The sequence below is a fragment of the Delphinapterus leucas genome, chromosome 19, assembly GCF_059928025.1.
Source record: "Delphinapterus leucas isolate spDelLeu-1000000601 "Yukka" chromosome 19, BTC_Dleu_Yukka2, whole genome shotgun sequence".
NCBI classification, from domain to species: domain Eukaryota; kingdom Metazoa; phylum Chordata; class Mammalia; order Artiodactyla; family Monodontidae; genus Delphinapterus; species Delphinapterus leucas.
Genome location: NC_143147.1, coordinates 48267460 through 48486563, shown reverse-complemented (window position 1 = coordinate 48486563; position 219104 = coordinate 48267460). Strand labels below are relative to the sequence as shown.

The 219104-nt window shown below is 43.3% G+C and overlaps 5 protein-coding genes and 1 long non-coding RNA gene across 25 annotated transcripts in view; 4 read left to right on the top strand and 2 right to left on the bottom strand.

Moving 5' to 3' along the window:
• Positions 1 to 26149: 26149 nt before the first annotated feature.
• NPEPPS (aminopeptidase puromycin sensitive) lies at positions 26150 to 122380 on the top strand. 9 transcript variants are annotated; one of them, XM_089901160.1, is made up of 24 exons: positions 26150 to 26557; positions 36978 to 37062; positions 52542 to 52676; positions 82249 to 82326; positions 90584 to 90705; positions 93218 to 93325; positions 94585 to 94785; positions 95239 to 95335; positions 95448 to 95481; positions 96323 to 96437; positions 98550 to 98714; positions 99526 to 99630; positions 100058 to 100118; positions 101982 to 102091; positions 104453 to 104516; positions 106893 to 107032; positions 108860 to 108994; positions 110248 to 110467; positions 114471 to 114613; positions 115754 to 115810; positions 118639 to 118746; positions 119235 to 119390; positions 119662 to 119709; positions 121964 to 122380. In XM_089901160.1, the coding sequence occupies exons 1-24, from the start codon at positions 26297 to 26299 to the stop codon at positions 122114 to 122116; spliced, it is 2901 nt and encodes a 966-aa protein (XP_089757286.1). In that variant the 5' UTR covers positions 26150 to 26296; the 3' UTR covers positions 122117 to 122380. The 9 variants fall into 9 exon arrangements, 8 of the variants coding, with proteins under 8 accessions (XP_089757286.1, XP_089757287.1, XP_089757288.1 ...); XM_089901161.1 differs by lacking the exon at positions 121964 to 122380 and adding an exon at positions 120828 to 121953; XM_089901163.1 differs by lacking the exon at positions 26150 to 26557 and adding an exon at positions 26699 to 29724.
• Positions 122381 to 122905: 525 nt separating this feature from the next.
• LOC111166456 (uncharacterized) lies at positions 122906 to 144589 on the bottom strand. 5 transcript variants are annotated; one of them, XR_016388997.1, is made up of 5 exons: positions 143779 to 144124; positions 139633 to 139751; positions 132946 to 133032; positions 131845 to 131919; positions 122906 to 125981 (listed from the first exon to the last, which is right to left on the bottom strand). It is a non-coding gene; the product is annotated as an uncharacterized LOC111166456 (long non-coding RNA). The 5 variants fall into 5 exon arrangements; XR_016388994.1 differs by lacking the exon at positions 122906 to 125981 and adding an exon at positions 144183 to 144589 and having other exon boundaries at positions 125988 to 131919; positions 143779 to 143893; XR_016388996.1 differs by lacking the exons at positions 122906 to 125981; positions 143779 to 144124 and adding an exon at positions 144183 to 144248 and having other exon boundaries at positions 125988 to 131919.
• KPNB1 (karyopherin subunit beta 1) lies at positions 144538 to 170197 on the top strand. Its single transcript, XM_022558142.3, has 22 exons — positions 144538 to 144895; positions 144999 to 145057; positions 147233 to 147415; positions 149878 to 150078; positions 150981 to 151133; positions 152796 to 152855; positions 153634 to 153723; positions 154075 to 154185; positions 154944 to 155045; positions 156282 to 156506; positions 157725 to 157916; positions 158720 to 158850; positions 159922 to 160069; positions 160416 to 160487; positions 161709 to 161853; positions 163428 to 163510; positions 163997 to 164104; positions 164491 to 164634; positions 164748 to 164853; positions 165504 to 165618; positions 166276 to 166437; positions 167156 to 170197. Coding segments are annotated over exons 1-22 (2631 nt in total). The 5' UTR covers positions 144538 to 144855; the 3' UTR covers positions 167157 to 170197.
• Positions 167894 to 184288, bottom strand: LOC115803025 (uncharacterized). The gene is made up of 4 exons (XM_089901175.1): positions 182149 to 184288; positions 173072 to 173158; positions 172592 to 172672; positions 167894 to 172189 (listed from the first exon to the last, which is right to left on the bottom strand). The coding sequence occupies exons 1-4, from the start codon at positions 182212 to 182214 to the stop codon at positions 171947 to 171949; spliced, it is 477 nt and encodes a 158-aa protein (XP_089757301.1). The 5' UTR covers positions 182215 to 184288; the 3' UTR covers positions 167894 to 171946.
• Positions 177249 to 194689, top strand: TBKBP1 (TBK1 binding protein 1). Of its 8 annotated transcripts, none has more exons than XM_022558145.3 (10): positions 177249 to 177344; positions 179279 to 179538; positions 179948 to 180070; positions 180305 to 180409; positions 181445 to 181625; positions 182236 to 182408; positions 182604 to 182665; positions 191070 to 191188; positions 191405 to 192132; positions 193194 to 194688. In XM_022558145.3, exons 2-10 carry the CDS (start codon positions 179314 to 179316, stop codon positions 193320 to 193322), a joined length of 1845 nt encoding a protein of 614 aa, XP_022413853.1. In that variant the 5' UTR covers positions 177249 to 177344; positions 179279 to 179313; the 3' UTR covers positions 193323 to 194688. The 8 variants fall into 8 exon arrangements, with proteins under 8 accessions (XP_022413853.1, XP_089757297.1, XP_089757295.1 ...); XM_089901170.1 differs by lacking the exon at positions 177249 to 177344 and adding an exon at positions 177383 to 178880; XM_089901167.1 differs by lacking the exon at positions 177249 to 177344 and having other exon boundaries at positions 177381 to 179538; positions 180005 to 180070; positions 193194 to 194689.
• Positions 194690 to 215272: 20583 nt separating this feature from the next.
• The window catches only part of TBX21 (T-box transcription factor 21), a 13541-nt gene continuing 9709 nt past the window's right edge, over positions 215273 to 219104 (top strand). Inside the window, exon 1 of the mRNA XM_022558006.2 lies at positions 215273 to 215811. Within this exon, the coding sequence (XP_022413714.1) occupies positions 215321 to 215811 (491 nt within the window). The 5' untranslated portion in view covers positions 215273 to 215320. The remainder of the gene's footprint in view (positions 215812 to 219104) is intronic.

Genomic DNA, 219104 nt, shown 5'->3' with positions numbered 1-219104 from the left:
AGGTCCAAACTCTATGGGCAAATTCCTTAAGTCTTTTGAGGCCCAGTCTACCCATCTGTGAAATGGGGATAATAAAACTTACCTTGTAGGACTGTTGTAAGCACTAAGTGAAATCCTATGTGAAAACATATGATTGATACACGGTAGGTGCCTCAAATTGTTTTTTTTGCTAGGGGAGACTTCTCAGAATTGCCACAAACTGGGAATGGTTTTGACGGATTTGTGAGAACTGAGTACCTCCACACAAGAAATGTGACTTTTTGCCATTTTGCTCTTGAGTCTTACAGGATTCCAGGCTAGTGCTGCTTGGTCCTGCTTAGCCTGTTCTCTGTGTCAGCCCAGCCATGGCACTCTTCTGCCCTTCCCTTATCCTGGTTTCCTCAGTGGTAAGTTCAGTTTCTACTTCCTCGTCACCTCTTTGACAAAAAGTCCTTTGTATTTTGCCCTGCGTTTTCTTTTTTATTTTTGAATTTAATTTTTTTGTACAGCAGGTTCTTATTAGTTATCCATTTTATACATATTAGTGTATACATGTCAATCCCAATCTCCTGATTCATCCCACCCCCACCCCCCTGGCTTTTCCCCCTTGGTGTCCATACGTTAGTTCTCTGCATCTGTGTCTCTATTTCTGCCTTGCAAACCAGTTCATCTGTACCATTTTTCTAGATTCAACATATACGTGTTAATATACGATATTTGTTTTTCTCCTTCTGACTTACTTCACTCTGTATGACAGTTCTGAGACTGAGCAGAAGTTTGGGAAAGGGGGAGGACGAGCGTGTCAGGGCTTGCGTGTCAGCAGACACGTTACAGCTGCAGGGCAAACCAGGGTGAAACCACGAGTCAGAGGCCCCAGGGCAGGCTGCTGTGAGGCCCGCCCCTCGGCTCCTCTCTCATCTCTGTCTCACCCCAGAGGTTTCCTGGCAGGAGTGGGAGAGGTTGGTATCGAGTCCTTGAGCCCTGACTCATTCCCTGACTTAGTTGGGTGTTACCCAGTTATCTCCCAGATCTCTCTCCAGAGGGCTTTACTACACAACAGTGTCATCCCAAAAGACAGAAGAGGCAGAAGAGGCAAGCAGACCACTTATTTATTCCATGCCCATGTGAGGATCCCAACAACAAATAAGACGTTTGCCACCTTCATGGCTTTATATACCACCCAGGAGGTTACACTGGTTATAAAATGAACAAAATCATCTCATAATGCTGCCCTAAGAGATCGGCTATTTTCCAGATAGCTTTATAGAAACAATCATGGTTAACTTTCTCAAGAAAGAATAAAGTTGTGGTTTTATTTCTCTTGGGCACGGAAAGGGCCCCGGGAAAGGGTGGACGGGGACTGGAACACTGAGCCAGGAAGTGACCAGCCATTATCACATAGTGAGTCAGGGGCCTATCTAGGGACTAACTCAGGTTACCTAACCCCACCCCAAATTCCATTCTCTTTACCTCAGTCTAGTTACTTGTGGACTATAGTAATGTTCCGAGTTTTCTGGACCTCACAAAAGTTCTTTTTTTTTTTTTTGCGGTACGCGGGCCTCTCACTGTTGTGGCCTCTCCCGTCGCGGAGCACAGGCTCCGGACGCGCAGGCTCAGTGGCCATGGCTCACGGGCCCAGCCGCTCCGCGGCATGTGGGATCTTCCCGGACCGGGGCACGAACCCGTGTCCCCTGCATCGGCAGGCAGACTCTCAACCACTGCGCCACCAGGGAAGCCCTGGACCTCACAAAAGTTCTTAAAATCTCCAGATTCCTGAGGGCTCCATAGGAAGTCAATTGTATTATGCTTCTAGACCTCATACATGTCCCTTTCACTGTTTGTCCTGTGAAAATGTGAGCTGCATGTCTGTTGCCTTCCTGACAGATTGTTGAAAACACTTTAGAGTTATTTAAGATTCAGAGAAGCCCAATGTAGTAGTCTGTGTGAGCTTAGATCTTAGAGACAGGAGATTCCATTTTTAAATCATTTCTTGGTGGTCACATCCTACTATCCTTGTGTGTCACCATACTAGTGGATGCTGAAAATTATTTTCTTATCTCCCCTTTACGCAAAGGTCCCAGTTGCTCCCTAACTAGGGTCATGCTTCCTAAAGACATGAGCTGGTTTCCAAGAAAGCAGATTTCAGCTTTATCCCTTGGCAGAGAGAATGGAGTCATTGCACACAGGCCAAAACATTCTTTCTGCCAGAGCTTCCCATCTGGAAGAAAAGAGAAAAAGAGTTTCAGAGTTTCCATAAGGGCTGCCTAAAAATGGGAGGGAGGAATAGTGAGCCATAGGGAGGGGAGAAGAAAGCTACAGGGCTGGAACCCCAAGCTCCATTGTCTGGAAAGAATGTCAGATTCCACAGGCCTAAAACCCTGGCCTAGCAGCACCTACCTTTCCCTTCCTCCTAACCCTTAGCCAGGATTTATTTTGTACCCCATTCCTTTACCTTTCGCATGTATTTATCTGTCTTGCCTATCCCATCTCAGAATTTTCCCTCTATTCTTTGTTCTTTATGTACCTCCCTTCAAATTTTGTGCTTTCTGTATGGACAACTCCAAAATGTTCCTAGACTGCTTTAATGTGTCTCACAAAAATAAGATTGCAGCGTTAGAAGGAACTTTCTCATAACCTGTGATGTACAGAAGGACTTCAGTGGGTCCAGGAAGCCTCTGAAATTTAATATCAGTTTAGTCCATGTATGCATCTTTCTGGCAAGGAGGCCTGTAGCTTCTATCAAGTTCTCATATCTTCTGTTCAAATCCCTGCTGTTGACCCTGTAGTTCAGTGTGTTTCGGTGTAAGGCTGGGAACCCAAGTTAATTTTGGAACCTAGATCATGGCTTCCATTTTTTAAAATGAATAAAATAGAAAATATCAATGTGGGACTTCCCTGGTGGTGCAGTGGTTAAGAATCCGCCAGCCAGTGCAGGGGACATGGGTTTGAGCCCTGGTCCGGGGAGATCCCACAGCCGCAGAGCAACTAAGCCCATGCGCCACAACTACTGAGACAGCGCTCTAGAGCCCGCGAGCCACAACTACTGAGCCCGTGTGCCACAACTACTGAAGCCCGTGCGCCTAGAGCCTGTGCTCCGCAACAGGAGAAGCCACCACAATGAGAAGCCCGCGCACCGCAACAAAGAGTAGCCCCCGCTAGCTGCAACTAGAGAAAGCCCACGTGCAGCAATGAAGACCCAATGAAGCCAAAAATAATAACTGAATAAATAAATTTATTAAAAATAAAATATCAATGTGTATTACACATAGTAAGGATGTTAGTTTTGATTAACATTTGATTCAAAATGCATATGTATAATAATTTTTATTTTATGTATACATATATGTAAAATCAAAACATCCAGCCTCATTCATTTAGTGAATACTGAGCACCCAAAGACATTGCTCTAATCACTGGGAACATGGAAGATGAAAGAGACGTGTTTCTGGCCCACAAGCAGCTCACATTTAGTAGGAAAGAGAGAAGTTCACAAAACATTTGCAAAAGAACAAGTCCCACTGTGGAAGTAAGCACAAGGTACAAGGTATAAAAGAGAGTATGACACACCATTTAGAGTTCAGGTGGAGCCACACTTGAGTTGCATCTGGAGAGATGAGTAGGAATTTGCAGGGTACATAGCAAGGAGATGTGCAGTTCTAGGCAAGGGACTGACATGCACAAAGACACAGCAATGTGAGAACACAGGATGGCCAGGGTGGCTGTCACAGTGGTCTCGTGTGTTGTCTCTGTACTGTAGAGAGGTTGGATGCTCAGGCCAGATCATGGAGAGTCTCCCACTTGAACACAGAAAATGCTAAATATTCCTAACAGACTGTCACCCAGCTCTGCTTGGGCTCTCTCAATGAGACAGAACCTAGAACTCTGTGAGGCTGCTCATTCTGTTCTTGAGCATCTGATTGTGACAGATTCCTTCCTGTGCTGATGTAATATTTGCTTCCCTCTTTCAACCATTGATTCTCATTTGTCCTCTGCAGCATTACAAAAGGAGTTGACATCGTCTTCTATTCGGTTGACCCAAATTAAATTGCATTTTTTTTTTTTTTTTTTTTTTTTTGCGGTACGCGGGCTTCTCACTGTTGTGGCCTCTCCCGTTGCGGAGCACAGGCTCTGGACGTGCAGGCTCAGCGGCCATGGCTCACGGGCCCAGCCGCTCTGCGGCATGTGGGATCCTCCCAGACCGAGGCACGACCCGTGTCCCCTGCATCGGCAGGCGGACTCTCAACCACTGCGCCAACAGAGAAGCCCGAAATTGCATTTTTATAGATCAAGATGGTTGGATACTGACAATTTCGTGTTGTTGGCCCGTACTTAAAAAAACAAAAAACAAAAACACAGCTAATTGAGGATAGCAATTATTTATCCACCTTAGTCTTTTCTTCCCAGTATTTAATATCTTTCTTTTTTTTTTTTTTGCGGTACGCGGGCCTCTCACTGTTGCGGCCTGTCCCGCTGCGGAGCACAGGCTCCGGACGCGCAGGCTCAGCGGCCATGGCTCACGGGCCTAGCCGCTCTGCGGCATGTGGGGATCTTCCCGGACCGGGGCACGAACCCTCGTCCCCTGCATCGGCAGACAGGCTCTCAACCACTGCGCCACCAGGGAAGTCCCCAATATTTAATATCTTTAAACTACATCAAATTATTCCTCACGTAAGTTACTGGATCTTTTCCAACCTGATCTCTCCCCGGGCATACACTGGTTCATCAATATCTTTTTAAATATGAGGTACCCAGTGGATGGACCTAGAGTCTGTCATACAGAGTGAAGTAAGTCAGAAAGAGAAAAACAAATACCGTATGCTAACACATATATATGGATTCTTAAAAAAAAAAAATGGTTATGAAGAACCTAGGGGCAGGACAGGAATAAAGATGCAGATGTAGAGAATGGACTTGAGGACACGGGGAAGGGGAAGGGGAAGCTGGGATGAAGTGAGAGAGTGGCATGGACTTATAGATACTACCAAACGTAAAATAGATAGCTAGTGGGAAGCAGCCACATGGCACAGGGAGATCAGCTCAGTGCTTTGTGTCCACCTAGAGGGGTGGGATAGGGAGGGTGGGAGGGAGACCTCCGCAAGAGGGAGGAGATATGGGGATATATGTATATGTATAGCTGATTCACTTTGTTGTAAAGGAGAAACTAACACACCATTGTAAAGCAATTATAGTCCAATAAAGATGTTAAAAAAAAAAAAGTAAAACTTTTCTTCGCTCAAAAAAAAAAAAAGCCCATGGTAGGTGTTCATTAGAAGAAAATAATAAATTATAGTATTTGTCAAATAAATAAATGAGGCACCCAGAATTGGTCAGTTTAAAGCACAGTGATGCTATTATCTCTTTTGATCTGACCTTGTGTCTTTTCATGAAACTGTGACTGCATTGGGTTTGGTGAGTCCTAAACCTTTTTCACGTAAAATGCCGTCAAGCCAGTCCCATGCCTTCCTTGTACAACTGATTTTTTTTTTTTTAACCTAAATGTGAGTCTTTACTTTATCCCTGTCAAATTTCATCATGTTGATTTTGGCACTTTGTTCTAATCTGTCATGATGATTTTATTCTTTTTTTATTTATTTATTTTTTATTGAAGGATAGTTGATTTACATTGTTTCAGGTGTACAGCAATGATTCAGTTATACATATATATATATTCTTTTTCAGATTCTTTTCCATTATAGGTTATTACAAGATATTGAATATAGCTCCCTGTGCCATACAGTAGGTCCTTGTTGTTTATCTGTTTTATATATAGTAGTGTGTATCAGTTAATCCCACATTCCCAATTTATCCGTCCCCCATTTCCCCTTTAGTAACAGTAAGTTTGTTTTCTATGTCTGTGAGTCTATTTCCATTTAGTAAATAAGTTCACTTGTATCTTTTTTTTTTTAGATTCCACATATAAGTAATGTCATATGATATTTGTCTTTCTCTGTCTAAGATGATTTTAAATCTTGCTTCTATCATCATCTAAGCTACTGATTTTAAAAATATCTAATACAACAGTGAGGCCTCTCTCTTTATTGATATCAACTTTTTAAATCAATATCCTTTGAGGTCAGTTGAAAAGCTAGTTAAAAATCTACATAACTGTGATTATCCACCCACAACTCCCAGGCTCATTTTCTTAGCCCCATCTACCTGCTCCTTTACTACCTTGCTCTGATCTGTCCCTGGTCCATTAAGCAAACCAGACCCAGGCATCACACAACTACCGATTTCTGTATGGGACCTACAAACACCAGCTGCTTTTAAAGGAATCATCAACGACCTGCCCGCTTGCTAATTCCCCACCTGCTCTCATGCTGCTCTTCCCTCCATGCAACTCTGCAGAGCCTTTGTGATTCCCAACTCTCATTACTCCCACCAGCCACTCCAGGCATGATGTCCCTATTCTTCTAGGATGTAGACTCCAGCTTGGACTTGGGCATTGCTCCTCCAGTTGGCTCTTGGTGCTCTCCCTCTGCCTACAATAGAACTCTCTTCTTTTGAGCTTGGCTATTAACCATAAATAATATGTATAACTTTGCCTCAATCTTTTTAATGGCTACATAGTATTCCATTGCATAGATAGACTATGCTGATGGACACTTAGGTGGTTCCCCAAATTTTGGCATTACAAAGAGGCCATGAGTCTGTTTGCAAGTACCAAGGTAGGATAAATTCCTGGAAATAGAATTGAAGGATCAAAAGATATGTACCTTTTTATTTTGATAGTGCCAAACTGCTCTCCAAGTTGTACCATTTTACTTAGTGGTGGTTTAGAGCTCAGCAACATAAATAATTTCGAATCAAATATACCTGTTCTTAAAAGATATCTTGCTGTTATACTATTGGAAACTTGAAATGGCTTTTAATTTTTCTCTTCTCCCTCATTTCTTCTCCTTACTGTCTCCTCTGATTTCTATCCCACCCTGAACTCCAAATTCTTCTCATTCATTGGTACAAAGTAATTCCACTGTCTCCAGACCCTAATGATTAACTCTCCCCATCCCTGCATTTGCACATACAAACCTCAGCATATTAAACCTGCTGCCATCCAAAGGCATCCTCTTTAGTAATAACAATGTTGAGCACGAACATGTATTAACTGATTTAATTCTTTTAACAACCTTGTCATGCAGGTACTATTACTATCCCTACTTCATGGGTGAGGAAATTGAGGTACAGAGAGGTTAAGTAGCTTGTCCAAGGTCACACAGTTTAAAAACTGCACTAATACTATTTGAACCTAGATTGCAGGTCTCTAGAGATCATACTCTTAACCCCTACGGACAGATATCTCTCTTCAGAGATTAGTCTACTTAGGTTCTTATCAAATTCTAACCTAACTTTCCTAGTGCTTCCTATGATATAATTCAGGCTATGGTCTCTACCCTGATCCCTATCTAGCCCACAGCATGTTCTATTAGTAGCTCTGCCCCACAAACGTGTCTGGAAAAAACAAGTTTCAGGATGGCCATATTTACAGAGGAAAAAGTGTGGGGTGGGATCACAGGCAGAGGGGGACATCAGTCAAGCCCTCTCTCTCCCTCTGCAGAGGTGCGGCCTCCTGTTCTGGTCTCTGGGTGGGTCTCCCCAGACAGGATGGGAGCAGTTGGCTTAGTCAGTCTAATTTTCCCTAGAGCTCAGCACACTGTGAAATTCAGGAGGTGCCTGAGGCTAATTTAGGCCAGTTCTATTCAACCAACATTCATTGAGTCCCAACAATGGGCCAGGCACTGTGCTGTGTAAGGGTGCAACATGAATAAGTCACAAGCTCTAGAGTGAGGATAAGCACTTCAATTACCAGTTACCTACAGTGTGATAAGTGTCTTAATAGTTAGAACCTTGACTGCATTGTTTGGAGTGGGGGAGGGCAAGAGGAGAAAGGGAAAAGGGAAAGTATGGATAAAGTCCATATCCCTGGGCGTTTTAATTTTAAGGAAACGATCCAGATTAGGGAAAGAAATCATAACTCAGTCTCAGTAAGGATTTCTGACGGAAGGGCGGTAACTTCTCAAGTACTGAGGTCTTCAAATGCAGGTGAGGTCAAATACCTTGCCTGTTTATCTGGATTGGTGTGGGAAGGAAGGTGTGAGGTGTGAGTAGTCAGGAAAAGTTCCAAGATCCATAATGGTGGGGGGAGGTGGATCTGTGAAATGCTAATTCCTACTTTTTCTTGGCAGCTTTTCTGGAAATTGTGATGACAGCTGGTGGTAGGAAAAATGACTGAAATCACCAGTGACCACAACAATTTCCCTGCCTCTAAGTGGCTGACTATCACCTGAGCCATTCCAGATGATGGCAGGCTGCTATGGATCCTTTCTTTTCTTCCTTCCTTTCTTTATTCCTTCCTTTCTCCCTCCCTCCTTTCTTTCTTTCTCTTTCTTTCTTCCTTTCTTTCCTTTTTTTTTTTTTTTTTCTGCAGTGCAGCTGACAGGATCTTAGTTCCCTGACCAGGGATCGAACCCAGGCCCTGGCAGTGAAAGCGCCGAGTCGTAACCACTGGACTGCCAGAGAATTCCTCTTTCTTCTTTTCTCCCTCCCCCTCCTTCCTTCCTTTCTTTCTTTCTTTCTTTCTTTCAGGGAGGAACAGAAAAAGAGGTTCATTTTCCAAGAGTAATGAATAAGCAAGCCACATCTTCTACATTAACTAGACAGCTTCTTGTAGGCTAAAAAGGCCTGGCAAGAAACTCAATCAGCAGAGAGACCCAGTCTCTGGCTTCAGATCTGGTCCAACTTAATGAGAACTTTGGAAATTCACGACCTATCTGTACATCCATTTCTCATTTGTGCTGTGGGAATAATAAATTCTTGTCTGTCAATGATATTGCAAAATAAGGAAAGAAAGGAATAATAGATAAACATTTAAAGGCCTCAGGAAGAGCTTCCCTGGTGGTGCAGTGGTTAAAAATCTGCCTGCCAATGCAGGAGACACGGATTCAAGCCCTGGTCCGGGAAGATCCCACATGCCGCGGATCACCTAAGCCCGTGGACCACAACTGCTGAGCCTGCACTCTAGAGCCCATGAGCCACAACTACTGAAGCTTGTGTGCCTAGAGCCCATGCTCCACAACAAGAGAAGTCACAGCAATAAGCCCGTGCACCACAAGGAAGAGTAGCCCCCGTTAGCTGCATCTAGAGAAAAGCCTGCGTGCAGCAATGAAGACCCAATGCAGCCAAAAATAAATTAAATAAATAAATAAATTTATTAAAAAATAAAATAAAAAAAATAAAGGCCTCAGGAAATAATACTCAACAGGGATATTTTTTATTGTTTTTAATAATTTCACAGATTGTTTCAGTGAAGTCAAAAGGCCATGGTTGATGTGCTGTTTTATTAAATGGGTGCTGAGTGTTGCTAAGGGGCCTCTTTTGAGTAACTTGCTCTTCTTAATTGGGACAGAAATTCTGGCTGTGGATAGAAACATAGAAGGGCCAAAATAAAACTCAACTGTTCTACAACTTCTGGTTCTCAATAGACTCCACTTAAGCATTTTGTTCTATTTCAAAGCTAAGTCATTAAAACAGGGGCCAGTTCTAATGAAGAGCATACTTATGAAGAAATATGGATAACACAAAGAGAAAGGAAAGGCAAGAAAAAAAATTCACTAATGAACTACAAGTGGCCATAAATCTGGAAACGTGAGTGAATATACTTAAAAGATTTGTGAATATTACAATACGGAACATGCTATATTCAGTAACGTTACACAATATGTTCCTCACTAGGGATGCCTAGCTCTATGCGATGGGCCAACAACCTACAGCACATGCAGTGCTAATGCATAGTTTCTACCATTCCTTGCAAATGAGTCTGTGATACCTTGTCTCGTATAATTTATCTTTGATTTTCATTTTCACTGTATAAACATGCATACCCCAGAAGAAGTAAACAAGGGGGTTCAATCTGTAAAAATATAAACTGTTATCTATGTTTCCAGACTTTATGGCTATCTTGTAACTTCTACAGAGATGAACACAGAAAATAGATGCAAAGAGAATGGTAAAGAGTCTAGAGAAAAAGAGTCTAGGGTAAAAGTAGAAACATACAGAGTGTGACCATGGAAATAAAACTGGGGGGGGAGGTGAAATATCCAAATCCAAGCAGGGAGAGACAGAGACAGAGAAGAGAGACATAGGGATCCTTTGGAAAATAGGCAACATATCAAGGGGACAGGACAGTGAGAAGGACAGAAAAGCAGGTCAAAAAGGAAAAAAGCATTCTTAAAAGGAATTTCCTAAACTTCACAAACTGTCAAATGCAGCCTTCATTAGCCATAGCTGATGGATGGAAGCATACTTTTTACACAGAAAATTAGAAAAATATAATTTAAGAACTAGAAAGAAATTAAAAGTTTATCTAGTCCAACACCTAATTTTACAAATGAAGAAATTAAGGCACTGAGAGGTTCTAGAGACAGATTTGGGTGGCCCTGTTGAAAAGGTGGGAGAGTCTGATGACCATCAAGAGAAAATAATGGGGCTTCCCTGATGGCACAGTGGTTAAGAATCTGCCTGCCAATGCAGGGGGCACGGGTTCAAGCCCTGGTCCGGGAAAATCCCACATGCCGCGGAGCAACTAAGCCCGTGCACCACAACTTCTGAGCCTGCGTTCTAGAGCCCGCGAGCCACAACTACTGAGCCCGCGTGCCACAACTACTGAAGCCTGCGCGCCTAGAGCCCGTGCTCCGCAACAAGAGAAGCCACTGCAATGAGAAGCCCGCGTGCCACAACGAAGAGTAGCCCCTGCTTGCTGCAACTAGAGAAAGCCTGTGCACAGCAACGAAGACCCAAAGCAGCCCAAAATAAATAAATAAAATAAAAAAGAGAAAATAATGTCTTTTCACAGTTCTCAATATTCATTCATTTATTTATTTATTTTATTGCAGTATAGTTGATTTACAATGTTGTGGCAATCTCTGCTGTATAGCAAAGTGACTTAGTTTTACACATATACACATTCTTATTTAAATATTCTTTTCCATTATGGTTTATCACAGGAGATTGTGTATAGTTCCCTGTGCTATACAGTAGGACCTTGGTGTTTATCCATTCTAAGTGTAATAGTTTGCACCTACCAACGCCAAATTCCCAGTCCATCCCTCTCCTCCCCCCACCCCCCAGCAACCATAAATCTGATCTCTATGTCTGTTTTGTAGACAGGTTCATTTGTGCCATATTTTAGATTCCACATGAGAGTGATATCATATGGTATTTGTCTTTCTCTTTCTGACTTACTTCACTTAGTATGATAATCTCTAGTTGCATCCATGTTACTGCAAATGTTATTATTTTGTTCTTTTTTATGGCTGAGTAGTATTCCATTGTATATATGCACCACATCTTCTTTATCCATTCATCTGTCGCTGGACATTTAGGTTGTTTCCATGTTTTGGCTATTGTGAATATTGCTGCTTGCACAGTTCTCAATATTTAAATGAAACAGGTGATGGAAACTCATCTACTCTTTTTTTAAAATTAATTAATTAATTTATTATTTGGTTGCACCGGGTCTTAGTTGTGGCCGGCAGCCTCCTTAGTTGTGGCTCGTGGGCTCCTTAGTTGTGGCTCGTGGGCTCCTTAGTTGCGGCAGGTGAACTCTTAGTTGCAGCATGCATGCGGGATCTAGTTCCCTGGCCAGGGATCAAACCCGGGCCTCCTGCATTGGGAGTGTGGAGTCTTAACCACTGTGCCACCTGGGAAGTCCCCTCATCTGCTCTTGAGTGGGCCAATTTATGCACCATCTGTTAGGGAAGAACTAAATGGGAACTCAAGCTCTAGACTTGTCTTGTTCCAGCCATTCTTTAGGTTAAATTACATCAGCCCTGGAGTTTATGGAAAGAGATCATGGGAAGACTGAGTGTTGAGGTGGAAAGAGTGCCTGTCCTGTGTCAGGTTAACCTGGGTTCTTGCACTGGCTCTGCCAGTTACTAGCCACTGAGATCCCAGGCAAGTCAATTAATCCATGCATTTCTCAGTTTTCCAAAATGAAAATAATACCATGTGCTTCATGTGGTACTTGAGGAGATAAGTGAAGGAATACATAGTATAAAGTGCATAGCAATTCACCAAAGCAATAAAAGTGGCCAATGTTAAAAAAGAAAGTTCTTCCTAACTAGGAATCAAAGAAATGCAAATAAAGAGCAACGGGATACCACTTTCGCCTACCAAACTGACAGATTAAAAGAAAACAAAGCTAATAACATGATGCTGGAGGGTGTGGAAGCAGATATTCTCATATTTTGCTCAAAAGAATGTAAATTTGTACATTTCTGGAGATCAGTTTGGCAACATTTTTAAGAGCCTTAAAAATGTTCATGCTGGGACTTGCTCGTGGCGCAGAGGTTAAGAATCTGCCTGCCAATGCAGGGGACATGGGTTCGATCCTTAGTCCGGGAAGATCCCACATGCCACTGAGCAACAAAGCCTGTGAGCCACAGCTACTGAGTCTGTGCTCTAGAGCCTGCGAGCCATAACTACTGAGCCTGCTACCGAAGCCCTCGCGCCTAGAGTAGCCTAGAGCTACTGAAGTCCTCACGCCTAGAGCTCGTGCTCCACAACAAGAGAAGCCACCGCGATGAGAAGCCCACGCACTGCAAGGAAGAGTAGCCCCTGCTCGCTGCAACTAGAGAAAGCCTGCATGCAGCAACGAAGACACAATGCAGCCAAAAATAAATAAATAAACAAATTTAAATGTGGCATGTTTAAAAAACAAAAAAAGAGTACATAACTGGCGGGATTATATTTGCAGAAGAGAAAGTAAATATTATAAAAAATAATGTTCATGCTCTTTGATCCCTGATTTTACTTCTAGATATTGAGCCTAAGGAAATAATCACATGTAGGAGGAAAAAGATATTGTATATCTATATCTATAAATTTGTTCATATAAGTTCTTTATATCAGGGGTCCCCAACCCTGGGGCCACGGTCCGTGGCCTATTAGGAACCGGGCTGCACAGCAGGAGATGAGCGGCAGGTGAGCAAAACTTCACCTGCCGCTCCGCATCACTTGCATTACCACCTGAACCATCCCCACCCCCCTTCCCTGTGGAAAAATTGTCTTCCATGAAACCGGTCCCTGGTGCCAATACGGTTGGGGACCACTCCTTTATATGACAGAAAATAATATGGTAAGTATGAATTTTCACAACCTTCCTCTCTCCCACAAGGCAAAAAGAATGTTTTGCTGCTCGATTGGTAAAGTGAGGGTATTGGGTCCTGGAGAAAATGCAACAGAGCTTCAATTTAATTAACATTGAAAAGGCAGATATTTATAGGAGAGTGGGAAGAATTTTATCGGACTGTTTGGCGTCAGGGACCAAAGAGATGATGGGAAAAGGAAGGAAGGAAATGGAGAAACCAGGAAAAGCCGAGCTAGTTGGGAGGAAGTTTCAAACAACTGTCCTCTGCATGAAGTATTAAGAGAAAGAGGGAGAAGAGAAGAGAGGATTTTGAGAAGCTTTGCTATGTCTTATTAATGGAATCTCCCTTTGGTTTTGTTTTTTTTAATATATTTTATTTATTTATTTATTTATTTTTGGCTGCATTGGGTCTTCGTTGCTGCGTGCGGGCTTTCTCTAGTTACGGCGAGTGGGGGCTACTCTCCATTGTGGTGCGCGGGCTTCTCATTGCGGTGGCTTCTCGTGGCGGAGCACAGGCTATAGGCGCGCGGGCTTCAGTAGTTCTGGCACGCAGGGTCAGTAGTTGTGGCGCACGGACTCAGTAGTTGTGACACACGGGCTTAGTTGCTCCGCGGCATGTGGGATCTTCCCGGACCAGGGCTCGAACCCTTATCCCCTGCATTGGCAGGCAGATTCTCAACCACTGCACCACCAGGGTGGCCCCTCCCTTTGGTTTTATCTTGAGAAAGTGAAGATTTACTTTTCTTTTTCTTCTCATTCTCCTCCTTTTTCCTTGATTCTTTTATTTTTAAATGCTGGAATGATGTTTCTGTAAAATCTTAGCTTGAGCTACCTGTCAGCTTGGTTATATAGGGGTTATATTTAAAACAGTAAACATAATTAGACACACTCTGAATACCCAAGAATAGGAAATTAGTTAAATAAGTTAACTAGTTTATAAGTTAAGTTAGCGCATGTCTATAGCCATTGACATACTGAAGAATATTTAATAACATGAATACTTGAATAATATATTAAGTGAAATAGGTTATGATCCCAACATGGTGTGTGTGTGTGTGTGTGTGTGTGTGTGTATTGTTATGTATCATCAAAAAAGACAGGAGGTCAGTATACTAATTATTAACAGTGATATGTTTAGAATTACTGATTATTTTTATTTTCTTAATGCTCATCTAAATTTTCTGAATTCCCTACATTGATCAAGTAATATTTTTATAATCAGAAACCTCCTTACCTTAAACCTTATTTTTTAAAATGAGTAGCACAAGAACCATACAGCTTCTAGATAAAGTACAGAAGAGTATCTTTGTGACCTTGAAGGAAACAAAGATTTCTCAGCAGGACACAAAAAGCACTAGCCATAAAAGAAAAAATTGAAAACTTGGACTTCATCAAAATTATAAATATTTACTCATCACAAGACATCACTGGGACTTCCCTGGTGGCACAGTGGTTAAGAGTCTGCCTGCCAATGCAGGGGACACGGGTTTAATCCGGTCTGGGAAGATCCCACATGCTGCGGAGCAACTAAGCCTGTGTGCCACAACTACTGAGCCTGTGCTCTAGAGCCTGCGAGCCACAACTACTGAAGCCCGTGAACCCTAAAGCTATGCTCCACAACAAGAGAAGCCACCGCAATGAGAAGGCCGCGCACCACAATGAAGAGTAGCCCCCACTTGCCGCAATTAGAGAAAGCCCAGGCGCAGCAGTAAAGACCCAACGCAGCCACAAAAAAAAAAGACATCACTAGGAAAATGAGTAGACAAACGATAGACTGGGAAAACAGTTTTCATTTTACATATACATGACCAAGGATTCATATCCAGATAATTTAAGGCGTGCCTATAAATTAACAACAAAAAGTTGAGCTACCCAATTAAAAAATGGGCGAAAGACTTGAAAAGATGCCTCACAAAAAAAGAGATATAAATGGCCAATAAGCCATGAAAAGTGCTTGTAGTAAATGCTATGATGTGCCACTCTGATTCTCCTTTTGGAATGAAGGACTTACTCCTCAGCTGTTGGAAAGGCTGCCAGCAGACAGCTTTCAATCAGTCCACTTCAGTGATTGCCTCTGCTGAAGAGCCCTGACTTTCCCAAGGTCAAAGCTTATACACACATACACACACCATGAATTGCTCTAGGCACTAAGTAAATGTTTAATAAACAAGAGGCTCTTCTCGCAGTGGTCTACATCCAGTGACTAATCAACATGGGGGTACAAAAGCCCAGCCACTTGTCCAAACTCAGAACATTTTTGACGGCTCATCCCAGTTTCAGCGCTTTCTGTAAGGTCAGCTGAGGCCTCTGACACTACATTGTATAATAGCTCAACTTCTTCCCTTGCTCAATCATGCTCTGCCTCTTCTCTTCCACAGATGTTGAGCCCAAGTGCACTCCCTAAAAAACCTCCTGCCAACTAATCTCCCAGTGAGTCTGCTTCCAAGGGAATTCAACCTGTGACAATGCTCAACATCAGTAATCATCAGAAAAATGCAAATTAAAACCATAAGGAGATGCCATTTCACATCCACTAGGAGGGCTAAAAAAGGACACCACCAAATGTTGGTGAAGATGTGGAAAAACTGGAACCCTCATACAGTGCTGGTGGGAGTGCAAAAAGGTACCACCATGTTGGAGAATTGTTTGGCTATTTCTTATAAAATTAAATATATATTTAACCCATGACACAGCAATTCCATTCTTAAGTATGTAGCCAAGAGAAATGAAGACATATTTGTATAAAATTGAACAAGAATACTCATAGCTAGCCTTAGTTATAGTAGCCCCAAACTGGAAATAATACAAATGTCTATCAATAAGAGAAGGAATAAATAAATTACAGTATAGTCCTACCAGACTACTCAGCACTATAAAGGAATGGAGTACTGATACACACAACATGTGTAGATTAAAAACATTATGTTGGGGCTTCCCTGGTAGCGCAGTGGTTAAGAATCCGCCTGCCAATGCAGGGCACATGGGTTCAAGCCCTGGTCTGGGAAAATCCCACATGCCGCGGAGCAACTAAGCCCGTGCGCCACAACTACTGAGTCTGTGCTCTAGAGCCCACGAGCCACAACTACTGAAGCCCGCGTGCCTAGAGCCTGTGCTCCGCAACAAGAGAAGCCACTGCAATGAGAAGCCCACGCACCGCAACGAACAGTAGCCCCTGCTCGCTGCAACTAGAGGAAAGCCCACGTGCAGCAACGAAGACCCAACGCAGCCAAAAATAAAAACAAAATAAATTTAAAACCAAACAAAATTATGTTGTATAAAGCCACACACGTACACACACATACACCCCCCACACACACACACAACACATACTAAAAGATTCCATTGACATGAAGTACAGGAACAGGCGAAACAAATCTACAGTGACAGAAATCAGAAAGTAGTTGGGTTGCTCGGGTGAAGTGGGGGCAGGAATGGGGATTGACTGAAAAGGCCATGAGGAAACTTTCTGGGGTGATGAAAATATTCTATATCTTGTTTTGACTAGTAGTTACACAGTGGTTACAATTGTCGATATGCATTGACCTGAACATTTAAGATTTCTCCATTTTCATTGTATGAAAATTATATTTCAGTCAAAGCTTATACACACATACACACACAATGAATTGCTCTAGGCACTAAGTAAATGTTTAATAAACAAGTGAAGAGGAGATGACTTTTCTAAAGAACCAAATTATTAATAATTATGGAAAAGATTTCCCTTTTCTGGGTTATAGTAAAATGTGATTCTTGTGGGATATTCCTTGATTAAAACTCTGAATATTTATTCTTCACAGTGGTGTTTTTCCCTTCCGCATTAAAATGGTTAAGCTTTGATCTCTCCCAAAATGGCAGAATCAGGTCTATAATGTCTGGCTGCATCATTTGCAGGTGAGTGGAAATGCTAAGAGGATATTAAGATAGTAACAGTGGTGAGAGAAAGAAATAAAAAACCATCATTGGTTTCCCAGTGCGGTAGATCAGCATTTGGCTGCGATTCCACATAATCGTGCCAACATCACTCTCAAAGCAATTTCTCTTATAAAATATGGCACAATCGCCACCCTATTTTGAACATGGGTATTTAATCTCAGCAAAACTATTTAAAGTATTTGAAATATTTGAAGAGACAAGTTGATTTTTATGGAGCTGGTTGATATCAACCTATGCTGTTTTCCACTAAAGTTAATACCCTGGGGAATATGAAAATTAGAAGAAGAGAGTCAGAGAATCCTTTTAGGGGTTTCATAACCTAAAAAACTAAACATGACAGAATGCCAATGACTCTCAAGAGAAAGATTTTTGTAAACACACAAAGCTACTTTAAAATTCCCTTTAATAAAATCAAACAGTTCAAAAACCATTGTCTGCCATCTTCAAAATCTGAAAGACTACTGGTGGCGTTGCCAGATTTAACAGAATCTTCAATTAAATTTGAATTTCAGATAAACAATGAATAGTTTTTAGTATAAGTATCCCCCCAAATATTGCATATTTTAGTATTAGCAGGTCCCATGAAATATTTGAAACATATTTATACTAATAAACAATTTATTAAAAAAAATTTGTTGTTTATCTGGAAATCAAATTTAACTAGGCGTCCTGTACTTTATCTGGCAACCCTAGTACTGGGGAGAGTTATTTGGCCTCCTCTGCAGAACATGAGGCCCCACCTGGCTGATGAGAATGTGCCTTTAGGGTTACTACATGGAATTACGAGGTTAGCAATGGTCATGGTTAAAGGAAAAGAACTGAACCTTTCTTCTGCTCCATGGATTTCTACTCTCTCTTTCACACTGAAGAAATACTGTGAAAAGCATTTCAACGTACTTCTAATTATTTAGAGTGGTAATGGATTAGTTGTACTAAATAAAGAGTATGCTTCATTTGGATCTCTAGGGTTTGTTTGCGTAGGGGCTAAGAGCCTAGGATTAGCCGTATGGATTTATGAACCCAGAGAACTTGTTTCTCTTGCTAGGTTTGCTAGTCCTAGTGAGGAATGAACAGACCTGGTTTTGTAAAGCAGTTGGAAGACTTCGAAGTTGCTGCATGCAAATATTTTCTAATGAAGTTATTCCCACCACCTCTTTCACTAAAGGATTACCCACATTGTTCTGGTTTTATAGGAACTGTTACTGTGGCGGATCTCCCTATTTGTCAGATCTCATCCTCTTTAATGGAGGCTGGAGTACTAGTACTCCAGAGGTAGGTTGAAAACAGCAACATTGCTGAGTCCGTTTTGAGCGCTCATGGAGGGAGCATTCTTTCTAGCAGCAGCTGATGCTCTGCAGCGTGGGGTTCTATTACCTTCATTTGAGCTGCCTGGTTATTCTAGCAATCAGATCTTTCTGTCTCCTTCCTGTTACCTGGCCTTGACACCAGCTATCATGTGCCCACTTTGCCTTGACTCCGAGGCCCACAATTCTTCTTTCATTTTCTTTAAACTCATATGCCAGAATATTGGAATTTCTAGGACATTTACATGGCTATGACAACAGTGGAGAATATTTGAAATCAGGACTGTCCAGTAAAATCTAGGGCATGTAGTCCCCCTAATATTTCAACACTTGTCCTCTGACAGTTACTTAGGACAGCATGGGTATTTGGAAAGGAGACAGGACTGGGAATCAGAAATTCTTCTCTTCATGGCTTTTGTCACTGCTTTGCAGTTAATTTTAGGCAAATTACTGCATCTATCTCTGTCACTTTCTGATCCTTTTTATTTGAAACCCCTTATAAAAATAATAAAAAAGAACAAAGCAAAAGGAACTCACTTTCAACTTACTCTGCCTATCCTTAAAATTTAAGTTTGAATCCTAGTGTTTGTAATACAGCATATTGGGCTTCTCTGTCCATTTACCATGAGGGTGGGGAAAGTTAGGGAAAACTAAGGCCTTAAAGACTTTACCGTTTAATTTTAACTTCTTGTTTAGGAGGATAAAACGAGTGTCTGCTTTCAGGAGTGCAATTTGTAAACTTCAAGTCTGAACCCAAGCTGGATAGAACTATAGTATTCTAATTCCCGGAAAAAATAAAAGGGGCTTGTAAACTAAAGAAAGTGATTTACTCTGTCAGACAGTAAGAATAGCACAATCTGTAAAACAATGTCTCCTTTTTCTCTTTTCTACCTTTTCAATTCCTTTGATCCTGTCAGCCTCCCCTCCACATATGATATCCTCTTAAATTGAGATAAGATAGTGATGAATCATGTTAGTAAAAGTACATAGGGCCAAACAAAGATGTCATATTTTGGCATCACTTGGCACTGAGACACATCAGGACAGGGCAGAAAGAGTTCAGGATTTCCTGATGCAAAGTTCCTAAAACTGTGGTTCCCACTAAGTGGTTAATGTAGGTTTGGGGCAAGAAAAATACAAATTTCTCCTGAATGTTGGAATTATGCCTTTTTGCCTAAGAGTTTTGTCTTTTTTTTTTTTTTTTTTTTTTTGGCCTGCCCTAATTCCTGATGTCAGGTCCCCAGGGTATCTGTGCTCTGCCTCATTCTCAGTGAATGTATATTTTATACAGTGTGATCACACTTTGAACTAAAATAGACCATATCTAGAAATCTGCTGGTACAGCTTCCCAAGGACTAAAGAATATGAACAGTTTGAATTGTTTTTTGTGTCTGTGGCTTCTTCTTGAGTCAATTCACAGTACAGAGATGTTACCCTCTAGATTTTATTTCGGAAAAAAACTGCATCAGATCCCAAAGGCTAGCCTCCATACCAAGACTATTTTCCTAGTAAATGCAGAATATCTGCAAAGGAAAGGGGCCTAGATGCCTACTTTTCAGTCTCTCTTCAGCTCTGGCATTATTTTTTTTATTGAGGACAAGATAACTTTCAGTTCAGTCCTGTGCGTAAGCAGGCCACAAGCCAATTTCTAGTTCCCCCTACGCTTTTCAAGTGTTTATTAATCTTGACTCCAATGCAAATCCTGTAGGGAGGCTGGCAGCAGCAGATTTTCATCCTCAGTTATTTAAGATGTGGCTAAAACTTCAAAGGCAAATTGCTCTCATAAAATCACATCCTGTAAAGACGTGATTTCACCAGGTTGGCAGGCCTTAGTGTTTTGAGTATCTTTTCTTCACCCCACCCTTAACCTAGGGTTGGACAGAGGTGAGATTATTCTCTTTGCTAGGTATGGGGTCAGGTCTTGAAGGAAGACTAATTCTGATGTAAATTCTTTCTTGTCAGGGATTTAAAAAACAAATAGAAATAGAGCCAAGGGCGGAGAAACTGAGGCTATCTGACTGTTGCCAAGTTGCTGAGACTAATCCTTTTGGCTACTTCACTGGTCTGGTTCAACCTAAGCCCTCACTATTTTTTTTTGGATTTGAAGTCAAGGCAACACCATTGCTAAGTCAATTCCAGCATGCCAGCTCCAGAACACTGTAACCTTTAAAGTATTGGGATTCCGTGGGAAATATAGCAGCATTCCAGAGACCCACGCATCAGACACAGACATATGCATTCTTCCCTGCAGCAGGGGCCGTTGGCCTTACTCCCTAAGTGATGTCCTCAGGAGTCCAGCGGCTGATCCTTCATAAGAGGACAGGGTCAAACAGGCTCATCTCAACTTGAAGATCACCAGCAAAGGGCCTGGGTTTAGTCATGTAGTTGCCCAGTCACTTGGGATTGGTAAATAATCCTGGAATAGTAGTAGTAAAAAAGGGAGCAGAAGTACTGAAAAAAGGGGCGGGGGGAGGGTCTAGAAAGGAAGTAAGACAGGTGGAAATGCATGACTTTTTCAACTTCCTGATGGAAAGATCCAAGAGAAATAAAACTCTTTCCGACTCTGAGGACCTTTCTTTGGCTATATTTGGATGTATATAATGTCATATTGCCACTCTCAAATAAATAAATGAACACATACAGATATATACACACATACATATATCACCTGTTACATCAAATATAGTTATTATCCATCAGTATAGTATACATTTTATTTTATTTTATTATTATTTTTTGCGGTACGCAGGCCTCTCACTGCTGTGGCCTCTCCCGTTGTGGAGCACAGGCTCCGTACGCGCAGGCTCAGCGGCCATGGCTCACGGGCCCAGCCGCTCCGCGGCACGTGGGATCTTCCCGTACCGGGGCACGAATCCGTGTCCCCTGCGTCGGCAGGCAGGCTCTCAACCACTGCGCCACCAGGGAAGCCCAGTATACATTTTAAATAAAGCATATGGAATTAATCTACTCTCTTTCATGAAGAACACAGGATGGGTAGGCAACATTCCATCTACTCCCCACATTTCCAACGGTCATTCCAACAGCCATTTTAAGTTAGAGAAAAGAGTGAAGCTGGGATCTCATGGCATCAGCTTCCTATGGATTACTCTCCAACTTTTTGTCTCCCTGGTTTTTGGAACCCCTTCACCATCTTCCACAGGTAAGACTCATGTTAGTGGAACTGGAGTTACACGCTTGAAACTGACGTTGAAGGCTATAATTTCTAAGTGAGTCTAAATAGTAATAGTAATGCTTTGTTTTCATCTAATGTGGTGGGTTTTATAATGGCCTCCCAAACTCTTCGACCTGTTTCTCTTCCCCTTTCAATGTTCCATGGCCAGTGTGTCTCGCCTTTCTGCCTGAATATTTTGGCTTCCTAACCCGATTCCTTTATATTCTCTTTGCTTTGAAACATCTCCTTCAATTTCTTACATTTGCTCTATACAGTTGACCCTTGAACAGCATGGAGGTTAGGGGCACTGACCACTCCCTCCAGTCAAAAAAAAAATCAATGTATAACTTTACAGTCAGTCTCTGCATCTGAGGATTCAATCAACCACAGATCATGTAGTCCTATAGTTTGTATTTTATTGAAAAAAACCCATGTATAAGTGGACTCGTGCAGTCCAAACCTGTGTTGTTCAAGGACCAACTGTATATCCTTTACTCCAACTTTTTATCTACAACTCATGCTGTGAAGATCATTCTGATATTAAGCACATGACAGGACTTCCCTGGTGGCACAGTGAGAATTTGCCTGCTAATGCAGGGGACATGGGTTCGATCCCTGGTCTGGGAAGATCCCACATGCCACGGAACAAATAAGCCTGTGCACCACAACTATTGAGCCTGCGAACCACAACTACTGAGCCTGCGCACCACAACTGCTGAAGCCCACGCGCCTAGAGCCCATGCTCTGCAACAAGAGAAGCCACTGCAATAGGTCCGCACGCCGCAACGAAGAGTAGCCCCCGCTCGCCACAACTAGAGAAAGCCTGCGCACAGCAATGAAGACTCAACGCGGCAAAAACAAAAAACAAAAAAGAACATGACAGACTTCTTTTTTTTAAAAGAAATTCCCAAGCCACAAGTAAAATAATAATACTTTTCTTTGAGAAGAGTATGTATTATGCACTTATCTGTGGAAACTGAAGCAGGGAAATTATAAGACTTGCTCTAGGTCATATATAAAAATTGGGACTATGTCCTCAGACTCTCAGACTAGTGCTTTAAAACTAAAGACAAAAGGGACTAAGATCAAAATGAATTTGATTAGTTTTTTTTCTTTCTTTTTATTGAAGGATACAACTTGCATAGGTTTTTTTCATTTGCAGATTTTCAAGGGCTTTGTTAAACAGAGAAGCCGAGGAGAAATCTGTTAAAAGTACTGCTAATGACCTTGAGATATTGCTGACTTCCCTACTCTTTCTGAAGCCCCATTGGAGGGAAATTAATTTCCAAGAGCCTTAAACTTCATTTAAACTATGCCAGAGAAGACTGCCTGGAGCATATGTTAGCTCCTTAGTCTTCTTAATGGGAACTATATGCTACCTTCCGTTCCTCTGTCCCAAGTAGGCCTGGGTTCAATATTGATTTGCTGCATTGGAACCTCGTGGGTCATGGGACTAGGGATGTGGCCAAGTAAGATTCTCCTCTTTATTACTGTTGCCATGAAGTCTATGGCCCTGGTAGGTTTTTTGTTTTGTTTTTTAAAACATTTCTGTGATTTTATAAAAGAGCTTGCTTCTAGCCTTAGGTTCACATAGGTTCTCTGTGGAGCACACAGCTTATATACAAAGGAAAGGCTACAGGCTGGGTAAAATACTCTCTCTTGGTCAGTTGGTTAGTTGGGTCAATAAAAATTGAGATGTACTTTGTGCAGGGCTCAGTACTGACAGTTAAAAAAGAATAAGAAGTCAAGCTTTTGCTAGTAGTACATCTTAAAAAGATATCCATATAAGACAAATTAAAAATACAATTACAGAAAAACAGAACAAGTCCAAATAAGTCAGCAAAAGCCAGTACTTGAGAGCTGATGGGAAATGGGTTACAGTTGGGTGGAGTTAGTCAATGAGGACTTTCTGGAAGAGGTGAGTTTTGAAGGAAGGGAGGGGCATGGGTTTGCGAAGAAGGATGAGGAGGCCTTTCCTAGCAATAATGCATGAGCAATGGTAGAGAAGAGAGTGAGCAAGCTCTAAGGACCAAGTGGTAAACAGCTTAGCTTGCTAAGACTGGAGAATCTATGTTAAAGGGTAAGGAGAAACAAGTCGGAGAAAATGGTAAGGACAGTGCATGAAGAGCCTTAAATGGTTATATATCAAATTTGCTTTAACAGAAAAGAGGGAGCCTCAAAGGTTCTTGCATAATAAAAATAACTTTTTAAGAAGCTGAGGTACAGATGAATTAGAATAAAACAAAACTGGAGAAGTAGAAAATAGGGGAGATGCTGCAAAATTTTCCAGGAGAGAAAAAAAATGGCTGGGTCCTAATGCCAGCTCTGCCATTTATTAGCTATATGACCTTGGGCAAGTCACTAAATCTCTGTGTGCCTGTTTTCTCATCTGTAAAATGGGGATAATGGTGTCCACCTAACAGAATTGTTGAATGGATTAAATGAATTAATACATGAAAAGTGTTAGTAAGCACTCAATATATTAGTATGCAATTATTAATTACATTATTAATATATTAGTATTATATTATTATTTTATGACCAAAAAGTGGGCATAGAAATGCATCCATGTAACAAAAGGCCCCATCTCACGTCTTACTTTGAAATGATTGCAGCTTTTCAGTCTGTTCTAAAAGGTATGTAGGATTCAGAGGATAGGCGGGCAGGCTTAGTGTCCGAGACTGTGCTGATCAATATAATAGTCACTAGTCACATGGGGTTGTTGAAAACCCAAAATGTGCCTAGTCAAAACTGAGATGTGCTGTAAATTGAGATGTGCTGTAAATACACACTGGATTTCAAAGCCTTATTATGGAAAAAAAAATCACATACATTTATTTTTTTGGCCACCCAGCTTGCGGGAACTCAGTTCCCCCACCTGGGATTGAATCCAGGCGGTGGCAGTGAAAGCCCAGAATCCTAACCACTAGGCCACCAGGGAACTCCCTCATTAAAACTTTTTTGTTGATTGCATGTTGAAATGATAATATTTTGGATATATGGGGTTAAATAAGATGTATCAGTTTCACCTTTTTCTCTTTTTTTTGAATTTAAAGTTACTTAGCTGGCTTGCATTATATATATATATATTTTTTTTAAATAAATTTATTTATTTTTGTCTGTGTTGGGTCTTTGTTGCAGCGAGCAGGGGCTACCCTTAGTTGGGGTGCGCGGGCTTCTCACTGCCATGGCTTTTCTTGTTGCGGAATGTGGGCTGTAGGTGGGTGGGCTCAGTAGTTGTGGCTCGCGGGCTCTAGAGCGCAGGCTCAGTAGTTGTGGTGCACGGGCTTAGTTGCTCCGCGGCATGTGGGATCTTCCCAGACCAGGGATCGAACCCGTGTCCCCCGCACTGGCAGGCGGACTCCCAACCACTGCGCCACCAGGGAAGTCCCTTGCATTATATTTCTATTGAACAATAGTGGTCCAGTACAACTTTCAGCACTGAGTTTTAAAAATTAAGCGGTTCTACATGAGAAGGTTCTATAAAGGAATATGGGGAATTATAGATAAAACCTCCTTGTCCTTGACACTTTAAAACATATATTTAAATATACACACATTTATATGTAATTAATATATATTTATATTAAAAATATATATACCTCAATTTGCGAGATACCTACAAAACTGAGGGAGCCACAGCTAATTTACCTTTAAAGAGGCCACAATTGGTAAAAGGTCTTTTATTTTATTATTATTATTTTTGGCTCCACCACGAGGCTTGCGTGATCTTAGTTCCCCAACCAGGAATCTAACCTAGGCCCTGGCAGTGAGAGCACAGAATCCTAACCACTGGACCGGCAGGGAATATCCAGGTCTTCTATTTTTTTCAAAAAAGCAGAAACAAAGACGAAAACAGAAAAAAGGTGAAGCACATCTTACTTTTGAACATTAAATCATGAAAACAAAAATCTTCTAATTTCTGAAATCACACCCTCAAAGGTCCAAACCTTATTGGTTTAAGTAACCTGAATTATTAAAGGTTTTCTGACAAAATTTTTCATATCATCCCCTGAAGTTACTACTTAAAATAACAGAAATAATTACGGCCAAAGAGCCTCCCATCAGGGTTTTCTGCTGGTCTGGAGGTAAAAATCTAGTTTGGGGTTTTGCTCTTAATTGATATTTCAACATTTTGCCTGACTGCACTGACCAACTACATAGGCTTCTATTTCCAAAGACAGCCCGGGGGTTAGCGGGGTGGGGGGAAAGAGAGAGAGAGAGAGACTGAGAGAGACAGAGAGAGAGAGAGAGGTGTGTGTGTGTGTGTGTGTGTGTAGGGGGTGGGGGGCCCTCACGCCTTTTCTGTGCTTCTCAAACCCTTCCGGGCTTCTTCCAGCTCGCAGGCGGCCTGCTCCCCGCAGCGGCGTAGACAGGTGCAGCGCGGGCCGCTGCCTCCCACCCCCAGGGCTCGCCGGCGACCCTACATCCCGCCAAGCTGGCCGCGCCCTCGCCGCTCCGCCCCCTTCCCGGCGCGCGCGCGCACACCGGCGGAGGCGCGCCCGTCCGGCGGGGCCGCGCACGCAAAACTGCTGCTGCTGCCGCCGCCGCCTCCTCCCTCCCTCCCTCCCTCCCTCTCTCCCTCCCTCCCTGCTGGCCCTCCTCCCCTTCCCTCCCCTCCGCCCCCTTCCCTGTAGGCAGCCGGCCCGCCAGCCCGCGCGTCCGTACTGCCTGCCTCCCGGCCCCTGGCGCTCCGGCTGGGTCTCTCCCCCGCCCCCAGGCTCCCCCGGTCGCTCTCCTCAGGCGGTCGCCGGCGCTCGGTGGATGTGGCTGGCAGCCGCCGCCCCCTCCCTCGCTCGCCGCCTGCTCTTCCTCGGCCCTCCGCCTCCTCCCCTCCTCCTTCTCCTCCTCAGCCGCTCCTCTCGCCGCCGCCGCCGCCTCCACAGCCTGGGCCTCGCCGCGATGCCGGAGAAGAGGCCCTTCGAGCGGCTGCCTGCCGACGTCTGCCCCATCAATTACAGCCTTTGCCTCAAGCCCGATTTGCTGGACTTCACCTTCGAGGGCAAGCTGGAGGCCTCCGCCCAGGTACGGCGACCCTCGGGTGCCGGGGGCGAGCTGCCGGGCAAGCAGTTAGGCCGCGCCCACGGGCTGGGCTGGGGGCCCGGTCGGCCGGGCGAGCGGGCGCGCGGGCCTGGGCGCTGCGGACCTGGGGCTGGGGGGGCCGGCTCGGGGACGGGCGCGCCCCTCTGGGGCGGCCGCGGGGCGCCCGGCGGCTGTGCTCTGCCCTGCCGGCCTGGGGCCCGGGCCGTGCTGCAGGGAGCGCCGCGGGAACCGGCCGGCCCGGCCCGTGTGCCCCTCGGGGCCAGCACACCTGTGTGGAGCCTCCCCCAAACCCCGGCCCTTCCGGGCTTGGTCTTGGTCTGGGAGAGGCTGGAGGGTGTTGGGGAGGCCAGAGGGGTCATCGGAGTCCATGCGTAGCCTCCTGACTCAGTTCTTTTCTCTCGTTCTCCCTACGCCCCATGGAGGACACATTGGAAGGGGCAGTCATCTGGGACTCCGGCTGCCGCGCGTTAGCCAGGAGGGGAGATTCTAGAAGGGGGAAGAGGGTGAGAAGGAGAATGTTAATCCCGGGCAGCCTTGCTGAGTTCTCCCCGCCTGCTCCGGCCCAGGGGCTGGGTTTCTAAGATGATCCGCCCCCTCCCCCTTCTTTCCCTCAAGTGACAGTGCAGCATTGACTTTGTTCTCTCCTAACCTCTAAAGAAGCTGAAGGAGGACCCCTATCTCCGCTTTTCCTTCCATCTTCTTAGCTTTGCAGCCTTTAAAGCAGGTGGATTTATTGCTACAGCGATGGTTGCTTAGCAGTACCCTCCTCTGAAAGAAGCTATTGGTTTTAGCATACCACCGGTGAAAATATTCCATTACTCTTCATTGCAGTTTTTGGTGAATCATGCTCCCCCCGCCCCTCCCCCCGCAGATTATCTAAAGTATTGTTTGATTTTGGAGATCATTAGTATTGATGCCCTACAAAGATCTAGAACAATAGACATTTGTGATACCATGTTATATGATGTATTATGTGAAGTCTGTAATGAAAAATGGGAACTGTTTAGTAGTTACCTTTAAAAAGAATGATGGTAAATACATTTTGTTTCATTTCTTTTCCTACTGCAGTCAGGGGGAAAAAATCAGTAGGCCTCAACCTTAAAGATTAGGGTGTATGTAGCAGCGAAATGAAAAAAATGTAGACTAGTGTAGCGTTCGAATGAATTGAAAGTTGGCAGTTGTTTTTGAAAGCCGAGTACTCAGATTGAAAATATGTCTAAAAGTGTAGAATTAAAAAGTATACTGTCAGATTTGGAGTGCTTGTACGAAAGCATGAGGGCTCTGTTGTCTGGCTGCATCAAAAGGCAAAACTTACCCCTGTGAAAGTCAGGTGATTTAAAAATTTTCCATTAAGAATATGAATCAGAATGAGTGCATCTTGGGTCTAAATTAGGATTTGAGAGGGTTATTTGGGAGAGACTGTTTATTTAAGCCAAGTGACTAGAGTGTTTGATATATATTGGCTGTGGGCAGATGGGAGGGATTGTAAACAGTAGTGTGTCTTGTGACTTGGCAGACCTGCGGGAAGAAGGACCTAGCAATGAATGAGTTTGCATTATGTGCAAAGACTAACATTAAAAAAAAATCATTTGTTTCTTTACCCCAATAGTTGGTGTACCCCATAATGCATTCATAATTTTGAGAGGTATACATATTTAGGGAAAAGTTTCAGAAAAAATATTATCAATAATAAAGATTTTCAAATGATTATTTTATTGGGAAATGATAGTTTTATTTGTGTTAGGGTATGACAACAAGCAGTGACATGCTTGTCCTTACCCCTTTTCTACTTGCTTTTGGAAAGAAATGAGAAATAGTTGGTGGACTGGTTTGGGCCAATGAAGGAGCATGTGGTAATGTACTAGGCATTAGCAGGGACTCATTAATTTGATACAAGGAAATAAATGAATCTTTTTTTTTTTTTTTGTAACATTAAGTTTTCAAAGCTTTTCAGAAAATTTTTTTCAGGCAAGGTGGCAACACAAATGAAAGATGGCATGATAGAGAATTCTAACAGGTTTTATTAAAGGATGATTGGACTTTTTAATTGTATGCTTTGCCACCTTTGGAAGTGTAAAGAGGAGTTAACATTAGTAAAAAGTTAACATTAGTAGTAAAAAGCATATATTGATGTTTTTGAAATGCATAGATTGGAGCAGTAAGTTTAACTTGTGGCATTAGGTGGTATCTGATTGTGGAAATATAAAAATGTGGACAAAATTATATCTCTAGAAGCCTAGATTGATAATTGGTATTGTGTCAGTTCCCTAACAGTTTGGAATTACATTGCACAAAGTATGCAAGTTGCTTGGTTGCTTTAGTTGCAAAATTTTATGATAAGCTCAGAGTATTTGTACAGGTTACATATTAGAAACTTAGTGGATTTTTAACCTGGTCTGGGGTGTGGACTCCTGGGGAAGATGAAAATTAGTCAATGTGCAGTGATTTAAAAGTAGTTGTCTTTTACGTAAGTGAGTGTGGTCTAATTCAGCAGGTTTTGAAAATGTGTTATCATGGGCCTAGAAAAATGGGACATTCCCTTTCCTCTCCTTTTACATTAGGATATTTGAGAGGAACAGACTTCGTAGCTATTTAAAATTCTGACTCTCTTGCTTTGTGGTTAATTAATTTAAAAATAGATTACAAGTTTATGTGAGTGGCTATAGTTCCTGGTTATGAGTGTATAGTGGTTTATACAGTAATTCTCTTATGGAAATATTTCACCTGTGCCAGAGAAATTAACTTTATCCTTCAATGCCAGAAGTCAGGATATACTAAACAATCCCTGGCCTCCGCCAACAAAATATTCATGATGGTGATGACTAAATTGGCACGTAGAGGAGAGTTACAGATACAGTAGATTGTTTGGCAGGCTACAACTTGGCACCTAAGTGGATGTTATTGTCACCCTGTGTTATGGAATTTTCTGCCCAAATTTTGCAGATATTCTATGCAGTCATTTTAGTAGTTTTTTATTACTTAAAACAGATAAAGTTAATTAATTTGTACAGCATTGTGCTAGATCACTAAATCGTCTTAAATTAAATTTGAAAGATTAGTCATAAAGAATTGAATTTGTTCAGATTTTCTATTCTGTTTCTTGAAATGTATCAATGAGGAAACACCTGGGTATAAGAAACTTTTGTATGGTAAGTTGTATCCAGTATCATCTGGCATTGAATTTTGCAGTGAATTTTCTAGATAAATGAAGCTTACCCTTTGAGGCACTCAGACTTTAAAAAATATGTAAATATTTTGATGGAAATGTTTATCTTTTTAAGCTCCATAATTCCTCATAATCTAGGTTTCTTTCTTTTCTTCTTTTTCTAAATACTGGACAGCATTCTAACATGTCATTGATACTTATAACCATAGATTACCCAAAACTGTGTACTATAATTTACTAGTTTCATATCTTTTCTTTAAAGTTTGTTTTCCTTACTCTCAGGTTATTACTTGCTGCTTGTTGTGCCTTGTTGCTCCCTATTGTGCAATTTCTTCCCTCTTCTATTTTACTGAACTTGATCTGAAGAGGTCTAAGTAACCAAATAAACAAGCTTGTTTGAGCTTAAAATTTTTTTCTAAGTGAGGGTTTGATGGATTCTCTTCTGAGTGTAGGGTATGAGCTTTATTGTATGGACTTTGAATCATCTATTCTGGCTTCCATAAAGGCTTTTTTTTTTTTTTTTTTTTAAACTTCCTGGTTCTTGATAATTGATATTGTCCAATACAACAGTACAACCTGGATAAATGCAGTCTTGAGTAGTAAATTATCTATGAAACTTCTCTGAACTTTGCTACATAAATGAGCCTGTTCTTATTGTAAAGTAAATCTTATTCTAATCTGTATTTGAGTCAGTGGCAAAGGACTGAGTCTTCAGATAGCTGTTTTGTTGTTAATTGAGATTAGTTGTCTAGATCTTGGAGATTCCATTTTGAACACCATACAAGTATGTAGCTCTCAGTTTATTTGGCCACATGTAATCACTTTAAAATTTTATTTTAAATTAGGAAACATTTTAAATACAGAGAAAGTAACCACCACCCAGATTTAGCAGATATTAATGTTTTGCCCCATTTGTTTTAGCGTGTACATGATGTTTTTTGGAAAATAAAATGTCACAGAAACCACTAAAGTTCATTTCCATCTCTTCTCACCCTCACCCTGAGAGGTAAATTCTCTTTTTTGGTAGGTATTATTCCTATGTATAGTTTTAAAGTTTTAGGGTGTACAAAAGTAGCTACAAACAATAAATAGTAATGTTCCGTATGTTTATGTGTTTATGTGTTATGTTTGACTTTCTGCAGCTTGCCCTTTTTAATGTCTCTTTTGTTAGAAAACTCAGCTCAATTTGTGTTTACTAATTATTTGCTCCTTATTGTCTTTAGAAATTATAGCCCTATTCCACAAAGGCAATGATTATTACAAAATTTTAATGATGAAATCGCTTTTTAGGCAAAGTGACTCAGGCTTCAGACTGACTGGTATTTAGAATTATCACACTGGAGATTTCCTTTTACTAAAATCTCAGGATTTTAGCAATCAGAAAAAAACCCTTTTGAGTCTTTCTAGTACGTGTAATGTGTATTCCTGAGTGATTGTAGTAAAGACTTATTTAGGAAAAAAATTGTCTTAGATTGCTGCTTTCGTAGCTCTTAGGAAACTTCCATTGTAAAATTGTTACCAATGGTCAAGCTGTCTCTTCAGTAGAACCATTACTTAACATTTGGTTCAGTTGAAGTACAGTCTGTATGGGACTCCAAGAAGACTTAACTAACCCTGGGTTTGAATCAAAGAAAGGATATGCTAACGTTCCATTCATTAATAGCACCAAATGGAAAAGTTGGAAATAAGCTTGTTATCAACACAATTTATATGCCAGTTTTAACATTCTGCTTCTATTTTAAGTTTGGAAAGTGAAGATTTTTTTAAAAAATAAATTTATTTATTTATTTATATTTTATTTTTGGCTGTGTTGGGTCTTCGTTGCTGCGCGTGGGCTTTCTCTAGTTGTGGTGAGTGGGGGCTACTCTTCGTGGCGGTGCGTGGGCTTCTCATTGCAGTGGCTTCTCTTGTTGCAGAGCATGGGCTCTAGGTGCATGGGTTTCAGTAGTTGCGGCATGTGGGATCAATAGTTGTGGCTTGCGGGCTCCAGAGCACAGGCTCAGTAGTTGTGGCACACAGGCTTAGTTGCTCTGCGGCATGTGGGATCTTCCTGGACCAGGGCTCGAACCTGTGTGCTCTGCATTGGCAGGCGGATTCTTAACCACTGTGCCACCAGGGAAGTCCAGTGAAGATGATAATGCTGAAATTCCTTTGATTTATTACCTGTTTTTTTTTTTTAAATTAAAGTATAGTTGACTTACATTATTACCTGTATTTTTGACAGTGGAACATACAGGTAGTATTCAATAACATGATAATGTTAGTGTGTGAGAAATCATATTGAATCATTAGGTCAGTGCTCTTGTTGGGAAAGCATCAAAAAGATCAGTGTGGTGGTTGAGTACTTATACGCTTAAGTCCACGCGGATATTTTAAATTACATTCCTTGGTTGGTACATAGAGTATGCTGATATCCAATATAAGATATAATATGTGCTATATAATACAGCACATAGTTCTTAAATTTTATAGCATTTTGATTAGGTACTTTATAGACTGTTAGGTGCACATTTAGTCTTGGTCTCTGTGCACGGGTTTTGTTTTTTTTAAATTTATTTATTTAATTTATTTATTTTTGGCTGTGTTGGGTCTTCATTGCTCTGCGCCGGCTTTCTCTAGTTGCCTCCAGTGGGGGGCTACTCTTCGTTGAGGTGTGCAGGCTTCTCATTTAGGTGGCTTCTCTTGTTGAGGAGCATGGGCTCTAGGCACGTGGACTTCAGTAGTTGTGGCATGTGGGCTCAGTAGTTGTGGCTTGTGGCTCTAGAGTGCAGGCTCAGTAGTTGTGGCGCACAGGCTTAGTTGCTCCGCGGCATGTGGGATCTTCCTGGCCCAGGGATCGAACCCGTGTCCCCTGCGTTGGCAGGTGGATTCTTAACCGCTGTGCCACCAGAAAAGCCCTCTGTACATGTGTCTTAATAATGTCATCTATTAAGTGATTACTATGTATCAGGCACTAAGTGGTAAAAGCCCTTTCTATGGATTATCCTGTTGTTTAAAATGCATCTCTAGGGGCTTCCCTGGTGGTCCAGTGGTTAAGACTCTACGCTTCCACTGCAGGGGGCACAGGTTTGATCCCTTGTCGGGGAAGTTCTGCATGCCACGAGGTGCGGCCAAAAAAAAAAAAAATCTCTAATATGAGACAGAATATACTGTCTGTTTTTTAAAGTTTGAGTGGAGTTCTATTATTAAGATAAGTATTTTTGTTCCTTTAGTTCTCCCCTTCCACCCTTCCAGAAATGGCAATACCCTGAAAAAAAGAATTAATTGGGCTTCCTTGGTGGCGCAGTGGTTGAGGGTCCGCCTGCCGATGCAGGGGACACGGGTTCTTGCCCCGGTCCGGGAAGATCCCACATGCCGCAGAGTGGCTAGGCCTGTGAGTCATGGCCGCTGAGCCTGCGCGTCCAGAGCCTGTACTCCACAACGGGAGAGGCCACAACAGTGAGAGACCCGCGTACCGCAAAAAAAAAAAAAAGAATTGCTGTTCAACTAGCAGCTTAATTCATTAGTATAAACAGGTGGGTTTTCCCTAAACCCAGGAGGAATTGGAATGTACTTGTAACTAGATGTTGTGCCCTGTACCTTTCCAAAGTTAACGAACACTTTCCCTCAAAATGGTACAATAGTAGTGAGATAAATGTCATTTGGCATATGTAGTATAGTACAAGTATTTTTTTTTTTTTTTTTTTTTGCGGTACGCGGGCCTCTCACTGTTGTGGCCTCTCCCGTTGCGGAGCACAGGCTCCGGACGCGCAGACTCAGCGGCCATGGCTCACGGGCCCAGCCGCTCCGCGGCATGTGGGATCTTCCCGAACCGGGGCACGAACCCACGTTCCCTGCATTGGCAGGCGGACTCTCAACCACTGCGCCACCAGGGAAGCCCAGTACAGGTATCTTGACATGGTAGATTAACTGCTTGGCTACCATTAAATTCATTGTAGATGTTGGTGGATGAAAATAGGATTGCCTAGGTAAAGATTAAGACATGTAACTAGGGACTTCCCTGGTGGTCCAGTGGTTAAGACTCCGTGCTTCCAATGCAGGGGTCCTGGGTTCGATCCCTGGTCAGGGAACTAGATCCCGTGTGCCAGAACTAAGACCTGGCGCAGCCATATAAATAAATAAATATTAAAAAAACCCAAAACAAAACAACAAACATGTAAATAACCCACTGTTAATGATTTCGTTGGCATAAACGTCAAACTCTGGAAGGTTTTTATTCATTTTACCCTTTGGAGCACACCCCAGTGCTTCATTTTTGTGTTTCTGAAAATTTTTTTAAAAGTCAGTTTGTGAATAGGCAAAGAGTTGTTCTTTTCTTTTTGTTCATACATAGTGCTATAAACAGCCAGTTGAGATGTAAAAGTTTTAGTGCTGTTTAGGTATGTTCTGGTGAAGTAAACAGTGTGAAGGAATATTATCACTTACAAAAAAACCCCCAAAAAACAAAAACCCAAAAAACTGTTCACTAAATGGCATTTTTGTTTAGAAACAGGAAGATTTATGAGAATATTTTTTTTTTAAATGAGCCAAAATAGTTTCACTTTATGTGTTAGAGATTTTGACAGTCTGTTACAGGCTTAATAACATACTATCTGTAATTTAGGTCAGGTAATTTTAGTTTAATATTAATCATGTTTATGTATTGGTTATTAATAAAATAATTACTCTTAGGTATAGCTTTTTCATACAGATTTTATATTACTCTGTGTCCTTACCTAGTTCTGTGGTCCGTTCAGTGACACTCAAGGCACTGTTGGGTTTTGTTTGGTCTATACAGTGTTTTAGAAAATTTTGAATTAGTTGTCATCAATTAGAAATTGGGAGATTGCACATGAATTCTGAATTTGTGGCTTTTTTTTAATTGGAAGATCTGTCAACACTGAGTCTGTTTTTTATTGTATATAGCAGTAATTGGTTAGCTCCAAGAAATGTCTACTTCCCGCTTCCTTTACACATAGCTTTCCTTTATGCATAGCCTTTACCTGGCCTACCGTACTCATCTGTTTCATTGGCCTCTGTAGGCATATGTGATTTAGGACATCTGTATTTTTGTTATTTTAGATTTAGACCATTCAAATGTGTGAAAATGAATTTGAGATTTTGTGTAATGCAACAGTTATAGAAAAACAAGGTTCCAACCAAATGGAAAATGAGCAAGGGTTATGAATGAGCAAGTAGGAGAGGAAAAACTTAAGGGTCAAAAAAGAAAGAAAGAGAGAGGGAGGGAGGGAAGCAGGGGTGGGGGAGGCAGAGGAAGAGAAACAGAAAGGAGAAAGAGAAAGAAAGAGAAAAGAGGTAACTAATATTACTAGTAATCAGAGAAATTCTAATTAAAACAATAATGGAATACCATTTTTTAAAATAAATTTACTTATTTATTATTTATTTTTGGCTGCATTGGGTCTTTGTTGCCGTGCGCAGGCTTTCTCTAGTTGTGGCGAGCGGGGGCTACTCTTCCTTGCTGTGTGCAGGCTTCTCATTGTGGTGGCTTCTCTTGTTGCAGATCACAGATCTAGGGCGCTCGGGCTTCAGTAGTTGTGGCACCCGGGCTTAGTTGCTCCATGGCATGTGGGATTTTCCTGGACCAGGGGTCGAACCTGTGTCCCCTGCATTGGCAGGCGGATTCTTAACCACGGCGCCACCACGGAAGTCCCTGGTATGCCATTTAATACCCAGCAGACTGTCGAAAAATTAAGTTTTTTGGAGGTTGCTGAAACTGGGATTTCTTTATTCTTTGCTTATCGGAGCGTGCATTGAAACTACTCTGGAGGATAATTTTAGCAATTCTTGGTAAAGAAAATGGGTGCACAAGAAGACATGGGCCAAGATGTTTATTATAGTACTCTTTTACATAACAAAAAAGTGGAAATAACCTAACTTCCTTCAGGAAGGAAATGGATAAATAACTGTGGTTTATTTATAGAATGGAATACTACTATGCAGAAGTTAAATTAATGAGTTAGGTTTACATCTATCAGCATTTACCTATCTCAGAAACAATGTTAAATTAAAAAAACAGGTTGCAAAAGGTTATACACACTTTTGATACCATTTGTGTAAGATTAAAAACATTGTTTGCTGATCTTTATATATGTAACAAAAGTACTAAACATATATGAGAGAGATACACATTAGCCTTAGGGTAGTGGTTATCTCTAGGGAATGAGGAAGAGAGGAATGGGCTTTCATTATATCTGTATTTTATTTTTTGGATCTAAATCAAGTAAGACAAAGTCTTAAAAGTTTATTTAATCTTGGTGGTGAGTCATTAGTGTCTGTTATATTCAAAATGTTTCTTCAGGAAAAGAAAAAATTTAGAGAGTGTTTTATGAAGTTCTGACATAGTTTATGATACCAGATTTCTTCCTCTATCCTTACAAAAAGAGGGGACCCTCATGATGGTTTTGATGTGCAGGTTGAAATACATGATTAATTGCAACATATAAGAAATGTTTCCTAATTAAAAATGTTTTGAAATTAAAAAGTTTAATTAAGAAGTTGTTTTAGGGCTTCCCTGGTGGCGCAGTGGTTGAGAGTCCGCCTGCCGATTCAGGGGACACGTGTTTGTGCCCTGGTCCGGGAAGATCCCACATGCCGCGGAGTGGCTGGGCCCATGAGCCATGGCCGCTGAGCCTGCGCGTCCAGAGCCTGTGCTCCGCAACGGGAGAGGCCACAACAGTGAGAGGCCTGCGTACAGCAAAAAAAAAAAAGTTGTTTTAAATCAAGTTTAAGTAGAAAAAAAGAGGCTTTTATTTAGCTCATTGGTCAGATCTTTGAATTCTGTGAAATACCTAAGTATTTATTATTGCTTTTAATATAATCCAGATATTATAATATCTATTCAGAACTAGTCATTAATTTATACCATTGATGCATATATATTTAGTATTGGTTTAAGTGGTGTTTGGCAAGGGTCCCCAATCCCCGGGCCTCGGACTGGTACCAGTCCGGCCTGTTAGGAACCAGGCTGTACAACAGGAGGTGAGCAGCGGATGAGGGAGTGAAGCTGAACATCTGCTGCTCCCCATCGCTCCCATTACCACCTGAAACCCGCACCCCCCCCATCCATAGAAAAATTGTCTTCCGCGAAACCGGTCCCTGGTGCCAAAAAGGTGGGAACCGCTGATGTATGGGTTTTTAAAAATTGCCTGTGACATATTTTAGGCTGAGATGAAGATGTACGTATTATTAACCTGGGCTATTTCTGACATTGCCGATTTTTTTTTTTCTCCTTAGGTGAGGCAGGCAACCAATCAGATTGTGATGAATTGTGCTGATATTGACATTATTACAGCTTCATATGTACCAGAAGGAGATGAAGGTAAGCACTGTTTTCCCTTTTAATTTGCTGTCTCTGTGTTTATGTATAATATGTACTTGTATGTGCTTTTGTGTGTGTGTATACATAATATATACACTTGCAAATTAAGATATTAATGTTTGTTACTTTTGAAATAGGAAAATTCTTTAGATGTTCATAGGAGATATTTGAGTAATGTAAGATAAAGGAAATGTAACAATTTAAATTCTGCTTCAAACATTAACTTATTTTGTGACCCTAGGCAGATCACATTTCATGAGTGTAAAATAAATATAATACCAATCATGTAAAGCTGAAGAGTTATTTAAAAATTAAGTACTTTAGACATGAAAAGTTTCTCAGGCAGGCTTAGTTCATATGCGGTTTTCTTAAAGTTTTTTTGTTTTCTCTTGAAAAATAGATTAAAATTGAGATAGTGTTACTCATAATTGGGAGAAAAATATTTGCTTTATGAGATCTGATGTGAAGGTTAGAAACTAGATGATGGAGTTAATTACAGGGGAAGAATATGTTTAAAAGAAACATGGTATAGAATGTGAGGGACTCAATTAGCATCTTTAAAATAAGAAATATTTTGGACCTTGTAATTACAGTAAGAATTAAATTGAATAATCAGTTTTGGCCTGAATTCTTATTCCCACATAAACTGCATTTTAAAAAGTTATCAAGTTTGGTATAAACTCACAAGTGTATTAATATTGGATCTGAATTACTTTTTACTCTTGACTTCTTCACATTCCTTGTTAAAATGGCTTATTGGTTAGCCTCTACTACTCAGACTTTTCCTCTTAGAAAGTCTTCTCATTTGATATAAATTAAGTTAGAAATTTGACCTTTTAATTTACATTTTGTATTGCTATTTCCCTTCTTTACATTATACTGAAAATAAGCATACAAGTAACATTTTAAGGCCTGGCTATATTTATTTTGTGGATTTTTCTTAAAATATCTTGTCCACAGAAAGATTAAAAAATGCAAGTAGCAGTTGAGCATATTATTGCCAAGAAGTACTTATGTTCAGTTGATCATAATTGAGATCAGCTGCTGCCATTTTAAGTTAGAGGAACAGATCCTTCAGATGGACTTTGATTGAGTGCCAACTTTAAAAAAATTGTTTGGTAAATGAAAGAGAGACTGTTTAATTTCTTTAGCTGAAGAAAAATGGGAGCACCTTAGCTAGGCATATCAAGGCAAGCTTTCTTTGTTGTAGATAGAGAACATTTACCTTCAATATAGGGTTTTAAAATGTTGTCAAGTTTAGATAGGTAGAACTAGTAAAATAAGTGTGTACCCTCCAGCTGGCATGGTTTCAGCTCAGGTTTGTTTTTTTATCCTCCTCTACTGAAATGCCAGGAAAGAATTCAGAGAATTTAAATGTTTGAATATGCATAACTGAATGGTGCCAAGCTCATAATGATCTGAATCTTAAGGAAGCAGCGTTAGTATTCTCAATGAAAATTCATACAGTAGAGAGGATTTGGAGAGTGATTTATATAAAACATTAAATTTTTTTAGATACATAAAATATTTTCTTCAGAACTAGCTAAGGTACATTTCTCAATTTGTTCTCCTATAGCAGTAGGAAATACCTGGAGTCGTGTAAACCCGTTTAATTTTAGAGTATAAAAGAATGGGGAGTTGTATTAATTTCATGTTTTAAGGAGTCAGAACAGATAGATTTGGCCTTCCAGATATATACATAGCTTAATTTTGCCCTTAGATAGAGAAGCATTTCTTGATTTTTATCTTATTAGGAGAGTATAATATTGTTTCTTTAGAAACTAATAGTTGTGAACTTGACTGTCAGCTCCTTCTAGGGCTGTATGCTGGTGACAGGGTGATAAATGGGTTAATAGGAGAGATACCATTTTTTAACCCAGCTAATCTCATCTAGTACCTATTTATGATTGCCTTCTGGAAGACCGTTTTACATATCTGTAGCCAAAATCTTGGTGCTTTCAGGTAAAATCAGAAAATGATTTGAAGGCGTGAAGTTGTTGCTTCTTTGTATAAGTTTTTAATTGATGAAAAAGGCCATCTTGTGATATGTGCAGTAACCCAGAAAGATCGATTGGCGTGTGTCTTTTTTAAACTAAAGCACTGCCTTTTAAACAGAAATAATTTATTTTAAAACCTATTTGAAATCTTTGTAATATTTTTTAAAATGAGAAATCAGTAAGAAAAACGGCTGAAAACTGTTTTTTTACTGTTCTGCACTTCAAGGGTTGGTGAAATCATTAGCACTTAAGCCAGTGCAAGGAATGCACCTCCCTACACAGTGCAGGGATTAGTATTGTCATCAGCTTCTGCAAGAGAAATACGAAACTTTTGAGTGCCTGAACTCAGGTCCTGACAGGTAAAGAGTCTTTTAATTTATCATTAATAGTTGATGGCTTGGGCATAACCACATAGAGAATGATCACTTGAAAGTTTTGTACCAACTTTTGCCTTAGTATACTCTGTCAGGTATGTGTTTGCAGAATTAGCTGTGTAAGAAAAAGTTTTTCCATTGGTTACATCATATTTCATGCAGAGTTCTAATATATAGTTTCAGATCCACCAGCATCACTTTGGTTTATCCATAGAAGGCATGTAAATTTTAACACATTTATTCTTAAAGTAGGATTGTATATTTCAGTGTTACGCATATGTGTGTGTATGTTTAATGGAAGGATAAAACAAACAGCTTAGAAATACTGCCAAATATTAATTTTGAGCAAAACTATTCACTTCAGAAATAGGAAACGTTCCTCACACTTGATCATAAGCTTTTATCCAACTGTTAGTAATCTATATTCTGTCATACAATTATGTGTGGATTAGTAAAAACATTAATAAACCATCTTCTCTTTGCAATAGAATTGTTCATGGCATTGTTCTGAAAATACATATGTGACTAATTAAGTGCTAGCCCTCAAAGTCAGGAGGATTGAAAGAGAAGGGAATATATTCCTTTCTAATACAAATGTATTGAAATATATCGTATTTCATAAGGAAGTTTTCAAAGAAGTCTGAGTATAACTTTAGTTACACAAATAACAATATAGGGTAGGGGCCTAAAACCAAAGTTACTGTGGGGTTAAGCAAATAACAACCTTGAATGAATTGGGCTGGATGTAGGAAAATAAGAATGTTGGGGCAGAGGCTGAACCAAAGAGTCCATGTCTCACGTAAATCTACTAACATTTTAAAGAACTTTTTCTGGCCAAACAGAACATTTTTGTGGGCCATATTGAGTTCTGTTGATTTTGCAACCTCTAAAGAGGGATTCCAGAGAACTGTGGTGTGTATGCATATTCTTATCACTTGGACATGAAGATAAGACTTGAACATAGTTAGATCCCTGGTTGGGGAACTAAGATCCCACATGCCACGCAGTGCGGCCCCCCCCAAAAAAAAGAAACTTCCCTGGTGGCGCAGTGGTCAAGAATCTGCCTGCCAATGCAGGGGACACGGGTTCGAGCCCTGGTCCAGGAAGATCCCACGTGCCACAGAGCAACTAAGCCCGTGTGCCACAACTACTGAGCCTGTGCTCTAGAGCCCGTGAGCCACAATACTGAGCCTGCGTGCCACAACTACTGAAGCCCACGTGACTAGAGCCCGTGCTCTGCAACAAGAGAAGCCACCACAATAAGAAGCCCACGCACCATAACGAAAAGTAGCCCCCACTCTCAGCAACTAGAGAAAGCCCGTGCATCAGCGAAGACCCAATGCAACCAAAAATAAAGAAAGAAAAAGGAAAGCAGAGCTTCCCTGGTGGCGCAGTGGTTGAGAGTCCGCCTGCCGATGCAGGGGACACGGGTTCGGGCCCCGGTCCGGGAAGATCCCACATGCCGCGGAGCGGCTGGGCCCGTGAGCTATGGCCACTGAGCCTGCGCGTCCGGAGCCTGTGCTCCGCAACGGGAGAGGCCACAACAGTGACAGGCCCGCGTCCAGGAAAAAAAAAAGAAAAAGTGTTTTTTTTTTAAAAAAAAAAAGAGAAAAAACCCTTATGAGATTCTTCTAAGTTCTTAATTGAAACTGATATAAATTATGTATATTATACCATATCACTATTAAATATGTTAAGCAAATTGTTTTAGTTTGCTATATGAGTTCCAGTGGTATGTACTTTAAAAAAATTCAGAATCTAGCATAATAGCTCTTTTAGGTAGCTTTTAGTTTTTCGAGCACTAAAATGGCATTGTTTTTGAGAACTTGTTTTTATTTTGTCTCTCGTTTATTTACTATTCCCAAGTGTATTGAGTTTGGGGATTTTATTTATTTGTTTGTTTATTTATTTATTTTACTTAGAACTCCCAGATTCTCTGGGGTGTTCTTTTTTTGTTTGTTTTTTAAATCTTTTGGCCATGCTGCGCAGCATGTGGGATCTTAGTTCCCCAACCAGGGATCGAACTTGCATCCCTTGCATTGGCAGGGCAGAGTCTTAACCACTGGACTGCCAGGGAAGTACCTGGGATTTTTTGTTTGTTTGTTTTTTTTGGCCACACCGTGAGGCTTGTGGGATCTTATTTCTCTGACCAGGGATTGAGCCCAGGCCCATGGTAGTGAAAGTCCCAAGTCCTAACCACTGGACTGGCAGGGAACTCCCGAGTTTTGGGAATTTTGAAAATAAAGTCTGTTATATGCTATCACTGTTCTGAAGAATAGATGAATTAATGCATAAGCTAACCATAGTGTCCAGGCTACATTGAGGAACCAAATATTTTCCCAGTTCTTTGGTAACTATCAGAGCTGCCTGTTTTCTGAATTAAATTTTGTTGATTTTATTTTTTTAATTAAAATCTTTACTTTTTAGGGTTTTAAGTTCAGTGCAAAATTGAGTAGAAAGTACAGAGATTTCTCATATAGCCCCTGTCCCCACACATACAGCCTGTCCCACTATCAGCATCCCAAACCAGAGTGGTACATCTGTTACAGTCAATGAGCCTACATTGACCTCACTATCACCTAAAGTCCATAGTTTACCTTACAGTTCACTCTTGCTGTGATACATTCCATGGGTTTTGACAAATGTATAATGACATGTATCTACCATTATAGTCTTGTACAGAGTTTTTTTGTTTTGTTTTGTTTTTTTGCGGTACGCAGGCCTCTCACTGTTGTGGCCTCTCCCGTTGTGGAGCACAGGCTCCGGACGCGCAGGCTCAGCAGCCATGACTCACGGGCCTAGCTGCTCCGCAGCATGTGGGATCTTCCCGGACCAGGGCACGAACCCGTGTCCCCTGCATCGGCAGGAGGACTCTCAACCACTGCGTCACCAGGGAAGCCCTGTACAGAGTTTTTCAGTACTCTAAAAATCTTCCGTGCTCTGCCTATTTACCCATCCCTCCCCTTGGCAATCACTAATCTTTTTACTATAGCTTTGTCTTTTCTAGAATTAGGTGGAGTCATGCCTTTTCAGATTGGCTTCTTTCACTTAGTAATATGCATTTCTTCCATGTCTTTTCATTGCTCAGTAGCTCACTTCTTTTTAGCTCTGAATAATATTCCCTTGTCTGTATGTGTCAGTTTTTTTTTCCATTCACCTGCTGAAGGTCCTCTTGGTTGTGTCCAAGATTTGGCAGTTATGAATAAAGGTGCTGTAAATATCCATGTGTAGGGTTTTGTGAGGACATAAGCTTTGAACTCCTTTGGCTAAATATCAAGGAGCATGATTCCTGGATCCTATGATAGAAGAGTGTGTTTAGTTTTGTAAGAAACTGCCAAACTGTCCTCCAAAGTGACTGTCATTTTGGATTCCAATCAGCAATGAATGAGAGTTCCTGTTGCTCCACATACTCCCCAGCATTTGTTGTTGTGTCTTGGATTTTGGCTATTCTATAGGTGTGCAGTGGTATGCCATTATTTTAATTTGCAGGACCCTAATGACTTCATGTTGATCATCTTTTCATATGCTTACTTGCCTTCTATATATCTTCTTTGGTGAGATATCTGTTTAGGTCTTTTGCACAATATTAGTTGGATTGTTCTTTTTTTTATTGTTGAGTTTTAAGAATTCTTTGTACATTTTGGATAACCGTCCTTTATCAGGAGTGTCTTTCACAAATATTTTCTCCTACCCTGTGGCTTGAATTCTTATTCTCTGTAATGTTGTCCTTCTCAGAGCGGAAGTTCTTAATTTTAATGAAGTCCGGGTTGTCACTTATTTCTTTCATGGATTGTGTCTTTCGTGGTGTTGTATGTGAAAAGTCATCACCATACCTAAGGTCAATTAGATTTTCTCCTATGTTATCTTCCAGGAGTTTTATGGTTTTGCATTTTACATTTAGGTCTATAATCCATTTTGAGTTAATTTTTATAAAAAGGGTAAGGTCTGTCTAGATTGATTTTTTTTCTTTTTTTTGCATGTGGATGTCCAGTTTCCAGCGCCATTTGTTGAAAAGATAGGTCCATTGTATTGCTTTTGCTCCTTTGTCAAGATCAGTTGACTATATTTATGTGGGTCTATTTCTAGGCTGTCTGTTTTGTTCCATTGATCTATTTTTCTCTTGTTTCTCCAGTACCACATCATCTTGATTACTGTAGCTTTATAATAAGTCTTGATATTGGGTAGTGTCCTCTGACTTTGTCTTCTTCAGTATTGAGTTGGGCATTCTGGATTGTTTGCCTCTCCATATAAACTTTAGAGTCAATTTAAAAATATCCACAAAATAACTTCCTGGGATTTTGATTGGGATTGGTATTGAGTCTGTAGATCAGGTTGGGAACAGGAAATATCTTGACAGTATTGAGTCTTCTTATCCATGAACATGAAATATCTTTTTATTCATTTACTTATTTGGTCTTTCATCAGATATGAATCTTGTACATATTTTGTTAGAGTTATACCTAAGCATTTCATTTTGGGGGGTGATAATGTAAATGATAACTTTTTTTAAGTTGTTTATTTATTTTTGGCTGTGTTGGATCTTTGTTGCTGCGTGTGGGCTTTCTCTAGTTGTGGCAAGTGGGGGCTACTCTTCTTTGTGATGCACGGGCTTCTCACTGCGGTGGCTTCTGTTGTTGCGGAGCACAGGCTCTAGGTGTGCGGGCTTCAGTTGTTGTGGCTTGCTGGCTCTAGAGCACAGGCTCAGTAGTTGTGGCACACGGGCTTAGTTGCTCCGCGGCATGTGGGATCTTCCCGGACCAGGGCTCGAACCCGTGTCCCCTGCATTGGCAGGTGGATTCTTAACCACTGCGCCACCAAGGAAGTCCCTAAAATATAATTTAAAAAAAGTTTCAGATACCACTTATTCATTGCTGGTATATGGGAAAGCAATTGACTTTAATGTGTTAACCTTGTATCCTGCAACTTTGAACTTTGTATCCTGAAACCTTGCTTTAATTGCTTATTCGTAACAGGAGTTTTTTGTTGATTATTTTGAATTTTCTACATGACCATATCATCTGTGAACAAAGACAGTTTTATTTCTACCTTTCCAGTATGTATACCTTTTGTTTCCTGTCCTTTTCTTGTCTTGTTGCATTAGCTAGAACTTCCAGTATGATGTTGAAAAGTAGAAGTGAGAAGGGACATCCTCGCTTGTTCCTCATCTTAGCTGGAAAGCTCAGAGTTTCTCATTAAGTATGATGTTAACTGTAGGGTTTTTGTAGATATTCTTTATCAAGTTGAAGAAGTTCATCTTTATTCCTAGTTTGCTGAGTGTTTTTATCATGAATAGATGTTGGATTTTGTCAAATGTTTTTTCTGCATCTATTCATTTGATCGTGTGATTTTTCTTCTTTAGCCTGTTTCTGTTATGGAGTACATTAATTTAATTTTGAACATTGAAGCCGCCTTGCATATTGGGATAAATTCCACTTGGTCATGGCATATAATTCTTTTTATATATTGTTGGATTTGATTTGCTAATATTTTGTTGAGAATTTTGCATCTGTGTTTATAAGAGATATTTATTGGTCTGTAGTATTCTTGTAATGTCTTTTAATGTGTCTGATTTTGATATTAGGGTAATGGCTGGCCTAATAGAATGAGTTAGGAAGTGTTCCCTCTGCCTCTATCCTCTGGAAGAGATTGTAGAAAACGGGTACAATTTTTCTTAAATGTTTGGTAGAATTCACAAGTGGACCCATCTGGGCCTGGTGTTTTCTGTTTTGGAAGGTTATTTCTTCTTTGACCTGTGTCTTATCTAGACGTGTGTTTAGTCTCCAAGTATTTTAGTATTTTTTCAAGTATTTTTCTTTTATTGATTTCTAATTTAATTCCATTGTAGTCTGAGAGCAGACAGTTTATAATTTTTTATTCTTTTAAATTAGTTAATGTGTGTTTTATGACCCAGAGTGTGGTCTGTCTTGATGAATGTTCCATGTGAGCTTGAGTAGAATGTATAATGAGCTATTGTTTGATGAAATAGTCTATAGATGTCAATTATATCCAGTTGATGGATGGTGCTGTTTAGTTCAGCTGTAACCTTACTGAGTTACTGCTGCTGGATCTGTGTGTTTCTTACAGAAGGGTGTTAAAATCTCCAACTGTAATAGTAGATTCATATATTTCTCCTTGCTATTCTGTCAGTTTTTGCCTCATGTATTTTGACACTCTGCTGTTAGAGGCATACATATTAAGGATTGTTATGTCTTCTTGGAGTATTGCCCCTTTTATCATTATGTAATTCCCCTTTTTTATCCCTGATAAGTTTCCTTCTTCTGAAGTCTGCTCTGTCTGAAATTAATATAGTTACTTCCACTTTCTTTTGATTAATGTTAGCATAATATATCTTTTCCCCATCTCTTTATTTTTTTTATGAAACATATTTTAAAATTTATTTATTTATTTATTGTAAAAAAATTATTTATTTATTGGCTGCGTTGGGTCTTCATTGCTGCGTGCAGGCTTTCTCTAGTTGTGGCGAGCAGGGGCTACTCTTTGTTGTGGTGTGCGGGCTCCTCATTGCTGTGGCTTCTCTTGTTGTGGATCATGGGCTTCAGTAGTTGTGGCTCACGAGCTCTAGAGCGCAGGCTCAGTAGTTGTGGCACATAGGCTTAGTTGCTCCATGGGCTGTGGGATCTTCCTGGCCCAGGGATCGAACTCGTGTCCCCTGCATTGGCAGGCAGATTCTTAACCACTGCACCACCTGGGAAGTCCCATCTCTTTATTTTTAATTTATATGTGTCTTTATATTTAAAGTGGGTTTCTTGTGGACAGCATGTAGTTAGGTCTTGTTTTTTGATCTGCTCTGACAGTCTGTTTTTTCATTGGTGTATTTATACCATTGATACCGTTTATGTTTTTTGTTTTTTTTTTCTTTTGCGGTACGCGGGCCTCTCACTGCCGCGGCCTCTCCCGTTGCGGAGCACAGGCTCCGGACGCGCAGGCTCAGCGGTCATGGCTCACGGGCCCAGCCACTCCGTGGCATGTGGGATCTTCCCGGACCGGGGCACGAACCCGTGTCCCCTGCATCGGCAGGCGGACTCGCAACCACAGCGCCACCAGGGAAGCCCCCTTTTATGGTTTTAATTGAACATTATATGATGCCATTTTCTCTCCTTCCTTAGCATATCAATTATATTCCTTTTTTTAAGTTTTTTTAGTGATTGCCTTAGAGTTTGCAGTATACATTTACTACTAATCTAGTCCACTTTCAAATAAAACTATACTGCTTCACAAGTAGTGTGAGTACCTTATAATAACAAAATATTCCTAATTCTTCTCTCCCATTCCTTGTGTCATTGCTGTCATTCATTTCCCTTATACATTTGCATCCACACAGAAGCCAACATAATCAAATACATTGCTGCTATTACTATTTTGAACAAACTATTATCTTCTAGATCAATTAGGAATAAGAGAAGTAAACATTTTTATTTTTCTCTCATTTACTCATTCTCTGATGCTCTTCCTTTCTTTATTGTAGATCTGAGTTTTTGACTTATATAATTTTCCTTCTCTTTAAAGAACTTTTAACATTTCTTGTAAAGCATGTCTACTGGCAACAGATTCCCTCAATTTTTGTTTGTCTGAGAAAGTCTATTCTCACTTTGTCAAAAGACTTTATTTTTTAAGAGCAGTTTAGGTTCACAAAAAGATTGGTTTTCCTTCACTTTGAAGGACAATTTTGAAAGGTACAGGATTCTAGGTTAGTAGTTTTTCTCTCTTGACACTTTAAAGATTTCCTTCCACTCTTTTCTTGCTAGTATGGTTTCTGAGAAGTTGAATGTAATTCTTATCTTTGGTCCTCTGTAGGTAAGGTGTTTTTCTCTTCCTCCAGCTTCTTTCAAGATTTTTTTTTTCTCTAGCTTTGATTTTCTAAATTTTGACTGTAATATGCCTAGGTGTAATTGTTTTTTTTTTTTTCCTTTCCCCTCCGTTATCCTTCTCTGAGCTTCTTGGATCTGTGGTTTGGTTTCTGACATTAATTTGGGGAAATTCTTAGTTATTGCTTTAAATATTGCTTCTGTTTCTTTCTCTTTTTCTTCTCCTTCTGGTATTCCTGTTACATGTACGTAACACCTCTTGTACTTTTCCCATAGTTCTTGGATATTTTGCTGTGTTTTTGTTTTTTTCAGTCTTTTTTGTCTTAGCTTCTCAGTTTTGGAAGTTTCTAGTGTCAAGTCCTCAAGAGCAGCGATTCCTTTCCAGCTGTGTCTAATAATGAGCCCATCAAAGATATTATTTATTTTCTGTTACAGTGTTTTTGATCTCTAGCATTTCTTTTTATTTCTCAGAATTTCCATGTCTCTGCTTGCATTATCCATTGTTAGATATTAATCGTACAGGTCTGATAATTCCAACATTCCTGCCATATCTGATTCTAGTTTTGATGCTTGTTCAGTGTCTTTAAGCGGTGTTTTCTGCCTTTTAGTGTGCCTTGCCATTTTTTGTTGAAAGGCAGACATGATGTACTAGGTAAAAGGAACTGCAATAAATAGGACTTTAATAATGCAGTGGTAAGGTAAGAGGGGAGCGGAAGCATTCTTTAGTCCTATGATTAAATCTTAGTCTTTCCGTGAGCTTGTGCTCCTGGTCTGTGAGCTTCACTGGTGCTTCTCAGGTTTTCTTACCCCCTTAGGTAGAATATTTCTTACCCACTTAGGTAGCCCCCTTAGGAGGGGCTGGAGTTGGGCATTTACTTTACCCCAGGTAGGTTAGGCTCTGATGGAACCCCAGCAGGTTAAACTCTGGTAAAATAGTTTCTTCTGAGGGCAGGTTTTGTTAAGAACAGAATATTCTAGCATATTTCAGAATGGTTTCTTTTCCCCTCCCCTTGCCGGAAGCATGAGAGGATTTTTCTCTGATATTTACTTTTAGGACTTGGTACAGCTCCTGGAGGTAAGACTCATAAAAAGCATGAGGGTCTCTCTATGACTGGGTCCTCCTGGAATTTTAAACTCTCAAGCTTGTCCACACTGAGCCTCCAGCACTTCATCAATTACAGTTCAGGTATTCCTACCCCAGCACTAGTTGCCAGGGGTGATTTCTTCTTGTGGATTTCTGCCCAGGTATGTTGTGATTTTCTGTATCTGCCTGTCTCCAGTTTTTTCAGCAGTGGTTTGCTCTTTGTCCTCACTTCTCTGGTGGATCTAAGGAGAGTTGTTGATTTTTCAGTTTCTCCAGCTTTTTACTTGTGTTGTTAGGATGGAGCGGCAACTTCTAGGCTCCTTACATGTAAGACCAGATATCAGAAATCCTCCTAGTGATTTTATTTTTATTTCCAATATAAAAGGTTGCATTCTTAAAATATAAAAGCAATATGTGCCCTTTTGTAGACATGTGCTTTCATTTCTCTTGGGTAAATACCTGGGAATAGGGACTTCCCTGGTGGCACAGTGGTTAAGAATCTGCCTGCCAATGCAGGGGACACGGGTTCGATCCCTGGTCCGGGAAGATCCCACATGCCGCAGAGCAACTAAGCCCGTGTGCCACAACTACTGAACCTGCACTTTAGAGCCCGCGAGTCACAGCTACTGAAGTCCACTCACTCTAGGGCCTGCATGCCGCAACTACTGAGCCCGCGTGCTACAGCTACTGAAGCCTCCGCGCCTAGAGCACGTGCTCCACAACAAGAGAAGCCACCGCAATGAGAAGCCCACACACTGCAAAGAAGAGTAGCCCCTACTCACCACAGCTAGAGAAAGCCCACGCGCAGCAACGAAGACCCAATGCAGTAGAAAATAAATGAATGAATGAATGAATAAAAACACTTAAAAAAAAATACCTGGGAATACAATGGCTGCATAATATGGTAAATGGAGAATTTTTAAAGAAACTGCCAGTGTTCTCAAATGGTTGTACCATTTTATATCCCCATCAGCTGTGTGAGATCCAGTTGCTCCATATCCTTGCTAATGTTTCTTTTTTTTTTTTTTTGTGGTACGCGGGCCTCTCACTGTTGTGGCCCCTCCCGTTGCGGAGCACAGGCTCCGGACGCACAGGCTTAGCGGCCATGGCTCACGGGCCCAGCCGCTCCACGGCATGTGGAATCTTCCCGGACCGGGGCACGAACCCGTGTCCCCTGCATCGACAGGCGGACTCCCAACCACTGCGCCACCAGGGAAGCCCTCATGAAACTTTTATATTTTCTTCTAAGAGTTTTATAGTGTTAGTTCCCACATTTAGGTCCCTTTTATAGTGTTAATTCCCACATTTTGATCCATTTTTGTATATGGTATAAGGGGTTCAACTTCATTCTTTTGCATGTGGATATCCAGTTTTCCAAATACTATTTTTTGTTTGTTTTTTCAGTACGCAGGCTTCTCACTGCTGTGGCCTCTCCCGCCGCGGAGCACAGGCTCCGGACGCTCAGGCTCAGCAGCCACGCCTCACGGGCCCAGCCGCTCCGCGGCATGTGGGATCTTCCTGGACCGGGGCCCGAACCCGTGTCCCCTGCATCGGCAGGCAGACTCTCAACCACTGCGCCACCAGGGAAGCCCTCCAAATACTATTTTTTGAAGACTTCCCTTTTACCCAATGAATGAATGGTTTTAGCACCCTTGTTGAAAATCATTTGACTGTATGTGCAAAAGTTTATTTCCAGGCTCTCCATTCTATTCCATTGGTCTATATGTCTGTCTTGATGCCAGTACCACACTTTTTGGGGTTACTGTAGCCTTGTAATCAGGAAATGTGAGACTTCCAATTTTGTTCTTTTTCCAGATTGTTTTGGCTCTCCAGGGTCCTTTGAGATTCTGTTTGAATTTTTGGATGGGTTTTAAAATTTCTGCAAAAAACACTGTTGGGCTTTTGAGAGGGATTGCATTGAATCTACATATAGATCATCTTGGCTATTGTGGACATCAAACAATATTAAGTCTTCTAATCCATGAACAAGGAATGTCTTTCCATTTATTTGTATCTTTAACTTCTTTGAGCAACATTTTGTAGTTTTTAGTGTACAAGTCTTTCACCTCTTTGGTTAAAATTTTTCCCTAAGTATTTTATGTTATTTTTGATGCTATTGTAAATGGAATGTTTTATTAAGTTCCCTTTGAGATTGTTCATTATTTTTAAAATAACTTTATTTATTTATTTTTGGCTGCATTGGGTCTTTGTTGCTGTGTGCAGGCTTTCTCTAGTTATGGCGAGCGGGGGCTACTCTTCATTGTGGTGTGCGAGCTTCTCATTGTGGTGGCTTCTCCTGTTGTGGAGCACGGGCTCTAGGCCTGTGGGCTTCAGTAGTTGTGGCATGTGGGCTCAGTAGTTGTGGCTAACAGGCTCTAGAATGCAGGCTCTGTAGTTGTGGGGCACAGGCTTAGTTGCTCTGCGGCATGTGGGATCTTCCCAGACCAGGGCTCAAACCCATGTCCCCTGCATTGGCAGGTTGATTCTTTTTTTTTTTTTTTAATAAATTTATTATTTATTTATTTATTTAATTTTTGGCTGTGTTGAGTCTCCGTTGCTGTGCACGGGCTTTCTCTAGTTGCAGCCAGTGGGGCTACTCTTTTTTGTGGTGTGTCTTCTCATCGTGGTGGCTTCTCTTGTTGTGGAGCACGGGCTCTAGGCATGTGAACTTCGGTAGTTGTGGCACGCGGGCTCTGTAGTTGTGGCACGTGGGCTCAGTAGTTGTGGCTCACGGACTCTAGGGCACAGGCTCAGTAGTTGTGGCGCATGGGCTTAGTTGCTCCGCGGCATGTGGGTTCTTCCCGGACCAGAGCTTGAACCCGTGTCCCCTGAATTGGCAGGTGGATTCTCAGCCACTGTGCCACCAGGGAGGCCTGGCAGGTGGATTCTTAATCACTGCGCCTCCAGGGAAGTCTTGAGATTGTTCATTGTTAGAGTATGGAAAAGCAACTGATTTTTTTTTTTAAAGAAGGTTATCTCCCTTTTAAATTTATTTATTATTTATTTATTTATGGCCGCATTGGGTCTTCGTTGCTGCGTGCAGGCTTTCTCTAGTTGCGACGAGAGGGAGCTACTCTTTGTTGCGGTGCGTGGGCTTCTCATTGCGGTGGTTTCTCTTGTTGCGGAGCACGGGCTGTAGGCACGTGGGCTTCAGTAATTGTGGCACGCAGGCCCAGTAGTTGTTCCTCACGGGCTCTAGAGCGCAGGCTCAGTAGTTGTGGTGCACAGGCTTAGTTGCTCCGCGGCATGTGGGATCTTCGCGGACCAGGGCTTGAAGCCGTGTCCCCTGCATTTGCAGGCGGATTCTTAACTACTGCGCCATCAGGGAAGCCCCCTACAAAGCCATTTCTTAATGTTGCACATATTGGTTATCCCTCCCTTTTTTGGCTGTTATAAACAGTAGTGCAAAAGACATCTTTTGTGAACCAGTGTGACAGGTTTTGGATAGCTGTATTTCCGGTTTACTGGATGTTATTATGAATCTTTGTAGTTTTTCTCATCTGAGAAATGAAAAATATATTGTTTACATTTGAACTTTTTATTAATAGAGTTGAATATCATTTCATATACTATTGGCCTTTTAATGTTTTTTGGTAACAATTTTATATTTGTAATTTTTTTGGCCTATTTTTGTATTGCTTTGAACATACATGATATATATTGTAGGTACACCCTTTGTTATCTATCATTGCAAAATTTCATTGTGTCTGTCTTTTGTGTTTTAACTTTGCCGTACTAGTTAAATCTGTCAGTTGAGTGAATTTTTTAAGTTAGCTTTCTCCCACCTTGCTAATCTGCAGCTAACTGAAAGGCGCATTTTGGTTTAGAATTCTCTTTTGTCGTGTCTTTCTAGATTTTTATATTCTAGTTAATGTTTCTGGACTTGATTCAGTCTGTGGTATTATGAGTCTACAAATTAAAATTTCTAATTAGCATCCTGTGACCATTCAGTCACTTGAGACTTACCCAGAAATCTTAGAACTTGCCTTAAAATAACACATAATGGGATTTATATTACCTATACTGAGTATGAGTTGTCTACTCTTCTACCCGCTCTCCCTTGGAAAGAGGAAAGTGAGACCATTTCAAATAGAAATTAAAACTTTCTCATATCTTTTAATCCAGATATATTAACAGTTGATCCTTTTTTTTGTTTTTTGTTTTTTTTGGCCACACCGTGTGTCTTGTGAAATCTTAGTTCCCCGGCCAGGGATTGAACCCAGGCTCTTGTCAGTGAAAGCCCGGAGTCCTAACCACTGGACCGCCAGGGAATCCCCTACAGATTGTGTCTTTAGATGCTTTGACAACCGTAAACAATTCAGTGACAATTTTGGTGAGTAGGTTGTTTTTTTTTTCCTCCCCACATTTTCCTATTTTCCACTTTAATGGAACTTTACTCTGAAGGTATATATATTCTAACATTTAAGCACTGGTTTCAAAACCTACATTATTTGGCTGCTTTATAAACATTTAACATTTTCTTTTATTTAAGTCTTTTTTGTTTTTTTGGCTGGGCCACACAGCTTGCAGGATCTTAGTTCTGCGACCAGGGATTGAACCTGAGCCCACAGCAGTGAAAGCACCGAGTCCTAACCACTGGACCGCCAGGGAATTCCTTATTTAAGTCTTATTGATGTGTACGTAAATAATTATTTATGTAAGCATCATAATTAATGTTAGAATCAAGTACCTTCGATTATTGTGGAACTGCAAGTAATATTGTACAGAATGTTTCCCTCTATCTCCCAGGTTCTGCCTGTCTGCTCACTTTTCAGATAAATTAACTAAAGGAAGTTTAGTTTATTATTTATTTGAAGCCTTCCCCTCCCCATATCAAAGTTTTTTGTTTTGTTTTGTTTTGTTTGCTTAAGTGGTCATTTGTGTAGTAATTCAAGGAGTTTTTATTTAATATCCATTAAAAAAAAGTTTTTTTTTTCTTTTTGGCCACACTGCGTGGCACGTGGGACCTTAGTTACCCGACCAGGGATCGAACCCATGCGCCCTGCAGTGGTAGCACGGAGTCTTTTTTGGCCACGCCGGGCGACATGTGGGATCTTAGTTCCCCGGTCAGGGATTGAACCCGTGCCCCCTGCATTGGGAGTGTGGAGTCTTAACCACTGGACCATCAGGGAAGTCCTGAAGCACAGAGTCTTAACCACTGAAACACCAGGGAAGTCCCAATATCCATTTTTAAGTAGTAGTTTGGTAAGTGTGAAAGCATGTCTGAAGTATCCTTTATCTACAAGAAACTTAAAACCAATTGCAAAGACAGTAGAGACAAACAGAAGACATATTTTTCAAGGGAAGAATTTATAAATAGTATTAACATTAAGATAAAACCTCACATTTTTAAAAAGAGATTTATTTATTTTATTTATTTTTGGCTGTGTCAGGTCTTCGTTGCGGCATGCAGGATTTTTCGTTACGGCACGCGGGCTCTTCGTTGTGGTGCACAGGCCTCTCTCTAGTTGTGGGGTGCGGGTTTTTCTCTTCTCTAATTGTGGTGCGCAGGCTCCAGAGCGCGTGGGCTCTGTAGTTTGTGGCACGCGGGCTGTAGTTGAGGCGTGCAAGCTCAGTAGTTGCGGCACGCAGGCTTAGTTGCCGCGCGGCATGTAGGATCTTACTTCCCTGACTACTGATCGAACCTGCGTCCCCTGCATTGTAAGGTGGATTCTTTATCACTGGACCGCCAGGGAAGTCCCCAAACCTCACATTTTTAATTCCTGATCTTGTTGGGATTTCTGAGTTTATCTGTGAACTGTGTTCTGCTTTCTATGCAGAATGGATCCTTTTTTTAAAAAATTCTGGCCACACTGCGGCTTGTGGGATTTCAGCTCCCGACCAGGGATTGAACCTGGGCCACAGCAGTGAAAACACCTAATCCTAACTACTAGACCACCAGGGAACTCCCGGAATGGATCCATTTTAAAATAAGTAATCTTCAGGAGTTCCCTGGTGGCCTAGTGGTTAGGATTCCAGGCTTTTACTGCCGTGGCCCAGGTTCAATCCCTGGTTAGGGAACTGAGATCCCACAAGACGTGAGTCATGGCCAAAAAAAAACTGGAGTCCTATTGAATAAATCCTTGCATTAGAAGGAACAAATGATAACAGTAGCCAACCTTTTTATTCCTTTTTAGTACAGGTCAGAGAGAAAGAACATGAACTTTGCAATTCTACATACTTACATTCTTTCACTTTCACTTCAGTTGGTTTTGAGTGATAGTGGAAGACTCGCTGATGAGGAATAGTTAAGTTTCCATATGGCTGTGTACAAATATAAAGTATATGAGTGTATAATGGTTTTCAAGTTTTATTTGTATTTGGCAAGTTTTAAAACATATTTAAACAGCTTTAAGCTGATATGGATTGCTCTAGTGACTGTTGTTTTAAGAATTTAGATGACTTATCATTTGATTATACAAGGTGTATTTGTCTTCCTAAGTTAGGTTTCCTAACCTTCAGACCGGGTCCAACCAAGGGTATCATTTTTCTTAATAATGATAATGTTAATAGTGATGATAATAAAAAAAATGAATTCATTGTTTAGTGTATGCTAGGCACTAAATGCATTACGTAATCATATAGCTAACCCTAGGTACAGAGAGGTTATATAACCTACTATAGGTCATAAAATTGGTAACTGATTCAAACCTAGACAGTTCAGCTCCTTGGGTCCATGCACATCATCACACAGTCTACTGCCTGTCATTAAAAACCACACCATATATATATATATATATATATATATATGTTTTTTAATAAATTTATTTTATTTTTGGCTGCATTGGGTCTCCGTTGCTGCGTGCGGGCTTTCTCTAGTTGCGGCAAGTGGGGGCTACTCTTTGTTGCGGTGCGCGGGCTTCAGTAGTTGCAGTGCATGGGCTCAGTAGCTGTGGCTCGTGGGCTCTAGAATGCAGGCTCAGTAGTTGTGGCGCATGGGCTTAGTTGCTCTGTGGCATGTAGGATCTTCCTGGACCAGGGATAGAACCCATGTCCCCTGCATTGGCAGGAGGATTCTTAACCACGGAGCCACCAGGGCAGTCTCCACACCATATTTTAATTATCTGTTTGTGTCTGTGCTACTTCTTATTAGAACCTAAGTTCCTTAAGGACTAAGAGCCATGATTCATTCTTTTTCACCTGTGGTCTTCCATGGTATCTGACGTATAGTAGGTGTTCAATAAATACGTATTGAGTGAACTAAAGCAAAATGTAAAGAAATGCAGTAATAAGTCTGTCATAGTTTTTGGGCTTGAATTTCTTTTTTTTTTTTAAATTTATGTATTATTTATTTTGGACTTTGTTGGGTCTTCATTGCTGCACGCGGGCTTTCTCTAGTTGTGGTGAGTGGGGGCTACTCTTCGTTGTGGTGCACGGGCTTCTCATTGCAGTGGCGGCTTTTCTTGCAGAGCACGGGCTCTAGGCACGCGGGCTTCAGTAGTTGTGGCTTGTGGGCTCTGGGGCACAGGCTCAGTAGTTGTGGGGCACAGGATTAGTTGCTCCGCGGCACGTGGGATCTTCCTGGACTAGGGCTAGAATCCATGTCTTGTGCATTGGCAGGCGGATTCTTAACCACTGTGCCACCAGGGAAGTCCCCTGAATTTCTTCATATGCTTATTCTATTGACTTTATGTGTAACAAACAAAATTATATTTGGGACTACTTTTCATTAGCTTTAATTTGTATTTTATTTCCCTTTGAGGAATACAATCAAGATATTTACTAATTGTAAAGATTCTGTACAGTGTTTTAAATATTCAGAGTGTAAAAATTGTAAATTACGTACTTTTTAGATTAAATGGAGAGAAAAACTGATTCCATAGCATTATATAATATTGTATTATATGCTGTTGTTTTTTCCAGTTTTATTGAAATATAATTAACAAAAAATTATATATCTTTAAGATATACAACTTGATGTTTTGATATACATATACATTGTGAAATAATCATCACAAGCTAATTAACATGTCCATCACCTCACACATTTACCATTTTCTGTTTTTTTTGTTTTGTTTTTTGTGGTGAGAACACTTAAGATCTATCCTATTAGCAAATTTCAAGCATGCAGTACAGCAATAGATACATTGCTGTACATTAGATTTCCAGAACTTAGTCATCTTGTGTAACTGAAACTTTGTGCCCTTTGACCAATATCTCCCCGTTTCCCCCTCCCTCCAGTTCCTGGCAGCCAGCATTCTACTTTCTGCTTCTGTGAGTTTGATTATTTTAGATTCCACATATGTGATATCATGCAGTATTTGTCTTTCTGTGTCTGGCGTATTTCATTTAGTGTAATGTCCTCCAGATTCATCCATGTTGTCACAAATGGCAGGATTTCCTTCTTTTTTAAGACTGAATAGTATTCCATTGTGTGTATGTATGTGTGTATATATATATATGTCTGTGTGTGTGTGTGCGTATATATATATATATATACGCACACACACACACATAAACATAACATATTTTCTTTATCCATTCATCCATCACTGACAGACATTTAGTTTGTTTCCATATCATAGCTATTGTGAGTAATGCTGCAATGAACATGGGAGATATAGATTTCATTCCTTTATGTTGTATACCCAAAAGTGAGATTGCTGGATCATAAAATAGTTGTTTTCAATTTTTTGAAGTATCTTCATACTGTTTTCCATAATGGCTGTACCAATTTACATTCCCACCAACAGTATTTCTGAGGTTCCCTTTTCTCCATATCCTTGCCACCACTTGTTTAGTATGTTTTGTCTTTTTTCATAATACATATGCTTGTTCTTAAATGCTAAACTGAAGAGTTAGTTCTCCAAATCAGTGCTTCTTAAGTTTTTTTTCCCAAGATGTTAATAGAAAAGGATGTTTTCTTGGTACACCAGAAAGGAGAGGCTCACACGAGGAGGGTGTCAGAGGCCTCTCATTGCTCAAGACCTATTGGCTGCCCCAAGGGCCAAGGAAATCCATATTTTGGCAAACCTGTAATTCATATTTGGAACTGCCACAGAATATTGCTTGGAAATTCTCTGCTGTAAATAGTTTCAAACTTTTAGAATTACAAGGGACATCTTCTTTTCCAGATCCCTTATAATAAAATATTATTTTATTTTTCTATGTATATATTCTATTATAAATAATAATTTTATAAACATATTTATTTATATATTTTATTTATTTGTGTCTTCTCTTTTTCCTGCCCTTAATCCCCAGATATTTGTCCATTTTATTAGTCTTTTTTTAAACATTTAATTTAATTTATTTGGCATTGGGTCTTAGTTGCAGCACACAGGATCTTCATTGTGGTGTGCAGGCTTCTCTCTAGTTGTGGTGTGTGTGCTCCAGAGCACGTGGGCTCAGTAGTTGTGGTATGCGGGTTAGTTGCCCCCCGGCATGTGGGATCTTAGTTCCCTGACCAGGGAGCGAACCTGCATCCCCGCCTGCATCCCCAGCATTGGAAGGCGGATTCTTAACCACTGGACCATCAGGGAAGTCCCTTATTAGTTTTTTCAAAAAACTGACTTTCGATTTTTTAAATCCTCAACTGAATGTTTATTTTCTATTTCCTTAATTTCTGCTCTTATCTTCATTATTTCCTTCTACTTTCTTTGGGTTTATTTTGTAGTTTTTTTTTAACTTCTTGAGATGGATACTTGACTTATTAATTGCTTTTCTAGTATATTCACTTAAAGCTGTAAATTTTCCTCCTAAACATATATTGCTTTTAGCTGTATCCCCCACTTTTTTTTTTTTTTTTGCGGTACGTGGGCCTCTCACTGCTGTGGCCCCTCCCACTGCGGAGCACAGGCTCCGGACGTGCAGGCTCAGCGGCCATGGCTCACGGGCCCAGCCGCTCCGCGGCACGTGGGATCCTCCCGGACCGGGGCACGAACCCATGTCCCCTGCATCGGCAGGCGGACTCCCAACCACTGCGCCACCAGGGAAGCCCTCCCCCACTTTTTTTAGTTTGTTTGTTTTGGGGGAAATTCTCCAGGCAGTGACTGTAGCTCTTGTTGCTCGCTGCTGCTGCTGCTCCTCCTCCTTCACTCCTGTCCTCCCCCCCCACCCCCCTTAATAGCTTTGTGAAGGTATATTCAATATTCACATACAATAATCTGCATATATTAAAATGTGTAATTTGGTACTTTTTGACCTATGAATGCAACAAGGGTAATGAACATATCCATCACCCCCACAGCGTTTCCTCATGTCCCTTTGTAATCCATTTCTCCCCTTCTCCTCATCCCCAGGCAACCACTGATCTGCCTCTACAGTTTTTGACATTTAGTGTTTTTTTCATTCAATTCAAAATATTTTGTGATTTTTGATCTGGAATGTTTAGATGTACCTGGAGATTTTCTAGTTTACTTGTATTATGGTCAGAAAACATATGATTTCAGTCCTTTAGACTTTTAAGACTTGCTTTATGACCCAAGATATGGTCAACTTTTAAAATGCTTGTGTGTGCTTCAAAAGAGTATAGCTGTTGGATGTAATGTTTTATGTATGTCTTACTAAGTCAAGTTTGTTAATTTTGTTTAAATCTTTCATTTTTACTGATTTTTTTTCTCTTGCTTGTTTTGGTTAACGTTTGCATGTAATTTTTTTCTCATTCTTTTTTTTTTTTTTTTTTTGCCGTACACGGGCCTCTCACTGCTGTGCCCTCTCCCGTTGCGGAGCACAGGCTCCGGACGTGCAGGCCCAGCGGCCATGGCTCAGGAGCCCAGCCGCTCCATGGCATGTGGGATCCTCCCGGACTGGGGCACGAACCCGTCTCCCCTGCATCGGCAGGCGGACTCTCAACCACTGCGCCACCAGGGAAGCCCTTTCTCATTCTTTACCTTCACTATTTTCAATCTTTATGTTTTAGGTATATCTCACATAAACAGCTCATTGTACTTTTTTTTTCTATTTAAATCCAGTCTGAAAATCTTTGCCTTCTAAATAAAGCATTTATTAATCCATTTACGTTTAATGTAACTACTGTTATTTGGCTTTAAATCTACCATTTTCTTATGTACATTCTCACATTCTCTTAATTAGAAAAGTTAAAAAAAATTTTTTATTGTTGTTGTTTTTTGGATGTGTGTCAATACCCCAGGAACTATAACAGCCATCCCTGACTTAAAAAAAGATCAGTGTTAATTGATCATTTTACCCTTCTCCTGGATAATACAGGGATCTTAGAGCACTTAGTCTCCATTTCTCTCCCTCTGATTTACATGGTATTATTGTGGTGTAGTTTAATTTTCTTATGTATGTATGTATATTTAGTTAAATAATAAAGACATTATTACTGTTATATAGTATAATGTTCATTTAGCTTTACCCAAATATTTACTGTTTTTGTTGTTCTTTATTCCAGTAATCCTTTAGAAACATTTAGAATCATTTAGAAACATTTAGAATCATTCTTTTTCTGTTTGAAGAATACCCTTTGTAATGTTTAATGTAAGTCTGTTGATGGCAAAGTCTGTTTTTGTTTCTTTGAGCATATCTTTGCTTTACCTTATTTTTTTACCTTCGTTTGGAATCCCTACGTTGTTTTTTTTAAATAAATTTATTTATTTATTTTTGGCTGAGTTGGGTCTTTGTTGCTGCACGCGGGCTTTCTCTAGTTGCGGCGAGTGGGAGCTACTCTTCATTGCGGTGCGTGGGCTTCTCATTGCGGTGGCTTCCCTTGTTGCGGAGCACGGGCTCTAGGTGCATAGGCTTCAGTAGTTGTGGCATGCAGGCTCTAGAGCGCAGGCTCAGTAGTTGTAGCACACAGGCTTAGTTGCTCCGCAGCATGTGGGATCTTCCCAGGCCAGGGCTCAAACCTGTGTCCCCTGCACTGGCAGGCAGATTCTTAACCACTGCACCACCAGGGAAGCCCTCCTACATTGTTTTAATTGTAGTTGATTTACAGTATTAGTTTTAGGTGTACAGCATAGCAATTCAGCGTTTTTACAGATTATACTCCATTTCAAGTTATTACAAAATAATGGCTCTATTTCTTTGTGCCATGCAAGATATCCTTGTTGCTTATCTACTTTATACATGGTAGTTTGTATTTCTTAATTCCATACCCCTATCTTGCCCCTCACGCCTTCTCTCTGTTAATAGGCAATCACTAGTTCTTTATAACTGAGTTTTGTTACATAAATTCATTTGTTTATTTTTATTTTTATTTTTAAAATAAATTTATTTATTTTTTGGCCGCGTTGGGTCTTCGTTGTTGCGCGTGGGCTTTCTCTAATTGAGGTGAGTGGGGGCTACTCTTTGTTGCGGTGTGTGGGCTTCTCATTGCGGTGGTTTCTCTTGTTGCAGAGCACTGGCTCTAGGTGCACAGGCTTCAGTAGTTGTGGCACGTGGGCTCAGTAGTTGTGGCTCGCAGGCTCTAGAGGGCAGGCTCAGTAGTTGTGGCACATGAGCTTAGTTGCTCCGCGCCACATGGGTTCTTCCCGGACCAGGGCTTGAACTCGTGTGCCCTGCATTGGCAGGTGGATTCTTAACCACTGAGCCACCAGGGAAGCCCTGTTTTATATTTTAGAATTCCGAGTATAAGTGATAATGTACAGTATTTGTCTTTCTCTGACTCATCACATATTGGAAATGGAAGGGTTTTATTCTTTTTTATGGCTAAGTTTCTGTTGTATATAAATTACATCTTTCATTCACCTGTTGATGGACACTTGGGTTGCTCCCATATCTTGGCTATTGTAAATAATGCTGCTGTGAACATTGGGGTACATGTATGTTTCAAATTAGTGTTTTCATTGTTTTTTTTTTGATACATAACCCAGGAGTGGAATTGCTGGTAGTTCTATTTTTGTTTTTTTAAGGAGCCTCCGTACTGTTTTCCATAGTGACTGCACCAATTTACATTCCCACCAACCGTGTACAAGGGTTCCCTTTTCTCTGCATCTTTGCCAGCATTTATTATTTGTAGACTTTTTGATGATAGCCATTCTGACAGATGTGAGGTGATATCTCGTTGTTTTGATTTGTATTTCTCTAATAACTAGCAATTTGGGACATCTTTTCATGTGCTTGTTAGCCACCTGTATGTCTTTTTTGGAAAAGTGTCTATTCTGGCTTTCTTCCCATTTTTTGATTGGGTTATTTGTTCTTTTGATATTGAGTTGTAAGAGCTATTTATATATTTTGAATATTAATCCCTTGTTGCTCATGTCATTTGAAAATGTTTTCTCCCATTCCAGAGGTTGTCTTTTCATTTTATCGATGGTTTCCTTTGCTGTGCAAAAGCTTTTAAGTTTAATTAGGTCCCATTTGTTTATGTTTGCTTTTATTTCTTTTGCTTTGTGAGACAGACCCCCCAAAATATTGCTGTGATGTCAGAGTGTTCTGCCCATGTTCTTTTCTAGGAGTTTTATGGTTTTAAGTCTTACATTTAAGTCTTTAATCCATTTTGAGTTTATTTTTGTATATGGTTTAAGGAAATATTCTAATCTCATTGTTTTATATGTAGCTGTCCCATTTTCCTGGCACCACTTACTGAAGAGGCTGTCTTTTCTCCATTGTATATTCTTTAAAAAAAAAAATATATATATATATATTTATTTATTTATGGCTGTGCCAGGTCTTAGTTGCAGCATGCAGGATCTTTTAGTTGCGGCGTGTGGACTTCTTGCTTGCAGCATGCAGGCTTCTTAGTTGTGACATACATGTGGGATCTTGTTCCCTGACCAGGGATTGAACCTGGGTGCCCTGTATTGGGAGTGTGGAGTCTTATGCACTGGACCACCTGGGAAGCCCCTCCATTGTATATCCTTGCCTCCTTTGTCATACATTAATTGACCATAGGTGCCTGGGTTATAAAGTTTATTTTCGAGGATTATTTTTTGCTGGCTGTAAAACTCTAGATTGCAATTATTTTCTTCCAGCACATTCACTCTTTTATTCAAGCTGTCCTCTTTCTTCCATTGTTGATCTTAAGAAGTCAGCTCTCAGGCTGTTATTTCTTTAAAAATAGCCCTCCTCCAAACCTCCCTACCCCAGATGCTCATAGTCTTTGTTTTTCTGAAGTTTAACTATACTGTATGCACTTGGATTCCTTTTTATGTAGCCTGCTTGGGATTTGAAGGGCTTGGTGAATCTATGGCTTAATATCTTAAATTGGTTTTAGAATGGTCTTGGTCATTATCTCTTCAGATACTGCTTCTGCTCCATTCTGTCCTCTCATCTGCGCTCTTGGGATTCCAGTTAAATATATGTTTGTTCTCCTAACAGATCCTCCATCTTTCTTATCCTTTCCCGTATTTTTTATTCTTTTGTTATTATGTGCCTTGTTTGGATCTTTTATTCTGGTTTATTTTCCAACTCATTAATTCTTTCCTCAGCTGTATCTAATCAGCTTTTTCAAAAAAATAAATTTATTTATTTATGGCTGCATTGGGTCTTTGTTGCTGCACACAGGCTTTGTCTAGTTGTGGCTAGTGGAGGCTACTCTTTGTTGCGGTGTGTGGGCATATCATTGCGGTGGCTTATCTTGTTGTGGAGCATGGGCTGTAGGCATGCAGGCTTCAGTAGTTGTGGCACGTGGGCTCAGTAGTTGTGGCACTAAGGATCAGTAGTTGTGGCTTGCAGGCTCTGGAGTGCAGACTCAGTAGTTGTGGCGCATGGGCTTAGTTGCTCCATGGCATGTGGGATCTTCCCAGATGGGCTCGAACTCATGTCCCCTGCATTGGCAGGTGGATCCTTAACCACTTTGCCACCAGGGAAGTCCCTAGTCTGCTTTTAAGGTTGTCCATTGAAGGTGTTTTTCTTTGTGTTTTGTTTCAGTTTTTGTTATTGTATATTTTTGTTCTATAATTTATTTTTCCAAGTGTACAGGTTGTTTTTGTGGGGTTTTTTTGGCGGGGGTAGCTTGTCATTCTCTGCCAGATTTTTCAAGCTTGGGCTTTTATCTTCTTGAACATAGTAAGAAAGTATATAAATATATCTGCTAATACCTGGGGACTCCTGTTTTATCATCCATTGTTTTAACTGTTTTCATTTAATTTGTCTTGTCCTCTGATGTGCCAGGGTTTATTTGATTATTGTATGTTAAATTAGGAAAATTATGGTCAAAATAACATGATATTTTCTTTGTCTAGGGAAGATTTTTGTTTACTTCATCTGGGGGTCACTAGTACTAGTTATCTTTTTCCAACATCAGGGCTTCAGATTTTCTGAAGTCTTATTGCATTCCATGTGTGGACTAGTTTTCTTCTTAGTCACCTTTACTATGAGGTTATCACCTTTTGAGGTTCAGGTCCAAAGGAGGAACTGGTTTGCCAAGACCCCTCCCCACTAGTCTTGATGGACCCTGAATTCCAACTTTTGTCCCAAGGGCCTACTAGACTCGGCCTCTAAGGGATGTCTACCAAATCAACAAATGACTCTAGAACAACAGTGGCCTGGCATGGGATAGCTTCCTACTTTTGTAATCCTATTTCTTTTTCATCTTGACTTCCTTATCTTGTTGCTTTTTGATGCTTTTAAGAAGAGATTTTTTCCCCCATCTAACTTTTTTAGTTTTGAGGGAGTTGGGTAAGTGAGAGGGAGAATTTGTTTAAATTATATACTACACCGTTACTTGAAATAAAGTTTCTAATTGTTTTATAGGTGAAGAAACTGAGATCCAAACAGGTTAAGTAATACTGTAAGACCACATAATCAGCGGCAGAACCAGGTCTACAATCTATGTCTTTGTGTTACTCTAGTACTTGTACTAATGATAAGTCATTTTAACTAAATATACAACAGTCATTTAGTTAAAATAGGTATACTCTAGAAGGGATTTCTTTGTTCTCTTGGGCCTGATTTGTATTTGGTATATGGCTAATTCTCTTTAGACTTTTTAGATAGCCTAATGGGGTAGGATCATTATTATATTATATAAATCCATTTCAAAATATGGAACTGTGAATATAGTTACTGCTTGATCTGTAACTGTGCAATACACCAGAATGGTTTCTAAAACCACAGAAACAATATGGTAGGTAGGTTGCCAAAAAACAAAATAAAACCTCATCACATGTTTAATCTAGTACTGAACTATACAGGCGTATGTGGGCTATATAGAATTATGTGGGCTAGGTTTCCTGTTACTTACATACAGCAGTGGCTTGGAGGAAATGACATTCTGAGTTCCACATAGACAATATATAAAGGAACTTTTAAAGTACAGTTGAATTGGAGCTTCTAATGTTGGGATTTTTAGAAGATTTTACATTTGAATCTCAATATAATATGAGAGCAGAATCCATTAGAGGCCTGTTTATATGACATAAGCAATGACAACTTTGGCTGACTTTCTGTATGTTTTTTCTATTTCAATCTTTTAAAAAATGTGGCCTGAGTGTACCACCTTGTAGTTCTCTCTTTGTACTTCCTTTTCTGTGAGTAAATTTCACCATGTTTAAACATAAAGAGGGAGAAAAGTGTATCATGGCTCACCTAATGATTACCTTTCAGTCCAAGATTATTATGCTCAAATATTTTATTTTTTTATTAATTAATGAATCTATTTTTGGCTGTGCTGGGTCTTCGTTTCTGTGTGAGGGCTTTCTCTAGTTGCGGCAAGCGGGGGCCACTCTTCATGGCGGTGCGCGGGCCTCTCACTATTGCGGCCTCTCTTGTTGCGGAGCACAAGCTCCAGACGCACAGGCTCAGTAGTTGTGGCTCACGGGCCCAGTTGCTGTGCGGCATGTGGGATCTTCCCAGACCAGGGCTCGAACCCGTGTCCCCTGCATTAGCAGGCAGATTCTCAACCACTGCGCCACCAGGGAAGCGCTCAAATATTTTAAAAATAAATTTATTTATATATTTATTTTTGGCTGCATTGGGTCTTTGTTGCTGCGTGCAGGCTTTCTCTAGTTATGGCGAGCGGGGGCTACTCTTCATTGTGGTGTGCGAGCTTCTCATTGTGGTGGCTTCTCCTGTTGCGGAGCACGGACTCTAGGTGCGTCGGCTTCAGTAGTTGTGGCACGTGGGCTCAGTAGTTGTGGTTCATGGGCTCTAGGGCGCAGGCTCAGTAGTTGTGGCACATGGGCTTAGTTTCTCCGTGGCATGTGAGATCTTCCCAGACCAGGGCTCGAACCCATGTCCCCTGCATTGGCGGATGGATTCTTAACCACTGCACCACCAGGGAAGTCCCAATCATGCTCAAATATTAATATAAGAAGGCTTTTTTGATGCAGCGAGAGGGAGAAAGAGAGTGTATATGTGTATGTAGAGGGCTAACATTAAAATGTTAAATGAAGTGAGGAAGAAGAGGTGTTGTTCTAAACTTAAAACTTATTGCTTCTTCCAATAAAAATTAATTTAAAAAATCTGACTGCTTCTGCTAAATTTTACTGGTGAAATAACAACTTTAGTTAATTGTAAACTTCCTTCTTGATATAAATGTAGATCTTCTGAAAAACTGTTCTGTACTTTGCTTATCTTGGAGCTTGTTATAAATCAGTACATAAAGAGCTTCCGGGGCTTCCCTGGTGGCGCAGTTGTTAAGAATCTGCCTGCCAATGCAGGGGACACGGGTTCGATCCCTAGTCCAGGAAGATCCCACATGTGGCAGAACAACTAAGCCCGTATGCCACAACTACTGAGCCTGTGCTCTAGAGTCTGCGAGCTACAACTACTGAAGCCCATGCACTGCAACTACTGAGCTCATGCACCACAACTACTGAGCTCACGCACCGCAACTGCTGAACTCACACATCACAACTACTGAAGTCCATGCGCTCTAGGGGCCTGTGTGCCGCAACTACTGAGCCTGCGTGGTGCAACTACTGAAGCCTCCGTGCCTGGAGCCCGTGCCCCGCAACAAGAGAAGCCACAGCAATGAGAAGCCTGTGCATCGCAACGAAGAGTAGCCCCTGCTCGCCGCAACTAGAGAAAGCCTGTGCGCAGCAATGAACATGCAACACAGCCAAAAAAAAAAAAAGTAGCATATTAAAAAAAAAAGAGCTTCCTCCTTTTTATGATTTTTTAAAATTTTTATATATTTATTTATTTATGTATTTATTTTTGGCTGTGTTGGGTCTTCATTGCTGCGCACAGGCTTTCTCTAGTTGCGGCGAGCAGGGGCTACTCTTCGTTGCGATGCACAGGCTTCTCATTGCTGTGGCTTCTCTTGTTGCGGGGCACGGGCTCCAGGCACGGAGGCTTCAGTAGTTGTGGCACGTGGGCTCAGTAGTTGTGGCTCATGGGCTCTAGAGAGCAGGCTCAGTAGCTGTGGCGCACGGGCTTATTGCTCCGCAGCATGTGGGATCTTCCCGGGCCAGGGATCGAACCTGTGCCCCCTGCACTGGCAGGCAGATTCTTAACCACTGTGCTGCCAGGGAAGTCCCCTTTTTATAATTAAATGGAATGAATTTATCATAAATCATTAAGAATCTATGCTGCAATGAATAGTATTGTACATATGTCACATCATTTATCTAGGATAAATTCCTGAAGTGGAATTGCTGGGTCAGAAGGTATTTATATTTGTGATTTTAATTGATATTGTCAAATTGCACTTTATAGAAATTGTATCAACACCTACCAGCTTGTTAGTCAGACACCCTGCTCAGCAGCGTATCTATATCTCAAATTTTTTGATCTTTGTTAATCTGATGGTAAAAAATGATTATTTTGCACTGCCTTTACTTTGCATTTCTTTATATTGTAAAATTTAAATCTTTCATATATTTAAAAAGCCATTTGTATTTCACTTTTCTGTAATCTGTTCAAGTCATTGTCCATTTTACTTGGGTGCTGCCCTTTTTTACTGATTTAACTTTTTCCATAATATGGGTTGTAGTATTTTTTCCCTGATTTGTTATATGTCTTTTGATTTTTGCTTATGGTTATTTTTATAATGCCAAGGTGTTTTGTATTAATGTATTTGTTTCTTTTATAACTTCTAGATCTTAAGACATTTAGTTATTAAAACAAATTTTAAAAATGTTAATTGAAGTAGAGTTGATTTGTAATCTTATGTTAGCTTCACATGTACAGTATAATGATTCAGTATTTTTCAGATTATACTCCATTAAAAGTTATTACAAGATAATGGCTATAATTCCCTGTGCTATACAATATATCCTTGTTGCTGATCTATTTTATACATAGTAGTTTGTATCTGTTAGTCTCATACCCCTGTCTTGCCCCTCCTACCACTGTCTTCCCTTTGGTAATCACTAGTTTTCTATATCTGTGAGTCTGTTTCTGTTCTGCATATACGTTCATTTGTATTATTTTTTAGATTCCATATATAAGTGATTATCATACAGTATTTGTCTTTCTCTGCCTGTCATATTTCACTAAGCATAATATTCTCTAGGTCCATCCACATTGCTGCAGATGGCAGAATTTCATTCCTTTTTATGGCTAATTTTCCATTGTGTGTGTGTGTGTGTGTGTGTGTGTGTGTGTGTGTATCAAACCCATGTCCCCTGCAGTGGAAGCATGGAGTCTTAACCAGTGGATCGCCAGGGAAGTCCCTGTAGCACATCTTTATTTGTTTGTCTGTTGTTGGGCACTTGGGCTGCTTCCGTGTCTTGGCTGTTGTAAATAGTGCTACTGTGAACATTGGGGTGCATGTATCTTTTTGAATGAGTGTTATTGTTTTTTCTGTATTCATACCCAGGAGTGGAATTGCTGGATCATATGGTAGTTCCATTTTTAGTTTTTTGAGGAACCTCCGTACTGTTCCCCATAGTGGCTGCACCAATTTACATTCCCACCAGCAGTGTACAAGACCCTTTTCTCCACATCCTTGCCAACATATATTATTTGTAGACCTTTTGGTGATAGCCATTCTGACATAGGTGTGAGGTGATAATCTCATTGTTGTTTTGATTTGCATTTCTCTAATAATTAGTGGTGTTGAGCATCTTTTCATGTGCTTAAGACATATTTAGAAAGGCTTTTGCCAGCCAGAGATTATTTTTTTAAATCACTATTTTAGTAGTTCCTGTTATTTAAATCTTTGTTCCATCTGGAATTTTCCTAATAGGTATAAGGTATGAATACAACTTAGATTTTTGCTTCAACACCATTTATGGAATAATCCATCTTTTTCCCCACATCCAGTTGCCACCTTTATCATATACTAAATTATATATGTATTTGATTCTTCTTCTTACTCTTTGAATATGCTCTGTATTCGTGTTTAGTTCCATACTTATTATAGTTACTGTAACTTTGTAATATGTTCTGATGTCTGGTAGAGCAAGCCCTCTCGTTACACTTTATTTTTCTGAATTCATTTAGTTCCTCTTATTTATTTTTGCATATGGACATTGGAGTCAGATTGCATAATTATAAAATGAAAAAAATCCTGTTGGTATTTTTATTGGGATCATATGATATGTAACTTAAGAGAATTAACAATATTTAAGATATATCCCCAACTAAGAATATTATTTACCTTTGCATTGTTTGTCTTCTGTGTCTTTAAGTAGTGTTAAAATTTTCTTCGTAAAGATTTTACATATTTCTTATTAAATATATTCCTAGGTGTTTTATACTTTTTGTTGCTATTATGAATGGGGTCTTATCTTCCATTATATCTCCTAGTTATGAGATATACGAGGTTCTTGATCCCTCTATATTAATTTTGTATCATGCTACCTTACTAAATTTTCTTTTTATTTCTAATAGTTTCTCAGTTGACTCTTTTAGATTTTCCTGACATATAGTCTTATCACTTGCAAGCATTGAACTTTTATCTATACCAATTTTATTAAGAGTTTCTATCAAGAGTGGCTACTGAACTTTTATTCTGTTTTCAGCATCTATGGAGTAAATTATATTCCTCTTTTAAATCTGTTTTACTGAATTGGTTTAGTTGTGTTTAAAACACTATAAGAAATGTTTTGGCGTTAAGGTAGATGGTATCCATCTGTTTTTAGTATGACCCCCCTCCTTAAAAATTATAAACTTTTTATTGTGAAAATTATCATTACCTCAGAAAAATGCATGTAACAATTTTACAGCTTAGTACTATAACCCTAAGAACCTCTCACATGCCCCCTTCTTTTTTTTTTTTTTTTTTTTTTTTGCGGTACGCGGGCCTCCCACTGCCGTGGCCTCTCCCGCTGCGGAGCACAGGCTCCGGACGCGCAGGCTCCGCGGCCATGGCTCATGGGCCCAGCCGCTCCGCGGCACGCGGGATCCTCCTGGACCGGGGCACGAACCCGTGTCCCCTGCATCGGCAGGCGGACTCTCAACCACTGCGCCACCAGGGAAGCCCTCATATGCCCCCTTCTGATCGCATCCTCTCCTTCCCCAAAGAGACTACCTTACTTTGACTTTTGAGGTAGGAATTTTCTTTTTTCTTTTTAAAAATATTTATTTATTTATTTGGTTGTTCCAGGTCTTACTTGCAGCACGTGGGCTCCTTAGTTGCGGCAGGGGGCTCCTTAGTTGTGGCACAGGGCTCCTTAGTTGTGGCATGCGAACTCTTAGTTGCGGCATGCATGTGGGATCTAGTTCCCTGACCAGGGATCAAACCTGCGCCCCCTGCATTGGGAGTGCAGAGTCTTATCTGCTGCGCCACCAGGGAAGTCCTCAGTAATTTTCTTAATTTGCTTTATAGTGTGACGATGTAAGTGTGCATCCCTGAGCAATATAACTTAATTTACCCTTTTTTTTTTTGTATTTTATATAAATGGAATCACAGTAAATACTGTGTGGTTGCTTTCACTCAGTATTAAGTTTTAAAGATTTATCCATGTCATTTTGTGTAGCTGCAGTGCCCTGTATTCCATTATAGGAATATACTGAATGTATTTATCCATTCTCCCACTGGTGGACATTGATGAACATCTGGATTGTTTCAGTTTGGGACTACTGTGCACAGTGCTGCTATGTACTTAATGTTCAGGCTGGTGCACATAAGCACACTTTTCCATAAAATATATGCCTAGGAGTGGTCTTGCTAGGTTATAGGGTATACATATCTTTAGGTTATAGCAGTTACATTACTTCCAGGAGTGGATACCATCTTTTCTTGTCCTCATTAACACTTGATATTTTCAGACTTCTTGCTGTTAGCTAACTTGGTGGGTATCTGATGGAGGTTTTAATTTTTATTTCCTGATTTTAATGAGGTTGGTTACCTTTTATATGTATATTGGACATATTTATTTCCTCTATTGTGATGTATCTGTTAAAAGTTTTTTGTCCATTTTTCTACTGGGTTCTGTGTCTTTTTCTTAGAATTTAAAGGCATTCTTTTTATGTTCTGGATATAAGTTCTCTGCCCCTTGTGTGTTACAAATATCTTCTGCATCTTCACTTTCTTAACGGTGCCTCTTTTGTTTTTTTTACAAGTTGCCTTGTTTTTGTTTTTATTTATTTTTGGCTGTGTTGGGTCTTCGTTGCTACACTCGGGCTTTCTCTAGTTGCGTCGAGTAGGGGCTACACTTCGTTGCGGTGTGTGGGCTTCTCATTGTGGTAGCTTCTCTTGTTGCAGAGCACGGGCTCTAGGTGCGCGGGCAGCACGTGGGCTCTAGAGCACAGGCTCAGTAGTTGTGGCACACAGGCTTAGTTGCTCCGTGGCATTTGGGATCTTACCAGACCAGGGCTCGAACCTGTGTCCCCTGCATTGGCAGGCAGATTCTTAACCACTGCACCACCAGGGAAGTCCCTGACCTAGATTTTTTTTAATAAGGAGAGCAGGAGTTACCTCATAATTACTCATTGTGTTATTCATTGATAACACAAATTGGCTTTAACGGCAACAGTAGGTTCCCTTATAGCGGTGTAGGTGTTTACTAAATAAAAGGCATTGTATCCCTCTTGAGGCCTATTATGGCAGAAGAGAGAACGAGAATTAACATATTAAGTGACAAAGTGGGAAAGGCCAGCTGAGAGGGGGGAAATTACAATGAAGTAAAGCAGATTCACAAAGGGGCCTGAGGATCCTGGTATTCTTTGTGGAAGTAAGCAGGGTAATTTAAAGGAAAGGTATTGGACCAGATAGGATACCTGCACAAATATTGAACAAACTCTTTGTTCTAGAAGAACTCATGTGAGAGAGGTTCTCAAATTTTGTCAGAGACTAAGTGGTACAGTGATTAAGAGTGTCTGCCTTCTTTTGGTTATAGTTAGAGAGTTTTGCACTGGCTGATTGTACAAAGAAGATGAGCCACTTCACTTTTGTGTTTTCTAAAGATGAGTATGGTTTTTGAATTACGGTTGGCCAAAGTCCTAAAGACCTAGGCAAGAGTGCCTCCTTGTCAATAAGCCACACTTGGAAAACCCAGAATGAGAACACATATTCATTAGATTTTTTTGATAAATGGGCTCCCTATAAAAATTTGACCAGGATCTCAAAAGGAATATCTTTAAAAAGATTTTTTTAAACAATTAAAATTTTTTTCATAGTTAATATGTACACATGATGCCAAGTTCAAAAGATATGTAGTACTAAGTAAGCCTGCTAAGTAAGGCCTCTCCAGCCTTCCAGCTCTCCTGCGTGGAGACAAAGTTGTCAGGTTTGTATGTATCCTTCCTCAGATTGTTCTATGCATTTACAGACATATATGTGTATATACATTCATGTGTGTGTGTCTGTATATCTACGGATATCTATAGATATATGGATGTGTGTGTGTCTATATTTCTATATATACATATGTAATGTGTGTGTGCTCATAAATGATAGCATACTGTGTTCTGAAATTTTTTTTACTTAAGTCAAAATTATATCCTAATTGGTTTTTAAAAAGTGACATTTAAAATCCAATTTATAGGTCTATCTTGTTATGAACTTTGTAGGTATATATTGTCATGAGTAAACTTTTATAGTCAAAGTGAATATTGTTCGTAGTTTTGAGTATAAGATCTTTCTTGTTACAGTTTTATACATGCTATGGTTATATTCAAATTTTGCTTCTGTTTATTTGATTACTAAAATACATACTTAACACATGCATGCTTATTCCCAAATAGGTATGTTTATATCCATAGATTTGAAAATGCCAATTACATTTAATTTTTTTGTGAAATGTAGCACTCCATGATAAGTAATTTGTCATAACCAGACACTATGCTAAGCACTTTGCATAGAGTATATTATATAATCTTCAAATAACTAAGGAGTAGGTAATGATTTTAATTTTACAAGTATGACAATGAAGGCTCAGAGAGTTGAATAACCATATATGCCTGATTATAAGATTCCTACTCTCCCATTTAAAATATTTTTTAAAAAGCTTTTTAATCAAGGTTAAGTTTGGTTAAGTTTAATTTTATTGTTTATACATGATGTAGGAAAGTGTCTACTTATAATGCTCAGTTTACATGTATACATTTTAAATTATAAATATGTTAATATAAACTGTTATTGATACATTAGTATTAAATTAATATGAACATTAATTTAGAAATATTACCTTTTCTTCTCTACTTCAATGAAGTATATTTATTCAGACTTTTCATATGTATTTTAGTATTAATGGCTTTCCACACTTTGAACAATCTAATTGTTCCAGAGCAAATATTATCTTCTAAGGTATTTGAGATAGATCCCTTTTTGAATCACTGTATTATGTTTTAATTGGAAAATTTCTCTCTAGCTATAAATCCCCATTCATATAACATTAGTAAAGGTTTTTTTTTTTTAATATTTATTTATTTATTTGGTTGCACTGGCTCTTAGTTGTGGCAGGCAGGCTCCTTACTTGTGGCATGCATATTGGGATCTAGTTCCCTGACCAGGGATCAAACCCAGGCCCCCAGCATTGGGAGCGTGGAGTCTTATCCACCTGCGCCAACTTATTCCCTGCACCACCAGGGAAGTCCCAGGGTTTTTTTATTAATGTATTTTGTGTGGATGGTATTGATGATCTCTATGATATAATCACTTAGTCTGTTGCTTTTTAAAGTGATCTATTTGTGCTGCTAATATTTACTAAACCTACTATGTTCCAGAAACCATTCTAGCATTGGAGGTAGAATTGTGGACAAAACCAAGAATCAACATTCCAGATACATATATTCAATCTGGAAAGAAAGACAGTAACAAATATGTGGTGTAAAGTAGTGATAAGTACTCAGAAATCACATAAGAGGATATAGAGTGAAGATTGTTGTTTAAGATGATAGAACAGATTTCTAAAGAAGTGATTTGAGCAGAGACCTGAATGACATAAAATGTGTAGGTAACTGGATAAAGAATTTTCCATGAAGTTGCAGAAACTCTGAGGTTGGAGAATGCTTACAGTCTTTGAGGAACAACAGTGAGGCACCAGCAACAAAATATGAGTTCTAGTCATTGCTCCGTATCTTCAATGACATTTTGTTATGTTTCATGTGTACAACATTATATTTCTACTTCTGTATACCATACAGTGTGCTCACCACCAAAAATTTCATTTCTGTTCATCACTATACAGTTGATCTCCTTTACCCATTTTGCCCTCTCCTGGGCACCCTCCACCCCCAGTAACCACTACTGTGTTCTCTGTATCTGCATGTTTGTTTTTGTTTGATTTAGTTTGTTCATTTATTTTGCTTTTTTAAAATTAGTTTTGTTTTATATTCCACATATCAGTAATATCATATGGTATTTGTCTTTCTCTATCTGACTTATTTTACTTAGCATAATAACCTCAAGGTTCATCCGTGTTGTGGCAGATGGCAAGATTTCATCTTTTTATGGCTGAGTAATATTCCATTGTGTATATATCCCACATCTTTATCCATTTATCTGTTGATGGGTGCTTAGGTTGTTTCCATATCTTGGCTATTGTAAATGAGGTTGTGATGAACATAGGGGTGCATATATCTTTTGAATTAGTGTTTTCTTATTCTTTGGATAAATACCCAGAAGTGGGATAGCTGGATCATATGGTAATTCTATCCATTCATTCATTCATTCTTTCATTCATTCATTTATGGCTGTGTTGGGTCTTCATTGCTGCACACGGGCTTTCTCTAGTTGTGGTGAGCGGGGGCTACTCTGTGTTGTGGTGCGTGGGCTTCTCATTGCAGTGGCTTCTCTTGTTGCAGAGCTCTGTAGTTGTGGCACTCGGGCTCAGTAGTTGTGGCACACAGGCTCAGTTGCTCTGCGGCATGTGAGATCTTCCCAGACCAGGGCTCAAACCCGTGTCCCCTGCATTGGCAGACGGATTCTTAAACCACTGCGCCACCAGGGAAGTCCCGGTAATTGTATTCTTAAATTTTTGAGGAATCTCCATACTGTCTTCCATAGTGGTGGCTACACCAGTTTACGTTCCCACCAACAGTTTATGAGAGTTCCCTTTTCCCCAGATCCTTGCCAACACTTGTTGTTTCTTGTCTTTTTGATAATAGCCAGTCTAACAGGCATGAGGGGATATCTCATTGTGGTTTTGATTTGCATTTCCCTAAAAATTAGTGATGTTGAACATCTTTTCATGTGCCTGTTGGCCATTTATATGTCTTCTTTGGAAAAAATGTCTATTTAGCTCCTCTGTCCATTTTAAAATCAGGATTTTTTTTGTTGGTGGTTGTATTGTTGTTTATATATTTTGGAGATTAACCCCTTTTCAAATACATCATTTGCAAATATCTTCTCCCATTTGGTAGGTTGTCTTTTTGTTTTATTGATGGTTTCCTTTGCTGTGCAGAAGCCTTTTAGTTTGATGTAATCCCATTTGTTTATTTTTGCTTTTGTTTCCCTTGCCAGAGGAAGCATATCTAGAAAGACATTGTATTGGTAAGACCAATGTCAAAGATTCTGCCCGTGTTTGGCCTCTCCCGTTGCGGAGCACAGGCTCCAGATGTGCAGGCTCAAAGGCCATGGCTCATGGGCCCAGCCGCTCCGCGGCATGTGGGATCTTCCCGGACCGGGGCACGAACCCGTGTCCCCTGCATCGGCAGGTGGACTCTCAACCACTGCGCCACCAGGGAAGCCCTGGGGTTGTCTGTCTTTATATTGAGTTGTAGAAGTTTTTATGTGTATTCTGGATACAAGTGTTTTGTCATATATACAAAGTAAAATATTTTCTCCTGGTCTGTGGTTTGCCTGTGCATTTTCTTAATAGTGTCTTTTGATAATTACAAGTTAAAAAATTTTTTTTACATATATATGTTCTTTTCCATTATGGTTTATCACAGGATATTGAATATAGTTCCCTGTGCCGTACAGTATGATATTAACGAAATTTGATCTATCAGTTTTTTTATTTTATGGTGAGTGCTTTTTTTGGTCCTCTCCAAGAAATAATTGCCCATCTTAAGCAGACTTAGCTTTTCATTCTGAATATTTGGGATTCTGTTAGAGGCTTAGATCTCACTGATTACTCTAGCTGCTGTGTGAAGACAAGATTATAAGGCAGCAAAAGTGGAAACAGACCAGTTAACAGTTTATTGACCGGGGACATATTAATACGTCTTTTGTTAGCCGATACAATTAACATCACCGTGAGACATTGTTAGAGCTTAAAATTGATCAAGGGTTCATTATACAACTTATGATTGTCGTTATCATTCACAGTTTGCTCCATTAGGTTTTTGTTCCACCTTGTGTATATTATAAACGCAAGTTTATTACTGTAAAATTTTCAAAAATGATGCATTGTGAAATTTTGAGTGAAGAATATTTCAGTGAATTTTATCCAGATACTTTCACTGTTTGTCTGAGCGACGTATATACTAGTGTTTCAGAAGATGATAGTTCTTCAGAACATAGTTCTGATTCAGACGAATGTGAATATTAGACCAACAAAAAGACAAAACACCTTAGTGATTGATTCTGATATGGAAAGTGAAAATGAAACCCATGGTGCTGGAGAATGATCCTTTTCTTCGGCAGAAGAGTGGGTTGAAGACAACATTTCACAAAAATTAGAAGACTTTACAGGTGTGTCAGGTGTAACTTTTTTTTTAAATAAATAAATTTACTTATTTATATTTTGGGCTGCGTTGGGTCTTTGTTGCTGTGTGCGGGCTTTCTCTGGTTGCAGCGAGCGGGGGCTACTGTTCGTTGCTGTGTGCGGGCTTCTCACTGCAGTGGCTTCTCTTGTTGCGGAGCATGGGCTATAGGCGTGCAGGCTTCAGTAGTTGTGGCATGTGGGCTCAGTAGTTACACGAGCTCTAGAGCGCAGGCTCAGTAGTTTTGGCACACGGGCTTAGTTGCTCTGCGGCATGTGGGACCTTCCCGGGCCAGGGCTCGAACTCGTGTCCCCTGCATTGGCAGACGGATTCTTAACCACTGCGCCACCGGGAAAGCCCAGGTTTAACTATTGAATGTAATAACCCGCAAAATGTTAGTGAAATAGCAATTTTTGGTAACGACTTTTTTGAGTTGGTCACGTCTCAAACAAACTTGTATCATCAGCAGAATGAAAAATCATATAAAAAGTATGATGAGGGTTTAAAATGTTCTGATGTAACCAATAGTGACATGAAGAAGTTTCTTGGATTAATAACTTTGATGGGACAAATAAGAAAGTCACACTGGAAAGAACATTGGTCGACTGATACCTTACTTGAAACATCTATCTTTCCAAAGATTATGACGAGAAGAAGGTTCCAACAAATAATGACATTTCTTCACTTTAATGATAACTCAGGAACTCCACTTCCTACAGACAGAATTTCAAAAGTTAAACCTCTTTTGGTTTATTTTCTACCAAAAATGTTTAATAAGTTTTTAAAATATTTATTTATTTATTTATCTATCTATTTATTTATTTATCTATCTATTTATGCGGGCTGCGCCGGGTCTTAGTTGCGGCATGCAAACTCTCGGTTGCAGCATGCATGTGGGATTTAGTTCCCTGACCAGGGATCGAACCTGGGCCCCCTGGATTTGGAGCATAGAGTCTTACCCAGTGGACCACCAAGGAAGTCCCTCTACCAAAATTTCAATCAATCTATATAACCATACAAGAGCTGTCACTTGTGGAGGCAGTGATAAAGTAGAGAGGATGACTCAGATTCAAAACCTGTAACCCCAGAAAACTTACAAAATACGGAATTTTGGTCAGGATGGTTGGTGAAAGTGAAACTGGATATATATGCAACCTTGAGATTTACATGGATGAAGGAAAGAAACTATAAGAAACAATATTATCGGTCCTACTACGTTATCTTGGTTCGTGGCACCATATTTACCAAGACAGTTATTACAACAGTGTGTCCACATCTGAAATATTGTTGAAAATAAAACCAGAGTTTGTGGGACTATAAGAGAGAATCGTGATCTACCAAACCAATTAAAGGAGAAATCTAAAAATCTGCAGAGGGGAGAAATGACATTCTTACGGAAGGGAGAAGTGACTCTTCTTATATGGAAAGACAAGAGACTGGTCCACATGGTGACAACTATTCATGACGCATCCATAGCCTCTCCATAGCATGGATCCATAACATCTACAGGAAGGAAGACAGGAGGACTGGCCATCAGATAGCTAAGCCCACTTATATATTAGAGCAGCTGTCCCCAGCCTTTTTAGCACCAGGGACTGGTTTTGTGGAAGACAGTTTTTCCACGGATGGCGGGGGGATGGTTTAGGTGGTAATGTGAGCGATGGGGAGCGGCAGATGAAGCTTTGCTTGCTCTCCTGCCGCTCACCTACTGCTCTGCGGCCCAGTTCCTGACAGGCCACGGACCACTACCGGTCCATTGCCTGGGGGTTGGGGACCCCTGTATTAGAGTATAATAAATATATGAAAGGAGTTGATCAGTCTGATCAATATCTGGCAAACTTCAGTATCTTCCAGAAAACTTGAAAATGGTATAAGAAAGTAAGTTTCAATTTGAGTAATTGAGGTTTATTCAGTGCATTTAAAATTTTACTGTAACCTTAATGCATAGAATAAAATGACTTACAAGCAATTTTTCTTAGCAGTAGCTGGAGAATGGGTAACTGGACATTCTGGTAAGTGTAGTGGTAGTCCCGAACCTGGTCCTTCTTGTGGCGTTTCACAAAGATCCACCTTGTCGACTCTCAGGTAAAATAAAAGAATATATGCTAGAGGAAATAATATACACAGGACTAAAAAAAAAAAATGCTGCCAGAAAGGGTAGAGTCTGCTCTTAGGGGAAAGTGTAGTGAAACACGGTATATTTGTGATAGATGTTCTGTTCCCCTGCACAGAGGTGCCTGCTGTACTGCATATCACACTCTAACAAAATATTAGAATGCTTTAGTAAGACATGTACAAAGTTTCAAATAGTGCAAAAAAAGTTGTTGATATTTACTCAAACTTGGGTGTTTCAATATTCCCTTATGTAACAAATTGCCGGCCACAGTTTCTGCAAAAATCCCCTGGTCAGCAATGTTAAGAGGCTATTGTAGTGGTCGAGGAGAGAAAATAATGGTACTCTGGACTGGGCTGTAGTGGTGGAGACACTGAAAAGTCTGGGATTAACGGTGTTGAATTTGCTTGTTGGATGTATGATATAAGAGACAGACAGACATGGAGGGGAGGCAGTTAGGATCATTTCGTATTTTTGACTTGAGCCACTGGATAAATGGTGGTGCCATATGCAGAATATACAAAACTACAATTGACCGAGGTTATTTCAAACTCTAATGTACATTTGCCAAGTAGTATGTTGTCCAATATAAAGTAATTGGAAGAGTATCCCATAATACAATAGACATTTAAAGAATTCAAATATATGGCTACTCCCTTTTTACTAAGAGAATTTTGGCGGAAATTTTGCTCCTGTTTTGGTACACATGTATAGTTGATATGTACATTTGGAAGCATATTTTGTAGAATGTAACCTAACAATACAGTGCTTGATTATTTCAATTTAAAAACTGCTATTCTTTTGTTTTTCTAGCTTCATTTCTTACCATTTTGAAGCTTTTTTGTGCATCTATAAAAACAAGTTAGCTTTAGTAAACTTTTATGGAGATGGTCTTTGATCATAGTACCTCAGAGGTATCATAGTGCTACTTCATATATTAGTTAGAAAGGTACATTCTTAAACCTTGAAGTGCTTCTTAGCTTCCCTGTAGGCAAAGTAAGATTCTATTCTTGGGGATCAAGTTAGAGCAAATCTCAGATTTTTGCCAGCAAAAGTCATTGTTTCAGTAGAGATTTCATTAATATTGTATATATATATACCAAGTCTTGAGTTTTTGTTCAAATTTAGGAGCTAGCTTATGATAGCAGAAAGAATTTTGGCAACAGGAATAGGAAGGGAACTGAGTTCTAGTCCAGCTCTGTGACCTTGGGTGAATCATTAGCTTTATATGCCTCATTTTCTTCATCTGTAAAATGAGGAATAATTGATTAAAGTTCTTTTAAAAACTGAAGTTATAGTTTCTTATTGATTTTGTAAAGATTTTGGCTTTATAAAGACATGTTTGAACCATCGTATTAGAAACATTGGAGGGATTTCCCTTGTGGTCCAGTGGGTAAGACTCCATGCTCTCAGTGCAGGGGCCCCGGGTTCGATCCCTGGTCAGGGAACTAGATCCCGCATGCATGCCACAACTAAGAGTCTGCATGCTGCAACTAAAAGTTTCCATGCTGCAACTAAGAAGTCCACATGCCGCAACTAAGAATCTCCATGCCACAACTAAGAATTCTGTACGCGGCAACTAAGATCCCGCACGCCTTAACTAAAAGATCCTGCATGCTGCAACTAAGACCCAGCGCAACCTAAATAAATAAATAAATATTAAAAAAAAAAAGAAACATTGGAAATTTAATCTTTGGCTGACTCATTTGAAAAAAAAAAGTGAATTATGGGCATCTTGCCTGGTTCATAGAATGTTATTAAGTTTGAATCACTGTTACCCATATCATACTTAAGCCTGTGACTGGTAAGCCTACCTCTCTTTTAATAATAGCTTATTGAGATATAATTCACACACCATACAGTTCAATTCAGTGGTTTTTAATATATTCACAGAGTTGTGCAATCATCGTCAGAATCAATTAGAGCATTTTCTTCCCCTTTTTTTAAAAAAAATTTTATTTATTTATTTGGCTGCGTCGGGTCTTAATTGCGGCATGTGGGCTCTTCGTTGCGGCATCCGAGCTTCTCTCTAGTTGCGGCACGGGGGCTTCTCTCTAGCTGTGGTGTGCAGGCTCCAGAGTGCGTGCGCTTTGTAGTTGTGGCGCGTGGGCTCTGTATTTTGCGGCATGCAGGCTCTCTAGTTGAGGTGCACTGGCTCAGCGGTTGCAGTGCACGGGCTTAGTTGCCCCGCAGCATGTGGGATCTTAGTTCCCGACCAGGGATTGAACCTGCGTCCCTGCATTGGAAGGTGGATTCTCAACCACTGGACCACCAGGGTAGTCCCTTAGAACATTTTCATCATCGCAAAAAGAAAGTACCCATGAGCAGTCACTTCCCATTTCTGCATGACCTTCCAGCCCTAGGCAATGGCTAGTCTACTCTGTCTCTATGGATTTGCCTAATCTGGACATTTCATATAAACATGTGGCCTTTTGTGTCTGGTTTCTTTCACTCAGCATAATATTTTCAAGGCATATCCATTTTGTAGCATATATCAGCGCTTTGTTTCTTTTTGTTGTAGCATAATATTCCATTGTATATCACGTTTTTTCTGTCCATCAATTGTTGGACATTTGGGTGGTTCCTACTTTTTGGCTACTAAGATCTCATTTGTGTATAAATTTTTGTATGGACATATGTATTCATTTCTCTTGGACATATACCTAAGAGTGGGATTTCTGGATTATATGGTAACTGTATTTAATCTTTTGAGGAACTGCCAGACTGTTTCCCATAGCATTTGTTTTTGTTTGTTTGTTTTTTTGGCTGCACAGGGTCTTTGTCGCTGCACGTGGGCTTTCTCTAGTTACAGCGAGTGGGGACTACTCTTCATTGCAGTGCGCGGACTTCTCCTTGCGGTGGCTTCTCTTGTTGTGGAGCACCACGGGCTCTAGGCCCGCGGGCTCCGTAATTGTGGCTCACGGGCTTAGTTGCTCCGTGGCATGTGGGATCTTCCCGGACCAGGGATCAAACCCGTGTCCCCTGCATTGACAGGTGGATTCTTAACCACTGTGCCACCAAGGAAGCCTGTCCCATAGCATTTGGAAACATTTTTACATTCCTATCAGCAATGTATGAGGGTTCCAAATTCTCTACATCCTCCCTTAAACCTTATTATTGTCTGTGTTTTTGGTTATAGTCATCCTAGTGGGTGTTAAGTAGTATCTCATTGTGGGTTTTTTTTTTTTTTCCATTGTGGTTTTGATTTGCATTTCCCTGATGGTTAAAGATGTTGAACATCTTTTCAAGTGCTTATTAAGGCTGCCTCTTTGGGCAGTTTTTCTTTTGGAATGGGGATATGATGTGGTTGGGAGTTGATCTACTTAGCTCTTTTCCTAAAGTGTCAACTAAGCATTCTGAAGTATCAGTTAAATAAGCAGACTCTTCTCACTCCTGGTAGGGAATAAATCAAAGTCCAAATTTAATCCACACACCTGTTTTCACCTTCTTTATTTCTGTAAAATGTAACAAAGAATTTCACTGGAAAAATGATTTATATCTTGTTGGAATTGTTACCTATGTTTGGGTGGGGGACAGAACCTTTACTGATGTATCTTTAACACCGAAATCTTAGCAATCTGCTCAGTATTTCAAATGTTCCTGAGTAAGACTGCAACATATAAAGCAGTATCATAGTCACACAAAGATGAGAATGAAGCGTGTCTGGGAATCTGGTAGAAAACCTTTTCATATTTATAGCAGCCCTATTTCCCTTATAAAAGTTTTGTGAATTAATATAGGATGTGTAATTGTTTCTAAGGAGCATATTTAACTTAGGTTACATAGCCTAAAATATGTTACTTTGAAATGATACTCTTGTTAATAGGAACTTAATTTATTAAATTAAGAATATTTAGTTTTAGTAGAGATTTTGCTCTTGAAAATGTTAATTGCTGCCATCTGGATTTGGTCTTATCAGTCCAATCAGATTTGTGAAGTAATTTTTTTTTTTCCATTCCAGAAATACATGCTACAGGATTTAACTATCAGAATGAAGATGAAAAAGTCACCTTGTCTTTTCCTAGTACTCTCCAACCAGGTAGGAGAAATGGCTTTTGTAAAATCCTGTTATGAATAGTGACATCTTCTTCCAGAAAAATTTATCATATGCCCTTTTTTTTTTTAACTCATTGTTTTAAGGAGATTAAGTATTAAGACAGAGCTTTAGACAGAGTCAGGTGCACTTCAACTTTTGGGCCCCCCAGAAAAAATAAAAAAACATAGAACATAATGCATTGTTTTCACCTTTTCAGTTTTTTAAAAATATATCTACCTAGCTCCATCTTCTACTAATTGAATCCAAATCTCTGAGATGAATGTCCCACAGATGATTCTGAGATACAACCAGAGATTAGGGAGCTATTATGCTAGTGAGGGCATGGATGAAAAGATTCACTGGTATGTTACTATATGTGCTATATAAAAGCACAAAGAAACTAGATGTTCTGAGCTTAATATAATGGAAGAAATCATATACAAATCAATTGGTAAAGCACTAAGACTTCGAGTAGTGAGCAAATGAAAAGCCACAGATAATTTGTATGAAAGAAAATGCAAATAAATAATAAACATGTGAAAAGATATTTGCCCTCCTGGTAATGAGAAATATTAAAACAACAGCTACTGATATATCAGTTTTTGCCTGTCATATAAGCTGAAGTAAAAAAACGATTCTCAATGATGTGACTGCCTCATATTACTGGTAAGAATGTAAATCCATGTAATTTTTTTGGAAAGCGGTCTGGCAGTATGTATTAAGAGCCTAAACATGTTCATGTCTTTGACCCAGCAATTCTGGTAATAGGAATATATCCTAAAGAAAAGTCATAAATACAGGAGACACTTTATGCCTAGAAATGTCTATTGAGATGTTACCTAAGGTAGTAAAAAATTAGAATTAATACATTTGTCCAACACTAAGGGAATAATTAAGCTAATTATGACATACATGTATGGTGGAATATATATAGCAATTAAAAGTGAGGTTTGTGAATTCTTAACACTGTAAAGTACTTATTATAATGTAAAATTGAAAAGCAGAATACAAAATTACATATACAAGGTGATGAATCAGATCTCTAAAATGGTACAAATGAAATTATATGTCTGGTTGTTGACATAATTGACGATTTTTATTCTTATTCATACCTTTCTCTGGTTTCCATAATATTGAGAATATATTCCCTTAATATAAAAGTATTTTAAGAAAAATTTTGAATTGGAGAAATTTTGTCTTTTATTTTGATACTCTTAAAGACCTTTCATTTTGTCTTTTTCTAACTAAGATTATTTTTGTGTGAAATTATTATAAAAACAAATGCTTGCCATGAACATGTATTAAAAGATACTGAAGAATATAACCTGAAAATTGAGATTCCCTCTCTCTGACCCCTTCTACTTCCATTGTCTACTAATCGTTCCAGAAATATTCTATTTCTTTCTAGAAATATTCCATAAGTGTATATGTACATTTTAACCCACAGATGGGATCACAAATGTCAGTGGCTTGCAACAAATATTTCTTGTTTGCACACGGCCCTGAGGACTGCTGATCATCTGCAGCCGTATTGCCAACTTTACTGAGCACCACTGAGCTCACAAGTCTGCTTATTCTAGGCTCTGTAGTGAGTAGCTGCTATCTGCAGCATGCTGTTCTCTTACATGGCAGAAGGCAGAAGCTCAGAGATGGGGACAGAGCCAAACCACAAAGACACATTTAAAGCTTCTGCGTGGATGGTGATGTCCATTCACATTTCATTGGCCAAAGCAAATAGCATGGCCAAGCCCAAAGTCACAACAATTACCAGACATTTGATAAAACTTCTAATATGAAACATAAAGCAAAAAGCAAAACAATAAGTATAATAGAAATATAGGAACTTGGAAGAAACAAAGACAAACGAAAAGAAAGCCTCAAAAAACCCAAACAGATTAATATCCTTAGAAGTATTATTAATATTACATTCATTAAATAAGGACAGTATGGAATAGAGTAAGAAAACTTTTGGAAATTATAATACATTAGAAGTAAAAAACCAAAATAAGTTGTAGAAGATGAAATAGAGGCATCTTCCAATTAGGAAAATTGGAAGACCAATCTAGCAGGACTGGACATCCATCTAGTGAAAGAGAGGACAGAGAAGATGGTAAAGGGAAATGATGAAAGACACAAAACATGAACATTTCTCTGAACGGATGGGGCATGAGCCTTAGGTTTGAAAAAAATACACTACTGAGAGGGACTGACTCAAATGTAAAAAGTCTCACATCAGAGGAAATTTTAGAACTTTCAGGGGTAAAATGAGACTCTCAAAGAGTTTCTACCCGAGGTGAGGGACTTGGGAGGAAGGAAGGAAGACTGACAGATTACCTTCAAAGTTCAGGAATCAGAATAGCAGTAGATTTTACCATCAGGAACAGTGGAAACTAGACTCTAGTATGGCCGTTTCTTCAAAATTATGAGTGAATCTGATTTTCAATCTAGAATTCTGTGCTTAGCCCAACTGTGAAGTTAAAGAGAATAAAATATTTTCAGATTTGGAAGGTTACAGAAAATTTAATTCTTTGTAAAAAATGTAGGAGTGGAGAAGTAGTTTAGCTACACTTCACTTTTTACTGTTTTTTTTTTAATGTATTTATTTTTATTATTTATTTTATTTTTGGCTGCGTTGGGTCTTTGTTGCTGCACGCAGGCTTTCTCTAGTTGCGGCGAGCAAGGGCTACTCTTTTTTTTTTTTTTTTTTTTTTTTTGCGAGGACTACTCTTCGTTGCGGTGTGCGGGCTTCTCATTGCGGTGGCTTCCCTTGTTGCGGAGCATGGGCTCTAGATGTGTGGGCTTCAGTAGTTGTGGCTCGTGGGCTCTAGAGTTCAGGCTCAGTAGTTGTGGTGCACGGACTTAGTTGCTCTGCAGCATGTGGGATCCTCCCGGACCAGGGCTCGAACCCGTGTCCCTTGCATTGGCAGGCGGATTTGTAGCCACTGCGCCACCAGGGAAGCCCCGCTTCACTTTTTATAGTAAGAAGAAAAGAGTGTGTAAAATTGTAAAATGAAAAAATAGCTAAATAAGCAAGGTATTTAGAAATCACAGAGTTGCTACTGAGGCAAGTGTAGGGAGTAAGTGGCATTGGGCAGGTGCCTGCAGCTTATATATGTAAGCCTGTAGAACTATATGAGGTTTTAAACTATGAAATATTATTTTGATAGAAGTAACATGAACTTTAAAAAAAATTTAGAATCTGTATCATTACAGACTATATTCTATGTTCACACTGTGAAAAGATAAAAAAAGTTAGTTGCAAAAGAGAAACAAAAAAATTCCTTCTTTGGAAAAATGATACCTCTGAAAATTAATGAGTCAAAGAATATTTGTTAGGGAAATTAGAAAATATTTAGAACTGAATAATGAAATTACTACTTACAAAGCATGTGGGATGCAGGTAAAACATTCTCAGAGAGTATATTTAGCTAAGAAGGAAGACTGAAAATTAATTAGCTAAGTAAGCATCAACATCAAAATTAGACAAAAAGAATAGGTAGCTTGAAGAAAGTAGAAGAGATAAAGATTTAAGAGCAGAAATTAATGAAATAAAAATGACTTACTAGCTATTGACCTTGGGCAAGTTATTTAAGTTAAATAAACTCAGGTGGAGTCTGAATTTGAACACCAGCAGTTTAACTAAAAACTTTGCACTTCTAACCACCACATTATGCTCTTTTTATTTTTTAAATTAAATATTAAAAAATATAATACATGGACATGGTTTGAAATTCAAATGATATATAGTGATAATTTGTCATTCTATCCTGTCTTCCTCTCTCAGCTCCACTTCTCAGAAGTGATCAGTTTCCTATGTATCCTTTCAAAACTGTTCCATGCTTTTATAAGCATTTATGTATGTACCACTTAAGAACACAGAAGTTAGCATGTCATACATATTCTGTACCCTTCTTTTCCCCTTATATATATGAGTTCATTTATTATCAGTATATAAGAGCTGCATCATTCTTGATAAGGACTGTTTACAGTAGACATGGTAAATTAAGTCAATTCTAATAAAAGCAGGAACAAGTCAGTGAAGGTTATGACCATTAGTATACTATCATTTGACAGAGTTTTGGAGATTTATAGCTAATATAACGATATACATAAGTAATTGATATGAATATTAGAATTAAAAAATTATTTGCAGATGTGACTATATTAAATTATTGAATATCTATAAATATCTGTTCAAAAATCACTGCCTTTCACATTTTCCCAAAATTCTCTGGGTCAAAGTTACCCAGTCATTCTTTGCTTTAAGAATAAAGTCCTTATTTTTTCAAATTTTAAGTGGTCTCTCTTCTGGTAATGGAGTAAATATTGAACATATATCAGGAGGATATTAGTAACCTTTGTGTTTAGCCTCTTCAAACTTAACAGTCATGCCGAATATTATATAGCTAAGTAAAATATCTTCTTTTCTGAAATTAGCACCATTCTAGAATAGTGGTTAACTTACCATGATCATTGTAAGGCCTAACAGCCTCAGAATCGGTGGTTAAGGATCCTGTAGAGTGACGTTCATTTGGAGAAACACTAGAAGATGTTAACATTTTGAAGAGTGGAAAACAGGATCATAAGAAGTGGTGACAGAAAGGCAGAGACCTTTATTTTCTCTTTATATAAAGTAATCTGTCTTAAATTTCATAGTGTTTGGTAGGCTTATTAAATTTTTAATAATTTAATTTTTAGTAATTTTATTACCTCAGGTTTTACAACAATTATTATACTCTCCTAAGCTTTAATAAACAAATAAGGTTTTTGGAGGAGGTCCCAATTTTTCAGTTGTTTAATTAATAAATGAGCTTATTGTATATTTTAAGAGGCTTAGTACCCCAAGCAGATAAATATTGCATACATTGGATATTCAAATAAGGTATCTAATTTGAGGAAGCAGTGTCAATTATGTGTGAAAATAGGTATAAAATCAGACTTTCTGGCAATTGGTTTGTCAATATGGTATAAATTTCATAAATGAAATTTATCGTGAAGACAGAGTAGCTTTATCAAACATGGTACGTTTGTGTTTGAATTCCCAATAATTTATATTTTGTTTAGTATGCCACTTTTTGGAAGTGGTCACTGTCAGTATCTTGCTATATAGTATGATGACCTTGGAGATTTAAAACCAATTAAAAGTGTAAGCAGCCTTTCTTATTTAGTTTTGAGTTTTAAATCCACTTTTATTCCAAATAAGAAAAGTCAGAAGTAAATTTACTGTGGAATATGAGTTATATAAAAGACATCTTAACAGCTGACTTAGGGAAAACAGACTGGCCAATTCCGTTTATGGAATTGTAACATAAAGTTCCATCAAATAGTTATCTTTAAAGGGGTTTTTGTAATCTATTAGATATTCCTTGTAAACTTTATTAATGTGAACACATCTGCTTTTTTAAAAAAAAAATCAGTGAGGGACTTCCCCGGTGGTCCAGTGGTAAAGAATCTGCCTTCCAATGCAGGGTTCGCAGGTTCGATCCCTGGTCAGGGAACTAAGATCCCACATGCCGTGGGGCAACTAGGCCCGCTCATCACAACTACTGAGCCCGTGCACCTCAATGAGAGAGCCCGTATGCCACAAACTACAGAGCCCACATGCTCTGGAGCCTGCGCACCACAACTAGAGAGAATCCCACATGCAGCAACTGGAGAGAAACCCGAGTGCCACAGCGAAGACCTGATGTAGCCAAAAAAATAAAGAAAATAAATAAATATTTTAAAAAAAATCAGTGAATTCCTAATGAAAATAGAGAGAAATTTTTTATTATTTATAGCTAAACTCTTCAGTATCAATCATTTAGAATTCTTTCAGATTCTTTTACTGTATTCTTATTTACTGTCCCAGTAATCTGTCATTCTCTTTAAAAGTAAAAAGTATTGGGACTTCCTTGGTGGTCCAGTGGGTAAGACTCTGTGCTCCCAATGCAGGGGGTCTGGGTTTGATTCCTGGTTGGGGAACCAGATCCCACAAGCATGCCGCAACTGAGAGTTCGCATGCCGCAACTAAGACCTGGCACAGCCAAAATAAATAATAAATAAAATAAAGAAATATAAAGAAAAAAGCATTTATTGACCCTTCAGACAGAATGTCTGGTTTTAAAAAAAAACTATCACAAATGTCTATTCATTGGACCTTCAATTGAGTTGTTTTGTTTTATTTTCCCAGCACGATTAATTTAAGAATGTGGCACTTTCTTTAGTGGTGACTTTGCTGCAAAGTTCTGAAATTTTCACTTGAAATTATTTTCAGAGCCAGTTTGAGGCACATAAGAAAATCAGTTTAATTATTTCATAGACACAATTAGTGTTTTGTCTAGAAATAGATTGCAATTTGTCATTCACATATTCTGTAGACTTGAACTCTTCATGACTTGGACCTTTCCAAAAAGCAAGTTCAGTTTTGGAAGGTGAAGACATAACTTTGAGAACATCCAAAAGGATATGTCAGAGAGAGAGTCAAGAACATTTTGAACAATGTCAGTGTCATTGCTCTACAGCATTCCAAAATGACAGTTTGAAACATTAGGATATAAAAGCTTTAATATAAGTGGCTAATTACTTTATAGTCATACTGTATCTGACTTGTTAGATTCCCATGCTCTAGATTCTTTTATAAATAGGCACTTTAAAGGGATCTATTACAAAGTCAACATTTTGGGATTTTTTTTTTTGTGACTGAATTTGTAAAATGTAGAATGGGATTATTGTTTTGTCATGCATCTGAATTTAGTAGACGACTACTAGATAATGGTGATAATTTTTTTCTATTAGCGAAAGAGAGCATAGTTGATGCTTGAACAACACAGGTTTGAGCTGCACGGGTCCGCTTATACTCAGATATTTTTCAGTAGTAAATACTGTACCACATAGTCCAAGGATGGTTGAATTAGGAGATGTGGAGGAACTGTGGATATGGAGGGCCCTGTATAAGTTATAGGTGGATTAACCTCTGCATTATTCAAGGGTTAACTGTATATATACTCATAAAAACTCACATTTTCTTCTTTCTCTTTTTTTTTTTAAATTAATTTATTTTATTTTTGGCTGCGTTGGGTCTTCATTGCTGTGTGCGGGCTTTCTCTAGTTGTGGTGAGCGGGGGCTACTTTTCATTACGGTGCATGGGCTTCTCATTGCGGTGGCTTCTCTTGTTGCAGAGCATGGGGTCTTAGGCGCATGGGCTCAGTAGTTGTAGCTTGCAGGCTCTAGGGCGCAGGCTCAGTAGTTGTGGCGCATAGGCTTAGTTGCTCCGTGGCATGTGGGATCTTCCTGGACCAGGGCTCAAACCCGTGTCCCCTGCATTGGCAGGTGGATTCTTAACCACTGCACCAGCAGGGAAGTCCAAAACTCACATTTTATATAAAAAAAAGAACGTCTCTGTGTATAACTGAGTCACTTTGCTGTACAGCAGAGGTTGCCACAGCATTGTAAATCAAATACACTTCGGTAAAAAAACAAAACAGAAACTCCCATTTTGTCTAAATTGATTTTGCTCTTATATAACAGTGGTATATGTATTCAGGTTTCATTTTTATTTGCATTTAATAATTATTGATTAAAATTTATTTCTTTAATATTATTAGATTTCAAATGACTGAGGTAACTGTAAAAGTTTGTTTTATGCCCTGTTGCTGATCAAATCATTGGTCTTCTCTATAGTTCCTTACAAATGTGTGGAATCAGTGTTCCATTTGGATTGAACATCTGTGTCTTGTCTTAATAATAGAATAATTGGCATGAAGTCATCTAAAAGGACCAATTTACATGGTATAATTGGCAGAGAGCATGAACTTTGGATTAAACAGACCTAACTTTTTAATCTTATTATTGCTACTTACTAATGGTGTGACCTTGGGCAAGTTATTTAACTTTTCAGGCTCAGTTTCTTCATCTGAAAAAATGGAGACAATACCTACCCAACTAAATATTTTTAAAGCACCAATGCACAATAGCTTGTCATACATTTAATAATAAATGTTCATTTCTTTTCCTGCTTTTATCTTCATGTATTGGTAATTTGAGACTAAGTTAGTAAAATTAAAGAACTTTCTAAGCAGTCACCCTAAACATGAGATTAGTCTGCCATTTACTTTAGTAAATACTGTATTCTCTCCATTGCCAGGAGGAGTATTTGAGAAAGGAAGGAATGATTTGAACATTGTCAATAGCCAGCTGAATTAGTGCTTTAGGGACATACTTTTGATAACTTGTACTTAATATCTCCATGAAAATGTTTTCATTTATCTTCAATCACAGGTACAGGAACTTTAAAGATAGATTTTGTTGGAGAGCTGAATGATAAAATGAAAGGTTTCTATAGAAGTAAATATACTACCCCTTCTGGAGAGGTGCGCTATGCTGCTGTCACACAGTTTGAGGTATGGTATTCTTTAATATATTATGACCTTAAATTAGACATTCTGACAAAGGTCTAATTCTATTATTTGCGTGATTATTTGAGGCTTAGGTGCCTTTGGCCATAATTGTATTATTGATTTTGGAATTTTTATTTTATACTCAGCCAGTTATCTCTCTTATACAAGAGAGAGAATTAGGACTGTGGGCTGGGGAATGATTTTATTTATAACAGTACCATTATTAATTTAGTAGGAAAAGCCACAGGTACAAAAAGAGGTACAAAGTATAAAAGCAATCCAGGCATTGAAATTTTGTTACCTGTATGTCTGTATATATAGTTATATATGGATATATATAGATATAGACCTATCAATTTAAATATAATTTTGTTACCTGTATGTGTATGTGTCTGAGTGTGAGTGTGATTCCAATGCTTATCTCTAGCCCTTTTGAGCACTTCTTCATCCTGGAATGGTTGGCTGGAGTGTGTCTCCAAATGATTTTTTTTTAAGAGAGGGTATGTGGGTGGTATACTTCCTGAGTCTTTGCATATCTGAAAATCTTTCATTTGCCTTTATACATGACCAGTTTTACTGAGCATGTAAGAGATTTGTTGGGGGAGAAAAGAAAAAAAGAGCAGCCCCTGACATCCAGAAGTTGTCCTAGCACTGAAAGCTAGTCCAGGTTGTTTTCCTGTTGGACATAAACAGTATCATAGAATGCCAACCTCAGACAAGGTCACTCTGAGACCATGATAAAATGAGACAAAACAAGGGCACTTCATAATTTCATCCAAGCATAGACAAAAACAAGTTCACTTTGTTAATCACAAAAGACAAACAACTCTCTCTCTTGGTTAAAATGAGTGACTGCTGCTTCTTTAGCATTTGCAGTTTTAGGCGTTGACAGCACCCAACTTAGAATGAATCCTTTCTTCTTAAATCCTCCTCCAAATCATTCAGCCAAATCCAAAATCACATAATTGTTTCTTTCTTAGACTCTTACTGAGATACCCCATGGTTTCTTTTGATGTGAGTTTTCCCTTGCTACAGTGAGTAATAAGCCCAACTTCTTCAGTGATAAGAGTGGTACAACTGGCTTACAATTTTTCTCTTTCAAAGGTGCATAAATATTGTTCTAAAGTCTTTCATGTCTCATTTTGTCGAGGGGGAGGAGTCAGACTAGAATGTTTCTTCTCCCTTCGAAGGGTAACACATTTTAAAATTTTGTTTTATTTTCTTCCTGATTGCTTGTTAAATTATTTCTTTGTATGTAAAAATTTCACCAGGTGTTCACTTTTCATTAACTTTTAATAATTGGTGAACCCTATTGATGTTCGTATTCAGAGCTTTCTTCAGTGTAGCAGCATTTTCTTCTATTGCGTCTTCATCATGGTTTCTATTCTGATCTCTTCTTCAGGAACATCATTTAATAATAGCTTTAGCTCTAGTGTCTATCCCCCAAATGTACCTTAGATTGCTTTTATCACTTTGTCCTTTGGATATTTTGGAAACTTAAATCTTACTATCTATGTCATTCATTTGATTTCCTCTAATATAAATACATTTATTTACTGCTGTTGCTCCTAATTTGAATTTTTCTGTGCATTTCTTTCTTTACACTCTACTTACTTTTCCAAATGTCTTATTTATTCTTTTTTTAAACATCTTTAGTCTTATTTATTCTTTAGTAGAATTCATAATTAGTTTCTTTGAGAGTGCAATCAGCCATCTAATGTTTTTCCTTGGAGAAATCCTTTTTCAGAAGTATGTGCTTCCTCTGCGTATTTTGTTACTTCTTTTTAAGATACAGAATCTTGTCAATGGTTCTATTTCTATTTTATTAAAGATTTTTTCTTTTATAACTGATATTCTACTGCACCACTAATCTTATTTTGCTTTAACAAGTTTGCTCTTTTTTATTTTTAAAGAAAGAATGAGATCTCTTTCAAAAGGTAGGTCAAATGGTGACAGTTTTATGTGTTGTATATGGAAGTGCCATTAAACAAATGACCTGTTTGGAACTGATACAGCATCTGTCTTTATTCCTGTTGCTACCATTCCAGATAAAGAACAAAGCACATCAAAAATTCTGGAGATATTTTTATTTTTATTTTGAAATCAAAGCCAGAGAGGCAACCAGTCATATTTTCCCATCGTTGAATCCTTACAGTAGTATACTGTTAACCTTCCTGGGCTCTGTTGACATTATAGATAAAGCCATTTGCCTTTAATTTGAAATAGTGAAATGTTTTAATAAAAACAAAAGTATAATTGTCAGTTATTCTAATACTATAAATTGTTAAGCTCTATAGCAGACCTAGTTCCTGGATAATTGCTGATGTGGCAATGATAGTAAACCTTGTGTTTTCTTTGTAGTCAGTGCCTAGCTTGTTGCCTGGCACTGAGTAGAAAATAAATATTTGAAAAAGTGAATGAACAAATGATAGAAAGAAAGAAATGTCTGTTATTTCATGAAATAGTCTGGTAGGTTAATTCTGTGATATTTTATATTTCATATTCTTTTCTTAAGGCTACTGATGCCCGGAGAGCTTTTCCTTGCTGGGATGAGCCTGCCATCAAAGCAACTTTTGATATCTCATTGGTTGTTCCTAAAGACAGAGTAGCTTTATCAAACATGGTACGTTTGTGTTTGTGAGTATGTTCATATTTTGAATAAGCGTTTAGCAGATTTAGTTTGCTGATTAGATGGGATAGCATGAAACCACCCAGCACAGTGCTTGACACATAATTGGAACACAAATGTTAGTTTTCTTAATTTCTGAAAAGCCTTCTTTTTCTTTATTGCCTTATTTGGGGAGTTTCCCCCCTCCTGGAAGAAATTCTTTATAAACTGTATTAACAAGATCATCTAATTCCTTCAATTTGGAAATCTAAATAAGAAATGAGTTTAATAAATATTACCTGAAAGAAAAAAAATCTGATATTCTTATTAAGTGCCAAAAGATACAGCCACATAATGAAGTGTATTTAGGTTTTTGGCTGATTGTATTCTTGGAATATGCTCCCTTCACTGATGTCGTTGATCCTCATTCATAATAGAGTAAGCATTCACTACTTGAAGTGTATTGTCTGAGACTGCCTTACTTAAGACATAGAGTAGCTTGTAGCTTATAATAGGAGTCTAGGGAACTTGGAAATGCCTGCTGCACCTGAAAATAACTGGCTTTTGCCTCCTTTATTGGTGGAGAGAATTCCATAGATTCTCTTCTCAAATATTCTCAGAGAGGAAGCTAATATATTACACTGAAATGTTCATTTACAATTTAGTATGAATGAATTTATCGGATCAATTCCTGAATAAGTCTTACTTGGAAGAAAGAATAGAGAGACCTTGAGGAAACTGAGAGCCTGAGTAGGAAAAAGAGGGAGAACACCAAAGGGAAATTAGGGGACTCCAAAGGTAAAGTGGAGATTTTGTGACTAATTTGTTTAGAGCCAGCCTTTGTACAGAGAATGCTCTAAATCTAGAAATCTGTACCCTTTGAAATGTCTGATTCCACAATTACATTTTATTTTCATTAATATTTGTTGTCTCCTATCCTTCATTCACTTGAAAAGTATTGAGGTCTTAAAACATCCCAGTATCTGGCATATTAATAGGTATTCAAGAAAAGTTGCTTCTTTTTTCTTACAAATCCTTGGAAGTTTTAACACTTTAGGCTCCAGTTTCTTAGTGTGAATGCTTTATCAGGTGACTTTCCTTCTTAATAGGAAAGATCTTGACAGCGTAATAGCACTGGATGAATTAGGATCGAGAAGTAAGCAGTGCTGGAAAGGGGGAAGAAAAGGCCCCAAAGCCTAGAGTTTTTGGCTAGTGTTTGCTCTAAGGTATTTAATGTAAATCTGTTAAATTTTCCTTTTTTTTTTTTTTTAAAGAATGTAATTGATCGGAAACCATATCCTGATGATGAAAATGTAGTGGAAGTGAAGTTTGCTCGCACACCTGTCATGTCTACATATCTGGTGGCATTTGTTGTGGGTGAATATGACTTTGTAGAAACAAGGTCAAAAGATGGTGTGTGTGTCCGTGTTTACACCCCTGTTGGCAAAGCAGAGCAAGGAAAATTTGCGTTAGAGGTAAATGTACTTGAAGAGGATTGTTCCAACAGTCCATAACTCCAGGTTGGGGAATTTACATTTCTGATCAATTATTAGTACAATTATTTATAATTTAATCTGAAATTTCATGTACTACTTTGGTTTTACTTTTAATAGAATCTGGGAACTAGCAACTTTGGTGTTTTATTAACATTTTACAAGATAATGATTAAGAAAATATTAGAGTAGAATTTATTTACCCAGAGAGTGGGTGGGAAAATATGTAATTATACTTTTCATTCTGAATTATAAATGGATTAAAGTTTGGCTGACATACAAAGCTTAGGGCTAAAGCACTCTTTGGAGGTGGGGCTCCCCAGGGTTGGTTTCTAGTAACTTGAGATATTTGGCTTGCAACAGGATTCCTTTGTGGATTTCTATATGAATGACAGTAAGATTTATCAGATGGTTCTTTTGTCTATACTTTTATAGGTTGCTGCTAAAACTCTGCCTTTTTATAAGGACTACTTCAATGTTCCTTATCCTCTACCTAAAATTGATCTCATTGCTATTGCAGACTTTGCAGCTGGTAAAGTAAATTTCATTTTATTGATGAATTGTAGTAACTTTTATGAATTTTATGATTTTTCAAGAAGAAGTATATATAAATATCAATAAATGTTTATATTTGTTTTATGAAGGTGCCATGGAGAACTGGGGCCTTGTTACTTATAGGTATGTTAATGATGTATTACCCTGCCTTATCTTTTTAAATCACTGATTTCATGAGAGCTTCACTCCTAAGTACAGTTCAGTAGCTTCTGCTTTATGATCTGTCATAAATTTTCCTACCTCCCCCCACTTCCTTGAACATGTCAAGAATGCAGATGAACACCCTCTGGAGTATAAGATTTTAAAGTGAGCATCTGGCATTAGTAGCATTTGTAGATGTATTTTTGGCTGAGTTTCTCATTTCAGTGCCTTCTCTTCCTTCTAGTAGTTACATAGTTATATATCCAGCTTGAAGAACTTTCCCTGATTTAATATCTTCTGGCCAAATTTTTACATGTCTGTCACCACAATACAAACATGTAGGTTGTATAATTTTAAAAGCAGTGTCTGTAAACAAGTTTTTGTCTTCCACTTTCAGTTGCCTTCTTCAGTGAGCTAAGTTTTGGACAGCCTGCTCAGTGTTCTTTTTAGGACTGTGGAATGTATCTTCCCCCCACTTTCTGCTCCCCTTCTTTTAATGGAAGGACTGTCTTCTCTCTCTGTCTAGCACAATAATCCCTAATCCTTTAGACAAAGTTTTTCTGAAATTTCAGGCAGCTGTCCTATAAACAAACTGATAATTAAACTTGTGTCACATCTTTGATCTTCTGTTATGAATTCTATTGGAGTGGTGTCTTTAATCTTCCCAGAACTTTTTCTATCCTGTGTACTCTGAGGAAATGTTTTCTTGACATCTTTAAAGCCTAACTTGACCATCTTATTTACTGTTTGAATCTCCCTCCCCCACTTCTGCATGCCTGCTTTGGTTGTAATACTTAAAAAAAAATTTTTTTTTTAAACACAGGGAGACTGCATTGCTTATTGATCCAAAAAACTCCTGTTCTTCATCACGCCAGTGGGTTGCCCTGGTTGTGGGACATGAACTCGCCCATCAATGGTTTGGAAATCTTGTTACTATGGTATTTAATATTTTTAAGTGCTCAAATATATTTATTTTTTTTTCCTGCTGCACTTTTTTTTGTCTACATAGTATTTCAGGTTTGGCTGGAATGTTGTACCAAAAAAGTAGTTTTTTGATTGAAAAACTTTATTTTAAAAGATCCACTTTGAAGTGTTTATCAGAATATTCTTGTTGATCAAAAGCATGTAGATAATCTTTATTCAACAGAAAATACTTCCTAAACTGTTCTAAATACTGCCTGCAAGCGGGGGAAGTCATGATACTAATTTGGGTGAAAGGAAGAGATTCCATTTAGGTAGAGAGATTCCATGCAGTGAGATTCAGACTAATTGTAGTTTCTTGTGTCATATATATTATGTAGCCCACTAGCTGTAAAGTAACCTGATAAATGACAAACTATCCTTGATTAGGTTGAAATGTTTTTAAGGGTCATTTTCTTCATTGCCTGAAATTTTAAGTTGAAATTTGACAGAAATGAAAGCAAAGAAACAATAACTGTGAAGTATATTAAAATTTCCAACTGTCCTATCGAAGTTCTTGTTTATTATAATGTTTGCAGTGAATGATCTCTGTCCTCTAGTCTTGACCTTTCCCTCTTACTCTGAATAAGTACTATCTATAGCAGCCAACTATGTTAGAGCTTGGGAGCCCAGCGTTTAATAAGTGAACTAGAAGTGCCTCTGCAAAGAAAGAACTGGAGATTCTGGAGCCAGCCAGATTCTCTGATGGCATTTTAGGCTGCCAAAGAGCAGAGCCCAATTTGGATATTAGTTGAGTCCACATGTCACAAAAATAAGCAAGAAAGGAAAACATTTACCAACTCTTACATATTTGAAAGAGTTTGTAAAGAAAGTCAGCCCTTGAAAGTAAATCCTTTCCTTTTTGCTTTGGATGTTTAAAATTGTGCTTAGGGGTAAAAAAATTTTTTTTGAAATATAATTTTATGTGGAAGTAAGTATACTAGTACCTGTATTCAATATGTCAGAAACATTCTTTTCTCCTAATGCAGCAAGTTTGTTGCTGCCAAACAATTTTTTTGCTCAGTGTTGAACAGACTTTATTTTTCATGATTTTATTTTTAAACTTCCAGTAATAAATTTTAGTAGGGGAAATGTGTGCATTCTCATTTTGCTTTTAAACAACTTTTTACTGGATTGGAGCAACTTCTAGTTATTAGATGTCACTTGTTTCATTAACCAAAATTCAAAGGCTTAGAGATAGTTGGAAAATTACTAGGTTTGTACCAGCTTATCTCGCTGGAGGCTTTTAGTTAAATAAGTGCACAAAGCATATAGACAGATAGCCATTTATCAGTTGATATTGAAAATATTTGATCTTTTCAGAATTTTAAAATGCCCTTTTGTTTTTCACCATTGCATTAGTCCTTTGTCCTGAATTCATATAGTATTGCTTTCTTTTCATAAGAGATTTAATCAACTTTAATGAAAATTAGATTGAAATCTCTTTCTAAAAAGTTGATTTTGTCTGTGACCCATTATATTCTTTATCCACTCCACTGTTAATTCTTATTAACAGATGAGAATTTTATATTTCATAAATGTTTAAACACCAATTCGTTACTGAACTACTTACTGCCATGACATTTCTGTTAATTTCACATAATTCTTATATAAGCAGTACTGCTTTTCTGTTTATCTAGAAAGTTTAACTTTTCAATCAACAGTGATTTTTCCCTGTCATTATGGAAATAGTTTCCAGTTTTCCTTGTTTGGTCCTGATAAGCTTTCTGTTGTTTTTAAGAGAACTGTTTATTAAACTAAATTTTATATGACAGTGTAGGCTCTTGCCTATATTTATGCGCTCTCTTCCCCTTTTCCATATTTAGGGTGTTTTTCATCCTCCTTCTTCCTCCTTTTCTACCTTCAGTACCAGAAAGTTACTTAGCAGTGGTGATAATGCTAGTGTCACCAGGTTGGCCTTTCTTGGCATTTCTTTTGTTCAGGGATGTGAGTTATTTACTAAATGTTTTGAAATGAATTTCAGTTCATTAAGAGCTTTAGAGTATAGTGGAAGGGACATATGAGTTTTTTAAATTAGTGGAGTGACAAGCATCTTGTTTTCTTAATATATTTCCATCTTCTGTTTTTAGGAATGGTGGACTCATCTTTGGTTAAATGAAGGCTTTGCATCATGGATTGAATATCTGTGTGTAGACCACTGCTTCCCAGAGTATGATATCTGGACTCAGTTTGTTTCTGCTGATTACACACGTGCCCAGGAGCTTGATGCCTTAGATAACAGCCATCCTATTGAAGTGAGACATAATTTTCAGTCATTGGCCTTTGCTCTCATTTTCAATAAAATATATGATTTGTTTATGGAGATACTTAGGACTCTGAAAAGAAAATTGCATGGGTGATGTCATTTACTTTTGTAGTTTATATTTCCATTCTTGAAATTCTAGCAATACTAAGTTCTAATTATGTTTCTTTTTAAACATCTATGATCTTTGTAGAAGCAAGTGCTCTGTACCCATAAGCATTCACTAAATAGATTTTTATTGAATAGTGTGGGGGAACCATAGCTGTTGGGTAGTATGATTCTGTTGTTTCAGAGAAAACTCTGAACATACTTTTTATTGTTGTCATTATCTGTTTTTATATAAATATTTTAATTCTTTTGACTTAGCCTGTCCTTATTTCAGCTAGTTTATCTGTATAAATTTTGCCTCTAAAGAGCTAGACTTAGAGTCTACTTGGACATATTTAACCAGGGTCCTGTGTAACTGTAAGCCATTACAATTAGTGCAAGACGTCAAATGTTTTTCATCTCTCCCTTCCTTACCCTCACTTCCCTACCCACAAAGAGATCAATAGTGACTTGCCTCCCAGCAAAGCAGTGCCAAGATTGGAACCCAGGTCCTAAGAGATGATGGGGATTGTGTTATATATTCTATTTTATTAGTATTAGTTATTAAACCCTTTTAAACAGTTACACATTATGAGTCACCTAAAGGGAAAAAGTATCTTATGATTTAGAAGGGTTTTCCTAGAAAGCTTTTTATGTAATTCAGTATTACAGGCTGTCTGCTTCCTGTCATAACCTTGAATCACACTGTCTGCTAGGTCAGTGTGGGCCATCCTTCTGAAGTTGATGAGATATTTGACGCTATATCATATAGCAAAGGTGCATCTGTCATCCGAATGCTACATGACTACATTGGGGATAAGGTAAAAAAGCAATTTAAAAAATCTTCCATTCTTTTATGGTGAAGCCATAGAGTTTTGCATGAAAAAAAAAAAGTTTGATTTTATTTAGGTTAAGTTCCTAAGTAATTTTTCTAGAATTTATAAGGATAGTACTCTGGCTTGTCTTTATTTCTTTTTATGCTGATTATTTTGGTCTCTGAGATGAATGACGTTGCAAATATGTTTTGGGGGTTGGTGGAAGTCTGGTATAAAACTTAAAAGCAAAAGTAGAAGGCAAAGAGTATGCATTTTTAAACAGAAGGTAGTAGACATTAGGGGGATACATGTGTTTTAGTAAATCTAACAGTCAAGTAATTTGAGTAAATTAGTTTTTGAGTACTATATACTCAAAATATACTATAATTCTAAGTTCTGACTCTCCTGGATTTTAAAAATTGTGTTTTCTCAGGACTTTAAGAAAGGAATGAACATGTATTTAACCAAGTTTCAACAAAAGAATGCTGCCACAGGTAATCTTTAATAGCTTGAGATAGAAATGGAGAGAAAGTGTTGGCATACTGTCTAGAGTGTGACATTTTATTTTTTCTAAATACTTAATTTTCCATGTGCTGGATAGGAAATAGAGTCGACTTATTTGAAGATGTGTTACATCATGGATCAACAACATGAATCAGGACGTATTATCCTTTTGGTCATCCTCCAGTAGTCTGCTTTCCACAGCTCAATGTTTTGTCACTTTAAAGAGTCTGAAAAGTTCTGTTTACTTTACCAGAGCTTGTTCTTTTTGATGATTTGTGGGTTTTGTTGCCCTCCGTTGACCATTGGCCATTAAAATAGCTGCAAATTAACCATTTGTAGGCGTGAACTTGTGGAACTACAGATTTTCAATGAAGTAAATTCTTAAGATTTTATGATGGTCTATTAGATATTAGAGTCAAAAGGAAGAATAAAGGTGTAATAGTTGATTGACTATGAAGCTGAGTTCCTTAGTGAACAAAAATAGTTTAAAATACAAGATTTGTGTAATGTCATTAGTATAGGTCTGGGGTGGGTCCTGAGAGTCTGCATTTCTAACAGACTCCCAGGTGAAGCCAGTGCTACTAGTTCATGGACCGTACTTTAGCTTACCAAAGTGTAACTGGTACAGGGTGTACCATGTAACTTTTTTTGGTTTGTTTTTGTTACTTATGAAAGACAATTGGCAGTTCAAACACATTCCCGTTAATCATCCATGGTTTTTATCCTCTTGTAGCAGTTGTAGTGCTCTCTGTCTACTGTCTCCGCCCCGCCCTTAATTTATGCTTTCTTAATCTCTGCCCTGGAATTCACTACTAATTTACTACTTGCCTTGTCCCACTCTCTTCAGTTTCATCTCTCACTCTGAGGCTAGCTAGGGTTATCTTTCTAAAGTGAATATCTAATTACATCACCCTACTGATTAAAAACACTTGAGATGCCACATACCTTTCACGATAAAGTCTATACTTCTTTGTTAGCCATACAGTCTTGAACAGTTCAACCCCTGCCTACTTTTTTAGCCTCATGGCCTGTTGCTCCCACACATGCGCCTCTGTCTTCAGCTTATTGAACGTATTGCTGTACTGACATTTTCTGTCATTTCTTATACTTTCCTCTTTTTTTTTTTGGCCGTGCTGCACGGCTTATGGGATCTTAGTTCCCTGACCAGGGATCGAACCCGGGCCCACGGCAGTGAAAGCTCAGAGGCCTAACCATTGGACCGCCGGCGAATTCCTTTTTATTTTCCTCTTTGTACCTTTATTCTGTCTACCTGGAATGCTCTTTTTCCCACTGTCTAATGAACAACTCCTCTTCAAGCTGCAGACCAAAAGTATACCTCTTGTGAAGCCTTTATTCTTTGGATTTTTCTTTCTCTGTTCTTGCCCCTGTTATAGTATGTACCACATTGTACTGTTGTTTTGCTTATTCTACCACCAAAGTTGTTTGACCATATGGGTCAAAAACAGCATCAGCATTGAGTATTTTTTAACTTCTGTTAATTGAATGGGTATAATAGTTTTAAGTTTGTGAATGATTGTTTAGTAGTGACCTTGAATATGTTTCCATTTGTTTGTTTCTGTTTCTTCTTGTTTGAACTCACCTGTTTGTCTTTTGTTTATAACTTGTAATTTTTTAATAAACTGGAACAGTTAAGAACATCTTAGAATATAAGACCATAGAGTTCACTTAATGGGAAGGCAAGGGGAACGTTAATTTGGCCCACTGTTCCTGAACCTGAAAGAACCACAAAATTGGTCAGTGTTGCAGTGTCAAGAGTTATATAAAATTTCTGGTTTGTTTAGGAAAATAAAAATGGAAACATTTTAGATTTTCATTGTTTGTATATCTTCTAGAGGATCTCTGGGAAAGTTTAGAAAATGCCAGTGGTAAACCTATAGCCGCTGTGATGAATACCTGGACCAAACAAATGGGATTCCCTCTCATTTATGTGGAAGCGGAACAGGTAAACTTATAAAAAGTCCTTCAGTTTTTCTGATATTGTATTAAATGAAATTCAGTCAGTGTTATCAAATTTGCTTTTCTGTCCTTTAAGTATTCTAGGTAAGATTTAAGCCAGCCCTTATACTCTTTTCTCAATGATTTATTATGTCTATACCAAACAATTTACCCCCATGTCTTTAAAATTATACATGCTTATGGTAGAAAACAAAATATTGTCTGCCCTTACTGTCCCCAAGGAAAACACTGTAACCTTGTTGATATAGTTCTAAAATCACCAAATGAGGTTTATTCTGAGAATGCAAGGTTGGTTTAATATTAAAAAACAGTCAATGTATTGACTCATAGTCACTACATTAACAGAATCAAATTAGAAAAACCACATAATGACCTCACCTGTTGCATAAAAAGGATTTGGTAAAATTCAACACCTGTTTATAATATCATTCTTTAAAATCAGGGGTTTTTTTGTTTTGTTTTTTTTGTTTTTTGCAGTACGCGGGCCTCTCACCGCTGCAGCCTCTCCCGTTGCGGAGCACAGGCTCCGGACGCGCAGGCTCAGTGGCCATGGCTCACGGGCCCAGCCGCTCCGCGGCATGTGGGATCCTCCCGGACCGGGGCATGAACCCGCGTCCCCTGCATCGGCAGGCGGACTCCCAACCACTGCGCCACCAGGGAAGCCCTAAAATTAGTTTTTAATGTTGGATGGCATTGTGATTTTGATTAGAATTGCATTCATATTAGTTGAACTGTTATCTGAATTCAGACAGGTGTAGTTCAAAATGAGTTGTCCTCCAACAGTACTGAGAATTACACATCAACCTATAATGCATACCAGAAAGTTTGTCTTAACTTAGTTTAATTGTATGAAACTATGAAATCATTCTCTTAAATTTCTTTGCCATGGTTTTATAAGCTGCATAGGGAATTAATTCCATTCTTTTTTAGGGAGGAGGATTCATAGCTCTTTTTTAGGTATGTGTTTGTCCTTGTGGTTCTGCATTGTCCATGAAGCTAATATTTTACAAAGGCTCAATGTGGCAATAAAGTATATACATTGGAGAACCTCTCAGTTAGATTGGCTGCAAGCATTTGAAAAGGCAATTTAGAGAACACAATTAATCATATTTGGTGAGAAAGGATATCTAAAACTTTAGTGAGCTATCATTGTGACCATTCTGTTTCTTTCTAGTTTATCAGAAGAGAGGACACTAATACCCCACCTCCTCCCAATGTTACTGAGACTCAGCGAACTTTTCCATCAAGCTACTTTCAAGATCTTACTTTTTCTCTGCATTTTTTTTTGTCTCCAAGCACAGCCAAATTAATCCTCCATTTTACATTACAATAAAAAGCCTGTCTATGGCTCAGTTCTTTTACAAATAGGAGAACTCTGCAACATTGTATCTTGATTATGATCTGTATCTCACTTTATATTCCCTAAATTGAAATACTTTTGCTTTATTTCTGAATCAATTTAAAAGTCACCTAATAACTTTTTCAAGGAAATCTATGTGATACATAATTAATCAGTGATGTAGTATCCGTATTTAAGTTCATTAGTAGTTTCTTTATGGCATCAAAGTGGCCATTGCTTCCTCACTCAAATTTTTTAGTTTTTCATTTCTGTCTCTTGCAGTTTATAGTTTATCCCTTTATAAAGGTCATTGACCCAATTTAGTGTTTGATTTAAGTGATCTTAAAATTGTTTTATCTTGCATTATTTAAAATGTCTAGGGCCTAGTAACAAATGATAACTAAATAAAAGATTGCATATTGTTGAAGTAGTTTTTTAAAAATATGTACTTGCCTTTGTTGCTTCTGGCTTTTTAGTTTTTTGCAGTACCTCTCCCCGACTTTTTTTTGTGTTTCATTGCAAAGCTCATCCTTTGAAACAAGGTGTGTGCTGCTTTCATGTTTGTCAGTTGTTCTAAAAATGACTTTGGATTCTGAATTCAGAATTTGAATTCTGAATATTGAGTCCCCATGCTAATTTAATGTTGCCACTTTTTGGAAGTAGAAAAGGCTGAAGACATAACCTTCCTCCATAAAGGTTAACTATGTATCCTTTTTGAAAACGTTAACACTTTGAAGTTCTTATCTGGATACATATCTCTTCACATGAGCAATATTTCATAGCACCTGGCCTTTAATTTTTAGAGTATTGTTATTTTGAGGCCTTAATGCGAAATAGTGACTTTTCTACCATTCTGTAGTATCATGCTCTTTATCACCATTGCATTTTGTATATTCAGGAGCCATTTGGCTATATGGTTTCACCTCTACTTTGTCACAGAGATGTCGTCCCCTCCAAAAAAAAAAGTGTTGTTGCTACTACAGCCTTTATTTTGTTTTGCTTCTTTAGATAGAAGATGACAGACTACTGAGGTTGTCCCAAAGGAAGTTCTGTGCCAGTGGACCATATGTTGGTAAGCAAATGGCTATGAGTGGGAGCTGATCAGTGAGTTTGGATACCATACCATAGTGTTCCAACTAATAAGAAATAATTATCCATTTAAAAATATTTTTAATAGAATTAAACAGAAACAAGGTAATGGTAATAGAATAAAAACGAAATCTAGGAAATCAAAACAGGAGATTCATGGGGTATTTGTAGTATTGTCATATTCTTAGATTTTTGAAAGTCCATGTCTCTGTGTGTTATTGGGGGCTGTAATGAATGAAGAAGTATAGGAACACTCAAGAAGTGATGTCTCTAACCTTAATCCCTAAAAGAAGACTTGGTATGCATTTGTGTACTAAGTCTTATGCACTCGTGTGCTAAGTACATTTGGTATATTTGTGTACCAAGTGTATACATTGTGGCTAATTTTTTTTTTTTTAATTCTTGGGCATAGTAAGTAACTAAGCAAATAAATAAAGCCCAATGATTATTTAGGTTTATTATGTACCAGTCATTGTGCTAAGCACTATAACTGACCCTTATTTTATACTCTCAGCAACCCTATTAGGTAGGTCATATTATTTCTGTTTACAAATAGGGAAGCTGAGGCATAGCTAACTAAGTTAAATTGTGCAAGATAACCTGTATAATAAGTCAAAGAGTAGGAATTCAAACAAAATAGTTGGATTATATAAGTTTATAATCCTTAAGTTTATGCCCTTAACTATCATTCAGCTCTGCTTTTTCAAGTATTTCTATATGACATTAGACTTTTCTGTTGTTGTTTAATTATTTTCGGCTGTGTTGGGTCTTCGTTGCTGCACATGGGCTTTCTCTAGTTGTGGTAAGTGGGAGCTACTCTTTGTTGCGGTGCGTGGACTTCTCACTGCAGTGGCTTCTCTTGTTGCAGAGCACGGGCTCTAGGCACGTGGTCTTCAGTAGATGTGGCACTTGGGCTCAGTAGTTGTGGCTTGCGGGCTGTAGAGTGCAGGCTCAGTAGTTGTGGCGCACGGGCTTAGTTGCTCCACGGCGTGTGGGATCTTCCTGAACCAGGGCTCAAACCAGTGTCCCCTGCATTGTCAGGTGGATTCTTAACCACTGCATCACCAGGGAAGCCCGACAATAGACTCTTTTACCCAGGGAATGAAAGATGAATTGAAAAATCAAGAAGTAAACTGTTTTCCTGCACCTTTCTCACTTCCTTTAAAATAGTAGTTCCCAACAGGGGGAAGGGTGTATCAGAATCACCAATGCCTTTTCATGTTCCACCCACCAAATGATGATGCACTCTACTAGGTTTAAGAGGTACAGCCTTCAACCCTTAGTCTTAGCATTGAGAGTTACTCTTAATAAATATGTCTGACAAGTGAGGTGACATGTTTATTATCTAAATAAATAGTGTCACAGTTGCTGTTTTCTGCACATATCTGCAATCTGCACTGTAGGACTGACAGGTTTTGCAGGTCTTTCCAATACTCTGTGACCACTCGAGGCATTATTAAAACCTGAATTATCCCAGTGTCAGGAGGGAATTTTCATTTGTGGTTTAGCCTGATAGCATAAAGCTGTATAATTTATTAAGATAGTTTCATTAATGTACTGGGCAATGACTCTCTTTTGTTTGGCATCTTAATGCAAAATCTGTTTTGCTGTATAGTACCTAAGAGAGTGTATGTATTTGCCTTACAAAAGCTTTGGCTTTTAGATGTGACTCCTCAGTGTTCGAATCCAGCAGCTCCCAAGGTGTATCCTATCTGTTGCAGAAATAGAATCAGCCCTTCAGTTTCTCAGCAGTGTATATACCTGTTAAGAATTGCACCTTAGAATTTGTTGTTGTTGTTGTTGTTGTACGCAAGCCTCTCACTGCTGTGGCCTCTCCTGTTGCGGAGCACAGGCTCCGGACGCAGCTCACAGGCCCAGCCGCTCCGCAGCATGTAGGGATCTTCCCGCACCGGGGCACAAACCCGTGTCCCCTGCATCGGCAGGCGGACTCTCAACCACTGCGCCACCAGGGAAGCCCTGCACCTTAGAATTTGTTTTTAAGTGCTATGAGAGAGTTTTAACCCACTCGAAATGTCTCTTATTAGTAAAATCATTATTTCTTTTGCTCTGAAAAGGGAAAACAACAATTAAATTAAAATTGTTGTATTTGTGATTCTACAAGTAAACACAGTGTTCTCTTTTTTATAGGCTATTGTGATTTCATTAGTAAATTCTCTCTTCCTTATTATTATTCAGGTTACCTGGAAGAGTTCATGTACCATTAAAAATGAGCTATTGGCTTAACAATTGGATTCAAACCCATGCATGGGACACCACTCCTCTCTCTCTACTTTACCTTCTATTTCTCCCAGTGAGAAATTATTTTTCAAGTTTCCTCTTTCTTCTTCTCTTGCTTAAGGAGAAGACTGTCCCCAGTGGATGGTTCCTATCACAATCTCTACTAGTGAAGATTCCAGCCATGCCAAAATGAAGATTCTCATGGACAAGCCAGAGATGAATGTAGTTTTAAAAGATGTCAAACCAGACCAATGGGTGAAGGTGAGTCCAGAAATGACATGGCCATTTTTATCTTACCTAAATTGATTTATTTCTTTCATTTCCTTTATTCATTTTATGGCTGGCTCTAAATTCTACTGCTTCATTTTGGACTAGGACTTGAAAAGAAAAAAACATTTCTGAACTTTCTTGTGTGAAATTTAGGGCCAACTTTCAAATAATATTGTCTAGATATTTGCCTTTATGTCAGGTAAGGGAGTGGTCAATAAGCAGTTACAAAGGGATAGGATTAAACAGGAAAAAACTAGTAGTCTATGTATAAAGTCACATTAACCAAAACATTTGTAGTCTTGCAACTTCAAACTGCCCTGTCATTGTAATGACATGTTAACTTCAGTGATGTGTTGTCATTGTGCATGTACAACTATAATCAAGTGAGATCAGACATATAATAATCAGTTTGTGTCACTGAAATGTGAAATTACTTTTAGCTGGTGTTTTAAAGCCATTTCACAACACTAAGAGTCAGTAAATATTATTTTTCATTATTCTGTACTCTGCCTTTCATAATGAAAGTATCTGTTACAGACTTTTCTCCCAATTATAGGTTCCTAATAGGAATTATACATTGTCTCAGGCTTTTGTGCTTGCAGAACTATTTCTCCCTCTGTTTTAATTTTTTAAATATATTTTTATAATATACCCAGTGGAATACTATATTACCATTTGAAATTACATTCTGGAACATATGTAGCAATATGAAATTTTTCTTATAAGAAAAAACACTATGATTGTAATTAGGTAAATAAAGGTGTTATTCCTACAGTAAAAGATAAAGGGAATCAATAAAATAATTACTGTATTAGAAATGTGAAGTGACTTAAATATATATAAATAGTAAAATATTTATATCTTTTTAAAAAAATTAATTTATTTAATTTTGGCTGTGTTGGGTCTTCGTTGCTGTGCGTGGGCTTTCTTTAGTTGCAGCGAGTGAGGGCTACTCTTCGTTGCAGTGTGTGGGCTTCTCATTGCGGTGGCTTCCCTTGTTGCAGAGCAGGGGCTCTAGGCACACGGGCTTTAGTAGTTGTGGCACGCGGGCTCAGTAGCTGGGGCTCACAGGCTCTAGAGCTGTGGCGCACAGGCTTAGTTGCTCTGAGGCATGTGGGATCTTCCCGGTCCAGGGCTCGAACCCGTGTCCCCTGCATTGGCAGGCGGATTCTTAACCACTGCACCACCAGGGAAGCCCAAAATATTTATATCTTATACTGTCATTTTATCATTAAAATACTTTGCATATAAATATTATCAAAAATATTTTTGACTGTTGGTAAATAGCCTATAGAAAATAATGATAGTCAATGATTACCTCACTCCAAAAATCATATGAAATTGCCTTTTAACTCCATGTAATTCTTTAAAATCTAGGACCTGACAGTTGTTATTCTATTGAGGCTCTGGGCTCATTAGATCAGTATTTGTAAAGGTTTAGTCTTCCTCAGAGATTTTATTGTCCAAGTATTTTTATTTTGTAGTAAATGTTTTCTGTAAACTGAAAACCATTCACTGAAATTAGAAATAGAAACTTAGCCGCATTATATCTTCCTTTTCAGCCATGTTCTTTTCACTGTCGCTCACTTTGCCTCCCACTATGCCAAGTTTCTGTTTTCTTTTGCCTCTGTATTCATCTTTGACAACTGATTACTATCTTTATATGTTGTTTCATTTTAATACTTTGTCTGTTAGCATAAATGATCTTTGTTGTTTTTCATCCAGATATACTAAAACTAGAACTTCTTTCATACCAGAAAAAATTGATTTAAAAAATAAATGCAGCTCCTTAATAATACCTGTTGTATATCTTTTCAGTTAAACCTGGGAACAGTTGGGTTTTATCGGACCCAATACAGCTCAGCCATGCTGGAAAGTTTATTACCAGGCATTCGTGACCTTTCTCTGCCCCCTGTGGATCGACTTGGATTACAGAATGACCTCTTCTCCTTGGTGAGCCTCCAGTAGTATGATGGATTTTGTTGATTAAAGGATTTTGTTTTTCCTGGAGTGCCTGACTGAAACATAACTAGAAGAATATATTTCTTCCTGAAGGTTGAACGCCTTTAGTACCAAAGCAAATGACTAATTATTAATTAACATGACAAGATTGAACCTATATAATTTACCAGAAACAAATCTCATTTTATTACTCCTAAGCCAGCTTTTTGCAACTATACTTAAACTATCCTTTGTAAGGCGAAAATTCTTTTCAACACACATAGATATGAACCTTGAAGAAATTTCTCTACTTATGTAGTTTTTAAAAATAATTCAGAGTGATTTATATTTTTCTAAAATAGTGGTTGTACTTTGCAGGGAAAGTCTAGTAGAATTTTTTAACATTCCGTTACTATTCAAATTATAATATCCCATTAGCTTTAGAATTATATTTATATTTAGCTTTGTTCCAGAAAAAATTTTAGGGAGCAATTAGTAGTATTATCTTTATGACCCCAAAACATAGGTTAGATAATTTCTAGATGTCTCTGTGATAAAATTGTCAGATTCCTCCTAGTGTTCCTTTAATTGGACTTGAAATTTTCATTCCCCTCTGCAGTAACTGGTTTTGGATTCCTCCTTTGTATAAACACAGATTAGCATTGATGCACAAAACCTCACATCTGCTGATTTCATTGCTGAGAGAGACCTGTCCCAGGAGAGTGGTGTGTTTGTGCAGTTGGCTGCTGTAACAGAAGTTCTTTTTCCTAACTCTGTTAGTCAGTTCTGAAAGGACTGAATTTGTAGTGCCTTCCAGTTTGCCTTCTTTTAGAAATGAGTAAAGGACAGGCTGACGTTGACATAGTTTGCAGGTCTAGTTTTGAAAGCGCCTCTGTCAAAAACCAAAGCCCCAACTGTTTTTGCAACTTTTCTGAAAGTATGAAAATTTTCAAAATAAAAAACAATGCCAAGACCCTGGAAACTGAATAGCAATAGGACGTTAACTGTTTTCTTTCTTTTTCTAAATTGGTGGAATTCCAGCAATTTTTTAAAGTGGCTCTTCTATAAATAGCAAAAAAGTAAGGAGTGGTGTCATAATACAGTTTTTATTTTATAAAATTCTGTAGTAGTCTGAGCTTATATAGTCTAGTCTCTTCCTTAAGAGATGAGTAACTAGCAGAAGATAATGCCAAAAATACATGCTTGTGTTTTTTGTTTTGCTTTTGTTTGAAGACTAGATTAATTTATGTTTTTTCCTATCCCAGGCTCGAGCTGGAATCATTAGCACTGTAGAGGTTCTAAAAGTCATGGAGGCTTTTGTGAATGAGCCCAATTATACTGTATGGAGCGACCTGAGCTGTAACCTGGGGATTCTCTCAACTCTCTTGTCCCACACAGACTTCTATGAGGAAATCCAGGAGTTTGTGAAAGATGTCTTTTCACCTATAGGGGAGAGACTGGGCTGGGACCCCAAGCCTGGAGAAGGTAATGGATGTACTGAATGGGGAAAGAATTGATCAGAAATTGGTCTTTTTCTTACTCAGCTGTGGTTAACAATAACAATAGCATCATCTTTGTGTCTGCTGGATGTTACTGTGTATTCAGCTAACTAGAAAGTAAGACTTAGGACTTTTAAGCCTCCTGGTGAAGTTATATAAAAACAGTGGTGGCTATGTGTATTTGTTGCTAAATATGATATATGCACAGAGCAAATGGTGGAAATAGAAGTCTTTCACAAAGTTCCAAAGGCCCATTTTTAGTAAAGAAAAGCTAAAGGGAATTCTGGATTATTTTATTTATTATTTTACCATAAATACCAGGCACCTTATGTACAGCTTGAAAAGGTGTTGAGAGACACAGGGGCCAGTTTTCTGAATTAAAGGAGTTATTTGCTTTCTACATGTATCCTCTCCTCTTTATTTCTGTAATCCTGTATTTACTCTTTTGCTGTCATTTAAATGTTGGGAATAGTGATTACAGGGCTTTAAATATAATTATTTTCTACCATATGCTAATAACTGAAGGTGGTATTTCCTCCTGCCCTTCTTATTCTGGCAGTCTTTTACAATAAGAACAATAGTAATAATTATCTAGAGCTCTATGTCTTACTTTTATTGATTCAACAAATATTTATGTACCCAGTAAATGCCAGGTACCATACTAGGAGCTGGTGGTATAACAGTGAACAAAAAATCACCCTGTGTGGCTTACATTCTAGTGGAAGACACAGCAAACAGTTCAATAGATAATATTTTAGGTGGCAGCAAGTATCATGAAGAAAAATAAAGTTAGGTAGGGTAGATCAGGAGTAAAAGGAGTAGTAAGCCACTATTTTATGGAGAGTGGACAGGAAAATGCAGGAAAACTAGTGAGGTGATATTTGAGCGTAAGCAGAGACCTGTAGGAGAGAACTGTGAGGATATCTAGTGGGAAAATGGTCCAAACAGGAAACAGCAGGTACAAAAGACCTGAGGCAGAGGCATGCTTACATGTTCAAGGAATAACAAGGAGGCTGGTAAAGTCAGGACAGAGAAACTGAGGGAGAGAGGAGGGTGGAAGCATATCAGCTCCTATAGAACCCGTGGGACTTTCACATTTAGTGGTATGAGCAACTCATTTGAGAGTTTAAAGCAGAGGAACATGACTTATTTACTCAGCTGTGTGAAGAACAGACTGTAGCAGGGGAGGCAAAAGAGGAAGCAGGGAGACAAGTTAGAAAGCTATTTCAGTAATCCAGTTAGGTGTTGGTTGCAGGTAGCACTTGTAGGTAGTAAATTCTGGGTATGTTTTGAAGGTAGAACTGAAAATACTTGGTGGTGGCCTGTGTGGTGGAGAGAAAGAGGGGAGTCATCAAATTTTGGCCTGAAGAACTGAAAGAGTGAAGTTACCATATACAGGGACGGGGAAGACTGCTGTAGAAGCAGATTTGGGTACAAAAGGGAATCAGCAGTTCGGTTTTGGACATCTTAAATTTGAGGTCCTTTTAGACATCCAAGTGGGGAGTCCCATGCCTAGAGGTCCAGGCTGAATAGATACATTTAACGCATAGATGGTATTTACAGCCATAAGATTGGATGAGGGCATGGTCAGTCCAAGATTTAGAGATTGGGTAGAAGAGGAGGAATCAGCAAGGGAGACTGACTGGACAATAAGGAAGGAGAGACAGGAGGGAGAGGAGTGTCCCAGAAGCCTTAAAGAAGCAGTAGAGAGGGAGAAGTGATCGTCTGTGACAAATGCTGCTCGAAGTCGGGCAGAATGGTGAAGAACTGATGATTGCGTTGGCCAAGTTCTGTGGCGTGGTGATGAACAACACCAGAAAGGGAAGAGAGGAGAAGGAGACAGCACTTTTAGACAACTTTTTAAAGGAGTTTTGCTAAAAAGAGGATCAGATAAAAGGGGATAGTCTGGAGAGAGATGTGAGGTCAAGGGGGCTTTTTTTTTTTTTAAAGTGGGAGACTTTATGTTTTTGTGCTGATGAAAATGATGCAGTAATAGAAAAATTCATGATGTGAAAGAGAGGTAATTGCTGGAGTGATGGCTGAATAATCGAGAGGAGTCAGGATCCATTGCACAAGTGGAGGAGTTGGCTTTAGGTAGGAATACAGCAGATCCATAAGAACAAGACAGGAAGTTATGGACACAGATGCAGGTAAATTGGTGGATGTTGCACTTTTCTTTCATGATGATAATATGTGAAACTTTGGGGGCTAAAAAATACCTTTTTGAAATAGGGAGAATGTCATTAGTTTCCCAGCTTTACAGATAGAAGAATCAGACATAGCAAAATAATAAAAATATTGCCTGTATCAACACAGCAAATCAGCACCAGAATTATAAATTGGTTCTTATAAGAACCTTCACTAGCGTCGTGTTATCTATTGATTTCTTATGGTTTTCTTAAATGTATTTTTTATGGAGTTACTATTTAAATATGGCAAATTGTGCATGTTCAATTCAGTGACTTGACAAATGCATACAACATCTCCATCACCACAGGAGGTTGCGCTCAGGCCACTTCCCAGTCCCTGCCACTCTACCCACCCCACCAACCCTCACATCCCCTGCAGGCAAACACTATTCTGACTTCTTTCACCCTAGATTAATATGGTCTCTTCTAGAACTTTATATAAATGGAATCATATTATATAGTCTATTCTTTTATCTGGCTTGCCTCACTCAGTATAATGTTCTAGAGATACATCCTTTTTACCGCTGAGTGCTATTTCATTGTATGAATATACCACAATTTATTTGTCCATTGTGCTGTTGCAGTCCATCAGTTTGTATGCTAGGTTAACTATTTTTTTTTGAGGTATAATCAATATACCACAAAATGCACTCTTTTAAATATACAATTCAGTCTTTTTTCACAGTGTTGTACAACCACCAGCACTATCTAATTCCAGAACAATTTCTTTACCCTCAAAAGAAACTCCATACCCATTGGCAGTCACTCTGTATTCCCTGGCAACTCAGTCCCAGGCAGCCACTAATCTGCTGTCTCATGGATTTGTCTGTTCTGGCATTTCATATAAATGGAATCATACCCTGTGTGGCCTTTATATTTGGCTTCTTTCATTTAGTATGTTTTCAAGGTTCATCCATGTTGCAGCATGTATCAGTACTTCATTTCCTTTTATAGTCAAATAATATTCCATTGTATTATATGGATATACCACATTTTCTTTGTTCATTTATCAGTTTATGTATGTTTGGATTGTTTCTACTTTTTGACTGTTAGGAATACTGTTATGAACATATGTATACAAGTTTTTGTATAGACAAATACTTTCATTTCTCTTGGGTATATACTGAAGAGTGGAATTGCTGGGTCATACGGTAACTCTGTGTTTAACCTTTTGAGGAATTGCTGGACTGTTTTTCAAAGTGGCCACACCATTTTACATTCCTACCAGCAATGTATGAGGTTTCTAATTTCTCCCCATCCTTGCCAACACTTGTTATTGTCTCTTTTATTCTAGCCATCCTAATCGGTGTGAAGTGGTATCTTGTGGTTTTGTTTTGCATTTCCCTAATGGCCAGTGATAGCTTATTGGCCATCTGCATATCTTTGGAGTAATCTATCAGATTCTGATTTAAAAAATCTAAGATTTCAATGTACCCAGGATACTAGTTCTATATGTGACCTTTCTCTAAATCTTGGGTCAAAATTGCATGATCTAAGTCTGTTCCTTTCACACATAATTCTTATTAGTGTAATTACCTAGATGGAGTGAACATTTAGTAAATCAAGTTGGCATTGTAACTATAGACAGAGGCATCATATTTGCTTGTCCAGTGTGTTAAGTACTTCATTTCATTCTTATTTGATAAATTTAAATCAAGTGTTCTCTCGAGTACTAAGGTAATTGATCTTGTTTGTTCAAGACTGTAGACATGGTATAACACAATTATAAGATATCCAGGTGGCATATTTGTAAAAATAAGCTTTTTAAGTAGTTCTATATCTCTTTTACTTCTCAATCAGGTCATCTCGATGCACTCCTGAGGGGCTTGGTTCTGGGAAAACTAGGGAAGGCAGGACATAAGGCAACGTTAGAAGAAGCCCGTCGTCGGTTTAAGGACCATGTGGAAGGGAAACAGATTCTCTCCGCTGATTTGAGGAGTCCGGTAGGTTTTCATAATAAAGTACCTTGATTTCTAGGTGACTTCATCATTCTGTGTAGTGTGGAATGTATTTAATAGTAACCAAAAATGACCTAAGTATTGACTCACAAATCATGTCTGATTCTTTTCTTTATTTTTTTCCTTTATTTATTTATTTATTTTTCTTATTTTTTTTAACTTTTTGGCTGTGTTGAGTCTTACTTGCGGCATACGGGATCTTCACTGAGGCACACAGTCTCTTCATTGCAGCACTCAGGCTTCTCTCTAGTTGTGGCATGCGGGTTTTCTCTCTCTAGTTGTGGCACGGGGGCTCCAGAACACGTGGGCTCTGTAGTTTGCAGCAGACTGGCTCCTTCGTTGACGCACGCGAGCTCAGTAGTTGTGGCACACAGGCATCTAACCTGCGTCTCCTGCATTGCAAGGCGGATTCTTTCCCACTGGACCACCAGGGAAGTCCCCTGATTCTTTTATTGTTTTAAGATATTTTATTACAAATTTTTTTTTTTTTTGGCTTTACATGGGCTTTCTCTAGCTGCGGCGAGCTGGGATTACTCTTTGTTATGGTGCGCAGGCTTCTCATTGTGGTGGCTTCTCTTGTTGCGGAGCATGGGCTCTGGGCGCACAGGCTTAGTAGTTGTGGTGCATGGGCTCAGTAGTTGTGACTCGTGGGCTCTAGAGCATAGGCTCAGTAGTTGTGGTGCACAGGCTTAGTTGCTCCGCGGCATGTGGGGTCTTCCCAGACCAGGGATCGAACCTGTGTCCCCCTCCGTTGGCAGGCAGATTCTTAACCACTGTGACCAGGGAAGTCCCTCCTGATTCTTTCAATATACACCACTTATGAGTTCTGTAGGCAGCTTCTCATTGATGTCAAGCTTCTCAGTCTGCACTAGGGTACTGAAAGGTGATTGACTATCCGTGCACATTCTCCTGAAAGACTGGTGTGTTCTGCTGTTACTTACTACCTGCCATCTACCTTTCTGGTTGTTCATGTGGGCTCTTAGATCCTTGCCACAATTTGTATTAATATGTAATATCCACACAATTTTTTTTGACTTGCTTTCTGTCTTTTCTTAACGTTAGAATATTTGGAACAAGATACATTTAATCAGATGCCTTCTTTTCTGTTCCTGTATTCTCTTGTAGGTCTATCTGACTGTTTTGAAGCATGGTGATGGCACTACCTTAGACATTATGCTGAAGGTGAGTAAATTTAGAAAGGGCTCCCATTTTCTGCTTTTTAAGTTGAATTGACATAGAGAGTATGAGCTTGAGTGGTTAAAAAAAAGTCCTGGCAAAAGAAATACATGCTGATATGCATACTGTAGACATGCAAATATTAGGAAACTGTGGGAGAAATATATAATATCTGTTTATCTGTACTACCAATACAAGTGCCAAAAGTCATCTAATTTTTTCATTTTTTTTTTACTCACGAATTTATGCATCTTAAATCTTAATACCGAAATGTTAATTTTGATTAAAAAGTCAAGTTCTTAAAACTTTTCCCATCAATGCAAATTTACTTGGGGTTCTGCCCATTTTATACAAAAGGTTTGTTTCTGTGCTTAGAAAAGGGATAGATGATTAGGTGTCTCAAGGGTTTGGTCTATGCCAGTGCCTCTTATGAATGGACAGGAAATTAATTCACTTGCTTTCACAGCCTCTGTAGTTTCCCAGGGTGGTTGGCATATAATTAAACTCCAACTTAGAAAAATATAGGTAAAACTTTCCATGTCCTTATAATGGCAGTGATCTGTTTGAAAGTCCTAATGCTGTGGAACAAATGCTATCTCCAGTCCTTGTCCATGCAGTTATTAGTCTAAGAAATAACTTGACAATCTGGTTGTATTAGAGGTGGAGAGAGCTGATTCTACTTATTACCATTAAATAAAATGTGCAAAATGTGCCTAAATACCCAAATCATCTATCAGACCCATTCATTAAATGATCTGCACTTAGGGAGACAAACAGCATAGGAATGGGATGTGCTTTAATACTTCTACCCTTAATCAGAATACTTTTCTTATCCCAAGTGGATCAGAATTGCAAATCTAATTTCTAGTATTTTAGTTCTAAACAAATCCTATTTAAATGATTAGAATGTTTTAAAATATATATATTATAAACTTTTTTAAAGAAACTACATCTCAAACTGTATTGCTTTAACTACTTATCTTGTATAAGGATTTCCTTTCTAATAACATAAAAAAAATACTTCGGGTTTACCTTTCAACTAAATGACATTAAGGTCCCTTCTCATTCTTAATATTCTGTGAACCTATGCACTATAAATCATGTATTTCTTTGCATATGAAATGAAGTACTTGGTATTTTTTGTCTATTCCATAAAGGTGTGGGAAAAATAGGGGTTCCGAAATTTTCATGAGAGGTACTGAGACATTTTCATGTCATGGCATATTTTTAAGCATTTATACTAGTATGTTTATTTAATAAATGTTTGCATCTAACACAAGGGAGCTCACAGTGATTCAGCTTTACTATGGAAAGAGCTCTAATGAAGGCAGAATCAGGGTTCTTCAAGAAACCAGTCAGGGGAGGTTGCACAGGGATGGATTGGGAGTTTAGCAAATGCAAACTGTTATTATGTATGTATAACTGAATCACTTGCTGTACATCAGAAACTAGCACAACAGTGTAAATCAACTATACTTCAATAAAATAAATTTAAAAAAAAGAAAGAAACCAGTTGATGAGAGATGAGGAATACAGTTTTCTGTTGGTAATTTAGGAATAATTAAGCAGGATAAGTAACTTTAATTCAAAGTGTATTTGAAATGTGGTGTTATGATGCCATCTAGTGGACTCCTGTAACAGGTTCTCCAGGGGGTGGGGTGGGGAATGCTTCCTAAAAGCCAGAGTTCAGACCTTGAGTATTAGAGCTGAAAAGGACCTTAGAAATCATCTGTCCACCCCACTCATTTTACAGATGGGGAAACTGAGACCCGGAGAGGTTAAGGACTTAGTCAAGATCACACAGCTAGTTAGAGGCAAAACTGGGACTAGAACCCAGGTCTTCTGACCTCCTATCTATTTTACTACACTGCTGCTCAAAAGAGTCCAAAGGAAAGGAAGAGGAAACTGGGAGCTGTGATGGGGTCTCCAGACACTGGTCAGTGTTAAATCTTCAGAGGGGAAAAAAGGTCAAGAGAGTCTATAAATTAAGTTGTCCTAGAGGAGTATCTCATATACATTTGTAGTTCTAATTTTAAAAAATATATAATAATATTTTGTTTCTAATTATGAAAAAAGATTTTGGTATACTCACTATGGAAGATTTAGAGACTAGAAAAGTATAAAGAAGAAAACAGAACTTACCTGTAACTTTAAAAATGTCACAAATATAGCATGTATAATATGATCTTATTCCTGATTTGGTTTTTCTTTATGCTTTTCTGTTTTCTTAATATTCTTCATTCAGCATGTGCTGCTTTTGCAGTTAAAAAATATGATGATCCCACTGATCAGAGACCATTATTATTGTTAATATTTTGATGTGTTTTCAAGTGTTTTTTCCCCTTCACATTAACTTTTTAAAAATTTAGAATCATTTTGCTTTGTCTCTCTTCTTTCATTTAATATATCAAGAGCATGTTTATGTCATCAAACATTCTTAAAATATTACTTTCAATAATGCATCTTATATTTTTCACTATTGTAAATAGTGAAAAATACTATAAATTGAAGTGGTATTAGTAATTATTATTTTGCTCATCTAACATAGAACATTAGTCAGACATCAATGAGTAAAGAATTTGGTCATGACAGGTTGACCCCTTAGATCTTGATGTTGAACTGCTTAGAACTGATGACAAGCTATTCATACAGTAAGCACTTACACCTAGTGTCTTACTATAGGGGCACACGACAAATTTAGTGCCCAAACATCTTGAAAAATATTCTTTTGTTAATTTCATATCCTGCAGTCTTAGCCAATGAGAATGTAGAGCAAAAGTTTCACCTTAATGGGGGGGAAGTTAATTATCTCTATCTGTATTTTTTCACTATAGCTTCACAAACAAGCAGATATGCAGGAAGAGAAAAACCGGATTGAAAGAGTCCTTGGGGCTACTCTTTCACCTGAATTGATTCAAAAAGTCCTCACGTTTGCACTTTCAGTAAGTTACCATGAAAACTGCTTTTAGAGGGAATTGTTACCCACTGATCTGTAGCAAGTGTCCTTGATTCAGTATTCTCTGCCTTAACCCTAGACTAAAGGCTCCCTCTCATTCTTGGAGGACTGGAATAAGCTTTTGTTACTAATCACTGTATCTCCCTCTAGTGGTGAGAATCAGAATAGTTGGGAGAGGAAATAAACTGGAAAGCTGACACATCCCTGTGCCTACTTTCTGTCTCTTCCTTTCTTTACCCTAGAGCAAGTATTTATTGAGCAGCCTGTTTTTACCCATCCCAGTGCTTCATTCTCAATTTGGCTGATCTTTAGGTTGAACATTCTCCTCTTTGTTAGAAGCTTCTGGTGCAAGTTATTCCTAAAACAATAAGTGTCTTCAGCGGGATTACTTGGGTACCTCAACAGCATTTGCCCTTTCTGGCAGCAGACGATGTTCTGGATATGGTAGACTTTTAGTTCTCTTCCTTTTTTTAGGAAGAGGTACGTCCACAGGACACTGTATCAGTAATTGGTGGAGTGGCTGGAGGCAGTAAGCATGGAAGGAAGGCTGCTTGGAAATTCATAAAAGACAACTGGGAAGAACTTTATAATCGATACCAGGGAGGATTCTTAATATCTAGACTAATAAAGGTAGGTGAAAATTTTTGAGTAGCTTGCTTATCATGGATATTATTGAGAAATATCCATGATTCACTAGACCCATAGATTATGGCCTTTGCCTTTTAAGAGTTTCCTTAAGTAGCTATTAGCTTTACTAAAGAGTTTCTCCATAACCCATCCTGTACCCTCTAGAATAAACTGAAGTTGGGAAAGAATGGAATGATTTGTTTTTATGGTAAATGGAAGTTTGTTCCTAAACTCTTAGTTGTTCTTACTATTTATAAACCATTTTTTTTTTCAGCTATCAGTTGAGGGATTTGCAGTTGATAAAATGGCTGGAGAAGTTAAGGTAAGGAAAGGACTGTTTACTTTTCACTTTTCAATCCAGTAAGTAAAAACACTAACCAAATTGTAATGATAGAGTGTTGGGGTAATGTTGTACTTTAGGGTCTCCATGTTCTTGCTTGGAGAAAGACGGGTTAGGTTGTATCTTTAATGCTTGAAGAATTTAGAGTTGGAATCATCTTTGGGGCATTGAAGTGTGGCTGAAAGAATGTGGAACTTGACGTCAGTCGACCTGGGTATAAATAATCTGTGCTCTGCCCCTTGTAAGCTGTGTAACTTCAAGCAAGTTTTTTAACCTCTATGAGCCTGGCTCCTCATCCATAAAATGAGGTGTTAAGATTGTTATTTAGATTAAGTAACATAGGGGGCCTGGAACATAGTAGGTCCTTGATATTAGTTCTTTTTCCTTTTCTAAAACCTTCATAGGTCTTTTGTAGGCACAATGAGACAAGATGACTATGTAGGGACTCTCCTCTTAGCTCTTAGAAAGACTGATAATCAGTTTAGTGGCAGAGTTCAGCGTTTGGAGGACAAATCTACACTGACTAGGAAAATCTTAACTTTAAGCCTTTCATTGCATTTAATTGCAAAGTATTTTTTAAGTGTCACTTCCACCTTCATTCTTGAAAGCAAGGGGGTTATCAGGTGTGAATTTGGAAATTCTGAGAGCTATAATGTTTGATTCACTTTATGATCCATTGTTAGAAATAAGATTCATTTAGTTTACATTGTGTATTGTATTGTGTTAATAATTACTTTATTGTAAAGGTAATAAATACTCTGAAGGAGAAATATGTATAATTAGTTTGAGGGGAGGGCACTGGTTAAGCTAAGCCTGGTAAAGTAGGTAGAGGCCAGACCGAGGAGGGCCTTGTAGGCCATATTAAAATTTTCCTAAGAATGGGAAGCCCTTGAATGGCTTACAAACCAGATCAAGTCACTCCTTTGTTTATATGATAAAAATTTCAGTCTGGCCGCAGTGTGGAGAATGCATAATTTGGAAAGGAGAAGAGAAGATGTCGGGAAGCTAACTCTCCAAGCAAAAATGATTTAGTAGCTTGGAGAAGATGGAGTAAGAAAGAAATTCAGGGGCTTGATTTTGTTAATCTTTAATTCAACCAGTATTTACTGAGTGGCTTCTCTGTGTTGTGAACGTATCTGGGGAGGAAGAAGGAAGAGTCAAGGATAATTCCCAGGTTTCTGGTATGTAAATAGTGGTGCTGCTTCTCGAAGTGAAATGAGAGGAAGTCTTGTATCTTACTCAGGCCCTAAGAACCCAACTGTGATAGGAGCCTTGGAGCAGGAGCCATTGTCATCCATGTAAATAAAGTTACTGATTTCTAAAAGGTCTAGACTTAATCTGATGAATTAGTCATTCTCTCTTATATACCTGTGATGACTAGCTCAAAGGAAAGACCCCTGTCCTTTTGCTAGTTGGGATTTTCTATGGAACCAGGTGTACTTCATTAGAAAATGGTTTATTCAGCGTTTAATCAATAAGCATTGTGATAATTACAAGAAACTGAAGTAGTTTTACTGTATGAAAAATGCGAGTCTATAAAATTTTAAATTATTAGGATATAGAAGCAATTTAAGCTTCTTAATTTTATCAACCCTTACAAATTAATCTTTATTTGAAGCAGCCAAAATGTGTTGAGTCCTTAACTACTCTGTGCCAAGTATTACGCTGTTTATATGGGTTGTTGTCTCTTCAATCTTGTGGAGTAAATATTTTCTCATAGATGAGAAAACATACTTAGAGCAGTTAATGTACTCAGTCACAGGGTAGTACATGATGGAGCCTAGATCAAGTCCCAAGTCTGATTCCAAAACCTAGACTTCAAGTAGGTTTTTTAACCCCTGTGAGCCGGTTTCATCTGTAAAATGAAGTGATAAGATTGTCATTTAGATGAAGTAACTAACACAGGGGGCCTGGAACAGAGTAGGTCCTTGATATCAGTTCTTTTTTACTTTCTTTTGCTGGTTGGACAATGAACTTAAAAGAAAGGCCGTAGGTTCTGTCTCTTTACTGTTAACTTTTGATTAGGTTGTAAGCATGTAATATATTTGGAGGAGAATTCCTGTAGGCAGGTACAAGGAGCTGCTTGTTTTCTTTTAGCCTGGAGGTGGCAGTGGTAAATTTTCATGAGTGAAGCTTATGAACCCTTTATAGACAGTGGGTATTTTTTCAGAGCCTGTGATATTAGCTTCTTACTATTGCTGGTAATGATCCTACATTCTGGGTTGTTTTATACCAGGCTTTCTTCGAGAGTCACCCAGCTCCTTCAGCTGAGCGTACCATCCAGCAGTGTTGTGAAAATATCCTGCTGAATGCTGCTTGGCTAAAGCGTGATGCTGAGAGCATCCACCAGTACCTCCTTCAGCGAAAGGCCTCACCACCCACAGCATGAACCCGGAGCATGCCGCCACTGCGGTTCTGCTGCTTCATGCAGGGATAAGGTGGAGCGACCGAACAGCTGATTCATATGCCAAGAATTTGGAGTCTTCTTTCAAGCCAGTGGGGGTTGGACATTGAATGTAGTTAACTGGTTCCTGCTCACACTCCAGAATTAAATTCTATTGAAAAAGGAAAATCAGCAATTCAGCAAAAAAAATAAAAAATAAAAAAATGTAAATATGATAGTAATAAAATAGAGCATAACGAAACTGTGAAACTTCCTGAAGCCTTGTCAGTGGTTAAAAGTATTTAACACTCTCCTGTTAATGACAGATGTTCTGTTTTTATAACCTACCAAAAGGAAACTAGAGGCTTCTGGGTAAAGAGGATTTTTGTGAAATGGGTTCTACAAGCAGCCTACAGACGAAGGGTAGTGCCCATTGCTGGGGATGTTAAACATGAAAGGCTGATAGCTGGTATAACATAGAGTCTGTGCATAATTTCAAGTGGGTTTTTTTTTTTTTTTTTTTTTTTGGCATGGGGACTGATCAGGAAGATATATTTTCCTGCATAACTCAATCTGAACCAAGGATTGTAGTTTTCCTCCTTGCTTTCCCTTCTGTGTGACCCCTTGGCAAAAAAAAAAAAAAAAAAAAGTTTAAAAAAAAAACCTATCCTGGTCTGGGTTTTTTCCTCCCCTAGTTCCATCCCCAACCCACCACCCCGGTGTCCTTCTTAGAGATAAAGAAATAATAAGGAAACATCTTTTATAGCCACATTAAATAAGAGAAACTGATATACATTATTTTTTTCTTTCTTTTTTAAGATGACTTTTAAGAACCCTGAAATGCATATAGGTGAGACAATAGAAATGAAAGGTTTTCATCCAGGCCTTTCTGAAGGAGCTACTCTGCTGAAAATGGTCTTAGTTGTCTGACAGGCCAACTGTTGAATCTCTTTATGACAGTATCAACACTGGCTTCTTCTGGTTCATTTTGGGCATGTGAGAAGTCATTGGTAACTGCTGCAGGGCCTATATATTAGTGGTAACTGGTTCTAAAAACAACAAAGACTATAAGCCTGTGTGTGCCACTCTGCTTCCACAGTGTATCCTACTAACGAGCCTCACCAACCTAATCCAGTACATTTTAAGTCTAAATCTCATTCCTTTCCTCTTTCCCTACCTTTCTTCTTTTCTTTTTCTTAAAAAAAAATATTTTTGTGTGTTATTAACAGGAATTCATATTTGGTGTGGCTTAACTGTATTTCAGAAGGTCATCAGATTGTGAGACTGCTTCCTTGAAACATTTTTGTGCTATTGTTTTAAAAAAAATAATTAAAAAACAGTTGGCGTTAATAAAAATGTCAATGTGAAATTGATGTCCTGATGTCCTTTATTCTCTCTGATAAGCAACTAAAACCTTTCCTATCATTCAGTAGGATTATAAGAAGTTTTACTACCATAGGATTTTTCTGAGTCTAAGAAAATCCAGTTGCTGAATTCCGAATGAAGAGTACCTAACCAGAAAAATCTTAAGATTCCTCCTAAATTAGTTCTGGGTTAACTCAGAAGTCTCTTAGAGTCAGCATTCAGGAGTTAACTTGAGCCTGCCAGTTCCCATTTATTGAGGCTTCCTTTTATCTAGGCATGTGCCACCGGCAAAGCAGGGGCATCAAAAAGACTGAAAGAAATTCTGCTTTAATTAAAGAACTCACAATCAAATTCTGGAAAGAAGTTATTTTAGTTTCAGCATACATGCAAGTTTTGTGTATACTGGTTTAGCAGTTTGAATTACGTTGGGGAAGAGGTTGCGCTAGGTATCTTCCGCTTCCTCTTTAGAACTGCTTTTCATCCTGCTCTGCGTCCCAGGAGGTATTGACCCCCATGGACTGCATTAACAGGCTCCTTTGCCCTCTGACTTCCGGTTGTGTTGATCCAATTAGTAACACCCTCAGAAGAGCAAAAGGCTGAGGAATGGATATTTAGAAGCTAGGGTGTTTATTCCCCTGGCTTCTAAATTGCCAGGTCACATAGGTTGTCTGAGTCCCTCTACCAAGGACTGCGACTCCTATCAGGCAGCCTCTCTAGCTTCTAGCTCCTTCGCTTTGGCCCTTCAGATCTAGGGATAGAAAGGACCACTCATTTACTAGCTCTGGATAACTCCATTATTCCTTGTTGGTTTCTCTGAACTCTGCCCATGTCTTTGTAAACAGTCCCTTTATTAAACCTTTCTCAAATTCCCCAGTTTTAGTGTATTCTGTTTTCTACTAATACCTTGATTGATCTGGGCACCACAGTCCTGATGCTTGGGGTCTCTAGAGGTCTTAGTCCGACATTTTGCATGTCAGATACTTTTGTTTTGTTTGGCCACACCACAAGGCTTGCAGGATCTTAGTTCCCCGACCAGGGATTGAACCTGCACCCTCGGCAATGAAAGCGCATTAACCACTGGACCGGTGGGGAATTCCCTGTCAGATGTTTTAATTTGTCTTCCAAATAGCTCCTTATCCTAGGTAATATACTCATCTTACAGATGAGAAAGCAGGCACCGAAAAATTAGGCAAAGTAGTTAAACAGCAAATAACTCTCAGTACTAGTGATCAACGCAAGCTTGCCAGACTGCAAAAACCTGTGTTCTCCCAGCTGTTAGGTCTCCACAATTAGAAGATCATACAGTCACACTGGACCCAGGCAATAGCTTTAGAGATATTCAATCATTTTCCTTTTCCCTAATATTCTTTGGTTAAAATTTTTAGTGGAAATCAGAAGGCTGGAAAGAAAGATGAATGTGTTATTTCCTTACAGAGAATGTTATTTTATATTTTATTAATGGGAAGCAGTAAAGCCTTTTGGGACAGTGGGCAGTTGTGGGTGAATTCTTATCTTGCATTTTCTAAGGATGAATTTCAGGAAGCAAGGAACCCCGTTGAAAAGAATATCTCTGTAGTGTGCAATTTGGGGGGGTAGGAGGGGTTTTATAGCTTTAAATCAAGTTTTCAACTCTATTATCCAAATGAGTCCTGGACTTGGAGCCACATTTGTAGGGTTAGTAATTTTTTTCTCAGCAAGAAAATAAAAAGCTTTGGGTAATAAATTTATAATTTTGAATCTATACTTACAGAATCATTTTTTTTATAAATTTATTTTTATTTTTGGCTGCATTGGGTCTTCATTGCTGCGCACGGGCTTTCTCTAGTTGCGGCGAGCGGGGGCTACTCTTCGTTGCGGTGCGCAGGCTTCTCATTGCGGTGGCTTCTCTTGTTGCAGAGCACGGGCTCTAGGCACACGGGCTTCAGTAGTTGTGGCTTGCGGGCTCTAGAGTGCAGGCTCAGTCATTGTGGTGCATGGGCTTAGTCGCTCCGCGGCATGTGGGATCTTCCCAGACCAGAACTCGTGTCTCCTGCATTGGCAGGCGGATTCTTAACCACTGCGCCACCAGGGAAGCCCTACAGCATCATTTTTGACTGAATAATAAAATCAGCTGATGAGAATTTAATCTCTTCTTACTAAATACTAGTTTTAGGATCTCAGAGTTGTTGTTTTTAATAGGACTCTCTTTTGTGGTCATGGAAAATACCCACCCAAGATGGACCATGCCTTCTTGTACCAACCCGAGTGCAAGCAAAGTGGTTAAGGTGTTTGGTTTCCAATGCAAGACTGAGACAGGAGACCCTGAGGTTAATGAAACATTGGGCCAAACAACTGCTTTCCCTAGGAACCCAAATCAGGTTGCTCTAACAGTACGATTGACGGCAAACGGTGATAGATGGCAGTGTCAGGAAAGTCAATTGGGTTCTTGTGGCATTTGTAAAGAACTCTGCTCCTCTGATTTCGTTGCTGATATCTGGCAGCTGTAGCTTTCACTACTGGTCCGACGCTGGGGTGGAATGAGCAAGAGAAGGAACATAGCTTACTATCATAATCTGTGCTTTCTCAGGAAGCTGCCAGCAGCTGCCAGCAGACATGTTATACACCAATTAAAATGACAACCAAGAAAGAAAGAAAAATTAAATCTTGCCATGGTTCGGCTGATCATACCAGTATGGTCCTCTGAGACATCCGCCTCCTCTCACCCCAAAACAACCTTAACTTTTATCATAAATTTGACAAACTGTACAGGTATATTACATTACACTGCAATTTTAATCCACTCTAATTTATTAGGGGATTGATTATCTACCTTGTATAATAGTCTTATGGATATACTCTTAACGCTTATTAGACTGACAAAGAAATTAAGAAAACAGTATACTGAATGGCTGATGGTTTAATGGGAGAAGTCTCAAGACAACATAGAATACAAGATAATGGAGGAGAGGTGAAAAGAAACAGCTTATAAGAAAAAAATACAAAACATTTAAAATATTTGAGCTGAATGAGGATGGGTGAGATGATTGTTGCTTTTCTAATAGGTCAGTTCCTTCGTCTATCAATGGAGCAGTTAAACTCAGGAGAATGTGAAGGGGTGTGGTAGGATGAAGTTAATGCTGTGGCCTTTACAAGTGTAAAGAAGTGTCTCCTCTATTCTTGTAACAATCCTAGAGTACATAGACTCTACTGGATAGACAGCGTAACAGAACATGGCTTATAGAAGATCTCTTGGCTACCAAATCTGGTCTCTCCCTGCCCCTGCTGACAATCTTATTTCCTGTAAATGGAAAGTTCTAGACCTGTGTGTCCAAATGCAGTAGCCACTAGCCATATGCACTATTTAAGTTTAAATTAAATAAAAAATAAGTTCCTAAGCTGCGCTAGCCACATTTCAAGTGCTCAGTAGCCACCCATGGCTAGTGGCTACCATATTGGGCAGCACAGATATAGGTCATATCCATCACCAAAGAAAGTTCTATTTGAACTGTTCTATATCTAGTATATGCAAGTGTATTTTTTGTGTATGGTAGAAAATAATTACAGTCTGTGGCTTTTTACCAACCTCATTGTAACAATTTGCTATTCATCTGAGAATACTGTATCCACTTAAAATTTTAATTCTGTTCACAAAATGTAATACAGATCCATTTTCCAAATTTTGAAGGGGAAAAAAAAACCCCTAAAAAGTGACTATCCCTTCTTATAAACCCACCTCCCAAAGACAATCATGATTAATAGATAACTTTGGGGCATATTCTTCCAGCTATGTTTTTGTTGTTGTTGTTGTTTTGCAGTGCACAGGCCTCTCACGGTTGTGGCCTCTCCCGTTGCGGAGCACAGGCTCCGGACGCGCAGGCTCAGTGGCCATGGCTCACGGGCCCAGCCGCTCGCGGCATGTGGGATCCTCCCAGACCGGGGCATGAACCCGCGTCCCCTGCATCGGCAGGCGGACTCTCAACCACTGCGCCACCAGGGAAGCCCTCTTCTAGCTATGTTTTTATACTTTATGCACTTAATTATTTTTGGTAACAAAGACAGGCTGTGCCCCTTTTGCCTATTCCCCTTTGTAACCAGTGCCACACATCTTTATTCTTTGCCTTGTGACGCCAAGTGTGCCAGGCTCAGAACTGCGACCCCTGATGTCATGCTTTAAGTCATGGAGCTCATCACCAAAGATGACTTGAGAACAAAGTAACATATGGCAAATGCATACCTTGAGAGCATTTCTTCCTTGTTTAGATTCTTTGGTTCACGACTGTTTTCCAGCCTGACTGCCTGACACTAAGTGCCAGTTTTGTGGAGTGCACATATTTGAGGAATGTGGCTTTAAGCTCTCAGGCTCAGTTAGTTTAAGCAGTTCATGTAATGAATTCGTTCAGTGTTCTTTCCTTACTGGAGACGTGAACTGTACTATATTTGGAACTACCATTTGCAACCTTATACGCCACTGCCTGGGTATTTAGCCACAAGTTTTGATCACCGTGAACTGGACTGAGGAAGTTATATGGTGACAGATTTCATAAAGACTGTGCTGAGGAGAGATGTAGCTGGCTTGAAAACCTTCAGGGACTTCAGCTTGCTGCAGCTGTTGAAATGAGGCCATGCGTTCCTCCCACTGGACCCTGTTTACCTGCTTAATGCCTGCCTCGCCAGCTTGAGCAACTGTATTACTTCCACTCCTAGGCTTGCACCATTAATTTGGTAACTATACCTCACTGCTTCCAACAAGTGAAACAAATGTGCCATCCAACTATAAATGACCCAGGTGTGCACCAAACCAAGACCTGAGATGCGAATAGTCAGAATAGCTTTCATTTTTTATTTTTTAAAAATAATTCTTTATTAAAAATTTTTTTAAATAGATTTTATTAATTTATGGCTGCGTTAGGTCTTCGTTGCTGCACGCGGGCTTTCTCTAGTTGCGGCGAGCAGGGTCGGGGGTGGGGGGGCTACTCTTTGTTGTGGTGCGTGGGCTTCTCACTGCGGTGGCTTCTCTAGAGCCGTGCAGGCTTCAGTAGTTGTGACTCGCGGGCTCTAGAGCGCAGGCTCAGTAGCTGTGGCGCACAGGCTTAGTTGCTCTGCGGCATGTGGGATCTTCCCGGACCAGGGCTCAAACCCGTGTCCCCTGCATTGGCAGGTGGATTCTTAACCACTGCACCACCAGGGAAGCCATGAATAGCTGTTAATGTCCCTGTCATCTGTGATCCACCCTTGACTGCTCCAAAAGGATGCTGGACAAAGGTTCTCATTGGTATGTGAGCATCACAGAAACAACAGAAGAGGTGAGAACAGCACCAGCCTTTTCTAGTCATTAATAAAGAATACAGTGTCACTGTGTTCTAACTTTACAACCTGCTATTAGATGTGGGAGGTGTGCATTTTGGTCACTCATCAAAGGATGTTGGTTATTGAAATATCAGAAGAAGCCTGTCAGAAAAGCCCCACAGCACTGGACTTGAAGGCAAGGTTTTGATGCATTAGTTCCATGGCAATGGAATCCAGATAGCAGACTCATTACAAAAGCTTTCAGAATGAAAGTATATTATACGACGCACTGAGACTACAGAATCAATTAAGGCAGATTTGGTTTCTGCCTCATGGAGCTTACAGTCCAGCAGGAACAAGAATTATTGAATGAGTAACTTGAAGTGTGATGAGTCTTTGGAATGGGAAGTGCCGGGGGGTATAAGAGGATATTACTGCGGAGTCCAACATAGCCTCAATGTTCAGGAAAGGCTCCCGTGAAGAAATGGTGTTAAACTGAGACCCAAAAGATGAGTAGTTGCTAGCCAGGCAAAGAGGACAGGGAAAAGTGTCCTATGTGGGAGAAACGGCACATGCAACACAAGGCCTATGGCTGGAGAGAACCTGACCTACTTAAGGAACTCAAAAGAAACCCAGAATAGCTGGAACAAAGAGAGGTCTTGGGAAGGTGGTGAAAGAGGGATCTGGAGAGGTAGGCAAGGCCCAGACTAGGGAGGGACTTAGGTCACGCTGAAGATTCTAAACTTTAGCTAAAGGACAATGGGAAACCATCAGTTTCCTTATCTGTAAAGTGAGAAATAATAATCTCAGAGTTACCAGGAAACAAAATGAGAAGAGTGCAAGTGAAAGGTCCTGTAAGTTATAAAGCATGATAGGAATATGACTAACATTATGATAGCAGTAGTAGTCATAAGCAGTGCTGCTTTCTTAAGTAACAGAAGTAACAGTTCAAATCTCCTAAGTGGGAATATGAAATTTTTTTTTTTTTTCTTTCTGACCGTGCCATGCAGCTTGCAGGGTCTTAGTTCCCCGACCAGGGATCAAACCCGTGCCCCCTGCAGTGGAAGTGAGGAGTCTTAACTACTGGACCGCCAGGGAAGTCCCTGAAATAGTCTATAACATATAAAACTCTGACTGAAAGGAACTGATGGAAAGGTCAGAAGTTTATTTCAGTTGAAACTTCCAGTGTGAGGTTCACGAAGCCAGGCATGAGCTGAGCTGAGCTGTTTGGAGCAGGGTCATGCCATTTATGGCCACACGTATTTCTCAACTCCGCACTGACTCTTCAATGCCACTTCCAGGAAAGATCAGTGTTCTGCCTCCTTCTCAAACCCACCAGAGCACAATGGCTAACACATTCTTTCCCCTTCATTTCTTCCAGCCACAGCTGGGGCCCAGCATCTCCTAGGTCAGCTTTTGTAGAAGCTGTTCCCAAAACATTACACTCTTCTGAGCTCTTCACAGCAAGATAATTATCCCAGTTAGCACCTGCATTACATTTTAGGAGAAATTCAACACCTTTCCAAATCTGTGTTTTATTCTACAGCGGTTCTGTAAAGTAGGCACAAACGAATCTCACAGAAATGATGCGAAATTGGGGGCCCTCCTCTCCTGTCTGACCGGCAGATATGCTACCAGGAGAACTTAATGGTTCATTTTAGGCCATTTCCTCTCTGCCTGCAACACATTAAACTTTACCCAAGGACAGAAGGGCAGAGCTTGTGCAGATGCAGGCATTTGATTTAGGCCCCATTAACCTCTTCCCAGCCCTGGCCAAACAAACCAGACACAATTCTTCCCCAGAGCTCACTACCTACCATAAATGCTCCACAGTACCACACACCAGAGGTTGCAAACTTGTATTTTGTCTTTGATTTACACAATGCCTTTTAAATCTTTTTGAAAATTTAAATGCCAGCTTTAAAAAATCATGGTATTTCACACAGAAATCCAGATTTCCAGCTTTTCTTTTTTTAAAAAAAATTTTATTGGAGTATAGTTGACTTATAATGTTGTGTTAGTTTCAGGTGTATCTAGTTTTTCTTGAAAAATCGTAAGATCTGACATCAATGTCTGGAGCTGAGTACAGACTTATGACCAGCACACTCTACCACAGTCCCCACTCTGACTAGATCCTTTATGAAGGTCCCATGACAGGCCCAGAATATCTGAGTTTGTGCACCCACCCCTGTACAGACCACGTATCATGAATACCGAATCCCTCCTTTGTGACCCTTTCATATGCACAGGGCTTACTCTGTTTGAATGCAACTTTGGGAATGCTTTGGAGACCTTTATGTAGATGAGAAAACAAGCCTTGGCCACTCCAGTCCATCTCTGGTGGATCTTAATTATTTGCAGCTATTTCCCGAGGGTAAAGGTAAAAAGCTTTATTCTACCAGACTTCTCATAGGCCACTCCTTTCTGTTGTCTCCTCTGTTCCATTCTGACCCCTTTGTTCATTCATTAAATTCAGAACTTTTTTTTTTTTTTAATACTTATGAAGGTGCTGGGACAGTGGCCTCAAATCATTTTTGGAATGAGATGGAGAACTTAAAAAATGCATTACTGGAATCGCACTTCCAAGTATATATCCAAAAGCACTGAAAGCAACATCTCAGAGAGATACGTGTATACCCATGCTCAGAGCAGCATTATTCGTGATAGCTAAAAGGTGGAAGCAACCTAAGTGTCCGTTGATGGAAGAACGGATCAACAAAATGTGCTACAATGTAATCCTGTTCAGCCTTAAGGGAGGAAATGTATCAACCTCGAGGACATATGCTAAGTAAAACGAGCCAATCACAAAAAGACACATACTGTGTGATTCCACTTACAGAAGGTATCTAGAGCACTCAAATTCATAGAGACAGAAAGTGGAATGGTGGTTGCCAGGGGCAGGGGTGAGGGGAAGAAAGTAGAGAGTTGTTCAATGGATATAAAGTTTCAGTTTTGCAAGATGAGTAAGTTCTAGAGATTTGTTACACAACCATGTGACTATACTTAACACTACTGAACTATACACTTAAAAATGGTTGATGGTAATTTTTTTTAACCACAGTTTTTAAAAAAGTATTTTAATACGTCACTGGGTGTCAGGAGACCTGAGTTCTGCTAGAGGCTCCAACGCTGACTTGTGCGACCTTCGGCAAGGCACTCTCTGGAACTCAGGTCGTCGTCTGCAAAATGGGACGGTAGAAGAGAGAATACTGAAAACACCAACCTCAGTATGGGGCAGACGGATGTGACAGTGTGTGTGAGCAACGGAAGGCTCTGCCAAGTATTAGATGTGGTCATCGACTCAAACTGTGGTCTCTTGTGGTGACTTAAAATTAGATTAAAAAAAAAAAAATCGAAGGTCTGTGTCAAGTGCCAGAACCTTACAGACAAGAGCCTGCCCTCAAACTGCTCATTAGTGGAAAAAAACTAGAAAAAAATTTACAATATAATGTGTCACACGTCAGCCTAACATGTGCCAGATTCAAATACATAGCACTTAACTTCCCTATTTAATGGGATGAAGGCTGGGTATACACTACATGTTGTTTGGGTAAATCAAGTCTCAAATTAGTTAGAACACAAGTTTAAAGCTTGATAATCTTTTCAAGGTGTTTAGTCTAAAAAAGAAAAAAATGTGTGTGTGTATTGCTTAGACTCATTTTTTACTGATATTTTAATTCAACAATTTAATCTATTAATGTATTAATTTACTAATTGAATTTAATTAACTTAACTCCCATTTAAAGAAAAGAAGCCCTGGGTAGTTGGAACAAAGAGCACTCCTGCTGGCTGGAATGCAGTCTACAAAGGAAAGCCCACAAGTGCTGGGGTTGGTGGAGATCAACATCCATACTCTGTTGACACAATTACGCCTCCATAAATATTATCCACAGCCAAGCTAGTCTACTATGATTAAGCTTTGTTTCTTTCTCAGTTTTCTAAAACATTTTTTTCCTGGAGTTAATCATTAATTCAAAACAAAAAATTTTTGTTTTGGCTTAGTTTTCCATGTCCCTATAATGAATTTATTCTCCACCATCACCAGAAGTGTAAATTTTTCCTCTATTCATTCCATCTGATTTCTTGGGAGACGTCCCTTCTGTCCTCCTGCCCCAGTCCTGATTACTCTCAAAGGCCTGCAGCCAGGTTATGTCACCCTGGGATTTCCTTTCATCATCATCTTGAAGATTCTCTTCATTTCTCACCTCTGTTGAATATCCTGTTTCCAGGATCACGTCTTCCTGTTTCTTGATTTATTCTTGTTTTGGTGTACCACATCCTCCAGACGTTTCCTAAGAAAGGGTACATGGGTAGGAAGTAAAATTTTTTAAGATTTCACGCATCTGAAAATATGCTTACTTTACTGAATTCACAATTTGGCTAATTCATAAAGTTAGAGGTCATAAATAATTCGAAAGCATTCCTCCACCATTCCAGCATGGCTGATGGGAAGCATGGTACCATTCTGACGGCTGTTCCTTTGAACGTTAACTGCTTTTTCTCTCAGAATTTTTTAGTAACCTTCCTCTATTTACTCAATGACCTGAAATTTCTGATTTTTTTTCCATCTATTATGTTGGGCACTCAGTGGGCTTCTCATTCTGGAGATGTAGGCCATTTAGTTTCGACTTGATTTCTTGAATTATTCCTTCAATGCTGCTTTCCCTCCACTTTTCTCTATTTCTCTGTAACTCCTCTTAGTTGAATGTTAATCCTCCTGGGCTACTTCTAGCTTTTAAAAATCTTTTCATGCCAATTTTCCAGGTTATTTTTTGGGGGAGAGCCAGGCTGCGCAGCCTGTGGAATCTTAGTTTCCCAACCAGGGATCGAACCCAGGCCCTTGGCAGTGAAAGCGCAGTCCTAACCACTGGACCGCCAGGGAATTCCCCAGCGTTTTTTTTAAAGAAAGGATATTTTCTCAACTTTATCTTCCAACCCTTTGATTGAAGTTATTGGTTATATTAAGATCTGTTTTATTCTTTTAATATACATACCTTCTGTTCTTATTTCTTGGACATAACATCTCCATATCTGAGAATATTTATCATCGTTTTATAAATTTATTTTTATTTATTTACTTTGGCTGTGCTGGGTCTTTGCTGTGGCACATGGGCTTTTCATTATGGTGTGTGGGCTAAGTTGCAGTATCTGGGATCTTAGTTCCCCGACCAGGGATCGAACCCGGGCCCCCTGCATTGGGAATGTGGAGTCTTAGCCACTGGACCACCAGGGAAGTACCTTTTTTTTTTTAATATTTATTTTTGGCTGCACCGGGTCTTAGTTACAGCATGCAAACTCTTAGTTGTGGCATGCATGTGGGATCTAGTTCCCTGACCAGGGATTGAACCCGGGCCCCCTGCATTGGGAGCTCAGAGTCTTAGCCACTGGACCACCAGCGAAGTCCCCTAACATCTTTTTAAGTTATACTTTGTTTTGTTCTGGTCTCTGTGCTGTTTCTGTATCCTCTAAGTTCCTTTGTTCTTGTTTGTTTGTTTGGTCTTTGTCTTTCATGTTAGAGATTTTCTTCAACTACCTGGTAATCTCTGACAGTCCATTCATGTTTAAGACTGAGGCACTAAAGTTTTCTGGAAGCTCTGTGTTCTGAGACAGGGCTTTGCAGTTGGGCATTACTATAGTGAGTTGACTTTCACTTGGGACTCTCAGCTCTTAGTGGGTTGAATAGTGTCCCCTCCAAAAGATATATCCACATCCTAATCCCCATAATCTGTGAATGTGACCTTATTTGGAAAAAGGGTCTTTGCAAATGTAACTAAGTTAAGGATTTTGAGATAAGACCACCCTGGATTATCTGGGTGGGCCCCAAACCCAATAACAAGTGTCTATAAGAGATAACACAGAGGAGAGACAGAGAGAAGAGGAGAAAGTTATGTGAAGATGGAGGCAGATTGGAGTGATGCTGCTACATGCCAAGGAACACCTGGAGCCACCAGAAGCTGGAAAAGGCAAAGAAATGCTCCCTAGAGCCTCCAGAGGGGACGTGGCCCTATTGACATGTTTTCAGACTTGATTGATTTCAGACTTCTGACTTCCAGAACTGAGAGAGAATAAATTTATTTTGTTTTAAGCTACCAAGATTTTGGTAATTTGTTGTAACAGCCCTAGGAGACTAATACAGTATCTATAGGTATTTCTTCTTGAGCTGGTCAGTTTTCCCAAAGGATCCTCCAATCTACTGATTGTAGGGTAATAGCCTGGCTAGGAGAATCTTAGGGCCAAGTGTGACAAGGGGGCCAGGTCGCACCATCTGTTATGTAGGCTTGTTTCAGCTATGCTTAGCATCCCAGAGTTCAGATTCTTTCTAGATTAGATTAACCTTTCTTTCTTTCTTTTTTTTTTTAAATAAATTTATTTATTTCTGGCTACACTGGGTCTTCATTTATGCACATGGGCTTTCTCTAGTTGTGGCGAGCAGGGGCTACTCTTTGTTGTGGTGCGCGGGCTTCTCATTGCAGTGGCTTCTCTTGTGGAGCACCGGCTCTAGGTATGCGGGCTTCAGTAGTTGTGGCACGCGGCCTCAGTAGTTGTGGTGCATGGGCTTAATTGCTCTGCGGCATGTGGGATCTTCCTGGACCAGGGCTCGAACCTGTGTCCCCTGCACTGGTGGATTCTTAACCACTGCACCACCAGGGAAGTCCCTAGATTAACCTTTCAACAAGGTGTATTAATTGTGTTTTAAAAAATTTTCTGTATTTGACATCTTGGGGCTTTGCTAGCCCTGGACAGACTGGCCCTCCCAACACTAGCCAATTCTTAGAGATAGTAAACCATTCTCCTGCCAGTGCACCTTTTATATATAAACAACCGATCCAAAACCCTTACTCCAACCACCTACTTTATCAGGCTCTCACAATTAGAGTCACTATTCCTCTGCCCTCATCACCCCAGGGCCAGATACCAGACAACTAGAGATAGTCCTTATGCCCCAATGTCCACTGAAATTATTAAACTAGCCAATCCTAAGCCTGCTTACCCAGCTTCACCTGTTCCTTCCTGTGGAAGCCAAACTAAAGGCTGTGGCCAAGTTGTATATCCATACAATGGAATACAACAAAAAGGAATGAACTATTGCTATGTGCAACAATGCTGATGAATCTCAAAAAAAAAAAAAAACACTGAGCAAAAGAAGCTAGGCACAAAGAGTATATGCTGCATGATTTATTTATAGAATTCTTTTTTTTTTTTTTTAATTTTTTGGCCACGCCGAGCGGCATGTGGGATCTTAGTTCCCTGACCAGGGGTCAAACCTGTGCCCCGTGCGTTGGAAGCACGGAGTCTTAACCACTGGACCACCAGGGAAGTCCCTAGAATCCTTTAAAAATGCAAAAGAAAGATGGCAGAAAGCAGACTGTGGTTGTAAGATTGTAAGATAGAGGGTTGACTGCAAAGGGGCATAAGCTGTGGTACTGGTAAACTTGTTCTAAAAAAAATTTTTTTTTTTTTTTTGCGGTACGCGGGCCTCTCACTGTTGTGGCCTCTTCTGTTGCGGAGCACAGGCTACGGACGCGCAGGCTCAGCAGCCATGGCTCACGGGCCTAGCCACTCCGCGGCATGTGGGATCTTCCCGGACCGGGGCACGAACCCGTGTCCCCTGCATCGGCAGGCGGACTCTGAACCACTGCGCCACCAGGGAAGCCCCCATACTAATTTTTAACACAACCTGACAATGAGTTGAACCAATTTAAAATTCTTGAAAGTACATTTTTGGGGGGGGGGGGTGACAAAAATGTTACATAATAATACTTCAATTTTCATTTAAAATTGAACTACGTTGAGAAGTATGCCAATATTTCAGTGGTGGATATAATTTGGGATTACAGGTGATTTCTGCTTAACTCTTCATGCTTTTCAAACTTCTCCAGTGAGAAGCATGTATTACTTTGATAATTAGAAAAAGAACAAAGGAAGAAAATAAAGGAGGACTGAATAAATGAAAGGAGAAAACGGCTGAGGGTGTTTGGTCTGTCTCCAGACTCTTTGACAAACACAGAACCGGGCCGGGGTAAGACTAGACAATCTGCTCCACTTCCTTCACATCTCTTGGAGGCCCTCCTAACTCAGGATCCAGGAAGCTTTTATCTCTATATTCTTGCCTTTTTTCTTCTTCTTCTTCCTTCTCTCTATGTCCCCAGTACTGAGTCCCTTTCTGCTTTGGGGTGGGGGGGATACAATGTTTTAAAAAACCACCTATTGGGACTTCCCTGGCAGTCCGGTGGTTAAGACTCTGCGCTTCCAATGCAGGGGGCAAGGATTCGATCCCGTGTCGGGTAACTAAGATCCCACATGCCATGCAGCATGCCCCCGGTACCCCAGCCAAAACAAAATCACCTATTTTCAGAAAATAGTTTATAGAAGCTTGGTTGTGCCAGGTGCTGCAGGGCCCTTGCCCTTGAGCTTGCAAATCATTCTCCAGACTTTCTCCCTACCCCTTTCCCTTGATTTTTAAAAACTAATTTTTTAAATATATTTTTTGATCAAAAAAGTAATACTTGTTCGCTGAAGAAAACTTGGAACACACAGAGAAGAATAAAAAATGAATACAGGGCTTCCCTGGTGGCGCAGTGGTTGGGGGTCTGCCTGCCGGTGTGGGGGGTGCGGGTTCGTGCCCCGGTCCAGGGGGATCCCACATGCCGTGGAGCAGCTGGGCCCGTGAGCCGTGGCTGCTGGGCCTGCGCGTCCAGAGCCTGTGCTCTGCGACAGGAGGGGCCGCGGCAGTGAGAGGCCCGCGTACCGCAAAAAATAATAATAATAATAATATAAAAATCATCTGTAATCCTACCACCCAGAGACAGCCATTATTAACATTTGGTTTATACATTCCCAGTCCTTTCCCTATTCATGAATACACAGGTATAATACATGCTTCCCTTCTTTGAACCAAACAGGACATCTATGTGCAATCTGCAAAACTTTTTGAGGTATACCATACAGTCAGTGCAAAAAATGCATGGCTCTTAGGTGTACCTCTTGATGAATTTTCCACATAAATACCTACAATATTTTAACTTATTTTCTGTACTTCGCAATCTACTATGAGCATCTCCCACATGATTAAATTATCTTCTACAGCATAATTTTTTTTTTTTTGCAGTACGCGGGCCTCTCACTGCTGTGGCCTCTCCTGCTGTGGAGCACAGGCTCCGGACGTGCAGGCTCAGCGGCCATGGCTCACAGGCCCAGCCGCTCCGTGGCATGTGGGATCTTCTCAGACCCAGGCACGAACCCATGTCCCCTGCATCGGCAGGCGGACTCTCAACCAGGGAAGCCCTACTGCATAATTTTTAATGGCTAACTACAATTATAATAGTCCATCATACTAATGTATTGTAACTTATTTAACCAATCCATCACTGTTAGGTATTTGGGTTGTTTTCAGTTGTTAACCACTGCAGTAGTTTCCTATCACTACTGTAACAAATTACTACACTTAGTGCTTTGAGCAACACAAATTTATTCTCTTACAGTTCTGAAAGAAGTCTAAAATGGGTCAGCAGAACTGTGTTCCTTCTGGAAGCCCTAAGGCAGAATCTGTTCCTTGCCTCTTCCAGCTTCCAGAGGCTGCCAGCATTCCCTGGCTCATGGCTCCACATCACTCAGGCTTTTACCTCTGTCATCACATCTCCTTTTCTGACTCTTATCCTCCTGTCTCCTTCTTCTAAGGACCTTTGTGACTACACTGGGTCCACCCAGACAATCCAGGATAATCTCCCCATCGCAAAATCCTTAATTTAACCACAGCTGCAAAGTCCCTTTTGCCAGGTAAAGTAACATATTCTTGGGTTCCAGGGATTAGCACATGGACATCTTTTGGGGAACATTATTCAGACCACCATAGCTATGAACAGTCCACTCTCCCACTTCTTTTTCTACCTCTGCTCTTCCTTCTTTTCTCCCTCTCACTTTTAGTGCCTACTAGTTTGTAACCCCATTTCCAGTTCCAAAATCTTTTCCTTTTCTTTCTCTCTTTATAGAAGGTTAAGACATAATTTATCCTTGGGAGCTCAGTGACTGTTTCTGATCTATTGACTTCTAACTTCTTCTTTCCCAAGCACCAGCCTTTCTCCCAAATCCCAATCAAGAATGTACAGTTTCTGGGAATTCCCTGGTGGTCCACTGGTTAGGACCCAGAGCTTCCACTGCCGGGGGCCCGGGTTCAATCCCTGGTCAGGGAACTAAGATCTGTTAAGCTGGACGGCCCAGCCAAAAAAAAAAAAAAAGTACAGTTTCCCTTGATTGTCCCCTTATGACATGAAAGACTAAACGTTTCTAAAACTGGATACACACGACCCCTCCCCTAACCTCTACCCCACCTTCCTGCACCAACTCAGCTCCTATACATGATCTTGTTTTTAAAATGATTACTCTCAAAAATACTCAAGGCTGGGGACCTAGGACTCACCTTTCATTCTTCTCTCTCCTTTGTCTCTCATCAGCCGCTAAATCCCGTCGATTATTTTGTGACTTAGCACTCCTCTCATATTCACCTAACATCTTGGCTGTTGCCAGAGTGTGTAACCAGAGGATCTTCTCCCCATCCAAACCATACTGGTTGTATGGGGGTAGATTATCCTCTCCTCCAGGAAGCCCTCTTTGACTGCCCCTTTCTGGGATACCATCTCCCCCTTCTAGAGAAAAAAACCCATAATTAAGTGTCCACTATGTGCTCAGCTTTTCAACCATCTTAAAATTTAATCTTTAAAGTCTGGTTTTAATGTTTACAAATGAGGAAACTGAGAAGCTAAGTAACTTATGCAAAGTAACAGAGCTAGTAGATGGCAGAACTTGAACCCCAGCCTGACCAACTCCAATGCCAAGCTTTTTGCCTCTATTCCACATGGCCTCCCTGGAGTTAATGCCCATGGTTTAAAACTTGCCTGTTCATTAAAATCACCTGGCGGAGGGACTTCTCTGGCGGTCCAGTGGTTAAGACTTCACCTTCCGGTGCAGGGGGTGTGGGTTTGATCCCTGGTCGGAGAGCTAAGATCCCACGTGCCTTGTGACCAAAAAACCAAAACATAAAACAGAAGCAATATTGTAACAAATTCAATAAAGACTTTAAAAATGGTCCACATCAAAAAAAAAAAAAAAACCCCTTAAATAAATAAATAAATAAATAAAATCACCTGGGGGACTGATTCTGAAGCCCCACACCAGAGCTACTAAGATTCTCTGAAGGTGGAGCCCAAAAATCTATTTTTAAAAATTTCTATACTCATCATATGACATATTTTATTATTTATTACTAATTAGTATGCTTAAAATACATGCTTTATTCCACCAACTAGGGGAGGAAGTACTGTCCTATTCATCTTTGTGACCCATCCAGTGCCTTTATAGAACAGGCACTCAAAAATATCTGCTGGTTATTTAAATGCTAAATAAACTATGAGGTATACTGTGAGCTACACTGTAGTAATTTTCAGAGGATAATAACAATAATAACAGCTAGCACTTACTGAACCCCCATCATATGCCAGGCCCTCACTGTTCTAAGAAATTTACATGTATTAACTTCTCAGGACTTTGCAATAATCCTACAAGGCAAGATCAGGACACAATTTGCAGGGCCCCTTGTTCAAAAATTATTAAGAATTTCAACATGGTGACAGCAGAGCATTAAACCAAGTGAGGGGCCAGCATTTCTAAGCACCTGTGTGACTGTATAGGTCTCACACCTATAAGCCAACCCTGGCTAAAACTATTATCTCCATTTTACAGATGAGGAAACTGAGACACAAAGATATCAAATGAGCATTCCCAGTATCACACTGTTAGTAAGTGAAGATATAAATGTGCACTACCTTAGTTGTAGAAGGCTTCATTGCAAACTCTATATTTACAAAGTTCTCCAGTCCTTCAAGGTTCAGCTGAAAGCCCCCTTGTCTACTAAGTACTCTCACAAGTCAGGAAAAAAATCTCTCCTCCTCCTCTGATATTTTAGCTCCATGACAGCATTTGGTTTGAACCTTTCTTATGGACTTTATCACATCCCCATGTTATACCTGAAATAACCTGGGAGGTGGGGGGTACATCTAATAAATTCACGTAGTTGAATGAATGAACAAAGAAACAAACTTGTGCATGACCTGAAGACTGGGAGAGATGAGGAGGGAACCTAGGCAGGGGACAGGCCTAGGATAGTGCTGAGCACTTATGCAGGATGAAATTATATGACCAGCTTGATTGGACCAATGGTACACATGGGCCCTAGTGTGGATAACACTGGAAAAGACGGTGAAGTTAAGTTTTAAAGCGCCTTTTTCAAAGCTAGACCATCACTTCTCACGGGACATAAGGACGAGTTGTATGTACCCCTCTGAGGTCAGCCAGCTTTGCTCAGGAGGAAAAGGCATCAGGTCATAGCGTGATTGCTTCTCCCCTCGCAGCCAGTCTCCTCACACATAAGCACCATGGGTTAGTGGGGGGACTGAGCTGGAGAATGCCATCTGATCTTAACCATTCACCAATTCATTGTTTAACAGATACTGGTGAACATCTCCCGTCATAAGACACTTGCACCGAGCACTTTCCCAACTCCCATTCATGCTCAGATCACCCAATGGTATGGCAGAGATTCTCCCATTTCACAAGGCTAAGACGTTAAGTAACTTGCTCAGGATCAGAGAGCAGGAAGTGGCCGAGTAAGACTGAAATCCACTTTCTCTCTTTAATTTCAGAATTTGTTCATTGGACATGAATATTCCTGTTATAGAGAATAGCATATTAAAACCCATGGACTCCATGCATAGCTCAAGAAATACAACCTGAAGCCCCTGTGTACCTCTCCACATTCACTAAACCACATGGCCTCCAATTCCTCCTACTTGGGAAACACTGCAAATGGCATCACCATCCGGAAATCTAGCAGGCACCAGTGACACCTCCCTCTCCTTCCAATCAATTACCAAGTTCAATACCTATCTCTATTTCCACTATTCCTTCTACCTTTCTCCTTTCTACAAGTATCGGCTCATATCTGGATTATTGCAATGGCCTCCTAACTGGTTTCCTTGCATCTGCTCCTCTCTTTCCAGTCTTAATCTTCACATTGCAACCAAAGACCTTTTTAAAACCTTTGAGTAGCTGCCCTCTGGTCTTAGGATATAGACAAAAGCATTGGCATGTGAGGCTCTCACATGGTCTTTCCCTTACTCAACACTCTAGCTTTGTCTCAATCCCTTGTTCCCTGTATTTTGGGTGTGCCGGCTTTCTTGCAGTTTCTTATAATCCCTGAGCTCCCTCCCACCACAGGGCCTTTGCACATGTTTGTTCTTCCCTTCTCCACCTGAATTAACTCTTCCTTTCTCAAGTACGCTTTCCCTGAGCCTCCTGGCTGGGTCATTCTTTGGTATCTCTCACTTTTACAACTTTACATCTGTTTGTGAGATTAATTGATTAAAGTCTTTCTTCCCTAATAGGCCAAGGGCCAAGAACCACTCGCTTCGTACAAAATACATGCTAAATAGATAATAGCCAATGTATATACAACATATACAAGATGCCAGGCAGTGTTAGCTCTTAACATGTATCAACTCACTAAGACCTCCTAAAAGTTGTGTATGAGGCAGGTACAATTATTAGCCCCACTTTACATAAAGCAAAGAAAATCACACAAGCTTAGAAGTGACAGAGTTGGGTTATGAACTCAGGCAGTCAGTTTCTGGAATCTGAGTGCTAAGCACTCACATTATGGCGCCCAGTAGCATCAGCTGAATGCATGACAGTGTTGGCTGTTTTTGATAGGGACTACAAAGCACCTATCTTAGCTCAACTAAAAAATCATTTCAGTTGGCTGTGGTAAGGACCTTATGTTTGACTGGAACTTTGCTGCAAAACATTTATCTTCCCAGCATTTTATTCCAGCTACTTTAAAAATCCATTTCCCCTCACTGGTAGTATCATGACTGATGTTGAGCAGAGGAGGTGTCTCAGCAAACTGATAAGAGGACAGGAGAAACTTGGCTTGGAGTGAAACAGAACTGCAGATCATTTGTAGTATGGGTAATACTCATAAAGACAATACAAAGATTTTGATGGACGTCATCTCAATCTTCATTGATTCCTAATAAAGTTACACACACAGGGCAGTTCTTCATCAGCTGATAGATGAAGCAAAAGGCTGAGATTAAAAGGACTGCTAAGCCACAGGAAATCAACTAGTCACAGGATGGGTAAGGAACGGTGTCCCCACACTTCCAGCTTTAGATATTTGTGGCAGAGAAAGATCTCGTCTTCCTTTAAGGAATAAAGGTAGCTGGCCAACCTTTCCTAATTCTTTTTTTGTGTGTGCGCTGCGTGGCTTGTGGAATATCAGTTCCCCAGCCAGGGGTTGAACCCAGGCCACGGCAGTGAAAGCGCGGAATCCTAACCACTAGACCACCAGGAAACTTCCTAACTCTTGGTTGGAACTTCTCAACAAGGAGTTGCTCTTAGGTTTTCCCAGTATGGCTAGAGTAGGGCAATTTTTCCACAAGCTGAAGCTATATGGCAAAGAGCTCTATAAGCTAGCTGCATCCAATTAACCCTAGATCAATATGGTGAAAATGTAACAATTCTGGAAATTCTTCACCTGGAGCCCCTGTACCAATGTAAGGGGAAGTCAAGAAACTGTACGCACATTTTCTTTATGTTCATTTTGCTAAGAAAAGCTTTCATTAGTTTCTTTGAGGGCTTACAACTAAAAAGGCTAAGAACCACGATCCTTTATGCCTGTACACACATTCTTTCTGGTTCACGGTTGTGCCTTTATAAAAGGGCCACGTTCGCAAGATGAAACATTTCTATTCTTTCAAGTACCTAATAGCTATGAATGGGAGTGTAAGAGGAATCCAACTGTCCAAACCACATAAGTTAGACCTTATAACAGCACAGGCCTCAAATTATAAATAGGTCTAAAGTAACTGTATTAGCATTCACCTCCTTGGAGGAGATGCGTGTAAGGCCAAGAGCAGTCAGGAGCGCTTGAGTCCAGTCCCAGTAAGGCCACTAACCGGCTGAGTAACCTTGGATAAGGTGCATACCCTCTCTCGGCTTCAGTTTCCACATCTGCAAATTGGAAGTTGAACCGCATGGTCTTCAAGGTCCTTCCCAGCCGAAAGCCTGGTACCAAGTAGGCCTAGCCATTAAAGCAGCTTCCTGTGGGCGCGGGGCAGGGTTTTAACGGTCCCCCCCTCCCCCGCTCGAGCCCGCGAAACCCTCGTCAACACGCCCCTCGGAGTGACTGCGCTTTCCCAACCGCAGCCCGGACACGGCTCCGCCCCTTCCCGGGGGCGTCCCGTCGTGCACTGCGCCGGGCTTCTAAAGCGGTGGGGCACCTCCCGCCTTTCCGAGGCCCCGACCCCAAACTCCTCTCCCCAGTTTTTTAGGGTGCCCTATCCTATCAACGTCTAGTATCCCAGCCAATCAAGCAGGCCCGGAGTCTTACCTTCTGTCCACCCTCCTCCCAGCGCTCCTACAGCCTCAGCTCACGGCCTTTACCAGGCCAATCCAATCAGCGGCAGACTCTGGCCGGCCTCACCCCAATCTCCCGCCCCTCGGCCAATCCGCACCCCCATCCTGCTGCCCGCCCAGCCAACCCCGGGCCTTGAAACCAGCGAGCGAATGGGCGCAGGGCGGCCCTTCAACGCTAACCGCCTGGCCAATTGGGGATTCCGCGTGGCCACAGCGGCAGCCAATCGACATGTAGCGCGGTGCCGCCGCGGAGAGGTCCGGTCCGAATATCCCTCCGCCTTCCTCCCTCCCCCTCTCTCCCTCCCTGCGAGCCGCCGTTAACTCACAGCCTCCCTTCCCTTCTTTCTCCCTCCGCCACCCGAGCACCAGCCGCGCTCTGAGCTGCCCCCGGGGTCCCTCCCCCGCCGTCAGAGGAGCAGCTGCCGCCGCCGCCAGTAGCAAATTAGGAGGGAGGAAAGACGGAAAGGAGGAAGGAAGGGGAGCTGGAGCGACTACCAAGAGGGAGCCGGTGAATGGGCTTGTGGTGACCCCCGCCCCCCACCCCACCCTCCCTACCCACCCGACCCCCAACCCCCATCCCCAGTTAGAGCCGCCGCCCGAGAGGCCGGGCCGTCGTCCTAAGAGGAGTCGCCGCCACCACCTCCGCCATGGAGCTTATCACCATCCTCGAGAAGACCGTGTCTCCCGGTAGGACGCGGGGGCCGGGGGTCGAACTGAGGTGATTGGGTGGGGGGAGGGGAAGCCCTGGTCCCTCTGACCCTGTCCCCTTTCCCACTTTCCTTCCCCCCAGATCGGCTGGAACTGGAAGCGGCGCAGAAGTTCCTGGAGCGTGCGGCCGTGGAGAACCTGGTGCGTGCCACCCCGCCGTCCGCCATCCCGCCGTCTCCCCATCCCCTGCATGCGGGCCTTCCCGCCCTCCCGGAGGCCCAGGCCTCGGGAACCCACCCCGCCCCATCCCGTCCCCTCCCCCCCCGTCCAACCTAACCCCGCCATCGGGAAGCCGGTGGGTGTGTCCCGCCCCGGGCCCGGCATCTGGCCAATGGCGCGGCGCGCCGGGGTGACTGCCACCCAATCGGCGTGCAGCCTGAGGGCGGCGGTGCAGCAGGAGGGAGAAAGAGGGAGGGAGAGGAGGTTAGGTTGCGCGGCGCTGCGTGTTCAGCAAGGGTGGGGGTGGGGGAGCCGGGCCTAGGGGCCATGTGGAAGCTACGAACCCTGCCGCCCGCCTTGTTCGTACCGGGGCCGGCTTCTCCTTCCTGTCCCGTGGCCCCTGTGATTGTCCGCCTACTTCCCAGAGCTCTACCGTTTCCAGTCTCCCTTGGTCTGTGCTCAAGGCCAGGCCTGCACCCGAATGCCTCTTAACCCATTTCCGGCAGTGTTTCTCCCTTTCTTGACTGGGTATCCCTCACCCGGGTTTTTGTATTTCCCCCCCGCGGACCCCCGGATCAGTAGAGACTAAATCTGCACCCAGATAACAGGGTGAGGCTCATCCTTGAGATCGGGCCTGTTTCCAGAGGAAAGTTCCTCGTTTTTCATATTTTCAAATTTAAAGGGTACAGAGCAAATGAATGTTATGTCTCCTAGAGACTGGATCTCTGTATAGAATTGTGAGATGTATTGGTTGAAACAATCTATGTGCCAGTAATGTTTCTCTTTGGATTCCCTCCTGTTGGGGGGATGGGGAGCAGAGGGAAGGGTGAATGATACTAGACATCTTTTAAAGGTAATAGTTCACTGTAACCAGATGTGTTCTTTTGTGTTACTTAGGCAACATAACGCAAGAAAAAAAAGTGACAAGGTGTATTTTTATTTTATACAAACTGCCTTTGAATGGTTTTTGGGTTTTTTGTGTTTTGTGGAGTTTCGTGTTTTTTGTGGGTCTTTTTGGCTTTCCATGTGTTAGTTTTTACTACCAATCTTTTTATCCTTAACTTTACATAGAAAAGATTTTTATCCACTAGTATAGACTGATAATATTTGCACTTGGTATATATTCCTCTTTTCTTCTTTTGCTAAATTTGCAAGGAGCCTTTTCTCGTATTCCTAACATTTTATCTAATTCCCAACATTCCTAACATTCTTTAGTGGTATATAATTAATAAAACCCACTGTGGTTGGAGGACTTGTTAGTGGTAAAGTATCTGCTTTTAGTTTTTCCTGTTAGCTCTTCCACTGGAGAGAGCTTCTTTCAGGGAAGACTAGTGTGTGTTAAAATTTTTAAACCAAATTTTTAAACCAAATTGGGGACCTGAGCAGTACAAAAGATTGAGTATACTTTTCAAGAATCTACAGTAATGTTTAAACAACTCAAGAATAGGAACAACTCAAGGAATTGTTAATAACACACCTTTAGTGTGTTAACTCTTGCCTATTAAACATGAAGTCATTTTCCTTGACATTTTTATCTTTTCAGTTGCCCCCTATTTCTAAATATTTGTTATCACTTTTTCCTTATAAATCTTTTTTCACTGTTATCATTTTGGTGAAACACTGTAAACTAGAGAACACTAGCCTCCCAAGTCTATGTTTTACATTTAGAAGTACTTCCCTCTCTTATAACCTGCTTCCATGAGATCAAAAGCCACCCTGGGTGTCATTCTTTTTGGACCAAGATTTTTTTTAATCTAAATTTTAAAAGTAACAATTTTATTTTCTACCCTGTCATAACATATTCATTTAACAAATACAACTTACTGAGTACCGGGTTTTGTTCTAGGTATGAAGAAGAATCCTCTACCAGATTGTCAAGCTTACTTTAATTCTGGGGGATCTGATGTGAAGATTTGGGCACTCTTAGTTGATGTTGATAGGAAAACCTGTAACTCCTTGTTAAATGCTGAGTCTGTGTGAGAAGATGGATGACTTCCTCATGTACCAAATAACATTTTTATAGGAATCTTGAAGTAGATATTTTGGCATTTTCCGAAATATTATATGTCCTAAAAATTTTAGGTTTTCCCCTGTTTTTTGGTGCTATTCTCAATTGGTAAAATTCCTAAGAGGTATTATTCATTCACACCTCAACAGCCCACTTTCCTTGTGGAACTGTCCAGAGTGCTGGCAAATCCAGGAAACAGTCAGGTTGCCAGAGTTGCAGCTGGTCTACAAATCAAGAATTCTTTGACATCTAAAGATCCAGATATCAAGACACAGTACCAGCAGAGGTGGCTTGCTATTGATGCTAATGCTCGACGGGAAGTCAAAAATTATGTAAGTAGCTTTCATCTCCTTTTGGTCACACTAGCCTGGGGAATGTCAGTTCTTTGGTCATCTACATGGGAAGGAGCTGACAGTGCAATAGATGTCTGGGATCTAAACTTAACTTGAAGGTAAAAAATGTATTTGATACAAGTCTTCTTTCTCAAACTGTCTTTATCCAAGTGATTTAGAGCTTAGTTAACTAACACTTAGCTCTTGCTGAACTTCTGCTGTAGATAGTTCTCATTGTTTGGTGATTTAGGCATGGCACTGTGGAGTCAGAAGGGGAATTAAATGATCTCCTGGGCTTTCAAGCCCAAAGAGTTTGTGAAATAAGATTATGACATTAATCACGTTTTTATCTACTTAGCAAATAATGAGAAACTTCTAGAGACATCTGGCTTTTTGTCAAGGTGTTTAAAAAGTGAGCTGATGGATTTTTAGTTTTTATTTATTTATTTTTTTGAGGAAAATTGAATGTCACTTGTTGCGTTGTATTATGGAGTTCTTGTGATTTGCTTGGTGAATTAGAAATCCATAATTCTTGCTGCAGCAAAGAACTTCAGAATATATGGACGTATATGCTTTTTTTTTTTTTTTTTTAATTGGGTTCTTTAGTGGCCTGTGTTACATGGATAAGGCACAGAGAGTAGTAAGTCAAACATCTGTGCAGTCATCAGTTGGTCCTTGGTATTTGAGGAGAAACCAGTGGGGGGATTTCTGCGTCTGTACTTGTGCTAGTCATGGTTCTGCACATCAATCTTCTGTTTCCTGGTTCTGGGTGTCAGCATTAGGTAAATTAGTGCTCTTTACGGCAGTAACTTCTCTTTCTAATTATGTACCTCCTTCCCTCTTCACTCTTGCATGGAGGAACTCATGACGGGAAACTAGGTTACAAAAGCCAACTTATTTTGAATCTTCTTTGGAATATGTAGAGCTATTTCTGTCCACATTGGGTTTCCTTATATAATAACATTTTAATTCTCCTCTCAGTAATTTGATATAAATGAAGTTTATTCCATTAATCACTGGAAATCTTTTGTTGTTGTTTGTTTGTTTTTGTATTTTGGCCTCGCTGTGGCATGTGGCATCTTAGTTCCCCACCCAGGGATTGAACCCATGCCCCTGCAGTGGAAGGGTGGAGTCTTAACCACTGGACCACCAGGGAAGTCCCATAATCACTGGAAATCTTGGTACTTAACTGTATTCATTCAATTTCTCGTTTTCCTCAAATTACACAATAGTAAATGAGAGAAGACATGATTGGAACTGTAGTTGACTTTGGAGGGGGGCACATCAATCTTAACACCAAATTTAAAATTTTTGAGTAAGAATTTGTATAGACATTATTGAGCTTTCATGCATGAAAAAAATAGTTATCTTGGGCTTTTTTCCCTTTCATAGCACATCTGGTAATACTTTTTCAGTGCTGGTGGTTATTTTTTAAAATGTGGGTCTGGACACAGTTGAGAGCTAATTTCTTACTCCTCTTATTTCTGATAATTGACTGTTATCATTAGGGTCACCCCTAGTTTTAAAAAAATAACTTTCAGTACTCAGGATTTAGACATTTGTAGTCTCTAAATCACCTCAAGTAATATTAATTAATGGTCTTCTAGAAGCAATTTAAAAGAGAAAAGCTAAAGATAGAATGGGATTCACGTATGTACTAGGAGATGGTGCAATACAGTATAAAGGCACCCTGGATTTCTTAGTCAGACTTGGATTAATACCTGTTCAACCCCTGCCCTTTTGGACAATTCATCTCATCCCTGCTCCCTGCCCCCTTCCCCATAACAGTCTTTCTTAAAGTCCAGTCTAGCTCTGGTAGCCCTAGGGAGCAAAACCTTCATTTAGAATCAATCAGAACTGTTATTGGGTAGAGCTGTTGGGAGTGGGCAGGGCTGATGATATACCGTATAAGGGGGAAGGATGGGGATTTCATTATTATTAGCTACAAAGCAGGATACTAAGTGACCTGACCTAGTCAGCAGAGCTGGCCTGAATATCTGGCAGCTACTCTTTGTCCTGCGGTCATGCCAGGAACAGTTAACTGTTTGCCTTTTGAGTGGACTGGTGATTCTTAGTGAGTTCATTGACAGAATTAGCTGATCATGGTAATGATTAACCCAGGGTCAGTTGTGGCTTCATTCTTTATCTGTACCTATGCCTTTGCTACTTTCTCACCTTGTGTTGAACACTGAGGTGAGGTATCTGGCTTTGGAGATTCCATTTGGAAGTAGGAGATAATTGGTTTCATTTCTAGCCTCTGGGGCAGTGTTGATTGTGCTGCTGTTGGTATTGAGGCTGGCTGTTTTCCCAACAGGTGGCCTATACTGTATATGCCTTTTCCTACTTTTCTGTATTATAGAAAATTCAGAGACTGATGTAAGAGGTATGCTGGTAGGCAAAATATATTCAAGTAGTATTAAAATTGATATCTTTTGTCTTTTTGTGTGTGTACCTGTGTACAGGTTTTGCAGACTTTGGGCACAGAAACTTACCGGCCTAGTTCTGCCTCGCAGTGTGTGGCTGGTATTGCTTGTGCAGAGATCCCAGTGAACCAATGGCCAGAACTCATTCCTCAGCTGGTGGCCAATGTCACAAACCCCAACAGCACAGAGCACATGAAAGAGTCGACATTGGAAGCTATTGGTTACATTTGCCAAGATATAGTAAGTGCTGTATCTAACTTATATACCTCTGATTCCCTCTAGTTGTAACATGCATGGTATTAGAATTATTCTTTATCATCATGAAGAAAACCAAGCTATTGCAGAGTGTTTTGAAAGTAGGGCTGCTTTATTTGTTATTTTAGACTTCTGTATTTAGATAGTTAATTTATCCTCATATTGCTAAGCATGCCCTAAAGGAAAGAGACTTAAGGTTTACAAACTCAAGATGGAAATCCCTGTATGGAGGGGCATAGATATTCTCTCCTCTCCTTGATCTGATCGCTTTCTGAAGATCCTCAATGTACCAAGGGTGCTGTGTTACTTTTTCAGTTACTATTTTACAGAAACAGTTTGCCAGCTTTTGCTGTAGTGGTTTAACCACTGGAGCCACAACACAGTATGTTAAATGCAGCCCTCCTAGGACTGTTGTTGCTGCTGAGGTTACTACTCTTGGTGTCTGTTTTGATATACAGATTTGATGAAGCAAAGAAGTCCACAGCACTTGACCTGGACTTAGACTCCATAGATGTGCCCAGGTGTTGATCCTTGGTCCTCAGATGTTCTGAAGCTTTACTTCAGTTGGTACAGATGGCCTGGAAAAAAACACCAGACTGCCATCTCCATTTGCACAGAAGGGGAAAAAAAAAGCCAGCATTACTTCATGCCCAGAGTCATTATGCTAAGAAGCAGAGATGAAGTTGATGAGTTTAACTTGTTTCAGTTCAATTTTGGACTACCAGACCCTGGGATATTTTGCAGGTGGTTTGTCCCTAAATGGAAATGTGTGGGAAAAGATCAGGAAAGTCTCATGCTACTCTCTCAAACGGCTTTTACAGTTGAAAGGACTGCTGATTAGTCATGAGCTCAGTTATTATATTCACTGCACTTCTCTGCTGTTTCAGGACCCAGAGCAGCTACAGGATAAATCCAATGAGATTCTGACTGCCATAATCCAGGGGATGAGGAAAGAAGAGCCTAGTAATAATGTGAAGCTAGCGGCTACTAATGCACTCCTGAACTCACTGGAGTTCACCAAAGCAAACTTTGACAAAGAGGTAAGTGTCTCTTGATTAAAAGGTGTAGGTTCAGAGGGTGAGGCGTGAGAGTTAAATGAAAGTTTTGTTTTGTTTTGTTTTAAGGTTATGACTTAGAAGGTACCATCTTGTTTAGAAGCATTTATTTCCCATCTAGTTAAGATTTGTGTTGTGTGAAACGGCCATGGAGTAGGTGTTTGCCATTTCTCATCAGGCTTTTGGGAATAATGTGATCTAAAATGTTTCTAGGTTTAGGTTTTCCCTTTTGCAGTCCAAAGTGTGAGTATGCTTTGGGATTTTTTTAAAAAATATTATGCAAATTGGGCTGTTTCATACTTCCTTAGGAAAGTGCTTTTGAAAATTAATAAAGTTTATTTTGCCTGAAAGTATTTCCCTCTATTATTTATTTTTAGTTGTGTTAAAATGTACAATAAAATGAAGTTTGCCATCTTAACCATTTTTAAGTGTAAAACTCAGTAGTGTTAAGTATATGCACATTGTTTTGCAACCAATCTCCAGAACTTTTTCATCTTGCAAAACTGAAATTATATTAACTCCCCATTTTCCCCTTTACAATCCCTGGCAACCACCTTTATACTTTCTGATTCTATGAGTTTGTTTACTCTAGACAGTTTATGTTAGTAGAATCATACAGTATTTGAATTGTCTTTTTGTGACTGGCTTATTTCACTTAGCATAATGTCTTGGGTTCATGCATGTTATAGCATGTGTCAGAATTCTCTTTTTAAGGCTGAATAATAATTCCATTATATTCGTTTGTTGATGGGCATTTGTTTTGCTTCCTTCCACCTTGTGACTGTTGTTAATAGTGTTGCTGTGTACATGGGTGTACAAATATATCTTTGAGAAGTGGTTTTCAGTTCTTTTGGATATATACCCAGAAGTCGATTGCTGGGTGATAGAGCCTGAAAGCATTTTTGCACGTTTGTTGACGCTTTAGTTGGGCTTTTTGCCTTTTCTTGGCCTTAGAGTGGACAAAGTAGGGAGGTCTAAGAAACGAAAGCAAACTGCAATTCTAATTGCTTGGAAAATGTAGTTCATTAGTCTTCTCCTGTATCTTACCACATTTGATCTGGGTTTGTTTGAATTCCCTTAAATTTTATTTTTTTTTATTTTTAATTTTTAAAAAATATTTATTTATTTATTTGGTTGCATCGGGTCTTAGTTGCGGCATGTGGGATATTACTTGCGGCATGCGTGATCTAGTTCCCTGACCAGGGATTGAAGCCGGGCCCCCTGCATTGGGAGTGCAGAGTCTTAGCCACTGGACCACCAGGGAAGTCCCTCTCTTAAATTTTAAATACAAGGAAGGGGGTTTTCCTAATTGTAGGGGGGTTTTTTGTTTTGTTTTAGCCATCTTTATTTCAATCCTGTGACCTACATTTTCCTGTATGCTTCCTTCCTCAAGTCTTGTTAGTGAAGGTCATTTGGGAGATTAAAAGATTCAGGACCTCCTTAGAGGGCAGGTCATATAGTAGACACTGGGGGCAAACTCTGTAGAGCCTTCATAGTCCCATTACTGTGTCGGGAAAACCTGCTTGATTGGTCCAGGGTTGTGTGGGTCCCTGAGGGAGTGGGAGTTTTCTTTGAAGGGATAGTCTAGTAATCTTCATATATGTGGTTTATACTCTTCTCATTTTCTTTATTTTTATTCTTTTGCAGTCCGAAAGGCACTTTATTATGCAGGTGGTCTGTGAAGCCACACAGTGTCCAGATACAAGGGTAAGTGAGAGGTCATGTGAAAAATTTGTCTTCTGTCTTTCCTAGGAAATGCTAACTCTAGCATAGTAGTTTGAAATGTTGGAATCTGGTGACTTCAGAAATAGGTTTGACTAATACTGTTATTAAATAAGAATTTTTCTTCACTGAATTGGAGAAGAGGGAAGAATAGTCCTTGGAAAGCTAACATGATGGAAGTTGTCACGTTCTTAAAAAAGATTTAAGGGAGAAATGGTTTTTGATCAGCCTTGCTATTTTTTTTTTTTTTTTTTTCGCTACGCGGGCCTCTTACTGTTGCGGCCTCTCCCGCTGCGGGGCACAGGCTCCAGACGTGCAGGCTCAGCAGCCATGGCTCACGGGCCCAGCCGCTCCGCGGCATGTGGGATCTTCCCAGACTGGGGCACGAACCCACGTCCCCTGCATCAGCAGGCGGACTCTCAACCACTGCGCCACCAGGGAAGCCCAGCCTTGCTATTTAATTGCTGTAGGTTGTTCAAGTGACTGTTTTCCATTGTAGCCATTGAAACAGCTTTCCTATTGCAGTAACCTAAACCTTGACCCTTGAAGCCGGTGGAAGTAACATCCAGTCTGAGGGCGTTAGTGAGTTTAGTCCTGCCAGGGGTTCCACAGATACCTTTAAAGTAAAAAAGAAGGAAAGGAAATACACTTCAATTGACACTATAGATTATTAACCCATTTGAGTGAAGTGGTTATTTCCCTTTGTCAGATTGCATTGTTATTAAACTAAATAGTAAACTGTTTAATCTGATGTTTGCAAAAGGTACGAGTGGCTGCCTTACAGAATCTGGTGAAGATAATGTCCTTATATTATCAGTACATGGAGACATATATGGGTCCTGCTCTTTTTGCAGTAAGTATTTTTATTTTATGTAGTTGAGCATAGAGCTGATTGCAAAAGTCCATTATTCTTAGTTGATGTTTCGTCAGTTCTGTAATTATTTAATGTTGTGAAATCAAGGAAATTCCCTGAGTCTGTGTATTAGATTTAAGTTCATCAGCAGTGTGCCAAGAAAACTTGTGCTACCTTTGTACTAATAAGAAGAGTATATTTTAAAAATCTCTTTCTTTTTCCTACCTTTCATTTCAGACCTAGCTTTCATAAATCTACATTTTTGAAACTTGAGTATCTGTGGTTATAGGAGGGGTCGAACTTGAACCAGCACTTATTTGGGGCCTGGGGTGTTGTGTTTTCTCTCTTAAGATCACAATTGAAGCAATGAAAAGTGACATTGATGAGGTGGCCCTACAAGGGATAGAATTCTGGTCCAATGTCTGTGATGAGGAAATGGACTTGGCCATTGAAGCTTCAGAGGTGAGCCTGGGAGAGTCCACGTGGTGGGAGAGCTGTCATTCTGACTGGGCTTTGGGACTTACCTCTTTTGTGGATATTATTTTTCCTCTGGGAGAGCTTTATTATGACCGGGCTTAGAGGGTATCTCCATTTGTAGAGATTTGGGGTTTTCTGCTAGCCAAAGGCCCTCATGAGGGAGACAGATCAGGAATGAAGCATCTCCTGTTTTTACCAGTCAGGATTTGTTGAAAATACTAGTACTGTGAACACAAGGGGGCAGCAGGAATTCACATTTTAACCAGGTGACATCTGATGCTGAATTATTTTCTTTTGGAAGGCCTAATGCAAGCATGGGATGTATAATTGATAGCTTACTAACTCTGGTGAAGGAATTAAATACGGAGAAAGGGGTTAATTCTGCACTCGCAAATTCAAATTCAAGCTTTGTTTCCAACCTTGATTGTCTTTATGTCCTACAAAAAGCACAATCTTTGGCATCTTTATGTAAGCTTCATACATCTCTTCATCCAGAGGTCACTTAGTGAAAAAAGAATATAATTCTTAAGGTTGCCTTGGTCCTTTAAGGTAGATTATATGTATGGCCTAAAAGAATCTCATTGAAGTAGCCCAAAAATGAGCGCCTCCAAAGACCACACACACTGCATGTTACCATGTGCTCCATGTATTTCTGTACGGACCTGTGGGCAGCTCTCACTGTATGCCTTTAGTATCATAGCTTGTTTGCTGCTGTCCAGAATTTGCTTTATGTTTCTCCTCAGGCAGCAGAACAAGGACGGCCCCCTGAGCACACCAGCAAGTTTTATGCCAAGGGAGCACTACAGTACCTGGTTCCAATCCTCACACAGACACTAACTAAACAGGTGAGTTACCTTCCAAACCTAGCCAGGTGAGCTGTGAAGCCTTGTTAACGGTTGGTTTGCTGTGGAACAGTTGCCACGAAGGAACTCAGCAACTCTTGAACTAGTTGATGTTCTGTTATAGATGCCTCGGGAAGAGCTGAGCTGGATCTGTAAGATCCTCTAGGCTCTGAATAGTTTTTGATCAGCCTGACAAAATAACTGTAGCAAGACTTCATGAGGGATGTGGGTTTAATGAGTAAGTAGAGAAATTATCTTACAAGAAGTGTATCTTGGTTGCCATTGTTCCCTTTTGGCTTCATGCATCACAGTTTTTCTTGGTATGGTGTTTGGAAAGATTCTTTCTGTCACCTCATCTCCCCTGGTGCATGTGAAATATTATCAAAGAGCTGGCAGCGCTTTGAAGAAACAACGCTGTAACTTTGAGCACTGCAAAATTTCTTCGTACACAGGAATGTAATTTGTTTTTAGGGAAGTACATGCCTCTTAATAGAGCGATCTTGAAAGATAAATAGAGATACACTTAGTTTGAAATGGACTGGGTGTTCCCTTAAATTTTCATCTCATCTTTTAGTTTTACAGCTGTTGTTTTTCTATCTTTGACCTTAGTATTTTCACTTTTGTATATTTTTGTTGTGCTTTTCTCATTTTGGGAACAAATCATTCTTTAGGTATATAATTTTCTGAAGTTGCATAAGCAGCCTGCCTTAAATTACTCTGGTGTGAACGGCCACAATAAGAAGGATATACCTTGAATTCTAGTTTCAAGGGAGATCTGAATGGAATCTTTTTTAACTTTTTATTGAAATAATAATTACTAGCACACCAGAACCACACTCCCCACCCCCATCCCCCCAGTGTCTTCTTCCTGGTCATTAACTCCTCCCTCACTTTTAACTGCATAGATTTTGAACTTTATATAACTAGAATCAAGTAGCATATATTCTTTTGTCCTGCTTTTTACTTTATGTGTTCAAGATTCATCCTTATTGCATGTAGTTGGAGTTTGTTCATCTCATTGTATAGTTCTAAGAAGTATCTTCCCTCTATCTACATCTTGTTTAACAAAGGCTGTGCTGTGATGAATCTTTGTGGAAGGGATAAAGATATGAAGGTTTTATATTTTATTTACTTCCCCAAAGCTTAAGTTGTAATGATATTTGAGAGTAGTCAGAGGACCTTTTGAGTTAAAGTGATTCTTTGAACAAAAACTTAATTAGTGCCACATTCTTTCACTAGGATGAAAATGATGATGACGACGACTGGAACCCCTGCAAAGCAGCTGGGGTGTGCCTCATGCTCCTGGCCACCTGCTGTGAAGATGACATTGTCCCGCACGTCCTCCCCTTCATCAAGGAACACATCAAGAACCCTGATTGGCGGTACCGGGATGCAGCAGTGATGGCTTTCGGCTGTATCTTGGAAGGACCAGAGCCCAATCAGCTCAAACCACTAGTTATACAGGTGAAGCTGAGGGAGTTTGTGAGTGGAAAGTGGGATATTTATTGTTTATTTAAACTTTTTGCTTGAAGATTTGCCTTTATTTTTTTTTATTTTTTTGCGGTACGCCGGCCTCTCACTGTTGTGGCCTCTCCCGTTGCGGAGCACAGGCTCCGGACACGCAGGCTCAGCGGCCATGGCTCACGGGCCCAGCTGCTCCGCGGCACGTGGGATCTTCTCGGACCGGGGCATGAACCCGTGTCCCCTGCATCGGCAGGCGGACTCCCAACCACTGCGCCACCAGGGAAGCCCTTGCCTTTATTTTAAAAACAAAGCTGTAAATAGTTATCCACAAAGATTACTTGTGGATAGCTATTTGCTGTCAGTGAGGCATAAAATATATTTCTTTTTTTATTACAAAAATCATATGACTTGAAAAATGCAGAAAAGGCCAAAAAGAAAAAGGTACCTTTAATCCCATTGCCCAGTGATAACAGTGTGCATGTATGTGCAACAGGATGGAGATCTTACTGTACAAATAGTTTTAAAATGTGTTTTTTCACTAAATGCTATATCATAAACAATTCTCCATATATTTTTTTAATAAATTTATTTTTGGCTGCATTGGGTCTTAGTTGCTACGCGTGGGCTTTCTCTAGTTGTGGTGAGCAGGGGCTGCTCTTCGTTGTGGTGCGCGGGCTTCTCATTGCTGTGGCTTCTCCTGTTGTGGTGCATGGGATCTAGGCACGCAGGCTTCAGTAGTTGTGGCGCACGGGCTTAGTTGCTCCGCGACATGTGGGATCTTCCCAGACCAGGGATCGAACCCGTGTCCCCTACATTGGAAGGCGGATTCTCAACCACTGCACCACCAGGGAAGCCCAAGAGTACATTTTAATTGAGCTTAGTGTATATAGACCTCAACCGTTCAGGAATAGCTAAATACCATCACAGCTGCATCCTGGGATCTCTGCCTGAGTAATTCAGTAAAGATTGCTGAAAGTATTCATACCAAACTCTTAATAAAACTGTGTATTGGGATTTGGTGAAGAGAGGAGGACTTTTTCACTTTTCCAGTTACTTTTATTATATTGTTGGATATTTGATAAGCATGTCTTATAAAATGACAAAACCATCTTGATACTTTGAGTTAAATTCCAGAAATCAGTATTTCCTCTTCTGAGGTATCAGTCAGCATGAACTTTAATCTTTGTTTTGCTTTGCCAATAACTGTTGTATTTTCAGGCTATGCCCACCTTAATAGAATTAATGAAAGACCCTAGTGTAGTTGTTCGAGACACAACCGCATGGACTGTGGGCAGAATCTGTGAACTGCTTCCCGAAGCTGCCATCAATGATGTCTACTTGACTCCCCTGCTGCAGTGTCTGATTGAGGGCCTCAGTGCTGAACCCAGAGTGGCTTCAAATGTGTGCTGGGTGAGGGATTTTCTTCCTGGTGAGATAAGGAGGTTGGCCAAGCTATTGGCAAGGAAGTAGGAGGTGTGGGAGAGAAATGGGTCTACCTCACTAGAAGGCTTTTTCTGAATAGCATCTCCTTTCTAATTTCTTCAATTAAAATGTGGGGGAGATGTGAGCTGCATGACCCAGTGGGAGCTGTTGTCTCATGGTGACTGGTTCCCGAGCCATTTAGAAGAGTCATGTTAAGCCAGCGGGAAAACTATCTGGACTTGGTTTTTTTTCTTCAGTTGCTTGGGGACAAGAAATTTTGATTAAGGTAGAGAGTTGCTGGCCATGAAAAGTAACCATTGCTGAGAAGGGGGTATGAGGGAAGGAAGGTAGGCAGCTCAGTGTTGAGTCAGTATAGGCTGAATGTAGTTTGTTAGGGACCTTTGGGGTTTGGGGGAGGAAGGTAAAATGAGGAAGGAGTGGGATAAAGAGGCTTTCTGTGGATGGAAAGAGAAGAAATGAAGTGGCAGGCATTCGTGGTAGGTGAAGATACTCTGCTGTTTAGAGAGTTGTGTGTAGATTATTAGGCAGCAGAAACAAAATATAAAGAAACATACGTACATACATACATTTATTTAATTTTAAGGGTAGCTGTACATATTAAGTTGTCTTGAGATGACCTGGATAGGAAGAATTGAGGATTCACTGCCATTGGTTTATTCTTAGATCAGTTGGAAAGGAACTCTGCCCAAGGTGTCTTAAGGGAAAATGAGGTAATCCTGGAGTGGGATTCTTTTGAAGTTTAATTAATGTTCACTCTGTCTGGGTTTAAGGCTTTCTCCAGTCTGGCTGAAGCTGCTTATGAAGCTGCAGATGTAGCTGATGATCAGGAAGAACCAGCTACCTATTGCTTATCTTCTTCTTTTGAACTCATAGTTCAGAAGCTCTTGGAGACCACAGACAGGTAACTGATACTACACAGAAATGAGTGAAATGAGTGGTGTCTTTGCATCCAACTCCTTTTGCCTCTTGTGTAGGGACTGTTTAACCTAATCATAGAAACATTGCAATAGGAGAAATTAAAAGAATCCTGTTCTAGATTGTTTAAATAAGAGTGAGGAAAGAAATGTAGACTTTCGACTACCTTAGAATTGTACAGTTTATAACTAAGGTCAGAAAATAGTCTCATTTCTCTACAGGTAGAGAGTAATTGACCTAGAGAGGTGCCTTCGCAGTGTCTACAGTTAATAGGAGTATTTGATTATGGTATAAGAGAAATAGTAGCTCTCATTATGAATTTAGTTGCCATACCAGATTACTAAACACAATTTATGATATTGGGTGAGGAACTTGGCATTAAATACAGTTGTTTTATAAATGAAATGTAGTTTTGGAAATGTAGTTTGAAGGGGTTATAAGTTGGGGACAACCTTTAATTATTGTGATTTTGTGTAAGCTATACCTAAAGCCATGCTCGAAAGAAACCATTAGGAAGAGGGCTGGATATCAATTCTTCATGCTTAACTAGTTCATTTCTTCATCTCGCAGATGAATGAAGACAATTGATATATCCTTTTTTTTTTTTTTTTTTTCTCTGACCGCACCGCGTGGCTTGTGGGATCTTAGTTCCCCGACCAGGGGTTGAACCCCAGGTCCTTGGCAGTGAGAGTGCGGAGTCCTAACCGCTGGACTGCCAGGGAATTCCCAAGTTGTCTTTTTCATAGCTACTTGTGCAACCTCTTCAATTATCCACATGGGTTCTTCAGCATTTTTAACTATTTTTCCTACAATTTTAGCCCATTTCCCAAAGGGCCATTCTAAAGTTTAAACAGGTCTGGAAACCATATTGAACGTAGTCATTGGCTCAGAGATTGAAAATTTGGTTCCAGGCTGTATTGTGTTTGCCAAACTCAGATCAAGTCTGCAACCATATCGGTTTCTGGGTTATTTTCAGTGAGAGAGTTTCTATATTACAATGACTTCTCTGTCCTTTCTCCGTTAAGGCTTTACGATTTTTGCTGTCTGTTCCTTACAGACCTGATGGACACCAGAACAACCTGAGGAGTTCTGCGTATGAATCTCTAATGGAAATTGTGAAAAACAGTGCCAAGGATTGTTACCCTGCAGTTCAGAAAACGACTCTAGTCATCATGGAACGACTACAGCAGGTGCTCCAGATGGAGGTGAGACTGAGGGCGTTCCTGGTTCCTGGTGGGAAGGGTGTGGTACTTAACACAGAGCTCTAGTTTCAAGACTGTTCTCTTTTTTTCAGCGCTTAAGCATATATGTTTTCAGAAAGATATAAGGCTTATACAAAAATTGTTGCAACTTAAAATTGTATTGCTTGCTACAGTTTATTCATACATGTGTAACACCATGTACGTATATAAGCTTATTTACTTTCCTGCATTAGCACCAGTAAAGATTATTTAGTGGTCCTGGCAAACCCAGCAAAAATGGAAGCATTGAGGGAGTTTAAAGCCCTTTCAGAAGGTGTTTATTCAGAACGTGATCTTCTTTTTCTTGTAGTCGCATATCCAGAGCACATCGGATAGGATCCAGTTCAATGACCTTCAGTCTTTACTCTGCGCAACTCTTCAGGTATGATGGTGCCTTATCACTTAATAGCTCCAGGGAAGAGAATCATATCTCAGGATGACAAGTTCATGTACACACAGAACTCTGAAGATGATGTTATAGATGATGGTGGTCAGAAGCTCTTCTCAAAAGGCCTTAGTCTGATTGATTAGGAGAGTAATTTCCCATTTTCCCTTCTTGTCTGTCCATAAAAATGCGGTTTGTCTTTTGTACAGTGTAGGGAAGGAAACTACTCCATTTGTGATGGTCCTCCCAGCTGTGCAGCTATTTTGTATTAGTAACTTTTAGTCTGGTTTTCATTGGGTTGTCCAAGTGTAGCCCAGTCAGATTTGGTTCCCAGCTATGGTTCACTGAGCTAAAAATACAGCCTTGTGTTTTTACCATCATCTTTTGAAACAATTGCTCTTGGAAACTTTATTATAATTTATAGTATTTGGTGTTCACAGTAGACTTTTTCTGAGGAGAGACTGGGAAAATTAAACTGTTAACTCCTTGCTCGTGACTGGAGTCATGGCGTGGCTGAGGAGCTATTCCCTTTTTTATCCAAGAACAGGAAAACCTTGGAACTTGTCTAGTGCTTAGGTGGGTACTAGGTTTTAGAATTGAGTGATGCTGACTAGGTCATCTTACCTATGACTCCGTTCTCGTTTTTACTCCAAACTTAATTTTTTAAAACATGACTGTTAAGAGGTCTTTCCTGATCCAGTAACATTAGTTGAAACAAATTAAAGGGTAGGGAGGGAGGTTTGGGGAATATTGAATTGGGAAAAGTCAGATGGGTTTCAGTTTATCAAGACAGTTTCTTGACCATCATCTGTAAATGGGTTAGGCTATAGAAAGGGTTGCTCTTTTGTTTTATGAGTAAGAACTCTAATATGACATGTCCTTATTCAAAGCTGAAATAATTTAACTGCCATTCCAGTACAACTAGATTATGGAGGCTGCTGACAAGGATTTGTCAGACTTAAATAAAACACAGAAGAGATGACTTTTTGCACTGTGGAAGATCATCTTGTATTCTGAATTGGGAAATAGATGAGATATTTAAATGTATGTTTCATTGTAGATGATTTGCACTGTCAAAACTTCTGACCATAAAAAGCCTCCCCCCCCCCAAAAAAAAAGAATCCTAGGGACTTAATTGATTTAAAAAAAAAAAAAAGTATGGTGTTCTGATTGAAGGGTTTGGAATCAACAGATTCTGAACTCTTATTCATTTCACAGAATGTTCTCCGGAAAGTGCAACATCAAGATGCTTTGCAGATCTCTGATGTGGTCATGGCTTCCCTGTTAAGGATGTTCCAAAGCACAGCTGGGTCTGGGGGAGTGCAAGAGGATGCCCTAATGGCAGTTAGCACACTGGTGGAAGGTCAGTGAGCCAAAATTGGGCAGGGAATGTCTTTAGAATGCAAGAGTATCAATGGCCATGAAGAATTTTTGACTGCAAAAAAGCATAGTCCCGTCTTCTCACTTATTGGGGTATTGAGTCAGTTCAGAGCTGGATTGAACATAAGTGTAAATTTGTGTATAACTGCCTTGCTACCCTCCTTGAAGTGAATGGGGAGCCAATTTGCAACTCAGATTGGCAACCTTTCTGGGGGTGGAGGGAACTGTTACCTACCTCAAATTCATCAGGTTCTTCTTTCCCCTAAAGTCTACTTGCTTTATTGAGGTTTGGCTCCTGTAAAGCATGGAGGAAGTAAAGGTTTCTATTTTCTTTCCTGGCACTTGGTGCCTTCTGGTTTGGGTTGTAATGCTTTGGATTCAGGTTGACGCAATATGGTGCCTGGTATGGAATGGAATGAAACATCGAGTTCTAGGAATTAATTGATTTTCTGGGTGTTACATGTCTAACTATGCAGAATTGCTTTGGGGAAGCCATATCTGACTTAAGGCTCCTTGAAAGGCCATTAAAAGCACATTAAAGAGCACTTCAGAAAACTGGAATGCTTCTTCAGTGGTGGTCTGTAAGGTGTATTTTTTTTTTTTTTAAGAATTATTTATTTATTTATTTATTTTATTGGCTGCGTTGGGTCTTCATTGATGCACGTGGGCCCCTCCCCAGCTGCGGCAAGCGGGGGCCAGTCCTCGCTGCGGCGTGGGCTTCCCACTACAATGGCCTCTCCTGCTGCAGAGCACGGGCTCTGCAGTGAGGCGCGTAGGCCCAGCAGCTGTGGCTCACGGGCCCAGCCACTCCACGGCATGCGGGATCCTCCCGGACCAGGGCCCAAACCCATGTCCCCCGCACTGGCAGGCAGATTCCCAACCACTGCGCCACCAGGGAAGCCCTGTAAGGTGTATTATTAAGGCAGACCCATTTCTAGCATAAGGAGCCTATGTGCAACTGGTCTGGCAACATGTGATTACCCTGGCAGGGCACAGAAGTTGATTTTGGTTCCTGGAGTGGCTGATTTGGATATGAAACCCAGACAGCTTTTCTTGACTGGCTTATTAAGTAAGTCCTTGATGGAATTGGCTAGAGACCAAGCTGGTTTCCAGGAGTTCCCTGGTGGTCTCAGGTTCAATCCCTGGTTGGAACTGAGATCCCACAAGCTGCCTGGCGAGGCCAAAAAAATAGCTGGCTTCCAAAGAGGACATGTTATAATCAATGAAGAGGTGGACAAGAGGCAATATCGCTAGCTCAGGCAATTCATAATTAACCTTGGCATTCCTTGAGGGCCATACCACTTGGTAGTTTCAGCCAGAGTGAAATCCCACTCTGTGGAGATTTGGCATTATCTCCAGGGTATAAGAGTTAGGCCCTTTTAGCAGTTATGAATTTGGCTTGTCCAAGGCAGCCCTAAGTCTTTGTGATAGAATCTGTAATTAACTCACATTCTACCTAACTTTTGACTGGAGTGCATACATTTTGGGAGAGCTAGGATGGTTATTTTTGTTCACTTCTGTGATATCCTGTGGTGCTAATAGTTTGTTTCTTTACAGTGTTGGGTGGTGAATTCTTAAAGTACATGGAGGCCTTTAAACCCTTCCTGGGCATTGGATTGAAAAATTATGCTGAGTACCAGGTAAGCTGTGCTTTTCACAATAATACATTTATATTCTCATTTATACTTGGTAGTCATTGTAGTACAAAAGTCTGGATCCTGTAGCCCAGGTAGTATTTCCCTGTGTATCACCCCAAGGGTTGAGCTACTTTGTTGCCCTGAGTGTCTGAACTAGAAATAGTCAGTGAAGGACAGGATATTAGACACATCAGAGTAGCACCCTAAGAAGGGGTTTTGTTTTGTTTTCAGTAAACCATCTGCCTCTGCCACCACCATCCCTGGTGAATATTGTCTTTTCTGTCCTTTCTTAATGATAGATTAGATAATCCTAGTTCTCTTCCTGCCATATTGGTTGTTTAAAAATGAACTAATCTGAGAGAGGAAGGGTCTTTTCTTCTTTGACTCTAGGTTCAAGTGATAAAGGACCAGTAGCTAGGTAAAAAATCATGCCTTACCCCTGCAGGCAGCCTTTTCTGTTCTAGAGGTCATTTTCTTGATTCTTGGCAGGTTTGTTTGGCGGCTGTGGGCTTAGTGGGAGACTTATGCCGTGCCCTGCAATCCAACATCTTACCTTTCTGTGATGAGGTGATGCAGCTCTTACTGGAGAACTTGGGGGTGAGTGTCTATACACACAATCTAATTTACCATTGGTTAGAAAGATGGTTAAACATCAAGATCCGTGACAGGGAATGTATATGTCCCAGAATGTTGGCTGTGGGCTTATGAAGGGAATTGTTCATTTTCACAAGATGATTCTAACCTAAGGATGTGAAGTTAATTAAAGGAACACATGGTCAATGCATGGAACTTGAGTGGGGCAGGTGGGGACCAGTAAAGTACAAAGGAAAAGTAAATATATAATCTCTCTATCTAGAGGTAAGCATTGCTAATTTTTGTGTATGTCCCTTAAGGTCTATACCAAACATATCAGTAGTTGGTTATTTTAAAAAGCTTTTTGAATCTTTGGACAGAACTAATTTTTTTTTTTTTCTCCTTGTCAGAATGAAAATGTCCACAGGTCTGTGAAGCCACAGATTCTGTCAGTGTTTGGTGATATTGCCCTTGCTATTGGTGGAGAGTTTAAAAAATATCTAGAGGTTGTATTGAATACTCTTCAGCAGGCCTCCCAAGCCCAGGTGGACAAGGTAAGTTTAAAGCTATCTTTAAGTCCAGCCCTGACTGGAGGAGCAGGACTTTTGACAAATATACAACTAAAGGCCATCGATATGATGGAGATTCTGTTCTTTTTCTCTTACAGTCAGACTATGACATGGTGGATTATCTGAATGAGCTAAGGGAAGGCTGCTTGGAAGCCTATACTGGAATTGTCCAGGGATTGAAGGGAGACCAGGAGAACGTACACCGTTGAGTATACAACCCAGTTGACTTAGTCCAGTGTGCACTTAGCCAAATGGGCTGTGTGTTCATTGTGTAGTTTACTTGTAAACTAACACCTATTGCTTAAAAGAAGAGAAGGAGGAACAGTGCTCTAATGAAGGGAGTAGCTTTGAGGGAAGATATAGACTATTATTTCTGATCCCTGCTTCTTCAGCTACCTTGCTTCACATTTCTTGAGCATTGCAAGGGATGGGATCCAGCAGGGCTGTTGCTGCTGGTTGCATATGTACCAACACTGAGTGGGAGTTCCCTAACCCCCACCATGCATCTGAATTGAAGGATTGGGGGGATTAGATTTCCTCTATCAACTGATGTTTTTGTTATTGATTGGGGAAATATTTGTACTTCACTCCTTTGATATTACAGGCTTAGAGGAAAGGTTCCATTTGTGCTTCTACAGATATATATATCTGCTTATAAGAATAGGAGTATCTGCCTCTTCTGTTGACTTGAAGAATGACATCTTAATCTGAGGAAGAACAATTTGGTATAACTGTATGCAACTAGTTCTCCAGCCCAAAACCTGCCTGATGGGAGTAGAGTATTTGGGAATTTTGAAACAGGGTATAGTCCTGCCAAATGTGGGACAACCTCATCAGACCTCTTTCTTTTATAGCGGATGTGATGCTGGTACAACCCAGAGTAGAATTTATTCTGTCTTTCATTGACCACATTGCTGGAGATGAGGATCATACAGACGGAGTAGTAGCTTGTGCTGCTGGACTGATCGGGTAGGTTATACCCTGCTTCTGATAGCTGAATAGAATGTGTCACGGAAAATGAGAAGACGTGTAGTAAAGAATATTGAGAGTAGCCTGGATGGCAATTACCCACCTTTTTGGTACAGAGGGGATTTCTTTCTTTAATAGAACCCATCATGTCCTGTTTTGAGTTCTCAGATAATAATTCATTCCAGAATTTAGCTCTAATCTCATTTCAGACCCTCCAGATTTCTAATTTCTCCCCACCAAAGTCTTATGAAGTGAGCTCTCAGAGGTATAGAAGCAGCATCAGATCTATGTCCATCCCATATTCTGATGTTGGTCAACAAATTGCCTCTGTTTAGCCTCCTCTACTGAGGGTTTCTGAGGTATCATTAGAAGAAAGAACATTGGTTTTGAGCAGCTCAAAGACCTGGAGTCTAGTTCTCATTTTACCATGAATTAGCTGTGGAACCTTGGGTAAGTTATTCTACTTTTTTAGACCTCATTTTTTTAATCTGTTGAGGGCAGGTGTTCGACTTACTTATCTTTAAAATTTCTTCCAGCTTTAAAAAGTAGGTAAATACCAAGAAACCTATAGCTAGCTTAGCACTGGTTCGGAAGGTTCTAAACATGATCTTGTTGTAGGGCCAGGAGCCCATTTTCAGGTGTGTTTACTTTGCACAGGGACTTGTGTACAGCATTTGGGAAGGATGTACTGAAATTAGTAGAAGCTAGGCCAATGATCCATGAACTGTTAACTGAAGGACGGAGATCGAAGACTAACAAAGCAAAAACCCTTGCTACATGGGCAACAAAAGAACTGAGGAAACTGAAGAACCAAGCTTGGTAAGAGCTTGTCTCCACTGCCCTCTTTCTTCTTCTTTCTTGGGGAGGAGGTACATTTTCTTTAGACTGTTCTGACAAGGGCTTTCTTTAGGTGTTTTGTTTTGTACTCTTTCCCATATAGTGCTTCTGAGCCAGGCCTTTGTTCCTCAGCCTTGTACTAGTGGAAGGGTCAGGCAGCCAATCTTTCCTTGAGCCACATTTTTGGTTCCTCATGGTGATAAAGAACAGAAATTACATAACTAGAATTCACTGAAGTCCCCAAATCATTTTGGACCTTAATAAAGTCATCGATAATGGCATTTTCCCAAAATTCTCTTTCTACTCTTTATTTCTTTCCTCATGTTCTTTTATTTCTTTACTGCAGTGCTTTGAGACATTGCTTTCTTTTACAGAAGATATCCAAAGTCGGAGTTGTCTGACCTCTGCTTTGAAATGTAGTTTTAATTTATTTTCCTCTCACTCAGTGAGTTATCTTACACCACAGATCTCAGTAAAATTGGCTATTTTGAGTTTTATCTTTTCAGTTTCCTACCCTTCGTAAGTGCTAATGAGAGCAGGTAGATGGCACATAGGAAAATAATAAAAATAATCAGTCCTTGAAAAGTTGACAAATTCCATTCAGGTCTATAAGCACTTAATTGTAGGAATCAGAGAGGTGTTTGGCTCTACTGGCTATATGGGATTTCAAAAATTGACCTTTTTTCCAATCTGTTTTTAGATCTGTTACCATTGGGATGATAACCTGAGACCCCCACTGGAAATCTCCAATCTTTTGAAAAACCCGGAAGTGAGGAGTGTGCACGGATGCTGAATGTTTGGGAATGAGAGGATGAGTGAGTGAGGCTTGAAAACACACCACATTGAAAATCCTGCCACAGCAGCAGCTGCAGCCATCAACAGCAGCGCTGTTAGTGAGCTAAGTAATCACTGACTTCGTAGAAAACCATAATGTCGGCCATCTTGGAAAAGAGAAAAATGGTGGATTTACTTAAAAAAAAAAAAAAAGAAAGCTCTCTCTTCCCAGGAGAGGCTAGAACTAGCTTTTCTGTCTTTTGGCCGGTGCCGAGTGGAATGACTAGTTTGAGGGAGAGGAGGAGGGACTGGGTTCAGCTGTGGTGCTTTGTTGTAAAAGGCATCCTGGCCTTTGCTACTGATGAGAAAGATGGAGCCTGGGTCTCAAGCCCACCTTTGGTGTACCTTTGCCACATGGTACTGGTACTGTATGCGTGCTGGCTGAAAGGAGGGTGAGGGATTCTTTACAGTCTGAGAATGAGTGTGTGTGAGTGAGGCGGTATCCACATTCTCAACTTCAAGTCATTGCAGTTTCTTTTTCCCAGAAAAAAAGAGGTTAGGATGTTGCATTTCATGAAACTAACTGAAGTTCTGTCTACTGATGCAGCACAAGAGATATAAGACGAAAAAAAAGGAAAGACGCTCTTGGGTTTTGTTTTTTGGGTTTTTTCTTTTCTTTTTTTTTTTTTTTTTTTTAATTCTAGGGAAAACACTGACGAATGGTCAGAGCTCCCACCCTGATCTTTTCATCAAGGCGCCTTTCCTAATAATATGGTTCAACTGTGAATGTAGAAGTGGGGTGGGGGGGGAACTCTGGAGTTAGAGGATATAGAAAAAATAAAAATACAGTTACAAATAAAGAATGCAGACTTCGAAAACAAAAGAAAGCCACAACCCAACAAACCAAAATTTAAATGCTCATAATTGGCAGCACAAAAGAAAAGTTCTCTCCTGACATGTATCTTGGCAGTCTGAACGCCCCCAGAAAATTGTGCCAAAGAGTTTAGAAAACAAACATACCATAAAAGTAAACACAAACAGCAAATTTCAGGTAACTATTTTGGATTGCAAACAAGGATAAATTTAATGTTTAAACAATCTGATAAAATAACCATTTGGAAACTGCTTGGCCTTCTGTTCTCTTTTATTTGATTGATTATAATGCGGTATTGGTCTCTTGCTGCACTTCAAAACCAAGTAATCAAAACAAAGGAATATATATGTGTGTATATATATATACACATATATATATATATGCTAGAACTCTTGTGATGAAAATGGCACTTGAAAAAGGTTATATTTTTCCACTGAAGTTGAAGATTAATAAAATGGTGTCAAAACATTCCCCTGGTCACACGCTGTAATATTTTTTTTAAAGTGTGATGTGCTATGATGATAAATCAGACTTAATTATTTTCCCTTTTACAAGGAAACAGGGCACCCTGAATTTTGGTTTTAGACTTTTTCAGCAATAAGGAGGGATGTTGGTAAGCTTTGATCCCCTTTTGGTTCTGCAGTTACTAGTTTTTGCTGGCATTTTGAATATGCTGCTTTCAAAAGCACCAAGAAAGATTTTTAAATTGCTTCCAGGTATTTGGAGGATTAAAAAGACCTTAATTTCCCACTTTCATTTCCACTCTAGCAAAAAATATGGGCTTACATGTTTCTCTTTGCCAACTCCCTGTTCAAGCCTTCCATTCATAAGCGGGATTGGCTCAGTTTTGCCCATCCATACGGCAGCATCTCTAATAGCTCTTGTACAGGGTATCAGATATTGTGCCTTTTGGTGCCAGGTTCAAAGTCAAGTGCCGATCTATGAACCAGTGTACAAAAAAAAAATCCAGGTGTTTGAAGGAAAGACACTCCATTGTGAATAAAGAGCTCACACCAGCTCCTGAGCCCTCTGAAGAGACCTGGCCCTATAATGCCTTGTTTAAATTTTAGTTGTTCTTGAGGGAAAGGGTGATATACTAACCATTCCTGATAAGGGTTGGTCAGGGCTTAGGGAGGGGGCAGGAATATTGGGGAGAAAAAAAAATCTGATCATTCCTCAGTGCTACCCATTTCTGTCCTGTGTGGGCTGCTTAGCTAGACAGCAGGAGAATAAAGTACACCGAGAACCATAATGAAAACAAAACCCGTGTGTTTTGTCATGTTTTGTTCCAGGGAAGCAGTTGACAAGTGCTGTTATTAATGCTTTCTCCCAGATCCACTCAGTGATGGAGAGGAGGAAAATGGGCTGGTTGGACTGTGGTCTTGGTGCCTCGCAGTTACTCTGCACTGGTTATGCATTTATTACCCTCTTTTCTAGTTACCTTTGGCTAGTGGGTCTTCCCACTAGGTATTTGTCCTTAATTGTACCACCTAAGGCAAATGGATGCAAAATGCATTCTGCCCACTCACTGTCTGGGCCTTCCCCACTCTAGTCTTGGCACATTCCTTGAAGAATGTAGTTACCGTCTGGTAAGATGTCAGTGCAAATGTGAAGAAAATAGGCATCGGACTAGGCTTTGGTTTGCCACAAGTGGCAGCTGCCTATATCAATTACAATTACATTTATTAATTTTGCTTTTCATTTTCCCAGTTCCTCTTAGCTCCCCTGTTGAAATGTTGAGATTTTGGCTGTCAGAGGCAACTGCAACATTGCCTTACGGACTTGTGGAGGAGGGGAACTGCTCAGTGTAGTGTTTTCATTTTCAGAACCAAGTAATCTAGTCACTCATATATAAGAAATGTGTCAGTCCAACTTTAAGAAAAAAATCCAAATCCAAGCTCCATCATCAGATTTTGACAGCATCTTGGATTTTGAAACAACTTCAGTCTGTAATTGGCATTCAGAATGCCCTTGGCATGCCAGTCTGTGATGGCAGTAAAGACCTGTTAAAACACTTGAGCCCAACTTTATTAACCAAAACTGATACCACCACCTTTATCTTCTAAATAAAGTCCACTTTATTTTTATTTTCAACATTTTGCCGCTTCATTTTTGGTTCCAGACGGTGTCACCTCCTTGGAGGTGAAATGAGTTGTTTGAAAGAAGCTGGTGCGTGTGGTGATAGATGTGTGAGTTGGGGAGAGGAAGGACACATCTGTCTTAAAAATTAGCTCTACGTAGTACAATGGGAAATGAATGAAAGTTTTCTACAAATGAGGTAGTGAAAAATGACTATGTGGAGGTTTCCTGTCCAGAGAGATCTGAAGCTGCTGGAGATTGTCCTCTGTCTTGTGCATATTTTGCAGCCTAATGATCTCGTCTATATAATGGCTTATCCAAAGGTTGGATTTTTACTTAGTTTGCAGCGTGTATTTAATTTCTGCTTCCACTTTTCCCCCCCTAGAGACTTGTAGAGGATAGAACACTGACTTGAGATTAAGAAACTGGGTCCTTCCCTTCACCCTGCTGTTTATTAGTGCAGCGAGATGCCTGCAGGCTACTTTATGAAAAAATGCACTTTCTTAGTTTATGTTGGGCAAGTAAAATGAGGGCAGACCTTCATTTTCCTACCTTAGCCTCCATGTGGCCTTTCACCATTTCTAATTGCACACCCCTGCAGTAAGGAATTTTTGATCATGCGTACCCCCATGTGTTGATAAATTATATACCTGTACTACTGTACCCATATATTGTGTAACAAGACACAAAAATAGATAATTAAAAAGCAATTATATGAAAAATAAATATAAATAGGAGTTCTAATATTTTCTTTCTGTACCCAAATTTGGAGGTTACTGGGTTATAGAGGGTAACTTGTAATTCTTGACTAGACTGCGTTAAATATTCCTCCATTGAAGGTATACTTAGAGGAAAGAATGGTATCGGTTCATTATCAAATGGTAAGGAAGAACTGCTTCTCCTAAGAATTTTTTTTCCAGCAGCCCTCCAGGTAATTCCCTGTTCCCATATACCCACCTCCTCAACAAACACTGAAAAAGTACATACAGTACAAGGCTACAGTTCCACCTGGCCTCATCAAGGATTCCAGCTTGACCTGTCTGATGTGAAAAAACAGTAAACACTGAGAAGATTTTATGTGTATTATATCTTAATTCCCACAGCAACCTTAACAGAGTTCCGTATAGGGGAATATATAGGAATGAGGAGCAGAAAGATTAATTTATCAGACCAAGGTCACATGGAGCTCGAATTCAAACCCAGTTCTGTCATACCAAAACCCAAGCTTTCCTCACATTTGTCCTAGACAGATGCTGTCGGTATCTTAGTAATACAAAACAAGGATCCATGCTGTACATATTTGTGCTGTGCCATGCATTTCCTTCACAACACTGTCTAAAGGTATATTTGTTGCTTATTTATTGCCAGTTTTCCCAACTATAATGAAAGCTCCCAAATTTGGTGACCTTGACTGTCTTTCCCCAGCTTAGAGCAGTGCCTGACATACAGGAGACCCTCAGTAAGTATTTGTTGAACTAATGACGTGTCAGTACAGTTCAGGGAGTTTCTGAAATGGCATCACTTAGCCTTTGAGGGGCAGAACATCCAGAAACCTGGGAATGGCAGAGCCTCAAGACACTTGGGCACCTAACTCTTACCCTCCTCGTTTGCTGGATGACTTCAGGCTAGCCTCTTAACCTTGGGTTAACTGGAGGAATGGGAACAGGATTAATCAATAATTAGACATACAGTGTTGATTTTATGTATTACCAGCTGCCAGGCTTGTAATAAGCGTCTTATATAGAATAATGAAAGTAACCCTCATCAACCCTTTAACAAAAGCACCATTTTAGTCCCAGTTGACAGATGAGAGAGGAGAAGCACAGAAGGGGCAAGAATCTTGCCAAAATCACGTGAGCTAGCCAAGCAGTCCCGACTCCATAGGCTGTGCTTGTCCTGCTGGGCTGTTGCAGACTGTGTGCTATGCAGGGTTAGAGGATGAGCAGATGAGCCTCTGCTCCCAGCAAGCTTCCAGGTAACAAGCAGGGAGAGCCCTGGATGAAGGGGCTTTGGAATTAAATGGCAAAGTCATTTTGCGGTAATTCTATAGTGACATCCATTGTTAACCTTTGTCAACCATCAGACTCAATTTAAGGATTGCTGGGAGGTGGCATACTTCCCTAAAGCCAACTCTCCTCCCAACTGGGATTTGAGTCGTCTCCCTGCATTTCTGCTTCATCTTCCCTCTGAGCCAGAAGCTTTTGGGAACCAGGCTGGGGGGCAGGGTGGATGCTGGTGCCTAGTGGCCCAAAAGGCCACAGCCTGCTGAGTAAGCTCCATGTCTGAATTACCCCTGCGCTGTCAGCCGACCCTGGGCAGTGCAGTGCGGGTAGGAGGCCTGAACTGTTTCCTCTCACAGGTGCTCCTAAGCCATAAGTTCCTGAGCTTAGCTGTGTGTGTGAAACATACCTTCTTGTTTGAAAGCAAAGTACGTCTCGGCTTTGGTGCCCAGCCTGAGCTCTGGATGCAGAGAGGCAGCCTATCACCATCCTGACGAAGAGAATTAAGACATGGCTTTGGGGCTTCCCTGGTGGCGCAGTGGTTAAGAATCCACCTGCCAATGCAGGGGACAGTGGTTCAAGCCCTGACCCGGGAAGATCCCACATGCCTCGAAGCAACTAAGCCCATGCGCCCCAACTACTGATCCTGCGCTCTAGAATCCATGTGCCACAACTAGTGAGCCCGCGAGCCACAACTACTGAAGCCCACACGACTAGAGCCGGTGCTCCACAGCAAGAGAAGCCACTGCAATAAGAAGCCCGCGCACTGCAACAAAGAGTAGGCCCCTGCTCACGCAACTAGAGAAAGCCCGCACACAGCAATGAATGAAGACCCAACGAAGCCAAAAATAAATTTATTAAAAAAAAAATTGAATACAGGCATACCTACCTCAGAGATACTGCAGGTTCCATTGCAGACCACCACAATAAAGTGAATATCTCGATAAAGTGAGTCATGCCAATATTTTGGTTTCCCCTGTGCATAGAAAAAGTTATATTTAGGGACTTCCTGGCAGTCCAGTGGTTAAGACTCCGCGCTTCCAACGCAGGGGCCGCAAGTTCAATCCCTGGTCAGGAAACTAAGATCCTACATGCCTTGTGGCGTGGCCAAATTAAAAAAAAAAAAAAAAAAGATATTTACTATAGTCTATTAAGTGTGCAAAAGCAGTATGTGTAAAAAAACAATGTACATACCTTAATTTAAAAATAATGCTGTTGGGGGACTTCCCTCGTGGTCCAGTGGCTAAGACTCTGCACTCCCAATGCAGGGGGCCCAGATTCGATCCCTGGTCAGGGAACTAGATCCCACATGCTGCAACTAAGAGTTTGCATGCCACAACTAAAGATTCCGTGTGCCACAACTAAGACCCGGAGCAACCAAATAAATATTAAAAAAAATAATAATAATGCTGTTGGAAAAATGGTCCCAATAGACTTGCACAGTGTAGGGTCGCCACAAAATTGCCATTTGTAAAAAACCTAGGGGTGAGACAGGAATAAAGACACAGACCTACTAGAGCATAGACTTGAGGATATGGGGAGGGGGAGGGGTAAGCTGTGACAAAGTGAGAGAGTGGCATGGACATATATACACTACTAAACGTAAAATAGATAGCTAGTGGGAAGCAGCCGCATAGCACAGGGAGATCAGCTCGGTGGTTTGTGACCACCTAGAGGGGTGGGATAGGGAGGGTGGGAGGGAGGGAGACGCAAGAGGGAAGAGATGGGAACATATGTATATGTATAACTGATTTACTTTGTTATACAGCAGAAACTAACACACCATTGTAAAGCAATTATACTCCAATAAAGATGTTAAAAAACAAAACAAAACCCATGCAGTATCTGAGAAGTGCAATAAAGCGAAGCACAATAAAACAAGGTATGCCTGTAGACTAATTTTTAGTTGTTTGGGAGAGAGCAGAAATGAACACAGTCGTGGAGAATATGAAGCAGAAATAGTTATAAACTTTCCACCTAAACCTTGCAAATTTGATTGGAGGATGTGCATTACCTCCACAGAAATTGGAGGATCTGCGGGAAGGAATGAGACTTTCCACCACTGCCCAAACCTCTGATTTGATGGAAGACTAGCAGCTACAGTTGGAATCCCAGGATGGTTCCGCAGCAAACGCTAATTTTCTAGGATCTAGAACTGAAGGGCTAAGGTGGCAACCGGATCCTGCATTGTCACATGCGTCTAATCAATTTTTCTGCCAGCCTGATTCTATCTGAGTCATCTGCGTTTTATTTTGATTCAATTTTTTGCCAGCTGCTAACGCCACCTCCTCCTACTCTTTTCAGGCAAGAATGGGACAGGAAGGTTAAAGTGTTTTTCCAAAGCAAGGGTCCTGGGAGTGGGAAACAGTCTCCCCCTGATGGTTTCCAAGGAGGAAACATGCAGGGGTGACTTGGCTCCTGCTTCTGCACTGTCTCTCCTACCAGTAACTACTGGAGAAAGGTCCTCTCACAGCACCTGTGAATGCCATTTACAAATGTCGCACAACTCGAGCCTGACCAGTTGTCCACCACATTCCCTCTTCTCCTCTCACTTCCCTCTACCACCCTTCCCCTTTCACCAGGACCCTGGGTTTTACCTTTTTCTGTCTCTATCATGATGAGCCCTGATAATATCATGGGTTCTTAGAAGGAATTCAGACCAATCTCCAGTTTTCTCAGATGAAGAAACAGGCCTACAGAGGTGAGAGTAACTCATCCAAAGTTACACAACTTCACTCACTTATTCATTCAACCAGGAACACTCCTTCCTACCCCTTAAGATTTAGCTTAAACATTATCTCATTAGGGAGAACTTCTCTACTTTATCTAAAGCAGATACCTCCCTCCAATTCTTCCCTATTGTTGCACCTTGTGTCTTTTTACTTTTTATCACAATTTATAATTGTTTCATTTATTAATCTTTCTTTTTTTGTCTGACTCCTCTACTAGAACATAAGCTCCAAGAGGGCAGGAGATACATGTTTGTCCTTCAGAGACATGCTCATCACTGTATTCTCAGCATCCAGCACATAACAGGTGTTCAAGAAATCTTTGTTGAATAAGTAAGTGTATAGTGAGCAGATACTATCTGGGCACGTAGGGCTATGAAGACAGATGGGATACAGTTTCTGTTCTCAGAACTGTCTGTCCAATATGAGCAACAGAACCAGAAAACAGGGAGAATGCAATGAGATCAGGTCTAGATTCCAGGGAGGTATTTTGGGGGCACCTGAACCAGGCATAATCTCTGTTGGGCTTTTGCTACCAACTGCTTAGAATCCCAGATAAACCACTGGGCTGTGCCCGGCTGGGTGACTCAGGCTTGTACCCTGAGCAGCCCAGCAGCATCAGGACCTGACAACTCATCCTGTAGTGTGTGCTTAGATGGTACCTGGACCCATTACCCTTTTCAGTGAGGGAAGGCTTGCCAGTCAGTTTCAGGCCAGTGGATGGCCAAATCCACACTCATTGAGGCCTCAGAGACAGCCCCACTACCTTTAAGCCCAGCCTCCAATCTTTTGCCTGGTCTTCTAAGTTTTAGAAGAGAACCTGTGCAGCCTTAAGGGAGATGACACCTGTGGGTAGCCTTTATATCTAAAGGGCAGGTGGGTTGTCCCACATGGCTCAGAGAAAGCTAGTGTTCTGGACCGTAAAAGGCTAGCAGGAGCAACTGGAAGGGAACCCAGCAGGAGGAGGAGGAGGAAGGGAGCCAGTGAGAATCCCTTTCTTTGAAAATAAAGAGTACACAGCCCCTGCTGGCTCTCCTAGGAGGAGGAGCTCACCCTCCAGCCCAATCTTCTCCCTACAGTGGGACAAAATGGGAACTGCTGCTGCTGCTTCTCAAAGCTCACAGCAAGCAAGAAACCTTTTCTCCTGCCCCTTCCAGATTCACCACCCACCTCCTCCAGGAGCCAAAAAGATAGGCTCAGGTTCAGCAGCCTGAACCCTCTCTCCAGATGGGAGGCTTCAAGCTAAATTCTGAGCCTACCAAAAGCCCCCTCCTTAGCCTATACTCTCTTTCCAGGGTTGGCTTGTTAGGGGTTAGCCAGAGTCCTCCAGAGTTTCCCTTGATCATTCCCTACCTGCATCAAGGTTGACCATGCCTCTGCCCATGGTTTTTTAATCCATCAGGGAATAACCAAAATGACTTATTAACACCCCCCTGAGGATTCACAGAGCACCTTTGGTTCTGGTCCCCATTCCTCTCCTACAGTTGCCCAGGTCAGGAATTAACTCCAATTTAATTCAGAGAGGTTAAGTAACTTGCCCAAGGTCACACAGTGGGAAAGTGGCAAAAACTTGTGACTCCTGCCCAGCAGTTTGGCCGGTGCTCAAATAATCTTTGTGGAAGGGTGAAATCTGTTGTTTGTTCATTTCGCTGGCCTGTGGGTGCGTCTGTGTGTTGGGGGGAGGGGACTGTGTGTGGGAGAGGAAAGCTGTCCCCCTTCCTAATGAACTTTGATCTTCTTAGCTCACTCTCACTTCCAAAGAAGTTACTGATTTAACTCTAATCTCTCCGACTGGACCTAAGGTCATTGTATTCATTATCATTGCAATGCCCCCTCTCCCAAGAGCTATGAAGAGTAGGTCTAATATTTTCCTTCTCAAAAGATCAAAGACCAAAACAATCCAAATAAAGAACCTCACTTTCCCCAAAACATACAGCCCCAAAGCAAATTCCAAAGCACCTCCCGAGCCCCGGCGCCGTCCGCAAACTCCCCCACACACGCCGCCAAGCCACACTGCGATGGGAGGCGTCTGGGAGGGGGCGCGGAACATGGGCCGCGCAGCAGGGAGCTGGTGGGCGCCGGGCGCGCTGCCAGGCGGGGCCGCACGCCGGGGGCCGACCGCCCCTTGCCACGTGGTGGTGGCCGCGGCGGGGTCCGGGGCGCCTTCCCAGCCGGAGAGACCCGGAGCAGCCGGGGGGAGGAGGAGGAGGAAGAGGAGGAGGCGGCGGCGGCGGCGGCAGCGGCGGCGGCGGAGGAGGAGGAGCGGGGCGGGAGCGAGGGAGGGGGTTGGGGGGAGGGGGTGGGGGGTGGGGAGAGACCCGGCGGCGACAGGGCGAGAGCAGAGCGCGGTGCCAGGGGGGTGGGGGCACCGGTCTGGGGAGGGAGCAGGCGGAGGGGGTAAGCTGCGATTACCAGCAGGAACCGGCGGCAGCTGTGAGTCCCGGCTGGGCTGGGCGGGGGGAGGGGAACGGCGTCCAGGGCCGGCCCCTGTGGGTCGCGGGGTGGACCGGAGGAGGGGGCGGGAGGTTGGCCCGCAGCTGGCCCAGGGTGGCGGGGAGGAAGGGTCCGGCGTCGGCAGTCCGCATTCCCCCTTTCCCCCTCCTCCGCCGCTCCTCAGGCCGCACCGCAACCGGAGCCCCTTCCCCGGCCCGGCGACGGCGGACTGGGGCCCCGGGGCTCGGCCGGCTGTGGGGGAGGGGGCTGCCTGGTCTCGGCCCCTGAGAGGGGAGGGGCGACAGTTTCTGTCCGCCGAGCTAAAGGGGTTTAAAGGGCGGCTCTTAAAGGGACCGCAGAAGGGGCCCGGGGCCGAGGAGGCACCCCCTCCCCATCCGCCTGCTGTCGCTCTCGCGCGGGGTCGCTGGGCCGAGGGGGGGGGATGCAGAGGAAGCAAACACTGGTCGCGGCCGCTAAGGGGCCAGAGCCCTGGCTAGTGGGGTTGGGCCCGAGGTGGCCGGCCAGCCGGGGGTCTGGGCGAGTGTGGTGAGCACGGACAGCGGAGTTTGGGGAGAGGGGATGGGCCTGGGGAGGAGAGGGTTAAAGGTGGGGCCAGCCGTACAAATACGCGCGCACACACTCCTTACTCAGACCCGGTCACACGCGTTTCCCTGGCACTTAAGGCGGGGCAGTGTTGGGGCCTGGGCCTGGGCCCTCTTCACCCCAGGCTCCTGCTGCCCGATTTTGGGATGTCGCGGACCCCACTGCCTCAACTCACACCTCGGGAGCCCCCTCTCCTACGCGCACACACGCTCTGGCGCGCGCGCACACACCTCGGACATTCCCATAGTGCCTCACGTGACACGGCCCCGAACGTGCCCACCCTTCACACACGCTCACGCACGCGTGCACACACAAACACACACGGCCTCCTGGCCACTTCCCCACTCCCTCCGACCCCCCCCCCCGCCCGCCCGCAGCCCCGCTAAGGCACTCATTGACTGTGACACACCTACACTCATTCACAGACACACACATTCCCCCCACACATGCCAACCACAGACACACATTCATAAACAGGGCCAGGAAAAGTACACACGCACCCCCTCGCCTACTCTTTCGGGAGCCCTGAGTCATTCCTGCCCCTTCTCAGGGCTCCCCATTTCCCTCTGTGCAGGCACACAGGCCAGGCTTCAGAATTCTCTGTCAGCCCTCTCCACCTGCGCCGGGCCCTCTCCCAGAGCCCCCTTCCCCACTGTGTACCCTCAGACACTCAGCCGATGACCTCCTGTGGGTCCCAGGTCAGGGGTGTGGAGGGCCTGGAGGGTTGCCACAGCCGCCCGGCCTGGTGTGAGTGGGGGAAGCACTTCCTTTTCCTGAACTCTGGGATCCTAGAGGAGGAAGCCGGGGAGTTGGGCGGGGGCCCAGCAGAGGATGTTCTGACAGTGGTGGGGCTGACCCTCCCAGAAGCACTGGGCCTTCCTTAGGGAGGAGCCAGGGGTGCCAGAGGCCTGGCATGAGGAGCTTGGAAGAGAGGTATTTGGGGAAGTGAAGCCTGGGGTGGAGAAGGGGCTGAGGAGTGAGTCAAGGCAGTCCCCATCTGGGCCCTGTGTGCTGGGAAGGCAGCCCTCTCCTGTCCACAGTTCTCCCTGGGTTCCGGAAGGAGCCCTTCCCTGCTGCTGGCCTCGCTTACTTGTCCCTATTTGTCACTGCTCCACCCCACCCCCCACCCCGCCACCTCTGTCTGGTCCTAGCTCCTTCCCCCAAAGGCAGCAGAGAAGAGAAGATGGGTCTGGGAGGGGGCTGTGAGACACGGGGGCAGGACCAGGCTGCATCTCAGCTGGCCGCAGGGCTCCTCAGGCCAGGACAAGGGGTATTAGGGACAAGCTCTGGGCCACCCTCTCCACCGTTGCTCGTTGCTCCTGCTCTCCCAGGAGGCCCAGGGCGGGCTGTGGCCCAGGCCCTTGCCATGGAGTCCATGTTTGAGGATGACATCAGCATCCTGACCCAGGAGGCCCTGGGGCCCAGTGAGGTGTGGCTGGATGCCCCTGGAGACCCCTCGCTGGGGGGGGACATGTGCTCCGCCTCCCACTTTGCCCTGATCACGGCCTACGGAGACATCAAAGAGCGGCTGGGGGGCCTGGAGAGGGAGAATGCCACCCTCCGCCGCCGCCTCAAAGTCTACGAGATTAAGGTCAGAACCTGGAGATGACGGGGGTCTGGCTGTGTGTGTGACAGGGGAGGGGGCTGCTGGGTGGCAGGAACTGGGGATCCGGCAGAGATTCCAGGGATCCAAAAGAGGGGTCAGGGTACAGACTCTTGGGAACTTGAGGATCCCTCACGAGGGATGTGGCTGCTCTGGACGGATGGGAACTCTGGAGACCCCAGCACCAATCAGGAAAGGATCAGGAGGGATCTGCTTTGGAATGCTGGACCTTGGATCTAAAAAAGATCTGGTTGGTGGGAGACGCCTACAGGGCCATGGGAATCAGGATGTACAGATCCCACTGGAGTAGGGAGGGAGAGGTGAGGATTCTGACGCAGGTTGTGGGATGGGGACACAGCAAGGCTGAAGCTCTTCTGAGGGCCTGCCCCACCCGCAGTACCCACTGATCAATGACTTTGGAGAGGAGCACGGCTTCTCTTTGTATGAAATCAAGGATGGCTCCCTGCTGGAGGTGGAGAAAGTCAGCCTGCAGCAACGGCTCAACCAGTTCCAGCACGAGGTGAGCCCTCCCTGAGCTCTTTGCTCCAGTCCATTTCTGATAACCTCCCAAGCTTCTGACCTTCCATCTCCTTGATCAGAGATGGCCATGGTCCTCCCTAGAACCAGCTGCAGCTCCTCCTACCCCTCCACTGGGTGCTGGGAGTGGGGGTGGGAGGCACAGGGTGCTGCTCTGCCCCCAAGTCAAGATGGGCCTGACTCTGGCTGCACTCCACCCCCTCCGGGCCCCGTCCAGTTGCAGAAGAATAAGGAGCAGGAAGAACAGCTCGGGGAGATGATCCAGGCTTACGAGAAGCTGTGCGTGGAGAAGAGTGACCTGGAGACGGAGCTGGGGGAGATGGTGAGGTTCAGGGAGCCCGGGTGCTTGAGGGTGTGACCTTGGCTGTGTGCTTGTGGAATGCACCCCACCGTGTTCGTGTCTGTCCGTGAGTGAGTGCCCGTTTGGCCTGGTGAGTGGGGTTGTGTGTATCATACAGGTTGTGAGTGACTCTGTGTACATCCTGGCCATGCAGTGACAGGAGGTGACTGTGAGTAGCCCTGTAGAACACTGTGAATCTGTGTGTATGTTTGGTGCTCACGCTGCGTTGACCCTGCACCTATAGCACTGAGCTGGAAGGCTGTGTGGGTGAGGGCAGAGGTGACTGAAAGTGTTCGTGGCTGCTGGGATGGGCCTTGGCCTGCGTGTGATTCTGAGTCAGGGTATAGCCATGCGTGTGAGCAGGTGGGCAGGTGTTGGAATCAGGAGGCATGGTCTCTTGCTGACTCCTAGCTGTGAGCTGGGTCAAGTCACTTAGCCTCTGTCCTGCCTGTGAAAAGTGGGGCAAATAATAACAACGTTGCTGAGCTGTTGGGCATTTGTGTAAAAAATGCTTTGACTTAACAATCACAAACACTTAATGGCACTTAACTGTGCCAGGCATCATTCTTATCTCTTTAGATATATTTACTCATTCTAATCCTCGTAACAAACTTACTTAAGAGGTAGGTGTGGTTAGCTCCATGTTATAGGTGAGGTAGGTGAAGCCCAGAGTGGTTAAGTGACATATGAAAATGGAAATTATTATGCTCCTGAGGGTGTGGTGGTGTCTGGACAGGGGGCTGAGTGTTCTTATAAGTGTGTCTGCGTGGTAGTGAGAAGGAAGAGGCATTAACTCTGACCTTGCAAGGGGCAGTAGCCAGAAACACCTGCATTGCAGTTGCTGGGAGAGGAGACTCATGGCCACTTGGAGAGTGGAGTTGGGATATGTGACCTGGGGTCTCTGCTCAGTTTAGGGGGGTGATGGATACCCAGACATGGAGAAGTTCTGGGTTTGGGCAGCCCACAGGTGTGCCCTGACCTGATGCAGATCCTCACCCCTTTGTCTCCCCCCCATAGCGGGCCCTGGTGGAGACCCACCTGCGGCAGATCTGTGGTTTGGAGCAGCAGCTGCGGCAGCAACAAGGCCTCCGGGATGCAGCCTTCCCCAGCCTGAGCCCCCCACCTGCCCCTGCCCCGCCCTGTGCTGATCTGGACCTGCACTACTTGGCACTAAGAGGCGGATCTGGCTTGAGTCACGGTGAGATCTCAGCCACCCCTGATTTCCATACTCTGAAGTTCCCAAGCCAGCCCCCCCATTTCAACACTATTGGACACCTCCAGTGTTTCAGACTGATAGTCAGCACCCCGTTACAATGTCTTAAACTTCTCCCATAATCACCTCATCCCTCCTTACCAACTGTCCCCTCACCTCATCAACTATTACCCCAGTTTCTCCCACTGGCATCCCCCCCACCTTAACTCCTTCATTCCCAGGCTCTCCCATGCAATTCCTGTATGTGCCAGCAGAGGGCGGCCCCACCCAGAGTCCCCTCTGCCTGTCTTCCGTTGTGATTAGGAGAGGCCCCTGAGGATGCTTTCAGACTTGAGTCTGGCCGGGGAAACCGTTCCAGAGCCCGTCTTATTTCTCCCCTGGCCACCAGAAAGATTAGAAAAAGCAGCTCAGCCCACTGTTCCTCTCTGCCCTCAGTAGAGGTCTCTCTCATCCTGGGATATCTACCCCCTGGATGTCTCTCTTGGATCCTTCACGCTGCAGTTCTCACCTGTTTCACTTTGTATTGATCTGGGAGTGGGTGGAGGGTGTCCAGCAGCTGGTTCCAGCCTGACATTGTCCTTTCCTCTACCGGCAGGCTGGCCAGGGCCCACGCCGAGTATGAGTGAGCTGGAGCGGCGGCAGCTAGAAGAGGCTCTGGAGGCTGCCCAGGGAGAGGCCCGGGGGGCTCAGCTTCGGGAGGAGCAGCTCCAGGCTGAGTGTGAGCGGCTGCAGGGGGAGCTGAAGCAGCTGCAGGAGACCCGGGCCCAGGTAAAAAGGGTGGGGGCGCTGACCTGGGGTCCCTGCTCTGGCACCTGCAGAGCTCCTTGAAGGTCTGGGGGCTGCTGGAAACGACTTTAGAGATCTGGGACTTCCTCACTGAGTACAGACCAGCCCTGGGAATGGTAAAGAAGGGAAGTTCAGGCAAGGTGAGGTTGGGGTCTGACTGCTCGATCTTTCCCTTAGGATCTGGCCTCCAACCAGTCAGAGCGCGACATGGCGTGGGTGAAAAGAGTTGGGGATGATCAGTAAGTCACTCTGTAATCCTCCTCCTCTTAACCTCTGCACCCCCGGGGATGGCATTTTCCAGGTTCCCCCTTTGATTCTCTCCTCCCCCTGCACATTGTTTGGGGGACCTCTCTTCCACACTGTCGGGTTGCTTGTGTGGCTCTGCGCCCTTCACAGGAAGAAGGCGAGCTTCTGGAGGTGCTCAGGTTCTGGGAGGTTCCCTTTGCTTTCCTCTGGCACCCAGGCCTGTGTCTTCTTGAGGTGTCAGGTGTTGAGAGAGACTTTCTCAGAAGCTTTGCTGCTATGTTCAGTGTCCCCTGGTGAGTTTGGGGGCCTCTCTGGAGCCCATTTTCTATCCCAGTAACAAGGCCCAGCCGCTTGGGTTAACCCTCTCCTCCCTGACAAGGAGGAAGGAGATGGTCTCTTTTAGGATTTGTGATGCCTCGTCTCCTATCTCAGGAGAGAGAAAGCTGAGGCTTAGGAGAGGATGGACTTCCTTGAGTTCATACAGCAGCATGCAGGGAATTAGAACGTATTATGCTGGGGTGTCCCTTGGGGATCCTGCCATTAAAGAGAGGCAGCAGTAGGTGGGGAGGGAGCTATGTCAGGGTGAAGCCTAGTAGCGGGGCCTCCGGGGCAGCATTGGGCAGCCAGGGAGAGGGTGAGCGCAGCCTGGCAGCAGTGAGCCTGGTGCCTTTCACATCCGCACCTGAACTTGTCCTCTCCCACTTTCTGAGAAATAGAGCACAAACCTCCTTCCGCCTAAGCCTTCTCCCCTAAGATGAGACGTGTGGCACAGACTCCCTACTTTCATCAGAGGGGAAGACTGAGGCCCAGCAAGGGCAGGAGCTAACCCTCCACCACACCACACACCCAGCCCCAGGACCCCCGGTCCTCCTCCCAGCAGGCTCCCTCCTCACCTTCCTCCTGGCTTCTGGCCGGTTGGGGGTACCTCTCACCTCCCTCTGCACCCTGGGGTGAGGGCCTGGGTGGGGCTGTGATAGCTGGGGAGTGAGAACCCAGTGTGTGGGACTGATGGGCGGGACCCCTCAGCTGTTAGGGGCCTCTGCAGAGAGGGTCCACCCTAGCTTGTGGCTGGGGCTCAGGGTCCATCCTAGCCTGTGTACCCAGACCCGGAAAGCGTGCACGCACACACACACACACACACACACACACACACATTCTAGAATCATAGCTTGCCCCTAAAGTCACACCGTGGGGCCCTTTATGGCTCACTGAATCCAACTCCCTCTTAGAAGACCAGCAGTGAAGCCTCCCTCAATTGGTTGAACCCAGAGAGAGGATTTTTTTTGGCTGGAGTCCGAACAGCCAGGTTTCGAATCTCAGGGACCCCTCTTGGGATGCCGAGTGGCTTAGCTTTGCCCACTTCACCTATCTGGCCCCAGGCTTCCCTCATGGCCTCAGAGGTCCGTCGTTGCTGGGAGAAGTGGCAGAAGGTGATGTGGGGGAGGCAGAGAAGGGGGGGTGGGTCCCAAGGGGCCACGTGAGCGAGTGAGTAGAAGAGAACCCCTCCCGCAGATGCTTTTGGAGGTCATATTGTCTATGCCACTAATTCTGGCCCAGACAGCCGCTTTTCCTTCGCACCCCAAGGCACCCCCACCCGCCCCGACCCTGTCCCTTTGGCCAGAGGGAGCTGGGCTCTGCTCCGGGGCTGCTCCTACCTGAGGTGACCTCCAGCTCCTCCCCTCGGTCTCCACGGCTTGGGCTCTGCATCAGGGCCTCCTGGACGTCTACCCCTAGAGCCGGCTGGGCCCTGCCTGCCCAGCTTCACACTTCCTTTCAGGCCAAGCATCTCTGGATAGCCTCAGCTTGGCAAGAGTTAATTCTCAGAGGAAGTCCTCACTCCCCCGGTAGTTTTATTTTCTTATAAACTCAGCTTCTTTTGGTAATAAGCTGCTTCCCGAGTGCTCCCTCCCCGTCCTCCCACCTGAGGAGGCCTCAGTCATCTACTCCAGCTCCTTTCCCCCCACCAGCCCCTCCTTTTCTTTCTACTTCTGCCTAAGCCTCCAGGCTAGTGGGAATTTTACATGTGGACCTTCCTAGGAGAGGATTGCAGGGGTGGGTTATCCAGATGGAGGTGTGAAGGCTAAAGAGGGAGCCACAGAGCTTCCTGAGTCCAGCCGAATCCTCTGTGGGGACCCTGTGTACCCCCGAGAGGTGCTCCCCCGTCTCCGTGTAGATGCCTCCAGGTGGCCAGTTTCACCGTGGGAGTCCTGGCTGTTCACACGCCCTCGCTTGTACTGCCACCGCCTCTATTAATTCCCCTCAGTGAGTCCCCCAGGTGCTGAGGGGGCAGTCCTGGGACGCAGCCCCAGCCCCAAGGCTTCCAGTCCCTCCCATCCCAGCCCCTGGCTCACAGGTCCAGGTCATCAATGTTCCTCTGAAAATGGGCACCCAGACCAGACTGCCACCCTCCAGGTCTGACCTCCGGTCAAGATTTCCCTGCTGTTCGGTCAGCCCAGCATCTGGTGGTCGGTGCCCAGGGGGACAAATTGCCCCAGAGGAAGAGCCGCTGAGGGTGACTCGCGGGCCAAAGGCAATAATGAAGGAGGAGGTAGGAGTGGAGACCACCTGCTCCTGAGGATGTGCAGGGAGCTGAGGACCCCAGGAGGGTCCCAGCCAAGTGAGAGGTGCAGAACCCATGGCCTCCTTCCCTCTGGGCCCCACTCGGGGTCACAGGTCCTGAGTGCGGCCTTCCTGAGGGTGTGGCCAGCGCTGAGGGTGGAAGGGAGATTGTGGAGAGGGGGCTCCTTGAGGGGGCTCCGTCAGGGGAATGAGGGCCAGTGAGTGAGGGGGTTCATCCATGAGGGGAGCACCCTGTGGGAAGATGGGGATTCAGTATGAGTGATGGGGGGGACTAGAGGCCTTTCTCCCCAACGTGGGGGGCTCAGTGTTGCAGCCTGGGCGCTTTTCCGCCCACCCCCCACCCCTCTCTCCACCCACAAGCCTCTGCGTGGGCTGCGGTTAGTGGTGGGGGAGAAGTGTGAACTCGGAGAGAGAGGATGGAAACTCTGCACGGAGGTCAAGGGCAGAGTTGGGGGGGGGAGTCAGGACGGAAGTCGGAGACCCCCGTGTACCCTGAGCTTAGTCTCATGCCCCAGAACCAGCGGGCCCAGGGCCTCCCCCTTCACGCTTCTCACCCTCCCTACTTCCTTTCTTTCAAATTTCCTTCAGCCTGGGTACCCGGCCCACAGGAATTAAGCCCTGAGCACTTGCAGCCTCGGGGCTCCCCAAGGGTGGGGAGGGGTTCTGAAGTTGGGGCCCGCCACGCCCACCTAATTGTGGTCTGAGGGGTTGGTGGGCTTTGAACTGTCTCTGACCCTTTCCCTGCCAGGGAGGCAGAGAGCAGCTCTTACCCACACTCTCTCCCTCGATGGGGAACTCCACGTCCTCCCCTCATTCAAACCAAACTCACTGAGCTGGTATCTCTAGAAAAGGATCAAAACTGGTTTCCCCCTTTCTCCACCCGTCTCCTAGGCGCTTCCCTGAGTCTTCATCCACAGAAGACACTCTGCGAGGCAGTTTACCTACAAAATCTCATTTGTTTCTCACCAAAATGTGACAGTATTGTCCCCTTTTACAGCTGAGCAAACCAAGGTTACAAAGAAGTAATCAGAGAAGTTAAGTGCAAATTCCAAACAGGTCCTGAGCAGATGGGGTGACGGTACCTTGTGGTGTTTTTCTGGTTCACATTCTTATCCAAGTAGGAGGCCCTTATATGAGGGGCAACCAGATGATTTGTTGACTAAACCTGATCATTTTTAAAAGTGAAAGGGGGCCCTGTTAATAATTATGCCAGGTGACTCCTGTGAACCAGGACAGCCCTGGGCAAATTGGGATGTGTGGGCCCCCCCAACCGAAATGGGGACTCTGGTTCCTAGCCCTGCTGTGAGCCTCTTGGTTTGGTTGTATCTGGGGAGGCTTTCTAGACACAGAGAACATCTGGCTGAGCTGGAAGCATGGCAGGGGCTGCCATGAAGAGCTGGGCTCTGTGGACCGCAAGTCATAGCTGGCCGAGGAGAGTGAAGGGGCTCAAGGCGCCTGAAAGGAAGTGGTGGAGCACTGGGTTGTTGCATGCGACTTCCTCCTCCCCCGGCCCGCAACCTCAAGTCCCTCCACGGCCCGGTGCCTGTGGTCCCCTCCCTGAGGGTCGGGCCGGGTGGGAAGACTAATGCTGGGTGTGCCTGTGGGTGGTGGAAAGTTGGGTCCCTCAATTCCCCCGCGGGGGTGAGGTGGCTGGGGGCAGCAGGGGGCAGCTATGGGCAAGGATGGAGGGGGTGGGGATGCTGGATTTCTGTTTTCCTGCTGATTCTGTCAGCCAGGGATTCTGACCACATGACCAGCTCTGATCCTTACCCCAGTCGTATCCCTAATACTGATCCCATCCCTCCCTGTAACCCTATCCCTCATCCTGCCCCCAGCTCCATCTACAATCCTGACTGAAAATGAACTAATCTGACCCCGACCCCAGCCTTAATCCTGACCTTGAGCCCATCCATCCCTAGTTCTAATCCCATGACCCAGTGCTGGTCTGAACTTCGACCCTGCCGCATCTGTGTCTGCGTCCAAATCCGCGTCCTCACAGAGGCTGCAGCGCAGCACAAGGCGCCCAAGTGAACGTCCCTGGGGAAGACACTGCACTTGGACATGTCTCCCAGCTGGTTTGGGGCAGAAAGAGGCCTTTTACAGAGGCAGACGCTTAGGTCTCTAACCTTTCTCATCTCAGTTGCTTTGTCAATAACAGTGAAGATGATTGTTTCCAGATGAATTTTTGAGCTCCCTCAATTATTCGTGGAAAGAATGAATGAAAGGATAAGTCAACAAAGGGTGGAAAGGTTTGCAGTGGTGGGAGCCCTCTTTCCTGCCAATGCTGCCACTTGCACTGTGGCTCTTCCGAAGGTGCCAGCGCAGCAGGCTGAGGTGCCAAGAGCCTGTTTGCATCCCTGCTCTGTGCCACCACTGCTCTGTGACCCTGACCCGGCCTCTTAATATAAACTCTGTCCTTCCACTTCCACACGTGTCTAGCGCCTTCCTCTCCCCTCCCAGGGCAGGGCTGGTGATGCTCAGGGCTCCCAGGCCACTTTGCAGGTCCCCAGCCTCTTCCTCCTCCTCCTCATCTTTCCCTCTGCTGCCTTCCCACCTCTCCTTTACCCCGTTCCCTGATCCTTTTGGAAGGCAGTAGATAGCTTAGTGGTCAGTAGCCTCGACTTTGGAGTCCAGGAGACGGGAGCTCCCATTCCAGCAACTCCACTATTACTGGGCTTTATGGCTTTGGTCAAGTGACTTAACCTCTGTAAGCTTCAGTTTTCTCATCTGTTCAGATGGAGATAATAAGAGTGGTAACACTGTAGGGTTGTTGTGAAGATTAAATTCTTAGCACAATGCCTGGCCCATAAGGGCTCATACAGATTATTTATGATTCTTTTCTCCCTGAGTCCTTCCCAAGTTCTGAGAGACTCAGACAGGATTTTCCCCCATAATTTAAGCAATGAAGAAGCACCCAAATGCAGCCGTCTGCTGCCGTTCACCTGACCTATCCTTCCCAAACAGCTGTGATGGTGGAAAATAGCACTCAGGTGTGGGCCAGGAAGCCAGGAAGTGGAATGTGTATTCAGGTGCACGTGTGCGACTCTTGGTTGTGTTGTGAAGTTGAGATTTTTTTCCACTGAATTGGCAGTGTTTTCTAATGTGAGTCATTCAGGTTGTTAGAGCATTTAGCAGCCTGGGCCTGAGCATCTTGAGGTGGGAAGAGACAAAGAGACGCCCGATGAAGGGGGAGGTCCCACAGGGCCATGGGGCATCAGGAGGTCAGGTCCCCCCACCTTGCCCGGGGTCTCAGAGGTCGTTGCAAGGGCTGCCTGGAGCTCCAGGAGGACACAGGGTCAGAGCTGGAAGAGGGGCTGGGCATTTTGGGCTAGGGCCTTCTCCATTCCATTTCCTCTTGCCCTGTTTTGCTGCAAGGAGGGTGCCAGGAGCTGGGCGGTGGAAACTGGGGTAGCTCCTGACATGGGGAAGAAGGCAAGCGGGGAGAGATGGGGCTTGGCAACTGAGTGTGGCAGGTGAGATCTCTAAGGCAGGGAGTGAAGGCAACAACCTGCATCTGTCACCTGAGATACAGCAGTGAAGGCGGACAGGGAGAGAAACTGTGGTTGCTCGGTCAGAGGGGATGTTCCATCAGTGCTCTGCCCAGGGCTCCCTCCTGCCCCCACCACTGAGGGGCTAGGACGATCCTCCAAAAGCCCCCAGTCTGAGCAGGGGAGACGCAGCTCCTGCCCTCAGATTCCCTCGGTTTGAAGAGGGGAGCCTCCTGCTGGGAAGTCCCCAATTTAATGTGGGACACAGACTGGCCTCCCAGTCTGATGAGGGCAATGCCATTTCTCCCCACAGACCCACGCTGAAGAAGAGGGTGGGGGAACATAGGACACACGACGGCTGAGATGTGGTGGGATAGAGGCTGCAGCACCTTGGCCAGGGCTCCCAAAAGGACTCCCTCCTCTCTGCTCCTGTCCATCCCTGTCCACCATCAGACTGGTAGAGGGCACTCTCCCGCCTTTAGAAGTGGGCTTGTCCCCCAGAATCCCAGCCTGTTTGCAAGAATTTGGCTTTGGTCCAAATGGGTTAAAAATAGCTTTGTTGTGGGAGGGGCTCCCCCTTCCACCCAGCTCTGCCCCAGGATTGGCGCGAGAGAGCCCGCCAGTCAGTAGAGAGCGAGGGAGTTCAGTCATCATCCACCCTCTGCACCTCGGCTTTTCCTGCCCTCTGAAGCCCTAACCTCATGACTTCCCCTCCTTTTCTCCGGGGTCACACACACACACACACACACACACACACTCTCTCTCTCTCTCACTCTCTCACCCTGTTCCTCACACCCATCACAGTGGTCTCACACCTCCCTTCATTCCCTCCCATTCACATACATCCTCTCTCACACGTCCATTACCATGGGATGAGGACAGGGACCTCAGGGTCTGGAGAACTCCCTCCACCCTCCTCTCCTTGCTGCCCAGGGCCCTTCAGCTACTGGGGCAATAGGGCCTCCCCTGTGAGGAAATCCCTCTGGACTGGCCAAGCCTCTGCCTGCCACTTCCCTCCAGCTCCAACTTCCACAAAGTTCCAGAGTCCCTTCTGGATTGAGGAGGCAAGATCTGAGGAAACAAAATCCCCTGCTTCCCAGGATTGGTCCAACCCCAGATCAGAGATGAAAGCAGTGACCCAAGGCCATTGCAGAGCCTCATGTGACATCAAGACAGGCTCCCTGGAGGTGTGCAGGCTGGGGTGGGAGACGGGAGGGGCAGTGTTGAGAATGATAACCTTCAGTGATTCTGGGTCACAGGGACCCAAAGAGAAAGGAAGAGAAAAGGAAGTGGTTGAAGTCTTTGCTAAGTCTGTTCCAGCTCCATGAGGGTCGGTGCCCAGGAGGCCTGAGCATGAAGTGCGAGGAAAAAATGGGAAGAGAGAAAAATGGATAGAGAGGCTCAATTCAATATTCACTTACTGAACAGCTCCTGGGTACCAGACCCTGGACAAGATGCTGGGAATACGAATACAGTGATATAGACCCCAACTTCGAGGAACTCCCAGTGAAGTTCCAGAACAAGGCAACTTTTGTTAGGTGCTTAATGTGAGTGGCGCCCCCTGGAGCTGTTCAGTGCACAACAGCTCCATGTAAAGGGTTCCCTGATGATCCTGGGAGTTGCAAGGCTGAATCGAGCTCAGAGGCAGCTTTGAGGTGGAAGCAAGAGCAGTGGACCTGGAAATAGGCAGACTTGGGTTCAAGTTTATCAATTGGCACCTCTGCTGAGCTAGAAGGCCATGTCTTCACTTATGGAATGGGGCTCTTCACAGGCTGTGCAGTAGTCCCCTGCCCCCAATACACAGATTGCACTTAAGCTATTACCATGAGCTCTCTGAGAAAATTCACAGGGACAAAACCTACTATAAATTCAGTGCAGCTTTTTGATGAATCTGTGTTTTATTTGTCACCACAGCTTCTGCACAGATTAGAAAAATATTCACACATACCTGTATGAGATGTGTTCAGGCCACAGACAATGCTCAGTGAATACACAATTTCAGGGATCCCTTGAAATCACTGAGCTCTCTATCCCCAGCCCATAGTCTGGGAACCACTGCCCTAGCCCAAGGTAAGGTTCAGGGTCGGGGGAGGGCTCCCTGGAAGAAGTTCCGTTTGAGGTGGCCCTTAAAGCCCAAGAGAATTTCTGCAGCGGGGCTAGGAGGGCCTGGGAGGGGAGGGGAGGGCCAGATGCTGGGGCAGAGGCAGTTCTCCACAGCTATGGCAGTAAACCCATTTCCCTTCTCCTCTCCCCCACTCCCTGCCCTCTGACCTCAGGATCAGGGCAGGCTGGGGTCAAGCCTTGACCTGGGTGACTGGGTGTCCTTCAGGGTGAATTTGGCGCTGGCTTACACGGAGCTGACAGAGGAGCTGGGCCGGCTTCGGGAGTTGAGTTCCCTGCAGGGGAGGATCTTGAGGACTCTGCTGCAGGAGCAGGCTCGGAGTGGCGGTGAGATGGGGCAGGGGAGGCCTGGAGCTGGACCCGGCAGGAGGGGATAGCTATGGCCACCGTCCTGCGTCCGGGGACCACCCTTCACTTCCTTCCCCCGTGCCCAGGCCTTTTCCACTCCCGTTCGGAGAGTGGGTGGGCACTGGTCGCCGGCAAGGCCCTGTTTCCCCAGTTCTGACGTCTTCTCTCCCCACCACTGTCCCCCTTCTCTTCTAGGCCAGAGGCACTCGCCGCTGTCGCAGCGCCACTCCCCGGCCCCCCAGTGTCCCTCGCACTCCCCGCCGGCCCGAGCGGCGCCGCCTTGCCCCCCGTGCCAGTCCCCCGTCCCCCAGCGCCGCTCTCCCGGGCCCCCCTGCCCTTCGCCCCAGCAGCGCCGCTCGCCGGCCTCGCCCTCCTGCCCGTCGCCCGTCCCGCAGCGCCGCTCGCCGGTGCCGCCGCCATGCCAGTCCCCCAGCCCGCAGTGCCGCTCCCCAGGGCCTCCCGCCTGCCCGGCCCCGCAGCCCCGGCCCCCACCACCCCCGCCGCCCGGGGAGAGGACACTGGCCGAGCGAGCCTACGCCAAGCCGCCCAGCCACCACGTGAAGGCCGGCTTCCAGGGCCGGCGCAGCTACTCGGAGATGGCGGAGGGCGCGGGCTACGCGGGCGCCTCCCCGCCCTGGCTGCAGGCCGAGGCCGCCACGCTGCCCAAGCCGCGGGCCTACGGCAGCGAGCTCTACGGCCCCGGCCGGCCCCTCAGCCCACGGCGCGCCTTCGAGGGCATCCGCCTGCGCTTCGAGAAGCAGCCGTCGGAGGAGGAGGAGTGGGCCGTGCCCGCCAGCCCGCCCAGCCCGGAGGCTGGCGCCATCCGCTGCGCCTCGTTCTGCGCTGGTTTCCCCATCCCGGAGTCGCCCGCCGCCACCGCCTACACCCACGCCGAGCACGCGCAGTCCTGGCCGTCCATCAACGTGAGTGGGCACGTGCGCGGGCACGTAAGCACGTGCCTCAGACCCGGCGGGGGATGGGGGGCCGCGGGGTGGGGGCCCGCCGCCCTCTTCACGCCTGATTGATGGGCGGGGCTCCCTTCCTTTGTTACCGCCCCCTTCCCAGGGTGCAGCAACCCCTCTCTCTCCAGTGGCCTTTTGTTGGCATGAATTGGGGCCCACACCATTAAAACTTGTTCAGTTTCACGGTTAAAGGCCCGGGTCTTTAGAGTGACAGTCCTGGCTTTGATTCTGGATTCCACCACTTAGTAGCTTTGGGACCTCCGGCAAGTTACTTATCTTCTTGGCCTTCGGTTTTCTCATCTGCAAAAATGAGGTCAATGACTTATTATCTAATTCCATTAGAGAGTTCTTAAGAGGGAGGCGGTGAGCCCAAAGCACTCCTGCACAGTGCCTGGCTCAGTAGTGAACATCTGTTACTTGGTGATGGAGGCTATGCTGATGCCATGGGTCTTGGTTCCGGACAGGGACAGGCCTGCTCATCCAGTTCTGTCCATCAGGCCTCAGAGCCCCTGCCCCTTTCTGTCTGTCCTAGAAGAAAGCCCTGTCTCACGGCTGTATCGTTTCACTGAAATAATGAGTTTCCTGGATGTCAGAGCCAACTCTTGCCACCTGAAAGGACCAAAATATATTCCAAAGCCAGACAGAAAATTATTTTTGGGTTGTACATTGTTTAGGATTATCCATTGCTTTGAGTTATCTGAGAGCTGTGTCTTAGTCAGTCTGAGGGCATATCTGGGTCTTGGCTTCCCTCATTACCGCAGATGCCTTGGGAGGCTGAGCATACCCACCTCCCCATTCACGCCTCCTGGGGACACTATGCCCGGGGTCGGGGCAGTGGATGCTGAACTGGTAGAAGGTGGTCAGGGAGGGGGAGGAAGGGGGTGGTACAGGAGAAGGGGTGCCCAGATGCCTTCTGCATGCTGCAGCCATCCCTGCCTCAGGTCCCAGGGAAGGGCAGGTTGGGATGTGGGGGCCATGAGGGAGGATTGTGGACCATAAATGACTCCCTTCTCTCCCCACAGCTGCTGATGGAGACAGTGGGCTCTGATATCCGCAGCTGCCCCCTCTGCCAACTGGGTTTCCCTGTCGGGTACCCCGATGATGCCCTCATCAAACACATTGACTCTCACCTGGAGAACAGCAAGATCTAGGGTGCCTCCCCCACCCACTGGCTGTTTCTTCACCTTCTCCCATCACCCCCAAACTCTCACTCACTTTGAATGCTGCATGAATCTCGTAGGGGGCCCCTGCCCCTTGCGACCCCCAGATACCTCCACTAGCTATCGAGTCAACGTGTGTGCCATCTTCCCTGGTCCAGGCACCACTCAGCCCTGGCTTTTCCCAGGAGGTCAGCTGAGGCTCTCCCCAGCTCCCTGGCTTCTGCTGGGGAGGTGGGGATCAGGGCTGGGGTGGGAAGGGGCATATCCCACCCAGCCTCTCCCTCTGCCTTTCTGTTTTCAAACGGTTGGATCCAAGAAGGTGTCTAGTGCTTGGGCCTGGGGGAGGGGAGGGTATCAGAAGACTCCAGGAGCTCCCCTAGCACCTCCCCAGATGTCCGTCTTTCTCAGGCTGTGCTCTGTCCAGGGAATGCCTCCCTGTGGGGTCTCAGAGCCTTCCCTGCACACTGACGCCAGTTCCTCCATCCCATGGCCAGGTCGGGACTCGCCGTTCCCTGCAGGCCAACCCTGTTCTCCCCCTCTGCCCACCCTGGAGAGGAGAGGGAGGACCCTGGAGGACTGGGAGCATCCAGCCTAAAGAGGCTGCCCTGAGGCGCCATAACCGTCAGGCTAGGGAACCATCTGTGCCAGCCTCCCAGGCCTATGCCCTCCTCCTGGAGCCCCCAGCACCAAGGCACAGATTGTTAAGGCAGATGCTTCCCTCCGCCCTGACCCCACTCAAGCCCCGACACCACAGGTGCCCTGGAGCCCGGGTGTGACTCAGCCTCTGTTAGCTGGGTGGGTGACATCAGCCCCGCCTCCCAATCCAGAACCTGAGGATGGGCCCAGGGTGCTGTGGAGATCAACTTCAAAAGAGCTAACCCCCTTCCCACACCCCAGAGCCCCACATTCCCTCTGTGAAATCTACCTCAGAGTCAAACCCTCAGAAGGACGGGTAAGCAGGAGGCCAGGGGGTCCCCAGGGCTGAGGTGTGGAGCTTGCTATGGCAAGAGCCTGCCGCCCCACGATGAGTCCGCCCCCCTCCACTGCAAGCCCCTCCCGGGTCCCAGCCCGGTGTGGGCAGTGGACGCCACTGTCAGTGCATGTACCTTTCTGATCCAACTCTTCCAGGTCCCCCACCTCCTCACACCCCTCCCCCCCTCCTCAGTGCAGGGGAGTGAGGGGGTGTGGGGGGCAGGGAAGGGGCTGAGGACTCCAGAGACGCATGGCCTTGTACCTTGAGTGTCCCCCTAGGGAGGGGGAATGGGGAAGGGGGACTGGAGAGGGGAGTGGGGCCCCTGAGCTCTCTGAACAAGTTGAAAGTCCAAATAAAACTTACCTGTTCCATCTGCGCTTGGTCTGTGCCCTCTGTGGCTGTGGTGGGGAGGAAAACCTTGTAGCGGAAGGTCTTGGAAACTGTCTCAGGTAACCACAACCATGGGAGGGTGGGCATTGGGCAAGTAGGGGATGCACGGGGCACCCATGTTCCAAGGTGATTCTGGAGATGCAGGCATGTGAGTGGCTACAGGTGACCTGTGACGTGGACTTTATTTGGAACAGGTAGGGAGCAGCAGAGGGTGTCTTTGTGACCAGCACTGAGCAGATGTCAGGGACTCATGAATTTTCCCTTCCAGCAGGTCTGGCAGGTAGAGGTTCTGTAGCCTGGGGATTCATTTATCAGTAGCACGATTTTTTCATCAAATGATTTCTTGTGCCGTGAACCAGACTGGGGCCTCAAAGAGGAGGGAACATTTGGATCTATGTCCTTATGGGTCAGAGAGCAGGGAGGGGCTGGGCTCCAGGCTCGGCAGCTGCCTTGAAAAGTCCCATAGCCTGGGAGGTCAGAGCCAGGTCGTGAACCCATGACTTCTGCCTCAGCTGCGGCTGTGCCCTCTTGCCTGCATAAAGGTCCTGAGTTACTTATTCATCAACACTGGTTGCCTTTCATTTCCACGTGACCCTTTTGGCCAAGGATTCACTTAAAAACAAAAGGCAGGGGCAGTTGCTCATTGAAGACCCAAGGTTCAGCTCCAGACCCACGGCTAACATCCCTTTCCATTCAGTGCCAAGGTGCAGACGCCCATGGGGAGATGTCCCAGTCTCCCCTGCTCTTCTGTTGCAGTTGGCAGCTATAGCTGGCCTCTAAAAGTTTATCCAACCTGGATTCCATCTGCAGCTGAGTCCTGAGTGCCAGGGAAGGTGAGAACAGACATCCCTATGGGACATGGTTTCTCACAAGCTCTGGGAAAGAAGCTTCCGGGACCTCTGGCACATGGGTTCCCCTGGTTTTTTCCCACCTCAGTGAATTCCCATGGAGGAAGGTAGCACCCAGGTTTCTGGGTCTGGGTTTGTTTGGCTCTCTGGAAGCATTTGCTAGAAGGGCATTAGTAAATTAGGGATGGTAAAGAGACACAAAGCCAAGAGAAATCCTAGCCATAGATAAAAAGTGCAAAGGATGACCTGGGAGTGAGCTACAGGAGGGGGCGTGACCTGAGTAACCACATCTGGTCCTTGAGCGTGTTTGAGGGGGGAGGGCACCCAGGTATCCTGCAACCTGGACATTTCCCCTGTCACCAGGGTGAGGGGAGCATGCCAACATAGGGTGCAGATTCTGGCGGCTTGTCTCCTTGATTCCTGGGGACCCGGGAAAGGGCTCAGGTGTAAGGTGGGAAGCTGGGTGGAGCTGGGAGGGTAGGGGAGGAAGGGAGAAAAAGCTAGTGTTTCCTCAGCCCAGGTCCTCCAGAACCACAGCCTTTAACTTAATGCCTGCCCAGAAGAGAAGACATCAGGGGTGGGGGGCTGGAGGAGGGGCTGGGGAGCCCAGCCAACACTCATCCTCCTCTTCCCAACCAGGGCTGTGATCAGATGGAAGGACTCCGTGGGAGTGATTCAGGAACACCAGGGCCTGAGGGAGCGTGGGGCAGAGGGGTCTGGATCTCTAAGCTCCTGGAAGGGTGAGGAGGGCGGGAGAGCTTGCGCAGGAGCAAAGTGGGGGGAAGATCCTGCTAAGGCTGGAGGAGACACCCAAGAACCCATTCACTGTCAGCAGCACAGACCCAGAGCTGGACGGCTGGCAGTGTTGGGGGGATTCACAGCCACCAAGCTGTCCATGAGCTCATCCCCGAGTGCCCGGTGAAAGGCCAACACCCAACATCCCAGCTCCGGCCCCACTGCCCTCTGTCTCTCCTTCAACCACCAGCTGCCCCTCAGGCCTCCCTGCCTCATCTCTGATTTCACAGCCAGAGCTACCAGGCCGTGGCGACCCCTGCCCCTCTCCTGGGTCCCCGTAGAGGCTGTGCCAGGCGATCAACTGAGGAGAGCAAGAGCTCCTTTCAGAAACTGTAGTGGTGATGGTGGTGGTGGTGTGTGTGTGTGTGTGTGCGTGCGTGCGCGCACGCGCTGGGTGGGAGTGGAGGGGTGGGAAGCTGACAGCTAGCAAACGGCAGGGTGTGTGGGTGAGTCAGCCGTGTTAATGAGAAACACCACACCCCGCTGATTAGGACTAATGAAGAAGATCAGGGAGGATGGGGTTTCAGTCGGTGATATCTTTATAGGGCCGGGGGAGCAGGACTGCGCCCCCAGTCGCATTTCTTCCTTAGCAAGGGCACGAACAGAGCCACTTTGGCTCCTGCAGGAAGAATGGAGGTTAGACACAAGGATGAACCGTCCAGGTCAAGGGAGTCCTACCTGGGAAGGGGTGGAACCAGGAGTCTGGGCAGAGACCACACATGGGGGGAGTGGTGTGAGATCCTGCGGCACCTGCTCCCATTCCTGCCCTTCCTCTGATTTCTCTATGTTGACTCACTCCAGAGACATTCCTGCCACTCGGAGCTGTACCCCGCAGTGGCCTAAGTGCCTTTTGAAATCTAACTGACATCTGAAGAGGACCTGATGGAGGGGGTGCTGTGGAGAAGGCTCCAGGCTGTGTCCCTCCCATCGGCAGCCTGGAGGGGAGGCTCTGGTTTGAGGTCTTGACGGTCTATGCAGATGTTCACGACTCAGGGGGGCCTGGCAGGGCTGAGGGCAGAAGGGAGTTGGGGTGGGGGAAGGCCTGGGCATCGCCGAAGGCCCTCTTTGTGGCTGCCCTGTCCTCGTGGCAGAGACAGAGGCCCCCCGAGAACCCGCAGTGTCACCCACCCTCCATGCCAACTCAGCCAAGGGCAAAGGCACCAGGCGCGCCTCGCAGATGTTCCAGTCTGCTGTGTGTGTGCGGGCCTGCAGGGAGGGAGGGCAGAGGCTGGGAGGGGGGACAGGATGGGTGTAGGCAGCACCTCCAACACCTCCTAATTTGCATTACCGCTGACACCCTTCTGGACCAAGAAAATGGAGCCCGAAATAACAAAGGGGGAGGTGATTCCCTGAGGGGGCCTTTGAGGTTCTCTTTCCTTGCCTCCAAGCTCCCGGTGCTGAGGGCAAGAGGGCAGCCCCACAGCCGGCCCCTGGTTAGGGAAATGCACCTACTGCTGCTCCAGACACCCCATCCCGGCCTCCCACTTCCCTTGGCCCCAGACCCCCCAGCCCTGCCCCTTTCCTTCCTGGGAGCCTATTCCACCCACCCTTCCTTCCTCTGGGAACCCCCTCCTTGGAGCCCCCCTCACACCTTCGCTGACCCCAGCTCTGCCCAGCTGGGAAGTTGTTCTCTCCAGACCCTCCTGCCTCCCCCTTCAGACTAGGCATTTCCCAGGGCAGGGCCCAAACAGCCCCTGCCAACCTGGGAGCTGCTCAAGAGAACATTCTGCATGAGAAATAATCCAAACAATAGCAGGGGAACTTGTGAGTAGATTCTAGAAATGGTGTGAGGTGGACCAGGGTCCAGTGTGAGACCCCGGCCCTAGGGCTACGCGGTGGGAGGGAGAGGGGACTCCCAGCTTCACTGGAAGAGGACTCTGTCCATCGGAGGTATTGCTAGATGTCAAGTCTCTGCCCTGTAAGATCCTTGGAGAAAAGGACCAGGACTGTTCCATTCTGATGTATGTTTCCTCTGCCCCAGGGACTACGGCACCGACCCCCTCCAACACACTTGGTGCTCGATTTATAAGCACTGAATTTACTTCTGTCCCAAAGAGGGCAGGGAATGATGTGGCAGCCAAGGCTTGGAGGCGGGAGGTGGCGAGTGTGATGGGCTGAGGAGAGGGAGATGGGACCCTCTGCCAGAGGGTCCTGGGACCCGGACGAGCCAACGGTGAGGGTGGAGGCAGAGCAGAAGGACCTGGCAGGGAAACCAGGTCGCGAGAGACAGCCGAGAGAGCTGTGAACACGCTGTGGGGAGGAGCGAAGGATGAGCTGAGAACTTCCCCGACTCCCCTCCAGAAATGCTATTTTGGAGGGAGAGAATATATGCAGTGCAGGGGGCAGGGTGGGGGGAGTATGGCAGCTTCCACAGGGTCAGCGGGACCCCCCCTCTGCCTCCACTCTCCCCGGTCAGCCATCTTCACTGGCCCTGAGACCTACCCACCCACCCACCCCCGCCCAGCACTTCCCTCCTCATTGGGAAAATCTTGCTCTCTTGAGCGCAGGAGGAGAAAGAGCTTGGAGATTTGCAACTGGCTTCTTGGCACCCGCCTGAGGGCCCCCTGGGTCCTCAGACCTAGGGAGAAGCTTCTATTTCCATGACTGCCTTGGAGTGAAAATGTGGAGGGTACCATGGGGCACAGGGTGAGACAGGCACCGAGTACGGCTCGGGGGGCCTGAGCACTTCTTGTCCCCAGCTCCATACTTAGGCACTCAGCATGGATCCCCCTCTGGCATCAAACAGGGAGGGAATTTGGTGTTAAAAGAGACCAGGGCAGAGGCTGCTTCCAGGGCCAGCTGGGTTCACCCACAGGAGGTCCAGCCCCTCGGGGTGGAAGCCCATCTTGCCCCTTTGGGCCAAGGAGGCTGGACAGAGGTCAGTGTGAAGTAGAGCCTTGCTTGGCATGAAGGGAAATTCCTGTGCCCCAGCTCAACCCTTCTGAGGGGCCCTGACTCATTTTGGGATGAAGGCTCCAATGCCCTGCGGGTTTCTGTGGTAGCCGGGGCAGGGGGCGGGCAGAGTGTGTAGAGAGCGCTGGGGACGAGGGGAGACTTTTGTTTTCGTTTTTGGAGCTTGGCTGTTTACTGCCTGAGAGCTCAGCTTCATCTGAAGGAGCAAAGATTGGATGAGATGGGAAGAAGGTGCTGGGCACGGCTGCAGTAGAAGGAATGTTAGGTTAGACTTTAGGCAGAACTTCCTGTGAAGACACTGGGACACATTTCCCAGATGAACCGAGGGATCTGGTTCCCTGCATATTTTCCACAGTGAATCCCTCCCTCTCTCTAAGGCTGGGCGTTTGGGCTGCCATTGAGGCAGTGCAGGCCAGAGGCAGACAGATGAGCAGAATGACCCAGTGCAGGCAGCGGGGCTCGGAAGGGTCCAGGGAGGAAGATTGAGAGTGGGTGCCGGTGTCAGAAGACATATGTCCCCACCCCAGACATGGGTGAGGGATCTGAGTTAGAAGACCACAGGTGAGAAAGCCTGTCCCATCTCATTCCCTCTCCCACTGTCCTAGCATCATACTTTTCTTCTTCTGGCCCTTATAGACCAGGGAGGGAAGGAGAGGAGGGGAAAGCAGCCACAGTGAATGGGCTCCTTCTCCTGTGCCTGGAGCAAGAGGCCTGCAGGACTTCTTGGCGGGGGGAAATGGGGGTGCTGGAGCCAAATTCCCTGTGGTAGAGAAGCTGGGGGGGTGATCAGCAGAGGGGCAGGGGGAATGCAGGAGCCCGTGTTATTCCATCCAGGGCCCCCTGCTCCAGAGGGATGCCCAGTCCCGCCTTTCAGCCCACGGTGAGTAAGGGGATGGGGCCAACTGAATGATGATCACATCCCTCCCCCTTCCTGGGGCCCGTGGCCTTGTGGGTGTTGCAGGAGCTGAACTCTCCCATTCCCCAGCCCCCAACAGCAAAAGCAATCTGTGGATGGGAGGTGGGGGAGGATCAGGGGATGGTGAAGGAGATAGGTCACCCAGAGAGGCATGGGTGAGGGGCAGGGAAGAGGACAGTGCCCCCTGGTGCTGGCCTTTATGGTGGGCCCAGCACACACAGGAACTTACCTGGGGGATCAGAGGGCCCCTTGCCTGCTCTGGCATCCCACTCCCTCCTGGACTGACAGGTGGTTAAGCCTGAGGACAGAGGAGGGACTGAACAGGACTTGGCACGGGGGTCTCCGAGCTCAGGGATTTGTGTGTCTCGGGTCTCAGGCGTGGCCCTAGTCCCCCACAGTGAGCACATGTGGGTCTTTTCCCCACGGTGGTCCTCCAGACTCATCCTGTCACACATAGCCCCAGATGCACAAAGCACACACACATCCTTCCAAAGTCCTGGTTGTGTGTATACACACACACACACCCTTCCTCGCTTACCAGGCTCCCAGTGACACCCACCTGCAGAGACACACTCCTCCCAACACGCATGGCCCACACGCACAGTCTCAAACAACCAGGAACAGAGTGCCACACAGCATGTCCCAGGTGCCACAGGGACATGGGCACGCATTGCCATTCATTCGCACATGACCCCACGTAGACCCCAGGAACAGTGCACACCAACACATGCGTGAAGTCCCACGTGCATATGCTCCTGGCTTTGAAGTTGACCCCGTTATCCAGTGGTGTGCTGGTAAATGTTCAACAACGGGCTCTCCAATTTGAGCTGCCACTAGGATAGCACTGAGCATTGGGAAGAGACACACATAATCAGCTCTTGCGAGCTGGTGTAAGCCAGCTCTAGCCCACCACTCCACTATCCTTTGTAGAAATCACAAGATAAACCTTAACCGCAGATGGGCAGCCCCCAGGAGGGCTGCCCCTGGGCAGCAGTGACTCATTAAGGCAGCTTTTTCCCCATGGGGGTGCCTCCCCTTCCCTAGCTTCTCCACCCCACACACCCCGCTCCTGTCCAGACCCCACTTCCTGTCCCAGGTATGGAGGGTGACAGACCCGAAGCTACTTCAGGCAGGCTTCCAGGAGGAAGAGGACAAGGAGATGCCGCATGTTCTCAGAAAAATGCAAAACCTCTCTGTGCCCAGCTGCTGATGCTCTGTATCTGCCCCCTTGTGCCTGGCCCACCCCTCGTTTCCTGATTCTTCTCCCTGGTCATTAGGACCAGAAGTCTGGTCAATATTAAAAGCTGAGAAGGGGGGAAATTTGCACCTTGTAGGGCAGTGACGGGAGGAGCTCAGAGCCTGTTCTGAGAGTGAGGACCTCTCGTCCCACCCAAGCTCTGAGAACGTTGCATCGCTTCTCAGAGATTCTGCTCCTCAATTAGAAAAAAAAGGGAAGGGACTGGACTGGGTTGTTTTAATTTCCCTCTCGGCGCTGACCTTTTGGCATTCTATATTTCTGAGATTCTTCTAAAATCTACTCCCTTATTGCTAATCCGGATCCCTTCTCAGCTCATGAGGGAAGTGAACAGATGTGGTTTGGGGACTGGGGGCAGTGAGTGCCATAGCCAAAGGAGCTGGAGGCTAGGCCTGGGCGTCTGGATCTGGGGCCTGACAGCCCGTTTTCATTTGGAGGATCTTCCAGCAGCCTCTGTTCTCTTCGCTGTGGCTCCTGAATTATTCCTGCCACACACACATATTAGAGGAAAAGGGGAGGGGAGGGAGAGAGAGGAGAGAGGGAGGGAAGAAGGAAGAGAAAAAGGAAGGAAGGGAGGAAAAAAGAAAGAAAGAAAGAAAAAGAAAGGAGAGAGAACGAAAGGAAGGAAAAGGAAAGGGAATGAAAGAAAGGAAAGAAAAAATGAAACAAAAAGGAAGGAAAAGAAAAGTGTTCACCCTGGATCCAGGAAGCAGCCAACCTAACCAGTCAAGTTGCTGGGGGGACATGGAGAGGATGGGGGAGAGCGGTGTTCCTGGTTGTTACAAACTCTTCCCTGTGAATCTGTGAGGTGGGGGCAGTTCCGGGCCTTCCTGAGCTTGGGCTGAGTCGTGCCAGGGCAGAGTTGAGTGCCCTCACTCTGCCCCATCAGTGCCCCGGGCAGGGGCTGGGGTCCAGGAGGCAGCCCACTCCTCTGCCCACAGCCTCCTGCTGCTGCATTGCTGCTCCTTCTGAAAACAACTGAAACCACAAAATTGGCTTGTGGTTGGGTGAATATCAGTCACTGCTATTCAGCTTGGCTTCCTCGGATGACTAAGGGGGTTGGAAGCCCCTCCTATTAGCCCCCCAAATTTTCAGAGGAATCAGAGGCAGACATGGAAAAGTGGTTTCTTTTGGAGGCTTTTGCTGGAATCTGAGCTCCCAGATGGCAAGGCTGCAGGCACTGTACTGCAGCATGTCTGTGGGCCCAAGGGTTTGGGAGGTCACCAAGGTGGAGGGTAACATTATTCCTGGGCTACCTCACCCAACAGCTTGGAGAGGGAGGGGGAAAGGATGAGGACACTTAGGTCTCCAACGAGTCTCCTTTCAATCTGCCTCTTCCAATTCCAGTCCTCAGGGGAGCCAGGAGCCGAGCTGCTGCTGAGGGCGTGACTGGGCATGGTGGATCCCACGGGCAGGGCCTGGGGATCAGCTTGGCAGCCCAGCTGGTGCCTGGGCCTGGGGTCAGTGTCCTCAGCTGGCACCTCCCTCCCAGATGGCTGCGTGACCTGGAGACAGTCCCCTCCCCTCTCGGGGCCAAATTGTGCTGGTGGTCTTTCAGGCAGGGTGCTGCAAATGGGAGAAGCCAGGCTGCACTGTGAACGCCCAGCCCCCGGTCAGTGTCACCTAGAGTTTGATAGTCTGGGGTTTGACAGGGCCTAACTCTCCATCCTTCCCAGAGTCAGGAAGAGACAATCCAGGTGATCCTGAGTTTGGGATGGAGGTGGCGTGGGTGAAAGAGACACTTGCTTTCTTTCTCCTGGATATTGAAACACACTTGGCCCCTCTTCCTATCTCCTCCTTCCTGTGCACCAGTGGTAGCCGGCGCCCAGGGAGAAGGCTGCACCCTCCTCTCAGTGTTATGTTATGTAAAGCGGAGTAAAAGCATCCTTTAGAAAGTTTTGCTATTTTTATTGATCTGTAACATCTCAAAGGAAGAAGTGCGCTTGCCATACAAATACACGTCAAGACCAATCCCCTTCCCCCTTGCCACCCCCAAGCCCCACCACAGAAAATGTGGGAAGTACCAGCTGAGCCTGATCCACCGGAGCCGTCTGGGCTTTGAAAACGAGCTCGGTCTGGGAGGCAGGAGGGTGGGGTCTCCCCGGCTCGGTTTTCCCTTTTAAGTGACTCTATCACTAAGCCTCGATTTCCCCTTCTTGACCTGAAAGACTTGCATTCTCTCAGCGCTGACCGCTTGTGCATCTGTGACGCTGGTGAAGAAAGGGGAAAGGAACCCTTCCCTTGACCCCTGCTGCCCACCCCCCCCGCCCCCCCACCCTCGCCGCCCGCCGCAGTTCTGCTCCCAGTGGCCCCCTCCCTACCCAGTTCTGCCCTTCGATCTCTTTCTGACTCTGATCTCTTTCTGTCCATCGTCTCAGTTTCTCTCTCCAGCTTTCGTTCTCTGTCTCTCCATCTCTCTTCCTGTTTCACTCCCTCGTTCTCCCCGCCCCGCCCCCAGGCTGCGGGTAGGCGCACGTGAGTTCTAGATTGCCGACTCAGGCTTTTCTAACTGCCCCCTCCCCGGGATTCAATTTCGCCTGCTCTCATCCAGGGTCCGGGAGTGGGGTTCATGGGGTTCACATCTCTTTGAGCCTTTGACCAGGTGGGAAGGTTGAGGGTCTACCTGGCCTATCTTTGACCTGCCCCGACCAGCTGAGGGTTGGGAGTCCCCTGGTTGGAGGAAGAAGGGTCATTTTTCTGTGAAGGGATGGGCCTACCTCCTCACTGATCCCTGAATTCCCCAAACTTTGGGGAGGCCCAAGGTGGGGCTTCTCACTTAAGGAGAGGGAGGGACTCTGTTTAATACCGCAGGCTGCAAGCAGTAGGGCACACACGGAGCATTCCAGGAGGGATGGAGAGTACATGTGCACAAGGAACATGAATAACATATGTGGGGAGAAAACCTGTGACACTCATAGACACACCAAAGGCATGACATCTCCCCTCCTCCACCCCACTTTCACCTTTGGGGGTTAGGGGGCTCACCCCTAATACCAACCGTACGTGTGTGTTAAGCACACACGCACACACACACACACACACACACTACGCTCCTGCACTCGCGCACACATGAGCTAGAAGAGCAGGACTGGGGAGCTGGGCTGAATGAGGGGAGGGGAGGGGCAGGAAGGCAGGGTAGCCCCACCCCCATCCCCTGCCCCATGCCCACTATCCACCTCCCGGTAATTGGCCGGGTCTCTGCCCCCTTGACTTTTCCCAGCTTCGAGGAAATACCTCCCTTTAGGGGAAAGCGAGATCGTGAGGGGAAGCAGGGGAAGCACTGACTCGGGCAGAGGCATGAGCCTGATTTTCCAGTCTGAGGTGGGGCGGAGCAAGGTGGCACTGGGGACGCCCGGGCGATGGGGCCTGACTCAGAGCCAGAACCACAGAGCTCGTCTGCTGTATTGTCATCGGGGAACAAGAAGCCACCAGGTTTATAAGAAACTGCGATTCATCTCTGCCCCCTTCCACCCCTCTGTAGGGGATCACAGTTAGGCTCGAGGAAGAACTTACAGTCCAGGCAAGGAAAGGACTGTGTCTCAGATGATCTTTTTGGAAGTCTTCCCTGGGTTTGTTAAGGAAGGATGGTATGTTTCAGGGAGTTTAAGTCTTGAGAAGAGTCTCGGGCCAGAGGATGGGGCCCTTGATTTCCCCACATAAGCTGTCAGAGAAAGCCCCTTCCTACCTCCCAGACAAGAACAGGAGCTCTTAAGCCCCACTTGCTGTCCCAGAGCTACTGAGGCTGCAGCAGGGGCATACAGGGGTCCCCAGAATCACAGGCAGTTGGGTTGGCATGGAGAGGGGTGGGGCAGCTGGCCCTGGCTCTGCTGGTCCCCTCTTGGCCACTGGCTCACAGGTCCCAAGGTGAGAAGCAAGATGGGGAGCGAGTGCAGGTTCTGTTAGCAGAAGGGCAGAGCTGAAGGTGTGATGAACCTCGGAGTGCGCAGAGAGAGGGAGGCAACACTGCCTGGCAGGGAGCATGCCCAGTGGCGTCCTCCTCCTATTTCTAAGAGCTGCCGAGGCCCCCTCCCCACTCACACAGAAGCACCAAACCGCTTGGATGTGTGGCAGTGGGCCCAGTTTTCAGGGGTGGGGAGTTCAAAAAAGTGAGGAATGCCTCTGCCCCCACCCCTCCACCTGGAAACAGGACTCCTGCACTCCTGGGTTCTTCTGTCTGGACCTGTTTTCCTCCACTGCCGCCATGCCCAGTGCAGCCTGGGCTGTGCGTCTGAGCCAGTCCCTGCCCCTTTTAGTTCCTCAGTCCTGCTCCCCCCCCCCCGCCAGCGTTTTGCCCCATAAGTGGGATGGGTTTTGCTGAGTAATGGAGCTCAATTCTGCAGGGTCGTCAGACAGAAAAGAACACTAGGAATGACTTCTCAAAGTACAGGGGACACACACCAGGGGTGACCTGGGGAGGCCTTAAGGTCTTGCCTTTCTCCAGAGGGAGGGGAAGGGCTCTGAGCCGGAACTGGGGTGGGTAGGATACTTAGTGAGCAGACAGGGATAGGGGATAAAAATAACTGAGAGCCTGGGGAAATAAAGCCACCCTCTGAGCTTTATTTATTCAGTTTCCTCATCTGTAAATGAAGAACGGATAGTATCCTCTTTACAGGTAGGGTCATGGGGAGGGCACAGTGCAAGCATAAGGGTTCAGTACAGGGTCACCAGCTTGACAAGGTACTTAACTTCTCTATGCCTCAGTTTCCTTCTCTGCAAAATGGGTACAGTGGTCCCCCCCCCAATGACCTGCGGCCTTGTGGAGCCTAATGAAATCAAGGGTATGAATTGCCTGGGTGTGTTCTCTTTTCTCATCCTCTGTGCCCTTAAGCAGCAGTAGGATCACCAGGAAGAACTCAGGTTTTTCCAATTTCCAAACTCACTGGGAGTCAAGGGATGAGACAAAGTACAAACTGGATCAGCAATACATCCAGGGTAGTGGGAGGCTGAGAACCCTGATACACAGCCCACTCCTGGGGCCCTGAGCCTTGGGTGGTGATTCCAGGTCAGTGTGCCTGTGTGTGTATCTGTGAAATACGAAGACCCTGGGCCCAGTATCTCAATCCCCAGCCACTGGTCCAGTTGCTAAGAACTTGCCTAACCATAGCCATCCCTCCCCAACCCACAGAACATGTCAGGTTCTGATGCCAGCGATTGGAAAGAAACGGAGGCAGGCATGAGGTGGGGAGGCTATGGGCAGCCACACCAGCTTCACGACCCCTGTGGCTGGAGATGAGGGTCCAGGGGCTGCCAGCTGCCCGTGGCTCTGGTGGAAAGAGGTTGGCAGGTCGCCTTGTGACACTTCCTGGGTAACTGAGGGGGGTGGGCAGCAGACAACAGGCTCCCAGGGAAATCTCAGACTTGTGTGTCAGAGCGGATCTGTGTCTGGTATGGTAAGTGGGGTTAAACTCAAGGTCAGACCGAACCAATCTATTTCCACGTCTACCTGGCCTTGGGTGCCCTCCGTTGCAGTGGCTGGGACCCAGGTGTCCACTCAGCTGGAGATGGCACTGCTAATGCCTGCTCTGTCCCTCTGCCCAGACGCTGGTTGTCTGCCTGATTTCTGCCTGTGCCTGGGATTTATGAGGAATGGAGCACAGCATATAGGGCCTAGGCCTCCATTCCACTCCCAAGTTGGGGGCGTTAATCTCTCCATAGGTTTGGGGGATCTCAGAAAAGGAAATGAGATTGAGCTGTAGTATGAAGGGCTGAGGGAAGACAACTTCTTAGCCTTAAGTGGATGAGGTGGGAGGTGGCTCTAAACTGCTTAAACAGAGGGAACACTACCAGGTGTCTCAGAGTTCTGTACAATCCAGACACGATCACTTAGCCTCCACCTATGAAGTGCCAGGAGATGAACCTGCCCCAGGCTCCTGGGTCTCCTACATCACTCCGCCTTGCTCTCTGCCTTATGCCATTCCCAGGCCACTGTCACATTTCATGGAGTTGAGAGGGAGGAAAAGGAGGGAAAGAGGGAAAAGGAAGCCCTGAGTACAATCTGGAGGGCCAAAGTGGATCCCAAGCAGGATGCAGAGCTGGCAAGATGACAAAGAGGATACAGTGGTGGGTGAATTTGTTCAGACGGGCAAGAAATGTAGGATAAGTCGGCAAGCTGCCTTTGCAGCAGGGGGACCTGAGGTAGAAGGTAAGAAGGGTTTCCAAAGTGGGCAGTAGTCTTGGTGTTTCTGGAACAGGATTTGTATGTATATTGTGGGTGGGGTAGGGCTGGACAGAGGAAGAGCTGCATCTTCCTGCCCTTGAGGAGGAGATGGCACAACAGGAAGGCCAGAAGGGGGACTGCAGGTAGAATTCCAAAGTGCCCCATGAGATAGGGATGAGGGAGACAGAGGGCCAGCTTCTGGGCCTGCAGCCTCGCTGCCCCCGCTCCTAGCACAGCTCCCCCACCCCATCTTGGCCCACAGCCCTGGGGAAGCTACATGGCGTTCTCACCACGGACCCCATGCCGGCTGCGGCTTCTTCCCTCTGACCTACTTTTTAATCAACTGATGGGATCCCCACCCCCCCACCAAACCTAAGCCCTGGCCCCCTGGGCCCGTCAGCTTCACCGCGTGTCAAAACTGCCCCTGTCACTTTGCGTTGGTTTCTCAGCCCAGCCGGCGCCTCCCCCAGGGCCTGAGAGCGATGGCTAATTCCCCAGCCCCAATGGAGGTGCCCCAGGACCGCTGGGAGGAGAATCTGGGGCCTCCTCACCCTCCTGCTGTGTGGCAGGAAGTCCTTCCTGCTATCTAACCCCCATTCTTCCCTCTAAGCCGGCTGGGAGCTGAATCACAGACACACAGGATGTTGGTACTGGAAGGGACCTTGGGATACCTCTCAAGGGACAGAAAAGGGCAACCAGCCTGCTGCCCTGGGTTTAGGGAAGTCTGCTGCCCCCTTGGCTCTCTCACAGGATTCAAGAGGACGGTCTCTACTGACTGTTTCATTTTACAGAGCGGAAAACTGAGGCACAGTGAGGGAAAGCACCTAGCCCAAGGTCATGGGGGGCTAGTGGTGGAGCCAGGGTCAGAACCCAGAGCTCCCCTTCTGTATTTCCATTTGCTTCTGGGTCCTCCCCATTTGATGTCTGTTTCAGTTTCTGTGCAACTCTACCCTTGACCCTGACCAGAAGTGTTCCCTGCCATGTCCCTCTCTCCCTTGCCCACTGGCCTGGAAGAGCTTCATCCTGGTTTTCTGGGGCTATCCAGCTTGCTTCAGGCAACGTTTAGGAATGGGATTTGTCCCTTCATCTCCTCCCCCCCACTACCGCCTGTGTCCCCTTTGTCCCTTCCTCTTTGGTCCATCCCTGGTCCACTCCATAAGTTTGCCCCATCTAGTCCCCACCCCACAGTGTTAACCAGATGCACAAGCCAAAGGGCCTTAGGCCAGAGACAGGCCCAGAGCAGACTCACAGATGGGGGCCCAGTCCCAGACAGACAGGCAGACAGACAGACATGCAGCAGGCACACTGAGACCTAGAGAGAGCTCAAGGCACCGACAGAGACATGGAGACGTTTGCAGACTCAGCCCCAGAGAAAAGCAGATGGACAGACACAGAGAGGTTGACACGGAACCTACACTTGGGACAAGCACACTAAGATTTTACAGATCCCAGAGATAGAGGTGGGTGTAAAGAATACTCACAGCCAGGCAGGCAGAAACACCGGGGACCCTGAGAGACACAGAATCAGACAGACACAGCAGAGAAACACAGAGACTCAGAGCCCTAAGAGACCGGTAGAGTCACTGGGCAAACAGGGATACATACAGCTCATAGGAAGCCAGGCGAGGGCCTTGGAGAGCGAGGGGACCAGGCAGGGGCTGTTTGGCTGCCCTGTGGCCAGAGGCCCCGGGGAATGGCCTTCCATGGTGGCCTGGCCTGGCGGAGCCTGACTGTGCCAGGGGGTTGTGCAGTCTCCAAGAGCACAGGATGGGGAGAAGAGAGGAGCCTGCCTGTGGAGGGGTCAACCCTCGGCCTGCATCCCACTACTCAGCTCTTCTTTTCCTCCCTGCCCCCCACCCCAGCTCCCTTTACCCAAAGCCCTGGGTATTCCCCCCACCCCCACTCCTGGTAACCAGACCCTGCTTCCTGCCTGAGATTAAGGGCCTGTCTGCTGAGATTCCCCAGGAAGGGGAGGGACACAGTCTCTCCTCGGCCTCCCTGGAGCTCAGGCTTGCCCACCCATAGCCTGGCATACCCCCAAGACTACAGGTTGCTCAAGTACCCAACATCTTAAGGTCCCTTCAGGAGGGGGCAGGGACCCTAGCCTGGGAACACAGTGGGGGTGGGGTGCTCTGCGCACGTGTGTGTGTGTGTGTGTGTGTGTGTGTGTGTTTTGGGGGGTGGGGGGGTGGGGGTCTAGTGTGAAGAGCTGAGGCTGGGGTGACCGTGGTTAGAGAAAGAGAGAAAAGCTGATCTGAGATAGGATGCCCATGGAGGGAGGACTGAAATGCAGGAGCCAGGCACGGCCTGGAGCCAAAAGGTAAGGCTGCCCAGCCTTGAAGGGTGTAGGGGGTGGGGAAGGGAAACCAGCCTGGGGGTGAGAACCCGGAGCCCTTGACCTTGGGATGAGGCCACACTGACCACCCGGTGCTGGGTGCTGGGGACTCGGAACTCCTCCAGCTGTCATAGGGGGAGGGGCTTCTACAGGTGCTTGTCACTCCCCTTCTGCCCTCTCTGGCTGTTAAGCTGATGGTTCCGGCCTCGCTCTCTGAAGGACTGGCAGTCTGGGCCCAGAACCGGAGGGGGTTCAGGGCAGGTGTGGGTGAGCAGAGCAGATGCCCAAGGAGCTCAGGGAGGCTGCATGTGGGACAAGAGAAGGGGTGTGGCTGCAAGAACTGGATCACAGGGATTTGTCTAGCATCACTCTGTGGGCCGTGCGTGTGTGTGTGTGTGGGTGTGTGTGTGCGCGCGCGCATGTGCGTGGGCTCTTGTGTACACGTGGGTGTCATTCGTTGTAGGTGCACAGGCTGCTGTGTTTCAAGACTGCATCTGAAGGACAAGTGCCCTGAGGGGAGAACTCTGACCCCGAGGTCACCTTGCTAGGAGTTCTTTGGGCGCAGAGGCTGAGACTAATTTATCTCTGTGATCCCAGAGTCCCCAGGGTCTGGCTTATCCCAGTCCCCAGGAATGGTGTATGGGCGTCAGGAGGGGAAGGCTGTCCTTTCTGAGATGGGGTCTTACAAACAGAGAGGTTCTCTTTGGGCCCAAGGCCCTTAGTGGAGTCTGGAGCCTGGATTTGAAGGACCCTTTGTGGGGAACATGGATGCCAGAGGGAGGAAGGGGAAGCCACAGGCAGCTTGGAGGAGGGGAAGAGGAGGCACTTCAGCATAGCCTGTGCCTCTGCTCTGTTCCTGCCTTGGGGCAGACCCCCTCAGCCTTTACACTACCTTACACCTCACTTGAGACCTGGCTTGTCCTGGCAGAATGTCTGTTAGCCCATTTACTGTCAAGGAAACCAGAGCTGTGAAGATACTTGAACAGGCCACACAGACAGTTGGAATTGGGGTTCCAAGCCTGTTACCCCATTTCTCTCTGCCCCAGCCTCCAGTCCCCACAGGTGTCTCCACCTCTCCCTGGCCCATCTCCCTCTTTTCTTCTTTCTTGCATCCCCCTTTTCCTGGCCTGAGATTTTCTCACTGAGCCACACTCTGGGTTTCTGACTTTGTGGTGCCTGTCCCTCTCCATCTCTGAATCATTCAGAAACTCAGCCCAGGCTCCTCGCACTGTGCTCTCTCTTTCCTGTCCTGCTTCATCCCCAACACGCCACCCCTGCTTCACTCATCTACCCTCTCACAGCCTCTCAGGCTGTGCCCAGCAGGGTGAAGGGCAGAAATCCTTGGCCCTGGTGTCTTTATGTGCTGGGTCTCCACCAATAGCCACCCCTCCCCAACTCCTCCACGGGCCGCTCAGTCCTCCCTGCATCTTACAGTAAGAGCCTTCCAGTACCGTACTGTCTTGATTACTGTAGCTTTGTAGTATAGTCTGAAGTCAGGGAGACTGATTCCTCCAACTCCGGTTTTCTTTCTCAAGATTGAAATAAGTAGCTAATGGGAAGCAGCTGCATAGCATGGGGAGATCAGCTCGTTGCTTTGTGACCACCTAGAGGGGTGGGATAGGGAGGGCGGGAGGGAATGGATATGGGGATATATGTATACATATAGCTGATTCACTTTGTTGTACATCAGAAACTAACACAACATTGTAAAGCAATTATACTCCAATAAATATGTTTAAAAAAAGAGCCTTCTGGGTCCCAAGAGGGCACAGCACCCACACATTTTAAGGAGAGGACCCAGGTGGCTGTTAGATTCTGGGGTGAGGAATTGACTGATCCTGGAGCTTCAATAAGAAAATCTTCTCAATGCCTGTAGCGGCCGTCCTCAGCCATTACACAGCCTTCCAGGCGCCGAGGAGCACACAGCAAGCAGGGTCAGGGCACAGGCTCCCAGGCTGGGACATAACTTGGAGGTGGAATAGCAAAGTGGGAGGGGGCCTGAGAGTGGGATACATGGACTCTGTGGGGCCCAGAATCACCTGGAGTCCTTCAACATACAGATTCTGGGGGAACCCGCCATAGGCCTGGGAATCAGAATCTCTAGAGGCCCATCCCAGGAATCCACATTGTAACAGCTTCCTGGCACCATCTGCGACCCACAGGTGTGGCAGGTGCTGTGTGGCATCAGGTGAGCCAAGCTCAATTTGAGTCTTGATAAGAAATGGTTTGAAAAGAAGCCTTGAATACAGGCAGAGGACAACAGGGTGAAGAAAACCGCTGTCCAGGCTGGTGGAGGGGGGCAATTTTCTTTTCTGTTTTCCAAACCTTTTCTGATGTGATCATATGACTTTTCATTTATTACGATTGTTCTCCCTCAAAATGGGAAGGCAAACACTGTTGTGGGAAGAGTGCTGGATCAGGAGTCAAGAGACCGGGATTGCAGCCCTGGTTCTACTACGAATGGGATGTGAGAGTTTGGTAAGTCGTTCGTCTTCCCATATTTACCATCCAGCCTGTCTCGTAATATTTGATGTCTGCTGGAGACGGTGTCTCTCCCATCCTGGACACACAGCCTGCGTATCTTTGCTTCTGCCTCGCCAGGGCCAGCCTTCTCGATGCTCAGTGGGTCGATCCATGAGGTAGGGGGGAAGGGCAGCGATGGGAAGTGAGGGGATCCCAGGGGGCCTCGTCACAGCCTTCTCCACCTTCCCCACCTCTCCAGCCCTGGGACCTGGGCAGAGGGTGAGGTGGCGACAGGAGGAGGAGGTGTCACTGCCAGAGTTCTTCTTCTCACCCAAGCTGGCAGAGGGGCAGGGCTGGCACTGGTGACACCAGGGCCACTCAGCCTCCGCTTTTCACAAGTACTTTCTTTTTTGGGTGGAAGGAATTGGAGGGAGGGGGTGAGGAATCTGGGGTTGATGAGCCAGGCTGTAAGACCCTCTAACAGCCCATCAAGTTACGAAAGACTGCCCCCAGCCACCCTCTTCCCCCAGGGACAAGTCCCCAGGTCCACCTGATTCCGAGATTCATAATCCCTCCTCCCCCAAAAGCTGGGTAGGAGCTCAGGTCCTTCTGTTCAGAGGTAGGGGGATGGATCCCTTGACCTAAGGATTAGCATGGAGAAGAGGAGTGGAGAGAGAGAGGGAGGAACAAGGCTCCACTCGGCCCTCCAGAGCCAAGCACTTAGCGAAAATGTCTCCCAAAAGAGATGTCAGCATTCAACAGTCTCATGTCTCCTGGGGAAATCAGTCATTCAGGGAAGACTTACTAAAATCTTTCACGTTTCCCCAAAAGTAGCCAAGGGTCCCAAGGTTACCCTCTCTTTCAAGCAATGCTGCCCGGTTGCAAGAGCAGGTAGAAACTTCCCCCTTCCGTAAGAATGGGGAATGGCAGGTAAAGGGCCAGGAGGAGGCCAGTCCCCGGTTCTGGTGCTTTTGTGTGCTGGCCTCCATGCTCAGGGGATGCACTGATTCTCTCTCCTCCCTCCCTGGGTCATGCCCGCCTCCTGGGGTGCCCAGCTTTGCCTTCACCTGCCAATCTGCCTCTCGGCTCAGCTCTAGGTGGGAGCAGAGGGTCCCCATGGGCCCCTAAGGGTGAAGCCCTGTTGGGCTGGGGCAAGGATGCAGAGATGGGGCCAGGCCCCAGGGGAGAATTGAGGAGGGCTGGGGTGAAAGCGGGGAGAGAAGAGGTTAACTTTTAACATGGTGAAAATGTTAAAGTATTTCTCAAAACACTCTTACAAATGTAAAGATTTATCTATATATTGACATGCAAAAAATTCCACGACACCTTGTTGAGTGAAAAAAAAATATTACAAAGCAGCACGTGTGGTGTTTATACAAAATTTTGTATATATTATATATATATATATATATACACATGCACACATATGTATATGGTGTGTGTGTGTGCGCATGTGCAAAAGACAGAGGGGGTTGTGCAAGGAGTGATGTCTGGAAGGGTGTTCACCGAAATCTTAATCCTGTTTGCCTCTGGGGGGTAGAATTTGGCATGATTTATACAGTCCTATTTTTACTTTTTTCTACTGCTGAAATTTTCTACATGAGTATGTTTTATCTTTATACACAGGAAAACTCCCAATGATGATATTTTCAACCTGGGGGAAAAAGGATTGTTTTCATGATCAAAGGAATATAACTACATTAGTCAGCAGAAAAGGAAAATAGAGGAAGAAAAGCTCCCGTAGTCCTATCACCAAGGCGGCCCTTCAGAACATGTGGTGGTTTTCCTTCCTGTCAGCCGGCTCTGAATCTGTTCAAATCTGAATCTGTTCAATCTGGCTTTTCCATCCAGGTATAACAATAGACTGGGAAGTGCTGCCCAGGTGTGCCCTCTCACGTAAGGCTCATAGCCCCTCTGAAAAGTACATCAGTTTGTTTTCTCTAGCCTAGGGGACTTGAGGCACTTGAGGCTGAACTTTCAGGCAAGGGAAGTGACTTGCCCAGGTCACATATACCTGAGTGAGGGGAAGAGCCAGTCCTGGGACTCTTGAGCACTGGCAGCCCAGTGCTACTTCCAGTGCGCATGGCTGCCAGGCCCCGGTGGTGGAGCTTTTGTGGGCCTGGACCAGCCCAGGACCCTGCAAACCCTCAGCTGTTGGCGATGCAATTCGTTTGAAGGAACTCTTCTTGCTGCCCACCAGGTCCCAGGTCTGCCCTGGGGCTGAAGGAACAAGATGCATCGGACACAGTCCACTTGGGTCTCTGGCAAAGAGAAAGAATGCAAACACTTCACACAAGGCCACTCAGCACGGAGCCTGGGCACAGAGTGAGCATCAATGAACATCCGTCACATGCCCACGGGCGAAGCGGCTCGGAGCCTGCGAGTAAGCCCATCTGGGCCATCACCGAAGGCTTCCCGTAGGAGGGGGCCTTTGAGCTGAGCCTTCAAGAATGGGTGGAATTTCCAGAGGGTCCAGAGAAGAGAAACAGTCTGCATTTCAGGTGGAGGGGTTGACTCTCTCAGAAGGCAAAGTATGCGAACTACAAAGCGCGCGGGGGACTCGCTGGTCTACACGGTTGGGGGCCCTGCAGTCCTCACCAACCGCGTAGAATTTGCCGAGTATTAGCCACGAGGGGCGGGGTGAGGCGGGGCGGGGCCGAGGTGTGGGGGTGGGGGTGGGGGTGGGAGGCCCAGAGAGCTTCATAAAGCCACAGCAAAGGCGCCGCGACGCTAGTGACAGCGGCCCGCTGAAGACGGAGCCCGGGAGCTGCCGCGCGCCCGCCAAACGCGGGCGCAGGACCCAGGCGTCCGAGCCCGGGCTCCGGTGGGGCCCCCGCCCCCGCCCCACCCCCGCCAGCCTCCGCCCAGCCGACCCCCCGCGCCCGCCCCCGCTCGGAGAAGGGCCGGTCCTCGACGGCCGCGGGAAGGTGCCAGCCCGCCCCGGATGGGCATCTTGGAGCCAAGCTGCCGAGACATGCTGACGGGCACCGACCCGATGCCGGCGAGCGACGAGGGCCGGGCGCCAGGCGCCGACTCGCAGAACCGCTACTTCTACCCGGAGCCGGGCGCGCAGGACGCGGCCGACCGTCGCGTGGGCGCCAGCCTGGGGGCGCCCTACGCCGGGGGCGCCCTGGTGCCTGCCCCGCCGGGCCGCTTCCTCGGAGCCTACGCCTACCCGCCCCGACACCAGGCCACCGGCTTCCCCGGGGCGGGCGAGCCCTTCCCGCCGACGCCGGGCGCCGAGGGCTACCAGCCGGGGGATGCCTACACCGCCCCGGACCCGCGCGCCACACTCTACCCGGGGCCGCGCGAGGACTGTGCGCTGCCGGCGGGGCTGGAGGTATCCGGGAAGCTGAGAGTCGCGCTCAACAACCACCTGTTGTGGTCCAAGTTTAATCAGCACCAGACGGAGATGATCATCACCAAGCAGGGGCGGTAAGTGAGGCGCGCGCCGGGAGCGCCGAGCTGTGGGAGCCTCCTCGGTCCCGCCGGCCCGGACAGGGACGCGCTTTTCTTTTTTTTTTTTTTTTTTTTTTCTGTCTAGACTGTGCTAGTGTCTCTGTGCCCCTCACAGTTTTGGCTCAGGCTTTGGGAGGAAAGAGGAGTTGAGTTTCGGACAGGAAAGTTCTGGGGGTTGTTTACTCTCAGGACCAACAGGCACAACTCAAAAGGGAGATGGAGGAGAGGGGCGCAGTGAGCCGTCGTCCTGGTTTAGGGGGAGGGTGCCTATGGTTTCACCCAGTATTGGGGTGCGGTCCCTGCCTGGTGGGAGGCGTGGAGGGCGCAGGGGGAGTGTGTGCTGTGGGTCTGACAGAGCAGGGCGCCTCTTAGCCCCTGTGTGTGGGGAAACGGAGCGGAAGGCAGAGTCTTACAGTGGGGTGGACAGCAATCCAGCCCTCATCTCCGGGGCCCCTTGTGCCCACCTCTCCCAGCCCCCTTGCTGCTGTTATGTACGGGTCAACTCTGGGGGAGGGGGTGTGTGTGTGTGGTAAAACTGGGATTTGGTGACATGGAGAAGTGGTCGCCAAGTTTCCTTTCCGGTAGTACTTTGAGATCATATGTCTGGTGTGCGCATGTGTTGGGAGGGGGGTGGTGGTAAAGTGGGAGGGGGCATAGATTCCTTCCAGACAGAGTCCCCTCCCCGAGGGCACAGATGTCCATGGGCCTGAGCAGGTGAAGCTAACCCATGGGTCCCAGCTGGCAGCCAGTCCCACACCCTGTACTCTTCAAGGCTTGTCCCTGAAAGCCTGCCCCACCCTTATCCAGATACTCACCAGTCCATCCTGGGGAACCCATGGTTCCATGGTTCAGGGTCCCCTGAGCTCCGTGCATGCGGGGTAGGGTTTGGGGCCAAGGGTGCTGCTTCCGGAGAGAGTCTCCTACGAGGGGAAAGAAAGAGAAACTTGCAACTTGTGTGGTATTTGTTTAGTAAGCAACACTCTGAGTGGGCCCTGCCTGTGTCTGGTGTGTGAGTGTGCACCCACCCTTCCCGGTGGGGGTCCATATGGGCAGGGGACCAGCGAGGGCCTCTGTGTGGAGGGGCTATGTCATCAGTGGACCTGGGAGGTGTTGAAGAGCAGATACCAAGGGTTGGGCTTGGGGAGGGAGAAGGGAGAGGCCATGCTGGGCCTGAGGGTTGGCATTCAATCTGGGCATTGCTGGACGGATGATTCCTATGGGGTGGCTTGGGATTGAGGGACCTGTTCACCAACCACAACTGGCTTCAAGTTGCTGAACTGTTCCTCTTTCTCGGGGATGAACCCGAGAAAGTTGGCATTTTCTTTCACGGCACGGCCTTCATCTTCTAGGCCTTCTGATAATTGCTCTCTGCTCCCCCAGCCCTAGCCCCTGTCTGGGTGCACCCAGGCATAGCCTAGGCTTCTAGGCTATCGTGTCTGAATTGGAGGAGACCCAGAAGATCCTGTCCCATCTTCTCCCTGGACAGAGAGGGAAATGGACCCAGAGACAGTAAGAGACTTTTCTGAGGTTACACAGCACATTCATCGCTGGCAGAACTGGCACCAGCATGCAGAAGTTACGTGCCTGGGTTTCTTTCTCTGGTGCCCCACGACCAGGAGTAAAAACAGCCACCCACACTGTCCGAAGGCCTTGATGCATTCAGAGTGCTTTCACTTCCATTATTTCACTGTGTGCTAGGTAGGCCAAGCGGCCTCCCCATTTACAGCTGAGGGCACTGAGGCCCAGGGGAGCTGGTGGCTTACACTGGGTTACACGGCAGACCTGAACTCAGGCTCAGGCCTGAACTCTGTTGAGTGGTCAGGAAGCCTTCCCACCCTGGGGCCTGGTGGGGGTCTCCCCACAGCCTTGCAGCCAGGCCCCAGCCCCTCCAGTCTTGAGGGATGAGGTAGATGGAACTTCAGCAGAACCTCAGGGCTCTGGGGGTGAAGGGCTAGCTGGGGGTCTTAGGTGGATGTGTCTTTCTGTACTGGTTGCCTCCTTTACGCCTACAGCCTCCTTCTTTCCTTTATTTTCCTGCTGAATAATCCTCTCTGGACAAGTTTTGTTTTCTCTCTTTTAGATCCACACACTTTCCTTTATTATGAAAAATTCCAATATATACAAAAGTGAAGAGAAACATGTAACGGATCTCCATCTACCCATTATCCAGCTTCAATAGCTGTCAATACTGGTCCAATCTTGTTTCTGCTTTATCCTCGCTCACTTAACTTGTGGTCTGAAACTATATTAGCGATAGTGTAAGTAATTAGTAAGTAAATCCTAGACACTGTATTACTTTATCCTTAAGTAGTTCTCCGTGCACCTCTAAAAATGGCTTTTTAAAAATAAACACAATGCCATTAGCAAACCTGAAAAGAAACTCTTAAATATCGTCAGATTTCCCTGATGGTTTTGTGTGTGTGCGCGCGCGCATGTTTTACAATCCTCACACTTTCAATCCATCCTAATGGACTGCTTCGGACACTGCGGGCTGTGGGGCCATTGGAAGGGGGCAGTGGCCCCTCACCACTTCCTCTGAGACCTCCTCTTGGATCAGGCCTTGGGGGCCCCATGGCGGGTTGGAGAGGACGGAGGACACACCGCCCCCGATTCAGCACCCCTGACTGTGAGCTTGGGCTCCAGTGATCTGGGAAGTCGGCGGCCATTTCCTTCTGCTACTGGCTTCTGAAAAGGAAGACTTGGGCTCAGAGAAGAGCTCCCATTCTGTCCTCCTGCTTTGGTGGGCTGGCCTGTCCTTCCATGATTTCCAGTGACCCCCCAGTCACCACCACATCACCCACGGCTTTCTTCCTTTTCGAAAAATCCTTCCAGCCCAGGCCCACCCACAGCCCCGTAGCCTTTCGCCTTGGGCTGACTCACTCCCTCCCAGATCCTCCCTCTTCCACCCACCCTAGACCCATTCCTCAGTGTGTACACAGTGATACCCTCCTCCATGGGCAAGAATGGGTTGGGAAGCAGGGGGTGATTCCAGGGCCCAGAGACTGATCCAGGCAGCTCAGATGGGGCTGGGAGGGGAAACGGAGGACAAGAAGATGGACTGGCCAGCTGGAAGGCTGAGAGTTCAAGTTTGTGTGTTTGTGGAGGTTCATGGCCTGATAGACCCACTCATGTTGCCCGGCCTCGTGTCGTTTCTGGGAGGCAGTCTGTGTGCTGCGCCCAAGTCGGCCGGTGTATGATAGTCGATGGTAGACTTTCTCAGTAGAGGAAGAGAGAGGCGGCTGTCTCGTGTGTGGGTGTGTGGGTGTGCA

Coding starts and splice junctions, on each gene's coding strand:
- KPNB1 (XM_022558142.3), top strand. CDS start 144,856: ATGGAGCTTATCACCATCCTCGAGAAGACCGTGTCTCCCG. Junction 150,079..150,980: donor GTTACATTTGCCAAGATATA/GTAAGTGCTGTA, acceptor CTGCTGTTTCAG/GACCCAGAGCAGCTACAGGA. Junction 158,851..159,921: donor CTCTTGGAGACCACAGACAG/GTAACTGATACT, acceptor TGTTCCTTACAG/ACCTGATGGACACCAGAACA.
- NPEPPS (XM_089901160.1), top strand. CDS start 26,297: ATGTGGCTGGCAGCCGCCGCCCCCTCCCTCGCTCGCCGCCTGCTCTTC. Junction 52,677..82,248: donor ACAATTCAGTGACAATTTTG/GTGAGTAGGTTG, acceptor TTTCCATTCCAG/AAATACATGCTACAGGATTT. Junction 107,033..108,859: donor AACCAGACCAATGGGTGAAG/GTGAGTCCAGAA, acceptor ATATCTTTTCAG/TTAAACCTGGGAACAGTTGG.
- LOC115803025 (XM_089901175.1), bottom strand. CDS start 182,214: ATGTCAGGCTGGAACCAGCTGCTGGACACCCTCCACCCACTCCCAGAT. Junction 173,159..182,148: donor ATCAATACAAAGTGAAACAG/GTGAGAACTGCA, acceptor TTCTATGCACAG/GGGAAACCAAAATATTGGCA. Junction 172,673..173,071: donor GAACCTGCAGTATCTCTGAG/GTAGGTATGCCT, acceptor TCTCTTCGTCAG/GATGGTGATAGGCTGCCTCT.
- TBKBP1 (XM_022558143.3), top strand. CDS start 179,131: ATGGGTCTGGGAGGGGGCTGTGAGACACGGGGGCAGGACCAGGCTGCA. Junction 180,071..180,304: donor TCAACCAGTTCCAGCACGAG/GTGAGCCCTCCC, acceptor GGCCCCGTCCAG/TTGCAGAAGAATAAGGAGCA. Junction 180,410..181,444: donor AGACGGAGCTGGGGGAGATG/GTGAGGTTCAGG, acceptor TCCCCCCCATAG/CGGGCCCTGGTGGAGACCCA.